Source organism: Lissotriton vulgaris, chromosome 2_1 (genome assembly GCF_964263255.1).
Source record: "Lissotriton vulgaris chromosome 2_1, aLisVul1.2, whole genome shotgun sequence".
Classification (NCBI taxonomy): domain Eukaryota; kingdom Metazoa; phylum Chordata; class Amphibia; order Caudata; family Salamandridae; genus Lissotriton; species Lissotriton vulgaris.
In genome coordinates, this window is record NC_141687.1 from 581,524,170 (window position 1) to 581,812,527 (window position 288,358).

Below are 288,358 nucleotides of genomic sequence, written 5' to 3' on the forward strand. Positions count from 1 at the left end.
ATTGCTGGAGCTGCGTTGAGCTGGTGACGCAACTCCAGCAATGTGCCACTTCTACAGTACATATGGGTGACGGAGCTGTGCCGTTTTTCCCCCATGGTGCTCCGCATTTTAAATGTGTGGCAACCATGCTGGCATAGCTGTGGTGCACAATGACAGGCTAATCCCTACTGATATGCAGGGCTGTGCCAGTGATTGTAAATTTGCCACCATATGTCAATGACTCCTGAGCAGAGATCAATCTGACCCAACAACATACCCATTCACAAGTGAACATTTAGGACAATCCAAAGCATAGACAACTACCAGGTGGAACAGTGCCAACTACAATGCGTATGAAAAATGGATGTTGCATTAAATGACATTAACATTGTCTGTCTCTCACGCCCACAGGGCAACGTGCAGAACATATCCTCAACAATGGGGGAGATGATTCACAGTCCCAGGCTATGCAGGACCCTGATCCCACCAACTACGACGTCTCCCACCACTCCACGGATGACCCCGACCAACCTGGCACCTCTGGTGCCCAAACCCGTGCAGCAGCTGGATCAGGAACGTCTGAGCCAACCACCACCAACATTCCTGCCACATCCCAGCAGACATCTCTGAGCCCTGACCTCAGTCAACAACTGAGCCAGTCTGACAATGATGGACAAGGTTTGCCGGGCACCCAGGAGGTGCACACCACCACTGCCATCCCTCAGGGGTCCCGTCGACCTGATGTGCCCACAAGGGCAGGGGTGGTGGGAGTGGCGCCAGGCGGAGGCGAGAACCTGACCAGCCAGCTGGAGGGCCCGGTATGTCTCAACTACCCAACATCATGGAGGCATGCCGGCAGGACACCAGGGAAATCAGCCAGGTAGTGGGGACCCTCACAGAGATGAAAAACCTGCAGGCCGAGCAACATGCCAGTCAACAGCAACACCAAGGACGGATGGAGGCAAGACTGCCTGAGCTCCTGGCGGTGCAAAGGGTCATAAGCCATTCACTTCGTCGGATCGCTGACAACATGGAGCACCCTCCCTGTGTCACCAGGCAAGAGACTTCGAGCCGAAGACTGCCACCAGGCACAGGGAGGGAGGATGAGAAGGATTCGTCAGACGGAGCATCCCAAGCATCGTCAAGGCCTGCATATGAGGGTCTCCATCGAAGGTGGGTAATCCACGAAAAAGACAGTGAGAGGCAGTGAGAGGCAGCGGGCCATGCCCATCTCCCAGGTCACCTGGTCTGGCACCTTCACTTTGTGTGCAACAGCATCACCTCATTGACTATCCTACTCTTCCACATGGACTTGCTGGTTGCAGTCTGAACAATGATGCCAAGCACTGTGGTCTGGACTCTATTGACTCAAAGTGCAAGGCATCACATCTCCCTCTGGCAACTTTGGATTCCGGGCATTTTTGTACAGCACCTAACACTCACTCACGTTTCACTCACAAGACAGATAAATAAACAAATCAATCACGGTGCACAGACATAATATTGATTCCAAAATATCGTTTGGACATAATATCAAGTTGTAAATATAGACTGGACAAAATATCGACAGGACAGAATATAGATAACCAAAATATCGTTTTTAAGGTAAGTGATGTAATATCGACTGTTAAAAATATAGAAAGTTAAAATATAGAAAGTTAAAATATCAAAGTATATAATATAGATAGTTAAAAATATCGATTTTTTAATAATATCTAATTTTTTATAGTGTATTTTTATGTTATAATATGTGTGAAAAGTGTGTATTTATGTTATAATTAATTTTAATTAATGAATTTTGTTTTTATAATTATTGCGTAATTTAATTCTGTAGCGGGTTGTGGGTTTATAGGGGAATAGGGTGGGAAGTAATTTAATTATATTTAATTAAATATGTAAATTTATTTATAGATAGTACTTTTTAAATTAATTGTTAATTAATTTATATTTGTTAATTAATTACATTTTAATTAGTAATTAATTTTAATTAATTGATTAATTGGTAATTATGTACATTTTACTAATTTATTTTCTGTAGTGGGTTGTGGGTTTATAGGGGAATTGGGTGGGAAGTAATACAATTATAATTAATTAAATATGTTAAATTATTTATTGGTATTTATTTAGAATTAATTATTAATTAAGTATTTATGGGTAATTATAAAAATTGTATTTGCCAATTAATTTAACTTTATTGATTAATTGTTAATTATGTTAATTTTAATAATTTATTTTCTGTTGTGGGTTTATAGGGGAATAGGGTGGGAAGTAATTTATTAATAATTAATTTAATAATTAAATGTATTTAATGTTATTTAATTGGAAATAATTGTTTGATTAATTGTTAATTATTAAATAATTAATTGTTACTTTTTAATTAATTTGTATTAATCGGTGATCAATTGAAATAATTATTGTTAATTAGTAAGTTTAATATATTAATGATTATATTATATAAATTTTTTAATTATTTTAAATTAATTATTAATAGATATTCATTTTAAAATTTTTAAAAAATATATAAGTATTTACTTTCCTTAATGTTGTATTCTCTGGAGTGGGAATAGTAATTTTAACCCCTACGCTATCCAACGCTTTCCCTACTGTTGCACTCTTTGGAGTGGGAATAGAAATTGTAACCCCTACGCTATCCAACGCTTTCCCTACTGTTGCACCCACTGGAGTGGGAATAATAATTTTAACCCCTACGCTATCCAGCGCTTTCCCTACTGTTGCACCCACTGGAGTGGGAATAGTCATTTTTACCCCTACGCTATCCAACGCTTTCCCTACTGTTGCACTCTTTGGAGTGGGAATAGTAATTTTAACCCCTATGCTATCCAACGCTTTCCCTACTGTTGCACCGACTGGAGTGGGAATAGTAATTTTTACCCCTACGCTATCCAATGCTTTCCCTACTGTTGCACCCACTGGAGTGGGAATAGTAATTTTGACCTCTACGCTATCCAACGCTTTCTCTACTGTTGCACTCTTTGGAGTGGAAATAGTAATTTTAACCCCTACGCTATCCAACGCTTTCCCTACTGTTGCACCCACTGGAGTGGGAATAGTAATTTTTACTCCTACGCTATCCAACGCTTTACCTACTGTTGCACCCACTGGAGTGGGAATAGTAATTTTAACCCCTACGCTATACAACGCTTTCCCTACTGTTGCACTCACTGGAGTAGGAATAGTAATTTTAACCCCTACGCTATCCAACGCTTTCCTTACTGTTGCTCTCTTTGGAATGGGAATAGTAATTTTTACCCTTACGCTATCCAACGCTTTCCCTACTGTTGCACCCACTGTTGTGGGAATATTAATTTTTACCCCTACGCTATCCAACGCTTTCCCTACTGTTGCACCCACTGGAGTGGGAATAGTAATTTTAACCCCTACGCTATCCAACGCTTTCCCTACGCTTGCACTCTTTGGAGTGGGAATAGTAATTTTTACACTTTTGTTATTGTACGTTAATAATATTGGCTATTATTTAATTATATTTTGTTACTATATATATATGTTTTAACAAATATGAATTACATTTTTTTTACGTTCATTAATTTTTTAATTATTATAAGTTAATGTAAGTATTTTTAAGTATATTTTAGTAATTAATTTTTAATATTAATTTAATTTAACATTGATTTTAGTAAAGTCGATATTTTTTAAAACTATATTTTTGTAAACGATATTTTTAACTCGATATTTTTGTGCTTACCTGTTTGTAGATAGAAACTCGATATTTTTTCTGTCGATATTTTTTCAACTATATTCTTGAAGGTCGATATTCTGTCCCTCGATAATATGTCAGTGATACATCAATCACAAGTAGAATTGGTGTTGCAGTCATTTAGCATGAATCAACAACATACGTGTGCGGATATATCAAAGTATGCCAGAGTGTGGAACAAACTCAAGCCATCCATACACTGGGATCTGAGTCTGGTCGAGGACACACATAGGTCACAATGTATCATCAAATATATACATGGAGTGCAATACTCACCTGTTATGGTTTCAATCTGCTGAGGGGGTTGGGCTTGCCATACTGCTCAGACAGACAGTTTTGGAAGAGTTTTATGATGGTGTAGAGGGCATGGGTCATGTGGAGGTGCCCAGGGAGGGAGTACCAGGTCTGTTTAGTGAGGTGGGAGAATTATCTCCTGTATACAGGTGTACTGTGGATGTGAGGAATGGTGCCCAAGGCAAGGTTGGCTGGACGAAGTTGTGGCGATGGGGTGTTGGATGGGAGACCTCCATGTTCGTCTTTGGGGCTGGTGTTGAGGAGTGCCTCCTGAGTGTGGCTGAGGAGTCAGAAGGTGATCCTGCAGTTGACAGTGAGCCAATTGTAGGTATCTCAGGTGGACGGTCATGTGGCTGTGGCAGGGGATGTTGAGGATGAGGTGTACGGATGCACCCTGGATGTGCACAAGTCCTCCTGGAGTCTGGCTGTTCTTCCTGTGTAGAGGGCGTTGCCGTAGTTGAGTCGTCTGGTGTCGTGGACCTGGGTGACTGTATGTCTTGTCTAATAGTGGATCTATCTGAAGATCATTTGCAGCATGCGGAGGGAGTTGTAGCATGAGGTAGAGATTGTGTTAAGTTGCATGGTTATTGTGAGCGAGGAGTATACAATGAACACCTGCTTGCATGAGTGGGCACTGTGTGCTAGTGCGCTGCCCAGGCCGGTGTGACACAATGAGTTGTCCCAGCTGTAAGGGGACAATCCTCAGATGATGACCTCAGTCTTGTCAAAGTCCAGCCCCAGGTGACTGATGTTCATCCATTCGTCAACGCACCTCATGCCCTCTTGAAGGTTGGATCTGGGAGTGGCTGGGTCTCTGGTGAAGGTGAGGAGCAGCTGGGTGTCAATGGCATAGGACATGATGATGAAGTCATGTGCGCATGTGATGGTGGAGAGGGGGGTCATGGAGACATTGAAGATTGTGGCGCTGAGAGATGAGCCCTGGGGCATGTGCCCAATGACCCCAGTGTACTATGTGCTGAAGGGGAGGCAGACTCCCTGGGCCTTGCTGGTGAGACACTTGGCGATTTCATCCTGGGCCCTCCTCTGCATCCCAGTGTTGGAGATGTGTGATCTGACAGTGTTGTAGCACATGGTGAACCGTTGCCATTGAGAGGTCGAGGGGGTAAGGGTGGTGGTCTCACTATTGTTGAGCCGGGTCCAAGAGGTCGTTGTTGGCAATGAGAGCTTTTGCAGTGGGGTGATGACTGTGGAAGATGGACTGGTGTGGGTTTCCTGGAGGTGTTTGTTTTGAGGGAGATAGTCACTTTCTCGTTGACTGTCGTCTTGATGACATTTGCCGGGTAGGGAAGCAGGGTGATGTTCCAAGGTGATCCTGCGCTACTGCCCTCCATTGTTAAAGAAGGGCCTGGGTCTCTGCATGCCTCCAGCTCCCATTGAATGTGGTGTACTCAAAGGAGACATTCATGACGTGCCGGTGGTGGGCTCCAAGGATGGGGTATGCTGTGATTGAGATCTTGTGTGGGTAGGGTTGAAGTACCGAAAAATAAATTACAACCCAATAGAGCAATACTTACAAATAGCCCTACAACCAATTACCAATAATCAGTCAGTTGGCAGTGTAAAAGGTCCAATCATTTATTATAACAAACAAACTCTGTCAGAGGAGCTTCTCGCGACCTAACCCCTCGAGGTCCACCGAAAAGGCTGCTGGCACATTATCAACAGATCGCATATATACTGTTACATTTCGAAACCATTACCTACGAAGGAAAAATACAAGTTGCTACAGGTTGGTGCAAAGGAAAGACCATATATGGAACACAAAGCTTCCTTAGTTTAGCTCAGCTCGTTATAGCAAGGTCGAGAGGGTGACTCCCTTCTGCTAGCTCCAAGAGAGTCCGCACAGCGCCTCCTGGAATGTGCTTATCCAGCCTACCCCCACCTATAACCTTGGCAGGCCTAACGTGCAGAAGCAGCAGCTTGTTACATTTGTCAGACTATTTCGGTTTTAGCTAAGTGTAATGGTAGGTTTCCACTAATGCTGCAATCAGACTTAGCCACAAAATGGCGCTGGTCAGGTCAAGCTATATTGCCTATAATTAGATGAAAACGTGTAATAAGGCATTTATTAATCCCTAAGATATTACTTATGTGAGCTTATTAATGTTTGAATCTCTATATTTGCCTAATAGGTGCATCACGCTAATTACTAATAGTGACTACATGTTTTACTAGGCCTAATTCAAATTCCGGTTCCTCAGGGTCCTGAAGGGGAGCCGGAGTGGATTGTGTACATGAGCGGGGTGGTGTTTTTGCTGCTGATAGGAGTCCAGGAACTGAGGGGGGTGGGGTGGGTATGTCCTGTGGATAATAGCGCTGTCTGCCTCTGTGTGGCGAGGCTGTCGTGTACGTCCATGAGCTTGCAGTGGTAGAATGTTGCGAGGGATCCCATTGGCCTTGCAAGGGTGGGATGTCTTTTGTATGGCGAGCTGGGGTTAGATAGTTCACACACGATGCTCATGAGCTCCTTGATGTTGTGTGTGTTGGTGCCTATGCCCTACCTGAAGGATGTCCTCTTGTCTGAGCTGATGATATGGTGACGTCTGTGTGTGGCGGGTTTCAGGGCTGAAATGTAACTGATGGTTGTGTGTTTCGCAAGGTTTGCACGAGAGTCCGGCTAGACCTGTATGAGTCCAGTGGGTCTGCCTTGTCCCAGGTGGCTTAACTGTTGTTGTACTTCACAGGAAAATCCGCCAATGTGGCAAGAGTGTTGGATCAGTCGCTGATCCAGTGTGTGAGGTTGCAGGGTGTGGCGGTGGCGTTGGTTAGAGTGTCCTGGCTGAGGGTGTCACACAGCTCGTCTGTGGTGACATATGTCAAGCATCTCTGGGGGATCTGTAGCGGAGTGTGGTGCAGTGGGTTGCTTGTTGATGTACCAATGAAGGATGGTGGTGTGGTTGTCTTCCAGCCAGAAGTTGCTGACCCCCTGCCACATGTAGTCTGTGTAGGTGAGGGCCTGCATGCTGATGTAGTTGTTGATGGCTTAGCGGAATTGTGGGTGTAGGCCTGGAGATCTGTAGTTGAGTGTTAGACTGAGGGTGGTCAGGGGGTTGGTGTGAAACCTGAAGTGCAGGTGCTTCACAATGCTGAGTGTGTCCATCTTATTGTATGTGACTCTGAGGGTGTGCTTCTGAATGAATTGCAAATCATCCTCCTGGATTGTTGGTGTGGTCCCTGCAGGTGATCTTGTATCAGTCTGTGATGGCAATGTTGAAGTTGTGTGCTGAGGATGCATTCAACCAGGTTACTGTAATGAAGGCGATGTGTGGGGCTGTTGTGTTGGGGAGGTAACAGAGTCCAATGGAGGATGGATGGTGGATGGAGTGGGTGTGCAGTAGGAGGCACATGACCTGGTTGTACGGACATAGTCTGTTGGGCGGGGCAGCTAGGTGTTGGCAGTAGGAGTTGCACACACAGCATGCGAAGCTGTCATGTGTGCACTTAGGGGTTGCCTGATAGCAGGTGGTTGACTGTCTGGTGTTCATTGTTTGGAGGGTGGCTAGAGCATGAGTCTGTTGTGTTAAGTGGGTCATGCAAGGACCAGAGGGTCTTGCACTGTGCCGCGTTGCAGACGCTGACGGTCCTGTCTTTGGCACGGAGGTGGCGCAACAGTGGCACAGACAAGCTGCTGCCTGCATCAAAAATGGGTGGAGGGAGGGAGGAGCATCTGGGAGGCGTGTGTGTTGCAGAAATAGGGCACTTGGTGGTGCAGTGCCACAGTGGTGGCAGCAGCAGGAATGAGTGAACACCTGACGGCGGAAGGGGTGATACACCATCCAAAAACTAGCACCCAAAGACAAGGAGGTTTGAAAGGCACAATGTAACAGGTGTATGGAAAGGAAGGAGTGTCTGGTTACTCATGGGTCACTGAAAGAAAATGGATGAACAAACACCAAAAATTATGGGCACAGGCACCAAAAGGCCAAGCTGCGCACAGGACTGACAGCGTCAGCAGGTGTTGACTGCCCGTTGTGGGTAGCAACCTGCACAAATGCATACACAACCATGTACTTCATGCACAATAGGGATCATTAGCCATGATAAACTGCATGCATGTTGCCACAGTACACATACTCCCATATGCACAATCATTGTCAATTATGCCATAGATGATGCATGCAAAGTGGCAAGAGATCTGCTGTGACAGTGATGAGGCACATTGTACTGTGGTGAACATATTTTCTACACAAACAGAACAAGTATGTGTTGAGGTTGCTGCCTTAGCCAATGTCAATGGCCAGTGACATTGTTCTGAAGAAAACAATAGCCATGCAATGAGTTTACCAGTACTGCTGGTGAAACAATGTGCAGAGGACTTCCTGGGACTGTCAGGGCCTTGAATCCTCAGAAACGTGCAATGCTCAAAGTGGTCCATCTCCCGATAGCCCCTTGGTCTGAGTAGAAATGACAGACTCAAACGGGTGATCAGGTGAGGGAAGGAAAGGAAGGGAACAGCAGGGAGGGAGATCTGAAATAAAAGGCAAACAAGCATAAGGAGTCAACACTTCTTGTCACTGAATCACAGAATACCTCAGGACCTATAATGTAACAGTTACACCTGTAAAGGAAACCAACAGCCACTGTATCCTAGTTGGTATCACAGTAATGGAAGTGATACTAGATCTGAGGATCGAACAAGGACATTACTACACACTTACAAAGAAGGCTGTTCCATACGTTTACATGTATTTATCCAGCAGTTATCAACGTACCCAATAAAAGTCTTAACTGCCACGCAACTGCAAAATTTGAGCTTACTTCTGGACGAGCTCTAATACAGAGATGAACAATCCACATGGATTCATAGCACATGGAAAGGTGATGAAACACCATAACACACCAAAGATTATGGTGTATGAGTTGTTAAAGAACTGGCCAATATTATGATCCTATTCCAAGGTTTGTGCAACTAGCACAGGGTTCACAGAAGACACATAAAAGGTAGCAGAGTATTGCAGCTATATGAAGGGGGTATGAGGCTCTGCAGGCTGCTTCAATGCAATTAGAGCCATGCGGTAATCCAGAAAATCACAGTGTATGAATAAAGCTCCAATAAATAGAAATTCAAATGCGCTGCAGTGCAACTCACACAAAGCCAACAATCCGTAGTTACCCCTGGGAATCGGTGAGGGTCAAGAAGGGAAATTACACATCCCCCGCAAGAGCCTTAAGAAGCTCATCCAACGATGTAGGGAATTAGGTAAACACAAGGAAGCCCCGCAAGAGCCAGTCATTGGCTCATCCAACTGGGCTTTGAAATGCCGAACAGAACAAGCTGCTGGCCCAGAACTCAAAAGAGAGTAATGATGAGCGATGGCCCAAAACCACCCCTACCGTGACCAGGATATGCAGCACGCCATAAGAGTATCCTGGGAATAACGGCACCCGACTAGTGCCACGGAAGCGTTTACATTTGCTACAGCCCAACGTTGTGACGTCATCAGTGCAACGTTCTTGGTATCATGTGAATAGAAAGTCAAAATCAACTTACTGAGAAGCCTTGCAAAGCAGCGTTCTCCACTGGCCCTGAGGAAGCGACTTATAGAGACATGACATACTGGAACTACTGTTGAAAAGGAATTGGGGCTTGACCCATGTACTGATACTTTGCCCACTCAGAACGTTTTGCCCTCCCCCAGTGGGGTGCCACCCATCCCACTAGAACCAGACATTGTTGTGGTCAATTCGATTCATGGTGCACAGGACCAGCAAACTTGTTTAAATACCTCCCAGAGAACTAGCCCGAGGGACTCTAGAACACACAAAGGCACCACAGAAACCACCTCTAAAAGTACCAAAAGGAAGAAAATTTCTCCTTTGCCTACATGTGACTAATAGACCGATCCATGGGCTCCCTTCAAACAACTCGGACCTAATGGAGGAATTAATTGAATCTCACTTGGAGCCCATTCTTGTGAACATAGGCAAGGAAATTGTGGACTCCTTGAATCTCTGTGTTGCAAATATCGTTAAGAAATGTGAAAGTATTGATACATTTTTAAGGGATGCTAAACCCCATCTCACAGCTCTTACTGAGGCAAAAGATACAGGAGCTAACCAAACCAGGATATCTAGGATGTCTAGTCAGGCTATGGACACTGAGCTTCATATGGGGGAGATTATGTTGATTAAGTCGGGAGTCCCTAGTCAGGAGAAGTCAAGGCCAATCTCCACCTTGGCAGCACATAAATACTTGTCACCTGACGAGGATAAACACCCTAGCTCACCTCACAAAAGTGGACATGTTACAAACCATCGTCCCACCAAATTATCCACATTACATCTCCCCCCACAAGCAGCCCCACTAGTGGTAGTCCTGAAAGGAATTTCACCTCTTAAAAATGGAGCTGTAGAATCTGACAATGATCTTCTGATCAGAACCAAAAGGTGGTGTTCACAATTCAGTAGTGGGAGTGCTGACATTGTCTCTAGCATGATTTCAGCCAGAAGAGTTGAGTGGGTGGGGAAACGGAAAAAGACCATCCCAGGAGATTGTGTAGTTGTCAATTTCAACAGACCTAATATTGTGGACACACTGCTATGGGATGGCTCAGAGCTAGACGGGCAGGGTATTAGACCACTTCCTCTGGGTTACTTCTATCCGCCACCCAACATTCCACTACCTGTAACATGTCGGCCTGTGGTTCCCACATCTCACTGTTCTACTCTGAAAGACAATAACACCAAGTGCTATTCCTACCAATCCCAACAGGCCCAATTTAGAGCGATAATAATAGTTATGACAGATAGGGATGACACAGGCCATAATATTGACCTAGTACTCACAAATAGATTTTTCGCCCTTTCAAGTCTGGACACCAATGATTGACAACCACTTACAGAACCAGACAATACGCTTATCACTACACTGGACAATCCACTGCTTCTCAATTCTACGTGTAAAATAATTAGTTGGAACGTAGCTGGCCTTGGTAAAAAATTAAAAGATGACAGATGGATACACTTTGTGACACAACATGAGATAATAGCCTTACAAGAGACTTGGGACACAAGTGATCTTTTTCACTTAGACGGCTATCGTAGCTTTCACGTTAAGGCAACCCCAGGACAGGGAGGGAGATCAAAAGGGGGTCTATGTATTCTAACCTCACTCAGACTCCCAGGCTCATTTAGCAATTTGGGGTGGTTGTCAGCAAACTTACAAGGATTAGAATGGAGTCGTCCCAAATACCCTAAGATATTATTCTTACATTTTTATAATGCGCCAGAGAAGGTCACACAAAATTTGCACCTAAATACACTGGCTTCTTATCTAGAACACTATAAGTCGACACAAACTGCCATATTCGACATCATCCTAATGGGAGATTTTAATATTCACCCTTGTGTCTGGAATTGTCTAGATAAACATAATATAGGCCCACCTGGCTCAATTTCCACACATTTTGAGCACTCACCCCAAGGTGAGCTGTTAGAAGATCTCCTTGCAAACAGTAATCTTTATGAAGTTGAGGGAAGCGGAGGGGAGGAAAGGGCCCGACCTTTGTAGGTCGGGAGGCAGAAACTATAATAGATTACATTTTTGTTTCCCCTGGTGTGGTACAGTTATCCTCCTCCATAGAGGTCACAATTTCGATCTTTAGTGACCATAACCCTTTGATTATAACTATATATAGGGGGGAGGACATAGACAACCAACAGTCAAAAGAGGACTATAACTCCGATAAACTCATTCCTAAAGATCAGGGGAGGAGGCTCAACTGGGCAAAGGTGGTACCAGACACTTTGTTTAAGGACCTAGAGCAGAAAGTTAAGGAGGACATGGCAATATGTCTGGATAATTCGGCTGATGGGAAACAGGTCTTAAACTCTTTCACCACTATCTGTTCTCAAGTGAGACTCTACCTAAAATGTAAAAAGAGGAGGGATTGCCTAGACCAGCCAAGGTGGTTTGACGAGTCATGTTCAAAAGCCCATAAAGAACTACTGTTTGCATTAAAACAAAATCCGAGAAGCAAGGAAAGGATGGCCGCACTTAGGAAAAATTATAAACTTGCTATGGCCAACCGTAAAAAATGCATAAAGGAGGAGGCATGGGATAATCTCATGTCATCAGATGTGCAAAAAGATAGTTAAAAATTCTGGGCTGTAATAAACCATCCTTACTTTTCTGGTTCAAATAATTCAGTGATGAGCTCTCCCTCAGCTTTTAACATTCGCTCACCTCAGATGGCTATTTACCGTCTCCACTCTCATTTTATAACTTCCAGGTCCCTGACTCCCCTGTGCAGGTCCCACAGGAGCAGACTGCGGGGCACCTTAGGGATCATCCCAGGGTAAGCGTTTCCATCCAATCTTCTACTGCTTTTTAATTTGTTTTTAACTCGGCTGAGTCCTACAAATATTGTGTATGCCTTATTCCTAGGGATATGCACTTTTGTATAGGGAACTGCACCTAATTTTGAGAATAGAATCACAATAATAGTGACCCTTTTTGTTGTCCCACTCTTTAGGTAGCATTATTCGAAGCAGGACCAATCGGCCTGCTCCACAGACCAACCAAGTTAAGGTTGTATATTCACTTTATCTTTCACTGTGTAGTACTTGTCACCATGGTCCTGAAGAATTGCTAGTTTAGCATGAAACATGTCGACCACACCAGAGGGTTGTAGATAGTCCTGCCCAAATAACTTCCAAAGCGTTCTATCTCCCCTCCCACCATTTTAATCAAGGGGGTCAGCCACGCTAATAAAATTCCTTGTGGACTGACCAACCCTTTTTTATCATCACCACCTTCTCAAGACTACACTCTTTTTGCCCTCTCACACGCATGCACCATATGGCAGGAACAAAAGATCTCCGCTAAAGAGCCCCTTCGCGGGTGCCCGTCGGACATTGCAGCGCCAGTCCGACGAGGAGCAGGACCCATATGATGAAGCATGACACCTAGCTTGCTGGGTGTGTGAGGGTTCTAGTTCCCAAGAGGGGTTTCCCACACCTCCCTCTCCCCCTCTTGGTCTCCCTATACACTATCACACACATCCATCTCAGCCTTTTGGGGAACTTTGTGCCTAATTTGCTTAGTTATGGACTCTGTAATCCCTGATGAGTTATGGGTCGCTCATTTTAGTAAAATATATGATAGTGCTGATGAGACTATAATAGTGATGGACCCTATAGAACCTGGTCTAGAACCCCTTGTGCCATTCGAGGAGAAGGAGGTACAAAAGGCTATTGTAGAGATGACAAAAAATAAGGCCCCAGGTCCAGATGGGGTCCAGGCAGACCTTTATAGGTCCCCGTTGGAGTTTTGGGCTAAGTTGCTTACAAAATGTCTTCAACTCCACAATTACTACAGGGTTTCCCCCCTCTTGGGCAACATCCTCCATAATACCAATCTTTAAAAAAGGTTTAAGATCTGACCCTGCCTGTTATAGGCCCATCTCGCTGATTGACTCTGCCGTCAAAATCTTGGGCAGAGTCATCTTGCAGAGAATGGGCCAATACCTGGAAGAGAGAAGGGTCCTCTCTGAATTACAATATGGGTTCAGGGCCAAAAGGGGTACTCTTGACCAATGCATTAACCTCCACATGTTAATTAATAAATATACCTTGGCCAAGGAGGGCCTGTTATATATGGCCTTTATGGACCTTTCATCGGCCTTCGATCTTGTTAATCGTGGTAAACTTTTGGCTACTCTAATTAATATAGGGTTTGATCCTGCATTGGTCAACTATTTAGCGGCTCTGCATCAAGACCTGAGGGCCACTATCAGAACCAATAGTGAGGGAAGATCCACGAGTCCTTTTAACTCGAAACGAGGGGTAAGGCAGGGGTGCATTTTGGCACCCCTCCTATTCACCCTATATATTAATTCCCTCGAATCAACTCTGAAAGGGTCTACCTCAGACGTCCCACGCGTGGGGGAGTACTTGGTACCAGTACTTCTCTACGCGAACGACGCAGTACTGCTAGCCCGTACTGGGGTAGGGCTGCAGAAACTTTTGAATGACTTTGGGTATTTTATGTCTACTTTGGACCTGCAGGTAAATAATAAAAAATCCCACGTCATGGTTGTGGGGAAGCGCTCGAAAAATGTAAAGATGGGAAAGTTCTTTTGTAATGGTGAAGAAATCTCTAGAGTCCCGGTCTTCACCTACCTGGGCGTACTCTTTGATGAAAAGGGCACCTGGAAACCGCAACTGAATGCTAAAGGCCTAGCTGTCACTAGAACCAATTCTGCTCTATTGAGTTTTGCAAAATGCTTGGGTTCACGTCCAATAGAAGCACTATTGACAGTCTATAAATCAAAAAGTCTTTCTATAGCCAAGTATGGTGCCTCTATATGGGACTACCTACCACAAGACAAAATCCAGGTAGCAGAAAATAAGTTCCTAAGAGCTCTTCTAGTGGTCCCCCAATCAACCCCAGTATTGTCAATCCACACCGAGGTAGGTCTTGGCAACATTAGTGACCAACTGCAATTGGCACCTCTGATTTGCTGGGCCAAAACCTGGTTGAATCCCGACATCAGTCTAAATCACTCCATTCTGAAAGACTGTATGTCGTTGGATAAAGCCAATAACATCCTTTGGTTGGTTTACATTAAAAACACCTTTTTTAAGTTGGGGAGGCCAGAACTATATTTTTCCCCGAGCTCCATCAAGAAGGGTGACGTTCTCTGGATTAAGAAAAACTTTCGAGAACGAGTGACAACAGAACGAGAGGAACTAGAGGTCCAAAAATCGGGGGTTAGGGCTAATTATATACTCCAGACCACCCCTAAGGTGGAGCCCTATTTGATCATTGTTACTCGACCTTACCACCGTAACCTCCTTGTGAGATTTAGACTTAACATCATACAGTACTCCTTGGGAAATTATCCAGTATGGGGAAAATCTGATACATCTATCCCATGCAGTTGTGATAGTTTCTCTGAACAGACACTGATGCACTTTATAATGTTTTGCGGCCATTACGATGAATGTAGGAGATTGTTTTTAACACCTATTTTGAGAAAAGCAGGGTTCAGACAAGTTTGTCCCGCTCTCCGCTATTTACAACTCCTGGGTAGCATCAGAGTAATATACGGGGTCGCAAGTTTTTTGGTTGCTGCTATGCGAGTTAAGTCTAGAAACCTGAAATCAAATAGTTCCTGAAATGTGCCTAATTTTTACCACTTGCTAGTCTAACTATGAAATGCTATATTTTTATGTAAATACATGAATTGTTTTTTATAAAAAATGTTTTTAAATACGTGAATTGATGATTTTATATGTGATGTAATTGCTTTTATGATTTTAACTAATCGAATAAAGCTTGTGTTGACTTGACTTGACTTGACATACTGGAACAAGGGGCAATGCATCCATACGAACAGACTCACAGGACAGTTGACAGAACATGTGGGACATACGCTGGCCCACACCTTCACAACACAGTTGTTGGAAAGCAAAATGTACTGACACACAAGATTAAGTGGATGAGCCAAACACATCCTGCTGCACACAGCGAGGCTGCAATTCCCCATAGAGCCTGTGGTTGTGATGTCCCACACAATGTCAACCCGTGGTATCCGCAATGTGTCAGGGGCAAGGTTTACACACATTGATGCCTTCACCAGAGTCCACACTCCACTACAGATGACTGTCAAGAAGGGTGACTGTCCTGTCATGGGAGTGGTGCAACATCTAATTTGATCTATGGTGATGAGACATGTATGGATGGTACTACAACATGCACAGAAACAGTTCCCACACATTCTCAAACCCTACCAACCCCAAACAGCCTGTTTGGATCTCTTACCCGAACTGACAACTACACATGTCCGTGCATGGAATGCTGATTCGGGCCACGTTGCAATCATCATGAGGAATAGCAGGAGAACTAAGATGACACGAACAGACAACAGGCACAGCAACCTGGAAATGACAGACACACCAGGGTTCACCGGTAAAAATCTTTGCAACAGACATGGGCATGTACGAAAAAGGAACAATGTAGGACACATGCAAATTTCAAGCTAAGTCATTGCGCATTACTGTGTGGCATGACATCAGCACTTGCGTGACACATCAGAACACACATCAAAGTTACTTTGCATACAGTCAGCTGGACACACACATTGCAACACATGCCACTCAATGCTGCAAGCTTGCACACTCATTCCCAGTGACTCACAATTATGAGAAGAAGTTGCGTATGAGCTGACTCCGGATATCATCCTCCTGCACCTCATCACTTGCATCGTGACCAAGCCCTTGATCCTCAACAGGTGGATGTTTCTGCTCTTCAGGATCCAGGATGAGTGGCACTGTTTTTTCAACTGCCATGTTGTGCAGCATGCAGCACACAATGAAGATCTTAAAGACCATGTCCGGTGATATGGGAGGGATCCGCCGGTCTTATTGAGGCACCGGAATCGGCTCTTCAGGAGGCCAAATGTCCGCTCAATCACTCGCCTGGTCTGCCCGTGTGCATTATTATACCGCTTATCTGCAGCTGTTCTTGGGTAGCGGAGAGGTGTCATTAGCCCTGGCATGTTGGGATATCCCGAGTCACCTACAAAGATACATCATGTAAATAAGTGGGTCAGGAGATGCTGTCCGAGCTAAAGATACTGAAACACACAGGACAAACAGAGTTTACCCACCAACAAGACATGCCCGATCGTTGCGCAGCTGCAGCATCATTTGTGGCACCCTGCTACGCCTCATGATGAATGCATCATGTGCGGATCCTGGAAAATGTGCACAAACGTGGGAAATCAGCATGTTAGCAAGACACACCACCAGGGCATTTATTGAATGATAATGTTTACGGTTGCGGTAAGCCTGCTCCTGAGCCTGTGGTGGCACCAAAGCCACATGTGTCCCATCAATGAACCCAATGACATGTGGCATCCCTCCCAGGGCATAGAAATCACCCTTAACAGCTCTCAACTCCTCAGGAGTTGGAAATTTGATGAATTCATCAATGTGCTCCAACATGGCTGCCAAAACATCACGCAGTACACGGCTGAACATCTGCGACATTCCACCGACATCAGCTATGGTTAATTGAAACGTACCTGTAGCAAAAAAATGGAGGGCTGCCATCACCTTTATCTTGGGGGTCAGCGCAGTAGGATACCAGTGTTGCGGTTGGAGATGTGGTGCCAGCTTGTTCGTCAACTCCTGAATCAACTGTTGAGTGAATCTGTAACGTCGGATGCAGGCACGTTCCCTCATGGTAGCCAAGTTTGGGGATGGCCTTGATAGAGGCGTTGCCCTGCAGGACATAATTAGGAATAATGGAGATGAACAGTCAGCCAACATCAATGGCAATGTACATAGCACATGCAAAACTGCTACTACACATCAGGTCACTATGGAGGCTGCCATGTGCAATACATCCAGGACACATATGCCAGTTTGCTGGCACTCCTACAAAAACCCAGATACACCTGTTGATTGACAAATAAACATGACATGCCCTGAGATGAACTGCTGGGCTGGTCTGAGTGAACAGCCCGAGATATCACTTGAGTGACACATGTCACGATACCTGCAGTGGAAGGTTGTCATCCCATCCTGACAGCTGACTGCAAGGCACACGCACAGGTCACATGGAATGTCAAATGTACACGTCAAACACATTGCGATTAAGGTGTGCATGTGACAACAAAACAGAACAGCCATTGTCACGATGCAGACATGTATGCTTGGGGAAAAATTATGTCTGATGCCATCAGACCCAAAAGCCGTGGGAATGCACATGTGGTATGGTCTGTGTAGATGTGAAACCATTCCCATCTCAACACAGACCGATGTTAGACGCACCAACAGCAGATGCAGTTTACGCAACACAAACAGCAAGCTCATTGTTAAACATGACACACACCGGACATAGTCACATAGGGTCATGGTGAGCGTGAAATGTCAAGTGACAAAGTGCCCCGGTCACTGGCACCAGGAGACAAGTGCCAGTAGTGATGACAGTGCCATCCCAGTGTTGCTGTGCATGACACAATCTGCATAGTGATACACATGGGACAAGTGTCAAGGTGATGTGTGCCACATAGTACCCCATCACACATGGCATGTGTCAACAGGTCATCACACATCGATTGTGCAACAAGAATAGATGCCCTGTGCTATATCACTGCCTAACACACCTAGGGCCTGCACATGAAAGTATGCAATGACAGGAACTTGATAGACATCCTTGTTTGAACTGTACCCCTACATCCCTGCTGTGTGTGGGCCTCGTATCACTATTGTAATATAATGGTGCCATATGTGAGCGTGTGAAACGCACCATACCCCTGCATTCACAACAGCGTGTGAAACGCACCGTACCCCTGCATTCACAACAGTGTGTGAAATGCACTGTGTTAAACGCACCGTACCCCTGCATTCACAACAGCGTGTGAAATGCACCGTGTGAAACGCACAGTACCCCTGCATTCACAACAGCATGTGAAACGCACCGTGTTAAACGCGCCGTACCCCTGCTTTCACAACAGCGTGTGAAATGCACTGTACCCCTGCATTCACAACAGCCTGTGAAATGCACCGTACCCCTACTTTCAGGGCGTGTGTGCGCCTCACATCACTATTGCAATGGTGCCATACGCGAGTGCGTGAAACGCACCGTACCTCTAATTTCAGGGCGTGTGTGCGCCTCGTATCACTTTTGCAATGGTGCTATACGCGAGCGTATGAAATGCACCGTACCCCTACTTTCAGGGCATGTGTACACCTCATATTACTATTGCAATGGTGCCAAACGCGAGCGCATGAAACGCAACGTACCCTACTTTCAGGGTGTGTGTGCGCCTTGTATCACTATTGCAATGGTGTCACACGCGAGCGCGTGAAACGCACCGCACACGTGTGTGGATTTCAAATTTAATAAGGGGACTAGTAGTAGGCCCTGAATACATCCTGGGTGTTATGGATACTGATTTTCTAGTAGCTATGTGTCCAACAGGTGACCTGCAAAAGTCAGTTAGCCCAAAAAATACAATGTTGCAAAATGATTGTTAAGCTGAAGCTAAACTTTTGAACAACGCAAATGCGTGTCAGAGCTGTATGTTTAAAGGGATTGGAGGAAACGTACGATGCAAACTAATCTGACCTATCACCCTGTACTCCTCGAACTGAAAGCCCCTCAGCAGCACTGACTTAAGGCAGTATGAAGCCCTGAGAGGGCACTTGCCTGCACAACATTAGAGTGAACCACACTGCTGCTGTCTCTGCATCCTCTGTCATTTCATGGTTCATACTATGGAGAGGGCCCCAGCCTTCACTGAGGAGGAGAACCAGGCCCTCCTGGACAGCTTCCTACCACAGTACAGCTAGCTGTATGGAAGACCAGAGGAGCAGGTGAGTGTTGACTGTACTACCTTTGACTGTGCACCTGTGTGTGAGTGTCACAACAGGCAGTGTGTGTTGGTGGGACAGACATGCATTGTGGTTTGGAGTGAGTCCCAGGGGGTGTACATGGTGGTGTTTCTCATGCAGAGCATGATGTAGTTCATGCGTGTTCACTCCTCACTTGCATTGTGCTTACTGTGACATTCACTGCATAGTGAATGACACATTCAGCTGTGCCAGACCTTGGTGACTTTATTCCCAAATGTTCTGAGGTGGAACAGTGGTCCCCCCGGAGTGACAAGTGACTGTACTCACAGATGTTTATGACTTGAGGGGACCTGTGGTGTGATTGTCCAAATGATGTGTACAACCTCATGGACATTGATGTGTCTAAATGTGCCTTGTCATGTGGGTGAGTGTGTATGTGATGTGTCGCACCACTGCTGCAGGGCGTATGCAGCAGCTCTAGCCACCTGATGTGACAAGTAAGCAGTGCTGTGTGCCTGACTTGCAAAGCTAGCACGGCACCTGTGACACCCCACTGGCAAGTGCAAAAACCACAGTTGATGTACAGAATTCAGAACAATGTCATACATTCACCCGATGGATTTAGACCCAGATCTCTGTACTGGGGTGAATGTATGACTTTGCTCTGCATTCTGTTCATCAACTGTGGTTTTTGCATTTGTCACCCAGAATGGGATGGGTATGCTCAGACGTGAGTCCCATGCTCTCCACACCACTGGATTCAAGCAAGCCGGGCTGAAGACGGCTGGAATGCCAGAAACCGGTCCTCAGAAGCATGTTTCCGGTCCAGGGAAGGCATGGCTTGGCGGTTCGGGCTGGACTGTTCCCATGAGGCACAGAGTCAGACTGATTTACATATGGCCATGTCTGAACTGGGGTGGTGCGGAGTGCAAAAGAACAATGGATTTAGGCCCAGATCTCTGTACTGGGGTGAATGTATGACATTGTTCTGCATTCTGTCCATCAACTGTGGTTTTTGCATTTGTCACGCCGAGTGGGATGGGAATGCTCAGACGTGCGTTCCATGCTCTCCACACCAATGGATTCAAGCAAGCCAGGCTGTAGACGGCTGGAATGCCAGAAACTGGTCCTCAGAAGCTTGTTTCCAGTCCAGGGAAGGCATGGCTTGGCGGTTCAGGCTAGACTGTTCCCATGAGGCACAGGGTCATACTGAACTGGGGTGGTGTGGAGTGCACAAAAACAATGGATTTAGGCCCAGATCTCTGTATTGGGTGGGGTGAATGTATGACATTGTTCTGCATTCTGTCCATCAACTGTGGTTTTTGCATACCCCACTGGCAAGTGGCACATGTGCAAAGTGAGGGTTGTATCCGCTGTTGTCAGTGGCAGGCGAGTGATCTGTGCCAGGGTGTGTCTGTCTGGTGTGCTGAGGGTACTTCAGAAGAGTGGAATATGTGACTGCTTGGCACGTGCTGTCCCATACCCTGCAGTTGCATGTGTTGGCCAGTGTGTGCACCCCTTACGCCATCTGTTGCCTTTCAATGCCATGTAGTGCATTGGGGCTTGCCCACAGGCCAAATTCACATGGACAATGATGCAAGTCCTGTCAGCATCCTATGCCCTGTTCACATTATCAAAGGTGTGCAAGTGTGTGTCTCTGGGACATGGAGCAGGTGTACTGATGTTGTTTCACTGTGTCTTCCTGACAGGTAACTGCCTATAAGAAGGGGGAAATATGGATGGACATTGTCAGGGCCGTCAGGTCTGCGGGGGGCCATCGCCGGCGGCTGTGCAACGTGCAGAAGAGGTGGCAAGACATCCGGTGCTGGACCCGGCGTATCGCCCGGGTCCAGCTGAAGCTGGAACCTCCACGCCGGCATGGCGGAGGCTGTCACCTGACCCCCACATGCTCCGGGTCCTGGCAGTGGTGTTTCCAGACCTCGATAGGCAGTTGCAGGAGAGACAGCAGCAAGGAGGGGGTAAGTACATGGCTGTTTGTTGTGTTGTGTGTCACATGCTTTTTGAAGTGCTCTGAAGCCTGACTACACTCCCACAGTTGGGGTGTCTGGTCAGACAGGTTATATGTGCAGTGTCTTTTTGGTTCCCCATAGCCACCAGGTGCTCATTCTCATTCCTTTCCCTCCTTAACATGTGTCCCCTGGTCTGTGTGTAATCACATTTGCACATGCTCATCTAGGGTGCAAGAAAATAAGGCTGCACATTGATTTCCGCATCATTTGGAAGGGTGGTCTGTGACATGGGTTGGGACTTGCCTGTGCCATGACCTGTGCACTGTGTTTGGGCTTTATATTTGTTTGCACTGATGATGACTCTCAACATCAGGAATGTGAAGTTTCAACTGCACACCCTTGCAGCATGCATGACCCATGTTGTGTTCTCAGACATGATGTACATCAGTGGGAGATTTGCATAGTGCCATGACGGTTGCTCTTGGTACAGTCAGCTCATTCCAGACCCACGGATCAGTGTGCCCACTACACTCCCCTGAGGCACCCTGGCCTCCTAATCATGTGTGTCATCCAACACTGTGCCCATTCTATGTTCGTTCAGCATGGGTCTGCCTCTATGGCATTGGTCCCGGGCCTAGTTTGTATTTTTCCTTTGTCTGCTACATGTCTAGTGGACAGGGATACAAGATTTGGCTTGTGCATAATCACACTGGGCAGTGCCTGTGTGCCTTTTCACAACAATCTGTTGATGGTTGTTTGTCACAAATATGTAATGCCAGCCCCACGAGGTGAGCTTGGGTTACTTTTGGAATTGTTGCTGCACAGTTTTTGTTACTCTGATTCAGAGGTCTCACTTCTTGAGCTGTATCAATCACATTGACAGAGGGATGGGGGTGTTGTGCAGCAGAGGTCTACATGGGCCTGCATGATTTAACCTTGCCAGGTCTGACATGTGGGTGAGAATTGGCTGAACAATGATTCACCATGCACTGCCCCTGTGATGGTGGCCAGTGATTACAGTTGGGGCTTGGCAGCCTATGTCATTTTGTTCCAGACATGATTCAGGCTCATACATTTTTGACACATGTATGTAGTTCAGATGCAACGCTGTTTTGTGTTAGTGTGCACACTTCTGTGTTGACATTTTGCCTGGGGATAAGGGTGTGTGCACAATTCAGAAATACTTTTTTTCATCACAATTGCTGGCCCAATAGCTTAAGCATTGTGCAGAGTTGGGACATGTGTGCCACTCCACATGACAACCAGTAGGTTTTATGTGCAAGCAACTGTGTCATCAGGGAATGGATGCCCATGTGAGGACTGACATACTTGAAGTTGTGTCACATAAATGATTGTACCTTGGCACTCACAACACTTGTTGAAAGTTGTTCATGTTTAGAATGTGTTAATAGGACGACTTGTGTAAAGGACACTTATGTGCCTGCATGATAGTTGTCTCACAAGATAGTGCACACAAAACAACATTACAACTTTTTTGAAAGAAGCTGGCACCTTTTCAAAGAGGCCAGTGTTAGCGATTAATGGTGTGCCTTGATCTCCATATACATGTCCCCACCGTGGTCTTGAGGTCTTGAAACTCCTTTGTTGTCAATTATACAAACTGATGAGTTTCAAGACATCAAGACCTCCGTTGGTCCATGTATATGGTAAATCTGCAACGCCATTTGTTTCAAACAGTGCTTTATCTTAAAGTGTGCCAGCTGTTTCAATTAATGTGTGAATGGTTTTTTGTATGCGTTTCCTTGTGAGACATCTTTCATGCTGGCACATACATGTTCTCTTCACAATATGGCGAATTACTACATTCAATACATGTCGAATGTGTAAAGTATGCTGAGTCCCAAGATATCAACATTTATTTACATTTATTTTTTGCCCAATGTACTTACAGGGCTCTGAGTGTGGGTCACCTTGGGGAGTGAGGTGGGTTAGTTTGCCATGAGGGGTACCACTATTGTTTCTTTCTTTGTGAACATCAGGTGTCATCACTTCATTGTATTGATCTTCTCTCCTGTAAACAAACACTAGCTTCTCTGTGTAATTCTCATTCAGGTTGTGGCCTGGTGTGTCCTTTGGATCATTGTGTCCAAGTAGGATTGTGTATATACCAACTGGGCAGTACAAGGCTCAAATATGTGCAGAGTTATCTGGCTGTTACTCATGATGCATGCCATGATTTGCAGTGTGACCTACTGATTTTGTGCTCATGTGTCAGATGTGTACAGGTAACTGATGCATTTCTGTTTGTTCTCCTTGCCCACAGCATCATCACCAGAAACAGGAGGAGACAGCTGCACGGACCAAGAGGAGGGACCCAGCCACAGTGCCACCAGCGTGGAGGAATCAGAGGGAGCCAGTGGCACGGAGGGACCTGTTGGGAGGCAAAACATCATCTTACCATGCCGACGGATCCGATTCTGGCTCCCTGGAGGAGGGGGAATATGCAGCCACCCCGGGCAGCTGCACACAGTCTGTACCCGCCCCCTCCAGCACCATCTCCACCCTCCCAGTTGCTCCCACCCTTTCTGTCCGTGCAGCTCCCCATGTCTCCTTCAGCCCCGGCACCGCAGCCCCTGCCCCTGTCACCTCTGCTGCCCTCTGTGGACTTACTCTGCCAGTTGCATGTTGGTCAGACATCGATGCTGAGTGTCCTCCATGGCCACACTCAGATACTGACCCAGTTGTTGTCTTTCATGGAGGGCATGTCAGCAAACGTTGGATAATGCAGCCCATGGGCCCTTCACTGACAGCAGCAGTTTCCCTCCTGCAGCAGTCCGTCCCCCCCTCCTTCGGACCCATCCACACTCCCCTCTCCCATACCTGTCCAACGCACACGCAGGAAGACACCATCAAGCAGCCCAACAGACACAGGCAGCACACCCCCACAAATGGCGAAGCACACAGCTCCTGGCATGCACACTCAGGGGGCTACAGGCACACCCACGGGGACTGGGCTTAGACCGCATACACGCAGCCAGAGTCACAGTGCGCAACTCTCACAGCCCTCTACCTCCACTCCAATTGTGTCCTCGGGTGTAGGGGTTGGGCTGGCCGAACTGTCTGCAGTGTGCAGCGCTGAGTACGAGTCCACCTTCGGCGCTGCACAAACCACTGAGGAGGTGTGTCCGCCCCTGCACCTACCACACCTACCCTTACCACTCCTAACCCTGCAGTGCCTGGTTCTGCCCCCATCCCACTAAGTGATCCATGTGCAGGTAAGTTGGGGTAGACGGCCTTCCAACCATCCCCCTACAAGGACTATTGACTGGACTGGCCATTGGCCCTATTTGAGCAGAGACTCATTTTTGCACTTTTTTTTGTTCCTGCTGAATAAAGCATTTTATTTTGTGTTCAAAACTATTGCATTTCAGGTACTTGATGTTGCTGATGAGGGACCTGGAGTTGCTGTCATGGTAATGTTTTGGGGTTCTGAAAGATGTTTTTTGTTGATAGTCATGAGGTGGACCATGGTATCTGTGTGCCATCACAATGTCTCTACAATTAATCTTTGGTTGTGTGTGCTCAGTTTGGCTCGAGACATTGTCCCAAGGAGTGTTCCTTACTCTGTGGCACCTGACATCTTCACTGCAGAGAGTTGCACAATTGTTGTGATGACATGTGTGCACATTTCCTTTTTTGGTGACGGTTACCTTCAACAATAGCCATGCCTGCTCACAGATGTCTACTGCTCATTCATATGTGCGATGCTTGCAACTCACTGTACTTGTGTTTTGAGTATGTACAAATGCCTTCATGGACACATTCACCCTTTTCACCACAATGCATGTGTCTAATCACAGGCTACCCCTATGTTGTGGATTGTTATGCAGGGAATTTGGGCACATGACACACAATTTTGTGCATTGTATCTAAGGGGTTTCAACCCTATTCCTTCCATGACAGACTACATCTTGGAGGTCTGACAACCACCTGGACATTCATATCAGTCCTGGGATGTGCATGACAGTGTGAGTTCCCTTTCGCTTTGTTTGGTAGGCTGTTACATCACTTAAAACTATTGTGTCATGATGGTAGGGTGTGTATTTTGCCAGCAACCTCCATGGGTGGGTATGCATGTGTAATTTGACATCACACCCACATGTGGCATGTCACGCAGTGTGTGAAAGTAATCCATCCTCCAGGGTGTGGGACACTGCTGTAAGTGATGTGTTGCTATGGCACTATCATTATAGTCACAAGTTAGGGATGTGCACATACCCCATGTAGTTGTGGTATGCTGATGATGATGTACCCCCCTATCTCTGAGCATTGCTGGGAGTCCTCTGCACCCACCCCTCATATGTCTGGCCACTGCTAGGAGTCCTCTGCACCACCCCCATACTGTTGGACACTGCTGGGAGTCATCTGTACCCATCCCTCATATGTATGGCCACTGCTGGGAGTCCTCTGCACCCACCCCTCATATGTATGGTCACTGCTGGGAGTCATTTCTACCCACCCCCATACTGTTGCCCACTGCTGGGAGTCATGTCCACCCACCCCTCATATGTCTGGCCTCTGATGGGAGTCATATCCACCCACCCCTCACATGTCTGGCCACTGCTGGGAGTCATATCCACTCACCCCCATACTGTTGGACACTGCTGGGAGTCCTTTGCACCCACCCCCATACTGTTGGACACTGCAGGAAGTCATATCCGCCCACCCCTCATATGTCTGGCCTCTGCTGGGAGTCCTATCCACCCACCCCTCATATGTCTGGCCACTGCTGGGAGTCATATCCACCCACCCCCATACTGTTGGTCACTGCTGGGAGTCCTCTGCGCCCACCCCTCATATGTCTTGCCTCTGCTGGGAGTCCTCTGCACCTACCCCCATACTGTTGGACACTGCTGGGAGTCCTCTGCACCCACCCCTCATTTGTCTGGCCACTGCTGGGAGTCCTCTGCACCCACCCCTCATGTGTCTGGGCACTGCTGGGAGTCCTCTGCACCCACCCCCATACTGTTGGACACTGCTGGGAGTCCTCTCCACCCACCCCTCATATGTCTGGCCACTGCTGGGAGTCCTCTGCACCCACCCCTCATATGTCTGGCCTCTGCTGGGAGTCATATTCACCCACCCCTCATATGTCTTGCCTTTGCTGGAAGTCATATCCACCCACCCCTCATAAGTTACGCACTGTACCCCAACATTCATGGCGTATGTGCGCATCGTATAACTATTGCAATGGTGTCATACTCGAGCGCGTGTGACGCACCGTACCCCAACATTCATGGCATGTGTGCGGCTCGTATCACTATTGAAATGGTGGTATACGCAATCGTGTAAGACGCATCGTACAGATACACTTCCATTGTTACAGTACGTTGTTCTCACCGTATGCGCTGTCGTTGGTTTCTGTGCACCATGTCGTAGGTGTTCCAGACTGGGATGACACGGACGATGGGGTTCATGGCGTGTATGTCGCGTACCGGAGGTGCGCTTCTGGTCGGACTCTACTTTTACAGACGTTCTGAGGTCCCGTAGAAAAAGCGTTGTACGGAGTGTCGCAGAGACTAATCGTACTTGCTGGTTCAGAAACTGCTGCTTCTTTACGTACGGACGGTGTGTACTGCGTGATCCGGATACAAATCGTACATATTTTTTTCGGTGTTTGGTACGATTCGTATGGAGATCTGCTTTGGGTTCGGATCGTACTTCATCGTACGTACGGGGACGTTGAAGGTGTGCGATTCGTACGGGAAATATGCTCCGTACAGCTATTCGTAGGGGATTTTACTGAATCGGAATCGGCCCCATAATGTAATTGCAATTAATCAATTAATAAAAATTAATTACCAATGATTAAAAAATTAACAAACAATTAACAATAAAAATATATAATAAATTCATTACAATTAATATGTCTAAATTAATCAATTAATATAAATTGATTATTAATTAATTAGCAATGCATTAATTATAAATATCAATAAATTTTAAAAAACATAAATTAATTAATTATAATTAAATGACTTCCCACCCTATTCCCCTATAAACCCACAAACCGCTACACCTAAAAATTAACAAAATTAATTTAATGATCAATTAATCAATTCATAGATAACAATAAATTAATTTACAATAATAATAAATAAAATAATACATTATTTATGATTAATCTAATGCTAAATTAATGACTTTATAAAATGTAATTAACACCTTCTGCGCTTATGACGAGCTGAGCTCGTCATGAGGCAGTGTGGAGCTGTGCTCATGACGAGCTGAGCTCGTCATAACTGCAGTGGAACGCCCACTAGGGGATAATTTCCCTCCTGGGCTAGGATTCCATTGTGTGCATGGAGTCATGACGAGTCATGAGTCATGACGAGCTCAGCTCATCATGAGCACAGCTCCACTTTCCCTCATGGCGAGTTCAGCTCGTCATGAGGCACAGCTCCACTGTGCCTCATGGCGAGTTCAGCTCGTCATGAGTAAAGCAGTGACACGTGCGACCCCCGCCACGGGGGAATTAGCCCCGTGGCGAAGGGGTTAACAATGAATATTTAATTAGCAATAAATTAATAATCAATAAATAAAAACATATTTATTAATTAATTACAATTAAATTACTTCCCAACCTATTCCCCTATAAACCCACAACCCGCTCTGATACTAAAACGCAATATTTACTTAAAAAAATTACTCATTTCTAAACATTTAATACATATATTTAAAAATAATAAAAATAAATTACAAAAATGTTAAACATAAATATAAAATACATACTAAAATACATAACACTAATATAAATATCAATATTAATAACGACAACATATTTGCTAACGATATTACTTACTTCAATATTACTAACTTCGATATTACTTACTTCGATCTAAAAAATACAATATTACTTACCTTAAGGTCGATGTTCTGGTCAACGATATTCTTAACATCGATATTCTCTCCCCACGTTATTAAAAACTCGATATTAGTGTAGGTCGATATTTAAAAATCTATATTTTGACTGCTCACCAGAAAATGCACAATGTGCCATGGCCCCATCACTAAAATGACTTAGAAAAACATATGTGTAGTCCACCCTCCTATATATGAAAAAGCAATTAGAGGTCTGAGGAGTACACAGGCATGTATGTGTGCCTACAGACGATAGTATGTAATGTTGAAATGTAGACACATGCACGGCAATTTGGCTGTGTCAACGCAACATGGAGCATGATTATCCACTAAGCATGGGTCCATTCATCGGCTGATGACTGCAGAAATTTGGAATATTCAAGCAGTATATGTAGTAGTAAACTGAGGCAGTTTGAGTCCAAGTATTTCTGTTTGTATTTCATATAATGTTTGTGAGGATGCCACTTTACTGAACCTATGTCTTTGTCTCTTGCAGCATCTACTGAGGGCAGGGAAGGAGATGGGCCCAACACCATTGGGGAAGTTACTGGCCCAACTGGTCCAAAGGAGTACGGCGACACTGAGGGTACCAGCATCTTGGAGGGGGACAGAAGTGCCCTGGAGTATTCCCGTCCGGAAACACCAAGCTCCACATCTTCTAACTCCAGTGGTGACTCATCTGTGTTGGTGGGCACAGCAAGTTCCAGATCTGCATCTTCGACCCTCACACCCCATCCTGTATCGACCCTCCCTGATGCTCCCCAAAGTGCTATCCGTGCCCATGGCCCCAAGAGGGGTAGAGTCTCATTCCCCCCAGGTGCCGCTGCCCCTGCCCCCTGCTGCCCTCAGTGTGGAAACCATAGACATTTTGTGTGGGTCAGACTGCGCTCCTGAATGCCCTCCATGACTTGTTGCCCTCCATCATGGCAACAAGTTGCACACAGGTTGGTGCATTCATGGAGGGCATTCATTTGGACATGGGTGGCCTGCACAGAACTGTTCAGTCTTTGTCCTCCACAGTGATGGCATCCATTTAGCAGCCCCAAGCTCACAGTCTAGCTCCTGTCCCTTCCACAACCACCCTCCCAGTGCCCCCAACTGACCAAAGCACACACACACACCAGAGCACTCAGTAACCCAGTCATCCACACACAGCACACACAGCACACAACAATAGCACTCCAAGCAAACCAGACACCATACACCATCACCACAGCACACAAAGTGCACACATGACAGCACCACAACAAGAACATCATAGGACACTCACAGACATAAGGAAAAAAACATGCATCCACATTGCATACTTCACATTCCTTGCCCTCCAATCGCACTCCGATCCCACAACTGATCTCAAAGTCACACAAACACTTATCCTGTCTGCCGTGGACCTGGTTCCTGCTACAACTGCCCCCAAATCCCTTCAGAGGGCTTTTTTGCCCAAAAAGTCCACTCCCAAACACATCCCTGTGAAGCGTGGGCAAGAGAGCAAAGTGGAGACTGTACCTCCACAACAGGGGAAGCATGAGAAAAGCACACCCCCACCCCAGCGTACCACGAGATCCAGCAAATTCTCACAGGAAGAGCAACCACCACCACCACCTGATACACTTTCGGGAAAGAGGGAGGCTGTTGGGGCCACCTCACTTCTCACTTGTGGCAAGACACTTGGTGATATCGGATTCTCAAACAATATAGACCCAGCCCTCCACATGCACCATCAGCCACCGAGCCTCTACACAGTATGTCTCCGCCTCCCCGGGCCACGACCCCACCCGGTCCAACCAGCCCTAAGCACCCACATCCACGGATCCCTCTACCTCAGCCAGTTCTCCCGCTTTTAGGTCCAGTCTTCCAACTGACCCAGACATTCAGCCCCCTCCCAGTTCAACTTCCACCCAATTTGGAGGCCAAGTCCCCCTTCCCACCCCAATCCTCCCTGAGCGGTGCCTGGAATGCCCATTTGATGCCCCTATCCTGGGTGATTTCCATGGCAGTGTACTGTGTTGCATGTTTGTTGCACACATTTTCATGCAAACATATGCAGACTTGAAATTTTGACTGGCCGTTGGCCTTAATGTTTTGCACTTTTGATGCCGACACAGAGAATGTAATAAACATGTTATTTATGTTCTGAGCTCGCTGGCCTAGCTAATGATGCAGTGCAATGTATGTGTGTATGTTAATCTTTTACATGCTCTGTATGCCACATTCACATTGGCATCTACTTGATTTGCTTTTGAAGAGGTTACGGCAACTTTTGTGCTTTTTGACTCAGAGGCTTGATGGTGCCATGATGCTTGTTAATGGTGGTCTACTCTTGTCCTAATCATTCATTCATATGAATGTGTGCACTTGAGTACTCATACAGTGTGATTGTCCTGTCATTAGCTGAAGTATTGATATGTATGTGCCCTTGAACATGACCCTTACACACATAAATGATCTAGTTGATGAGGGCCTGTTTGTTTACATGATCAGACACCTGCTGGAGATTTTGTGCACATGTATGAGTTGTTTCTGGAGCAATGTCCGTCTGTGTGACCTCGCAGTCATAGGGTCCACCTACTGTTTTGTCCACATCATCTGTGAGTATGCAGAGGGTGGCACTGCAATGTCTATGTTATGAGTTTTGTGATCAGCCATGGCTCTTGCTTACATTTGTTCTCACTGTGCGGACTGGCTCTGGCAAACAGACTTATGTAACTTTTGACATGAATTCATGTCACTTTATACAGTATATACACTCCAATATGTGGTATTCAAACTCATACCAGCCCCAAGAAGACCATTTGAGGCCTACACATACTAATGTATACATCACTTCAGTCCAAAGTTGTTCCCCTCCATGTCATGCCAGTGTTTGACCCTTCCCACCACTCCATTGTGTGACACTATAATGTGGGATGATGATCTGTGTTCAGAACCATTGTTCCCCTCAGCACTGTTTAACACGTTATCGTGTTCTATTTGAGTCTACTTGATTGCACTAATGGTTGCTCATGTACAGTACAGATGAGTTTCCAGCACAGTCCTCCAGTCTTATTCCATGCATATGTGTTTGCCTGAGTTGTGCTGCAATAGGTGATAGACAAAGTGTGTATCTGTTTGCTGAGGTGCTGCTACCCATCCTGAGTATGAAGTGATCTGTGTGCTGTGATGATTTGTGATGTTAAAGTTCAGAGTAGTAAAATCAACTGCTTACTGTGCATTCACTGCTGTCAATGGATATTGCATTGTCCTTGTCAGGTGTGAGTATACCTGATGTCCAAATGAGATTGCTTTGGGATGTGTTTGGATGTGCATATGTTAAGAACTTGTTGTTGAGGGATGCAGTGTTTGGCTTGTGTTGGCTCGTTCTACTGACTGGTCCATGTGTGTATTATGTTGTTTTTGCTGGACATTATGTGTGAGGTGTGTGTGTATTTGGATGTATTCAGATGGGTATTGTATTTGTACTGTGCATTTCTTGTGTGCATGTCACATATGGCAATGTGGAGTGTTGTGTATTAGCTTATTTTATGGCCTCCTATCTTTGAACAGTGACTTTTCAAGATTGTACGTGGGAATGCTTGTGCAACACACTGACCCATGCTCACTTTGTAACAGGTGGAGTGCCTATGGCTGTATTGGCCTACGTGTCTGGATGCACACACTTTGGAGGTATAGGTGTCATTTGTTTCTGTTTATTTAGATTAGGTTGGATTATGCTGGTTGTGCAGTTTGCCTGTGGAGAATGTTTATCTGGTCCAGGGTGGTCTGGGGTCACATTGCATTCCACTCTTTTGCTCCACATGGCCATGCTTGTTGGACTTCTTTTGAAGTGGTTTGCAATACATCTATTTAGCTAGTGCATTGAGTTCAATATTCAATCATAAATCCTTGAGTGGCCTCAGACATTTCTAGATGCACACTATGGTTTAGCATTGGGTACACTTATTTTCACCTTTATCTGAGATAGGACCAGGTGTAGAGCAGTGAGGGGGGGATATTGGTAGGTTAGGGGTATATGTGAAGCTTATATTTAAGTTTGGCAGTCAGGGAATGTCACTGTGAGCCATAAGTGTTGTGCTGGTGGTATAAACATGTCATATTAGTTAATACAGATGAGGGGCTGGTCACTGTATGGTTTATGAGAGGTCATCTCATTCTGGTCCAATGCATAACTAGCATTGCTTGTTCACAGTGATACTGCACAGATGATAACTTTCATACATTTGTAATCTCTGTGCCACACTACTATTAATTGATGTCCTAGGTGTAGTGTGATATGTGGTACCTCTTCAATTCAACATACATATGGTGCCAGTCATTTCTCCATGCATTTCCTGCACTGTGCCCTCCACTTTTGGACAGTTTACTCGTTATCATACAGTGCAGCTGACTTATATAATGTGTATGAGGCAGTGTTAGAGTGTATGAGCTGTATCAAGGACTTAACATGCAGACTGACCTGTTCCAAAGTTCGTAATCTGCACAGTGAATCTTCATTTTTTCAATGACCCACATTTATTCACATGAGTAAAAGGCAGGTGTGAGGAAGAGGAGGTTTGTCATGAGTCCTTGGTCAGAGTTTACTTCTATCAAAATGAACTTTCATTGAACTTTGGCATTCATTCAATACTTTATAGTTGGTGCTACCTTTGTTGAGGTTGAGTTATGGTGTGGAGGTGTTCTGTTAAGCTGGAAGTGTAGTCAATGTTGTTGATGTACAGGACATATCCACATGGGGTCATTTCGTCCAACAGTACACAAGTGAATCAAATGCACACTGGTGCTTACCTGGAGTTTACGGTTTGAGTCCGAAAAAATCTACAATGTTGCATGTTATGGTCTGTCATCATGTCTTATGGTCTGCCATTGTATCCGAAGAGCCTAGAAATGTCTGCTTAGAGTGTGTGCTGAACTGTGATTATGTGGCAGTGGTGGGTATTTTCATATGTCATCTACCATGGCTCTCTGACTCAGCCAACACCCTGTTGGACTACTGTGTACTCCCCATACACACCTTGTTTGCTCTGCCCTACTCTGTTCCACCTTGTATGTGGACTGACCCTTATTTGATTGCAATGATGTATATTGCCCCTTTAAAGAGACTCTTGCCTCATCCGTCACTCCTGTTGCTATACATTTGGTAATGATCCTCCTGAGATGTCACTATAGACAGTGGGCCCGATTCACAGAACTAACTTAAGACAAAATCCTAAACTTACTACCATTTTCGTATTCACAGAAGGCACATACTCATTTTGGTATTCACAGAAGACACTTACTCATTTCGGTATTCACAGAAGTTAGGAGTCCTAACTTTAGGACTCCTAAATGCCTTCTGTGAATACCGAAAGTCTTAAAATTAGGATTTTTCTCAATTTAGTAGTAGTAAAGTTAGGACTCCTAACTTTAGGACTCCTAAATGCCTTCTGTGAATACCGAAAGTCTTAAAATTAGGATTTTTCTACAGTTTACTACTACTAAACTGAGAAAAATCCTAATTGTAAAACATTCGGTGTTCACAGAAGGCATTTAGGAGACCTAAAGTTAGGAGTCCTAACTTTACTAATTCTAAACTGAGAAAAATCCTAATTTTAAGACTTTCGGTATTCACTGAAGGCATTTAGGAGTCCTAAAGTTAGGAGTCCTAACTTTACTACTTCTAAATTGAGAAATATCCTAATTTTAAGACTTTCGGTATTCACAGAAGGCATTTAGGAGTCCTAAAGTTAGGAGTCCTAATTTTACTACTACTAAACTGAGAAAAATCCTAATTTTAAGACTTTCGGTATTCACAGAAGGAATTTAGGAGTCCTAAAGTTAGGACTCCTAACTTTACTAATACTAAATTGAGAAAAATCCTAATTTTAAGACTTTCGGTATTCACTGAAGGCATTTAGGAGTCCTAAAGTTAGGAGTCCTAACTTTACAACTACTAAATTGAGAAAAATCCTAATTTTAAGACTTTTGGTATTCACAGAAGGCATTTAGGAGTCCTAAAGGTAGGACTCCTAACTTCTGTGAATACCGAAATGAGTAAGTGTCTTCTGTGAATACCAAAATGAGTAAGTGCCTTCTGTGAATACGAAAATGGTAGTAAGTTTAGGATTTTGTCTTAAGTTAGTTCTGTGAATCGGGCCCAGTGTGCCTGCACATGACTCCTTGCAGTAGAAATGTTGTGCTAACTGGAGGCTCTTTTATATATTTTTTGGGATGGAGGTTGTTATGTGGATATTGCTAGCCTGGGACAATGTGCTGGACTTCAGCAACAATGTGGTCAAGTTTTTGTGCCGCTTCACCGCTGCTGTGACGTGACCTCCACGCCTGGGATAGATGCCATCATTTCTATGGACAAGGGTGCCCCTGATGCAAAGATGACGATGTGCCTACGTGCAAGACATGGCTACTTTGAAGATGGTATATGTTCCAACTGGAAGAGGCAGCAGGGTGTTCAGGAGGATTGCACTGCCCAGTCTAGTCACTATACTTCTGGGATATTGCCCACCTCAAATGGCCAGCTACCACTTGACCATAAAGTTAAACATTCATACAAGGGGTATGAGAGGCAACATGTATAGACAGTAAGTTACAAGTTCTCTGTTTTGAAAGAATGAGTCCACGTGGCTGTTTGTAGCCTTGGTGTGTCTTTTTTGCAGAAATGCTGGGTTTTCATGAGTGCCCAGCCAACGCGTTACGCCCAAACATGGGCTTCTTCAGGGCAATTGAAAGGTATAGTAATCTCGCCAGGGTAAAGTAATGGTATCCGCAAAAATATAGGTCTGTGTTAGGACACAGAATATCGCCATGGAAATGAGATTCACAAAGTTCTGTTCCGTATCAGGACGTGGAAAGATAGGTACCCTTAAGGATAAAGGTGAATATCGGAATCCGTGGTCAAGTAATTCTGTCTCTGCACCGAAGGTCCATGCTAGAGGTAGAGGGTAGTTCTGTAAGCGGTTGAGGCGCAATCCGGAACACGGATCGAGTCTCAACCGCTTATTTAATTCCGCACGGCAGGCTTTTTCTATTGGCTCCCTCCGGCACCATTGCGGAACAAAATTTCTGGCAGATTTGGAAACACTGTGACGAACAGAAAATGGGCTATATTTGCCCAATGTAATATGGCGGTCACGATCACCGCTTCAGGAGTTACTAAATGGACATTTTCTGCCACCGCCAGCACTGCAGAGGTGCCTACTTCCGCCATCATACTCAGCCCCTGTGTTTCAGAATTTCCTTATTAAATGTAGTGATCTCGAGAAGTGCAATACATTATTTTTTTCCTTTTCTTTTCCAAGGGCTCTGAGTTTTTGCTTCTAGGGGGTTCTTATTGTTTTAATATCTGAGACCATTGCGTTGAAAGGGAAGAGAACTGCTTCTCCCTAAAAAGATATTTATCCAAGCAGAGTTTTACTACATCATGCAGGGTATCATCTCCAGAATGGGCTGGCTTATTTTGTGAATCAATTCTATTTTGACCTGGATCCTAGCGAACTTTGAGTTTTGTAAGACTCTAGAGCAATCGATATGAAGAATGTTTGATAGTAGTTGTCACTTTCGAAACTCAGGACAATGGAGTAAACGAGGATATAATAAAAGTCCATGATTGAGACCTGCATGTAATCTAAAGTGGCCAGTTTAAATGGCAAAAGCCCAAATTGTGTAGGCTACTGGCCAGGGCTGCACCTTTCTTATTCATTTTATGAGGTTTTATCTGTACAGGATGAATTTTCCAATAGAGGTCTTCCATATTATGCCACTCTGAGTCAATTTTGATAATAGGGAGATTTATAGTCTCCTGTAAGGATCCACATTATATTTAGCACATCTGCCATTTTGCATGAATCGAGGTCAAACAGGCAGCCAATATTTTCCTTTTCTTAGTTGAGTTTGGGTTTAAGGATATTTTACATACTAATAAAAGTTTTGATTTAATTTCACCTTTCCTGCTAACGATTAACTTTAGAAATAAGTTGTCACCACTATTTGAAGCGTGGTTATTTCTGACATTATGAAGTTGTGCACAAAATTAGTTACTCTTCCTGACGAATACTATCACAAATCAATGTTTTTGCTGGGTAGAAAAACTTGGTATAATCAGATATTTGGGTTGAAACTAGTGTTCATGCCTCCTGTAGACATATGGTGTCAAACTCTTTTCTTCAATGTATCTGGTTTCTTACTTACGCCTTTGATACCTTTAATGTTCCAGAAACAGAATGACAACTGTTTTGTTTTGCATACTGGTTTTGATGTTAGGGCTGTTTTTGCAATGGTGATGGAATCCAGGCCCACTTTCAGTGAAGGGGGCATTTCATAGAGGTCCACCTTTTCAGGTACTCGTTTGCAGAGGTAGTTGTCTCAAGGCGGAGGTACATTAAGCTATTCGACTCAGCGCCTTTATCACCATGTAATGTTGAAAGATTAGGAGGGCCAATGTTAGATAGAGTCCTGCAGTGGTGAACTGTGTGGGATTTATGATGACATAATTGATCGAAGACTGTGGGATAATTCAAGCAAGGGTAGGGAACTATCATAATATACATATGGCTAGCTGTTTATGATTTTCCTCCAAGCGGGAGGCAATTTTTTACTGGTAAATGTAACCAGTGTATGTTCATCACTTTGCACTGGAATTGGGAGTATGAAGGTGACCACCTCGATATTTTTAGATTCCATCTTGTTAAGGCCTGGAAGGGCTTTACAGAGTTTTATGCTGTTACCTGTTTAGACGATCCTCCCATCCTCGGGGGCAATACTCTGGATTCAGGGTAACGCAGACTTTATTTTCACAATCGGGATAATTTATCTCAGGGTTCCCAATTCATAATCTGGTATTCAGAATCAATTGTCTATCAGACACAGAATTATCTGTCCCCACACTATTTTCATTGCTGGTCAACAAAGGAGTCAGCTCCCCCACCTCCTATGTGTCACTACCCACTGAAGGGACTACATTTGCTGTTGTTCCTCGATTCAGATTTGATTTGTTAAAATGATGCATTGTTGTATTCATGCCCTTTTTGGATTAATTTGTTTGCATAAAACAATAAAGTAGGGGCCTGTCTCCAATTGTACTCTCAATAACTCTATAGTCATGGTTGAAGAATGCTGTTCTGATGGCTGTGTTAGATGTAACTGATGGAATAAGGCTATTTGTCTTAGTTAGGAAAAAATTGCTTGGATGACTCCATTTGAAATTTTGAAGTACAGTGTTAACACCAACATCATTGTAGGAAGATATGGATAATTTACTTGATTAAGGCTTTTCTTTATCTTGTAGGTTGAGGCTATGCCTATTGGAATTTTCTGGCTCTATGTCCTTGTGTTTTGTTGACACTTAGAGCAGTTGATCCTGACCTGTAAGTTACTATGTACTATGTTAAGGGAAGTTTTGGGTGGATCTGAATAAACTTTGCTTGCTTGTTCAATAATTAGGAATAACTGTTGGTCAGAGAACAGGCATTCCTGTTGTCTATAGGAGGCCTGTTCAGCTTTTTTGTGCAAGTCTTTCAATTTTCCATTGTGTCTTTGACAGATTGATTAGCTCCTGTACCTGATCAGCAACTTTGGTGTTCAGAGGTGCCTCTGCTGTGCATCAAGGACACTATCAATACCTCCTTAGGATGTACTTTCGACTAATGATAAAATTGGCTTCCTGAGGTGGCGGCAATATGCGGTTTGAGCCTTTGACAGTGGCTAACTCTTGGCTTCCTGGGGTGGCGGCAATATGTGGTTTGAGCCTTTGACAGTGGCTAACTCTCCTATGAAATCACGGATAAAAGATCACATGAATTTGGGTAGTGTGACTAATTCAACGATGATTGGGTGACTTTGACAGATTGATTAGCTCCTGTACCTGATCAGCAACTTTTGTGTTCAGAGGCACATCCTCTGTGCATCAAGGCCTCTGCCTATACCTCCTTAGGATGTACTTTCAACTAATGATAAAATTGGCTTCCTGGGGTGGCGGCAATATGCGGTTTGAGCCTTTGACAGTGGCTAACTCTTCTATTAAATCACGGATTGCATGAATTTGGGTAGTGTGGCTAATTCAACGTTGAGTGGGTGACATTGGCAGGAACTCTCCAGTTATTGAATTTTACTTTAAACTTTATTAATAAGCTTATTCACCTTGTTTGATTTTGAATCAAATCACATTGTATACGTGAAATTAGGTTGTGTGTACTATGAAAGGACTCAATTCAAGGCAGACCACCAGAGAAGATGAGATTCAATTGCAATTTGATGTCGGTGTCCTGCTGGGGCTGAGGAGAGGATTGTGGAGTTAAGTTATTTGGTTAGTTCTCAAGATAAGAGCTAACTGGGACAGTACCCATACCCCATCCTTTTCTGTGAAAGTGTCATAGTCAGAGACAAACTTTGTAGCTGAGTCTACCTCCCTGCTCCAAGCACACCATATCATCACTCTTATGATCAAACCAAGGGAAAGTTGACAATGTAGATTTATTTCATGTATCAAGTTTTTGATCTTTATATTTGCTACATCCATTGTGTTACTTGCTTTGTTAGTCAATTACAAAGAATCCTTGGGCAAACTAGTGTCTGGGGATGCTGAGTTTTCTTAGGGTAGTTCTCATCATCAAATAACTTTATTCGGATATCCAAGTATCCACTAAAGTAGAAATACATAAAAACACTGCGAGAATTAAAAACATCATAAGATCCCAGAGTACATATAAAAATGGACCAAATTTACGGGTCAAGCATCATCTGTCTTGCTCGAACAACTATTCACAGAAAAGTGCTAATACGAAAAATAAGTTCAACATCATCCAGGGTTAATATCATTAAATAAGCATTTTCCAAGCAAATAGGTTTATATTTTTTAAAATAGAAGTTAAAAACCATTTGATATATTTCATATAAAATTTGCAGAAGAATAAAAAATGCAAAACAGATTGTCCACTCAGGCCATCACACGGGCAAGGCAAAGAATCAAGTTCATTGTGGTGGCCAAGGGGAAAACAAAGTGCAAATTTAATTATGTCTGCCCTTAAGCGCAATAATAAGCCCCGCTCCCAATGACTCATCGGAAATGTCAAATAGCGAGGCATGGGTGGCATCAAAAAATCGTGGGCCAAATAATTAGAGACAATTGTCTTCAATGATTCCCTGCATAATCTTTCTCGGCCGTACAGTGTGTATAAAGCATGCTGTAGATAATTTTTATGTGGGAGATCATTTGCAGTGTGATTGGTAAAGACACTTCCTTGATTAATACTGTAAAGGCTATTATACACTCCAGAGAGCCAAGGGATATCCATACATTTATCACAATTCAAACAGTCAGTGATAATGTCTCCTGTGAGTGATGCCGCAGGGTTCTTCCATATAGAAAGCCAAAAGAGGACAGGGCGGGCACGGGCAAAATCTTCAATAATATTCATGCCCAGAGTTATCTCTCCAATGTACTTGTCTCTCGATAAGCTTCCACCGGAATTGAGCTCGCTTCCTGCATCTTTGTGGGCAACAGGTCCCAATGACGTGGGCCTGCTTGACATCTCCCCTTATGTTGTTCACTTGAAATCTAACGTGCGACTGCCACGTATTCCCCAGTATCGTATCTCCCTTGATGGTGAACGAGCACTGTTAGCCATCATCTACGATTTGATTGAGAAAGACGTTATCGAGGAGACACGGGGAAACGTGTGCAACAGCCCTGTACTGCCCATTTTGAAACGTACTGACCCTTCGAAACCACCTGTTTATCGTTTTGTTATCGATTTACGGGAGGTGAATAAAATTGTGATTCCTCAGTTCCCTGTGGTGCCTGACATTACGGCTCTACTGACTCTGATTCCAGCTTCTGCATCTTGGTTTTCAGTGATCGATCTGAAGAATGCGTTCTTCAGCATTCCGATTGCTGAAGAGAGTAGAGACCTTTTCGGTTTCTCTCTTGGAGGCCGCAGCTTCCGGTTTAAACGTGCTCCTCAGGGCTACTGTGAGAGTCCATCGATATACAGTCAAGCCTTGAAGGGCCAACTTGATGCATTTGTGTTGCCGGCTGGTGCAGCCTTGATCCAATACGTCGACGACCTATTGGTGGCCGCAGACACTCAGGACATTTGCAAAATTGCTACAGTGTCGTTGTTGCAACATCTCTGTGCCTTACATCACAAGGTGTCACCTTCTAAACTACAATATTGTTGTCAAGAAGTAACCTATCTAGGTCACTTATTGTCAAAGGAGGGAAGAAGGTTGACCCCAGAGAGAATTGCAGCGATTGCGCGAATGACTGTGCCAACAACTCAGAGAGATGTGCGCGCCTTTTTAGGTATCACGTCATACTGCAGGCAGTGGATTCCAAATTTTTCATTGCTAGCGAAACCATTGGTAGCTCTTACTTGCAAGGACGTTCCAACTCCTTTGCCATGGACGGAAGAATGTCAGAAAAGTTTTTCTGAATTGCGTGACGCGTTGTGTCCGGCTCCTGTGTTAGGCACCCCTGAATACAGCAAGCCGTTTACATTATACGTGCACGAGAGGGAAGGTTGTGCGTTGAGTGTCCTGACGCAACCTTTCGGTGGTAAGCAGCGTCCATGTGCATATTTTTCCTCGACCTTGGACCCAGTAGCTAGAGCATTGCCGAGTTGTCTGAGGGCAACAGCGGCAGCTGCGGTGTCCATCCGACAATCTGCAGGGTTGGTCATGGATAATATGCTTACGGTGATGGTTCCGCATGCAGTTGACACTCTTTTGAATCATACGAAAACTCAGCACTTGACGAGTGCAAGGTTGTCTGGGTATGAGTTGACGCTTTTGGCAAGTCATATTCAGATAAAACGCTGTAACGTCCTGAACCCGGCGACTTTGTTGCCAATTAGTATGGAATCAGATGAAGTAACACCTCATGACTGCTACTTGCGGACTGAGGAGGAAACAAAGGTCGTGTGGACCTTAAAAACACTCCTTTGCAAGATCCCGATGGGACCTTGTATGTGGATGGTTCATGTTTTAAATTGCCGAATGGTGATGTGACGACCGCGTATGCTGTGGTAACCTTGAATACTGTTGTGGAGACTGCGAGATTGAATCAGAATTCTGCCCAAGCTGCAGAGCTGATCTCTTTGACTAGAGCGTGTGTGTTGTCGAAAGGGAAACGTGTGAATGTGTTTACCGACAGCCAATATGCCTTTGGCGTCGCTCATAGCTTTGGACGATTGTGGAGAGAGAGAGGTTTTATGACGTCGCATGGTACTAAGATACAGCATGGACAGCTTGTGAATGATCTTTTGGATGCACTCACTTTGCCTAAGCAGGTAGCGATTGTTAAATGTAGTGCGCATCGTAAGGTGACGGATGATGTTGGCCGTGGGAATGCGTTTGCGGATGAGACTGCTAAGGAGACTGCCCGGAACCTTAGCACGAGAATGTATGTGACGAGTTTGGTTAGGTGGCCTACAGAGACTGGTATGTGTGAGGATACCATCGAGAGTGTGAAAGCGATACAGAATCAGGCCACTGAGACTGAAAAGACGAAGTGGAAAGAGAGTACGGGAAAGTTGGATACGAATGGTTGTTGGATTGATTTGTCGGAGCATAAGAGATGGATGTTGCCAGATGCGTATGTGCTAGCTGTTGTGACGATGGCACACGGGTTAGCGCATATTAGTGCGAAAGGTATCTGCAAGTTGTTGTCCCCTGTGTGGAAGAATGACGGTATTACTAAATGTGCTGAGAGATTGGTCAAGAATTGCATGATATGTATGTTGTATAATCCTGGTAAGGGAACCCCTACACCTCCTGGCCATTTTGCTCCCCCTTCATGTCCCTTTGAGGTCATTCAGCTAGACTTCATCCATATGGAGCGATGCAATAACCTGAAGCACGTTTTAGTGGCGGTTTGCGCATTCTCCCGATGGATTGAAGCCTACCCTCTCAAAGACAATACTGCTCTGTCCACTGCGAAAATCCTACTGAAGGAATACTTTCCTCGGTATGGAATGCCACGGATTGTATGGTCTGATAACGGAAGTGAGTTTGTGGGGAGTGTGATGAAGAATGTGTGTAAGGGCCTTGGAATTACTCAAAAATTCCATAGCGCCAATCATCCCCAGTCAGCAGGTTTAGTCGAAGGGTATAATGGCACCCTTAAACTAAAACTAGCGAAGATTCAGGCTACGACTGGTCTCTCGTGGCCTGACGCTTTGCCTCTAGCTCTGTTGTCAACAAGGGCGACTGTACACTCCCGAGTAGGGCTCAGTCCCTACGAAATAGTGTTCGGCCGTCCTGCGAATGTTTGGGGGGTCCCTAGACCGAGTGTGTTTTCAGATCTCGAATATCCAATGTTGATAGATTATCTTCATGATCTGACTGCTAAACTGAGGTTAATTCACCAACAGGTCTTTGAAGCATTGCCGACGCAGACGGAGGGTCCAGGCCACCAGCTCCAGCCCGGAGACTGGGTGGTGACGAGGAACTTTGGAAGAAAACGCAATCTCGAACCTCGCTTTACTGGACCCTACCAAGTCCTCCTTGCCACGAGAACTGCTGTCCGTTTGGAAGGCCGAAAGCACTGGGTGCATGCCACCCATACCAAAAAGGTTCCAATACCTTTACCAGCGGACTCGTGGGTGAGGAAGGGCATTGCCTCGTCTGAAACTGAAGCATCGCAGACCTTTGTACCTTTTAGCGACGCTCAGCCTGTCGGAGAATCCTCAGTGCAGCAGAAAGACATTGTTGAACATTTGCCATCACGAGATTCAAGATCTGAACAATTGACTGATCAACAGAACTCTGTTCCCTCATCGGATCCATTGTTTGACGAACAGACACGTCCTGAGAGAAGCCGCTACTCTTTGCGATCTAATACCAAGGACAAATAAAATTTTCGTTTTTGTCCCTCGACATCTACGTTACCCCTTTCCACGATCAGTCTGAACACACGTACAACTGTGATTTTTGTCAATATTGAGGTTTTTTTTTCCACATGTGTTTTTGCTTCCACAGCTGAGAGACTTTGTATATATTTGTGAATTAGAATACCTTGCATCCAGGTGAGCCGTAGGGCCGCGCGTGTACTTCCTTCTGGTTAGTAGGTCTAGACACTAGGTCAGAGACCGTCGGTTCCTGGGAACTCCTGGGGATTGACTACTGCTACACAGAACGAAGTGCATCAAGAAACGTTGCGGACGGTTTTAGAGGATGGCGTTTTCAAAGCTGATGGACTTGGAAAAAGCTCAGGCGCAAAGATTCAAACTGCAACAGATTACTCGTACAAAATGCTTTATGTTTCAGGTGTTCCTTCTGTTTCTAATTGTTTCCTCGTTATTGGCGGGTGGGGTGTATTATATGATACAGTACTTCCTACCTTCTGCCATACCTACTCCTACTTCTGAACCTAAAACTACCTCCACTGTGTCCCCTCATTCCTTCCATATCCTACCCCAACACGAACAGGCTAGACGTGCGGAATTCAGAAATAATTCCTTCATCCAGCTCCTTCATCAACATCAGTTAGTGGTTAACACTACTAATTGTTGGGTGTGTGGGTTAATGCCACATACCACAGATAAAGGAATTCCATACCTGGTCCTTCCTTATAGTTCCCAGGGCTCAGCTCGAGCATTACAAACAATGTTTCGCAGTGCACTAGATTCCTACCCCAATCGAGAGCCACGTCCTCCGCACTTTGGTCCAGGTCCGTACCACAAGCCTTTGGCCATAGCGATCGCTGATTTAGATAGAGATATCTATGAGCCGTCGCTCATCCCGGAGGAAGAGGTGCGAGCCTATAGGGACTTGAGTGAGGCTGAGTATAGTGCGCTTGTGGGTGAAAGACAGCTTAGAAGCTCGTCTCCAATATGGATCGTACCCCACCTTGGTAATTTCTGTCTAAAAGGTCGTGGCCGAAGATCGAGAGCATATCTTGGAGAGAGTGCTTGCTCCGAGACGTATGTTTTGCCGATGCTCTCTTCCCCTGTGTTCCTGACTGCCAAGGGTACGTACTTTGTCTGTCATGATCGTGCGTATACGTGGTTGCCCTCCGACTTTGCGGGCACATGTTATATTGCAAATTTGTTGCCCGCGACGTTTACCGTTGAAGCAGACTATCACAAGACTAGAGTTGTGAGGGGCGTGATTAGCGAAGAGGACACTGCCGGTCAAGAGGCAGGAGACTTTTTCAAGGGTTTCTTTCCGTTTTGGGGGCCTATGGTCAATAGTAGGAACCTGAGACAGTTGACTCGAGTGGTGGAATCGACCGCTAATATCACTGCCAGTGCCCTTGGTAATATCACCGCAGAACTTCAGGCGGACAGGCTTATGACGCTACAAAACCGTATGGTTTTAGACGTTGTTTTAGCAGATCGAGGTGGAGTATGTAAAGTGATCCATTCGAGCTGATGTATTTTCATTCCAGATAACGCTCCGACTGTCTATCAAGCCATCTCAAAGTTGCATAAGATCTCTGAGTCCATACACGTGGACGTAGGGGATTGGACGCTACTTGGGTGGTTTTGGGGCTTGATGTCGACTTGGGGTTGGAAAATTCTGATGATCATCGGAGTTGTTGCAGAATTCCTGTTCACATGTTGCCTTTGTGTGCAGTGTGGTCCTGCCTTATGTGGCCTCTGTGCTACAACGTGTATGAGACAGCCGCCTGTTACCAAAGGAGCTCAGATGGACAGAGTTATGTTGCAGCAACATCTAGATGGTCTGATGAATATCGAATATGATTCCGACTAGTGCTTGCCTACATGAGGGCAAAAGGAGCGTCTGAGGTTCCGTAACGATTGTAAGTGGTGTTTTTGACTTGCACTAATATGGTCGAGTCTGGTATCTATGAACCGCAAATGACGAGTTTAGTGGGTGTACGCGGTTTCGCTGTGCTAGCCTTAACCGTTCGTTTGTTTTGTGGGTTCCTCTATCTGTACCCACGGGTTCCATCTTAGATACGGCATCCATTTTGTTTCTTGCCCTCAAGTAGTCAGCGAACGGACGCTGTCCGTTTCGCGACCCTGGGATTCCCAAGACTCTTGCGGAAGACACGTTTCCTTTGAAAGTGTCTTTATGATGAGGGGGATGACACTGTAAGGCAGATGGCCCCGCTCAAAGCTCATCTTGCCGTGTCGCTCTATTGTCTCAGCCGTGCATCTCATTAGGCACGTCCCTTTGATGCCTGTAGCTCGTGTATCCCGATACCACCCCTTTTACACCCTTTCCGATCTCCCCACTGTTTCTGTCTTCCTCTGCACCTGTTTCTGTTCCTTCTTCGATCTGTTTATTGCCAATTGGAATGTACTAATGGTGGGAAGATGGGTTTTACAGTTGGGAACCACCAAATGTTTCCGTACTTATGTTCCGGGCCCTGAATGCATCAAAGCAACCCCTCTTGGAGATTACGATGGGAACCGAGTTGTAAACCTTTGTGTACAATGTTAACCTATGAGAGAAATGTGTATAAAAGGAGCGACCTACAGTAGCAATTTGAATCAGGCTCCGTGAACCTACATGTTATGTACTTCTCGTGACTTCTGTGTTCCCTGCAGTAATAAACCTTGAATCTTTGACGCCGAAGGAAGTGTCCCGTGTCTCTGTCATTTGTACGCCGGAACAGGTTACCCACGAAGGTTTCAGGTGTTGTCCCCTGGCACCGCTGGGTCTTAGAATAATTCAGTCCTTCAGGGTATGGCCCATAAGGACCGCATTGTCTGCAAAACATAGAACAGGTAGAGATTTGCCCATAATTTTGGGGACATCATAGGAAAGAGGGGTTAGGATTTTGTGCAGCCCATTAATATAAATAATAAAAAGAAGGGGGGCTAACATGCACCCCTGTCTTACCCCTCTATGAACTTTTATAGCTTTTGTCACTTCGCCCCCCCCTGACCGATCCTGACACAAGCGTTAAGGTCCTTGTGCAAGTAAGCCAAAAAATGCACAAGGGATTCGTCCAGACCATAATTCAAGAGGGCTGTCCAAAGTTTTGATCTATTGACGAGATCGAAAGCAGAGTACAAGTCCATAAAGGCAAGATGAACTGCTGATCTACGTGCAATATTATATTTACCTAGGATTAGGTTTAAATTGAGGCACTGCTCAATCGTTCCTACCTTATTACGGAAACCTAGTTGGCAGCGCTCCAAAATGCCATTGTCCTCGGTCAAGCTCCAAATCTTACTATATAAAATCCTACCAAGGATTTTTAAAGTATTATCAATAAGAGAGATAGGTTTGCAACACCTAGGTTGAGAACGGTCTCCTTTCTTAAAAATAGGGACAATAATACTTGATGACCAGGTGCGGGGAAGAGGGGCGAGGGTAAAGTTATTAAATACATATAAGAGAAGCTGTGCCCAGACTTCTAGATTTGATTTAATATTATCGATGGGTAAGCCATCGGGGCCAGGTGCCTTATTCCCTGCGCTCTAAGTAACGCCATCTTCTACCTCAGATAGAGTTATATCAATCGTCGGTGGATGGCAAAGAGCAGTGGAGCCGACTCCGAATGTCGTGCGGCATAAATGGTAGCAAAATGATTCACCCATGCTTCGCATGTAATGGTACAGCTAATCGGGTTCAGGAACTGGCCTGAACATCGCAGGTCCTTGACAGCGGCCCAAAAGGCATCTCCCTTCCTTAGATCAGCTGCTCTTTCTAATGCATCCCAGCGGTCTTTAAGGATCTCTGTTTTCCTTTTGTTTATTGTCACTCTCTACCTACATCTGGCTTCTCTCACTTCAATAAGACAATTAGGTTTAGAAGACAATGCCCTGCGCAATTCCCTGTTTGCCACTGAACACTCACGATTGAACCATCTGGGGCCTGATTCAATTTCCCTGCGAGGTGCTGATAATAAAGATTTAGAGGCTGAACAAATCTTAACAAAGTCACAGAGAGCCTTGGAATAAGGGTCCATGTCTGACAGACATGAGTTAAAGAGACATAAGTTATCTCTAACTAAGACACGGAACACTTCCTTAGTATTAATACCCCATCATCTGAGTCTAAGTTTATCTGTCGTGGGGGATACGTTCCTAGCACCACATTCCCTTTTATAAATGGGCCGTAATTCCAAACTCATGACAACCCTAATGGGGTTGTGGTCCCCTTGACTCATTGGGATGACAACACCCTCTAATAGACAGTCAGCGAGGCAAGGTGAAACATAAAAATAATCAATAGTTGAGGAACACCCCCTACCTCTAAAAGTTAGCACAAACTGGGCATTCGGTAAAAAAATGGCAGTATTATCCATGACATTTTGCAGATTGTGAGAGCTCAAAAAAGAAATTTTGGAAAAGGTGATGGACAGAGTTTCTGAATGATGCAGAATACTCCTACCCAGTCAAGAGATCAGGGCTTGATCCATTACTGTTTTTTAGCTCACTGCACCATCCCAGCTCAGAACCTGGCTATATGCAAATTAGTCTGTTCCTGTCCCAGTGCATGATGGGAACGGGGCAAACCAAACTACCAAGCCAATTCTTATACTGGGAAGGAGACAAGCTTCCGGGGACCGGTTTCTGGCATTTCAGCCGTCGTCGGCCCGGCTTGCTTGAATCCTGATGGTGCAATGAGCTAGGGACTCACGTCTGAGTATACCCTCCCACACTTAGTGTGGATAAAATCAATTTTGGAAAAGGTGATGGACAGAGTTTCTGAATGATGCAGAATACTCCTACCCAGTCAAGAGATCAGGGCTTGATCCATCACCGTTTTTTAGCTCACTGCACCATCCCAGCTCAGAACCTGGCTATATGCAAATTAGTCTGTTCCTGTCCCAGTGCATGATGGGAACAGGGCAAACCAAACTACCAAGCCAATTCTTATACTGGGAAGGAGACAAGCTTCCGGGGACCGGTTTCTGGCATTTCACCCATCGTTGGCCCGGATTGCTTGAATCCTGATGGTGCAATGAGCTAGGGACTCACGTCTGAGTATACCCTCCCACACTTAGTGTGGATAAAATCAATTTTGGAAAAGGTGATGGACAGAGTTTCTGAATGATGCAGAATACTCCTACCCAGTCAAGAGATCAGGGCTTGATCCATCACTGTTTTTTAGCTCACTGCAGCATCCCAGCTCAGAACCTGGCTATATGCAAATTAGTCTGTTCCTGTCCCAGTACATGATGGGAAAAGGGCAAACCAAACTACCAAGCCAATTCTTATACTGGGAAGGAGACAAGCTTCCGGGGACCGGTTTCTGGCATTTCAGCCGTTGTCGGCCCGGCTAACTTGAATCCTGATGGTGCAATGAGCTAGGGACTCATGTCTGAGTATACCCTCCCACACTTAGTGTGGATAAAATCAATTTTGGAAAAGGTGATGGACAGAGTTTCTGAATGATGCAGAATACTCCTACCCAGTCAAGAGATCAGGGCTTGATCCATCACCGTTTTTTAGCTCACTGCACCATCCCAGCTCAGAACCTGGCTATATGCAAATTAGTCTGTTCCTGTCCCAGTGCATGATGGGAACAGGGCAAACCAAACTACCAAGCCAATTCTTATACTGGGAAGGAGACAAGCTTCCCGGGACCGGTTTCTGGCATTTCAGCCGTCGTCGGCCCGGCTTGCTTGAATCCTGATGGTGCAATGAGCTAGGGACTCACGTCTGAGTATACCCTCCCAGACTTAGTGTGGATAAAATCAATTTTGGAAAAGGTGATGGACAGAGTTTCTGAATGATGCAGAATACTCCTACCCAGTCAAGAGATCAGGGCTTGATCCATCACAGTTTTTTAGCTCACTGCACCATCCCAGCTCAGAACCTGGCTATATGCAAATTAGTCTGTTCCTGTCCCAGTGCATGATGAGAACAGGGCAAACCAAACTATCAAGCCAATTCTTATACTGGGAAGGAGACAAGCTTCCGGGGACCGGTTTCTGGCATTTCAGCCGTTGTCGGCCCGGCTTGCTTGAATCCTGATGGTGCAATGAGATAGGGACTCACGTCTGAGTATACCCTCCCACACTTAGTGTGGATAAAATCAATTTTGGAAAAGGTGATGGACAGAGTTTCTGAATGATGCAGAATACTCCTACCCAGTCAAGAGATCAGGGCTTGATCCATCACCGTTTTTTAGCTCACTGCACCATCCCAGCTCAGAACCTGGCTATATGCAAATTAGTCTGTTCCTGTCCCAGTGCATGATGGGAACAGGGCAAACCAAACTACCAAGCCAATTCTTATACTGGGAAGGAGACAAGCTTCCGGGGACCGGTTTCTGGCATTTCAGCCGTCGTCGGCCCGGCTTGCTTGAATCCTGATGGTGCAATGAGCTAGGGACTCACGTCTGAGTATACCCTCCCACACTTAGTGTGGATAAAATCAATTTTGGAAAAGGTGATGGACAGAGTTTCTGAATGATGCAGAATACTCCTACCCAGTCAAGAGATCAGGGCTTGATCCATCACCGTTTTTTAGCTCACTGCACCATCCCAGCTCAGAACCTGGCTATATGCAAATTAGTCTGTTCCTGTCCCAGTGCATGATGGGAACAGGGCAAACCAAACTACCAAGCCAATTCTTATACTGGGAATGAGACAAGCTTCCGGGGACCGGTTTCTGGCATTTCAGCCATCGTCGGCCCGGATTGCTTGAATCCTGATGGTGCAATGAGCTAGGGACTCACGTCTGAGTATACCCTCCCACACTTAGTGTGGATAAAATCAATTTTGGAAAAGGTGATGGACAGAGTTTCTGAATGATGCAGAATACTCCTACCCAGTCAAGAGATCAGGGCTTGATCCATCACCGTTTTTTAGCTCACTGCACCATCCCAGCTCAGAACCTGGCTATATGCAAATTAGTCTGTTCCTGTCCCAGTACATGATGGGAACAGGGCAAACCAAACTACCAAGCCAATTCTTATACTGGGAAGGAGACAAGCTTCCGGGGACCGGTTACTGGCATTTCAGCCGTCGTCGGCCCGGCTTGCTTGAATCCTGATGGTGCAATGAGCTAGGGACTCACGTCTGAGTATACCCTCCCACACTTAGTGTGGATAAAATCAATTTTGGAAAAGGTGATGGACAGAGTTTCTGAATGATGCAGAATACTCCTACCCAGTCAAGAGATCAGGGCTTGATCCATCACTGTTTTTTAGCTCACTGCACCATCCCAGCTCAGAACCTGGCTATATGCAAATTAGTCTGTTCCTGTCCCAGTGCATGATGGGAACAGGGCAAACCAAACTACCAAGCCAATTCTTATACTGGGAAGGAGACAAGCTTCCGGGGACCGGTTTCTGGCATTTCAGCCGTTGTCGGCCCGGCTTGCTTGAATCCTGATGGTGCAATGAGCTAGGGACTCATGTCTGAGTATACCCTCCCACACTTAGTGTGGATAAAATCAATTTTGGAAAAGGTGATGGACAGAGTTTCTGAATGATGCAGAATACTCCTACCCAGTCAAGAGATCAGGGCTTGATCCATCACCGTTTTTTAGCTCACTGCACCATCCCAGCTCAGAACCTGGCTATATGCAAATTAGTCTGTTCCTGTCCCAGTGCATGATGGGAACAGGGCAAACCAAACTACCAAGCCAATTCTTATACTGGGAAGGAGACAAGCTTCCGGGGACCAGTTTCTGGCATTTCAGCCGTCGTCGGCCCGGCTTGTTTGAATCCTGATGGTGCAATGAGCTAGGGACTCACGTCTGAGTATACCCTCCCAGACTTAGTGTGGATAAAATCAATTTTGGAAAAGGTGATGGACAGAGTTTCTGAATGATGCAGAATACTCCTACCCAGTCAAGAGATCAGGGCTTGATCCATCACCGTTTTTTAGCTCACTGCACCATCCCAGCTCAGAACCTGGCTATATGCAAATTAGTCTGTTCCTGTCCCAGTGCATGATGGGAACAGGGCAAACCAAACTACCAAGCCAATTCTTCACCAGAAAGGAGACAAGCTACGTGAGTCCCTTGCTCATTGCACCATCAGGATTCAAGCAAGCCGGGCCGACGACGGCTGAAATGCACAATTACTTCCAATGGAAGAATGATTTTTTCTTGCAATCCAATGGCACCAGTATGGGTTTTCCGGGTGCTCCTAGCTACGCCAACATTTTCATGATGAAATTCGAATCTGAGCACATCTTATCTAGGAATGACTGGTCCGATCATCTATTACTCTTCAAAAGGTACATAGATGACATTTTCATCATTTGGCGAGGTTCCCCTAACACACTTGAAACCAGGATACAAGAACTCAATGACATACATCCACGGATCCAATTCACTTTCCAAATCGAAGCCAAGAGTATTCCATTTCTGGATGTGTTAATCACGATTCAAGACTCTAAAATATCCACTTCACTTTTCCCTAAAAAAACCGACAGGAACAATACTCTGGCGTACCAGAGCTTTCATCCATGGTCCTTGAAACACCATCTACCGTATAGTCAATTTTTACGGATCAAACGCATACACTCTGACGAGCTTACTGGCATGCAAACGATTGAAAAATGTAAAGAGAAATACAGTGCGAGGGGATATCCCCCCTCAATCATCCAAGAAGCTGACACAAGAAGTCGAACAGTCAAAAGGGAGCAGCTCTTACAAAAAACCATGAAGGCATCAACCACCAAGAGGGAAGTATTCGTTTCCACATATTCTACCCAATCATCTCAGTTAAAAAACATTATAACTAACAGATGGTCGCTCTTACAATCAGAAGTTGATTTCAAAGACTTATTTCAGGAAGCACCTATGTTCGCCTACAAGAGAGCGAGAAACTTGAAAGAAATCTTAAACACTCAACCCACTCCCCAGGTCAGGTACAAAGGCTTGATAACATGCATGAATTGTTCTAACTGTAGCAACATGGTTAAAGGCAATAGTATCCACCATCCCAGGTCTGGGAAACTGATTCACCTCAGATTTAATGCAACGTGCAACAGTCATCATCTTGTGTATTTTATCAAGTGCCCATGCGGCCTCTTCTACATTGGCAAGACTGAGAGACCCCTACGGGTGAGGATTAACGAACACAAAAGTAGAATTAGAACTCAAACTACCAGCTCCCCTATTGCAGAACATTGGCGTGATTCCAAACATAACATTGCACAATTGAGATGTGGGGTTCTTGAAGTTGTGGATTTACGCCCAGATAGAGACTGTAACAAACATCTATCTCAACGTGAGACTTACTGGATATGGTTCATGCAGACTCTGACCCCCCTGGGTCTTAATGACAAATTTGAATTGGCTTGCTTCCTGTAATTTGTACTTTTTGCGTGCTTGACATGTATTTCTACATTTTTTATTGTACTGGTTGCATTTTTGTTGTTGGCATGTCTTAAGTCATGAGACATGTGTATTATGTTGCTTCATCCTCTATGCTTTGATTAGTTGCCTTGATGGACCTTTTTCGGGCACTTTTTGCACAACATGGGCTCTATATCATTACATTACTAACGTTTCCACGATTGTCCGCTTTCTATCTCTAGTTCTCCTGTCTCTCACACGGACGTATATTTTGGGCGCCGGGCTGACGCCGACACTCACTCCGTCGAATGCACCGGGTATAGACACTACGTGCACTGAAACTTCACCTTTCGGTAAGAAACGCGCACTTTTTTCTTTTTTACGGAGCTTCATTCTTTACACTAGCGTAATTCCCTTCTTTCCACATTTTTTACAGCGTTCGAAGACTGTTTTGGTTTAACCTCGAACACTGGAGCTAATCAGTAAGCGTTCTCGCGCTACCTTTTAAATGTACTATTTTGCACGGTAACTACGTTTGTCCACATAATCACCAGCATGCTTTTTATTTTTATTTTTATTTCTCGGGTAAGCATGTTCACGTCTTAAAGTACCGCGTTCACTTCAACTGGTCAACTCGCACAGTCTTGTCGGTTCACGTTCACGTTGTTTACATTACGGCACGATGTTTATTTAGGTTCGCACTACATTCACTTTGATGTCACTATTTGGTATCCACGTCTCGCTTTGACATTGGGAATTACTGGTCTCGTTTTGCATTGAGTGGAACTTTTCTCAGCATGCTCGCATGATCTTCCTCATTTTCTGATTTGAGAATACATATGATGCTTGACGTTCTAACTAATTTAGGTTTAAAAACATTATGTATGTTATCTTTCTAGATCCCCTGATGAAGGGCTTTTGCCACAAGCCCGAAATGCATTGGGATTTGTTTTTTCATGGAAATTGAAGAATGTGGCAATTCGTCCTGAATTTTGTGAATTTCAACATTATTTTTGGACACAATGAGTTTTCCATCATGATTTCAATACAATGATGATAATGAACTACAACTTACGCTTCATTTGGTTTACTTCCAGCATTGCATCATTTTCACAACATTTTGTGTAGATTTGTATGAACTACCTTAAAAAAAACGTAGTATCTTTATTTACACTCTCACGAGTGACTACGCTGTGCACAAGGCTACTTTGACTCACGTCTGGTATTCACCTATGCTATTGACACTGGCCCTGTTGCTCTGCTGTGTTGGGCTCTCCCCTGTGCCATGGACACTGGCCCTGTTGCTCTGTTGTGCTGTACTCTCCCCTGTGCAGCCTCTCATGTACTTGCTGTTTCACCTGTCCTATGGACACTGGCCCTGATGCTCTGCTGTGCTGTACTCTCCCATGTGCAGCCTCTCATGTACTTGCTGTTTCACCTGTCCTATGGACACTGGCCCTGTTGCTCTGCTGTGCTGTACTCTCCCCTGTGCAGCCTCTCATGTACTTACTGTCTCACCTGCGCCATGGACACTGGCCCTGTTGCTCTGCTGTGCTGTAATCTCCCCTGTCCAGCCTCTCATGAACTTGCTGTCTAACATGTGCCATGGACACTGGCCCTGTTGCTCTGCTGTGCTGGGTTCTCCCCTGTGCTATGGACCTTGGCCAATCCATCATCTATATATCACTACTGCGCCTTGACAGAAGGAGGACGTTTTTTGCCAAGGGACTGCAAGTCCCAGGGGGCTGACTACTGCCCGCACCTGTGCCTGATCTGCCACTGAGGAGGCTACTAAACTCCTGGCCCGCCTTGACAGAAGGAGGACGCTGTTTGCCAAGGGACTGCAAGTCCCAGTGGGCTGTTTACTGCCCGCACCTGTGCCTGATCTCCCGCCCAAGCCGCTTATTTAGCCCGTTGACACACCCGCTCCGCGGGACGAGTGCAGGCGCGCGCCGGGCGAAGCCCGGGTCAAGGGCGGATCCGTTTGAGCCCGTTAAAGGACGGAAGAGGTCGGGCCGGGCCCCCTCTTTAACATCTTCACTGCGCTGTGCCTGCCACGTGTACATTCATATGCAGGGGGTACCATTGGTATCCCCCATGTGCACCTCCATCCCCCAAAATACCTGGGGGCCCACTACGGGCCCCCAATTTCTAGGACCGCACAACGCCACCATGGAAAGACAAATACCCACATGTATATTAATATGGATGGCAGTGTCTATCAGACACCGCCACCATATTAAAACCTATTCCGCCCGGTCGACTCATCAACCAGGCAGAAAACCGGCAGACGGTCTTTCCATCCGCCGGGGTCCCCCGCCATAGTAATATGGCGGGGGAATTGGGTGGCAGACGGTGGTTTATGGTGGGCGGATCACCACTGCCATGCGGGCGGTGGCGATCCGCCTGCCATTGTAATCACCCCTTTACTTTTGTCAATAGACGACAGTGTTGTAAAAAGTGACCATTTCCTTCTAGTCCAGATACGTGTGGTTGTTAGGAAAGTTTGAGCACCACTGAGGTCAAAATGCTGGTCGGCTGCATTTATACGTTTAGAATTTGTTAACGAAAATGTAAAAGAAAATATATTTATTTATTGATTTTTCCGCATGATTCAGAACCTGACTGAATGTCTAGTATAAGATTTCTGTGTGAAGGTTTGGTTTTTACGTACTGTATTGGAATGGCATCCATTTTGTGTTGAGGAAGGCCTGCTTGATTTTGTTGAAATAGAGGGGACACATGTTTTATCTTTCATGTTATGCTGTCAATGCGTTGTATGTTGATGCTGTTTTTTTTTTTAAATGACTCTATTGTTTTTATTCTTTAAAAAAGTGTTTCTCAGTTACTACTTTGGGGCTCATTATGATGGCGGGCCGAGGCACCACTGCGGTGCTGGCGATGGTGGAAAATGTCTTTTTCCGCACACCAGCAGCGGTCCTCACGCCCGCCATATTACAAAGGGCAAGCATAGCGCATTTCCCGTCCGCCGGTGTGCAATGTGAACCGCCATAAAAATGTGCCCGCCCCGTGACGATGGGAGCCAATAGAGACCCACCGCTGTGCGGAATGACGCCCGACCACCATACAAATCAGGAGGCCCCAAACAGCCCATCACACTGCTGTAGAGAAACCACCCAGCCAGAGATGGTGCAAGCACAACAGCAGACCGCGAAACAAGACTCCTGGTCCCCTCCACCCGGTCCGGACCATAATGGATCCAGCTCTACACGTCTTCCCGGTGCTGTACTTGATACACTACCAGCAAATAATTTAACGCCGAGGACAACGAAGCAGCAACGCAATGATACAACTCTGCATACAACCACAACATAAAATTCCTGGGCAGATATACGGTTCCTGTCCACACAAGACACTCTAGTGGGGACAGGAACACATCCACAAGTGTACCCGCACATGTCCTACCTGTCACAAAATCACCCATCTGCATCCAGGTCACCCGTTAACCACGAAATAACAGCAATCTCCTGGTCACGTCACCGCTGCAGTGCAGACGCAGGAAAACATGCACACAATGTAGTAGGCAGTGGCTAGCGGAAAGCATGGGCAGTCCACAAAGATTCACAGGGTCACAACTACACCCTTCACACACTAGATCAAGGGACATGTTGTGTTCCCCTCCTGTGTTCCCCCTGCACAATTAACCAGCCAGGTGAACTCACACCCTGCACCGCACACCCCTAACAACCAGGGAGCCATATGCAGCAGGTGGGGCTGAAGAGGAACACACAGCACAGAAGCTCAAGCCCAGGGCATCCCTCCTCCCTACACTCACACTCCACTCATGTCAAACAAACTGGGTCCAATCAGAAAAGGAACACACACTGAATATGAACAATGCCCTAACTGTCAAGCCACCCAGACACACCCCACACTGACACACAGACACATACCAGATGGCAGCAGCAATGGACAACAATAAATGGTCAAGACAAAAGTGAGCTGGGCAGTGATGGGAAGACAATGAGCTAGCCACAAAGCATGTGTACATCACATGCAAGAGAAGGAACAGATAACAACACCTTTAGGCCAACCAATAACACATGGCTGGCACAGTGATTGAATTTAACTACAGTGAGCTCAGGGAGACAGCAATGCAAGCCATGCAGAGGCACAGGGATGGTAGGAAGTGTCTGAAGTCAAATAGTAATCAGCCACACATATGTACCTACTTACTTGACATGGGTATGGCATCAGTACAACACACAGGGCCCATGGACTGTCAAATAGAATTTGGACCCTTCACACATACCCCTCCTCCACCCACCTCACACCTGCACCACTCAACACTAGAGTTAAAGACACAGAATTGTGCAAATAATTGTCCTGTGAATACACTGACAACCAATCACACTACCTGGGGTGCTTCCACAAACATCACACACACACTCAGGGATGCCTAAGCCAATGCTGGCACAAAAACAATAGCCAAACACAAACCTCACAAAATACAGACACAGAAGTACAACAAGCCCAGACATGTGCAGACAAACAGTGGAAAGGCAATGGGATCACAGACAGAACAGGAGTACACAACACCATCTCTCAGGACCAATGCACAGATACCATACCCCAACACAGACAAGAAGTGCATCATCTCAAAACAATCATGGACACAAACTGGCAGCAATGGTCCAATACGAAAACACAGACAGACATACCACACCACCCATCAAGTCACCATTGTGTAATAGTGTACCACATGCATGGACATGCACAATCCTGATAGGTCAAATATGAGAGGACAGACCACCAAGGTGTACTCAAAACAAGCTCAGGAACAATAATACTCCTAAGTGCATGTGAGAGACACACAAGTAATGCATACTACACTTGCAACGCACATCTGAATGTATCACAATGCACAAACAACTCACACACAATGACATGCAAATAGAACATCACACACAGAGCATCTGTCAGCTGAAAGAGACAACACGGGCCAAACACTGCACACATCCACAGCAAACACACAACAGATGCACATGCCAATCCTTCTCATTGCAAACACAGTTGTACATCAGGGGATGCACACCAGGCAATTACAATGCAACACACACTCACAGCACTGCATGCACAACAAGCAGTGTGTGCACACCAACCAAACCAGTAAAACACATATCTGAGTGCCACAACATTAACCCCCACAACACAAACCGCCACAGCACACAGACAACTTCACACTCAGGAAGGGTAGCAATACCTCAGCAAAGACACATACAGCTTACCCATCAAACACAGATGCACAAGTCTGGGACACCCAGGAGCAAATAACATGACCAGAGGACTGTGCAGCACATATGAGCACCCGTGGCTGCAAACCAGTACAAGAAAATAACACATAACCAAATGGGAAACTGTCCTGAGTGGCACATTGGTCCTGTGCACAGATAAGCACCACAATACACAGTATAACAAATGAAGTAGAGGGGAGGGACACACACTGGCAACCCAAGGGGATAGCTGACATGAGAGTGAAGTGGTGTATATGTCAGTAGTGGACATGGCAGGAGTGCATCATACACATACAGATGGAGTGCTCAATCACAATGGGTAGGCATTATAAGCACAGATAGGGGATGGTACAACTCCACATCCCACATGCAATACTGTAGCAAAAAATGGCTTGAGTGACAGCAATGCATGAGAAAACACACCCACAATGTCGGTGTGGCTGAGCAAGTCTGCACATTGATCACAAACAGTATCAAGACACATGGCTGATCAACAAAACACAACACTGACTAGCCAGTCACACACTCTGCATACTCACAATTGGCACCAACAACAAGTAGGTGTCCTCCAGAAGTGCAAGGACACATCACCACAGTGCACAGTGCACAACCTACAACTCCCACATGTGCGCACAATCAAATGCACAGGGCTGACTAATCCAACTAGCAGGCACTCAAATCCAGGTTAACATGATGTGTGTAGTTGCCATCGCAAGGGCACATACACATCAACACTACTGACAAAGTCACCCTCTTCACACTGCACACTTTGTGGCCACCCAAGTGCACACATTGAAATTTACCCACGTGACTAGATTGACTGGACATCACAAGTTGAGCATACACCAACACTGCTGTTCACACATTAAGAAAGATCACACAGACATGATGGACCTTGGCAGCCTACCTGCAATTCTGTGGATAGAATCCCACTCTTTGCTGGCAGTGCATCCAAACATGACATGTGTACAATTTTGCTAACATCACCATAGATTGATTATGATAACAGTAGTTCATCGCAAACAACCTTCATTGCACCCCCAAGCCTCAGAGTAAAGAAGACGTTAAGTGCTTGTCACCTCAGCAAAACCCAGAAAAAGTGATATCCGCCATTGGCAAGTTTAAAGTGGCATACAGAGCATGTGCCACATTAAACCATACCCACACATAAAACCCTTTATTTAGCAAGGACACTGGCAAAGCAGACAACACAATTAACTGTCTTTATTACATATTACACAGATAGGCATCAAAAGTAGACAAGAGCAAGGTTAGCGGCCAGTCCAAAGTGAAGAATAGGAATATGAGATTCTGAGCAGGGAGTGGGCAAACACAGTAACAAGCAGCAAGGACAGCGGCCAGTACAAAGTGTAAAGTAGTCACATGTGTGCATGAGAACCTGCACAGGGAATGGGCAAACATAGTAATGAACAGCAAGGCCAGTGGCCAGTCCAAAGTGCAGAGTAGGCACACGAGAACCTACACAGGGAATGGGCAAACACAGTAATAAACAGCAGGGCCAGTGGCCAGTACAAAGTGTAAAGTAGGCATGTGTGCATAAGAACCTGCACAGGGAATGGGCAAACACAGTAATGAACAGCAAGGCCAGTGGCCAGTCCAAAGTGCATAGCTCAGCTCGTCATGAGCCACGGTTGCCCGTGTGCTCGTCATATCGGCTCCAACGCCCGCACGCAGGGCTAATTCCCCTGCTGTGCTGAGCGTTCCAAAGAAACGGGTGTGGCCGTGACAAGCTCAGCTCGTCATGAGCACATGGCTACTGTAGCTCATGACGAGTTGAGCTCGTCACAAGCACCGGGGTGCTGTGTGTGCCCCCCACCCCCAGCACAGCGGGGGAATTCCCCCCGCGGCCAAGGGGACAATAAGAGTGGCAGCTCTCTGACATAATGGTTCAGTTTAGCTATGCTCTACTCTAGAGGTCGACATGTTTCATGCCCGCTGGTCAATGTGATCCGTGGCAATTCTTCAGGACCTAGTGAGTGAACTACCTACGCAAAGTGGTGGGTGGGTGTACTACCTACCACATATCAAAGACCGCAAGCAAAGTGTCCTGCAGTATCGCAAAGTGATCTAAGAGAAAGGGATACAGAATGGAAACACAACTGTATCAATTGTATTAAGGTCATAGTAAAGCCATTGTTCTATTGGTTTATGTCCAACCCTACTCGTGAACAAGAATTAAAAATAGTGTGTGGCAATTTACAAAGTTACGTGATAATAATGTGAGAGTCAATTAACTTATTCTAAAAACAGAAGACTGTGTTAAAAACGGTCTAACAGGGAATCGCTGAAAGACCTCACCTGTTGTCTGAGTGGATATAAACTCAGTTCACTCATCTATCTGTGGTGAAAGTATCACTCCATGCTGTATTCGGTGGGAAGTCGAGACACCTGAGTCATGGTGTTCCGAAAACGTACAAAACAAGACAGAGATCAACTAACAGCCTTGGGAATATTGTCATTTTTTCTCCGTGCAAATCGCATGCCTTAGTGTCAGCTGGTAGAGAGCTCATCCATTTGTAAACAGTCTCTAATTATATCTGCCAGTTACACTGAGAGGCGAGTCCATGTGATATTAGGTTACTCCACACTGTACCCGTATAGCAGTTTGAAAGCCCCTTCTCATTCAGGTAGTCAGCCTACCTGATATCGGTCTGTGCGTCTCATACCAACATCACCAACCTAACCACCCAGCTCCATGGTTGATGCAAAGACGTGGCGATTACCGTATAGCATTCTCAACCCATGCAATCCCACTCTGCAGAAACGCTCTGTCACAGGGCTGGACAAATGTCAGCTTGCCATTGTTTCTCACCATTCCGCTGTGGATATAGGCCGATTCACCTACCTCTGTCCGCCAGTACAGGAAAGTGGTGAGCTGCCCCACGCTGGCGCTAAAGTACTTTTCGGCGTCTCGTGCGGCGAGGGGGTGGTTCCCAGATCGCCTTCGGACCACATGACAGTTGGTAATGGAAACGCTCAACTGATGGTAGTGTATATGGTGGCCACCTTACAGTGTAGTGCAAGGCTAGGAAACAGTACCATGTCTTGAACTATTTAGGTACTCGGGTTGTGTCGAATTCTTCTTACTACCCGATTAAACATGTAGTTCTGTACAGGCTGGTGCAACGGTCCTTAAAGAAATGGGGAGGAGGTTTTTTTTTCCTTCACCAATAGGCGGGTCGCATTGAACTGAACACAGTGTTGCGCACATATGCAGAAGATAATATAGCGCGATCGTTAGTCAAAGAAGACTCCAATCACTAATCTAGGAGCGCATACACCTTGTTACCATATCACTCAGTCAGGTATGCCGAGTGACAATTACATCAAGTGGGAGGTGCATTCCCACAGGTGTGCAGGGTTGGTAATACCATCCTCTCATTCCAGTGTGTTGGTATATTGATATACATCAGAATACCCTGACCTAAGGAGTGTCATCTCTCACCTAAGGAAGCTCAAGGCATGTCATCATTGAGGCCATGTTGGTCAGTGGACAGGTGGTGTACCCACCATTATTCTATTCTGAAAAATGCCTGTTGTGTGATTCCAGAGGGGACTTCAAGAATCACCCACAGTAGGGACTCCGTTGTATGTTTCAGTTCTTTATAGTGGGTGTAAATATTAGTAGTGACTCTCTGGCATCTTATGTTGCTCTTATGTTCAGTGATGCGTATTCTAACTGCCCTCATGGTCATACCTACATATTATTTGTTGCAAGGGCACAAAACCATGTATATACAGTGGGATGTAATGCAGTTAGTTTGTCGTTTCAATTTTCAAGTAAATATATCTGAGAGCGTGATCTCTTTTATGGCTTGTCTGTTCACAGGCCAAACAAGTACCACATGGATGATGCCCTGTAACAGGAGGGAGACCCCAAAGCGTTCTTTGGACTGTGTTGTTCTCAGTTTTAGGTCTTGTTTGTACTAGGATATCTTTCAAAATGTTTGTTTATTTGAAGGCAAACCTGGGTGTGGGTATGGCCAGGTCTCCAGTATTTAAGATGCCCCAGTGTTTCTTAATGATCCCTTTGATACGTGTGGAGTCCAGAGTAAACGATGTGACACATGTTAGGGTATCAGTATTCACTTTGGGTGTGATTTGCAACAATGACTCATGGGGGCTGTTCATTACCCTCTTGAAAGAGGTCTTGACATGAAGTGCAGGATACCCCCTTTGACCTAGCTTGAGCTCCAAAACATTGGCGTCAGTTCTGTAGTCTGTGAGGGTATTGCAGTTTCTGCTGAAACCGAGGAACTGCCCAAAGGGTAGGTTGTGTTTGAGGGTCCCGGGGTAATGACTGCTATACAGTAGCAGACTGTTCCTGTCTGTTAGAGTTTTGTATATGGTTGTACTAAGTCCTGTGTCATCAAGTCTCACCTCTAGATCTAAGAAGGGTATGTTCGTATCTGAGATTGTAGTGTGAATTTCAAAAATTAGTTCTGTGTGTTCGCCCACTGACAGAATTCCTCACAGTGGAGCGATCCCTTTTCCAACAGATTAAGATGCCATTGATACATTTTCTCCACAAGGTCACATTACTGATGTAGGGATTACTTGGGTGCATAATTATATCTTCTTCAAAGGTTGTCATGTAGAGGCAAGTCACACTGAGACTGTACACTGCCATGGTCAGCAACACAGTTAGGTTGATAACAATTGGCAGTTCAGGCACCGCTGTCAGTGTGAGGGGGACTTTCACTCAGACATGGCTGTCAGTTGGACTGGGGGGTAGTTGAGTGTCGGGCCCCTTGGAGGACTGAATCTGGGAGAGAAAGGAACAGCTGAGGTAGAGGCATCAGTGGCTTTGGGAGCCGGAGGGCTGCTTTGATCGGATGGTGTGGTGGCACTTGGAGGTTGAGTCATGCTGCAGTGAGACACAGTGTGGGAGGGGAAATATGGAGGGGTGTCTTTCTACTTCCTGGGAACTCGATAGGCAAGAACTGTCTTGGGAGGAATGAAGCTGCATCAGGTGCAGCTGGTGGGCCTCTCTCTGGGGACCTGCTGGATCTGGAGGTACGCTTGGCCTGTCCTTGCCTTTTCCCCTCCATCACCTGTTTATCAGGTGAACCCCCTACAGTGACCTCCTTTACCTGCTTCACAGGGGTCTGGATGGGAGTAGAGGTTGTGGGAGAATCTGCCTTGGTGGGCTTTTTCTGTGGACTCTTAGCAGGCACCAGCTTCACAGCTGGTATGGGAACTGACTGCTTTTCTCTGCGATTTGCGTTTGGTACAGGAGAGTCCTTGCCTGGGGATGCTTCTGAGACATGTTAGCCTGAGGCCTGGTTCTTGGCATGATGCCCCTGAGTGTCACCTGAAGTTTCTTTACCTATGGGATCTGGTGTGGCTTTGGTTTGTTGAGGGGGCGGTGTCAGCTCTGACTCGTTTAGACTGCTTTTGTTCTTGCTGCGTGTGGTGTAGCTTGAGCCTGAGATCCTTTGTGTGTTGTCACTCTCGTCAGATGTAGTCACTGGCAAGGGGGTGGCCAAAGGGACTGGAGCTGGACTCTGAGCCTGTGACAGCTGTAGAGGACAAAGACTGGACAGTCCTGTGTAGCCCACCCACGACTGAATGAATGCCCTCCATGGAGGGAACTACCTGTGCCAACTTCTTGTCATGGTCTAGGAAGGCATTAAGGAGAGTTGTCTGACCCACACACAGCTGGCACAAAAGGTCAACAGCCTCAACGCTGAGGGCAGCAGGGGAGGCAGGGACAGAGGTGCCTGGGGGAATGTCACTCTTCCGTTCGTACTGGTGCGAACACGTACAGCACTAGTGGAAGTAGTTGGGAGGGTGGGCACTGGATGATGTGTGGTAGAAGAGGAGACAGAGATTCCGCTCCCTATGCCCGCCAACTTAGATGTGTCACCACTGGCATCAGATGACATTGAGGTTGGTGTCTATAGCTGTGATTCGTCAAGCAGACTCCTGTCCCCCTCCGAGGCGCTGGTCACATCAGTGTCAGTGTGCTTGTGTGTAGCAGTTGTGCCAGATGCCTCACCACTGGTTCCCGTTCCCTGTCCTTACCCATGGTAGATGCTGCAAGAGACAGAGACGTAGGTTCAGTTCAGTAGCATTAACACAAACATCATATGCACGCAAAGCACAAAACAAGATGATGATATCCCCATGTTGATCACCACCCTGTGCAGTAACATTGTGCAACCTCAATTCCAAAGTCAAATTTTGTGTGATATCTTGCAAACTTGGCATAAGTGACCCATGTGATGCCCACACAGCCAAAAACCCTGCCTGTGGCTCCATGTAACCAGACATTCAGATCCCTTTGAGCATACCGATGGCTCTGAGGGAGAAAATATGTACCTACCAACATGTTGCTACAGTCACATCTGGAGGCAGCATAAGGAGATAAAAGAGATACAGACTCCAAAATATCAATCCACAATGGCCATGAGCTTATGCCATTCCCACCATGTCATACTTTGGGGTACAACTACAGTTGCACATTGGTGTCAGATGTGTAGATCTCACAATTCTGACGTCAGGCACTGCACACATTGATGTAACAACACACTCAGATGAGGCACACTGCCGTTCCCTTCCATGGGATGTCCCTGACTCCCCCAATGCAGCAGATGCCAGAAGGACACAACTCAGAACACAATGTCAAGGGCCATTACTTCAATGACATGAGAAAGTACAGGTAGGAAAAATGCATGACAGCTGCACCCAACACAGGGGCCACTTACAAGCCATTGCATCACACTAGCAACATCACAGAGCTAAGCACTGGGTCAGGCTTGGAACACATGCAGTCACTCACAAACAAAGTCACCCTTCCCAGAATGCTCACCCCCAGCTTGCTGCTGATGGTCTTTCAAACATGCATCCAGCTCAGGCTGTGTCACAGCTAAGATGCGGGCCATTAGCGGTGTCATGCTCCTGCGCGCCAACCCCCCAGTCCGAGGGAGCATCCCCAACGTCATCTCTGCCATGTTTTTTCTCAGTCTCAGAGATAGCTCTTTGATGGACAGTCTGGCAGACAACCCATATGTCCCACTCAGTACATTCAGTGATGTGTCCTTGTCTGATTGGGCAGTAACTGTGCAGGCAGGTGGGCTCACACTGAGGTCTAATGTGGGGCATTAGAAATGTCACATGCAGGGACAATATGAGAGAGTAAACTGTGCCTACACATGCGAGTCAGTACACATGCTGATAAAAATTGAAGGGGCTCTGTACAAAAGTGCAACAATCTGCTGTGTCATATGTGAATTACCACTAAGAGTGTCACTCTCTGGCATTTAAGTATTGTGAATAGTAAGCATGGGCTGAAAATTTGTTCCGCTCGCGGAATTTGCAGATTTTCTGCGATTTTGCGATCCGCGAATCTCGCGAAATCGTGGTAAAATCCACTAATCAGCGGGGACAAATTTTCAGCCAAGCACTTACAGGGTTACAGCAGCAGGTGCAAAAGTTGAATCTAATTTTTTGTAACCTTTTACAAAAGGGTTACAAAGAAATTAACTTCAACTTGGGCACCTGCTGCTGTAAGCCTGTAAGTGCTTCCTGGCGCCTCGTTGCCTACTTGCAACTATTCTCTGACCCTACTCTGACCCTTGAAGCAGGGTCAGAGAATAGTTACAAGTAGGCAATGAGGCGCCTGTCACAAAAATTAAACCTCAACAGGAATCACTGACAGATATAAAAACAAGCATTTGCAATGCAATAGGTCTCGCATTAGGAAAGTTTGAGCTTGGGTCTTGTAAATGACATTTTTTTTTATTTATGTGTTGGTTTTGAAAATAGCTAAATGAATAGCTTTGTCATTTACAATGCCAATAGTTATAACTTTCGCAAATGTGACACCTATAGCATTTGTAATGCAACATGTTTTGTATTTACGTGACTTAGCTGTATTGATATTACAAATTACAATGGCTTTTAATTTTTTTAAATAATTAATACTTAAATAAAAGTGATTTTATACTAAAAATAAGGACAAAGGAAAAGACAAAAATGAAGTAACAGGAATGTATGACAACAATTCTGATAATTTTACTGATCATTCAGTTAAAGACTGTAAGGGGGCGCCAGATATGGTGGGCTCGAGTGTTGCACATAAGGTGGATAGCGCAAATAAGGCTGAGCACAATGAGATCATCGCGGTGGTTGCTCTTACTACAGATGCTACTACAGATGCTACAGATGCTGTTACTAAACCTCCCCTTAAGTCTCCTCAACCCTTACCGGTTTTAGATCTGAATCTAGCTGATGAGAGAAATCCTGATCATTGCACAGGCGCTGATGTAACTGATGTTACTGATGTTACTGATAGTGAGACATTCCTAGAGGCTAACTCTGACGATGCGGAATATGAGGAGCTAGTGGAAACTGGAGGCATTGAGGGGGGAGAAGATATAGGTGAGGACATAGAATATACCTCTGCACAATTAAAGGCTATTAGATCCTCTGCTCTTAAAAAAAGGGGGAAGGCAAAGAACAAAGTTAAGAAAGGGGGGAGAAATACGAACCCTGCAACTTTATTAAATACATTACTACCAACTATCAGCGGAGGGAAGCTATTTACAGACCAGAGTCCACTGAGTAAGTGGTTTCAAGCTCAAAAAAGAGAGGCCAAAAATCTGTCGCCAAGCTTATCGGGAGGTAACTCTACGGTAGGGGAGAGCCTTAGAGTCAACTTAATAAACTCACAAGTTACTCCGCTCGAGAACGTCACCCTATCAAATATGGATGCAAATACAGACTCGGAGTCGCTGCTGCTGCATCCTATAACCGACCCCTCTGCTTCAACTTTTGTAAATAACTTTTGTGAAGATTATGTTCAGTGTATTTTATTGTGATGAAAATCCAAGAACAGAAGTGAAATATTAACATCTTTTTGTGACATTTGTAATAAAGTTTGAAACATTGAGAGAACATATTTGAACCAGTTGTTGTTAAATGGTTGTGCAGATTGATGCTGGGGTGGCGCTGAGTGGTGCTGTGGTAGTGCTGAGTGGTGCTGTGGTGATGTTGAGTGGTGCTGTGGTGGTGCTGAGTGATACTGGGATGGTGCTGAGTGATGCTGTGGTGGTGATGAGTGGTGCTGTGGTGGTGCTGAGTGATAATATGGTGGTGCTGAGTGATGCTGTGGTGGTGCTGAGTGATGCTGTGGAGGCGCTGAGTGGTGCTGTGGTGGTGCTTATTGGTGCTGTGGTGGTGCTGAGTGATGTTGTGGTGGTGCTGAGTGATAATGTGGTGGTGCTGAGTGATGATGTGGTGATGCAGAGGGCAGAAAGGCACAAAAAGCAGTCTAACAAAGGGCAAAAAAACAAGGGGAAAACGAGTCTAACAGAGGGCAGAAGGGCACAAAAAACGAGTCTAACAAGGGGCAGAAGGGCAGAAAAACAAGGGAAAAACGAGTCTAACAGAGGGCAGAAGGGCAGAAAAACAAGGGAAAAACGAGTCTAACAGAGGGTACAAGGGCACAAAAAATGAGTCCTGCGTGTTTGTCCACAAAGATGTCATCTTTTGTGCAATACCTCTACTCAACTGGAGTACTTTCTACTGTCTAATCAGTAAGTGCTCCCTTGTTGGCTAAATGTATAGGGGCAGATTTACAATAAATGGCGCATCCCCAGGGATGCGCCAGTTATTGTGCGCCCAGCTCCGCCACCCATAGTGCGCCGCATTTACAATGCAAAAACCACAGTTGATGGACAGAATGCAGAACAATGTCATACATTGACCCCAGTACAGAGATCTTGGGCCTAAATCCATTGTTTTTTTGCACTCCACACCACTCCAGTTCAGACATGGCCATATGCAAATCAGTCTGACCCTGTGCCTCATGGGAACAGTCCAGCCCGAACTACCAAGCCATGCCTTCCCTAGACCGGAAACAAGCTTGCGAGGACCAGTTTCTGGCATTCCAGCCGTCTTCTGCCCGGCTTGCTTGAATCCAGTGGTGTGGAGAGCATGGGACTCATGTCTGAGCATACCCATCCCACTCGGGGTGACAAATGCAAAAACCACAGTTGATGGACAGAATGCAGAACGATGTCATACATTCACCCCAGTACAGAGATATGGGCCTAAATCCATAATTTTTTTGCACTCCACACCACTCCAGTTCAGACATGGCCATATGCAAATCAGTCTGACCCTGTGCCTCATGGGAACAGTCCAGCCCGAACTGCCAAGCCATGCCTTCCCTAGATCAGAAACAAGCTTCAGAGGACAGGTTTCTGGCATTCCAGTCGTCTTCAGCCCGGCTTGCTTGAATCCAGTGGTGTGGAGAGCATGGGACTCACGTCTGAGCATACCCATCCCACTCGGGGTGACAAATGCGAAAAACTACAGTTGATGGACAGAATGCAGAACAATGTCATACATTCACCCCAGTACAGAGATCTGGGCCTAAATCCATCGTTTTTTGCACTCCACACCACTCCAGTTCAGACATGGCCATATGCAAATCAGTCCGACCCTGTGCCTCATGGGAACAGTCCAGACCGAACTGCCAAGCCATGCCTTCCCTAGACCGGAAACAAGCTTCTGAGGACCGGTTTCTGGCATTCCAGCCGTCTTCAGCCCGGCTTGCTTGAATCCAGTGGTGTGGAGAGCCATGGGACTCACCTCTGAGCATACCCATCCCACTCAGGGTGACAAATGCAAAAACCACAGTTGATGGACAGAATGCAGAACAATGTCATACATTCACCCCAGTACAGAGATCTGGGCCTAAATCCATCGTTTTTTTGCACTCCACACCACTCCAGTTCAGACATGGCCATATGCAAATCAGTCTGACCCTGGGCCTCATGGGAACAGTCGAGCCCGAACTGCCAAGCCATGCCTTCCATAGACTGTAAACAAGCTTCCGAGGACCGGTTTCTGGCATTCCAGCCGTCTTCAGCCCGGCTTGCTTGAATCCAGTGGTGTGGAGAGCATGGGACTCACGTCTGAGCATACCCATCCCACTCGGGGTGACAAATGCAAAAACCACATTTGATGGACAGAATGCAGAACAATGTCATACATTCACCCCAGTACAGAGATCTGGGCCTAAATCCATCATTTTTTTGCACTCCACACCACTCCAGTTCAGACATGGCCATATGCAAATCAGTCTGACCCTGTGCCTCATGGGAACAGTTCAGCCCGAACTGCCAAGCCATGCCTTCCCTAGACCGGAAACAAGCTTCCAAGGACCGGTTTCTGGCATTCCAGCGGTCTTCAGCCCGGCTTGCTTGAATCCAGTGGTGTGGAGAGCATGGGACTCACGTCTGAGCATACCCATCCCACTCGGGGTGACAAATGCAAAAACCACAGTTGATGGACAGAATGCAGAACAATGTCATACATTCACCCCAGTACAGAGATCTGGGCCTAAATCCATCGTTTTTTTGCACTCCACACCACTCCAGTTCATACATGGCCATATGCAAATCAGTCTGACCCTGTGCCTCATGGGAACAGTCCAGCCCGAACTGCAAAGCCATGCCTTCCCTAGACCGAAAACACGCTTCCAAGGACCGGTTTCTGGCATTCCAGACGTCTTCAGCCCGGCTTGCTTGAATCCAGTGGTGTGGAGAGCATGGGACTCACGTCTGAGCATACCCATCCCACTCGGGGTGACAAATGCAAAAACTACAGTTGATGGACAGAATGCAGAACAATGTCATACATTCACCCCAGTACAGAGATCTGGGCCTAAATCCATCGTTTTATTTGCACTCCACACCACTCCAGTTCATACATGGCCATATGCAAATCAGTCTGACCCTGTGCCTCATGGGAACAGTCCAGCTCGAACTGCAAAGCCATGCCTTCCCTAGACCGGAAACAAGCTTCCGAGGACCGGGTTCTGGCATTCTAGCCATCTTCAGCCCGGCTTGCTTGAATCTAGTGGTGTGGAGAGCATGGGACTCACGTCTGAGCATACCCATCCCACTCGGAGTGACAAATGCAAAAACCACAGTTGATGGACAGAATGCAAAACAATGTCATACATTCACCCCAGTACAGAGATCTGGGCCTAAATCCATCATTGTTTTGCACTCCACACCACTCCAGTTCAAACATGGCCATATGCAAATCAGTCTGACCCTGTGCCTCATGGGAACAGTCCAGCTCGAACTGCCAAGCTTTGCCTTCCCTAGACCGGAAACAATCTTCCGAGGACCGGTTTCTGGCATTCCAGCCGTCTTCAGCCCGGCTTGCTTGAATCCAGTGGTGTGGAGAGCATGGAACTCACGTCTGAGCATACCCATCCCACTCGGGGTGACAAATGCAAAAACCACAGTTGATGGACAGAATGCAGAACAATGTCATACATTCACCCCAGTACAGAGATCTGCGCACCATGTGGCAAAAACCATGTGGCAAAAACGGCACAGATGCATCACGCATCTGTGCCGTAACAGCAGCGCATTGCTGGAGATGCGTCGAGCTTGCGCCACAGCTCCAGCAATGCTCTGGGGGGCCCTATCTGCCCAATGCTGCATCAAGCCTAGCGCCTGCTTCAAGCAGGCGCAGGGTTTTGACGCAGCATTGGCCTAAAAGTGACTGAGTGAATTATTGTAGATTTCACTCAGCCACTTTTAGGAGGCGTTCCTGCGCAGGAACGCCCTCCCCTGCGCCGGAATGCCTCCTGATGGCGCAGGGCTTTTCAACGTGACGCATCTCTCAGATACGTCACGTTGTTAATACCCAGTACCATGGTGCATCTTTTGTGCTGCCATTGCGTCACTAAAGGTCTCGGTAGAGGGTGGGAGTGGTGAACCAGAGTGTGGCAGTGATGAACCAGAGGGTGACAGTGATGAACCAGAGGGTGGCAGGGGTGAACCAGAGGGTGACAGTGCTGAATCAGAGGGTGGCAGTGCTGAACCAGAGGGTGGCAGGGGTGAACCAGAGGGTGGCAGTGATGAACCAGATGGTGGCAGGGGTGAACCAGAGGGTGGCAGTGGTGAACCAGAGGGTGGCATGGGTGAACCAGAGGGTGGCAGTGGTGAATCAGAGAGTCGCATTGGTGAACCAGAGGGTGGCAGTGCTGATCCAGAGGGTGACAGTGGTTAACCAGAGGGTGGCAGTGGTGAACCAGAGGTGCTGTGATGAACCAGAGGGTGGTAGTTGTGAACCAGAGGGTGGCAGTGTGAACCAGAGGGTGACAGTGCTGTACCAGAGGGTGGCAGGGGTGAACCAGAGGGTGCTGTGATGAACCAGAGGGTGGCAGTGGTGAACCAAAGGGTGACAGGGGTGAACCAGAGGGTGGCAGTGGTGAACCAGAGGGTGGCAGTGCTGAACCAGAGGGTGACAGTGGTTAACCAGACGGTGGCAGTGGTGAACCAGAGGTGCTGTGATGAACCAGAGGGTGGCAGTCGTGAACCAGAGGGTGGCAGTGGTGAACTAGAGGGTGACGGTGCTGTACCAGAGGGTGGTAGGGGTGAACCAAAGGTGCTGTGATGAACCAGAGGGTGGCAGTCGTGAACCAGAGAGTGGCAGTGGTGAACCAGAGGGTGACAGTGCTGTATCAGAGGGTGGCAGGGGTGAACCAGAGGGTACTGTGATGAACCAGAGGGTGGCAGTGGTGAACCAGAGGGTGGCAGGGGTGAACCAGAGGGTGGCAGTGGTGAACCAGATGGTGGCAGTGCTGAACCAGACGGTGGCAGTGGTGAACCAGAGGTGCTGTGATGAACCAAAGGGTGGCAGTTGTGAACCAGAGGGTGGCAGTGGTGAACCAGATGGTGACAGTGCTTAACCAGACGGTGGCAGTGGTGAACCAGAGGTGCTGTGATGAACCAAAGGGTGGCAGTTGTGAACCAGAGGGTGGCAGTGGTGAACCAGAGGGTGACAGTGCTGAGCCAGAAGGTGGCAGGGGTGAACCAGAGAGTGGCAGTGGTGAACCAGAGGGTGGCAGGGGTGAACCAGAGGGTGGCAGGGGTGAACCAGAGGGTGGAAGTGGTGAACCAGAGGGTGGCATGATGAACCAGAGGGTGGCAGTGATGAACCGGAGGGTGCTGTGCCCATACACAACCGCATGGGTAACTTCGCCATGCAAGTGGCCCGCGAACACAGAAAAAGCCCTGCAAACACGCAAAAAACCTCGCAAACACGCAAAAAGCCCGCGAACATGCAAAAACCCCAAAATCCACAAATTCGCAGATTTTGCGGATTGCGAATTCGATTTTGCGCGAATTCGCAAATTTGGCCCATACTTAGTCAATAGTGCTGACCCATACATGGTGGCAATATTGAGTCAGACACACTTCCATCAGTACCCTCTGGACGTAAACCCTTGGTAATGTCACAGATGAGCCTATGAAGAACATCATGGACCCACACATCCTTTCCCACAGACAATTTCTGTCCTGACTACCGCCTAGCAAACCTGCTGTGTCACTGTATGGCTGAAAAAACAATGCATGTCCCTCCCATTATGATGTGCAGCCAGGGAAACATGTAAAATAGGCTACTCACCCCATTCCCCTGGAGTCAGCATACTAGGCAGTGTATGACACAACCATACACTCTCAGGCACAACTCGCAGCAGATCAACTTCCTGTGTGCACTCCCTCTCTCACTCTGAAATACTTACCATGACATCTTGAGCACCATATAGCCTCCAATACTGTGTGAGCACCTCGTCTACCAGGACCTCCAGCTCCTCTGAGGTGAAGGGACGGGCCCTGATGTTTTCAGTCCTTGCCATCACTAGGTCCAGGAGACAGGAGCAGCAGCAGTTGGTGATTTGTGATTTGTGATTTGTGAGGGTATTTATAAAGCGCAGCGGTCGCTCCGGAAGGAGCATCATGGCGCTGAATTTCCAGGTAGAGGATCAAATCACTTCGTAGTAGCTATGGGAATTAGATGGCTGCCTTGGTGTAGTCATCCGGAAGGTTAAAGATCCAGGTTTTTAGCGATTTTCTGAAGTGTTTTTCTTGGGTTTGGAGTCTAAGATTTTTAGGCATGACGTTCCAGGCTTTTGTGGCCAAGTAGCTTAAGGTTTTGCCACCTTTTGTCTTCATGTTGAACCTGGTTGGAAGAATGAGATTGTCATGGGAGGAGTGGAGAGATCTACTCGGGTTGTAGTGGGGGAAGTGTCTGGTAAGGTATTTTGGGCCAGAGTTATTGAAGGCCCGGAAAGCGACAATCAGCATCTTAAAGAATATTCTCTTGTGAAGTGGGAGCCAGTGCAGGGATCTCAAAGCTGCGGATATAGATGATTTTCTGGGCAGCTTTAGAACTAGTCGGGCTGCGATGTGAAGTACGCTTTGGAGCTTATTAAGTGTAGTCTTTTTAGCTCCAGCGAGGAGACCATTACAGTAGTCCAAGCGTGAGATTATTAGGGCCACTGTTATGGTTTTCCTAGAGTCTAACGGTAAAAAGTCGAAGAATTTTTTTAGAGATTTTATAATTCCGAAGCAACGGCCCGCTACAGTCCTGACGTGTTGGTCGAAGGATAAGTCGGTGTCAAACAGGACGCCAAGGTTCCTTGCAGTTGTTACGGTCTGGGGGGGGCAGCTGAGTCTTTTGGCCACCAGAGGGCTGGGCAGAAGATGGTATTTTTTCCCATGGGGAGGATCTCCGTTTTGCTGGAGTTGCATTTGAGATGGTTTATATCCATCCATTGGAAGACAGCCTTCAGACAGTTTTTGAGGTTTAGTTCTGCCTTGGTCGAGTTTTCCTCTAAGGGTACGATGAGTTGCGTGTCATCGGCATACGATGTTACAGGTATGCCGAATGACTCAATCAGAGATATAAGTGGGATAAGGTAAATGTTAAAGAGGAGGGGGCTCAGGATGGAGCCCTGGGGGACCCCCGAGGAAACCCTCTTCTCTTTGGAGTGGAAAGGACCAAGAGCGATAGTTTGTTATCTGTCGGTTAAAAAGGATTTTATCCAAGATAGGGCCACATCAGAAATCCCTATATCTGTCAGTCTACTAATCAGGATGGAGTGGGAGATAGTATCGAACGCCGCGGTGAGGTCTAGAAGAATGAGTACGGCATTCTTCTTCTGGTCTTGCAGCATCTTTATCGAGTCTGTAAGTTCGATCAGTGCCGTTTCGGTAGAATGATTAGGGCGGAAACTAGATTGTTGCGGATGGAGTACATTGTGAGCTTCAAGATATCTTTTGAGTTCTCTGTAAACCATTTGTTCGGTGATTTTTCCCAGGGCTGGGAGGAGCGAGATAGGACGAAGATTGGTGAGGTCGGACGGGGATTTGTTGGCTTTTTTCATTAGGGGTTTGACTATTCCCTGTTTCCACAGGCGAGGGACAGATCCTGTGCAAAGAGATGAGTTCACAATATTGTTAATGATTGGATTCACCACGTCGATGAGTTGGTGGAGAATTTTGGGGGGACAGGGGTCGGAGGGAGAACCAGATTTGCACGCCAAGATGACTTCTCTGGTTTGATCTAAGCTAACCGGAGAGAAATTTTTGAGACTTCCACCTGGAGATTCTTTCTGAGGCAATTTGCTTGAGACTTGAGTTGCTTGTGGAGGGGAACATTTTTTGGGATGGCATAAATTTTTTCCTCAAAGTAGTCGGCTATTTTGTTGCAAAGATCTTGAGAAGGGGGGATTTCAGGTTGTAACGCTTTGGGCTGAGTGAACGATTTCACTATTGAGAACAGTGTTTTTTGTTTCTGATTGGACTCCTTAATAGCGTTGACATAAAAGATTTTTTTAGCTGATTTAATGCTGGAATGGTATATTTTCCTCAGTTGAATATATGAAAGTCGGTCAGCATTGTCGTACGTTCTACGCCATTTACGTTCGGCTTTTCTACACGAAAGATGGGAAGTGGCTAGGTCGGAAGTGAACCAGGGGGCATTGGTTTTGGGTTTTTTGTCTGTTCTTCGGGGGCGATTAGGAGGGTCCCGTGTTCTGATTTCCTGAGAGATCCAGCTGTGAAAAAGATTTGCGTCGTGTTCGACGTCGCCAGTGAGAGTGGGGGCCTGAGATTGGGGGATGGGATTTAATACGAGAACTTCTTGAATCTTTTTCCAGTTGACGGAATTGTCAGAGTGTGAATTGGATTTACTGGAGGTTTGTGGGCGTAAGGTTTTAATGTGGAACGGGATCAGGCTATGATCTGTCCATATTTGAGGGACAGGGGGTAGGGTAGTTAGAGGGGGAAAGTCCAGTGTATGCCCTAGTAAGTGAGTGGGCAAGGTAACACTTTGCTGAAGGTTGAATATTTCTAGGGTCTGTAGAAAGTTGTTGGTTTGTAAGTCGGATTTGGACTCCAGATGCAGGTTAAAATCCCTGAGTAGAGTGAAATGTGGGTATCTAAGTAAAAGTTGGTGGTGAGGTGCATCAGGAAGCAGTGTCTGGAGACAGGAGCAGCAGCAGTTGGTGGTGAGGGGTGTCAGGCAGCAGTGTCTGGAGACAGGAGCAGCAGCAGTTGATAGTGAGGGTTGTCAGGCAGCAGTGTCTGGAAACAGGAACAGCAGCAGTTGGTGGGGATGGGTGTCTGGCAGAAGTGCCTAGAAGCAGTAGAAATGTGAGGCTATCTCCCACACATATGTTGCCCCCTGGGGAAGTTTCAGTGCTTCTAAGCTGCAGCAATTGGTGTTCCAGGTGTGCTTTTTTTCAAAGGCATCAAATGACCGGCTTCACGGTGGCAGAGCAGGCCTACTTTCAAAATTGAATTAGGCTACTGTGATTGCTGATCCCATCGGCTGTAAGAGCTTGGGCATTGGCAGTGACACACAGCAGGGGCCAGGCAGTCGCTATTGCGGGATTGCATCTTTCAATTGCATTCAATGACGTGCCCCGCGGTGGCGAAGCACGCCTACTGCGATTTTCAAATATGCATTGGGCTACTGCGATTGCGGTTCCCATTGGCTGTAAGGGCTTGGGTATTGGCGGTGGCACACCACAGGGGCCAGGTGGTCCCTTACTGCAAAATGGCTGCTATCCATTGGAGCCAGTGACCATGATTTGGGTGGCAGAGCGTGCCAACCGCCATTTGACTATAAATATATATTGTGCTAATCAAGAAGGGGGGAGGGGGGATCACTTGTCCTGTGTAGCCTGGGTACATTCTCACTGGAATGACCCTTGGTAAAAGACCCTCATACACGTGTAGTTATGGTGGTATGGGCGGTATATCTTGGTTCTCCGCCTTCGTTTACACGTCTGTGCAGAATCATGGGGTCAGTTGGTATTCACCCTCCACCTGGAGGAGAACATCCTAGGTTAAAACAGTAGTGTTCAGTGATTATAGGTGAAGTGTTAGTGAATATATTTAAAACAATCCAATCATGCCGGGAGAGATATAATTTTATTGTCCGGGATTGAATTGGTGGTTGAGGATATGACAGAATACGTTAGAGAAATTGTTAGGTTTCACACATATTCAATCCTCCAGTGTTCAAACAATGGTCGACATGTTTCAGCCTTATTGCCCAAGGGGTCGGTGCGGCTTTCTTCAGGACCAGGTGAGTTCTGTGTGGAGAGTGACTGAAGTCTACTCTTTAATGAAGGTCAAATTTGGACCTGTGGGTGAAACAAATATTGCATTGCTAGGGTGTGGGTCATAAGGATTTGTGCATGAGTCAAAATTAATTTAAAAAGATTTAAGTCAAAAGTAAAAAACTTCGCTGTAGGACTCCCTGTCTAAAGGGGACATCAACCACATACTCATACTGGCAAACAAACAATGAATGGGAACCTCCGATGATACACTGCAGGAGGTAGAGGTAACTCTTAAGTTGTGAGGTTTCCTAGAGATCTCTCAAAGCGTGTTACTTAATGAAGTGTACAAAGGTCTGGTCTCTCAAGGAGTCATTATAAAGTGGAAATGCTTACTGTTATCACTTGTATAACTGTCTGTATGCTCACCGCAATTTTATTGGGGTTTCAAAATGTTATCATATCTAATAATAAAAAGGGAACTGTTGTAGTTCACTCTTGCTCAAAGTGCCCCTGCGCGCCAAAGTTATACTCGTGGTACATACCTTTCATCGGTTAAATTATTACCGTCTCAAACGGGTACCCAGAGGTCGGAAGGAGGGGCTTCTACAAAGATAGAAGTAGGTATTTTTAAGTTAGGGAGCGGGCGAGTACTTATCTACATTCAGTATCCTGGTCGCCAGGTCCGTTTGCGTCATACCTCGTTGCTCCGCTCTCGAACACGCAGCTTGTGCTGTCTCTTCCTCTCGCGGTCCCGGATATGGCAGTAGCCTACGCTTCCGGGTTAAATGCTTGACTCTCAGTGTGGAAAGAGAAGAAAGACTGTGAGGAAATCGCGGAATTGCCGCTGATATAATAGAAAGGTTATGGTGAATGTACAGAGATTAAGGCTAATGTAATTAATGCGATATTAATCGCGAGGTATAATATAACATTGAAACCTCATTAAGTAAAACAGTGGTGATTTTATACAGACCAGCAGTAGTTTGTTAACGGGAGGGTTAATCTCACTGGAGGGACTGGTGGTGAAGAAAGACTCCCCTGTTATTGTGATTATCAACTCTATGAATGTTGAGGGTTATTTTACGAGTTCATAAAAATGATGGGGTGGTAGTTTGTGATTATTAGAACTTCCAGTATTCTTAATTAGTTCGATTTTCTTAAGATGTTGAAATTTATTTAGACTGTTGGTATGGTCACAGTGTCCATAAGGATTCATAGAGGAATGGCTCATCTATTCAAGCTCAGCCATGGGAAGTTGTCATTCAGTCCCCGTTGGTCTGTTTTCAGACGGTGAACCCATCTCTGTTCCTTTTCGAACAAGATGCGTTCCGCATTATGGTCTTTAATGCTCAGAGTCTCTAAGATAACCCATCTGAGGTCTTTCACAGTGTGTCCCTTCTCCAGATAGTGATTTGCCATTTTCGTCGTAGCTTTCTTACACTTCACATTACTTCTGTGTTCACAGATCCTTTGTCGTATCTTCCTGCATGTCATTCCAATGTAATGCATGTTACAGGGGCATGTGATCATATAGATCACATGACTGGAATTGCAATTTGTGTGGGCTTTAATATACCATTTCAGATCTGGTAATAGTTGAATCATTTTTGTTGTAGTTGTCAAATGACACACCGAACAGCTTCCACAGGGGAAGTGACCTTGGACAGGTGGAAGGTCCCAAAGTTGTGTTTGTTTCATTCGTTGCTCCGGTTGAGGTCTGGTGTGGACTAAAATATCCTTGAGGTTCTGGGTCCGTTTGTTGGAAACTGGAGGCCTTTTTTGGGGAACAAGTAATGCCTACTACGGATGGTGATACCTCGCTCAGAAAAAAGTCAAGATTCTGTCCTTTGAACTCACAGATACCAATTGAAATACAGACATTTGAACAAGCGGTGATGCACGAACTCGATGATTTAACAACTCGGGTAAAGAAACCATTCCAGAACATTTCAAAGAAAGAACAACAAGCTCTGCAAGAACTGAAAAATGATAAGGATCTGGTCATAAAACCAGCGGACAAAGGTGGAGGGATTGTCCTGCTCACAAAAGAGAGATACCATGAAAAATGTTTGGAACTATTATCTGACGACACCTTTTATGAAATTATCACTGTAGATCCTACACCCAGGCTACAACAAACAATAACATTGATGATCGAAGAGGCTGAAGCACATAACTGGCTTTCTAAAAAAGAAGCAGAGTTTCTGCGAACTGACACCCCAAGAACACCGTATTTTTATTCTTTACCGAAGACACACAAGGCCAGGAGTCCACCTCCGGGACGCCCCATAGTGTCCGGTATTGGGTCAGTTCTGGAGCCCCTGTCCCAGTTTGTAGATGAGTACTTAAAACCTTTGACCCAACAAACTCCCACGTACCTCAAGGATACTAGAGACCTTCTGAACCACCTCACCACCGTGACCTTCTGTGAAACTACTATGATCCTTGTAGGGTTAGACGTGGAAAGTCTCTACACGAGTCTCCCTCAAGAGAAGACACTAGATACACTGGAGAACATATTATTCAATATGGATTGGAACTTCAAAACACCAAGACATTTCATATTGGAGTGTTGCAGACTAGCACTAACAGAAAATTAATTTCTTTTTGAATCAACCATGTATAAACAACGACATGGAACCTCGATGGGCAGTACATTTGCCCCGAGTGTGGCTGGGCTGTATGTCAGTAATTTTGAAGAAACTTTTGTCAACAACCAGTGTAACCCCTTCCAGAAACAAATCCGTTTCTGGAAGCGTTACATAGATGACATTCTCCTTATCTGGGAAGGGAGTGCTGACAGCCTGACACAGTTTCACAGGTGGCTAAATGACCAAGATCAATGGCTGAAATTCACATACACATCAAGCAAAGAGAGTCTAGATTTTCTGGACATTACCATTTACGAGGAAGAAGGCATACTGCACACAAAAACTTTTTTCAAACCTACGGCTAAAAACAGCTTACTGTCGTTCAATAGCCATCATCCACGACCGCTGAGGGAGAATCTCCCCTTCAGCCAGTTTCTACGCTTACGGAGGAACTGTAGCAAAATCGAAGAATACCAACTCCAAGCAGATGATCTATGTGCGAAACTCTCGGCGAGGGATTACCCCAAGAGAGTGATCAAGAACTGTAAAAAGAGAGCCAGGAACCAAAATCGTGAAAGTCTTCTAGAGACTAATCCAAGAACTCAAGATCAAGATCTAATGACCTGTGTCACGACATATCGTCCGGCTTCCAACCAAATCAAGAAAATAATTAATAAACATTGGCAAATTCTAACCTCGGCCAACTTGTCATGGCCCAAACCGAGATTTTCCAACAAACGGACCCAGAACCTCAAGGATATTTTAGTCCACACCAGACCTCAACCGGAGCAACGAATGAAACAAACACAACTTTGGGACCTTCCACCTGTCCAAGGTCATTTCCCCTGTGGAAGCTGTTCTGTGTGTCATTTGACAACTACAACAAAAATGATTCAACTATTACCAGATCTGAAATGGTATATTAAAGCCCACACAAATTGCAATTCCAGTCATGTGATCTATATGATCACATGCCCCTGTAACATGCAATACATTGGAATGACATGCAGGAAGATACGACAAAGGATCTGTGAACACAGAAGTAATGTGAAGTGTAAGAAAGCTACGACGGAAATGGCAAATCACTATCTGGAGAAGGGACACACTGTGAAAGACCTCAGATGGGTTATCTTAGAGACTGTGAGCATTAAATACCATAATGCGGAACGCATCTTGTTCGAAAAGGAACAGAGATGGGTTCACCGTCTGAAAACAGACCAACGGGGACTGAATGACAACGTCCCATGGCTGAGCTTGAATAGATGAGCCATTCCTCTATGAATCCTTATGGACACTGTGACCATACCAACAGTCTAAATAAATTTCAACATCTTAAGAAAATCGAACTAATTAAGAATACTGGAAGTTCTAATAATCACAAACTACCACCCCATCATTTTTATGAACTCGTAAAATAACCCTCAACATTCATAGAGTTGATAATCACAATAACACGGGAGTCTTTCTTCACCACCAGTCCCTCCAGTGAGATTAACCCTCCCGTTAACAAACTACTGCTGGTCTGTATAAAATCACCACTGTTTTACTTAATGAGGTTTCAATGTTATATTATACCTCGCGATTAATATCGCATTAATTACATTAGCCTTAATCTCTGTACATTCACCATAACCTTTCTATTATATCAGCGGCAATTCCGCGATTTCCTCACAGTCTTTCTTCTCTTTCCACACTGAGAGTCAAGCATTTAACCCGGAAGCGTAGGCTACTGCCATATCCGGGACCGCGAGAGGAAGAGACAGCACAAGCTGCGTGTTCGAGAGCGGAGCAACGAGGTATGACGTAAACGGACCTGGCGACCAGGATACTGAATGTAGATAAGTACTCGCCCGCTCCCTAACTTAAAAATACCTACTTCTATCTTTGTAGAAGCCCCTCCTTCCGACCTCTGGGTACCCGTTTGAGACGGTAATAATTTAACCGATGAAAGGTATGTACCACGAGTATATCTTTGGCGCGCAGGGGCACTTTGAGCAAGAGTGAACTACAACAGTTCCCTTTTTATTATTAGATATGATAACATTTTGAAACCCCAATAAAATAGCGGTGAGCATACAGACAGTTATACAAGTGATAACAGTAAGCATTTCCACTTTATAATGACTCCTTGAGAGACCAGACCTTTGTACACTTCATTAAGTAACACGCTTTGAGAGATCTCTAGGAAACCTCACAACTTAAGAGTTACCTCTACCTCCTGCAGTGTATCATCGGAGGTTCCCATTCATTGTTTGTTTGCCAGTATGAGTATGTGGTTGATGTCCCCTTTAGACAGGGAGTCCTACAGCGAAGTTTTTTACTTTTGACTTAAATCTTTTTAAATTAATTTTGACTCATTCACAAATCCTTATGACCCACACCCTAGCAATGCAATATTTGTTTCACCCACAGGTCCAAATTTGACCTTCATTAAAGAGTAGACTTCAGTCACTCTCCACACAGAACTCACCTGGTCCTGAAGAAAGCCGCACCGACCCCTTGGGCAATAAGGCTGAAACATGTCGACCATTTTTTGAACACTGGAGGATTGAATATGTGTGAAACCTAACAATTTCTCTAACGTATTCTGTCATATCCTCAACCACCAATTCAATCCCGGACAATAAAATTATATCTCTCCCGGCATGATTGGATTGTTTTAAATATATTCACTAACACTTCACCTATAATCACTGATCACTACTGTTTTAACCTAGGGTGTTCTCCTCCAGGTGGAGGGTGCATACCAACTGACCCCATGATTCTGCACAGACGTGTAAACGAAGGCGGAGAACCAAGATATACCGCCCATACCACCATAACTACACGTGTATGAGGGTCTTTTACCAAGGGTCATTCCAGTGAGAACTGTACCCAGGTTACACAGGACAAGTGATCCCCCCTCCCCCCCTTCTTGATTAGCAGTATTTGAAGCCAAGGAACTTGGTGGGATCACTAACATTCCTTCTCCCCATTTTTGATTGCTACATATAAATATATATCACTACCGCTAGTGTGGCTTTGGCATTGGCAGGGACACTGCTGGGGGCAGGTGGTCGCTACAGCAAAATGGCTGCTATCCATTGAAGCCAGTGACCGTGATTTGGGTTGCGGAGCAGGCCAACCGCCACTTGACTATAAATATATATATCACTACCGCGAGTGTGGCTTTGGCATTGGCAGTGACATCGCTGGAATCAGGCGGTGGCTACCGTGAAATGGCTGCTATTCATTGGAGCCAGTAACCGTTATATGGGTGGCAGAACATGCCAACCGCCATTTGACTATAAATATATATATCACTACCTCAAGTGTGGCTTTGGCATTGGCGGTGACACACCGCAGGGGCCAGACAGTCGCTACCGCGAAATGGCTGCTATCCATTAAAGACAATGACTGTGATTTGCGTGGCAGAGCACGTTTACTGCACCTATGGACACATCGTGCTATGTCAATGGCTAATGGCCAGTTCTCAAAAGTACACAGTAGACACCTGATTCATGGCACAAGATAGAGCACACAATGTCAAGGTAGCATTTAGCCCACTGCTGACTACACATGCCATGTGGGTTTATATGTTTTAAAAGCATTGGCATGTACTCCCTCACTTGTGATATTGCTGGGCTTGTACACAGATCATTGTTGTGATGGACTCTCCAACTGGGACACATGTCAATGTGTGATAGGGATGAGCAACTCACAGTAATGAATGTCTGACTTCACAAGGTGTATATTTCACTGTCTACTTTGCTTGGCTCATGCACATACTTGTTGTTAACGCACAGACTGTGCTCATTGTGTTGTTGATGTGTGCCCTGTTTGACTTATGCAGGAAGGTGCGGCAGCTACATCAGCTAGGTAGGAGACAGTAGTGTTGCTGTTTCACGCATATGTTGTATGAACTACTGTCAGTGCTGGTTATGCAAGATGTGGCCATCTCCCTTTGGCCATTGACATAGTCAGATATTGTTTTTGAGGTACTCACTGTGTGAATAGTGGACAAGTGTACGACTAGTGTAGCTGAAGTTGTACCTACATGTTATTTGTGCTGTAAGACGAGGTGTGATGCCAGTCAGTGTTGGCATTGTGTCAGTCAAAACATAAGATGTAGGACATGCCACATGGTGGATTGAAATGACATGTGTCCCCTTTCATCTCACCTAGGGGCTGACCAAATGTGCATCGTCCCTTCACAGAGCTGGTAGACATGGAGGATGAGGACGTCATATGGAAATTCTGTCTGGATTGACCCACCCTACAAGACCTATGTGCTCTGCTGGAACCCCACCTGCGGCCCCGCATAACGTATCTGACTGCTTTGACACCAACCTGTAAGGTGAGGACAGCCCTGCTTTTCTCTGCTAGGGGTTCATTCCAGTACACAGTGTCTACCGCAGGTGGGATGCCGCAACCTATGTTCAGCATGGTTCTAAGTGATGTCCTGTTGTTAGAACTGGCTATTTCTGGTTGGCTAAGGCTGACGCCAAAGCTAGGCAGAAACCACCATTCTAGTTAGGGCAAGGGAGCCACACGCCAAGATAACCCCTGCTCACCCCCTGGTAGCTTGGCACGAGCAGTAAGGCTAAACTCAGAGGCAATGTGTAAAGCATTTGCGCCAGCACACAACAGCAACAACATACTAGGCACACCACAAAAGGAACTCCACACAAGGTTATTATAAAAATAACTTCTGTATTGTCAAAACACATCAGATAGAATCACACATGTACATTGTGCCAACTGGCACGGGCAATATTCACAAGGGATTATTTACAGGACAGGGCCACATGGGCCACTGTCAGAATCAACACTTTTAGAAATAGCACTTCTAGAACTTAGAATAAGTATAGCACAAAATAACAGTTATAAATCAGATTCAGTAACTACTGGGAACAGGTAAGTACCACCTGTACTGGAAAGAACAACCACCTAAGAATAAAATACATTTAGGGGTATAAGCATGAACACATAACACATGATGCATCAAAAACACATTCAGAGGTGTATGGAAGGAAAAACACATGATGCATAAAACATACATTCAGTGGTGTCATATCAAGACATATGATGCATCAAAACACATTCAGAGGTACCATAGAAAAACACATGATGCCTAAAACATTCAGAGGTGTTAGGAAGGAAAACACATGATGCCCAAAAACATTCAGAGGTGTAAGATCAAGGTGCGTAATCATTTTAAATGCATTACATTTCCTAGCACCACATCATATTGCGCAAAACTCACATTAGGCAATTACCATCACACAGATAATCATGTTGCGCCTAAATAAAATCACATACCAGCCCCATCTAATAAAGGGACTAAAAGAGCCCTGTGTCCAGAATGTCAGGGCGCGCTGCCAATGCAGCGCCAGTCAGGGGTGCGCCACTGGCACAAAACCTAAACGTTGCAGGTGCCCACTACTTGCTGGGCACCTGGGAACAATCACAAGACCTAAAGGTTGCAGCTGCCCACTAATTGCTGGGCAGCTGTGGCAGGCCTGGCACCACTGTGCCACCTCTGTCCCACACAGGACTCTCTCTCCTATCGCACCTAAACGGTGCAGCTGCCCACTAATTGCTGGGCAGCTGGAGACAAACTGTGACAGGGTCCTCACTGACCCTTAGGCGCAAACTGCGCCCACTGCTGGAGCCACACAGGCTCTGGACTTTGCGCACGTTGGAGCCACACAGGCTCTGGGACATCATGTGGGCGAGGGAGCCATCTAGCTCCTTAAGGCAACATGCCCTTGAGCCTCTCAGGCTCCTTAAAACAAATATGGCCACCTTGGAGCTTCATGGCTCTAATAACACACATATGCCGCCTCACGACGATGGAGCCCCTAACACGGGGACTCAACAACTACTGGCCATCGTGGGAGCCAGGGGGCTCTGAAAAGAATTATGCCCCTCGTGGGAGCCTCGGGCTCTAAGAAATGCCACGGAGCCCCTCAGGGCTCGGAAACCAACAACAATGCCCCCGGGCCCTCGTGGGCCAAACAAGAATGCTGTGAGGCGTCCCACTGCCATCCGGGGCCGCCCTGACTCAAGTGCCTCAAACCGGCACCGCACGTAGCTTCCCCCCCCGCAGCCCTTCACTCACCGGCCCTGCTGCGGGGAGGCTCCATCATCGCGCCTTCTCTCTGCGGCGTCCTCCCTGCTGCCGGCACTTCTCTGCACTCGGGCAGCGGGCCGGGGCTCTGCCCGCACACAGGGCTCTTCACTCGAGCCCCGGCCATGCTACCTCTCGGCTCCTCTCTTCTCTCGGGGCTCCCTCTCGGTCACGGGAGCCCCACAGCGGCCGCCGCCATCTTCTCTGCTCCCCTTCGCCCGTCCAACGAGAGCGCGGCTCACGGGGACGAGCCCCCACCAACGGCACAATCAGCTCGCGGCCTCACAGGGCGAGACTCCCAGGCCCGCCAATGACAGCGCGGCGCCTCCGGTCTCGATCTCCGGGCCAGCGGCGGTGATTCAAAATGTAGAAGCAGCAAATGCCGGGTAGGCACCAGCCTTTGTGAATAAAAGCGCTCCCCAAGCGCAACCAGCAAAAGCAAAGCGCTCTCAGTGCTAGGGCAGCAATGAAGCACTCACAGGCGCTTGGAAGGAAAGTAAAGCGCTCCCTGGCGCTTTGAGGACAGTACAGCACTCCCAGGCGCTAGAATATCAATGCAGGTCCAGCAAAGAGGTCCCTTAGCAGTCCTGGCAGAATAAAGATGGAGCAACACAGCTCCCCACAAGGAAAGTCCATCAGGAGTCCATGGGCTGGGCACGGCCCAGGGATTCCCCTGGGCCCAAGCAGCAGCACGCCCCTTGTCAGGATTCAAGTTGGAAACAAGAACATTTTTAGAGTGTCACAGCACCCTTTTTATACCCAAAATCCTTTGCCTAAAGGGTGCAGTCAGTGTGAGAACCAGCTAGAACTGGTTATAGGGAATTCCTTTAACTGGCCAGGCTAGGGACATCAGATGCACCCCAGGGGGTAGAGCCAGCATTGTGTGGGGAAAACCCAGACCCATTCAGGACCCTCAAACCAGACGTCAATCCACAAGCAGGCCCAGGCTCACTCCTCCCCTCACATCAGCATGCTAAACACTCCATTCACCACCGGGGAAGACCCTCCCAGACTCTTGGAGCCAGGCTCACCAGCCAGCCTCAGCCAATCACACGCCAGACACAAATTACACAAATATGCCAACTTCTAGAAGTGGCACTTCTACACTAGACACAATCATGCCACATATATCATTACGCAGCATTCACTCTCACGAGTTCGCACATACCAAACTCGACCCTGTACTCCCCACACATCAGGAACTACCATGGGCATACATATTCCCCATTCATTCCTATGGGAGGGCAGGTCACTCACCACACATACACAGAGAGCTCACGTACTTTACACTGTACCACAGTGAAAAAGTGCTCAGAGGCCTAAAATCACCACAACCAGGTTCCAGAAACAGGCTAGGAAAAAGCAAAAAGTCTCGGGGTGAATCTGCCAAAAGGGCCCGGTCCAACACCTGTCCTAAATGATGACCTACAAGGACAGATACATCTATTTCCCCAGGAGGCATGAATTGGCGGATGTGAAGGCTGATTTTTATGCCCTTGGGCACATCCCTACTGTTGTTGGTGCCATTGACTGCATACATGTTGGCCTGGTTCCACTACAGGCACGTGAGCACATCTACAGGAACAGGAAACATTTTTAATCCATCAATGTGCATGTGCTGTGCCAGGGGGATATAATCATCTCAAATGTCTGAGCCAAATTGTCTGTCTCTGCCCATGTCTCGTACATTATGAATAGCAGCATTTTGCCACAGCTGATGGCTAATCTTCTTACAGAGCGTGCATGGATTGTAGGTGAGTAGGCAGAGTCAAAAAGCGTGCTGTGTGTGTGACATGCTGTCCTCGGCCACAGTTATATCATAAAGTTGGTTTGTGCCATGAGATCCTCCCTTGGATTTCTTGGGACGGCCTCTTGGTCATTGGCTGGGGGGGCTCTGCTGCGGGACCAGTGAGTTCTGAGCAATCCCCCTTCTTTGTGGCAGCAGGGGAGGATGAGGAACTGTCATCCTGCGGGCCACCGGAGGGAGGTGGAGGTGTTGTTTAGGTCGCAGGCCTGTCCCTCAGAGCTGCCACTAGCTGGTTCACAATTTGGCCCATACGGGTGTCTATGGATCTCAGCAGCAGGTGGAGCTCACAGGAATCTTACTGAGCCTGGCCCATTTGTCCTTGGGCCCGTTCATAGGCCCCAAGGACTCTGGTGATGTTGTCCAAAGCTTCTGTCCCAGTGTCCAGTTGGCTTTGACTCCCCCTTGCCCTCCCACCTGCCCTGCTGTCGCGGACCTGTTGTCTCACCACTGTATGCACCCACCCTACTCTCCCTGCCCTCCTCAGTTACTGGGGTAGGGTGGTCTTCCTCTGGGACAGGGAGAGTGTTACAGGCAGCACTGTAGGTGGTAGAGGTGGTAGAGGCTGCACAGGTCATTACAGCAGGGGTCAGCGTTGTTGATGTTGATGTGGTGGAGCGGAGACAGTAGGTTCCTGGGACCTGATGCACCCTAGCATGCCAGATGTGCCTTGAAATCCAGGGTCATCATCAGAGAGTCCATGTTCCGGGGGTAGAGACTGGCTCTGCAGGTTGGTGTTGTCATCCTCTGTAGTCAGTTCTTGGTCACCTGTGGGACAGAGGGGAAATGGTCATTGACCTGCACACCTCAAGCTTGGTGTTTGATGTATCTTATTTACAGGTTATGCACCACACAGTTTCCTAGTTCTCACAATGTATGTCTGCACAGTGATGTGCCTCATAACATGATGTGGAGGTACATACATTACTTGTCTATGGTATGACATGTCAATTGATATCATGCCCCAGGTGCAGATTTTGTGATTACGAGGACATGTTGTCATCTAACGACTAGTGGCACTACGACTTGATGTGAAGCATCTTTGCTGATTACTCAGCCTGCAGGCGTTACAGCTGTACATGAAATAGCCATTGTTCTCTCATGCATACCTTTGTCATGTCCTGTGCTTTGATTTATTTGCTCTACAGACCATGCCTGCTTTGTTTTCATATGGTCCTTCAAGCTCTGTCCCCATGGAACTTACAGATAGCATTCAGTGCTGTGCATCATTGTGACCCGAATTTCTTCAATGTCTGATTTGGTGAGTCACACTTTGGGTTCTGTGACAGTTACGTACCTTTGGCTGTCTGCACACTGTAATTGGATATTGGATCTGTGCCAATTTTGGTGTGATGTGAGTGTTGTGGTCATATGGCTCCATGCTTTTTGAGAGAAATGGCGGGGTACATACACGGTAAACATTGTTTACAACGCAGTGTTTACACCGCATGACCTTTACCATGCAGCCATTACAACGCAAGTCATTACTACGACTTGCGCTGGATGGCACTCTTGGTTAAGAAATTGTGTGATTTTCTATTCCAACACCTTCCCTACTGTTACGTGGGCTGGAGTTGGAATTGAAAATCATTTTAATCTTCAATCCAGTGCCCTCCAATACAAGTCGTTGTTACGGCTTGCATTGAAAAAAACACGATGTAAAGTACCGCAATCAAAATTATCGCATTGTACTGTCATACATCCTACATGCACGGTCTACTTACCTGTTCTGTTGTCACATTGAGGTGGAATTTCTTACATCTCTCTGGGGGTGTGTTTGAGTGGTCCATCCTGCTCATGTGTATGACAGGAGGGCTCATGGGAGTTGTGGTGCTAGCTTCCCACCCACAGACACCCCTCCCTGTTAAGATGTCGATCTACCTGTAAGTTTGATTAGGGCAATGTAATGGAAGCCACATGCTTCTGGGTGGGGGAAGTGCTCCATCCTGCTTGGGGTGGGACAAGGGGGATTGTTGGGAGTTGTTGTGCTGGTCTCCCACCCCCAAAAAGCCATACCTGGGAAGATGGCTACCTACTTGTTAGGTGAAGGTGACCAATACAATGGCTGCCACATGCTTCTGATTGGGGGGAGTGCTCCATCTTGCTGTGCTGTGGCACAAGGGTGCCTGGTGGGAGTTGTAGTGCAGGCCTCCAACCCCCAAGCCCTCCCTGGGAAGATGGCTACCTACCTGTTAGGTGAAGGTGACCAATACAATGCCTGCCACATGCTTCTGGTTGGGGGGAGTGCTCCATCTTGCTGTGCTGTGTCACAATGGTGCCTTTTGGGAGTTGTAGTGCAGGCCTCCCACCCACAGACACCCCTCCTGGGAAGATGGCTACCTACCTGTTAGGCGAAGGTAACCAATACAATGGCTGCCACATGCTTCTGGTTGGTAGGAGTGCTCCATCTTGCTGTGCTGTGGCACAGGGGTGCCTGGTGGGGGTTGTAATGCAGGCCTCCCACCCACAGACACTCCTCCTTGGGAAGATGGCTGCCTACCTGTTAGGTGAAGGTGACCAATACAATGGCTGCCACATGCTTTTGGTTGGGGGGAGTGCTCCATCTTGTTATTATGTGTCACAGGGGTGCCTGGTGGGAGTTGTAGTGCAGGACTCCCACCCCCAAAAATCCCTCCCTGGGAAGATTGCTACACACCTATTAGTTTGATGAGGGCATTGTGATGGCTGGCACATGATTCTGGGTGTGGGAATGCTCCATCTTGCTGTGCTGTGGCACAAGGGTGCCTGGTGGGAGTTGTAGTACAGGACTCCCACCCACAGAAACCCCTCCCTGGGAAGATGGGTACCTACCTGTAAGTTTGATGTGAGCAAACACCCCTCCCTGTTAAGATGGCTACCTACATGTAAGTTTGATGTGAGCGAATACCCTTCCATGTTAAAATGGCTACCTACCTGTAAGTTTGATGTGAGCATACACCCCTTCCTGGGAAGATGGCTACCTACCTGTAAGTTTGATGGGGGCAATGTAAAGGCTGCCACATCGTTGTGGGTGGGAGGGCGCACTCCATCCTGCTCAGGGGTGGGACAAGGGGGATTGTTGGGAGCTGTAGTGCTGGCCTCCCACCCACAGACGCCCCTCCATGTTAAGATGGCTACCTACCTGTAAGTTTGATGAGGGCAATGTAATGGTTGCCACATGCTTCTGGGTGGGGGGTGCTGCATCCTGCTCATGGCCATGCAAAGGAGGCATGCTAAACAACATAGCTTTAATGCAATAAAATGTAAAAACTAAAATCCACAGGGCTAAACAAGGTGTGCAAGTTACGCAACAACCACACCACGCACACACACATACACACACAGACACAACAAAGGCATTTATTTAACACACACTCAAAAAGTGAAATACCCCCAAAAATACACATTTTGTAATTTAATTCAATGCCATCCATGCCCAAAATGATGTTTAAATTCAACAGACACCACATAAACAGTTGTTTTATGCACCCATGAATAGCTCTGGGCCTACTGGCACCTACAGTAAATGTTTTTTGAAATGATGAAATGTACAAAAAATGTAGTTGAAGCAACTGCAATGCCCCAATCAAACAACACCAACTTACTTGTAAAATCTCAAATCCAAAAGCCCTCAAATCCAATGGCATATGATGCAGCAGATACAAGGAGTGATCCTTCCAGCTCCAAATCCAAATGAAAAGTGAAAAGGACATGGACAAAGCACTGGGAGGAGACTGCAGGTCAGGAACAGGAAGTTGGAGAGTTTGGGGCACTTCCTTCCTCGCCCAAAAAAGTAGGAAAAAAGAACTCCTTGCACAAAAACGTACAGCCAAATGTCAATCTGAGGAGTTTTTTTATCCAAATCATCATTTTTTAGGAAGTTTTATGCTGCTTGAGAGATATTCTTCTTCAGATTCCAATTTTTTCGTGTTCGGCATCGGAGCTTCACTGAACTTCCGCCGGAAGTCGGATACCGTGTCCGAATGACGTGTTCACGATTGCACACTCTCACAGGACCGGGTGGCCAGCTATCAAATCTAGTGACGCACGCGAACAGATATGAAATCTCGACTGAGAAAACAGGGATACAGGTAGATTGCTATGGTGCGTGTGAAAACACATTTTGAAATGCGAAGAAGAAAATACTCTGCTACGCTGCTGAGTTTACGGTAACTCCAAATTCTACGCGGAACACACAGTTGACAAAAATCTGCAAACTCCACGAGCCGTGCGGATTTTACTGCCCAGGGTTAAACGAAAGTCAGAAACAAGCAGAAAGAGGTAAAATAGGGCACAGAAACCAGCAGCAAGAGGCAAAACAAAGGTGAGCAATGAGCATAAAAGGCAAAATAAAGGTCAGCAGTGAGCAGAAATAGGCTAACTAAAGGTTAGAAACAAGCAGAAAGAGGCAAAAAAGGTCAGCATCGATCAGAAAGAGGCAAAATAAAGGTCAGCAATGACAATGATTATTATTATTCTTATCAGAAAGCGGCAAAATATAGGTAAACAAAGAGCAGAAACAGGCAAATAAAGGTAAGCAATGAGCAGAAAAGGTCAAATAAAGGTGAGAAATGAGCAGAAAGAGGCAGAATAAAGGTGAGAAACGAGTAGCAAGAGGCAATATAAAGGTGACAAACGAGCCGCAAGAGGCAGAATAAAGGACAGAAGAGACCAGAAAGAGGCAGGATAAAGGTTAGGTATGACAAGAAGAAAGAGCCAAAATATATGACAGAAATGAGCAGCTAGAGGCAGACTAAAAGTCAGAAACGTTCAGAAAAAGGCAAAATAGAGGGCAGCAACTAGTAGCAACAGGCAGACTAAAGTTCAAAAACTAGCTGAAAGAGGCAAAATAAAGGCCAGGCATGTACAGAAAAAGGAAAATAATAGGCAGAATGAGCAAAAAGAGGTAAAACAGAGGTTAGAAACTAACAGCAAGAGGTAAAATAGAGGTGAGAAAAAAGAGGTAGAACAAATGTCAGCAAAGAGCAGAAATAGGCAAGATTAAGGTGAGAAATGAGCAGAAAAAGTTTTTTAAAAAGCCAGCAAGGAGCAGAAAGAGGCACAATAAAGTTGAGACAACAGCAGAAAGAGGCAAAATAGAAGTCAGAACATAGCAGAAAAAGGCAGAGTAAAGGTCAGGAGGGAGCAGAAAGAGGCAGAATAATGGTCAGAAACAAGCAGAAGGAAGTTAATTAGAGGCCAGAAACGTGCAGAAAAATTGGCAAAATAGAGGTCAGAAACCAGCAGCAAGAGACAGACAAAAGGTCAGAAACAAGCAGAAATATGCAAAGTAAAGGTCAGGAGCTCAGGGGTGAGCAGAGAGAGGCAAAATAATGGATAGAATGAGCAGAAAGAGGCAAAATAGAGGTCAGAAACGAGCAGCAAGAGGTAAAATAGAGGTAAGAAACAAGCAGCAAGAGGCTGAATAAAGGTCAGGAGTAAGCAGAAAGAGGCAAAATAACAGGCAGAGAGAGAGGAAAGAGGCAAAATAAAGGGCAGGAGTGAGGAGAGAGGAGGCAGAAAAAAATAGCAGAAAATGAGCTGAGGAGGCATAAATCCAAAGGCAGAAAAGGGTAGCGGACTGCAAGGAAGCTTGACAGGAGGACCATTACAGGGGAACCTACTCCGTGTGCTCCCTTATTTTTTTACCATACACACTGACAGATCCATTCATACACTCATACACCCACTCACACACTCATGCACCTACTCACAGACCGACTCAGAGACTCAGGCAGGCACACTCAAACACTCATGCACCCACTTACAAACCTTTTCAAGTACTCATTCACCCACTCACAGGCCCACCCACTGAGAGACACACACTCTCACAGACCCACTCAGACTTAAACACCCACTCACACACTCATTTATCCACTCACAGGCCCACTTCAAGACTCACATACCCACTCACAAACCCACTCAGACACTCACACACCCCCTCACTGATCTACTCAGTCACACACCCACTCACAGACCCACTCAGAGATTCTTGCCCACTCTCTCAGATATATTAAGACATTCATCCACCCACTTAGACACTCATGTTCCCATTCACAGACCAACTCGGAGACTCATGCACTCACACACAGATCCACTTGGCGGCTTATGCACCCACTGACTGACCTACTCAGGCACTCACTCACTCACTCACAGACCCGCTCAGAGACTCACACAACCAATTGAAGAGCCACTAAGACACTCATGCTCTCATTCACTCACTCATCCATCCACTCCCAGACCATCAGACACTAATGCACCCACTCATAGACCCAGTCAGAGACTTACGCACCAACTCACAGACCCGCTCATGCACCCATTCACAGGCCCAGACACTCACATATCCAGTCACAAGCCCACTCACACTCATGAACACACTCACAGACCTACTCAGACACTCACACACCCAATCACAGATCCACAAAGGCACTACTACACCCACTTACACACCCATAGTCTCACAAACCCCTTTACAGACCGTTCAGACACTCACACGCCCTCAAACCCCCTCACACAGCTACACAGAGACCCATACAGACAGTCATACACCCACTCACCTACCTATACAGCCACTCACTCACACCCTCTCAAAGGTTACAGGTTACAGTTAAAAAATAAAATGCAAACAAAGTTGAAATTCAGTGAAAAAAAGCAAAGGTTACATCATTATGGGGGTATTATAGTTAGGAAACTGAATTTTAAAAAATGTAGAAATTCACTGAAATAACAGGTTACCTGGATGTTATATTACGAGAAAAGATTTTTTTAAAACCTTAGAAATTCACTGAAAAAGACAAAGATTACAGGGATGTTATAGCTAGGCTTAGATTTAACTCGTACAAAAGCTAACTATAACTTATGCTGCTGCAATGCACTGCTTACGACCTCACATAAAACATAACTCATGACATGGTCAGTGACATCACTGATTACATCATTGATAACATTTTCCACAGAAATACTCACACACTCACTCCCCCATACAACCTCTCATACACCCAGTCACACACCCACACAACCACTCACATACCAATTCACAGACCCATATAACTACTGGCACACATACTCACTTATACAGCCAATCACACAACCACTCACTCACCCATACAGCAACCCACAGACCCATTCAGCCACTCACGTACCCATAAAACCACTCACAAACCCACTCATATACCCATACAGACACCCACTCACATAGCAACACTACCCCATACAGCTACTAACAGACCTACTCACTCATCCATACAGCCACTCACACATCCATTCACTCATCCATAAAACCACTTACATACCCATTCTTACATCAATACAATCACTCACGCACCCACTCACACATCTAAACAGCTACTCACACAAATACTTACTGTGCAAAACAGCCACTCACACCCACACTAATTTACCAACACACTCATTCAAACAGCCACTCACTTATCCATACATCTATTTATTTATTTTATTTATTTAGGCGATTTGTTAAGCGCTCAATTACCCGTGGGTGTCTCGGCGCTGAGAGAGAGAACTGGTCCATGAGGAGTTATTGCGTGAACAGCCAGGATTTTATCTGCTTGCGGAAAGAGAGAAGAGATGTGGAGGCTTTGATGTAATGTGGAAGACTGTTCCATAGTTTAGAAGTGGTAACTATGAAGGATCTCCCCAGGAGACTTTCTTAGTCCTGGGAACCTGCATGAGTCCAGCGGTTGAGGATCTTAGGGATCTGGCAGGTTTGTAAGGACAGAAGGAATCTTTCAAATATGCTGGACCTTGACCATGAATTGCTTTATAGGCAATACAGAGGGCCTTGAACTTAGTTCTCTTCTTTACAGGCAGCCAGTGAAGCTCTCGGAGTGTCCCAGAAATGGAGGCATACTTAGGACATCCCGTAATCAATCTGGCCGCCGCATTTTGCACCAGTTGTAATTTCTTTAGAACACCTTCTTGAGCATTGACTAGCAGACCATTACAATAGTCAATGCGGGCCATGATGAGTGCGCTGATCAACGTTTTTGTCATATTCATGGGAAGATAAGGTAGGAGTTTTTTTATCATTCTCAAGGTATAGAATGAGGAGGATACTACCGCGTTGACGTGGTGCATGAAGGTAAGTTTGGTGTCCAGTATAACTCCGAGATTTCTTGCCTTGGTCACAGGGGAAGGGGGGGGGGGGTCCCAGGGCATCAGGCCACCATGTGGGAGACCAAGCAGGGGAGAGATTGCCAAACAGCATCACCTCCGTTTTATCGGAGTTTAATTTCAGGCAGTTTCTTGCCATCCAATTACTTATTGCCAGCATTCCCAGATTAAAGTTGGCGGCCACTTCATCTCCGTTTTTGTTTATGGCTAGGACAATCTGGGTGTCGTCGGCGTAGGATGTAACTGCCAGGTGATGGATTTTTATGGTCCTCGCTAAGTCTGACACATAGATGTTGAATAATGTGGGACTCACACCCAGTCCCTCACCCATACAGCCATTTGCACATCCACTCAGTCACCAATACAACCACCCACAGAAACATGCATCCACCCAAAGAGCAGGCACACTGCCACCAGTCACTGATATAGCCAAGCACACACACATTCACACACCCACCTATTCAGCCACTCACACAGTGACTCACTCACCCCTACAGTTACTCATCACACACCCACTTATTCACCCATTAAGCTACTCACATACCCATATACACACCCATACAGCCACTCAGACACCCACTCTCACAGTTATAGAGTCACAGTGCCACTCAGATTACATATATTAGAAACAGTATCACTCATTAGTAGTACAAAAAGAATAGTAAATTAACCTATGCAGTAGCTTAATATATATATATCTTTAACTCTCAGAAACTTTTACAAAACAGACTCACTGGATGATGCTATCAGTGATGTTACCTGTGATGTCATCAATGATGTCATCAGTGATGTCACTGACCATGTCATGAGTGATGTAATATGTGAGGACATAAGCAGTACAATGCAGGGGCATAAGTTATAGTAAACTCAGATAACCATAACTGCTGAATTTCAATGGTTTTGTACGAGTGAAATTTAAGCCTAACTATAACGTCCTTGTAACATTTGGTATTTATACACAAACACTTAGGGCCATATGTAGGTAGCCAAATACCGGTCGGCAACGGCCGAAAATCGGTAATTTCGGCTGTTACCGACCGGTATTTGGACATTGAGATGTAGGGCACACAAAAACTACTGAATCAGTAATTTCTCCGATTCTGTAGAATTACAGAATCAGACGAATTACCGAGTCGGTAAAAATACCAAATCGGTAAATATTCCGAATCAGTAACTTTTCCGAATCGATAAATATTCCGAATCGGTAAATTTACCGATTCGGAAAATAAGAAATGGAAAAATAAGACTTTTGAGATGTAGGTGACCCCAAAAATACTGAATTTGCTTCAAATTCGGTATTTAAGAGTCAGTATTTAGCATGGATTGAAAGCAGGTGGTAACCAGGTGCAGGCTATGAAATAGGGCCCCAAAATGCAACAGTGTTACCAGAATGGCGGCATTCTACGTCATAGCAAGGCGGCTTTGGCTACAGGCAGCAAGAGTGAGGGAATGGAGAAGGGAGGAGCATGTCTACAGGCAGAGGATCACACTCTTCCAACTGACTGAGCCAGACTTACTGCAAAGGTACAGGCTGCACCCCCAAACCATCCTGGACCAGATTAGGGACCTGCACCCACTCCTGGAGCACCCAACACCAAGGGCGCACACCATCCCACCCCATGTACAGGTGCTCTGTAGCATACACCTGCTTGCATCTGGGAGTTACCACAGTGTTGTTGCTGCGGTAGGTGGGGTGTCCCAGAGCTGCCTGTCGCGTTTCTTCAGGAAGTTCCTGGATGCCATGATGCAAAGAATGGAGCATTACATCCGCTTCCCGGACACTGATGCGGACCTGCTCAGGACCAAGACTGACTTTTACCTAATGGCACATTTTCCACACGTGATTGCCTGCATTGATGGGACCCACATCCCAATATGCCCACCTGCTGCCACTGAGCACATTTACAGGAACCGGAAGTCATCTCACACAAATGTACAAGTAATCTGTGATGCCAAGTACATGATCACAGACATAGTGGCCAGGTACCCGTGAAGCACCCACGACTCCTACATCTTCCAAAACAGTGGGATATACACCTGCCTGACAGCAGGGGAATTTGGCGAAGGATACCTGCTAGGTAAATTACTGTGTGACACTCCCTTGATAGATAATGCAGACGTATGTATATGTGTGCCTGTGAGTAATTGTTTTCTTATTTCACATTAGGGAATAGTGCATATGCCCCCGTTCCTTCGCCTTGACACTCTACCTCAACCCCACGACCCCCAGCCAAAGACGATACAATGTGGCACATAAATCAACCCTGAACACCGTGAAGCGCACCTTTGGCCTTCTGAGGAGCAGGTTCCACTGCCTCCACAAAAGTGGAGGGGCACGGCAGTACTCACCAGTCATATGCTGTAAGATCATTGCAACTTGTGTTATGTTGCACAACCTCGCTACTAAGAAGGGCACTGAGGTGGAATTGAGCGACTTTGAAGACCATGACGATGACCAGGCACTACCTGCAGCCGACACAGTAGGAGTACCAAAACCGACAGACGGCAGACAGAGACGGGCAGAGATCACACATAACTACTTTTGAGTAAGTAGAGAGACACAGCAAGGGTTTAAATGCAATAAACATAGTTTATTTGGCACTACGGTAAATGTATGAAGACATATTTTTTACATCCTAAGTGTGCCTAGCACAACTGGGCGGACAGGGGTTACCTCACCCTCACATGTCCACTCAAATTTGGCAGCCTCACTGCCTGCGCCCATGCACTGCACTGCGTGATGCCTGTGGTTGGGCCTGATCATTGTCTGCTGTGACAGCGCCTGTAGTCTGGCGTCTGCTACTCCTCCGGATTTCTGGGATAGGGTTGCTGCTCCTGCTACTGGTGTTGTCTGTGCCCCCTAAACCTTCACCTCCTGTGGTGACTGGTTAGTCAGCAGCACTTCCATTGCTGTTGTGACTCGCCCCATCCCCCTTGTGAGGTCTGTGCAGCAGGGCACCAGCCCTTCCTGCATAGCAACTGAACAGCGACACAGCAGTGATGTCACTGTTGCAAGACGGTGCATACCCCTTGTCTGCTATTGCATGTACTGCCTCTCCCTGCGCCTTTGTGCGCGGTCCTCGTGGAGTTCATCACAAAGTGACATCACACACTCTGACATGTCCCTGACCCCATCGGCCATGTCCCTCATGCTGTCATTTATGTTATCCCCCAGTTCATGGTGTCAAAGTTTTTGTTAATATGGCGCATTTGTCTGTGCACTGCACTAATTGCTTTCGCCTGCAGGCGCTGCACCTTGACCATTGTTGTTGTCTCGAAGCCACGGAAGACACCGTCATCATCGCCAGTGAAGCCTGCCTCCTGGACCCTACGGCGTCTTGTGCCTCCAGAAACAGTGACAGGAGTGGATGGAAGACCAGCTGTATTTACTGCCATTGACTCTGTTGGTACCTCACCCTCCCTTTCCTCATCAGAGGATGTTTGTAAGATTCTCTGCGGGGGAACGTCATGCCTCCTGGGCCTGAAGATTTCTGACACCTCTGAGTCTGCTGGTGTGGCAAGTTGTTGTGGCTCATGTTGTGGTGAGTCAAGGAGCAGAGGAGATGATGGCAGTTGCCTGGTGGCTTCCTCTGCTGTGGGAGATGCTTGTGTGCATGGCGCTGGAGGTGTTGCTGTGCTGGGCACTGCATCTCTGGCTTCTTCCTCACTCCTCTCCCTTTGGGGTGGCCTCTTCTCCCTCTCCTGCATTGTCATGCGCGAAGCCTCTCCTGTGGATAGATATGGACAGTAGCTTAGTGGTGCTTTCACCGTGTATTCCTATAATAAATCACATATCATTTGCACTATTTCCTGGTCCTCCCCAGTCTCTAATTGTATTGTGTCGCATGCCAACATTCTTTCATGTTGCCTGCTCTGATGTGAATTCTTAAAACTACAACTACCATCATGCATTGCAGGTGGATACAAAATCCTGTACTGGAGTACCTCAACACACAGCCACATTAGGGGAGGGAGACAGGCAGGGGGTGAGGAATGATGGACATGTCCCTTACCTTTTTTGATGCAGCTCGGGCTGAGCTGTCTGCATCACCAATTCCTACAATGCACTCTGGCTCCAGTGTGGACTCCACAAGCTCTTCAAGATCCATGAGAGCAGGTGCCCTGTTCTTTCCACCACCAGTAGCATTGGCCTCTTTCCTTCTTGCTGCCAATTTCTTTTTGGTTATGATCCTCAGATTGTACCATCTCTTCTTCAGATCGTCCACTTCCCTGGTTGTCACTCCTATTGCGTTCAATTTGGACTGGATCCCCAGCCAGGTGTTCCTCTTCAAAGCCTCTGCAACCTGCAGAGACTGCCTTCCAAAAATCTTGGAGTAGTGCTTTACAACCTCCTCCACCAGCACCTGGAGTTCACCTGTGCTGAACTTCATCTTCCTCTTCCTCTCTGCACCTTCCCTCTGGGAGTCCTGAGATTCCATTTGTAAGTCCTGCACAGCTCAGCTTCACAACAGCCTGTGTAACTGCTCTCCTGGGTGATCAGTTACTCTGCACATACATGGGTGTGGCCACTTCCTGGTTGTGGGGTGGGGTGGATGCACAGGATTGGTTGCTTGCTCTGTTGGTTGGCTGAGGGGCGGCATGGAGGCACCTGATTGGTTGGTAGCTCAACTGCTTGCTTTTTTGTATCCCCGACTCGGTATTTACCGATTCGGTAAATACCGATTCGGTAAATCCCATTCATTCCTATGGTCATCCAGGCCCATAGGAATGAATGGGATTTGCCAATTCGGTATTTGCCGATTCGGTAAATACAGAGTCGGAAAATACCGACTCGGGGATTCCGATTTTTACCGAATCGGTGTTTTTTACCGATTTTTTTCTACATCTCATTTCCCTTTTCTAAAATACCAAATCGGTAAAATTCAGTATTTTAGAATCGGTAAAAATGAGTTACACACATCTGGCCCATACTCTCTTAAAAAAACTGTCATTAACATCTTTTTTAAATACATTAACCTTAACATATTAACAATAAAATTAAATTAAAATGACCAAACATATGTATCCCAAAATTATTTCTATCCTAATTTCAATTTTAAAATGAATGTATAAAAATAGTTTTAAGTATATAAATAAACCATGAACTTTTTTAACAATTACAAAAGATACATACATAATATTAATTACTAAACTTCTTTAGATGAAAACAGACAATAAAACTATATGTAAGAAGTAATTAAATTACATAAATGAATATAAAAAATATTTTTAAAAAGATCATTTTATTGAAAATAATACAAACATTAAAAAATACATTAAACATTAAAAAAAGAAACAACAAAAGTAAAAATTATTTATATAACACCAATTTGAAAAAAATAGGAATTGTTACAACTTGCATGCATTATATTTAGTAGTATTCCCACTCCAACGTAAGCAAAAAAGGGAAAGTGTTGGACTTTCGATAAGTTAGATTTACTATACCCACTCCAGTCTAAGCAACAGTGGAGAAATTGTTGGACTTTACAAGGTGTTAGATTTAATATACCCACTCCTGTCCAAGCAAAAGTAGGAAAAGTGTTAGGCTTCGGAGAGGTTAGATTTGCTATTTCCACTCTAGGCAACAGTAAAGGAAATGGCTAAACGTCAGAGGGGTGACAAATACCATTCTGGCTCATAATTATATTTTGTAAAATATTTAAGCATTGAAGTACATAAAATTACTAAAATGATTTTAAAAAGCATATATACTCGCTGGCCTTCAGAGCTACACATACCAGGTAGTTCAACAGAAGTGTTCCTCAGAGGTAGTTATGCTCCAGCAGGGGGTCCCGCAGGCCTCCATGCTGTGCCCAACTATTTTCAACGTGTTTATGCAGTCCTTAGCTGATGAAGTTTAGCATCAAGACAGGGCCATAAGCCGACAATATCCAACATATCATCACCCTGTCCCTGAACAGTGAGATCCCAGGTGCTGCTTTTCGCTCCTGCATGGTGAGCCTGGCGGAATGGATGGACCAGAGCCGCCTCAGATTGAATACATTAATTTTAATGGGGTAACCCAGTGACCCTCAGAACCTGGGCAATCTGTATTATATAAATAGTGGTTCTGTTGGAATTTACACAATTTCTTTGTTCAGTTCTACTTCGCTACGTATACAATCATATATACTTTTTTCATTGTTAATCATGGAAATACTTTCATGAAAAATGCACACACTACATGTTTTTACTATAAGCAAAGTTGTAATTATTCAGTTACTTTGCAAAAGTTTTTTTCAAGCATCAAAAGATAGGTTGTCTATACAGTTTGAAAATGTAATGACAATAGAAACAGTGAAAAAGTGAATACACGTGCTCAGTGATTAGTGGTGACCGGTATAGTGATACAGTTTCATAGAGATATAATTAAAAACAAAGGTCCAACAATAACTTCAATTATCTCTAACAGTATTTTTATTCATAGTTTTCTGTTGAGATGTAGTGAGGACCAATTGGTAGAGTAACGTCGACGTTTCGACCCTGCAATATGGTGCTGTCTTATTAGCGACCGTTTTGGGTCTTCATCAGGACAAGAGGGGGGGACAACCTGAGAATTAGTACTCGAGGCGTCTTACTCGTTGCCTCCACTGGGTGATTAATCTTTCCTATATTCAGGCGTTGTACCTTTCTACAAAGAATTTGTCACCGTCCGGTGAGGAATTTGATTTGGAAGTGCCGCAGCCGCGATCACTCGAGGGGTAGAACAGCATCCGTCTGTGTCTCTCTCCGGTTTGTGATTCCGACAGAACCACTATTTATATAATTCAGATTGAATACAGACAACCTGATGTACTAGCTATCAGGGTAGTGTTTTGGTATATTGAAAATGCTACGCAAGATCTTTGCCTCCTACCAGTAGCGCCACCAGTAGCGTCCAGGAAAAGTGTCATTCAAGCACTCCTGACCTCCAGGCTAGATTACTGCAATGGTTCTTTATCAGAGTGTCACTCGAGGTAGACTGATGATGCCTCAAAGAGTGCCAAACGCAGCAGCTCGGCTGGACCTGAATATTTCCAGACACTCCTCCTTCAGACCAGCGCTCAAACAATTGCACTGGCTCCCAAATAAAAATAGAGTAACATTTAAAGCCTTCTGCTTCTGCCACAGAATTCTAAATGGCAAAGGCCAGCATTATATTCATATTTGATCGAGCCCCATTGCCCAAAATGGTGCCTTAGATCCTCTGAGGCCATGTTAGCGGCGTTGCCAAGAGTGAAAAGAGCCCAGTTAGGAGGCTGCTCTTTCAGCCTGCTGGCTGCCACACTGTGGAATTCACTTCCGCCTGACTTACGACAGGACAATTATGAGCTTATCTCCTGGAAAAAAATATAACTTGGCTGTTTTAAACAACCATAATCTATGTAGCTATAGCAGTCTGACATTTTAGCACAGGGACACTCCATCCCGGAGTAACCAAGCGTTTACAAATACAATAACCTAACATAACATATACTATATATATTTTTCAAACATGCACATTGTAATAACTGGACTGGATTCCCTCAGTCTGTAATTCTGTACTGTTTAATAAAGCAGATGTATTGCACTGTTTATGAGTCTGTTCTTTCTTGGATCTGACTGTGGCATACTACTTCACTATATCCTCATAGAACTGAGGACTAAGAGAAAATAGACAAGAAGAAGCGACTGCATCAAATACTTATACGTAATCTTCATTACTCATTCAGTACTCCCTTCCTTGCTTCAGGTCTAACAACCCACCCTGCTTTTCCTGAACATGACCTTTATAACTACAGTTTGGGAATAACAGATTTTGTTACACAATATACATCCCTTTGTCAGCTCTCCGAGTGGAAGATGTCTTAAGTGACATGAAGGGATGGGTACAGAGTTATTTTGTTTAAGCTGGATAATATGGTCCCTTAGTGAAAGTGACACACCTCACAGAAGTAATTCATAGGATTAGGAAACATGCCTTGAGTAATGAAGAGTACTGGCAAGTAATCGTTGTGTTATCCAAAAGTTGGATACCATCTCCCCATCTGAAGCATATCCCAAATTAATATGAGTGAGATTGAAAAGCTGCTGCAGTGATACAGAATCAATGGTACTTTCTCAAAACTTTGAAAATAACATTTCTAAAAGTTCCACTTTATTCATGAGGAGGTATGGAGGGAAATAAGGCTTAGGAGACTTTTCCGGTACGGTTTTACGAATGATGGCTTTATTTGAAATAAAAAAGAAAATCTCTTTTTTTTTAATCCTCATTCGCCTCAGACCCCAGCAGACAAAAAACAGGATGTTGTTACCATTCCTCGTTCTCAAGGAGGCATAGGCAATCAAAGTTGAAAACCTGGGACATCGCCAGCCTACCGGTATTCAACAATCCCACAGAATGTCGCACAAATCTCCTTCCTCTTTTCCTACCTCGCTGTCCCCGTTTGTTTCAGCCTTGCTCCATTCACCTCCATTTCCCTTGAAGCCTGCTGTCTTCACTCGCTTCCTTCACTTCCATATTTGCCAACATTTCCAAAATAAATCCAGGGACACTTTGCAGCACGGTTATCAATTACTTACTTGAAAATGTACCACGTCCATTGCCCCAAAGCTCCACCCAACCCACATAATTAGCATCATTTATCTCCGCCTACTTCAACATTAGATTCTGTGATATGTGGGATACATATTTTTTGTAGCAGGCACAATTAACCCTCGGCGCTACTGGTGAGTCAAAACTTGCATTATACCATTGAACGGACTTTAATGCGCTTAACCCACATTGTTATTTTTTTGCATTATTGTTTTATTTTACTGTTAGTGTCGATCACATGTATCCTCACGTGTACCTTTTCCGTTCCTCACGTGCCTCCGGTTGTCTTGTGATACCGCCTGTGTGAACATCACAGAGGCATTCTTCGTGTGCAGGCCATATGCCTCCACCTGTCTCATGCTCTCATGCTCCCGCCTGTGTGAATGTCGTGAACATTCTCCGCAGCGCAGCGTGCAGGCCATAGCACTCAACTCGGTCCACACTATGAACGCCAGATACGAAAGGCCACATCTCGAGGCAGAAGCTTTGGGGAATAAATTAAGAATCAACACTCATCGGAATGACTTGTTAATGTACGGAAGCGTTAACAGGAAATATGGCACAAGTTATACCAGGAAGGGGAGTGGCCAGCCATTACAGAACTGTCTAGACCGCTAACCTGAAAATACAGCCAATGGATGTAGAACTGTAGAGCAGTAACTTGTTTTTGGAGTGGCCAACCATATGCAGCACTAGAGAGTTAGCCAGTTTTTGGACTAAATACAATTTGGAGTGGAGAAATATATTATTACCCTGATTTGGGGTAAGTGGGGTGAATACATTTAAAAAAAGGGAAAAAAAGACTTCAACTATCTCCGAACACTGCTATGTCATAGTCACATTTACAGCACAGTCAAGTATTTCTAAAGTGACTTAAAATGGTTTACTAACACAAGATGTGTCACGCATTGAAGGGCCGGAAGTGCAATTTCCAGGACTGTACCTGGATAGTGAATTACCCGGGACAGTCTCCAATTTGCCCGGACTGTCATGGCAAAAAAGGGACAGTTGGCAGCTATACACTTCCACCGCTCTCAACCTCTCTCCTCCACCTTCTTTCTTGATTCTTCCTCCTTCCAGACTTTTTTTTCTGCCGCTCCTCCGCCTGCCTGCTACAACAAGTCTTTCTTCCATCTTTCCTTTCAGTGTTTCTGTTGTCACCATCCTTTATCCCCTCCCACTTTGTTTACTTGTCCTTTCTTTCTTTCTTTCTTTCTAGATTGCTGGGATAGTCAGACCACAAGTCCCTAGATCCCTCATCTTCGAACTAGGCAGGCCCTGTTCCCCAATTCCTGATACTCTACAATTCTCAAAATAAATACTTTGGAAAATGAGCTCTTCCAAGTGTTTGTTTCCAAAATAAACTGAAGTAAGGACAGTGTGAGAGGGATGAAGGGTTTACCTATTAGTGCATGAAATTTGAGGCAGCATTGAGCTGACATCACGGAGAGGGATTTCACAGGCTTTGGAGGGAGAACACAAACAGCTCAAGAAAAAGACAGTGCAGGCTATGTACCCTGGTATACATGCAGGTAACAGGATAATTGGCTCCAAGGTTGGCGGGAAAAATAGGGTTACTAATCCCTTTGTGTTGTCCCCTGGGTTAGATTAACTATTTCCAGGGCAATCTATATATATGTTGTTGGCATGCAGAAGCTGCCTGTCACCAAAAAGCATGTCACAGGGGGGGATATCGTAACAAAGGACATGGGCATAGGGGAATGGACATGGTGTGAATTTTGATGTCAATGTTCGAGAGGCACCCATCGAAGAGGCACGTAAACCATCACCTGCATACTGCCTTCTCCCTGCTGAGGAGTTTGCGGGTCTTGAATTGAATGTGATTATATGTTTGTTGATCAGCAATGGTGGTGAGATATTTGGTGGTGACTTGGATATGGTAGGGAGCAGTAGAGTCAATTAGTAGGTAGGTGTCAAAATGTGGTCTGCTGAGATGGTGGTTCAAATGTTGCAATAAAAAACATTCAGACAGATTTACTGAATAGTAACAAGATGGGCAACTCAATGTTGATAATATGGTGATAAGTGAAGATATATTTATGGATCATAGATCTGTTTGAGGGTGAACGGGCAAACAATACAATAAGCAAATGGGTGACTTGGTTGGGTCCAAATATTTTAACTTGTTGGTGTTCAAAATATGGGCTGTCAATGTGTATCTTGTTCACATTCAGCAGTACATTATGGAGGAATGGTTTGGCGTTAGAGGAGCTTCAACAAGATTTTGTTGAATCAGAAATATTGTATCTGTCTGTGGGAAGCATGTGTGACACTCGTAGTGCCATGAGATGCTTCAGGTAATTCTCGTATTGCTTTTTAACTTTGAAATATTGGATTAGAAATAGCACAATGCAAAGCATTGCAGGATATATTACTTCCGCCTAGTATGAGCTGGTTAAGATCCTGGTATTCCAGCACTATGCAAAATGGACTATTGCCATCTTCGATACCAAAGCCTCACACTGAGACCTGCTTTATGAAAACTAGAGTTTTGGGTCAGAATAGGATTATAATCTGCACTTAGTTCTGCTTTGTGTGTGTAATCCATTTTAAACTGGGAAAAGTCCTCCAGGTCCCACTGGGAAGGCTTTGTTATTTGCAAAAGGCCCTGAATTATGCAGAAAATAGTAATGTAGCACACATTCTCACACTTTAGTCCTCATACTATAGAGTAACAGAGGTGGTTCATTAGTGAAAATCTGATAATCAACTATCAAATAAAGGAGCATGAGATGGAAATAATAACCAGGACGCCCACCACTCACGAACTAAACAAAAAGAAAAGCCTGTTCATAAAGAAACACATAACAACTGTAAAAAATCTCGGTCAAATGGGTATCATGTCTTACTCCTTGGTAAGGCTATGCTTATTTATCTAGTCATGCCCACCCATATGTGTTAGACATTGTTAAAAAAATCACCAACTACCCAATTCAAGTCACAAGCCGGTCAGCCAATGGTCTCCAAATGGGCTGATTGTTTATAATAAAGAAAATGAAAAAGTGTGAGGTGGGTCAGAAAGGGCCTCACATAAGCACGATCCATGGAGCTGCTCATTGGTACTCACCAGTTTTGCTCACTCTGTCATCATCAGCACTTTCCTGACAGAAAAAGAATGTAACCTAACTCATAAACTAATGTGATGAAAAGGTGTATAAAAAGGTGACATAAATCCACCATCTACGCCCCATAATGTAAAAAAAGACTGAACTGAACTCACCAGACATTAAAATAGAGATGTGAACATCCAGCCCACATATTTATTAATTTTGAACTAGTGTTCACACTCAGTTAAAAAAGACAGGATGTATAGACCACTTTAACCTGAACCCCAAACATGTGTCATTGCCCTAAACGTTTGCTTCAATTTCATCAGGGCATGGAGACACATCTCCACCTCAAAAAACTACACTGAACCTGCAATGGCTGATAAAAATAAGAGAAGGAACGAAAGTGCCAAAGACAGCAGAAATCACATATTTTTGTAAAAAACTTTGTTGAAGTTAACAGCCTTAAGTTTTGACAAGCCTCATGCTCATTTCAAATGTTTAATAAAGCATAATTACCAAGTGGTTACCAGGTGGACATCTACCAGCAACACACTGGGGGAGGACCCGAAAGATAACTGCCCCCCACAACTCAATGCAGCCAGGAACATACACCTGTGAATGAACATGTGCATGTCAACCCATGAAAGGAGAAAGAAAAATTGAGAGATTCTTATTTGCCCTCCCACTCATTTTCTAAGAATGTGAATACCAGTAAAATCGACATATGCACACACCACACTGCTTTCAAATTACAGCTAACCTCCTAGGAACTCCCCATAAGGGTGCAGTCAAGATTGGCAATTAAAAACCTTATTGCACCAATGTGGATGTTTGATGATCAAATCGTATTCAAGAAGTTACAAATCCATCGCTCTCATGTCATCAGATGCCGTACCCACTCACCGCTGGGCACTCGCATTTTAATGCTCGAATAGTCACTGCAGACTCAGTCGCGTGTAATATACAGAGCGGCCAAGCCTGACTCAGAAGAGGGTCCGGAGCCACATCCTCAAAAGCCAGAAGGACTCTGCATGTGCCCTAAACCATTCTGATCAAATAGGACAAATAGAAGATCGTGACTATGGTCTAGAAATGAGCTTGAGCACCGGTCCCAGGCGGGGCGCTCTAGGGGCCATCTTGAAAGTGTTCACTTTATCAAGTAAGGCAAAACAGAAAAAGAGGGCGCCGTCTTAGAATGGTATTAGATATAGCTGATGAACCAGTTTAAACTGTCAGCCATTCAAAACAGGGAAAAAACAAATATATTTGATTCACATTCAGTCACATGTATGCTGATCCATCTAAGGGACCAAACAACCACCTAACAAAGCGGGTAATGCCAAATACAAGTGAATAATCTGCATTTTGCAGCATATGGTACCTATAAGCCACATGCCAATTTAAGCCTAATGATAAAGGTCCCATCAAGATCCTAGCGATACCACATCTCGGGCCATCATACCAGGGCGCCCGACCCAAGGGATTCCATGCCTCAAAGTGTACCATAGATTATCACATTCCTAGTTTACTGTGGAATGGCAAACATTGGCCAACATGTACATACCAAGTGATCAAATTGGTAAACAAGTCCCTGTGTGTACATGTAAGCCTCACAGCAAATCAGAGCCAGGAATAACTGGTAGCAGTTTGCTACTTTATGCCACTCAAATCAAAGCCAGAAAATTAAGATTGGGGTCAAGGAGCATATCAGTACCCTCAAAGAAAGAAAAGTTACTACGCGTGTCCATCAATTTCAGTAAATGGGTCTCCATTGTCCTGAGATGGACTGTCCTAAAGAAGGTGACAGGAGCAGCATGTGTTGCAAAGTCATCCTGTGCCCTGGGAACACCCCAACTTTTTGCTGAATGGTACTGGTTGTACCTGACTCTGACTGACCCTGGGCTCTGCCTAACCAGGCCCAGGGCCAGTGCTATGCTGAAAGAGGCACATTAGAATACAGTTAAAATACCTACATACACTAGGATACACAATGTAATGGTGGGGTACCCCTGTGATCGGCATTACACACCCTGTAGGCCCCTAGTATATAGTAAGACAGGGGGATTGAAACTACCTAGAAGTACCTAGTACCCTCGGGGATGGCAGTTTAGAGGCCAGCAGCTCTTTTTGCATTAGCATGTGTGCAAGGATGAAGCCTGAGGTCAGTTTAAAAAGAACCCCGGGTGCCAGGACTGATTTTAAAAAGTAAATTGTGCCCAAACTCAGCTTTTGTGTTTGGGGCATTTAAAAATGGATAACCTTCTATGTTTTGGCATATTAGGGACCCGCAGGGCCTCCCATAGGTATCACAGGGGTGGGGGATCAAGTATTTATAAGGTACACTCTTATAAAATGAGTTTTTATATGCCTGCTTAAAGTGAAATTTCACATTTTACTCCCCACATTGTAGTAAAGTGTTGCTCAAATTCTACTTTGATGCTAGGAGCACTGTGAACGGAGAATCTGCAATATTTCTACAGATTCAGAACCCCTAAAGTCTCCCCTAGTTGCACATGGGGTAGGGTTCCTGTAGATATAAAGCAAGTACTTATAAACATGTTTTTGTTAGTCCTGGTGCTGGAAAAATCGCCCAAGTCCTTTTTCACATTGCAAATCTCCAGTAACATAGGTTAACATGGTAGGAAGTTATTGATTATTAACTCTTGATAGGAGAGGGATAGAAATGCCATTCATAGACTTCCCAGAATGGTACTAAGAAATAAAACAATATCATATTGTTGAATTTCTCCTAAAGTGTACCTACAAGAAGTTATAAGACTTTCTTGTTTGCAATTCCAAATTCAGCCTTCCAGTGGTCTGCCCTGATTGGTCATATTTAGGTGGATTAGCCAGGCTGCCTTGTGGAGGTGATAAAGAGCCCCTGGGGTTAACCAGCTCTGCTGGCAGGGCAGTGTGCTGTTCCACAGGAATGTCAGGCCAGGAGGAGGAGTCATAAACTCTGTTCTTCAAAGAGGAGAGTAGAGACCAGTGTCATTTACAGCTCTGAAGTGCCCACCTTAGGCAGACGGTAAGATTAAGGAAGGTATGAGCAGATGCAGGGGGAGAGTCTAAGTAAATTAGCCATCCTAGGGGTTTGTTTAGCCAGCTCTTACCTCCTTGCTGGAAAATCAGCCATTATGGATTTTGAAAATTTGATGCACTCTGGGATAAAAATGCCACACTCTACAGGATGTGGTCATATCTTGGAGGAGCTACCCTGCTCCCATTGGTCAGAACTGATCTCCTGCTTGACCCAGGGAACTCGGAATTAGTATCTGAGACGGGGCAGAGCCCTCCAAATCTGCTGCTTTAAACTTACTGCAGCAAGAAGTGCCCTGGTGAGAAGTTTTGCAGTGCAAAGATTTCTAAGGCCTGACCTCTGCAGACTGCACCATCTGAAACTACAGCCCTGTGGATTATTTTGCTGAAAAAGAACTAGAGTGGACTCCCTGAAAGCTACAGGTTAAAAGAGCTCATCTGAAACATCACCAACTAAATCCACACATTGGAGAACCACCAGTGGATTTGTAAGGGTTTTGTAACAGTGGATTGTGGGAACTGAAGTCCTCACTTTCAAGGGCCATTTTGGAGCTTCCAGACCCTTTGAGTGAGCTTGAGACACTTTGGGACCCCTTGAGGAACTTCAGGAAGAAGTTCAAGAAGTTTGGAGAACTTTGGACCAATTTTGAAAAAAAGCTCCATAGAGGGACCGACTCAACCTGGCCGCCGGCCTTCAAGCGCGAGCCGGCCAAGCCAACCAGGTTCGTCCTGGTAAAAGCTCCATCACTCCAACTTCCAGAGATTGATCGGGACTAGAGAAAATCTGAAACTGGCGAACCCTCACCGGACCCGGATATATGAGAAGCATTGAGAGTAACACTGGGCGTAGTTCGTGAAGTAGCGCTACGTGTAGCTACACAAAGTACACTTCACAAGCTACTCGTTGCGCTACGCGAACTGCATAGTGCGCTGTTCGCGATGATTGCACAGTGCCGGATGCTGGTCCGCACTGTGCAATCATTGAAAACGGCATCTTGCACAGTGAGATCTGTCATTTTCTGCCGCTCGAGTAGAATTTTACTCGAGCGGCAGCATTCTCAATGCGGACTGGTAGTTTCTCATCACGAGCGGTCGCGAGCCTTTGCGACCACTCGCAATGAGAAACCTGACCTCCCCGCATTGGGAATCTCGCCGGGAGGTTTATTTTCCACGCTCGCGATCGCAAATTTGATGTTGGTGATCGCGAATGAGGAAAAAGTCTTGCTGAGGTGTTATTTTGCTTGCTTGCGGTCGCCAACTTGACGTTGAGGACCGCGAGCAAGCAAAAAATGACCGCTACACTACACGTGTTAGCACTGTGCTACCAGCAATTCGCATAGTGCGAAGTAGCGCAAACTTCGCAAACTACAAAAGTGTAGCATAGTTGTCAGCCCAGGGTTAATCGAGAGACCCCGCGAGAAAAAGCTCCAGAAAAGTGTCTAAGTCCACTCGTAGAAAAGGTGACGGGAGCAACCACGAAATCCAAGACGCCTGCCTTCCATGGCGTGCGGGCCTGGATTCCTGGGTTGCCCCGCTGAAGCGGTCTTGAGAAATTTTCTAAGTCCACTCCAGGGAAGTTGACCTGGACCTCATCACAAGTAAAGCTGGCGAACCCTCATCGAATCCGGACTGGCTGGGAGCTTCGAGGGGTCTCAAGGAGAAAAGCTCCAGACAAGTTTCTAGGTGTGAAGGTAGAAACTGAGACCGGTACCTCCCTGGAGCTGTAGTAGCTCAGGGCTCCATCTCGCATGGTCCTAAACTTTGACTTTGTCCCGGTCTATCGCGAGCAGGTATCACAATATGGTGCTTTAATCTTCTAAGTGCTATATTTAATTAACTCTTTGAAAATGTATACCTCCGGTTCCCTACATTGGATTTTTGTTGTTTTGGTGTAATTTTAAAGCTAAAACTATTTCCTATTTTATAAATTGGTGTTGGATTTTTATTATGTGTTGTGTTTAATTGTTTACAGAAATTGTGTTTTTAAATGCTTTACATACCTGTCTTTGAAGTTAAGCCTGTCTACTCGCAGCCACGTTACCAAGGGTTGAGCATAGGAATAATTTTCTAAGACCTATCTGAGTACTAACATATGTTAGTGGCCTTATTGCCATTGGCAGACCTACATTTGGCCTTACCAATAACACACTTTCCAACATGTGGTGCTCAGTGGTGTGGATGAGGACTTATGTTTAAAAAGTACACCTTTTAGTGAAGTGAATTAAGATTATAAAAATCCTATACATTGCCTTAGAACAAAACATTTGAGTTTGATTTTTGGAATTTGGACTAAACTGTTTTTAAACCATTGTTTTGATTTTTCCAAATTGTTCTAAGTCTGTTGTGCCTAGTTTTTTGTGACCCAAAATTAGGGAGTCGTGGAGCTGGACCTGGCTAAACTGTCCCAGTTCAAGCTTTCTGAGCTTAAGGAACAGTGTAGGCTTAGGGGGCTGCCTGCTGCCAAGAAGATGAGGAAGGCAAGGTTGCTTGAGTCCCTACAGGCCTGGGCCGGGGAAGCTGAGAAGAACCGGGGGGGGGGGCGGTGGAGTATGTTTCCCCCAACCTCACCCAAGAGGGGGTGAGGATGAGACCTCCTCCATTGTGACTAGTGTTAGCCAGGTAAATCAAGGTGGTGGTGGGAGTGGGGAAGGATCCCTTACTCAGGTACCACTACTGCCCCTTGCAGAAAGACAGCTTCAGGCTCAATTAGAGTTGAATGCCTTGGAGATGGAGACATTTAAATTGGCTAAGAGAAAATAGGAGAGAGAGGAGGAGAAGAGGCATGGTGGCAGCGAAAGTGAAAAAGATGCTGAGATGTCCATGGGTGGTAGATTTGAACCTAAACTTCCCAAGGGCATAGAGCCCAAGTACACAGAATAGGATGACATTGACAGGTGGCTAGCAGTTTTGAGAGGGCCCTTAATTGAGTAGGGTCTACTCTAGGTATTGGGGTGTCCTCCTGTGGGAGTTGATTCCAGTAGCTGGGAGGGATAGGCCCCTGACCCTGAAGGGAAAGGATATAGAATTATACCAGCTGATGAAGGCATGCATAGTCAAAAGATTTTGTCTGACTCCAGAACAGCACGAGTGAAGTTTAGAAGCACCCATAAATTGAGTTCAAAGTCTTGGGTAGACTTTGTGGACGTTTCAGTAAAGGCACTGGAATGCTGGATTGTTGGTAACAAAGTTGACACATATGAAGTATTGTATACATTGCTTTTGAAGGAACGTATTTTGACTCATTGTGCAGAAGAGAAGTTACGCCAATATTTAGTACACTCTAAGCTGACAGACCCCAGAGAGTTTGAGGCAATCAGCTGATGAGTGTGTGAGAACCCGGGTTTCCATTCAGCACCAGGGGCGAGGGGTGACCAGAAGAAAGGAGGACAGGTCCCTCCCCAAGGGAAAGTCCAGGGAAATGAAGGTCAAAAACCTAAGGAGTCCAAAGACCCACAAAATCCTGCACAAGGAGGGGGGCCCAAGCCAACCCAAATTCAAAGGGAGGGGGTTTCATGGAAAGTACTTACCCATCTCAAAGGTGGGTAAGCACTTTGTAACCAGCCAGGGCATAAGGAGGGAGATGCTGTGTGTGCCAAGAAGCTCTCCTGTGAGGGGCCATCCACAGGGAATGCCAGTGTCAGTGTAAGGGTGGAGAGTAGTGCCCCAGAGAGGGGTAGTCAGGTGGTGGAGGCAACCTTAGTGTCCCTGGGTGGGGTGAATATTGCAACCCTTGCTGCTTTTCCTCCAAACATGGACAAATGTAGGCAGAGGACTAAAGTGGATGGGACTGAGGTTGAGGCTATCAAAAACACTGACGCTAGTGTAACTATGGTCCTGGATGAACTGGTGCCTCCAGAAAGGTTGCTACCTGGTGAGTTTCACCAGGTGACTTATGCAGACAGCACTACCAAACTCCATCCTATGGCTGTGGTGGATTTGGAATGGAGAGGTGTGACAGGCCCAATGAAGGTATCTATGTCACAGGTACTCCCAGTCCAGTGTTTACTGGGCAATGATCCTGAAGCCTCTGTGTGATCAGAGGTGGATAGAGGGCTTCATATGAAAATAGTGGAGCTCCCTGAGTGGGAATATGCTGTGACCTGGTCACAGACTAGCCAGAAGGGAGGGTCTGGACACTTGGACCCTGGAACAAAGGGCCAAGCATCCGAAGACAAGGGTGCTGTTCCTGGTTAGCCAGCCCAGGGAACTCCAGAGGTGCAGGAAGAATCTAACCCTGATGGGTAAGATCTGGCCTCTCAGGGAGGGACTCTATCCCTGCCAGAGCTGTCAGATTTAGCACAACTGACAGGAGCAGGTGGACCCTCCAGAGAGGAGATCAGTAGGGATCAGCATGACTGTTCCACCCTTGAGGGTTTGATGTGAATTGCTTCTAAGCAAGATGAGGGGGGTGACAGTCGGTATCACAAACGCTACTGAGAAGATGGACTGCTATATACTGAGGTCAGAAACCTCAAGGAGTGGGCCTACAGGAGGTTGGTGGTGCCCAAAGAGTACAGAGAGTTCATCCTGACTTTGGGACATGATATCCCCTTGGCAGGACATTTAGGACAGACAAAGGCATGAAATCGGTTGGTGAACCATTTCTACTGGCTCCATGTGTCTGAAAAGGTAACAGAGTTTTGCAGTTCCTGTGTCACCTGTCAGGCCAGTGGCAAAGCAGGGGGCAAGACAAAGGCTCCCCAAATACCCCTGCCAGTGGTTGGAGTAATTTTTGAAAGGGTGGGAATGGACATTGTTGGTCCCCTGGACCCATCTACTGCATCAGGGAATAGGTATATCTTAGTGGTAGTTGACCATGCCACTAGGTACCCTGAAGCCATACTTCTTAGAACCATTGATGTTCCTGCGGTGGCTACAGCACTGCTTGGTGTGTTCACCAGAGTGGGTTTTTCAAAAGAAGTGGCGTCAGATGGGGGCACAAATTTCCTGTCCAGCTATCAGACTGCTATGTGGGATGAGTGTGGTGTTAACTACAAGTTCACCACCCCCTATCACCGACAAGCAAATGGTCTTTTTGAGAGATTCAACAAAACCCTGAAGGGCATGATAAATGGGTTGTCAGAGAAACTACAACACAGATGTGGCACTAGAGGATCTCTAGTGTCATCCCTTAACGGGCACACAAGTATTTGTCTTCCCACACAAAGAAGACTTTCAATCCAATGTTTCAATTGTTCATGAAATTTATTTTATATTTGTAGAAGAATTTATCATCATCTTTTATGTTGTTCATTCGATAACATTCTTATGTTTGTAAATCAGACATTGTCATAATAAGGCATCCAATGCATTTCGGGCATTATATAGCATGCCCTTCATCAGGGAAATAGACACTGTAAAACAAGGAATAATAAAATCATATCATCAAAAGGTTCTGTGTGAGTCTTCGTAACATCAATCATAACATAAACAATGCAGGATCTGCTAAATATATGCATATAAATCAGTATGAGCTGTGTGTGAATTCAAGAGTTTAGTGATTCACATGCTGTGGTTAGTATTAGTGAAAAAACAGAGAAAACAGAAAGAATCTTCTCAAGGAAAAATGCTCTAACTCACATGGCTGGGTCTCTAACAGTACTTGTAGTTCTGCAAATCAAAAATAAGGCAGTGTTATAAAAACAGCCTCAACTAGTGGGGCAGTTCATAAGTCAAAAAAACATACTAACAACCAGGCTGGTGGTCTATAAAGTCCCTCACAACTAACCTTGCTCAAGAATAGGTGCGCGATAGCCTCCTTCTCTCCTCGTACTCCGCGATGGCTCAATGAAATGCCACTCGCGTTCACCTATTTAACCTGGATTCTGGTCATGTGACAAGTCACATGGCATGGCCATGGAAGAAAGACTCAAAATCGAGGGTTCTAAGTAATACCCGAATCACTGAGCATTATCTAACTACTGATTATCGTGATGGGTGGCCTGGAGAGCCGGTTGCAAAAAACTGCTAGAAAATATAGAAGAAGATATATATAAGCTTACACGATTAAGAAAAATAGGTTAAAAAAATTAGGTTAAGAAAATGAAAATGGTTAGAAAGAAATACCGGGAATCGAACTAATCACTACTGGGATGTTAAATGAGCTGTTCTCTGGTTAGTGCTATTATGGAATATGAAGATATGGAAAAGAATATAAGAAGGTGTAAGTGTCAGATGTGTATATGAACTCACATAGTATACACAAGGAACAGTCAGGGGAGCAATTAATTATAGGTAACATGCAAATTCAATTCTTTCATTTAACCCCAATGGTTTCTGGCAAGATAAATTTTGGTCTTTTTGAGAGATTCAACAAAACCCTGAAGGGCATGATAAATGGGTTGTCAGAGAAACTCCCATGCTTCATGTTTGCCTACAGGGAGGTGCCACAGAAAGGGGTTGGTTTCAGTCCCTTTGAGTTGGTGTTTGGACACCATGGGCCAGATGTAGGAAGGCTATTACTGGTCGGTAAAGGCCGAAATTAACGAATTTCGTCCGTTATCGACCGGTGATAGGCTTTTCTGATGTAGGGGCCGAAATTAAGGATTCGGTAATTTACCGAATCGGTAATTTGAGGAATCTGTAAATTATCGATTTCTTAAATAACGATTCAGTAAATTACCAAATTCCTATTGTAGGGAGCACTTAAATGAGTGCTTATCCCATGTTAGGATTCGTTATTTACCACCAACTACAAGTTGGTGGTAAATTACGGAAAAAAAACAAAAAGCAATGTTATGCAAATTGCTTCAGTGCCATTTTGCAGACACACATACATGTATGTCAGCAACATGTGCACCCATACACAATTGAGGGGTGCAACAGGGTGTCAAAGTGACACCCTGCCACCCTTCAATGTTTTCCCCCTTTTACCGAATCGGTATTTACCGATTATGGAATTGCCGTTCATTCCTATGGGCCTCCAGGCTCATAGGAATGAATGGCAATTACCGAATCGGTAAATACCGATTTGGTAAGTACCCAATTTTACAGATTCTGTAAAATGTACCGAAAAATTACCTACATACTATTTACCTATTCTTAAATACCGAATCGGTAAAATTCGGTATTTAAGAATAGGTAAATAGTATTTACCTACATCTGGCCCCTTGTGAGGGGGCCGTTGAGCCTGCTAAGAGAGTCTTTAGAGAAGCCTCTTAAAGAAGCTAAGGACAATGTGCTGACTATGTGCTAGGCCTAGATCTAGAATGGCAGAGTACATGTGCAAGGCAAACAGGAAGCTGGAGGCCAGCCAGGAGCTCATGAAGCGCTGGTATTATCAAAAGGCTACAATGACTGAGTATACTCCAGGACAATTGGTGTGGGAGTTGGAACCTGTAGATCCCTGGGCCCTCTATGACAAGTGGAGTGGCCCCTATCCAATCTAAGAAAAGAATGATGAAGTTACCTATTTGGTTGACCTTGGCAGCTCCAGGAACCCTCACTGGATTCTGCATGTGAATAGATTGAAACCCCACCATGACAGGGCAGACATGACCATGTTACTGGTCACTGATGAGGGTGTGGAGGAGGAAACTGATCCTGTGACTGACTCCTCTCTACTGATGTGCAAGATGGGTCAGTGAGAGAGCTGTGCTCTCCCCCAAATTGACAGACCAGCAGCACAAACACTGTAAGTAAGTGCTGGAGCAGTTTGCTGGCCTGTTCTCTTTGACCCCAGGCATCACTAAGTGGTGTGTGCACCACATTGACACTGGTGACAGCCTACCTGTCAAACATAAACTATACAGGTTGTCGACCATATCAGAGCCAGAATTAAAGCTGGGGTTGCTAAGATGCTAGAACTGGGGGTAATTGAACCGTCTGAGAGTCCATGGGCCAGACCAGTGGTGCTGGTACCTGAACTTAATCCTCAGGGGGGACTAAAGAGTTAAGGTTCTGAGTGGACTACAGAGGATTGAATGCATTCACAAGGATTGGCTCATCCTATACCTAGAGCTGATGAGCTTATTGATAGGTATGGGGCTGCTAAGTACCTGAGTACTTTTGATTTGACTTCAGGTTACTGGCAGATTGCCTTCACTGATGGAGCAAAGTAGAGGTCAGCATTCTCCACACCAGATGGACATTATCAGTTCAAGGTAATGCCCTTTGGTTTAAAGAATGCACCTGCCACCTTCCAAAGGTTGATGAACAGGGTCTTGTCTGGGTTGGAATAGTTTAGTGCAGCTTACCCCGATTATATAACTGTATACAGTTCTACCTGGGGGGATCACTTAAGCCACCTAAGGGAGTGCCTCAAACCATGCAACAGGCAGGCCTGACTTTAAAGCAAGCAAGTGCCAAATAGGGCAGAGGTCTGCGGTGAACCTGGGCCACCTGGTAGGTGGGGGCCATGTACAGTAAGCATGGGTGAATTTTGCAAATCTGGCGTTCGCGAATTTGCGTATTTGCGAACTCGCAATCCGCAAAATCCGCGAATTCTCGCGAATAATGCAGATTTTTTTTGTGTTCGCAAGGGTTTCTGCCAGTTCGCGAGGGTTTTGTACCAGTTCGCAATTGCGAACTTACTTGTCGGCTCGCAACGGTCGCGACTATGTTGTTTCTACGTCTGGTTCATCATCACAGGTTCACAGCACCCTCTGTTTCACCACTGCCATCCTGTTTCACCCAAGCCCCCCTCTGGTACATCAATGCCACCCTCTGGTTCATCACTGTAGATTATGGGGGGGGAAAGCAAGCACACCTGCCCTGCTTCAACTGACATGAATTAATTTGGGGTTGATTTATTAATGTGTCACTGTTTTAAAATTCCAGTCTGGCACCTGCTTCCTTATCTGTAATTTGATTTCTGTTGCAGTGCAATTTGTTTTTCCAAGACCTTTGTGGCCTACTTGTAGCTATTCTATGAGCCTGCTGTGAGGGTCAGAGCAGGGTCATAGAATTGTTGCAACTAGCAACTGAACTCTGGAGGGGCCCCAGTCAGGAAGCACTACAGTGAATGGTTACTAATGATGAGTTTGAACTTTTGCACCTGCTGAGTGCTTTCAGTTTTGCAAAACTCGTTTTTCTGCAGAACAGCAACTGTAATGCCCCAAACAAACATAGGCAAGTGACCTCTGGAGGGGCCCCTCAGGAAGTACTACAGGGAATGGTACTACAGGGAATGGTTACTAATGATGAGTGAACTTTTGCACCTGCTGAGTGCTTTCAGTTTTGCAAAACTCATTTTTCTGCAGAACAGCAACTATAATGCCCCAAACAAACTTACTTGTGAAAGTTGATTTCTAATCCAAAAGTGATCCAAAGAAATTCAAAAGGCCTCATATCCAAAAAAGTGCAGGCAAATGTCAACCTGAGGAGTTATTCTGATAAAAATCATCATTTTCAGAAGGTCTATGCTGCTTGCTAGTGGATTTCTTGTGCAGAATTGCAAATTTTGTAATTTTGCGAGTGCGAGATTGTTGCTGCCCGCCGCACCTACATGTTCGCAATTGGGGATCCCGCAGCAAGATCCAAAATGGCACAGCACTCGCAAAATATCGAGAGAAACAACTCGGCAAACGCTGAATGACGGTAAGTGAACGCCGCACGCCGCAATATTGTATCACCAAGAAAAAAATCCGCTACGTGCGAATTTGCGGATTTTCGGTAAATTCGCGGATTGCGAATTTACCGAAAATCCGCAAAATCCGCGAGCGGAATGGATTTTCCGACCATGCTTAATGTACAGCCTCTCCAAGCTAAAATCCAACTATTTGGGTTTGGACAGCTCCTGTTACCCAGACTCAGGTCAGGGCATTCCTTGGACTGACAGGGTACTTACTATAGAAGGTTTGTTCAAAATTATGGAACCATTGTGGGGCCCCTAACAGAACTCACTTCTAAAAAGAGGCCCAAGTATGGGATTTGGACCTCAGAGTGTCAGAAGGCTTTTGACACTCTGAAAGCTACCATGTGTTCAGCACCAGTGCTACTGGCCCCTGATTACACAAACAAATTTGTGATCCAGACAGATGCTTCAAACCTTGGGAATGGGGCAGTGTTGTCACAGCTAAATGAAGGGGGCTTGATAAGCCAGTTGCCTTTATTAGCAGGAGGCTTCTTCCCAGTAAGCAGAGGTGAAGTGCCATTGGCATAGAGGCTTTTACTGTGGCGTGGTCCCTGAAAAAGTTGAGACCATATTTGTTTAGGACTCACTTTTGTGTTCAACTGACCACAGGCCACTCAGATGGCTCATACAGAAGTGAGGGGAAAATCCCAAGTTGTTAAGGTGGTCTATTTCCCTACAAGGGATGGACTTTACAGTGGAACACAGACCTGGGGTTGCTCATACAAATGCAGATGGACTTTCCAGGTTTTTCCACTTAGCTGCGGATGACTTCCAGGGTGTAGGTTAGTAACCCATCACCTTTCGTTGGGGGGGCTATGTTGCAAAGTCATCCTGGGCCCTGGGCACCCCTCCAACTTTTTGCTGAATGGTACTGGTGGTAATTGACTCTGACTGACCCTGGGCTCTGCCTACCCAGGCCCAGGGCCAGTACTATGCTGAAAGAGACACATTAGAATACAGTTAAACTCCCTACATACACTAGGGTATACAATGGTATGGTGGGGTACCCCTGTTATTGGAATGACCTACCCTATAGGCCCCTAGTATATAATAGGGCAGGGGCATTGAAACTACCTAGAAGTCCCCATTACCTTGGGGCAAGGTAGTTTAGAGACCAGCAGCTCTCTTTGCAGGTGTGGTTCGTCCATTGGGACGTGGGGGCGTAGCCCCCCTGCCCGAAGCCGCCCGCAGCTCCCTCTGCGTTTTTGAGTTAATGAATCAACATGACGTCAGACCGCCCTGCCTGGCGGTCTGGCGTCATGTTGATTGATTGACATGATTGTACAGGCGGCAACACAAGTGCGCATGAGTGGGGACGGAGGGTGAATTTTTACCCGTGCCCACTCATGCGCACTTGTGTTATTGCGACGTTACGCATGCCCATTAGGAGCCCTAATGGGCGTGCTGCGGGCGAGAAGGTACCTGTGCCCCTGGCGCCAGGATTGGCCAGGGGCGCTGTGAGCCTGTGACGTGTGGGGAGCAGAGCCCAGAGGTGGCGCGGACCGGCAGCAAGGTAAGAGTGTGTGTTTTTCTTTTATTTTAAAGTGTTTGGTGCGAGCGTGCATGTATGCATGAATGTTTGGTGGAGAGTGTTGCGAATGGATGTGTTTGTGTGTATGCGTGTGTGAATACATTTCTTTGAGTGTTGTGTACGTGGGTCGGGGGCAGGGGTGTCTCCGCCGGCCTGAGTGGCCTGGGGCCCGCACTCGCAAATCAGTTTACGCCCCACCACTTTAAAATGTCACCAGCCGCCCAAGTCTTTTTGCAGTTGCATGTGTGCATTTCTGAAGCCTGAGGTCAGTTTAAAAACAGCCCTGGGTGTCAGGACTGCGTTTTAAAAAGTAAATTGAGCCCAAACTCGACTTAGTGTTTGGGGCACTTAAAAATGGATAGCCTACAATATTTTGGAATATTAGGGAACCCCAGGGTCTCCCCAAGGTATCCCAGGGGTGAGGGGTCAGGTATGTATAAGGTACACCATTATAAAATGAGTTTTTGTATGCCTGGATAAAGTGAAATTTCACATTTCACTCCCCACATTGTAGTGAAGTAGTAGTAAAGTGCTGCTTAAATTTGACTTTGATGCTAGGAGCACTGTGAAGGGAGAATCTACAATATTTCTACAGATTCAGAACCTCTAAAGTCTACCCTAGTTGCACATGGGATGGGGTTCCTATAGCTATAAGGCAAGTACTTATAAAATATGTTTTTGTAAGTCCTGGTGCTGGAAAAATGGCCCTAGTCATTTTTCCCATTGCAAATCCCCTGTTACGTCGTTCACATGGTAGGAAGCTATTGATTAATAACTCTTGAAAGGAGGGGGATAGAAATGCCATTAAAAGACTTCCCAGATGGTATTAAGAAATCCAACAATACCATATTGTTGAATTTCTCCTAACGTGTACATACATGAAGTTATACGACTTTCTTGTTTGTAAGTCCAGATTCAGCCTTCCAGTGGTCTGCCCTGATTGGTCCGAGTTAAGTGGATTAGCCAGGCTGCCTTGTGGAGGTGATAAAGAGACTCTGGAGTTAACCAGCTCTGCTGGCAGGGCAGTGTGCTGTTCCATAGGAATGCCAGGCCAGGAGGAGGAGTCGTAAACTATGTTCTTCAAAGAGGAGAGTAGATACCAGTGTCATTTACAGCTCTGAACTTCCAACCTTAGGCAGATGGTATGATTACGGAAGGTATGAGAAGATGCAAGGGGGAGAGTCTAAGTAAATTAGGCATCCTAGGGGCATGTTTAGCCAGCTTTTACCTCCTTTCTGGAAAATCCGCTATTATGGATTTGGAAGATTTTATGCACTCTGGAACAAAATAATGCCACACGCTACAGGATGTGGTCCTATCTTGGAGAAGTTACCCTGCTCCCATTGGTCAGAAGTGACCTCCTGCTTGACCCAGGGAACTCTGAATAAGTATCTGAGAGGGGCAGAGCCCTCCAGATCTTCTGCTTGAAACTTTCTGAAGCAAGAAGTGCCCTCTTGAGAAGTTTTGCTGTGCCAAGATTTCTAAGGCTGACCTCTGAAGACTGCACCATCTGAAACTACAGCCCTGTGGATTATTTTGCTGAAAAAGAAGTAAAGAGTGGACTCCCTGAAAGCTACAGGTGAAAAGAGGTCATCTGTAACTTCACCAAATAAATCTGCACCTTGGAGAACCACCAGTGGATTTGTAAGGGTTTTGTACCAGTGGATTGTGGGAACTGAAGTGGTCAAATTTCAAGGACCATCTTGGAGCTTCCAGACAGACCCTTGGAGTGAGTTTGAGATACTTTGGGACCCCTTGAGGAACTTCAGGAAGAAGTTCAGGAAGTTAGGAGAACTTTGGACCAACTTTGAAAAAAAGCTTCATCGAGGGACCGACTCAACCTGGCCAGCCAGGCCGCCTGCCTTCAACCGCGAGCCGGCCAAGCTAACCAGGTTCATCCTGCTAAAAGCTGCATCGCTCCAACTTCCAGAGATTGACCAGGACTAGAGAAAATATGAAGCTGGCAAACCCTCACCGGATGCGGCTACATCTGGAGCATCAAGAGACCCCGCGAGAAAAAGCTCCAGAAAAGTTTCTAAGTCTGCTTGTAGAAAAGGTGACTAGGAGCAACCGTGAAAGCCAAGCCACCTGCCTCCCATCGCGTGCCGGCCTGGATTCCCTGGGTTGCCCCGTTGAAGCAATCTTGAGAAATTTTATAAGTCCACTTCAGGGTAGTTGACCCGGGACCTCGTCACAAGTCAAGCCGGTGAACCCTCACCGAATAGGAAATGGCTGGGAGCTTCGAGGGGCCTCAATGAGAAAAGCTCCAGAAAAGTTTTCAAGTGCGAAGGTAGAAACTGAGAACGGGACCTACCGGGAGCTGTAGCCGCTCAGGGCTTCATCGCGCACAGCCTTAAACTTTGACTGGGGCCCGGTCTAACGCGAGCAGGAATCACAATATGGTGTGATAATATTCTAAGTGCTATATTTTATAAAATCTTTGAAAATTCATATCTCCGGTTCCCAAATTGGATTTTTGTCATTTTGGTGTCATTTTAAAGATAAGAATATTTCCTATTTTTTATGAATTGGTGTTGGATTTTTATTATGTGTTGTGTCTTAATTGTTTACTGAAATTGTGTTTTTAAATGCTTTATATACCTGTCTTTGAAGTTAAGCCTGTCTGGTCGAAGCCACGTAACCAAGGGTTGAGCGTAGGAATAATTTTCTAAGACCTATGCTGAGTCCTATCATGTGTTAGTGGCCTTATTGCCAGTGGCAGACCTACATTTGCCCCTACCAATAGCCCACTTTCCAACAACATGCCATTCAGAGCTTGCCTATTTGTAAAGAGGCCCGCTGGATCTTTTCTGATATGGCAGACCAGGAGGGCCTCAACGATTCTGGGTGGGTAAATGACACTAGTTACTTCTCGCTTTGATTTGAGTGGTATAAAGTGGCTAATTTCTACCAGTTATTCCTGGCTCTGATTTGCTGTGAGGCTTACATGTACACACAGGGACTTGTTTACCAATTTGATAACTTTCTATGTACATGTTGGCCATTGTTTGCCATTACACAGTAAACTAGGAATGTGCTAATCTACGGTAGACTTTGAGGCATGAAATCCCTGGGGGTGCCTTGTATGATTGCCCGACATGTGGTACCGCAAGTATCTCAATGGGACCCTTATCATTAGGCTTAAGTTGGCATATGGCTTATGGGTACCATATGCTGTGAAATGCAGTTTATTCACTTGAAATTGGCTTTACCCACTTTGTTAGCCGGTTTTTTGGTCCCTTAGACGGATCAGCAAACATGTGACTGAATGTGAATCAAATAAATTTGGTTTTTTTCCCTCTTTTTTAAATGGCTGAAAGTTTAAACTTGTTCATCAGCTATATCTAATACCATTCTAAGATGGCACCCTCTTTTTCTGTTTGGCCTTACTTGATAAAGTGAACACTTTCAAGATGGCCGCTACAGGACACTGCCCGGGACCGGAGCTCAAGCTCATTTCTAGACTGCAGTGGCTATCTTCCATTTGTCTTTTTTGATCAGATGGGTTTAGGGCACATGCAAAGTCCTTCCGGTTTTTGAGGGTGTGGCTTCGGACCCTCTCCTGGGTCGGGCTAGGCCGCTCTGTATTTTACACATGACTCAGTCCGCGGTGACTGTTCGAGCATTGAAATGTGAGCACACGGCCCGGCGGTGAGTGGGTACGACATCTGATGACATGAGAGTGATGTATGTGTGGCTTCTTGTATACTATTTGATCATCAAACGTCCACATTAGTGCAACACATTTTTTAACTGCTAATTTCAATGGCACCTTTATGGGGATCTCAAGAAGGCTAGCTGTACTTTTAAAGCAGCGTCATGTATGTATATGTCCATGTGGGAGGTAATCACATTTTAGAAAATGACTGGGAGGGTAAATAATAATCCCCGATTTTTCTTTCCCCTTTCTTTGGATAACATGCACATTTTCATTCACAGGTGTATGTCCTGGCTGCACTGAGCCTCGGGGTTGCAGTTATCCTTCAGGTCCTCCCCCAGTGAGTTGCTGGTAAGAGTCCAGCTGGCAATCACTTGGTAATTATGCTTTATCAAAAATTCGATAGGAGCATGAGGCTTGTCAAACTTGAGGCTGTTAACTTATACAAATTTTTTTAAATATGTGTTTTCTGCTGTCTCTGGCACGGTAACTAGTCAAAATATCGAGTTTTTAATTTCGACTAGACATAATATCGAGTCAAAAATAAAGAATAGACATAATATCGACTAGACATAATATAGACTACAAAAATATCGACTAGAAAAAATTAATATCGACTAGAATAGCAAAAATATCGATTCAAAAATATAGAATAGACATAATATCGACAAGACAGAATATAGACAACAAAAATATCGAATTTAAGGTAAGTTAATATTAATATTTATTTTTGTGTAATGTAATTCTGTAGCGGTTTGTGGGTTTATAGGGGAATACGGTGGGAAGTAATTTAATTATAATTAATTAAATAGGTTATTTTATTTATTGGTATTTATTTACAATTAATTGTTAAATTATTATTAATTGGTAATTAAATAAAATGTAATTGCTAATTCATTTTAATTGATTAATTGATACATATTTTATTTTTAGTATTTTTTTTTTTAGCGGGTTGTGGGTTTATAGGGGAATTGGGTGGGAAGTAATTTAATTTTGTTATTGGTATTTATTTAGAATTATACATTATTAAAAATGTGTAATTAATTAAAGTATAATTGGTAACAGAAACAGAGGAAGAAGAGGTTCCAACAAAGAATCCGGAAATTCGAGCAGCCCCGTAGGAAGTCGAACAAGGGGAAAGATGGCGACAAAATGATGGATGAAAAAACTGTGATCAATCTAGCGATGAAAACACTAAGTACGATGGAAATTGATTTACTATCTAAGGGTCTTTCTTTCTGTCCCACGAATAGCTTCAATTATACGCAAAGCCGTATTGATTTATTCTTCTTTACTCGTAAATTGCTCTTGCGCAAATGACATGCCACTAAGGTTAATACTCAAGGTGTTAAGGTACCGAATACCACAAGTGAACTAAGGATAAAAGATGTGGGGTTATTGCACACTATGAATGTGTTAGCTGATACCAATATTGACGATTGTGTCCCTACCACAAGCCTTGAACTTGAAAATATCCCTTTTAATCTTAGTGCTAAGAATGAATTTAGACCCAAATCGATATTTTTGCCTCAGATCAATAACGATGCTATAGAAGTGTTCGAAAGGGGAGTCAGTGAAGAGCTGTGGAAAATACCAAAACACAAAACTTTTGGTAATTGGAGTAACGTCAGTAAGGCTCAAAGAATTGCCCTTGATAATCTTAAAAAAGACAAGACAATTGTGATAAAAAAATCAGATAAGGGGAATGTTGTTTTCATGTCAAAAATTGATTATGTGAATGAAGGCCTGAGACAGTTAGCTGAAGCTGACAAATACGAAAAGAGTAACAGGATGGAGTACGAACATGCTATTAGATAATTTCAGACAATATTGTATGAATGGAAAAGACAGGGATTAATCGAAGACACTGAGTATAAATTTCTTGATTGCAAATTCCCGAAACTGGCAGCTTTATATCTGTTGCCCAAGATCCATAAAGAGCCACTCAATCCACCTGGGAGACCGATAGTGTCATCAAGAGGCAGCTTCTTAGAAAATGTTTATAGATATGTTGATTTCTTCCTCCAAGGTCCAGTCCAACAACTTCCATCTTATGTTAAGGACACCGGAGATTTTCTCCGAAAAATACAAAAAATTGAGTTGAAACATGACTACTCTTTACTTACTATGGATGTGTCCAGCCTACACACATGTATACCACACGGTAAAGGAGTAGAAGCATATTGATCTACTGGGAGGGTTTAGGGTATTCCAGAATTGACCAGGCGCACACCTGAGTAACCGCAAAGTTTAAACTGCTATGGAGTATAGAAATCCAGGCAAGAAGGGCGGGCGGTAATCCCTCACAACCGCTCAAGGTTGGATCAAGACGATCCACACAAATTGCACAATAACAACAAAGCCCCTGCACTGGACAAACAACAATAATGTCTGGGTGATTTCGAGTTTCGGTAGAATAGGTCAACCGTGCACATCGAGACTTTCAAAGTAAATAGACCGTATAGTGCAGAAAAAAAGAGTTCAAATGATGTAAAGTTCTTGGTATAAAACACTGGTTTATTGTTCCTCTGTACTGGCCAACACGTGTTTCATCGCAGGGAAACAGACTGCGAATCTTCAGGGCTGGATATAGATACAAAAGATGCATTTGTAAGGATGTTCTACACAAAATATATTAAAGTGGTTTGTGAAACCAGGGTGAAAAATGGCATGCCATAAAGTGACACTGTGTCAAATTGTGACTTGAACCATATTGTACAGGTGACTTTAGTGAGAGTGAAATGTGATATTGGTTCTGTCATGTATCAACAGATTGTGTAGATGTGACTACACCCTAGCCGTCTAGAGCATTATTTTTAAAAAACACTGACCAGTGCGATAAACATGAAGAGTGGCGGAGTGAAACATGAGTGTCTGTGTTTATTATCGGGTACAAACCCCCTTGTGACTTGTAGTGACTGATTGAAAAGTACATATAAACCATGCTGTCTGACATATTCCATATACTGTTTTGAACCTAACAGCAAGCTTTGCAGTACATAATCGATTTGGAAATAATTAAAGCAACCAAGGCAATGGTAGATTGCACCAGTTATGTCAAAATGAAGCGTTAATTTCATGAATAGATTGTGCTTATTCCAGAGTTTCATGTGTGTCAAGACATCGTTTTTGGTTCAAAAAAGGCTCGTTTTATTATTATGGTTAGACAAACAAACCCCAAAGGGTATTTCGTTCTCATGTCAGGGGGGAGTGTCAACAGTTTGAATAAAACGACAATTAATGCACACGCCACTAGTCAGTGCGAGTGCATGATGGAAAAGGAGGATATCGGAAGATAGGTGCTGGAAGTGAAAATCTGTTAACCTGAAGGAACACCAACTGTAGTATACCTCGTATGTGTTTAAACACGTGATACGTGGTATTTCGGTAATTTGAGCCTGTATTTGTATGATTGGGGCAACAATAATACTGGCAGGTCGTACCATGGGAGTAAAACAAGTGTGGATTGTTTACCAAAAATGTACAGCACTACAGGACTCACCCTCATAGAAAATGGACCGGAAATGGTGTTGTGGCCAAAACCCGGAAGGGCGAAGTATATAGAGAGTAAACGTTGCTCGCGTAGTCGATGGTTTCTAGGAATATACATAATGTGTGTCGTGTAAAAATATATACAATGACGGTTATGTAAACAAAACAAAAAAAGGGGGGGGTAAATACCCCCTTGATTAGTACTCATACCTTATTAGTGTTCAAAGGAAGCCATAACCGGGAGGAGAAGATTTGAAGCAGTAGCACTCAAGGTAAAAAGACAGGCGGATACACCTGTATAGGAGGTAAAGAAAACAAGGGGGTGTAGTGGATGCCTACTCCTATTGCATTTTAGCACTTATTGGTAAGGTAAAAGGATCGGGTAAAAACGCGAGATTGTTTACCTGACTGTTTGTGTTCCCCCTCCTGTAGTTCCCAGCGCCGTTTTTCAAAGACGGTCACCTGACAGGAAGTCGGAACGTCTTTTATGATGTAGTTCCGCTTGTGTGTTCATCAAGAACTAGACCGGCGGTGTGTTTACTCCTAGTGCAACGCATGGCTGTACTTAGAAAAAATACTGGAATACGCCGTTGTGTGGAGTTGAGTGATGATTGGTGAGGGGATTTTGGAAGAAATACTATTTCTCCAATAAGTTGGTGTTCGAAAAAGGGGCACATCTGTAAGACTACCGAGAATCAAAAAACGGGGGCGGAACAGAAGTTAATTAATTGATTCTTGGTCTCATGGATAACTGTCCCTAAAGGTTATGTGGTGTGTCAGTCAGAAGACGACCTAACAGTGATATACATGGCTGTCAGCTGTAGTTGCAATGTATTACATGGATAAAAAACATACAGATCGAAAATACAGACGTTAACATTTATGTGGTATAAAACTAGTTCTGTTAGATTAGCATTCTCTCCAATGGTATTGTGACATTCATTACGTATGGGTATAAAGCCTATTGGTATTAGTATACATTATGAATATATTTGTACTCATGCTGCAATGTGATGATGGGTATATAACAGAATAAATCTAGGCGCACACAAGTCTCAGTTTAGTTCCCCAGGAAATATTGCATCTCAGGGTCGTAGTTTAGTCCGAATTCTACACTGCGAAGACGCATAATCCAAGTTGCTTCTTTGCGTCTAAGCGCCAGCTCCCGGTTTCCACCCCTTATATGGACGGGTACCGTTTCAATGCCATAGAAACAGATACGGAAATCTTCAATGGTAGGTTGGCATTTGGCTATATGTAGGGCAACAGGATATTTTGGGTCTTGCTTTTGGATGGCCCTCATGTGTTCAGAGATTCTGTCTTTCAAGCTCCTTATTGTGCTGCCCACGTATTGTTTCCCACACTGACATTCAATTATGTATATTACATATTTAGTGGTACAGTTGATGTTTACTCTGACGTCATATGTGTCTCCATTTGGTCCATTAAATTTCGTGGTCTTGTGTTTGGCCCATTTACACATTGCACAAAAGCCGCATTTGAAAAACCCCTTGCTGTGTTGTGTCAGCCAGTCGGGGGTCATGTCTGTTCGTGGAACAGTGGGGCTGAGTCTATTCCTCAAAGTTCTTCCTCTGCGGAAAGTTATTTGAGGAGATGAGGGAATCATATCTTTTAGTATCGGATCATTTCTTAGCAGACTCCAATGTTTAGTCATACTATTACGGATTGATTTGTGTAGACTGTTGAATTCAGTGATCATTCTCACTGTAGAGTCTTTCGCCTTGTTAGAGTTGTTAATCTTCAGTGTCTCTGGTCTTGTAATTTTGGTTAGTCTCTTTTTGGCTGAGGATAGGATGGTTTGAGGATACCCACGTCTTTCGAATCTCAGTTCCATGTCCTGTAGGGTGTCAGCCAGGTCACTCTCTTTGCTGCAGTTCCTTCTAGCTCTAAGAAATTCCCCAAAAGGTATGGATCTAATCTGGTGTGACGGATGATAACTGTCTGCTCGAAGAATAGCATTACAAGACGTAGGCTTCCTGTATAGTCTGCTATGTAGTTTGTTCTCGAGGACGTAGAATTCTAAGTCTAGAAACTCCATTTTAGTTCTACTGGACTTCATGGTAAAGTTCAGTTCCCAGTTGTTATGGTTAAGGTGTTCAAAGAAGCTTAGGAGTAATTCATCTGAACCCGTCCAGAGTAAAATGCAGTCGTCAATGTAACGTCCCCAAAAAAGTATGGAGTCGGTATATGAACTGCCTTGGGTACCCCAAATGTGGTCAGCTTCGAAAGCACCAATGAAAAGATTGGCGAAAGAAGGCGAAAACTTTGAACCCATGGCTACTCCGCGTTTTTGTCGATACCAGTTTTTTTGAAACATGAAAAAGTTATTGCTAAGGATCAGGTTCATCATGGAAATTAACATTTGTGTATGAGCCCACAGGGATGCCGGTCTGTTGGACAGAACCCGCGTAACTGCTTCTATACCCAGGACAGGATTAATGCTCGTATAGAGGGCGACCACATCCATTGTCACTATAGTGGTGTTTGGTTGCCATTCCAGGTCGCTTAGTACACTCAATATATGTTTAGAGTCCTGTATGAAGGAGGGTAGGTTTTTGACCAGTGGGCCTAGAAATACATCCACATATTCTGCCAGTCTCTCAGTGGGGCCCCCTATACCAGATACAATGGGTCTGCCTGGTGGGAAGGGGAGATCCTTGTGGATTTTAGGAAGGGTGTATAGCCATGGGTGTGGGAAACAATACGTGGGCAGCACAATAAGGAGCTTGAAAGACAGAATCTCTGAACACATGAGGGCCATCCAAAAGCAAGACCCAAAATATCCTGTTGCCCTACATATAGCCAAATGCCAACCTACCATTGAAGATTTCCGTATCTGTTTCTATGGCATTGAAACGGTACCCGTCCATATAAGGGGTGGAAACCGGGAGCTGGCGCTTAGACGCAAAGAAGCAACTTGGATTATGCGTCTTCGCAGTGTAGAATTCGGACTAAACTACGACCCTGAGATGCAATATTTCCTGGGGAACTAAACTGAGACTTGTGTGCGCCTAGATTTATTCTGTTATATACCCATCATCACATTGCAGCATGAGTACAAATATATTCATAATGTATACTAATACCAATAGGCTTTATACCCATACGTAATGAATGTCACAATACCATTGGAGAGAATGCTAATCTAACAGAACTAGTTTTATACCACATAAATGTTAACGTCTGTATTTTCGATCTGTATGTTTTTTATCCATGTAATACATTGCAACTACAGCTGACAGCCATGTATATCACTGTTAGGTCGTCTTCTGACTGACACACCACATAACCTTTAGGGACAGTTATCCACGAGACCAAGAATCAATTAATTAACTTCTGTTCCGCCCCCGTTTTTTGATTCTCGGTAGTCTTACAGATGTGCCCCTTTTTCGAACACCAACTTATTGGAGAAATAGTATTTCTTCCAAAATCCCCTCACCAATCATCACTCAACTCCACACAACGGCGTATTCTAGTATTTTTTCTAAGTACAGCCATGCGTTGCACTAGGAGTAAACACACCGCCGGTCTAGTTCTTGATGAACACACAAGCGGAACTACATCATAAAAGACGTTCCGACTTCCTGTCAGGTGACCGTCTTTGAAAAACGGCGCCGGGAACTACAGGAGGGGGAACACAAACAGTCAGGTAAACAATCTCGCGTTTTTACCCGATCCTTTTACCTTACCAATAAGTGCTAAAATGCAATAGGAGTAGGCATCCACTACACCCCCTTGTTTTCTTTACCTCCTATACAGGTGTATCCGCCTGTCTTTTTACCTTGAGCGCTACTGCTTCAAATCTTCTCCTCCCGGTTATGGCTTCCTTTGAACACTAATAAGGTATGAGTACTAATCAAGGGGGTATTTACCCCCCCCCCCTTTTGTTTTGTTTACATAACCGTCATTGTATATATTTTTACACGACACACATTATGTATATTCCTAGAAACCATCGACTACGCGAGCAACGTTTACTCTCTATATACTTCGCCCTTCCGGGTTTTGGCCACAACACCATTTCCGGTCCATTTTCTATGAGGGTGAGTCCTGTAGTGCTGTACATTTTTGGTAAACAATCCACACTTGTTTTACTCCCATGGTACGACCTGCCAGTATTATTGTTGCCCCAATCATACAAATACGGGCTCAAATTACCGAAATACCACGTATCACGTGTTTAAACACATACAAGGTATACTACAGTTGGTGTTCCTTCAGGTTAACAGATTTTCACTTCCAGCACCTATCTTCCGATATCCTCCTTTTCCGTCATGCACTCGCACTGACTAGTGGCGTGCGAACTAATTGTCGTTTTATTCAAACTGTTGACACTCCCCCCTGACATGAGAACGAAATACCCTTTGGGGTTTGTTTGTCTAACCATAATAATAAAACGAGCCTTTTTTGAACCAAAAACGATGTCTTGACACACATGAAACTCTGGAATAAGCACAATCTATTCATGAAATTAACGCTTCATTTTGACATAACTGGTGCAATCTACCATTGCCTTGGTTGCTTTAATTATTTCCAAATCGATTATGTACTGCAAAGCTTGCTGTTAGGTTCAAAACAGTATATGGAATATGTCAGACAGCATGGTTTATATGTACTTTTCAATCAGTCACTACAAGTCACAAGGGGGTTTGTACCCGATAATAAACACAGACACTCATGTTTCACTCCGCCACTCTTCATGTTTATCGCACTGGTCAGTGTTTTTTAAAAATAATGCTCTAGACGGCTAGGGTGTAGTCACATCTACACAATCTGTTGATACATGACAGAACCAATATCACATTTCACTCTCACTAAAGTCACCTGTACAATATGGTTCAAGTCACAATTTGACACAGTGTCACTTTATGGCATGCCATTTTTCACCCTGGTTTCACAAACCACTTTAATATATTTTGTGTAGAACATCCTTACAAATGCATCTTTTGTATCTATATCCAGCCCTGAAGATTCGCAGTCTGTTTCCCTGCGATGAAACACGTGTTGGCCAGTACAGAGGAACAATAAACCGGTGTTTTATACCAAGAACTTTACATCATTTGAACTCTTTTTTCTGCACTATATGGTCTATTTACTTTGAAAGTCTCGATGTGCACGGTTGACCTATTCTACCGAAACTCGAAATCACCCAGACATTATTGTTGTTTGTCCAGTGCAGGGGCTTTGTTGTTATTAAGGAGTAGAAGCATGCAGACACTTCTTGAGCGACAGATCTGCAATATACTTGGCGCATACTGAAATGCTGCTTGAGATGATTACTATCTGTCTCAAGCAGAACTACTTCTTATTCGATAACAAAATATATCATCAAACCCTCGGTACTTCTATGGGGACCTGTTTTGCGCCATCTTTTGCAAGTCTCTATATGGGGTACTGGGAGGAAGAAGTAGTGAGCAAGTTGGACACATTCAAAGAAAAGGTGCCGATGTACGTCAGATACATCGATGATATCTTTTGTATCTGGGACGGGAATGAAGAAGAGGCCTCTGAATTTGTTACCCTGCTCAATACAAATGATTTCAATCTCCGTCTGACTTCGCAATGGTCTAAAAACTCACTTGAATTCCTTGACCTCAAACTATCTGTTGAAAACAACAAAATAGAAAGCAGTCTCTTCAGGAAAAGTACGGCGGTTAACAGTCTTCTTCACGCCGAAAGCTGCCATTCTAATGCACTTATTCAAAGCATCCCATTTGGCGAACTACTAAGAGCCAAGCGCAAATGTAGTACAGCAGAGAAATTCATTGCTGAATCTGAGGTGATGTGCGACCGGTTCTCAGAACGAGGGTATACAGAGAAAACCATCAAAAAAGCTATTACTGCAGTATCCAAACGACCAAGAGATTCTTTGTTGGTTGATAAATCAGGGGAAACAGAATGTATGAATAACAATGAAATTATCCAAAACCTTAGGTTTATAACAACATACAGCAGACAAATAAAAGCGGTCCGCAAATGTTTGAACAAATATTGGCCAGTATTGGGAACAGATAAAGACCTTGCAAGTTGTACTGGACCTAACCCACAAATTACTTTCAAAAGGGCTAGATCGCTGAGAGACACGTTATGTAGGGCTGTTGAAACAATGAAACCTACGATCCCTGGTATTCAAGGCTTCTATACATGTCGAAGCTGTTAAGCCTGCAAAAATAGCGGAAAGAAGAAGGAATGTATTTTATCCTCAGCATGTAGACCCTATGTTATCAAGAAACACACATCATGTAACACGGAGTACGCTGTGTATGCGCTGTTCTGTCCATGCGGATTAGCCTACATTGGGAGTACCATCCACAAGGCCAAAATTCGTGTTTTAGAACACTTACGTGCTATAAAAAATATGGACAAAGCGTACCCAATGGCACGCCACTTCCAAAGCCACCACGAACAAAACAAGAACTTGCTGAGTTTTGTGGTACTTGACTTTGTTAAAATGGATGTGAGAGGTGGTGACAGACTTAAAGAACTACGCAGACTTGAGTCCAAGCTCATCATCCAGTATAAAACAATGACCCCATTAGGCCATAACCTTGATGAGGAATTAGCCGTACACCTATGATGATTCTAGCAAAGACTGTGTTTGATAATTGAATTCTCGAGAATGCTTTTCCTAGTTTTACAAACAATAATCTTAGTGCAGTGAGCTTATTGTGTGTTTATGTAAATGTTTTATTACTGTTCGTAGTTGTTTTTCTTTGAGGTGACACACATTTTATTTTTTATTTTTTAGATATTATTTGACTGAGCTGAAGACTGAAACATTTCTAATCTGAAAGATCCTAAAGCCAATTATTATGCCCCTGCCCACTTGGGTGTTATTAGCGCAGAACCTGTTTAGAACAATTAATTCAAGTTTCAGTATGTTGCGCAAGTGTATTTCAAAAGACATTATTAATTACCCACATGGGTTCAATACCTTTAAAGTACGCCTTTTGGCAATAGAGTTGTCTTAAATTGGAAGTATGACTTACGAAAGTGCATTCTGAATATTATTAGTCACACAATATTATTCAACAAGTTAGCGAGAATGAGCAAAGGCACAATGTTATCATAAAATTGACAATGATATATTAGAAATGTAACTATGAGCTACAGAGAATGCTTATTTTGTTAATTAAGGTCAGCGCCAGTCTTTCTTCATTTTTTGTTACATTGTAATCACGTGGTGTATAAAAAAGAAAGCAACGGGAAAACAGGCACTCGTGAACAAGGGAGTGTTCCTGAAACTCGTTGAGTGCTACTTGCCATTAGACCCGAAAATAAACGGAGGTTTACTGCAGCAGATTTTGTGTCCGTGATTGCTGTCCGGCTTCGAGTGTGAGACGGCTTTGGTGCATTTGTTTGAGGCTGCCTGCCTCATCACGGACCGCCGCCATGAAGTGGCTGGGGAAGGCACGGTGAGCAGCTGCTCACAAACTCTGACTTTGTTTTGATTAATGACCCAGCCCGCTGAGCTTAAGCAATCAAGCAGCACCGAGACGTGAATGCTTTGAGTTTCCGTGAAACCAGTATCGGAGGTTTACTTTTAGCCAAAAACGCCTGAAGGGTAAAAGCCGCAATTAAAAACAAGGGATTTCGGCTCAGCTGACGGCTTTTGACACGCTTCGATCCGAACGAAAGAGAGGGGCGTGTCATACGGCTGCAACTAAACCCCGTATGAACGAGGAAGAATACGGAGGTCAATTTCACAATGGCGACTGCAAGGAATGATAAACGCTCACAAGCGGTAATGGCGTTATTCAATGAATGTCGATCTGATGTCACACCAACTACGTCAGGGGGTGAAGCAGGAAATCGCTCCCGCAGGACAACAAAAAGATTATTGTTGACAAACTATGGAAAGCTAAGAAAAAAGAATTAAATAAGTGGTGGGAAGCTACCACACTCAACAAATATGTAGAGGTCGGGAGAGTGCCGAGAGGCCTGAGAATTTACATAACGCCCACCTTTGAAGACCCTGATCCGGAATTGGTGGAAGAATGGGTGGAAAATAACCACCAATGTTCCACGAATATGCTTAAAATGCTTGTCAAATACGCAAGAAAAGACTGTGATACTCTAAGTGAAAACATTGACAATCTCACCGAAGAATTAAAAGGTCTGTGCAATAAGGAAGATTTCGAAAAAGAAATAACAAAGATGGAAAAAGGATTAGAGAAGATAGAGACTGATATAAAAATGAGAAAACAACGAAAATTTCAGCGGGATCTGGTTGATTACCAAAAAGGACAGATCCTCACATTTTCTCGTAAATATGACCATCTGAGAAGAAAATGGCATCAAATATTGCACAAGGAACCCCTATGGTGAGAAATGATGATTTACAAACGGATGACAATCTCTCTGTAGAAAGCGGTACAAGCATGACAAGTGGAAGTATCCTAACAAGTGGCAGTGGAATTTCAAGCACGCTGAATTACACCAGAGTAAAAAACAGCATTTTAGCAGAGTTCGACCTAGTGTCAAAAGGACGCCAGTCCAACAACAGATCAGAGGGATTTCAAAGGCGAGGAAGAGGAAACAGAGGAAGAAAAGGTTCCAACAAACAATTCGGAAATTCGAGCAGCCCCATGGGAAGTCGAACAAGGGGAAAGACGGCGACAAAATAATGGATGAAAAAACTGTGATCAATCTATCGACGAAAACACTAAGTAAGATGGAAATTGATTTACTATCTAAGGGTCTTTCTTTCTGTCCCACGAATAGCTTCGATTATACGCAAATCCGTATTGATTTATTCTTCTTTACTCGTAAATTGCGCTTGCGCAAATGGCATGCCACTAAGGTTAATACTCAAGGTGTAAAGGCACCGAATACCACAAGTGAACTAAGGATAAAAAATATGGGGTTATTGCACACTATGTGTCTGTTTCAACATAATCAAGGGCCTCAGAAAGTTTTTTGATTACCTGCCACTGGCCGCCCGTCGCACTGTTGCAATTGCTCTCATAACATCGAGAATTGATTATTGCAACAGTTTGTACGCAGGAGTGGCAAAATCTACCCTACATAAACTGCAGATGATCCAAAATGCGGCGGCCCGGCTTGTCTTGAGATGGCCTAGAAAATCATCCGCATCAGCTGCTCTGAATACGTTGCACTGGCTCCCCATCCAGAAACGCATACTATTCAAAATCCTTCTGATTACATACAGAGGTTTCCATAAGTGCAGACCCAAATATCTGTCCACCAAATTTCACAGATACCTCCCAAATAGAGAACTCAGATCAGCCACAGCTAATCTAATGACCATACCCAAGTTTCGACTGTCCACCAAGGGTGGCAAATCTCTGGCAGTCCTAGGCGCCAAAGCCTGGAACACCCTTCCAGCTAAACTCAGAGCATCTCCATCAGGAAAAGTCTATAAAAAACTACTAAAAACCTTGATTTATGGACTATCGGATTCAAAATGCAAGACCCTAGTCTAAGGACATTTAAAGCTCAGCTACTACCTCCTAACATTCTACTTTGCAGTGAAGTCAGTAGCGCCAAGATGCTCCTTGGAGTGTACGTGCGCTATATAAAAACCCCAAAACATCAAACATCAAACTATGAATGTGTTAGCTGATACCAATATTGACGATTGTGACCCTACCACAAGCCTTGAACTTGAAAATATCCCTTTTAATCTTAGTGCTAAGAATGAATTTAGACCCAAATCGATATTTTTGCCTCAGATTAAAAACAATGCTATAGAAGTGTTCGAAAGGGGAGTCAGTGAAGAGCTGTGGAAAATATCCAAACTCAAAACTTTTGGTAATTGGAGTAACATCAGTAAGGCTCACAGAATTGCCCTTGATAATCTTAAAAAAGACAATACAATTGTGATAAAAAAATCAGACAAGAGTGGGAATGCTGTTGTCATGTCAAAAATTGATTATGTGAATGAAGGCCTGAGACAGTTAGCTGAAGCTGACAAATACGAAAGGAGTACTAGGATGGAGTACGAACATGCTATTAGACAATTTCTGACAATATTGTATGAATGGAAAAGACAGGGATTAATCGAAGACACGGAGTATAAATTTCTTGATTGCAAATTCCCGAAACTGGCAGCTTTATATCTGTTGCCCAAGATCCATAAAGAGCCACTCAATCCACCTGGGAGACCGATAGTATCATCAAGAGGCAGTTTCTTAGAAAATGTTTATAGATATGTTGATTTCTTCCTCCAAGGTCCAGTCCAACAACTTCCATCTTATTTTAAGGACACCGGAGATTTTCTCCGAAAAATAAAAAAAATTGAGTGGAAACATGACTACTCTTTACTTACAATGGATGTGTCCAGCCTATACACATGTATACCACACAGTAAAGGAGTAGAAGCATGCAGACACTTCTTGAGTGACAGATCTGCATCATACTTGGCGCATACTGAAATGCTGCTTGAGATGATTACTATCTGTCTCAAGCAGAACTACTTCTTATTCGTTAACAAAATATATTATCAAACCCTCGGTACTTCTATGGGGACCTGTTTTGCGCCATCTTTTGCAGGTCTCTATATGGGGTACTACGAGGAGGAAGTAGTGAGCAAGTTGGACACATTAAAAGAAAAGGTCCCGATGTACGTCAGATACATCGATGATATCTTTTGTATCTGGGACGGGAATGAAGAAGAGGCCTCTGAATTTGTTACCCTGCTCAATACAAATGATTTCAATCTCCATCTGACTTCGCAATGGTCTAAAAACTCACTTGAATTCCTGGACCTCAAACTATCTGTTGAATACAACAAAATAGAAAGCAGTCTCTTCAGGAAAAGTACGGCGGGTAACAGTCTTCTTCATGCCGAAAGCTGCCATCCTAATGCACTTATTCAAAGCATCCCATTGGGCGAACTACTAAGAGCCAAGCGCAATTGTAGTACAGCAGAGAAATTCATTGCTGAATCTGAGGTGATGTGCGAACGGTTCTCAGAACGAGGGTATACAGAGAAAACCATCAAAAAAGCTATTACTGCAGTATCCAAACGACCAAGAGATTCTTTGTTGGTTGATAAATCAGGGGAAACAGAATGTATGAAATACAATGGAATTATCCAAAACCTTAAGTTTATAACAACATACAGCAGACAAACAAAAGCGGTCCGGAAATGTTTGAACAAATATTGGCCAGTATTGGGAACAGATAAAGACCTTGCAAATTGTACTGAACCTAACCCACAAATTACTTTCAAAAGGGCTAGATCGCTGAGAGACACGTTATGTAGGGCTGTTGAAACAACGAAACCTACGATCCCTGGTATTCAAGGCTTCTATACATGTCGAAGCTGTAAAGCCTGCAAAAATAGCAGAAACAAGAAGGAATGTATTTTATCCTCAGCATGTAGACCCTATGTTATCAAGAAACACACATCATGTAACACTGAGTACGCTGTGTATGCGCTGTTCTGTCCATGCGGATTAGCCTACATTGGGAGTACCATCCACAAGGACAAAATTTGTGTTTTAGAACACTTACGTGCCATAAAAAATATGGACAAAGCGTGCCCAATGGCACGCCACTTCCAAAGCCACCACGAACAAAACACGAACTTGCTGAGTTTTGTGGTACTTGACTTTGTTAAAATGGATGTGAGAGGTGGTGACAGACTTAAAGAATTACAGAGACTTGAGTCCAAGCTCATCATCCAGTATAAAACAATGACCCCATTAGGCCATAACCTTGATGAGGAATTAGCCGTACACCTAGGATGATTCTAGCAAAGGCTGTGTTTGATAATTGAATTCTCGAGAATGCATTTCCTAGTTTCACAAACAATAATCTTAGTGCCCTGAGCTTATTGTGTTTTTATGTAAATGTTTTATTACTGTTCGTAGTTGTTTTTCTTTGAGGTGACACACATTTTTATTTTTGTTTTTTAGATATTATTTGACTGAGCTGAAGACTGAAAACATTTCTAATCTGGAAGATCCTAAAGCCAGTTATTATGCCCCTGCCCACTTGGGCGTTATTAGCGCAGAACCTGTTTACAACAATTAATTCAAGTTTCAGTATGTTGCGCAAGTGTATTTCAAAAGACATTATTAATTACCCACATGGGTTCAATACCTTTAAAGTACGCCTTTTGGTAATAGAGTTGTCTTAAATTGGAAGTATGACTTACGAAAGTGCATTCTGAATATTATTAGTCACACAATATTATTAAACAAGTTAGCGAGAATGAGCAAAGGCACAATGTTATCATAAAATTGACAATGATATATTAGAAATGTAACTATGAGCTACAGAGAATGTTTATTTTGTTAATTAAGGTCAGCGCCATTCTTTCTTCATTTTTTGTTACATTGCAATCACGTGGTGTATAAAAAAGAAAGCAACGCGAAAACAGGCACTCGTGCACAAGGGAGTGTTCCTGAAACGCGTTGAGTGCTACTTGCCATTAGACCCGAAAATAAACGGAGATTTACTGCAGCAGATTTTGTGTCCGTGATTGCTGTCCGGCTTCGAGTGTGAGACGGCTTTGGTGCATATATATATATATATATATATATATATATATATATATATATATATATATATATATATATATATATATATATATATATATATATATATATATATATATATATATATATATAGAGAGAGAGAATGTTTATTTTGTTAATTAAGGTCAGCGCCATATATATATATGTATTTAAAATATATATATTTTTTTAGTTACATGAATTATTTCTCAATTTTACGTTTATTTAAGTATTTTAAATATGTTTACATTATTTAATGTATTATTATATTACTTTTAATTTACTTTTAAGACATTTAAAAAAATCGATATTTTTGTACTTACCTGTTTGAAGATAGGAAGTCGATATTTTTGCAGTCGATATTTTTACTTCGATATTTTGTCCTCTCGATATTTTGACTGTCGATGTTGTGTCAGTGATCCCTCTGGCACTTTCTTTCCTTCCCTTCTTTTCATCAACCATTGCTGGTCCAGTGCATTGTTTGAGGTGGAGATGTGTCCCCAGGCACCTGATGAAATTGCTGCAAAATTTTATGGCGATGAAACATGTCTGCCGTTCAGGTTAAAATGGTCTATACATGCTGCTTTTTAACTGAGTGTGAACACTAGTTCAAATTTCAAAAATATGTGGGATAGATGTTCATATCTCTATGTTAATGCCTGTGGAGTTCAGTTCACTCTTTTTTCACATTACGGGGCGTAGATGGTGGATAGATGTCACCTATATTTATGCACCCTTTCAGCACATTAGTTTATGAGTTAGGTTACATTCTTTTTCTGTTAAGAAAGTGCAGATGATGACAGAGTGAGCAAACTGGTGAGTACCAAGCAGCTCTATGGATGGTGCTTACGTGAGGCGCTGTCTGACCCACCTCACACTTTTTTAGGTCTTGCCTAGGCAGGGCGTATGCGCTGTCTCTTCAAAACATCCAGTAATCCGTATAGCGAGAGTAATCCCGCCTGCTGCTTTCCAGCGGCTTGCAATAGGGTTTTTTTATGCGTTACTCAGATTTCCGGCCTCCCTATTGGTTGCTGCTCCTATTCATCACTTCAGTTTTCTTCCTTTTTTATCGGAAGCAGAACCAACCAACTACAGTTTTATTGCGCTTTACATGTTTATGCCTTTGTGCGGGGACTACTTTCCTTCATCATGTGTTTCCCAGCCTAAGCGCCACACGTGCTTTACATCCTCTCCCATGTGCTTTCTTTCCCCAGCGATGCTTTCAGCGCATTTTGTGCTCCAATCCTCCCAGCACATTGGGTGCACACGCACACACTGTAAGCAGTCCTGCCGGTGCCGCTGCTTTCCCCCGTAATCCAGACTTGTTTAATTTATCCAGCACAGCCGCATCTTTCTTTTATTCGTTGCTTCAAAGCTGCTGCTTTACTTTTTTTCTCTTTATTTACTTTGCTTATAATCATGGCACCCACGCTTTAGCATTACACATCTTAAGCTAACGCTCGGGCCGCAAATGCTTTAAAAGTAAAGAAATAAAGAAAGCATTTTGTCTATTCAATTACTTTTTGAGCATTCGCAGCACCCGTGCTTTAGCTGAAGATATTTACAGCTAAAGCCCAAGTGCCAGGATTGTAAAAAAAAGTAAACAAATAGAAAGAAATGGCAGCCGGGCGTTTTTTTCGAATTATTTACTTTGGTTACAATGGTGGCACCCGCGCTTTAGCGTTAAACATCTTACACTAAAGCGTGGGTGCCGCAAATGCTAAAAAAGTAAAGAAATAAACAAAATGCTTTCTCTATTTCTTTACTTTTAATGCAATTGCGGCAACCGTGTTTACATCTAAAGCACGGGCCGCAATTGATTACCAAAGCATGTGTGCTCTGCAGACATTCCTCTAAATCTCGTTTTAATCCTTCATTGTTTTGGTTTTTACCCTAAGGTTACTGCCGGAATTTCATTCTGTATACTTAACATCTTACTTAGAAAAAACATCATCATTGTGTTCCCACAAAGGGCTCCCAAATCTTCTTACATTTGCCATAGTCGATTGATCCCGGGACTACTCCCCCTGCAAATGTCCTTTAGTGCACAGACTGTCAATAGCTTCTCTACGTCCCCTGTATACCTCTATTAAGGCACAGACTTTCAACGGCAGGTCAGCGCCTGCTGCAGATCTCTGTTAATGCCCAGTTAATGACTGGTCTGCGACCTCTGCAGATCTCGGTTAATGCACAGTTAATGACTGGTCTGCGACCTCTGCAGATCTCCGTTAATGCAGATAGTCGAGAGATGGTCTACGCCCACTGCATATCTGTTAATGCGCAGAATGTCAACAGATGGTCTGCCCCCCCTGCAGATCTCTGTTAATGCACAGTTAATGACTGGTCTGTGACCTCTACCGATCTCCGTTAATGCACAGACTGTCAAGAGAGGGTCTAGGCCCACTGCATATCTTTTAATGCTCAGAATGTCAACAGATGGTCTGCGGCCCCTGCAGATCTCTGTTAATGCACAGTTAATGACTGGTCTGTGACCTCTGCAGATCGCAGTTAATGCACAGACTGTCAAGAGAGGATCTAGGCCCACTGCATATCTTTTAATGTGCAGAATGTCAACAGATGGTCTGCGGCCCCTGCAGATCTCTGTTAATGCACAGTTAATGACTGGTCTGTGACCTCTGCAGATCGCAGTTAATGAACAGACTGTCAAGAGAGGGTCTAGACCCACTGCATATCTGTTAATGGGCAGAATGTCAACAGATGGTCTGCGCCCCCTGCAGATCTCTGTTAATGCACAGTTAATGACTGGTCTGTGACCTCTGCCGATCTCCGTTAATGCATGGACTGTCAAGAGAGGGTCTAGGCCCACTGCATATCTTTTAATGCGCAGAATGTCAACAGATGGTCTGCGGCCCCTGCAGATCTCTGTTAATGCACAGTTAATGACTGGTATGTGACCTCTGCAGATCGCAGTTAATGCACAAACTGTCAAGAGAGGGTATAGGCCCACTGCATATCTTTTAATGCGCAGAATGTCAACAGATGGTCTGCGGCCCCTGCAGATCTCTGTTAATGCACAGTTAATGACTGGTCTGTGACCTCTGCAGATCGCAGTTAATGCACAGACTGTCAAGAGAGGGTCTACGTCCACTGCATATCTGTTAATGCGTAGAATGTCAACAGATGGTCTGCGCACCCTGCAGATCTCCATAACGCACAGACTGTGTAGCCTGCTAGTCTACGCCTAATGCAGATTTCGGTTAATGCACAGACTCTGTTGCCTGATGGTCTTCATCTCCTGCAGACATCAGTTGATGCAAAAGTTGCAGTGCAGGGAGGGAGGGGGAGGGAGGAGGCCTAGTTACTTGTTGGGGAGGAGGAGAGGGGAGAATGTTCTCGTATGTATGCAAAACGGATATTAGAAAGCGGGGGACCGCTACTGCCAAATATTTGCAGATGGGACCATGTAGGTGCAACAACTGATATATTCGCATGGTCTTGCTCTATTTTTGTTGTGAATTGACATCCTAAAAGTGGATATGCTATATGACATGTAAAACGCAATAAAATATGTTTTTTGTTAAATCAGTTAATGCCCAAGTTGTCACCCCCTGTTCTGCATACCCTGTGGAGCTCCGTTTTTGCAGTCTCTGACACAGTTTGCTTTGCGTCCACAGTAGAGCTCCATCAGTGCCCAGCCTCTGACACCATTTGCCCTGCACCACTGCAGATCTCCAGTAATGCACATTGCATGTTCCCTCTACCTCACTCACCCTGCAGAGTTCCGTTATAGCACCGTCTCTGTAGCGGTTGCTGCGAGTCCCCGGTAGAGTTCCATTAATGCTGAGTTTCTGGCACGACTTGTCTCGTGCCCGGCAGATCTACGTTAACGCCCAATCTCTATCACCACTACCTTTAGCCTCCCCTGCAGTCTTCAGTTAGTTCCCAGTTTGTCACCTGCTAACATATGGATATACGCATTTCCCCCGCTCTATTTAGATCCCCAACGTATGAATAAGCACTCTTCTTCCTCTGCACCCCACTGTACTGCTGAGGAATTCCACTTTATCATACCACTAATTCACCTCTTGAACTGCACCATTGTCTGATGCATTCAAGTACCTTTCTCATAACCCCGCACAATATGTCACTCATGGTGCAGTTAGCAAGGGCCCACGTCTGTGCATACCTGTCATATGTAGGGCGTCGGCTATAACGACACTCATGCCCCAAGCAATTACCAATGACTGAGATTAATTGAGCACTCCTTCTGCCATCTTTTTGTTGTTGCACACATCACTTTTGCCATTCTAAGCGCTGTTAATAAGAGGCACTACTGTAGGGGTACTGAGTTTGCTGACATAGCCTAAGCTTTCAGTTTGTGACCCGTAGATCGTCTCCAAAGTCCATATGAAGCGTCTTCCTCACTGAGCCATCTGATTGCCTTCCCCGCTGCCAAATTCCTTGAGTTATCAAAATCATGCACACTGCTGGTCCGTCCATCCTGATGGCCACATCCATGGAAAAACACAGAGCACTACCTCGAGGACAGAGGGGGTATAGAGGAAGTGTCTAAGACACCAACATGGGCACCTTCCTTCAAGGATTGCTCACCTCCACTATTTGCGGGATGCTTTTGCCAAAAGTATTGGATATCCTGTCAGCAAGTGACCGTGATTCTGTGTCCTGGCCGAGTGCAGACAGAGAAGCTCCGGCAGGGAAATACTTCTTTGTTGAAAACAGTGCCTTAGGCGCTATATGTGTGGGTGTGCACTGGTGCACGGGCTGTTGAGTTTTTAGACCCTCACGCCTCACCAGCCCCCGCAGGGTGATGCTGCTGTGTCAAAAGTACTTTCTGAGGTGCTACCTTTGTGGGTGTTCACAGAAGCAGGAACTGATAGAGATTTATAGCCCTTTGCCTGCGGAGATGCTGTCCTGAGACAGTAACATTTGTAGGCGTCCACCGGGTGTGAGTGATGCGTATTAAGAGTCTCAGATGACAGAGATCCTGCAGTATCGTAGGTGCTATATTAGTGGGCGTTCACTGGTGAAGGCCTCATTAGTGTTTATAGCCCACTGTCTGCAATGAAATGCTCTAGTGCTAAAAGCCGTATTCAAGGCGCTATTAATAAATGTTTAGCCCTTTTCCTGCAGAGATGGTGCTGTGCTAGAGCTGGTCCACTCTACTTTACTTTACTCCACACCACTCAAGTCCATGCCACTCTGCTTGACTCCACTCAATTCCACTCTGCCTTACTCAAGTTCATGCCACTCTGCTTGACTCCATTACGGTTGACTCCACTCAACTCCACTCTGCTTTACTCAAGTCCATTCCACTCTGCTTCACTCCAATCCACTACACTCAAAGCCACTCTGATTTACCCTACTCTGCTTTAACCCACTCCACTCTGCTTCACTCCACTCTGCTTTACTCCAGTCAACGCCACTCTGCTTTACTCCAGTCCACTCTATTTTGCTTTACTCTACTCTGAGTTATTCCGCTCAACACCACTCTACTTTACTCCACTTCACTCTGCTTTACTCCCCTCCACTCTGCTTTACTCCGCACCACTCCACTTTGCTTCACGCCACTCCTCTTTGCATCACTCCAGTCAACACCACTCTGCTCTACTCCACACCACTCTGCTCCACATCACTCTGCTTTACCCAACTTAACGCCACTCTTTTTACTCCACTCCTCTTTACTTCACAGCACTCTAATTTGCTCCACACCATTCTGCTTTGCTCCACTCCGCTCAACGCCACTCTGCTTTACTTCACTCCATGCCACTCTGCTTTACTCCACTCTACTCTGCTTTACTCCACTTCAAGCCACTCTTCTTTACTCCATTCCATGCCACTCTGCTTTGATACACTCAACGCCACTCTGCTTTATCCCACTCCATATCACTCTGCTTTACTTTAAGCCACTGTGCTCCACTCTGCTTTACTCCATCCCACTCTACTCCACTCTGCTCTACTCCACTCCCCTCAATCAATGCCATTCTCCTTTACTCCACGCCACTCTGCTTTACTCCACTCAGTGTCAGTCTGCTTTAAAACGTGACACTCTGCTTTACACAACTTCCCTCTATGCCACTCTTGACAACCTCACTCTATGCAACTGCACTCCACTCAATGCAATGCCGGCCCACTTAGCGCAACTGCACTTCACTCTGCACCTCACCACTCCACGCATCATCAATTAATGCAGCACCACCCACTCAATGCCACTTCTTGCACTGCCACTCCACTCCACACAACACCACTCCACACAACCCCACTCTACTCTAGGCAACACCACTCCAACCAACTACACTACAATGTATGCCATTCCACTCAACACCACAGCACTGTATGCAACATTCAATACAACGTCAATCCATACAACCACGCACCATAATTACAATCCACATAATGCCACTTAACAACACATAAATACACACTACTCAATACCACATAAATACACCCCACATAAACCCACCCTATACCACTTAACAATCCACAAAAAAACACTCCACACCCTTTCACATAATCCCACTCAGCACAATTTCACTCTGTACCACACTGTTTCATGCCAATCAATTCAACTCCACACAAATCCATTCCATACCACATAATTTAAAAAAAGATTATTACACCCCACAACACAATTCCACTACACACCACATATATTCAATTTACAACACATAATTCAACATCATACCATATCAGAACACCACGTAATTAAACTCCATTACATAACACTTCACAACACAAAATACCAATCATCATTACTTTTAATTACACACAGTCCCACTCCACATAATTCCAATAAACTAAAAAACACATAATTACTATCCACATATTACAACTGCACATCAAGCCACATAATTCCACTACTCAAATCCACTGTAAACAATTCCATACCACACAATGCACACAACTAACAATTCCAATCCAACCCACATAATTCCACTACCCAACACATACACCCACTCCAATCCATAAGATATAGGTAAGGTATATGTACAATGCCATTCATTCTAACTCTCTTTCTTTTTTTAACTCCCAAAAACACAGATCTGAAGCTTAGATCCCACCTATTTATTCTTTTTCGTCACCAACCAGGTAAAGCTATCCACACAGTTCCACGCCACACAATTCAACTCCGCACATTTGCAATCCACACCACATACTACGACATCAAACTGCAGAATACAACTCAACAACACAATTTCACAACACACTACATACATGTAATCAACACCACACAGTTCCATATTGTGCCTCAAAATTCAACAGCACACCATATAATGAAACTCCACTACATAGCACTCCACAACATAAAATACCATTCCACATAATTACAATCCATAACACACAATCCCACTTCACATAATTCCAGTACACTCACTACCACATATTTACTATCCATATAATTCCACAGCACACCTTTCCACATAATTGCACTACACAAATCGAATCCACGCCACACCACACCACACAATTTCATGCCACACAAATACACAACTAACTAATCCAATCCAAACCAGATAATTTCACTACACACCACATTCATACATTCCATAACACATAAGTAATAAACTTTGAATTTACACTGACAATAGCTCTAACTCAAACAAATGCGAGACCTATTGCATTTTCAATGCGTGTCTTTATTATAATTGATCATCCCATTTGGAGATCATTGGCTGATGGGCTTGTGGCCTGAATTGGGTGGTTGATGAGTTTTTAACAACTAACACATATGGGTGAGCATAAATACATAAATAAGCATAGCCTTACCAATGAGTATAAGACATGATACCCATGTGACAGAGGTTATTTATAGTTGTTGGGTGTTTTTTATAACCAGGCCTTTCTTTTTGTGAAAATCTGGTAATACCTGGATCAGGTCTTGCTGATACCTCGAATACCTGTAGAAGTGACTGGTATTCCGGCCCCCCAGTTCTGGCCATCTCCGAATGGAGACTATACTTTTGGGGAGACTCCAGCTTTTCACATAGTGTCTAGAAGATAAATTCGAATCTACGTCATCTAGATGACCTTGGCATATGTTGCGCTTGCTACGCTTCTCCCACCCCGGCCTGGGTATTACGTACAGGACGGGCAGGTTTCGCAGGCCTGCTTCGCCTCCGACCAGGTGAAAGAACCATGCGATTACCAACGACATCAAGACACTTTACCTAGTAACATACACTGTGAAACTTGGTGCTAAAACCTTCCACCAGTAGACAACACCCTGTGTTTCTGCTTATTCTCAGCAGTCAGAGCTAATATTTTCTTTGTCCAATCGTTAAAACTCGCCTATTACCCAGACTAGACAAGTCTTGATATCTCAGCTAGGCACAACCACCTGCTCTTCTTGCTTTAGGTTTTAACACACTCATTTTACTTTCTATAGCTACAATAATTGTCCTGGCGCGGCTGTGGCGAACGTCGGGGAGCTCTGGGCACACATCGACATAAACATATGGCAGGTGGAATATAGACGCTTGGGTGGGTTGGCGGTGCCACGCCTGGGGGTGGGATGCGGGCTGAACAAACATAATTTCAGGAAAACTTGGTGTGCGTGCCTGGCATCGAAGAAAACTGCTCACCGATCTCGCCAGAGGCTCGAGACAGAGACATCACCGGTTCTCATTAGTGCATCGAGAGCAGGTGGGCAGGTCGCCCGTCCTTTGTTCCCGGCTCCCGGTGCCCTCGGCAGGCGAACTCCCACCTCCTCGCTGCTAATTCTCTTTCCTTTTATTCGCATCTGGAAGATGGATGGGAGCCGCGGGCAGCTGCCTCCGCCGTTTCATCTCCCTCCACCGCTCCCTCGCTCCCTTGCATACAAACAGGCGCTGGGAGAGCACCGGGGCTTTGTGCGCAGGCCGCGCGGGCCCGCGGGCGCTTGGGCCGTCGCGCCACGTGCTCCGTCGTGACAAGGGCCAGGCGGAGCAGAGGGCGTGGGCGGCGGGAACGAGCGTCAGAGCATAGGATAAGTGGGATCTTCTTCAGCAGACCCCCCTTTCCCCCGGGCGAATTTATCTTTTCCCTCTTTCGGAATATGTCTTTCTTATTGCCGGAGCGCCTGTGCGGTGACAGATGCGCTCCATTTTCATGGTAATTGCTCGTGTAAGTTTTGGGCCTCGCGTGCGCTTGCCTGAGGGAGCTTGGCGAGGAGTCAGAGCCGTCAACAGCTCAGCTGGCGCCTCTGCCTCCCGGTTCTATGCAAGTCTCTTCGATGTTCACCCTTCTGCCACTCCGGGCAGTGTCGGACTGGACAGGAAATAGATCACTGAAATAAATTGACCTCCATTAGCGAATCAGATCGGAAAAAAAGTGGCCCACCTTTGCAAATCGGGGCAGTTTTGAACTTGTCAAGGCAAGCTACATAGGTGCTTTGCAAGGCAAAGGAGACTGCATGACTTTGTACTTGCTGCAGGAAAATCACTTTAAACCAGTATTTTTCTCCTTAATGTAAGAAGGAAATACTTTGAAATGTGTTTTATAGCTGGCAAATGATATTCTACTGATAAAATAAACAAAGACAGAAGACAGCAAGTACGTTTTAAAAATGAATACAGACGATTTTATTTAAAGTTTTACTTAAAAGAGTAATTTGCGGAATCATAGAAAGTGAACAGATGGTGGTATTTTTCTCTGGGAAAGGTAGCATGGCGAGATTGCCCCAATGGTATGGTCACTGGAATTATGCTATTCTGTGACCGCAGTGTTTTCCGCATAATTATTGGGTTTGTCTCATTTGCCACATATTCCATCATATTCTGCATAATTTTTAGATTTGAACAAAAAAAAGATTGTAGCTCAAACGGACCACATGTATCGAAAACGTGGCAACGTGTTTCCACCCAGGAAAAGGCTCTTTGTAAAGGTGGATTGGTCATCTTTCAGTTGTGTATTTCTGTATTTGGTTGTTACTGATACTAATGAGATGAAATATTTGCCCAGAGTTACCATGTGTGAACATTACAACATAATGAAGCCATTCGTTAAAAAAAGATGCCACATGATGCAGCATAATTTGCCTTTACTTGCTGCACAATTTAGTCAACCCTATCACATAATTAAGGTATTTGATATTCAAATCAAATCAAATAAGACTTTATTTCGGTTAATATTTCAAACCATAAAAAGTACATGCATTGATTACATTTTCAAAATTGCGCAACAATACATTATTAAAAAACATTATACACAAATATCGTTAAAAATCATCATGATTGTTAAGTAGCAAAAGTGTCCTACTGGTCCTGATCATAGATCTAAGCAAGTTCTTATTCTCAGTGCAAGTTTTAAAAACGACAAAATATGGAGTACACAATCCTGGTGCAGGAGCTGCAAATACATGAGGGCAGGTCTAATTTGTTTAAAATCCAATGTTCTCAGCAAATCAACAAGAAAGTAACGTCTGGGATAATCATAAAACCTACATAAAAATATAAAATGTAGCATGTCCTGAGGAGACTTCCCGTCGCAGCCACAGGGAGCTACATGTTTGCTAAAAATGTCTGATTTAGGTCTTATTAAAAGCTGCCGGTATTTGATATTATTCAAGACGTGAAAAGCTTCCAACCAGACAGCAATCCACTCACAGCCTTATTGGGTCATGTGGCCGAGGCTCCTCTGGGCTTGGGACGCCTTTTGCCATGATGCACCTCCTGCCCAAGCGATTCATTGCGATACACTGGGGGTCACAGAGCGCGCCCAAAGTAAACACGTAGATACAGGATATCGCTTATTGCCAGGAGATGCTGACGGAGTACTTGGACTTAATGCCCACGACGTCCAGGCCCAAAGATATCTGGGCTCCGTTTGTCACATGGGCCAAGACACGCAGCGAGCCAGCAATCCTTGAAATCTGCAAGCCCGCCCCCACAAATCCTCGGACTGCCACACCACCTTTGCCCACGGCCTAGCCTAACCTCATTAGCCCATTGTGAGACACGCTTCATTCTCCTACTGCACCCGTACACAGTGCTTTAAATGGGCTGGTACTCACCGGTACTGAGTACCGGCACTTTTTCATTTTCACCCCTTGAGTACCGGCACTTTTTTCTAAAACGAAGAGAGTACCGGTACTCATGGGACCTGACTTCTACATAGGCAGTGCTCCTTTCGCCCCTCAACCTTTAACGAGCGCTGCACGGAATTAATCAGGGGAGCACTTGTCACCCAGCGTGAGCTGCTTTGGAATTCATCAGAGCGGGGGTGTGTGTGTCTGCAGAGAGGTTATCTTATCCATAGATCTTTCACAGTGGGGCTGAGAGGGGGCTTTTCAATCAAATGGGTGGCGGTGGGACTCACTATTCTGGTTAGAATATTCCGTGCTTGACCAGAGTCAAAGAATAATTCCCTTTGGGCGAATTAACATTAATACATAGGTACTTACAAACATACAGTGATCTGACCAATACCAACCATATAACAAGGAAGCAATGAAAATAGGTGAAAACTTCAATACATGTGAAAACACTCTGAAAGAATAAAGTATTTAAAACAATTTATTAGCATACATTACATAAATTAAAAACTGAAAATTGAGAAAAAGCTTTTTTGTGGTATAGTAGATACATGCCACTTAGTTAAAATATGAGGCAGGGTATGAGCCAATTGTGTCAGCTATAGAAGGAAACATTGGCCTTGATATATATTAAATAAGTTGTTGTTCATTCATTTCGCAATTAGGAATTCTGTGTATTTAAAGAAGATAATTCGCTGGACGAATATCTCTACCATACGAAAAGGAGGCAGCATACCCCTTATGATACACTGCTAGACCCTTTGCTTGCTCGAGGTAGGTGATATACCATGACTCTCAATTGCCACCTCTCTTTCATTTATACATGCAGTGATTTCTTCACTAAAACCCATACCATGAAACAATGCTTGATCATATGTTCCTGGTTTTGAAGCTTGGCAATAAAAGAAAGGCGGTTTATATTAAAGTCAAAAATGATGAGTTTACCTATGTGATGAAATGAATTTATTGGTTTTTGGCTATCAATTGGCTAGCCCTATATGTATTTGATGTTGTATGTCCTGTATATTGGAAGCAATGTTCATGTGTGTTAAATAACTGATCTAGATACATTATGTTTTTTAGGGATATTATTCATAACTTCTGCTGTTAAATTTGATCTGTTGCGTCTATGAGTTATGACTAAGACTGATTTTATTTAATTTTCAGAAGTATTGGGAAACATTTATACACACTGTCCTGATGAAGGCGGGTTTTAACTGAATATTCCGCCGAAACGCGTCGATGCAAGGAGTTAATCCGGGACGATAAACTAAGGAAAATTCAAAATAACTGTTCAGTGTTTGAGTTTAGTCCTTTCTCCCTGTAGCTCCTTTTTATTGGAATGTTGATTTTATTGATTATTGTTCCGTCCTGTATGTGTTTCCCAATTTTCAGTTTTTAATTTATGTAATGTATGCTAATAAATTGTTTTAAATACTTTATTCTTTCAGAGTGTTTTCACATGTATTGAAGTTTTCACCTATTTTCATTGCTTCCTTGTTATATGGTTGGTATTGGTCAGATCACGGTATGTTTGTAAGTACCTATGTATTAATGTTAATTCGCCCAAAGGGAATTATTCTTTGACTTGCGTCAATTGTGGAACCCTATCCCTTTGGTTTTGGGGTCCCTCTCTCTTTTACTAGAGATAGAATATTCCGTGGACAGGACAGAACAAAAGAGCCTTTGCTAATGCTTTCACTATCGCCACACATATTAATTGCCTACCACGCATGTGAATTGCCTACTTGCCGCTGCTACTTTCTGTGTTTTTCTGTTGTTGAAAATGTTAGTTATCACTGATCAGCAGCGTTTAATTTAAAAGTGGGTTTATTCTCCAACTGACCCACATTCTAAAGCACCGCACACCAAGCTCACTACCTGGTGCTCCCATTAAAAGCGGTAACTGTCGCTTTCTATGTGGACAATGAAAGCGACGCTCTTCACAACCTCATGAATGGCGTGGGTGGGGTGAGAGCACTGATGGAAGAGCAGCATAGAAGAGTCTTAAATATGCATTCATCCCGAGTTTGTTTTCAGCAGCAGCCATTTCAAGAAGCAGGCAATTTCAAAGATTCCCGAATATGTTGCATAATTTTTCCAGTGTTGTCCTTGCAGTGATAAACTAAAAATATCAAATTAATTCTGTTGTGTCTGTGGTTACTAAATGGAGAGAGTTGCACTCAAAATCGATATAGTGTGGGTTTAAAGCATATTTGAGGAGTGCAGAATGAAGGCTATTTGGAGCACTGTGTTCACGTGGGCATGTTTTCGGCAGAGTGCGTCTTTTCAACAAACTATTTGACTCGAGGAGATAGCTTAGGAAGGGTACATAAATGGCTCTTCTGCGCGTCAATATGAAGCCAAATCCTCAAATGCTTGAACAGTATCCCCTCTTTTATCTGTCCCTCACAAAGCTCCTGTCCTGCGTACAGTGACATTTAAAAAAAAAAAAGGTGTGTATTCTCTTTTCGGAGGTAAAATGTGAAAGACGATGCCACTGACCGACCCAATATTCACTTTAACCGTATCATCAAAAAGAACTTCTTTTAGTTGCCCTGTGGTTTTGTAATTTGGCCCTCGATTTCAGCAGTAATTCGAGCAGCTCAGCCCCTACGGCAATGCCTAGGGTATTTTAAAATCCCAGAGTCACGTCGCAGTGCAGCCAGTCTGTTGGCCTCAGGCTCATTTGACCAGTGGCCCTTGATTAGCAATGTCCGATGGCACAGCTGCTGCTTCTCCACTCCACCACAAGCACAGCGTGAAGATAACACGGTGCCCGACCCTCACTTTTAAGGACGTTGTGGTTCACAAGCCTTTCTAAACCCCTCCCTCTGACTCTTCCCCTCCACATCCCTTTTTTTCATTTCAAGCTTCCTCCTACTGCTATGACCTCCCCTCCAAAAAAGTCTAAATCCTTCCCTCTTCTATCCCTCCACTATTCTTTTCGATCCAAATAATAGACTAACATGTCCACTCATATTTCACTAAACAAATCCATTATAGGTGCCAGAGTAGCGTGCTACTCGCCAAAAAAACGCTTTAACACCCCATCAGGGGTAACAAGAGCTATATAAATACAAATCTATCCCTCCGCTATCCTTCTCAATCCAAATAACTGACTAACATATATCTACCACTCAAATTATTTTCATATTTCAATATACTAATTTTACATTAATCCTTTATGGGTTACGGAGGAGCGTGCTACTCACTGATAAAGTGATTTGACGCCTCATCGAGGGTAGTATGCGCTATATAAATGCAATTACATTACAATACAATACTTGCAAGTGCAAATAAAAAGGATCTTGTTACCAAACTCGCTGATCCTTATTTTATCGACCTTGTCAGTCCGGTGAAAAATGTGAAATGCTCTTTAAACAGGGATGTTTGCAGCCAGTGTTAAACCACCTGGGCCTACATGCCACATGGATGTACATGGCTGCATTTTTATCAGAAGCCAGTAAATGTGTTGCATGGCTAGGTATGTGCGTGTTCTTCACACTCCTGGCTGCAATTTATTGCACACTGTGATCGAATGCCAAAATCAGTAAAACATACATTTTTGTACAAGTTATGTGGTACAAGCACAGAAAACATATTTAATTTGTAATAAGCCCCGTCTCCTAACCAGGACTTCACGTAATTGGCCATATTTTGATTCAGAAAGACCATATTGCCATTTATAAGGTGATTTGATTTTAGTATAGTACGTATATGAGGAATATAATATCAGTTATTAACTGAATTAACACACCTGGGATCATGGTGTGTATTTTTATTACAAACAGTGCAGCCAGATCAGCCCAGTAGATACTTCATTCTTTCTGATATCCTATCTGTAGCATGTTTACTTCTTCCATCACTCCTTTTCAACCACATAAAATCATTTCTTATTTTAAGGATGCTAAAAAAGGCTACTATGGGTAGTAATACACATTTATTAGTAAGTGCCATATATATAGTTATTAGTGAGATAACTAATGAACAGATATATCCGATATTCTAACAATGCATGCAGATTTCGTGCATACAACCTTGGCAAAGTCAAAAAGCTAACCCCGGAGGAGGAGCTACGACACCAACCAAGATGGCTGCATAGTCTCCCGGCTCCGCTGGCCTCCGTCCTGCGCTCATATATCCTGTCGAATATCCTGATCTCCTGCCCCGGATCCGTGTGGGTGAACTAGTCGGCACCCCGATGGTGTGATTTCGGAGTTTTTCTGATGTTCTGGGGCGAAGTAACACCGAAAACGTTTTGAGGCCTAACCAGGCTGGAAGCCGGGGTCTCGACTGCTGGTCTAGCCAGGTCCAAAGTGAACAACAACGGACTGCTGAGGGCGGTTGGGTCCGGTCCTCGGAACTTTTGAAAATTTCACTGGACTACTTTGCAACCATCTGCTGCCTGGTGCTGTACCTGAGGTGAGGTGATGGGTGACGCGCGGTGCTGCGGCGCGGGGGGCCCCGGCCCGGAGGCCCGGCACTAGCACCGCTGGTGCCCCGGGGTCGGGGTCCTGCCGCGCATCGCTGCGTGCTGCTGGCCCGTCCCTCTCGGCTCGTCACCGCTCCGGCTTATCCTGCCCCGGAGAGGGCGCCTCTCCGTGGGGATCGTTATGCCTGCGGATGTATGGAACTTGGCGGAACGGACTCAATGTGGCCCTTCCTTGTGGATGGTAATGGCGGAACTTGCGGCGCTTCACGTGATGGTGAAGGCCCAGGCAAATCGCTTGCTGTCAGCAGCAGATGGGATCATAGGACCGGGAGCAAGCCCTGACTTGATTTCTGAGACCCGGCAGCCGACTTGCCTCCTGTTGGACACCCTAGTGGCGCGTTTAGACCCGGTGCTGGAAGCTGTGCCTGCCCCTAAAGAAATGGAATTTATCGTGTGTGCTGAGATTGGTGACTCTCCTACGTTCTCGGAAATATCGGTCCTACAGTTATCGGAACATTTCACTGCTTCCCCCATCCTGGATACTGTTGGCCCATACTGTGATATGTATCGGAACGAGTCGCACCCCCTCCCCAGTCGGTCTTTCAACATGGCGGCCGTAACGGTGCTTGGCTTCGAAGACGGGGAGGGGCATCGTTGGTGCAAGCCGTGTACTTTGGGACCTGCTATTCTTCTCCCATTTGCTGACTCAAGCGCCGGCTGCTTTTGTGTGACTTTGGACTCTCCGGGGATGGGGCTTCACTTATCCGAGGGACTCGGCAACTTTGATAGGCGGGGCCAAGGCTGAGATTGTGGGTTGAATTGTTTACGGTGGACCTATCGGTAACGGGACTGCTTCATTCACAGACGGATTCCGGGGCGGGGGGTTTGTGGTTCCCCCCAAGGTATTTTTGTATGGTGGACAACTCTATTCGTGTTGGCTTGGGGGACCCCCTTTGTTAGGGCGGGGGGAGAGACCGGGAGCGCATACACTATTGCCCTCCTCCATTTCCCCGGTGGGTGGGGTTTTCTTTCTTTTTCCTTTTTTCTCTGCTTCTTCTATATTTTGGGTTTGGTTCTTGGGCGACAGGCACACTGCTGGGGGGGGGCGTAGTCATCTGCAAGGGTGCAGGGTGGGGGGGTTTGGACTTTTGTTTTTATTTTGTTTCTATGGCCTTTTTTTTCTTCGCTTCTCTTATCTTCCTTTGTCTTTTTCTTTTTCTGGGTCAGTGCGGTGGGTCTCCTTTGGTATCAATCACTGCTTTTTATCTGTGCTTCAATTTTTGTGGTGTTCTCTGGGTTTTAGGGTGGGTAACTAGCGGGCGTGAACTGACCATAATATTTTTTGCATTTCCTGAACCGCTTGTTTCAGCGCCATCGATTTGATTGACTACTGTTTACTGTTGACACATTGCTATTCTGCCTGCCATTTTTCACTGCTGGGAAATTGTCCGGCACCTGATCCTTTCATCCTATATCATAAAATGAAAACCTTTTATATCCTGTTTTTAACTGTGCCGTTCAGTGACCAAGAGTACGCTTGCATCGATATTCTGCTCCCCGAGGTGCTGCATATGATTAAAAAATGCTCTCTGTTAATCTAACTGCTTAGCAGCCAGCCCCGGGGGTTGTAGGCCTATACTTGTATTTGGTTAAAATGTCAATACAGGTTTTCACAAAAAAAAAAAAAGCTAACCCCGCCCCATGTTCCACCTTAGCGCCTCCCAAAACTCCACCCACTGCACCTTTTGGTGAGTACCTGCACTTATTTTTTTCCATTTAAAGCACTGCCCGTACACGATTGTGGAGTTGAGTTTCATGTACTGTCTATGCCAAGATGTGGGAAAGTCTTATCTTCTACGACAGAACAAGCCTACATCTCTTAGACTGTTAATTGTATATGGCCATAATGAATTGCTCAATGTTTTTTACTGTTTAATTTGTATATTTAAAGATGATCTGTACTGCTGCCCACAACAATAAGTACATTTGCTTGCTTACTATTACTTTTGGCTTCCATGCTGCTGAGATGTACTTTACGTGTTTTTTATGATGTCTGTATTATGCAAAATGAATAAATAAAATGATTTTAAAAAGCGATCACATAATTTGGTCCTCTCCTACCACATATTTATTGTGTCCGTGCCGATAGGCCAGCCCCACCTGGCAAGGTGAGGTTGTAATCCTAGAGTTTGTGTAGGCCAGACTCCCCCGCTTCCGTCATGTCAGTTTTTCTCTAAACACAATTTTGTAAAGTTTTTAACATTGTTCTTCTTTCTCTGCCGTTCGACTTATAGGGCTTAAATTGAATGCAAGTAAAAGAGAGAAATCTCCATGTTTTCATACACTTCCTCACTGATTGCATATTGAACATGATAGGCCAGAGGTCAAGGTATTATGCTGAGCTCTGTCACAATCTCATTGTCATCCTGCTTTCTTTGTTGCCTGTGTTGCATTTTGCACCCAGCAAGCCCTGACGGGCTATTCAGTGTATAGTTGTACAATGCTGAAAGAATGTTTAAAGTAATACACCTCCATTTGCCATTTTGAATTTTAGGACTGGGGCTTGGCTATCAATAGTGCAGTGGTCCAGGAGTCTTAAGGGGTCCACTGGACCCTAAATATATATTCATTTTTTTACTGCCATCATAGGGCACATTTCCCTTTCTTTCATTAGTATCCAGGAAGGCATGCCAGAAGTTATGCCATTGTTAAGAGTGTCCACTGCTCCATGACTCAGGCTATTTTTTCAGGGTAGTCAAAGATGCAGACACGCTAGCACTGTTTGTAAATGGGATTATCAATTGGCAATAAATGTACTGCACCTTTTAATTTTGAACAGCTACTGTATGTATTAATCACTTTGTCCAACAACATCAGAAATGGATTTGTTGTGTTTTTTTGTAGAAAAGACGACTCAACATCAAATGCATTTCTCAGATGTGTATTGATACTTTTGTCACAAACACTAAAAGAGAGCACCCCCTCAACACCAAGTGGACAGAGTATTGCAAAACCAGAATAAATGAAAACTTCTACTAGGTTCTACTAGGTAAATCAGTTTTTTTAACTACTAACCTAGTCCATCCACAATTTCAATCATACATTTACTTCATATCAACAGGAAGATATATTATAAGAACACTGTGAAGACGTTGACCTCCTTCACATTTGAAATACGATAAAAATGTACAAGCACCATTAAGAAACTACACATGTCTAAAGGCATCACTACTGGGACCTCAAGTCACACCATGTATCTGTGCACTTCTGATACCAGACATTTGAAAGAAACACAACCTACAAGAATGTCAATACCATGAACACTACAACCATGATGTAGCCTTCTCTTCACTGCTGCTGCTGCTGCTGCTATGGATGTGATTGGCTGGTGCTTACACTCCAGATGTGAGATGTTGGCTGAGACAGGGCAGATCCAACATCCTCTGTGTTATTTGGGCCATGCCATATACACCCCACTTGATTGGTGTCACCCCTGTGACAGTCACACCAGCAGGCGCACCAACGAGTCACATTAACTTTAGCCAGACAGACAGGTACTGTGACATTGAACTCAGGCAGGAGGCAAGAGAACGTAAAGAACTAACAAATGACTGTTAAAGTCAAATTGAGCTACAAGAGATACCCATAGTGCCCCAGAGTACTCTCACCACTAAGAGTATAGACACATGTACTGAAGTAGCGCAATTTATACTCTATCCTTTTCACGTTATCAATGTACAATTAAGCATTTATATTTGACATTAATATTTACTGTGTGCCTTAATAATATTAACGTGTGTGAACATTAATGAAATTTAACTATTGAGAAACTGAAGCTTTATAAACACATGCACTAGTGTTCAGTTTAAACATGAAGAGGTATTCTATTTATGTTTGCATTTATACTTTGTCACATTTGCATATATTCTGAAAGTCCTATTTGCAAGTGAAATCATGTATGCTTTTACTCACGTTTGCATTGGTTCTCGAGTTACATGTGCACAAGTATAACCATATATTTTAAGCGCATGTTTAAATGTTGTTATTTTAGACTGACTATGGCCTTCATTTGTAAATCTATTTTGAGTCATTAGCTGGAGAAAAGGAGTATTGTTGCATGTTTTAGTTTATTGATAGTCAGGCCTTAGAAGAGAAATCTTGGCAAGAAACATGAAGACCTAATGAGCAGATGAAGGCGCCTATTCATCACATATCAGGAACGGAATGCTCAAGGTTGCAGCAACTACCCAAGTTATTTGAGATGGGAAATTCAGGTGATGTTGCAAATACATACCACAAGAAGTGAAATTATTGGTTCCTAGTGGAGCGAGAAGAGATATGATTATTGCTGGTTTTATTGGTTTCAATTAGTGTTCACACTGTTAGAAGTCAGAGTAGATCTCCTTAAACTTTCCTTTATTCTTGCAAGTTTGAAGCTTCGTGCTAAACACTTATTCCAATTATTATTAAGGACTTCCACTGGAGTCTTACTATTTTGACACCTTCTCTCATTTCCAAATTTCCTTTAGACCCCACTCTACAAACCATTCTAATTCTAAACTATAACCTTGACTAGATAAATTTTAGAACTTATTCTTGTTTAGGAGAAAGAATCGGAATTCTTTAAGAACACCTATTTTTAATTCTCAATTGCTGAGATTATTTTGTATCTTATCTGATTGAGACTGATCCTGTTACGATATTTCAGCTTTCCGGCTGTAATCTTGTATCTTTTAATATTCTCCTGGCATGCATATATATTGGACTGACTATTAATTGGAAAAAAATCCTTGGTTTCAATCACAGATTCCTGGTCCTTAATGTGTAGCCAGATGGATTTCAAGAAGATTGAATTGTTGTAATATTGCTAACTTCCTTGGCCTCTCAGTCAACTTAAAAAGCTCCTTCAGATGATAGATTGTAAATCACGGACCTACACGCTTTCAGTACTTTTACTGCCAGAGGTTGTCCCCGTTTACACTGGGTATTGTTCTCAATAATACCTGTAAGAATTCTCGTCTGTGACTTATGCCAGTGTTTGATTAGTTGTGTAAATAGCAATAAAATACTTGCTGGACAGTGTTTTATTTACTCCTTTTCGATACTTATTGAATGCAGAGTCTCTAACTGAGTAGGCTTTGGACTGCTCAATTTTGCTAATCTGAATATCAAGTGCTAAAGCAATGTACTTGGTGATCCATTTTGGGTCCAATTGTTAGTTTGAGCTAGGGGATATCAATGGTTGCCATAAACTGAGCCCAGTGACTCATGTCTGTCAAGGGACACCTTAAAAAGTTCAATATAAAAGTCACCATAAACATAATCAGTTTATGGCTTGGTAGCCAATGTAATTGAGAAATTACTTGAGAAAAAAGGAGGCACAACTACATTTTTGCACATTGAAAATAAGCTTAATAGTAGCTTTTTGTATGGAATGCAACTTATGGGTGAAACCCCTTCTTGGGAAGACCAAGACAGATTGAATTACAAAAATCCAGGAGTATTTGAATAGATGTGTTTGATACCATAATTCTTTGAGGAAAGGTGAGAAAGAGGAAAATCTATTTCAAGACACAAAGGTTGTAGAAGTAGGACTTCACCACCCAATTAATAGGTTTGTTTGAATATAGGTAAGCATGCATTAGAATATCAAGATATCATACAGGCTACACATGGGCAGGGCAACTCCTTATTGAGGTTGGCCACAGAGAGGAGAACCATCGACTGACTCTGAAAGTAGTTAGCAAAATATTTGATTTTGACGGGTTTAGTTTCAGGACATTCTTTCCCATACAACACATTATAGATTCCAAAGCCCCTGTCGAAGCAGTTACAGCAGTTGAGTAAGTTTTAATTGTTTATCGTTAGCATAGATGCAATCGATGAAATGTATGCATCAAGGTTGGTAATGGCCTGTGGTAAAGTTACAAAGGAGAGATGACAAGAAGAAACTTGCGGTACTCTCTAGCTCAGCATTTTTGGCTCCACATATACCCAAGCACGATCTGCGAGAGCAGAGGCAAGCTAGTCCTGTACTGTCCACTCCTTCTTGTGATAATCTGTGTATTTCAGTACAGTGGTCTTTGGTATCAAAGACGGATAATAGATCTTAAAGCACAATCACGCTTGAACCTCCTTCATCCAGCAGCGTCCTTAAAAATCTCTTATTGAGGTCTCCACTGGCTGTAGTCCCAGTATAGGACAAAAACCTGCTTGCGCCTCCTCCAGGATGTTGTTACATTCCAAATATTGTTGACGTTGGACAGTAACTATTCTTTATAGTAGTTTGTCAAATAAGGCAAGAAAAAAAACGCAAAAACTTAGCTAAGTCCTCTGCACTTAGAGCAATTTTCTTAAGTAGCATACAGACTATAGCCAGCGATTGGTTGATGTCCACGATAGGAGGGCCTACTACCTGTCTGATATCTCTCAATAGATGCAACATAAGTCTTTGCCTCTCTTAAAAAAGATAACCTGAACGCACATGACCTGAACAACTACCGCCCCATATCAAGACTCCCCTTCACTGCCAAATTGGCAGAGAAAGGTGAGGAATGAGCAACTCTCTGAGTACTTAGAGGAAAAAGCTCTTCTGGCCGGAGTACAGAATCTGCCTTGATAACAGCGACGGAAGACATCTGAGGAAGGTTCTCTGATCTTGCTGGACCTCTTTGCCACATTTGATACGATCAACAATAAGATCCTAGTTGACCGCATGCGGAGCCTAGGGTTCAAGGCTACTGCAATATATCTCATCAATCCTTTCTCGCAAATAGACAACAAAGTGAGGTGCTGGGCAACATCTCATAAAGGCCCTTCTCCTTGCCTTGCGGAGTCCCCAGGGCTCAGTCTTGAGCCTTCAGTCTTTATGTACCACCACTGGCGACACTCTTCAAAAACTCGGGCTTCTCTCTTGCATCATACGCTGACGACACTCAAATTGTGGTGTCACTAACTGTTAGAAGGTGGTTCTGACACTAGGGGCTGCCCGGATTTTTCGTTTTTGAGAACCTAATTGTTGAGCTTTTACTGTGGGGGAGCCTCATAATCTGGGACTCATCCACAGTGATCTCATAATGAGGGAGACTGCATGGAGATTTTATTGGTGTCCCCCTAGCTTGACTAGGCCAAAGCGCAGCAGCTGGAGTATGGGTCACCACGCTGGTTACATGCAGACACATGTGTACATGTGTGTGCACACGTGTAGGGGCTGCGCAGGGGAGATTCCCAGCGTGCGCAGTCCAGGAGCAGGTACAAACTGAATGGTGTGGCAGGACCTATGCAGAACTGGGTGGTGACATGGAATAGGCTTTATGCACTGGAAAGAAACATGCCAGGGAAAGTCAGTGTATTTTACTGTGTTTTTCACTTCATTATTTCCTTATGGGGAGGTGGAACCCATGGCTAGAGTAACTTCCACAAGGCTTACAGATTCCTGACACGCACTAAAGTCCTGTGTAGCGAATGTGAAAATAAGTATTCTTCAGAGTCCAAAGTCATATTTGTACTGCTTTTGGGTCATCCAGAAATGTCATATTTCTCTGAGTCCCTGGCTGGGGTCTGGACCTGGCAGGTTAGATTAATGACCTTTCTTCCCAGAGTAAAGATCTTCCCTCCAAGGAGAAAAGGCAGTGAGGGGGGAAGGAGTTGGGTTTCAGAGGCCATGTGGCCTGAGACACTGGACAACACCATTTTGAACAGCCCAGAGACTGGATAAGAAGGAGGGACAGGGGCAGGGAAGTGAAGTGTCACTGTTTGATAGGACATACAGAGACTTTCTGCCAGCCCCCTACTCAACTTTTAAAAAGTACTTGCACAGGGAGAAAAGCTCTCTCTGGGGTGTGGTATGCTGAGGCGGAAGGTGCTGGAGCCTGGCAATGGACAGTTGGAAGGAGGTACCCCCTGACTGCCTCCCAGGGCCCTAACAGTGCAAGAAGAAGATCCCAAGACTGGTGCGCAGAAGCAGGGGCGTCTGGGCAGGAAGAAGAGAGGCCCAGGAAGAGAGCCAGGCAAAAGCCAGAGAAGACCGCTCCCTGCAGAATGAACCATCTTGGAGACCTGGAAAACAAAGGAGAGTGCTCCCAGTAGCTGGGGCACGCCTCAAGGAGCGGGAAGACGCGAAAATGGGGCAGATCGGTCCCCAGGGGCTGAGATATGGGGAAGGAAGGAAGGTAGGCGACCGTTGACCCCTAAGAAGACCGACAGCGAAGCGCATGGAACTCCGCCACCAGTCTCAGAGAAGGGAAGCCAGGGAGCACCGTCACGCTCCGCATGAAGTTACACTGCATGGGGGCCGGGAGCCCACCCTGGCCCCACCAGGAGATGGATGTGGGGGAGTGCAGTCGCACCCCCCGCGTAGATGTCCGGGGGCCCGGGACCCCATCCCCAGGCCCCAAAGCACCCCCGTGAAGAGGGCCCCGCAGGAGTAAAGCAGAGGGAGTGCCGTCGCGCCCCAACTAAGATGTGCCCAGGGGACCCGGGCCCTGATGAAGAGAAGAGGCATGGGGTGCTGTCGCACCCCCGTGAAGAGGAGGGGTCCAGGACCCCATGCCCGAGCCCTGGAGTGATGAGGAGGTGGGGGGAGTGCTGTCGCACTCCCACCGAATAACCACCAGTCAGTGAGCCACCTCTGCGTCTGCTCGCCAGAGCTGGCAGACCAGAATACACCCACTGGCTCCCGCGGCTGCACACAAGTGGGCAGGCAGGGAGGGAGCCAGCAGGGGCAGCCTGGGGTGCCTTCACTTCTGCAATTGGCGCGGGGGGCCCGGGTGGGACCGGGACCCTGCAGAAGGAAGGGCAGGGGCCCAGGTGGGACTGAGCCCCCATCACCAAGCGGAGCGGCCGGGGGTGGGCTCCCTGAGCTGCAGATGGACATACCTTGGGGGTCCGATTGGGACCTGGCCCCCCAACGAAGCCTGGAGAGGTGATACTGAAGTCACAGCGTTGAGATCGCAGCTCTCCCCAATGCAGCGGGAGAGCCGCTGCTACCATATTCACTGCTAAAGAGGAATCGCCCCATAATGCCTTGCAGGCCAGGATCGGCCTGAGGGGTCAAAAAAGCGTGTTTGTTGCTTGTGGTGGCTCCAGAAGAGCGGGGTCACCACCACATATGTGCTAAGGTGCTGGGGGAGCTGCTAGAGAAGTGCAGTCTCCCCCCTGCACAAAGAGGAAAGTCCCACTCTAAGTGTCTTGGGGATTGGAGAGAATAGACCCTCAAGGGCTCAGCATGCATTTTAAACCTTCGATGCTGGAACTTTTGTTCTTCAGCTGAGGGTGAATGAAAAATGCTTCATGGAGTGAAGGGCTGAGGTGGTGGATGTCTGGAAGAAGGCATCCCCTGGAGGTGAAGAGTTGTAATTGCACCACAAATGCTTTTACTAGCATTATTCTTTATAGAGGGAGTGAAGTTCATGTGTTTAATGTGAAGTACATGATTAAGGTGGAGTCATAAGCAAAGTGGATTAGTGGTTAGACATTCCTGCTAGGGTGTCTGACTGTATTTACTTAAACCTGTGATTTTATCTGTGATGCCTTTAGGGGCTGTAATTGCAATGCATTCTACTGATATCCAAATGTTAGGAGTACTGTCACTCTAAAGTGATGCTTAAACATGTATTCTTGCTGCTGCGCTTAGGTGAAGAACCCAGACTGTTAGCCCTTAAGATATAGAGGTGCATACCTTATGGTCAGTAGGAAAGGATTGGTCAGGGTTGTGTGCCACCAAGGCAGGTTTACCTATTTTAAATGCTGGTTGGAGTACTGGGGTGGGTCGCCACTGGGATGGTGCCTGTGCGCAGGGCCCTTGCTCCAGGTTATGATCCACTAACTGCATTGAGGGCAAGATGATGTGCATACATGGGAGTGGTGGTACTAGACCCCACCCCCCTTGCGGGAGGTGTGGAGATGTTATGCAATCTCACAAAGTAATTCCAACAGCTTATGTATATTTGTAAATTGGTGCATAGTATTGAGTAGTGTGTGTGTTTAATAAATGTACTCTTACTTTTATAAAGCAAAGTGCAGACTGTGTGGTTCCATAGATTCTGAACCCGTTCAATAAAGGTCATCGGATATAGACGATTTTGGTGTCAGCGGACCGCAAATGACGAGTGCGGTATGTACGAGTTTTTTCGTTACAACCGATCAATGAGAACACTACGTATTCATCGATTTCGTTCAAACCTTCGGGTTCCATTTTATGTACAGCAGCCATTTTGTGTGGTTACCCTCACATAGGCCGATGACTACGGCCGAACGAGTCTTTGGGACACGTACGCCTTAGTTGACTTCTGAGTGACCTGACTGAACTGACTCCTTGCCCGAGGCTGACCTCGTTGAGCTAGTTCCTTGTTAAGCAGCTGGTCAGATAGAGATCAAAGAGCAGGACATTGCTGAGTTTATGGTACATGCACACACCCTTCTATCTTGCTTCTCATCTGCTTCTGTTCCTTCCTTTATGGCTTAATTATTGATTGGGTTGAGGTCTTTATGATGGGTCTGTCCGGCCTGTTCAAACAGGAATGTTGAATTTTGCTTGGTCATTTCTGGTGGGCTGGACAACGGAAAGTGGGATTGTCGTCATGCGATATGTTTGAAATGTCACCCTACGATTGGTCAGTTTATATGTAATCGATGCTAGCCAGGAATGTGATTTTTAGCATAAAAGACGATGCACCGCTCTATGAATTTGTGCCGTCTCTAGCGAACCACCCGTGTTGTGCTTCGTAGACCTCTGTTCCTGGTTGCAGCCAATAAATTTGGTCTTTGACGTCATCAAGAAGCGTCCCGTGTCTCTGTTTGCCAAGGCAGGGGAATCAGAAGACATCGGGCGTTATCCCTGGCGCCGCTGGGTTCTAAAACCTGGTTCTTCAGTTGGCTCCCAACGTGGGGTGACTACAGCGGTACCGGTCCAAGCCTGAAGATCGTGAGGAGCTTTGTGTGAAAATTCTGGAGGAAGGCCTGCCACTTCATCGACCCCTGTATATTGTTGTGGTCCGAAAGTCTTTACTGCGAGGTTCCCCGCTTTCCGACGGCTACGAAGGACTGCTGCCCTGACTGTCGCCCTGTCTTGGAGCCATTAGACGATTTGTAGAGCGAGACGATAGACGGGTCTTCTGGTGACGGCATCGACATTTCAGTTAAGTATGAGTGGAGCGTCTCCCAGTCCTTAGTTTTGTTTTGATATCCCTTCGGGATTCTTTGATTTGGTACCTGCAGGCCCCAAAGCCGAGGGACTCGTGTATTCACGAGACTATTATTTTTGAGATTTCCCTTGAAGTTTGAAGCTAGACTAGTGAGCGAAGATGCCTGGTCTTAGCAAACTGGGAAAGATATTTGGTTGTGGTTGTATTAGGGATTCCCGATTGGAGGATTTGTGTCCGGTTCCTCCGATTGGAACTCCGACCTATGAGCTCTACGTAAAACATGGAGTGGGCGCTATCGCGTATAATGCAGTATGGATTAAATATACCAGGAAAGACGGTGTCCTACAGTGGCCCCGTTATGGTAACTTTGAAATAGAGATTTTAGATAATCTCGAAGTTAAACTGTTCAAGAAGAAAGCCCGGCCGGCAATGTTTGACTCTTTCCGCTTATGGCGAAAGGAAGCCAAACAGCAAGAAATTAAGTTAGCGAAGCGAAATAAAAGAGAACGAGGTATGTCAATGGTGCAAGCTGCTATACAGATTAGGGATAACGAAGAAGAACAAGAAAGCGAACAGATGCTTAGGCAGCGTAAACTGGTGGTAGACAAGTGCTATCCAGCTTTGCCACCTCAACAGCAAGAAGAGAAGAAAGATCTTGTGAAAGATCCTTTAATGTCGCATCTATTGAGTTCGCCACCCCCTTATGTGCAGAGTGCTACGGCACCTCTACAAGTTGTAGTTGCGCAACCTCTGGTTGCCTTGCCACCTGTGATTCCTCAACAGCCGACTCCTCTTCCGTTGGCTCCTATTCCTTTGGCGCAGCCTTATCAAGGGCCACCGACTTTGCTACCCCCTTCGCCTGCTACTCCTACGCCTGTCTTATTTACTCCTCCTGTTACTGTTCCGACGTTGGTTTCTTCTCATTCTGCTTCATCTCCTGTTCTGTTGTCAACTTCTCCTTCTGCTCGACAGAGAATGACTGATGCTGTTGCTGGTCTCTTTTCTCCTCTTTTGGGTTCGTTGGGTATATCTCCTGTTGTAGAGCGTAAGTAATTGCGTAGTCAGTTGCCTGGTCCTGATGAATGGACAGTGTTGGATCATTTAGCGCGTTAATGGGTCACGTACCCTTTACATTATGACCTCGAGGGTGTTATGGATGTTTTCCGTCAATGGGAAGCACCGAAACAAAGGTATGTTTTCGATATGATGTGTTCTTTCCTTCGCGAACAATGGGAAGATGGTGATGTGGGACAAACTCCGCCTGAGTTGTACCGTATACGTTCTGAGTTTGCGAAAGGGACTGTTGTAGGTCTTGAGGATGAGAAAGCAGTTGCGACATTGTTGTCATTTAGGAGTGAATCTCCTTCACAGCGATTGTTTGAGCCTGATTCTTCAGTTAGGAGAAAGGCGCGACAATATCCGATGCAAGAGGTTCCCCCAGTTTGGAGACCTGGTGATGCGCAAGCTGTTTCACCTGTTCAGCCACACTTTCAGCGTGTTTGGGTACATGTTCCATGGAAGGGTGCTGAAGTGTTAGCCCTTCAGCAGACTCTGCCCGATCCATGTAAAAATCCTACCGGGTACTATAAGGAACTATTTCAAACTGCGGATTCATGTATTATGAATTTGTCTGATATAGACATGTTGTTTGGGAATGTTGTTCCACAGCCTATATGGGGAAAGATTTGTCATACGGATCATGCGCATGAATTAGGTGATACATGGAATAATCTTAGAGCTGCAGATGATAGACAAGTAGGTGGTGCTAAACCTGAGGATGTGATTGCTGAACTCCCTGGTAGAATTATTGATTATATGAAGACTTTGATGCCTGCTATGCGTGTTAATTGGGATAAGTTGTCTGCGTGTAAGCAGAAGAAAGACGAGACCGTGTCCGACTTTTTCACTAGGTTCGAAGAGACATTTGTCGACAACTGTGGTCAGGACATGAGTACAGAAGGTGGTCAACGGTTGTTTGTTGACAAATTTGTTCATAATTTGCTTTCCGAGTTGTGCACTAAGTTGAAGGATTCTGAGAGTGCTTGGGCTGTTTCTACGTCAGCGCAGATTTTGGCTACTACCCAGTACTATGAGAATAGAAATAAGGATGAGATAGAGAAAGCGGATAGGAAGACTAAGGAATTGAAGACTAAAGTTCTTCTACAGCAAGCTTTTCCGCCTCGTAATAATCAGCGCGATTATCAGCAACCTCAGCAATATCAGAGAAACTCGCAAAGGTTTGAGTCTTCTCAACAGCGTTTTCCCGTAGGTCCTAATCAGTGTGCGTATTGCAAAGAAGAGGGCCATTTCAAGAGTAGTTGTCCGGTTCTGTTACAGTGCACAAATGGTGCTTCTGGTGTGAGAGGTCGAGGTGTTCAACAAGCTCCTAGAGGTAGAGGACGTGATGTGTTTCCTCAGAATGCGCGTCCCTTGCCTCCACAGAATTCTATGAATAGCTTTGATCAGCAGGATGGGCGTCTGGTAGGACGGCACAGTACTATGTGGACGATTACTATGTCGAAGGTGAGAATATGGATGGTAATGATTGCTAGGACAGCCATAGACAAAGAGAGGGAGTTGTTTCAGTTCCAGTAGATCAGAGTGGACCCTATGTTGAAGTGATTGCATCAGGTGTGTCAGAGCCTTTTCTGTTGGATACTGGTGCTGCGAAGAGTTCTATTATGCACTCTAAACTCCCTGGCGCACCTTTGTCTGGCTTAACAAATGTTTCAGTATGTTTTTCTGGCGCCCCGGTTACGAATCCGATTTCTAGTCCGTTGTCTATTTCTGTTGATCCTTGTGAATTCGAAGCACCCCTCCTTCTGACGACAGGTTGTGGTGAGAACTTGTTAGGATTGGATTTGTTGAAGAGATTGTATGCGACGCTATATTGTTCTCCTTCGGGAGTACACCTTATGTTGGGTAAGAGAGTGATCTCTCCTATGTACTCATCTAAAGATCGACTTCCACCTGAATTGTCTTCTCTCCCTGATTCTCTTTGGGCTACTGGTCTGAACGATGTGGGTCTCCTAGAGATTCTGCCATATTTTGTGACGTTGAAAGCGAATGCTAGATTGCCACGTATTCCGCAATATCGAATTTCCAGTGATGGTGAAAGAGCACATTTGGCGATCATCTATGATCTAATTGAGAAAGGTGTGATTGAGGAAACGAGAGGTAATGTGTGCAATAGTCCGGTTTTGCCTGTTCTGAAAAGAACTGATTCTTCACAACCTCCTGTATATAGGTTTGTGATCGATCTTCGCGAGGTGAATAAGATTGTAGTTCCGCAATTTCCTGTTGCGCCTGATATCACCGCTTTACTGACTTTGATCCCGGCTACAGCCACATGGTTTTCGGTGATTGACTTGAAGAATGTTTTCTTCAGCAGAGATATTTTTGGCTTTTCTTTAGGAGGACGAAGTTTCCGGTTTAAACGCGCTCCTCAAGGCTATTGTGAGAGTCCATCGATCTATAGTTAAGCTTTGAAGACACAGCTTGATTTGCTTGCTTTACCTGATGGTGCTGCTCTTATTCAGTATGTCGACGATCTGTTAGTTGCTGCTGACAATGAAGAGATCTGTAGAGAGGCTACTTTGTCATTGTTACGTCATTTGTCTGATTTCCATCATAAGGTTTCTCTATCAAAGTTGCAATATTGTCGACAAGAAGTTACCTACTTAGGTCACCTCTTATCGAAGGAGGGAAGGAAACTGACCCCAGAAAGAATTCAAGCGATTGCAAAAATGAGTGTGCCTACGACACAGAGAGAAGTACATGCTTTCCTAGGTATTACGTCGTATTGTAGACAATGGATCCCTAATTTTCGTTGCTCGCGAAACCTTTGATAGCTCTTACTGTTAAGGATACCCCAAATCCTATTCCTTGGACTGACGAATGTCAGAAGAGTTTTTCAGAATTACGTGATGCGTTGTGTTCGGCTCCTGTGTTGGGTACCCCCGACTACAGCAAGCCTTTCACATTGTATGCCCACGAGAGAGAGGGATGTGCATTGTCAGTTTTGACTCAACAGTTTGGCGATAAGCAGCGTCCATGTGCTTATTTTTTGTCGACTTTGGATCCGGTAGCTAGAGAGTTGCCGAGTTGCTTGAGAGCTACAGCAGCAGCGGCTGTTTCGATTCGACAGTCTGCTGGTTTAGTGATGGACAATACACTGATTGTGATGGTTCCACATGCAGTGGATACCTTGTTGAATTGTACCAAGACACAGCACTTAACTAGTGCTCGGTTATCGGGTTACGAATTGACCTTGTTAGCGAGTCACATGCATATAAGGAGATGCAACACGTTGAGTCCTGCTACGTTGTTGCCGATTTCAATTGAGACAGATGTTACTGAACAGCATGATTGCTTCCTTAGGACAGAGAAAGAAATGAAAAGGAGGATAGATCTTAGGAATACTCCTCTTCCAGAGTGTGATGGTACCCTATGGGTTGATGGTTCGTGCTTTAAGCTTCCGAATGGTGATACGACTGCGGCATATGCTGTTATGACTTTGCAAATGATTGTTGAAGCTGCACGTATCCCACATAATTCAGAGCAAGCAGCAGAGTTGATTGCATTAACGAGAGCGTGTGTGTTGTCAAAAGGAAAACGAGTGACTGTGTATACCGATAGCCAGTATGCGTTCGGTGTGGCTCATAGTTTTGGACGTTTGTGGAGAGAGCGTGGGTTCCTGACTTCGCACGGAACCAAGATTCAACATGGTCAGTTGGTGAATGAACTTCTTGAATCTCTTACTTTGCCGTTGCAAGTTGCGATTGTGAAATGCAGTGCGCATAAGAAAGTTACTGATGATGTTGGTCGTGGTAATGCGTCTGCAGATGAAGTCGCAAAAGAAACTGCGAGGAATGTGATGAGTCGAATGTATGTTGCGGGTCCGGCGAGATGGGTTCCGGATGGAAGTATGTGTGGAGATACGATTGAGAGTGTGAAATCCATCCAAGCTGAAGCTACAGAGAAAGAGTTGAATGAATGGAGAGAGAGCAAGGGTAAATTGGACTCGAATGGTTGTTTGATTGTGTTGTCAGAGCATCAGAGATGGTTGTTACCCGATGCGTATGTACTTCCAGTGGTTACAATGGCTCATGGATTGGCTCATATTAGCGTGAAAGGGATTTGTAAGTTGTTAGCTCCAGTATGGCAGAATGCTGGAATTCCTAAGTGTGCAGAGAATTTGGTTAAGAATTGTGTGGTGTGTTTGATGTACAATCCTGGTAAGGGAATTCCAACTCCAGCTGGTCATTTTGCTCCTCCAACGTATCCGTTTGAGGCTTTGCAGCTAGATTTCATCCACATGGAGAGGTGCAACAACCTGAAGTACGTATTAGTGGTTGTTTGCTCTTTTTCTAAATGGGTGGAAGCCTACCCTTTGAAAGATAACACTGCTTTGTCCACAGCGAAAGCCCTTATTAAGGAATTCTTCCCTAGGTATGGTTTGCCGAGAATGATTCGGAGTATCAATGGGAGTGAATTTGTGGGTCAAGTGATGAAGAGAGTGTGTGATGGATTAGGAATTAAGCAAAAGTTCCATGCTGCAAATCACCCCCAATCAGCTGGCCTAGTCGAGTGCTATAATGGCACTCTTAAATTGAAATTAGCCAAAATTCAAGCGAGCTCTGGTTTACAATGGCCAGATGCCTTGCCTCTAGCCTTTTTGTCCACTAGAATGACTGTGCATTCACGAATGGGTTTGAGTCCATACAAGGTAGTTTTTGGTCGCCCAGCAAATGTTTGGGGAGTGCCGCGGCCGACAAAGTTTAGTGAAATAGAACATCCTGTGTTGCTTGACTACCTGTATGAATTGACGGCTAAATTGCGTTTTTTGCTTCAACAGGTTCACGATACACTGCCACAAGCTTCTGAAGATCCAGGACATGCCATTGAACCTGGAACTTGGGTCCTCCTAAGAAATTTTCAGCAGACCAAGAACGAGCAGCCGCGCTGGAAAGGCCCATATCTGGTGTTATTGGCCACCGGTTCTGAAGTATGAGTGTACGGTAAAAAGAACTGGATCCACGGTGTACATTGCAAGAGGGCTCCTTTGCCTCTGCCGTATGACCGGTGGGTCCAGAAAGGACTTCCTGATTCTGAAACTGAGACCGTGCCTCGTTTTCTGCCTTTCAGCGATGCCCGTTTGATTGGAACGAACACTGAGCAAGAGAGTGACGATCTTCTTCAAGAAGCTGTGCCTCCGTTGAACCGTTTGAACACTGTTGAACCTGACTTACTATTCCGTGAACAGACATTGCTTGGCAAAAAGCGTTATAATTTGCGACCGAGAGTCGCTGGACAAATAAAATAAAATTCTTTCTTTTTCTGATTTTTAAGGTTACCTCTCCTCCGAGGAACTACTTTGATTTTTGTTTTTCGAACCACCATCCGGGTTCAGCTGTAGGGTCGCGGTGTCAAGTCTTTGGAGTGCAAGCCGAAGATGTTAGGTCGACGGTTCTGGTTGGTCTAAGGAAGTTGCCCTGGACTGACAGACGCGTTCCTTAGCACAGAACACCCTACCGCCGCGAGCAGCAATTAGAGAAGATGGAGTTTTTTGAGATGGAGAGACCTGTTGAAAGAATAAGCTTCAAGAGAAAAATCTGTAAATTAATGAGCAGAAAACGTTTTTTAATATTGTGTTTGCTTATGTTGCTTAGCTTAATGGTGTTTTTAATTGGATGCAGTTGCACGTTTTCTTTTTTTAAATTCCAAAATATGAATCTGTTAGAGGGGCCATTAAGTAATTCCACTGGCTACCAGTTAGACTATGCTGCAGGTTAATCAAACTAACGTTAAAGAGCGGTGAGGGCCACAGAACTCATGTGCACAGGTGAGTATTCTAGGTGCATCTCTTATTGGCTAGGTATTCAAAGAAACCGCTCACTTCTGATGATCCACCGCCCAGAGGTCATCTAACAAAAGAATAAATCCATACAGAAGGAGCGTACAGTTAAAATAAATTCATCCACAATTGATTATTGAAGTCCATAAATAATCAAAATTCCAATGCAAGCTTCCTTGTCCACTTGTCTTTATTAACACTTGTTCCAAACTGTTCAAAACACAGATCAAGCAATATTTCAATACAGCCAGCCTAAGCATTTTGTCCACCATGGGATCATCAGGGGTGAATAATGTTCATGTTACTGCCCATTCTTTTTCTATTTCCAATTTTCCAATATTTCTATTTTATGATGCAAATTCTTTTTATAATGTCGAACAAGTTCCTGTCAATTGCTCTTCCAGCCTTCCTAATCGTTTTCAAAATTTCTATTTTGTGATGCTAATTCTTTTATTATGTCCAAGCATCTCCATAAAGTTCCCTCCTCTGCAGCCAGGCCCGATAAATCACGCTGCTGCAGGTGAAAAGCATTATGTTTGGCCTACAAATCACTGTACAGCCAGGGACCAGCACGCTTCGTATAGAGAAGTGGGGCAATGAGGGGCCCATAAACAAATGTGCGCACTGTTCATAAACTGCTAGGTGAAATGTGTAGTTTATGCAGGGTTTACATTGGGAGATCGACGAGGAAATGGTAACACAGCCACGGCCCGTATGGGGCGTGCCACCGAGCAGTGACGTTAGACGGGGGAGTGGCAGTGTGGGGGGTCGTAAAAAGCGACAAACGGACGATTTCAGGTATGTAACGAAAAAAATGTGTTGCATGCGCTGCATTGCATTTGGCGAAGCAGCGCGCGCAACGAAATTCGTTTTTTTATTCATTAAAAAAACAGATGTTACTAGTAATGGGACAGATGGGGATATAGCCTGTGGCAAGGGGACAACCTGCAGCCCGGGAATTACATGACTGACACCGAGACCATAGATCCTCAGCAGTACAATATGAAGGTCTCTTCAAAGGAATGCTTCAAAGTTGAGGTACAAATATGGTTATTTGACAAGCTGAAAGCTCCCAGTGATTGAGCACGCCCGTAACATCCAGGAAGAAGGCAGCCCACACAGAGAACTCACCTCCCATCGTGCCCTGAAGTCAGGAAAGCATGCAACAGGAACCAGGCACTCACCAAATGGACCTGGGAGGAAAAGCATTGCCAAAAGTGCACCTCATGTCTTCTTCCAAGCCCGACAGAGAAGTAGACATGCTCACCAGCACCGTCACTGTGCCCAGCAGCGGAGATGCCTCAAAGCCACACCAGGTCAGCGTTGCTGGATCCTCCTGACTCGTCCCATTCTATCGGCAGACAAAAAAAAGAATAGAGGGAATGCTGGGTAAGTCCAACTTAAGTACTTCCTGCGGGAGGGAGTAGGGTAGGGGATCCATCATTTATTTTGTTCTTTTTCTGTCTGCGAGATAGATATATATCACTTTTAACAAATGGGACGAGGACAGGAGCGATCTGATGGTAATTAAAATGCTTTAGTCACATTTATCATTTGTGGCCAATAGAGAGCTGGTTAGCAAAGACAGTGTGCAAACTATTTTGGGGCCTCAGGTTAATCAAGAGTTACTGCCAGCTGTAGTCTTTTACCTCTTGTGTCCAGGCCCTCCTAACTATTGGCACCAAATCTAAGCACCAAGTGCATGCCTTTGAAACTTGACGCTGAAGAGACAGTGAAGCATGGTGGTACAAAGTTTAGTCAGAGAGTTAGTGTGGGCTGCAAACTCAGAACTCAACCCATCAAGTAATAACACTCAATACAACTACCAATCCAACCAGGGATTTTACCTTCGAAAGTAAAAGTACTTTATTTTATACATGGAGATAATTCACCATGTTGGGTTACAATGGCTTTGGAAATTATTGCACTCAGATGGCAATTGACGTTTGACCAGAATTCTGCCCAATATCTGACTGCCACAAAATGATAGAATGAAGATTTGAGGGTGTGATTCCTTTGTCAACGTCTAGTTAGTTCACTTAAAAAAAAGGTTCCAGTAAAGGGTAGATCTTAACCCTTCAGCAAACAAGCCTTTTGAAGGTTCTTATATCCCAGTGCAAATGTACTGGTTTAGACGGGCAAAATAAAGTCGTTCAGGGTATGTTAAATCCTCCATCACACCCATCACTCAGTACTGGTATAAAGCACTTTACATTTTTATTTTACACTAGCTGTACCCGGCCCGCGTTGCTGTGGCTGAGTCTGGTTAAATGGAAGAGAAAGAAAAGAGTGAGCACACGCTTCTAATATGTTTAATTTCACAATGCTTGTGGGTATACAATATGTTTTTGTGACTATTGTCTCTGTGCATCCCTTGTAGTTGTTCCGCAGCAAGCAAATCAATAGGGTCTGTTGGGCCTTTCGTTTAAAAACATGAGCGTATTTTACACGCGCGTATTCGACTCCAACGTTGTGTATATATAAACATGCGCTGATGTTGCAAAGTGAACCAACTCCTCCCCCCTCCCTCCACCCACTTCTCAGTCTGCCATCCCGGTCTGCCATCCTGACACCAACTGTCCATCCTAATATATGTAGCCTATTGTCTCTATGCGTCCTTTGTTAATGTTGCAAAGTGACCCAACTCCTCCCACCCCCCTCCACCACTTCCCGGTCAGCCACCTGACACCAACTGTCCATCCTAATATATGTAGACTATTGTCTCTATGTGTCCCTTGTAGTTGTTGCGCAGCAACCCAATTGATAGGGTCTGTTCGCCTTTCCTATTAAAAACACGCTCGTATTTGACACGTGCGTATTCGAATCCAACGTTGTGTATTTCTAAACACGCGCTTAATTGAATCCAACGTTGTGTCAAAATTTCAAAGCAATCGGTGAAGAACTTTCAGAGATTTAAGATTTTGAACAAACGAACATTTACAATTTTATTCATATAGATTTAAATAACAGGTATTCAAACACTAATTTAGTGTGACCCAAGAGTTATCTCATCAAGCGTACAGCAGCAGCTCTTCACCACAAAGCTTAGCAACCACATTCAACAATTCAGCTTTCTCAACCAATACCAATCAGGCTTCAGTGCAGGCCACAGTATGGAATCAGCCATGACCCACATAATAGACGACGCACTAAAAATCCTTGACCAAAACAAAGCCTGTTTACTAATCTTACTTGACCTTTCATCAGCATTTGATACCGTCAAACACGACAAATTGCTAGAGCTCCTGAAAAACAGAATGGGATTATCTGGATCTGTGCTTACTTGATTCACTTCTTTCTTCCAAAATAGATGTCAAAGATTCAAGGTTAATCAATCCTTACCCAACCCCGTCTCAGTCACATTAGGAGTACCACAGGGATCATCCCTTTCACCCACACTTTTTAACCTTTTCATGGAACCACTCACCGAACGTCTCAGTCTCTCTAATGCCAACTGTCACATGTACGCAGATGACACCCAACTCTATATAAAGAACCACTCACTTGAGGCATCAAATCTCTCAATTCAACTCTACAAAAAACTCAAACCTGGCTGGCCGAAAACCATTTGAAACTAAACAACCTCAAAACTGAATTCCTCTTAATCGCCCCCCCAACCAATCGGCCCTCATCCTCAACTGGCTGAATCACCTAACAGCACTCAAAGGTCAACCTCTCATTGTTGACTCAGCAAAATCGCTGGGAGTGACACGGGACAGAGCCCTAAACATGCAGAAACATATCAGCGCCTCTACAAAAGGAGCACATTTCCATATGAACACCCTGAGAAGGCTGAAACCTTTCTGCGAGCAAACGTTCTCAAACAGGCACTTCAAGCCCTAGTAATCCCAAGAGTGGAATATGGGAGTGTCGCTCTATGCCGCCTTACCAGATCGACGATGACCCCTCTGAGAGCCTCAAACAATTCAGCTGCTAGACTCATCACAGGCTCCAAAAGAAGCTGTTACATCTCCCCAGATCTAAGAACCCTCAACTGGCTACCGTTCAAGGGTAGAATTCATCTGAAAATCGCATGTATGACGCACAGGGCCTTACATCACAATACTCCTAGTTATCTAGCTCAGAAACTGGAACTCTCTTGTGGTAATAGATCCTCCAGGAGCTCTAGGAATCTTCTTCTGAAACCACAACGATTTGCCAAGAAGAATACTTACAACTGGACTTTCTCAGGAATGGCCCCCAGGATCTGGAATGTTTTGCCCACAGAAACAAGACTGAACCCTTCTACTGCCTCCTTCAAAAAAGTAGTGAAATCGATTGTCATGGCTAAATTTACTTGAATTACCTACTTTTCACTATAATATAATGACTAGTTTGTATTAGTTATCACTATGTATTAGAATCACCTATATATTTATTTTCCTTTTCACCTATGCTTATATCTGTTTCCAGCATCTGCCCTGTAAAGCGCTCTGATACCCGCAAGGGTCTTGTTCGCACTATATAAAACTTTCAAAATAAATAAATCATTGAACTCAGTCTTTAAAATATCACTATTCCCAATGAGGAGATACTATCAGGCTTGCATATGTAAGCCGGTACCCTCTGTTTACCACCAGTCGAGGAGCATGTGACAAAAAGAAATACTTAACACCAGCAACTGCTGTAACTTGCATCATTTTACATGGCATTAGGCTTTCTTATTCAACGAATTAAGTTATATCTTCAAAAACAATACTAAAATTAGGCTTTAATTATTCCCAATAATTTGTAAGCAGTGAATAATTCATAAGAACCATACAAAATTAACATTTATCCAAGGCAACGCGGTGCATTCATGCACATTAAATCTCTATCCTTTAATGCATTTCTGTATCTGACAGAGTAGTAAGGACAGCTTGTTAATTTCAAAAGTGTGTTTTGCAAATACAGTGCTCAGGAAAATTTACCACAAATGAATCATATATTCTGCTTAGAGGGATATCGCAACAATGAATACCGTTTATTGCTTAGATGTACATATCACCAGTGAATGAGTTAATTAGGAAAGAGTATAGTATAGTTCGAAGTAGCATCAAGGAATACATATAGAATTTAGAATATACTAACATTAGTGGGTCAGATGTACTGTCTGGTAAATATAGAGCCTAGAAAAGAGTAGTAGAATCAACAAATAAATTAATATAACGTCAATGACGAAATGCAGAGTCTTGATTAAGGCAAAACTAGTAGTGGTAATATCAACTGGTAAAATGTATTTAGAAAAGATAGCCAGCTAGTAAAAGGTAGTGCTCAGAAAATTGCATGGTCTGTGATTAAAATGTAATGTAAAATGAAATGAAATGTAATCTGAGTGTCTTTGAGTCTAGCGTAATGTGCGGCAAACTATGTTTTGGCAACTTGGATCCTGTATTGATGTAGTCTGTTGTCTAACACGGCACATTTGGATTTTTATGAATGCTTTTGAAAGGTTTGAGTTACCAGTTAAGATTCATGACTGGGACAAAATAAATTGGGATTTTTTTTATTGCTGTCCTCAAGATCCATGTCCTGAATCTGGTAAACGTTTTGAGAAGTTGTCAATTGATTCACCCTGTCTCATGGCCTTTAGGACGAATGAATCTGCTCATACGGCTATAATCATCAGTGTTAAGACTAGGATTCAGAGCATCACTCATTCGAGGTTCTACTCTTATCGTGCCTAATTATCAGTTGTTGCTAGCAGGCCCCTTACCTTGCTTGCAATGGCTTTAGTATCTGCATAGTGAAATCAGTGAAGACTAGTGGTGCTGATGTATAGAAATGGAGAGGGAGGCAAGGGAATGGTTTTGATGTATCAGTTGTTAAGTGAGTGGGGTTCATGGTGATCGATTACGCTCGGTGAAATAAGTGGTGTGTGTATTTTTCGGGACTTTGACAGGGGACAGTGTTATTGGATTTGTCCAAGTTCATACTCACTAGTGGTAGTCGCTGAATGAGGTCTCCTCAGAAATCTCTAGGTTCTGAGTTTCGAAGTATGTAGATGGATGTGGAGAGCTTGCTTGGATGGTTGCTAAATGCAAAGAGGGCCTAATATCTCCAATGGTAAACATTGATTCGCTCTATCGTTTCTGTCCAACTTTCTTCTACTGTCATCTTTCTACTTAGCAATGGTTCAGTGGTTTTACTTATGCCAATTTCTCATGTTTTCTATCCTGCTGCTCTGTCTGGTCTTACATCTACATACTGGTGTCATTTTATGCCTTTCCAATGTGTTCTTGATGCAAATATTTATACTTTGTCTAAAAAGTGTCCTTGATCAAGACAGGATTTGGATGTTTCTTTTGGTCATTGGTGGTGGGTACTTGGGCATAGGACGAAGTGCTAACTTCAACCCTTTCCATTTCCAGTGAACTAATTTTCTTACATATTTCGTGACACACATCTATGGTTTCATGCGGGATTTCCGGCAGCTTCCAAGGGCCAGCCCTTTACAGTGTTAGAAGTAAGGTCGAAGGTAACATCCCTACTAAGCCAGATAACATAAAAAGAGTTACTACTAATTAAGCAGGGGAATCTATCACAAAAATATATTTTTGAGGAGTCTATTGTTTAGGAGAACTAAACATCTTGTTTCTGATGGCCCAAGGCAAACTAGACACATTTCATAATGTTTGTCTTTTACCAAATAGATGATTTACACAGCGGAGACGCTGTCAGCTACGCTACGCTGCATATTCTGTTGTTGGAACTGCTATTTGAAATTTTGTTTTCAGCTTTTAATAAATCGATTTTAAAGTCACTTATCACCTACTTGTGCACTCCTGGGCTCCGTTCCGACGCGGCTGGTGCCGATTGTTCGGAGGGCCTTTAAGGAGGAAACACAACTCACGGTTGGGTTAGCGCTCTAGCATACGCGCGCCCACCGGTATTTAGAGACCAACTGTTGTGCACGTGCGGCAGACACAGCGGAGACGCTGTCAGCTACGCGGCGCTGCATATTCTGTTGTTGGAACTGCTATTTGAAATTTGCTTTCTGCTTTTAATAAATCGATTTTAAAGTCACTTATCAACGTCCTGTGCACTCCAGGGCTCCGGTCCGACGTGGCTGGTGCCGATTGTTCAGAGGGCCTTTAAGGAGGAAACACAACTTTCGGTTGGGTTAGCGCTCTAGCATACACACGCCCACCGGTATTTAGAGGCCAACTGATGCGCACGCGCAGCGGACGCGTGCGGCGGGCATGCCGGCGGCGGGCATGCCGGCGGCGGGCAAAAAGAAGGCCCGTCTGCACCCGGCTGTACCCGGCCAGGTCCAGGGGCCAAGACCCCTGGACATTTTGACAAAACTAAGTCCATCCGCCATAGTTATAATCCACAGACACTGCGGAACCTAAGGACATCCCCTGACGATAGGTGTCTTCCCGCTATGTGCCCGGCTAATAATGTTTTAAATTGTTCCTACTGTGATTGCAAACTTAAACCTCACATTAAGACATCCCAGGGACCTCTGCTGCCAATAAAAATGTTTCTTCTGAACTGTCGTTCCCTGATAAAGCATTCTGAAGAATTGTTGCTCCTTTTGGAAACTTTTAACCCCGACGCTCTTTTTCTGTCCGAACCATGGCTGCGGGACATTGCTGACCCAGCCATTACAAAGATTTCACAGCTAGGGTATTCATTACACAGAGCTGATCAAAAAACTGGCAGAGGCGGGGAACTTGGGATCATCTTCAAGGATTGTTTCCACTGTCGCTCATCTACTGCGGAAGTACTTGACTGAGAAAGCATGAGCTTCGCTCTTGAAATCTCACCCAATGTTACCTTTTTGGGCCTGTTACTTCGCTGAATTTGCACTATCCCCAGCAAATTTTACAGTCCTTGGAGATCTGAACATACACTTAGATGACCCCTCTGATCACCAAGCAAGGGATCTTCTATCCAGCTTAGCAGCCCTTCAAATTGTGCAGAAGGGCTTTTCACCCACACATGTTATGAATAGGCTTTTGTAGAGCGCAACTTACACTCCATGGAGCATCTTGGCGCTAGACATCAATGTCCCAGAAAAGGAAGAGGGAAAGGCAGTCTAAAACTGATCAGAGAGGTGGGAAAAGGGGTCACATTTAGAGCGTAGGGTTAGATTAACGCTAGGCAGAGTGAGTCTGTGGCCTTGAAGATCCATGTTTTGAGCGTTTTCCGAAACAGTTTCTCGGAATGGATCAGGCGCATTTGGGGTGGGAGCTTGTTCCAGGCTTTGGCTCCTAGCACTCCGATGGATTTACCACCTTTTGTGGTTAGTTTGAATTTGGGGACTGCCAGTAGGTTAAGGTTTGATGATCTGAGTGACCGGGAAGGGGTGTATCTTCCAAACCTTTGGGACAGGTATGTAGGTCCCGACTGGTGGTAAGCTCAGAACGTGATAAGTAAGATCTTAAATAACACTCTTTTGTGGATGGGTAACCAGTGCAGGGTTTTAAGTGCTGTAGAAGCAGATGATTTCCTGGGTAATCTTAGCACCAGGCGGGCGGCAGCGTTCTGAACCATCTGCAGTTTATGCAGAACAGCTCTGTTGGAGCCCGCATAGATACTGTTGCAGTAATCTAAGCGGGATGTAATGAGGGCTACTGCTACAGTCTTTCTGGCTGTCAGGGGGAGGAGGTCGAAGAACCTTCTGAGGCCTTTGATAATATTGAAGCAGGACCCTGCCACTGTGCCTGCTTGTTGTTTGAAGGACAGGGCTTCGTCAAATCTTATCCCGAGGTTGCGGGCAGACGTGATGGTGTTGGGTGGGACTTCGGCGTCTTGGGGCCACCAGTTGGTGGGGGAGAATAGGTTGCTTTGGCCAAAAGGGAGGATTTCAGTTTTACCTGAATTGCATTTAAGATGGTGAGTTCTCATCCATTCGAAGGTTGCAGTGAGACAGTTCCTCAGGTTTTCCTCTGCTTTAGTTGAGTTGTTGTCCAGTACCAGGATAAGCTGGGTGTCGTCAGCGTAAGATATCGTGCTGATGTTGAAGGATGTGATGAGTTCAATCAGGGGGGTCATATAAAGGTTGAAGAGGACCGGGCTCAGGCTAGAGCCTTGTGGTACCCCTGTTTTTATGGTTTTTTCATCCGAGCAATAGTTTCCTAGTATGGTGACTTGTCTCCTATGGCTTAGGAAGTTTTTCAGCCATTCGAAAGCGGTTCCTGCTAGTCCTGATTCTGCCAGGCGGCCGATCAATACGGAGTGTGAGACCGTATCAAAGGCCGCCGATAGGTCGAGCAGGATCAGGACGGCCTTTTTCCCTTGGTCCAGTGCCATCTTGAGTGTCTCTACTGTATGTAGAAGGGCTGACTCCGTGGAGTGTTTTGCCCTGAAACCTGCCTGGTTTGGGTGTAGTAGGTGGTTTTCCTCCAGATGTTTAGTCAACTGTTTATTTACCGCTGCTTCGGTCAGTTTGAACAGTAGAGGAAGCAGCGAAATAGGGCGAAGGTTGGAGAGAGTGGTGGGATCAGGTAGGGGCTTTTTCTGCAGAGGTTTTACGGCAGCAAGCTTCCATTCAGATGGAATGGCGGCAGTGGCCAGGGAGGAGTTTATAATCAAGTTTATCACTGGGTTTACCGTGTCCACCAAAGTGTGGAGCAGCAGTGGGGGGCATGGGTCAAAAGGGGAGCCAGATTTACTGGAGAGAATGGCTATTCGAGATTCGTCGAGACTGATGGGAGTAAAGTTTTTTAGCTGAGGTTTACTGTCGGTTGGTCATATTGTATCGTAAGGGGGGGGTTCTGGAGGGTCTGGGAAGTCTATGGTAAGATTTAGTATTTTCTGTTCGAAGTAGTTAGCTATGGCGTTACAGAGAGCCAGTGAAGGTGGTATCTCTTGCCTGAGGATTCTGGGGTTCATGAACTCATCAACTATTTTGAAGATCTGTTTCTGATTGTTGTTTGACAGATTGATGATTTGAAGGAAATGGTCTTTTTTGGCGTTTTTTATCATAGAATGATATTGTTTCCTAGCGGTTTTATAGGCAAGAGCTTCCTTTGGATCATAGTTCTGGCGCCATTTCTTTTCGAGTGTTCTGACCTCTGTACGTTTAATTTTAAGAGCGGGGGAGAACCAGGGTGCTGATTTTTTGTTCTGTTTTTTCCTTACTTTTTCTAGGTTGGCCGGACCACAAAAGTCTGAGATCCATTTACAGAAAACGTTGTAGTCGGTTTCTGTGTACCCTGTCAGAGACGGTTTAGATTCCTCTGCGATGAGATGTAGATTGGGTAAGCTGGCAAGCTTCTTCCAGTCTTTTTGCATCGGGACATCGATTTTTAAGTTGGCTGCATTAGATATTTTCTTGTTGGTGGTTAGTTTGAAGGGGATTAACCAATGGTCGGTCCAAGTTTGGATCAGGGGGGTTTCGACGGTTAGGGTTTTGATGTTGGTAAAGATGCAGTCTAGTATATGGCCTGCTTTGTGCGTGGGCATTTTGGTCAGTATTTCCAGTCCCAGGATATCAGTTAAGTCGTTGAGCCATATAGTATTGGGGTCGTTGGGTTTATCTAGGTGGAAATTTAGGTCGCCCAAGACTGTAAAATTTGCGTATTTCAGGGTTAAGGTACTGAGTGCGTCTTCGAAGCTTTCGAAGAAGCCGTTCTGAGGTCCTGGGGGGCGATAGATGAGGGCTCCCGCGAAGGTGTTTTCCTCATTTAACTGGATACAGAAACCCATGCTTTCTGCCCCTTTTATGTCCGAGAGTTCGAACGTAGAGCATTTCAGAGAGTCTCGATGGATAATGGCTAAGCCACCTCCTCTCAGTTCTTGTCTGTCGGTCCTCTGAATGAGGTAGCCTTGGGGGACGGTTTGGGCTATGATCGGGTTGCACCATGATTTTAGCCATGTTTCGGTTATGAAGAGCATGTCAATGTCATTCTCTGTAATAAGGTCATGAATGTGCTCCCCATTCTTACAAATTGACCTAGCATTGATCAGGGCTCCTCGGAGAGAGGTCGCGTTGTTCATATTGAATGACTGTTTTTCCGGGGTGAGGAGTGTTCTGCAGAGGTAGCAGCATGTAGGTCCTAACCACGTCTCAGCATTGATCATGTTGTGACAGTGATTTTTGTTATGATTCAGGGCAAGTAAATCATCTCTGGTATAGGTAGGTATTTGATTTGTATGTACCGTGGGTTGGGCAGCATGTCCGGCCCTGGGCCCGGCCGCGGCACGGACGGGCACAGACGGGCTTGCCTTAGGCGCGGCTTCGGCGCGCAAACGGCGCTCCCGCTGCGCTCGTCCGCTGTGCTTCCGGTGACAGCACATGATGAAGGGGGTAGAGGGGTGTGGCCTTCAGGGGGCGTGGCCTCAGTCCTCGCCGAGATTGGCGTTTTTTGTCCGAGATAGGTTCGGTTACGAGTCAGCGTTAGTTCCGCTGCTCGCTGTGATTTACAAAAGGTGAGTGCCCTGGCGCTTTGCTAGCGCGTGGTGATTATTAAAATCAACAGGTTATTTCGTGACACAAAAAGTAAGTTTTAACAGTTCTTAAAGCTCCCGGCTTCCGCCTCAGGAGTGAGCGATTGTCTGACTTAGGCGCTAGTGGTCAGCGCTTTAAGTACTGCGACAGGGGGGCGTGGCCTTCAGGGGGCGTGGCCTCAGTCCTCGCCGAGATTGGCGTTTTTTGTCCGAGATAGATTCGGTTACGAGTCAGCGTTATTTCCGCTGCTCGCTGTGATTTACAAAAGGTGAGTGCCCTGGCGCTTTGCTAGCGCGTGGTGATTATTAAAATCAACAGGTTATTTCGTGACACAAAAAGTAAGTTTTAACAGTTCTAAAAGCTCCCGGCTTCCGCCTCAGGAGTGAGCGATTGTCTGACTTAGGCGCTAGTGGTCAGCGCTTTAAGTACTGCAACAGGGGGGCGTGGCCTTCAGGGGGCGTGGCCTCAGTCCTCGCCGAGATTGGCGTTTTTTGTCCGAGATAGGTTCGGTTACGAGTCAGCGTTAGTTCCGCTGCTCGCTGTGATTTACAAAAGGTGAGTGCCCTGGCGCTTTGCTAGCGCGTGGTGATTATTAAAATCAACAGGTTATTTCGTGACACAAAAAGTAAGTTTTAACAGTTCTTAAAGCTCCCGGCTTCCGCCTCAGGAGTGAGCGATTGTCTGACTTAGGCGCTAGTGGTCAGCGCTTTAAGTACTGCGACAGGGGGGCGTGGCCTTCAGGGGGCGTGGCCTCAGTCCTCGCCGAGATTGGCGTTTTTTGTCCGAGATAGGTTCGGTTACGAGTCAGCGTTAGTTCCGCTGCTCGTTGTGATTTACAAAAGGTGAGTGCCCTGGCGCTTTGCTAGCGCGTGGTGATTATTAAAATCAACAGGTTATTTCGTGACACAAAAAGTAAGTTTTAACAGTTCTAAAAGCTCCCGGCTTCCGCCTCAGGAGTGAGCGATTGATGTTAAGGGCCATCTTTTAGATGTGGTGCTTAGCAATAATCAAAAGCTCCATGTTGGCCCCCCAATCCCCCTCCCATGGACCAATCACCTACTCGATCCTTTGATGTGGGAAACATTGATGACCCCTGTAGTGCAGACTCCAGCTCCACTGCTGGGAAGGAAGTGGTTGAATCTTTCTGTTCGCCAGTGGTCAACCTCACTGACCGCTATCACCCCTCTGTCCGGCCCTAACCTGGGCAAGGCCAACAGTAACTTTGATTATATGATACAGACCTCGCTAGATTCTTTAATCTCTTTAAAGACCTTATACAAAAAAAGCAAATCAAAAGAGGCACCTTGGTTCACTTCCAATCTAAGGGAATCAAAACTAATCTACGTATTGCCCTCTATTGGAGTACCCCCTGCTTGACGAGGGACTATGAACACTCTAATGTCGAGAGTATCATCTGGCTCTCCGACTGATTCAGCCCCGCTGCGCCATCTTATGTTAGTGTCTGAGGTAATCCGGCCAGTGATCCTGGATGTGTTGAACGCCCACATCACTGCAGGAAAGGTGCCGCTGGCGTGGTAATGTGCCCAAGTCAGAGCTTTATTGAAGAAACCCAGTTTGGATCCTTCCATCATGGCCAACTATCATCCGAACTCCCTCCTTCCATGGCTGGGCAAGGTGCTTGAGAAGCATATCAATACCATCTGGAGTCTAACAATCTACTCCATGACTCTCAAGCAGGTTTCCGCCCGAAGCGCGGGACGGAAGCAGCCCTCTTGGCTGTGACAGAGCGCTCGGAGATATTTGGATCAAGGCGGCACTGCAGCAATCATTTTGCTGGCTCTCAGTGCCGTCTTTGACACGGTAGACCACAACATCCTGCTCTCCCGTCTAAAATATCTTGGAGTGACAGGACTAGCTTTCACCCGGCTGCAATCCTTTCTGGAAGAACGGTTCTTTCAGGTCTCAGAGGAAGCTACTCAATCCAAACCTTGGCCCCTTAGCTGCGGGGTCCCTCAGGGATCCATCCTAAGTCCCACCCTTTTTAATATTTATATGGAGCCTTTGGCAGTGATAGTGCGCCCCTTCGGCATTGAAATTGTCACATATGCAGATGATACCCAACTGGTGGTTGCTTTCAACCACCCTGAGGGAGCATCTAGCACCCTGGGCAGCTGCCTAGGAGCAGTAGCCGACTGGATGGTGCGCTCACATCTAAAGCTAAACGGGGACAAGACAGAACTGATGTTTCTGGGTAAGTCCCCGTCACCCAGAGCAGCTATAGACTGGCCGACATGTATGGGCACTATGCTGGAGCCTAAAGATCAGATCAAGAGTCTCGGAGTATGGCTGGATAACATTCTCTGCTTCAACCATCAAGCTGTCAAGCTCTACGCCACCTCTTTCGGCCTGATGAGGCTGTTGAGAAAAATTCTGCCCCTCCTTCCTTTTCAGGCCCGTAGGATTATGTTGCAGGCTCTGATCTTGTCCCGTCTAGACTACGGGAATGCCCTGTACCTGGGTGCACCGATGTCCACCATAAAAAAACTTCAGGTGACCCAAAACTGCATGGCACGCTTACTTCTGAAGCTGCCTCGGAGACACTGAGTGTCAGCTGCTCTGAAAAAAACTCCAATGGCTGGCTTTCCAGGCCAGGATTCGATTTAAGGTGATGTGTATAGCCCACAAAGCTATGTGGGACACTGGCCCGGCTATAATTCGTTCTTTAGTGACCCCCGACCACCCTCCCAGAAATCTGCGTTCTAGCACATCTTTTCTTGCAGTCTCACTGAAAGTGCAACAAGCTAGAAGGGGAGGTTGCTTCTTCTCCTGGAATGCGGCCTCTTTCTGGAATTCCCTGCCCCCCACCATGAGCAGCGAATCTGATCTACAAAAGTTTCGCAAACTTTTGAAAACCTTCCTTTTCTACTAATTGCACAGCCTGATCGCTGTCTTTGCCCTTCTGTCCCAAGCGCTACGAGTCCTCAGGGTAGAAGTGCGCTTTATAAAACCGAATTTCATTTAATTTCATTTATGCTTTTGACTTCTTTGTCAGTCCCCCACAATCTAAGTGAAATTAAACTCATGATTATGGGGTTCATTAATTTGTTGCTGCACATGTAGAATCAAGGCATCGTTCTCTGTAACTGGTAACCAGCTGGGTATTAGTTTATGCTTAACTAACAGCTCACAACCAGAAGATGCAAGTGGAAAATTGTGTAGAAAACAAATTATTAATAAAAATTGCATCACTAACAAGGAACTGCAGCCTCTGATAAAACAAGTTTTTATTTCTTATAGGCTGATCCAGTGATACCAACACATGGCAATCTTTTGCATTACTCCTCATCTATCGTTAGTGCTACACACATGTTCTGTCTTAGCTACAAACGTCCACCAGCCGTCATGAAAACATCACAGTAAAGTTGCCCTTCACTGCAGGGACGGACTTACAGTGGGTGACACGTGTTCATTCAGTGCACACCTGCTGCAGGCCGTGGCACCAAATTTCATGTTGCACGAGGGGGAGAAAAAAATACTTCATTTAATAGGCTTATATCAAATAGAAACTTCCTAAGCTAAATCCTGTTGGCAGATAGTAAGTGAGAGGGAACTTTATTCATGCAATTTGATGCAGCATTGATATTTTTACATAGTATTCCACCAAGTCATCCTCCAAGAGGCTGGATCAAGGAAATGCATTTGCATGCTACTATTATAAGAAGACAACCTGAGATGACTATTGCTTTCTATTTGTTATGTTATTTGGCATGCTGACATGTTTCCTAAGCACAGACTCAGACACACATCAACATAACCAGTTAATGATTACCATTTAAACAGCCAAATTTAGGAGCTATGCAAAAGGTTAACACAGAGACTGGACCGTCCTACCCAGCCCCGAGAGCATTCAAAGAAAGATGCCACACACAGACTTCTGGATTGATCACCCACTGCCTTCTCATTACATCATAACTGTTAATAACTACACCTTTACACCTTCCCGCAAGTTACGTAATTCCTTGTTGAGGTCACCCAGAACCACAAGGGTCCTAGCGCACAAGGTCTCATGACACTGCATCTACCCCTTATTAAATAAAAAGTACAAACAAAAGTCACATCACATTTCTTCAATAAGACGTTGAGGCGCTCACACTAGTCAGCCAGATCGAGTTGTATGGAATGGTTGAGATGCACTCTGATTTTGCACCAATGGCACATGTTCTCATGATTGATCTGGCCTGTCAGGCTTAGTCACCTCATGTATAATTGCAGGAACTGATGACCATCGTGGTATGTGCTTAAAGTGTGATGAGTCTCATGTGATGTACTTTCTGGGATGCTGCGCCTTCTCCATATGTCGTTTGCACATGCAAAAACAACAGTTGATGGACAGAATGCAGAACAATGTCATACATTCACCCCAGTACAGAGATCTGGGCCTAAATCCATCGTTTTTTTGCTCACCATGCCATTGCAGTTTGAACCCAGCCATATGCAAATCAGTCTTGACCCTGTGCCCCTTGGGAACATTCCAGTCCGAACTACCAAGCTAGGTACTCCCTGGACTGGAAACAAGCATCCTAGGACCAGTTTTGGGCTTTCAGCCCTCATCAGCCAGGATAGCTTGATTCCAGTGGCATGGAGAGCACGGGACTCACGCCTGAGCATAACCGTCCCACTCGGGGTGACAAATGCAAAAACAAAAGTTGATGGACAGAATGCAGAACAATGTCATACATTCACCCCAGTACAGAGATGTGGGCCTAAATTCATCGTTTTTTTTTTGCTCACCATGCCATTCCAAATTGAACCCAGCCATATGCACAATCCAGCCGAAATGCCAAGCCAGGTCCTCCCTGGACTGGAAACAAGCATCCTAGGACCAGTTTTGGGCGTTCAGCCCTCATCAGCCAGGATAGCTTGATTCCAGTGGCATGGAGAGCACGGGACTCACATTTGAGCATACCAGTCCCACTCAGTATGACAAATGCAAAAACAACAGTTGATGGCCAGAATGCAGAACATTATCATACATTCACCCCAGTACAGAGATCTTGCTCAAATGCTCCATCCATCATCCCCCTTTGGTCTCGCTTTGTTTGCCCTGAGTTGGCAGGGTATGCCCAGACGTGGGTTCCTTGCTCACTCTGCCACTGGATTCAAGATAGCCCGGCTGATGAGGGTTATGAACCCGAAACCGGTCCCAGGATGCTTGTTTCTGGTTTAGAGAAGACATGGCTTGGCAGTTCGGGCTGGACTATTCCCATGAGGCACAGGGACAGACTGATTTACATAAGGCCATGTCTGAACTTGGGTGGTGGAGTGAGATGAAGAATGATTATGGATTAAACCCAGATCAGTTGACTGGGGTGAGTGTTTGATTTGCTCAAATGCTCCGTCCATCATTCCCCTTTGGTATCGCTTTGTTCGCCCTGAGTTGGCAGGGTATGCCCAGACGTGAGTCCCTTTCTCACTCTGCCACTGGATTCAAGATAGCCTGGATAAGGAGGGTTATGAACCTGAAACCTGTCCCAGGATGCTTGTGTCCGGTCCCGGGAAGACATGGCTTGGCAGTTCGCGTTGGACTGTTCCAATTAGGCACAGGGTCAGACTGATTTTCATATGGCCATGACTGAACTGGGGTGGTGGAGTGAGCTAAAGAATGATGATGGATTAAACCCAGATCATTTGACTGGGGGTGAGTGTTTGATTTGCTCAAACGCTCCGTCCATCATCCCCCTATGGTATCGATATGTCCTCCTGCACATCACAACCCTCAAGGGATCGACAGCAAACGGAGTGTCTGTTTTCCGCTTTCTGTTTCGCTTGACCAGGATACAGTCATCTTCATTTAAGGCTATTTGCTGAGCTCATCAATGACGTTCAGCATATGTTATCATTTGGCACTTCCAAGAAGTGTCAGTGACATGAACCTTATCCGCATTCAAGAATCAGTCCACTGCCCACTGTGGGAATTTGGTTCTGATGGCTCCCCCAAACAGCAAGGTGCTAGGACTCTTACCAGTTGTGGAGTGAGGTGTTGAATGATACGCATGGAGGGCTTGACACAGGGCCTGGTTTAACTTGATTCCCTCGATCTAAGCTTGTTGAAATACCGGTTTGAGGGTACCCATGAATCGTTCTACAATATTATCAGCTAGGTGCCACAGAGGCGTGCTCTTTTGATGCTTGACATTTAGTCTGACCAGAAATTCCTTGAATAGTTTGCTATTGAAGGACTGACCGTTATCGGATTTGAGAATGGCAGGGGTTCCTCATGCTGCAAAGACATTAGTCAGCCACTCGATGACCATGTCATGGGTTGTTGACTATAGTTCCTCTACCAAAGGAAAATGTGAATGCTTATCGATGACTACCATGAGATGACGTCTGTTTTCTAAAGGTCGAATGAAATTGACTGTATTTGTTTCCCACACATGAGCGAGAAGGTTAGACATTGTCAAAGGGTGCTGCATCACTTTGGGAGACAGACAGGTGCAAAGATGACACTATTTTAGTTCCCTCTCCACCCGCTCATCTAAGCACAGGAACCACAGTCTCTTAAGGCTCTTTTGGTGGCAACAATGCAACGCTGTCCTTCATGGACGAGTTCAATGACTTGCTGTCTTAGTATCTCAGGTGTGACTATTCATGAACCTCTCAATACAAGACCTTCCTTGGTAATGGACAGTTCCTCCTGCAGATTTTTCTTTTTTTATTCAACTTCTTCAGCAAAAGGTCAAGCAATCTTTTTCCTTGGTTAAGTTGAAATGATGTCTTTGAGGATAAGCATGTTCTTATCATCATTAGTAGCAGCAATGATCTGCTCAGTGGACAGGACTACTGGCGTGCTGGACCTCACATTGAAGTTAATTTACTCCTCAGCTGTTTCGGATGTTGTGCTGTGGCGCTGTATGGTACTCGTGACAAGTAGTCAGCATGGTCATGATCTTTACCCGGCTTATGTACAATTGCATATTAACGCTCTTGCAATTGCAAATCCCGCCTCTTAATGTGAGGGGGCATCTTAGGCTTTGGGTTTCCAGAAATAGTGAATAGTGCTTGGTGGTCTGTAATGATAGGAAATTGTTTTCCATATAGAAACACATGCAAATGTTTGCAGGCCCACACTACAGCCAGACTCTCCTTCTCCAGCTGAGAATAGGCACGTTATGTGTCAGACTGGCTTTGAGTGGCATAGGCCACAATGTGTCCCTGACTATTCGGATAGCCATTGTGTTGCACAAGGATTGCCCCCTGCCCCACTGGGCTCGCATCAACTGTGATTTCAGTATGTAACTCTCTGGGTCAAAATAGTTCATCTCAGTTGCATTTTCAATTGCTTGTTCTATTCCTTTAAAGCTTTCATCACATACAGTAGACCACTGTAAAGAGGCATCTTATTTTGTCAAAGCTCTCAATTGGGCCCTCACTGTGGCAAAGTCACAGATGTACCTTGAGCAATAGCTGACCATGCCTAAGAAGGATCGCAGCATGGTGACATCTTGTGGGGGGACAGGTTGCTGAAAATTACTTTAATTTTTTCTGGTTCAGGAGTCATGAAGCTCACATTTTTATGCATTTAGAGGGAGTTGTACATCAGCAAGCAACTGCAACACTTGTGTAAGGGCTTTGTTATGCTCCTTTTTCATTGTCCCAAATACCAGTATGTCACCACTCTAATTAAAAGCATGCATGACAGGTTGATGTGTTCAACGTATAACGTGACACTCCAAAACTTAACCTCTTGTATCTGAACAAACCAACATGAGTTGAAAAAGTAGTGATGTACCTGCACTTTTCTTCCAACTCAAGTTGATGGTATCCCTTGTTCAGGTCAAGACAGTAGAAGACTTTAGTACCATTCAGATGCATGATGATGTATGCTATGTGTGAACCAGGATGTCTTTCTCTCTCAATTGCTGTGTTGGCTTGGTGCATATCAACACAGATGTGGACTGCACCCTCGCTGTCCTTTTTGGACACCACCACTATGACCGAGAGCCATGGCGTTGGACAAGTGGAGCTCTCGATGATGTCATGCTTCAACAGCATTTCTAGTTCTTTCTCAACAGCTTCTAGTAAGTGCAAAGTGACTCAGCGGTGCCGTTGGGCAACAGGGCGAATGTCCTCATTGACGTGAAGTCTCACTTTCATTGTCTTGAGCTCGGATCATGAAATAACAACAGAAACTGACACACAACTTCGGATTGAGTGTGGAGGTTGTAATTAAAAGATAGCAGTCCCATTTCAGCAGCGGTGGCAAAACTGAGTAGGCATGCACTAGACACAGCTCCTTGAAGAATGTAAATTGGTGCTGGCACTGACACTGTTTTGTGTTTCATTGTCACCATGAATGATCCTTGACTCTGCAACAGTTTAGAAGCAGCCTTTTGTGTTTGGCAGGTTGAGGCATGGCACAAGAGATAGACAGTTGAACTTTTAAACTGGCATGATGCTCATCAATGCACCACTGTCAATGATAAAGGTTATGGAGCAACTGTCAACCTTTATTGTAATCTTGTGAAAATGTCCAAATTAATTCTGTGGTTTCATGTGGTGGTTTGCCGTTGTCAAACCTACAAGTACCTGTTGTTCCTTGGTTGACGCTATCATTAGACATCCCTCTTCTTCACTGGTGCTCAATATTGACCTTAACGAGCCATTGTAAGATGAACTTGACGATGATCGACTTTGTCTGGCTTCCGCTTGTCATAACTGATGTTGTATTTTGGCTTTGTGGGTGTGGTGACAATGCTTCTGGAGCCTTCTGGCATCCATTTTCTCTTCTCGTTGTGATGTAGTTAGTTTCTCTTTTGGCTTTGCCAACTGCTATGAAGTGGTTTTCTCTGCCCCAACCTTTGCACGTTTATCCTATAGCAGGACATTTGCCTTCATGGGGAAATGAAAAACCCACATTGGAAACACAACTTTTTCTCCTTTGGGGGCATTGACGTGCATTCATCTACTTTGTACTTGTGCTGGCTTTTCATGACCACTGGTGATTCATTTTTCTCTATTCCAGCTTCCATATCAGTGACTTGTCGATTGGCTCTTTTTTTGGCTCTTGCAGCCATTAGTACTTTCACTAAGCTAATCGTCTCTCTCAGCATGCGTCATGTGAAAGAGTCTGACAGACATCCATTAATAACTCATAGACGTATGGCTTCTTCATCATTAAATTAATTAAACTTGCAGTGTTTGATAAGTCTATCAAGTTCTTCAACACACTCATCCACTTGCTTGGGCACATGTGGTGCATGCGAGCAGTTTGTGCAGCATTACAAACTCTCAGGGAGAGCAGTCTAATTTCTTTGGGGCACATATACCACCTTTGTCGCCAGTTGTAGAATCCTCCCCAGCCCCAGGAGCATGCAAAGGTATACACCAGACACTGAGCTCTGAACTGTATGTCTTTATTTCTCAGCATACAACCACACACTAACTTCTCATTAAGTCTTAACCATTAATAACCACGCCTCAGTACCTCCCAGCAAGTTATGTAATTTCTTGTTGAGTTCACTCAGAATAGCAAGAGTCTTAGCGCACATAGTCCCACAGAGATAATAGATCAAAGTAAGAGTAAGAGACTTTCAAAGCGTAGAAGCTACATCCAACAAGGAGAGGCATATTAAACCTATGCATAGTGATGAGCAAAGCATTGTTGGCTCTCCAATGATGTGAAGTGTGAAGAGTGTGCAAATGCAGGCTCTACTCTGAAATATCATGTACTGAATATCGCGTTCCAAGACTACCTTGAGCAAAATATCAAGGACCAAAATATCGAGGAGGTATGTCTATGTAGTTAAGTATAGTTTTTATTATTCTTAACTCAACAATATATATATATATATATATATATATATATATATATATATACACAAACGCGCACACACACATGTAATATATGCATGTAGTTAGGGTACATATATTTGAGGTTAAGTATAGGAAATCTATACATACCCATGCATGCATAACTGTTGATAGTTTGGTTCTCAATATTTTGGTCATGATATTCTTGTAACTCGATATTCAGTACATGATGTTCTGTATCGACACTACAAATCAGCCTTTTGTCAATGAAGGTGATTAAGTGGTCATAGGTTGATTACTGTATAGTACCGAAATATTTAAAATATACACGATCCATGATGATAAGCCAGTGAGATTTAGCACTACTTAAAAGTGTGAGGATAATATTCAGGTGGACTGAATGGTTCTGGATCATGTAAAGACGGTGCAAAAAATATTTAGTGACTCTCAGTATCAGGAGTTTGCATAGAACAGGCAATTGTAACAACACCAGTCCATCAACGTGCCCTTACAGCAAGTTGTTGCAGTGACTTGTGTGGTAAAGTAACTCTGACTTCGTAGTAAAGACAGGACGTTGTAAAGGCTGTGGGGTAAAGGATGATTTCCCCCACCACAGCTATCACTGTTTACTAGCTTTCAGTTTTAACCAGCGGTGGCTCATCTGCTTCTGTGCCCTGCCTCAAACATAGTTGGAAAGAGGCAGCCAATGACACCTCACCATCAAAAATGATGATAAGTTGAGTGTGATCAGCACACATACATAAAAAGAGGTCATGGGGGAAACAAGCTTACCCAGAGGCTTGATGCAAATGTTGAACAAGATAGCGCTACAAGGCCAGTGCCTGAGGGACAACACAGTTTAACAGCAAATGAGAGGAAGTCTAATTGAATGAAGGATAATGGTTAGTCAAGTATAATCTAGACCATGTGTAGACAAGTTAAAAATCCTAACAGCCTCTAGTTGGCTAAGCAGGATGGAGTGGTCAACAGTCCGAAATGCTGCTAATAATAGATTCAGACAACAATAGGGCAACCGGTTTACCTTAAGGGACTGGGTATGATCAATATTATCTACACAATTATACCTTAAGGATTTATTATACAAAGCATTTACTACTTTACACAGCCATAGAAATGGGCATAGAAATAAATCACTTGAGGGATGTACTCAAAAAGCGTTATATTAATGATTTGAATTTAAATCGAAATCAACTCCTAAACAACACTGTCACTACTAACATTTACAGCTTCCATAGAAGTGTGACACCCTTGTTGAACACAATCTTAAGTGTATACATCACATCCAATATACATTTCCAAATTTCATAGATAGTATCTTTCTATACAAACATGTACACTATACTATCGACATTTATTCACACATATATACACAATGGGTGCCCAGTAAATCAACATTTCGGTCTTATATAGCTACTATATAAGACCGAAACGTCGACTTACCGGGCACCCAATAAATGTCGATAGTATAGTGTACATATTTGTATAGAAAGATACTATCTATGAAATTCGGAATTGTATATTGTATGTGATGTATACACTTAAGATTGTGTTCAACAAGTGTGTCACACTACTATGGAAGCTGTAAATGTTAGTAGTGACAGTGTTGTTTAGGAGTTGGTTTCGTTTTAAATTCAAATCATCAATATAGCTTTTTGAGTACATCCCTCAAGTGATTTATTTCTATGCCCATTTCTATGGCTGTGTAAAGTTGTAAATGCTTTGTATAATAAATCCTTAAGGTACAATTGTATAGATAATAATAGATTCAGAGCACTGACATCTGCCTCCATCTTGAGGTCATTTTGGACTGCTAGAAGAATAGACTTTGCCCGATAGCCAGAGGGGAACCCCAACTTAGGCGTATTGCATCTAGTATGTTTCTAGATACATGGATAGTAGTTAGTTGTTTAGCCATGTGGCATCTAACAATTTGGCTGCAGCTGGAATTAAAGATAAGGGGTAATAATCATGCATCTCTAAGCCTTTACGTTAGAGCTGGAAGAATTTGATCAGGCCCATGCAGGCGGGCAAATTCAGAGAGATTTCTACTTTGCGTAGTTGTGTGAAGATTCCTTTGTTTGCCCGTCATTACTCATGAGGTAATTAGATGCTGTCATACCTTTACAGCATCTTGTCCCATTCACAGGACAGGACATTAGGTAGCAGTGGATTGTTCTGGTTGTGCATGACCTCCCCACTTGTGAGGATCTTTTGAAATTCCCAAGCGGATTTCCCAGATCCTAGAAATCCACTGGGGAGGCTTCTGCATTTGGTGAATGGAACAGTAGTGCAGCGTGGACAGGTTAAGCAAAAGTGGCTGCTGCTCCAGCTCTGAGCAGAGCAGTGTCCCCCTTTTATGAATTTAAAGTAAGCTTTGCCAGCCTTATGCTTAGAAAATCCGCCAAACCCTTTTTAGGACGAGCCTGTGCAGCGCATGCATTGCTGCGAGGCATGCAGTAGTGGAGTATTGCTTTGAAGCCCAGCCCACTCTCCACCCATATTTTTAATTGGCTCGTGTAAATGCTGACTTCTGATTCATAAAATAAGCTTGATAGTCCCTCCTTGGTACCGCCTTCTTTGCTTTTGTTACCTCCCATAACAACTGGACTTTTTATTTGGCTTGTTACACGGTTTGCATAATAAGTAGGTGAGCACTATTTTGTTTATTGACTAATGTGGACAATGGCGGCTGCTTTTTGTATGGAGCGCTATACTGCTCTAACTTTAAAAGTGGCTGCCGCTACTCCCACAGCACTCACAGTACAATAGCAACGGTTTTATTTTTTATTACTTTTAAGAAGAACACGGCATCCGCTTCAGGGACACTGTGCTTTCTGTCAGCTTTTATGTTTTTTTAAAATAAATATGCATACTTGCATGCTGAGCACGGTGCCTGCTTTAGGGCCGCAGCGCATAGTTTCAATTAAAAAAAACACTTTAATATTGAGTGCTGCACCCGCCTCAGGGACACTGCGCTCTGTTTAATTTTTGTTTTTTTTACTTTAATGGTTAGTGTGACATCAGCTTTAGGGACACCGTGCTCTGTTTTTTTTTGTTTTTTTACTTTAATGGTGAGCGCGCACCCGCTTCATGGACACCGCGCTCTGCAGTACAATAGGTCTCACTTTGCCGAAGTTTGACCTGTTGGTATTGTAAATGACAATGCCAAAGGCATTGCAATTTATAATGCCAATAGCTCAAAATCTTGCAATTACAGCCGCGGCCGGCACTGGTAGTACCTGCAGGTCGGTGACGTGGGGAGGGGGAGGGGCAGTGTGGGGGGTAGTAATGTATGGATTACGGAGTTTTACAGGTAAGTAAACATTTAAATAAATAAAACGAATTTAGTTGCGCACTCCGCATCGCATTTGGGGATGCAGTGCACTCAACGAAATTCGTTTTATTTATTTAAATGTTTACTTACCTGGGAAGCTCCGTAATCCATACATTACTAACATCCACCCTGCCCCTCCCGACAGGTACTCCCACTGCCGGCTGCGGCTGCGCAATTAACAAGACCTATTTCATTGTAAATGCTTGTCTTAACTTTCAAAGTTGCAAGCTGGCATGATCGCAGCTAGTTAACATACGACTTCTGTAGGAATGGCCTGAGCTAGTTTTACCACCTTTGAATGGTAGGAGTTAGATAGGTGTTTCAAAAGGGTCAGCAACCACAACACTAATATTCTTAAAAATGGCAATTGGACAAGTATCTTTAGGAACAACAGATTTCAGCTTTCTCAACTCTCTCAGCAAGGTGAGGAAAGAAACAGGGGAGAAGGCTTTAGGTACCCCAAAGGGCAAAGGGTGATTAGAATGCTCGGGGGAGGGGGAGTATGTATCTTTGAGACGGATACGAAATATTTTCACATTTAAAAAAACTGACTGAGCAAGTGGCAGAAATACTATAATGACACTTTAATGTTATCAAAGGGCATGTTCAGAAAATTAATTATTTGCTCCAGAGGTTCTAGTAGCGTATTATTCCCTATCATATTATCTGCATATATTTCATGTGTGTGAAGTGCTTGGTAATGAAGAATGATACTGAGAGGGTCACGGTTTCTGTGCCAGGGACGTTCTGCTTGGCAGACTTTAGTTTTAGAATTGACTGGTATCAAACCACGGGGCATGGTTGGTGGGTCGGAATTTGGTTTTCACTTGATCAGGTGGCAGAGTATGATAAGAGAATATCATAAATAAAATATCATCTGATAGAAATATTGTGTCCTAAATATCGTCTACAAAAACATCGCCCGGAGCAGTAAAAAATAGAACACCTCCTCTCAAAGGTTTTTTACACAATATTTAGGGCACAATATTTGTCAAACGATATTTTTGCTGACGATGGCCTTGCAGACAACCAGAGATATACTAGCTGCCTCAGCAATCTTATCAAAGAAAGATGCATTGATACCTTTAGGGGAAGCACCCCGATCGGGTATTTTTATGTTATGCAATATTGTAAGGAGGTCAGTCGCGTTTTAGACGAATTAGAATGACTACCTGGTGTTTCGATCAGGCCCAAACTGATGTAGGAACGTTGATCCGAATCACACACCAGACAGCTATGTTAGATATAAGACCCTCATCAGCCTATGGTAAATCCAGGGCATGGCAGTAGCTGTAGCATTGTTCCACTGTAGTTCATTTAAGCAAATTAAAATGTCAGGCTGATTGGTGGGATGCTGGGCAGACGTGGAGCTTCAGCAGATGGAAAATTCAAGGTAGAGAGGTATGCAACTGAGAAGGAGGTAAGTCACTAGCAAATAGGAGAAGGGTGAGTAGTGGCAAGACCATAATGCTTTAGACCATCATGCTTTACATGGTTGTCTTGCTAGGACCAGGCACTGCTGACCATAGGGACAGACCTACTGGCCAAAATTGAGTGGCCAGTCGGACACCATTTTCAGCTGCAGTAACACCACCCACCTGGCATCCTTAGTGGTAGAGCCCTCAGAGTCTGCTTTGAGAGGGCACTTTTCACTGAGTATGGTGGAAAGGACTTCTTATGATTTTGTTACCTCACACATTGAAATCAGGTCATTATAGCCCAGAGATAAACATTTGTGACCAAATTGTAGGGATGAGTTCTATTCTGTTCTTAGGAGCCATCAGCAGGTCTGGTCTTTGTGTCGCCCAGCGATCACTCTTCATGTGACCAGACAATCCAATTCTGCAGGTAGTTTGCACCAGTGGTTTCCAATGCTCTGCACAGGCGCTTAATTGGCAGCATCAGCGCTTATGACAGTCTGACACATGGAGCGCTGTTGGTCTGATTTAGAGTGAGCACAGTTGTTTACTAATTCAATATACCTTAAAAATGACCATTGCCTGCCGCCCATGCTAATCTTATAGCTTTGGGGCCTGAAATGCTCTGAATTGTCACACATTTAGGAGTGTGATGGTCAGTAGCTGGTTTGGTACTATCATTGAAGTGCTAGCAGGGACAATGGGTGGTGTGGGCTGCAGTGGCCTCCTGATAAGCCCTGGCACTTCATTTCTCTACAAATTAAGCACTTCAGGCACCTCTGTGCTCTTGTGTCCAAGTCACAACATGAGTTCTTAAACAGAGGTACCTTGGCTGCCTGACCTTCAGGACTGGTCTCAGTCGTTTCTCTATTTTTAGATTTAGGCACAGTATTACATTTTTAGATTGGGCCAATGTGTCTGTCACCTGTAAGCGGTCCTGTTCAGCCTCTTTGGCTAGTCTGTCTGCTTGGGCTTAATCTGAGATGAGAAAGAGAACTTCCAAAGCACCCTTGAGTCATATTTCGTTGTTTACGGGTTTTAGCTGTATTTTTCCTTTTTGACGATCTGTACAATACTTATTTACTGGCTTTGTAGAGCTTATTTGATTGTGTTTGCCCATATTCATAGAGTAGCAGTGCCTTGGGAAGATGACAGGGGCTCAATATCTGGGTAACTTATTCCCTTCATGCTTAATAGCCTCCGCCTGATGAGACTGGAGGTAAAATGTTGTGCGTTCTGAGGCTGTACCAACCTCCTGCGCCACTTACTGAAGAGTGACTTCAAGTCTCCTAATGTCTCCTCCCCCATACTCTGTTGCATGAATGTCCCATATTTCCAGCCTGTCTCTGCCCTGTCACTCTCTGCTCTCCCTCCAGGGTGCTCCCTGGCATGTCTCTTCCCTGTGCTTCGACACACACGTTTTTAGTTGCTTTTAACAGTTGCTTCTTTTCTTGAAGAGTCTCTGGCTCGCAGAGATCTTTACTGGTTAGGAGTTGAGTCGCAGACTCAATGTAGCTATATCTGCATAATACAGCACGTTTTCCACAACCTCACTCTTTCCAATCAAGCATACCCTTTCCTCCCTATGCTTCCACTGGTTCTCACCACTCGGCGAACAGGATGCTGTAGCAGACTCCAAGGCTCAATCCAGAGCGAGCAGGAGAGAGACCCCTGAGACTATTGGAGCTCAGGCCATGGAACAACAGCATTTGGATTGGAGGCAGGCCCTGGAATCTTTCTTCTTCTGTTAAGGTTCTGGTTTTTGCGTCTCTCCTTTCTCTTAGATTCAGCGCCAAGAAGTTGTGTCTGGCATATGTTTGCATCAGTCACCTTTGCCGCTCTATCCCACGGCAAAAAGGCAGGAACAGCTAAGTGTGGCTGCCTGAAACAGAGTGTCCAGGCAGTTACTGAAGGCGTTCAGGGAGGAGATATATTTAATCTTGGACATCTACCTTACCTCCCCTGGCAGAACAAGCACCTTAGACCTGGTCAAAGATGACGCCTCTCACTGCAGAACAGGTGCCCCAGTCCGGGCCATCTCCCATGCATTCATCTGCTGGGCAGGTGCATCAGCCCTGCCCAGAGTCTCACTCACCACTACAAGGGAGGTATCTCCATCCTGCCCAACTACCATGTAGGATATGAACCCCAGTGCAACTGCCAGGCAGTCATAGCCATCCCGCACACAGACCTTTCCGCCCGCTACTGGATCAGGCTGTTTTTAGAAAAGGATGTCTCATCATTCGGAAAATTTAAGTTAATTTTAACAGCAAGCTGCGAAAAGGCTCACAGGACGTTCTATCTCTGACAGCCTTTCTCAAAGGAAAATCAATTAAAAGATATTAAACAGCCCAGAGTATTTCTAGGGAAATACATTAATCCTGCAAGGAGAGGCAATTATACTCATTTTATGCAAACTAAATATGTATCTCATAAATTACAACTCTTTCAGAAGCTCAGCTAAAAGTATTAGTCAATAAATTGCCGCACATACTGCAAATTGTTTAACACTCTTTTCTGACCGCATATATTCACAAACTAGTTAATGGTACACGCTAATAAGATTACATTCAAAATGACACAATATGTCATCTTGGAAATAGGTTGTTATTGCTGCAATAAATGCTAGTCAAACAATCTTCCCTTAATTGTCTAATTAACATTTGTCATGAATGTTAATTAGCTCTTTGGGAACCATAGTACACGGGCTGGCAAATGTGAGGTGCAATTGTTGAAAAGGCACGTACACTTTCTGTTTCGTTCCTATAGGAAGGACTTTAAAGATATTCACCTGTCTTGCAGAAGATCATCCTTACATCAGGTACAACCCTACCGACACCCCAACCTAAATAAAGTTCAGGGTCTTTCCTGCATGCAATGGACTGTCACACTGGGTTGTATGACAGCCCTAGAGCCTTCAGCACCCTGGAGGGAAGGTTCCTCTGTTTTCCTATTTAACATTCTATATTGACAGACTGGAGCCCACCAGACCTCAGATATAATAGAGAACAGGGATGGCTTCAATTTGACTGGTTGGTGCACAATGGTGAAGCAGACATTTTACAGGTGACGCTCCAGGCATATTCCATTGATTCTTCATTCTGAGAGAGTCGGACATTGAGTCCTGAGATGAGCTGCAAAAGACATTGACTCCATGAACCCTCCATCGACAGCTGAGACCCAGCCTTTTTGACTGAAGCCCGTTGGAGCTACCTCGCAAGCTAAAGAGGAGATTGGCTATGGATTCCCTCCTTGGCCTTCACCTACCCAGCCGGACTTTAGGCAAACGCTCCTGCGTCTCTCCTGACCTTATCTCCCCCCTCTCCCTTCCCTCCCCCCCTGACCCCTCTCCGCTCCTACTCTCTCCAACTTCTTTCCATTGCCCTCACTTGCCCTTGCCCTATGTCCCCACCCTATTTTTTTTTTCTGGAACTTTCTTCCCTCGCCACTTGAGACAGAACTATTTATGCCCGATGGAGCTACCTGGTTTAGCTATAGGGGAGATGGGTCATGGATTCCCTCCTTGGTCGTTACCTACCCAGTCGGTCTTTAGACAGACTTCCTTTTGTCTCTCCTTGTTGTCTCTTCCCTTATACTCCCTCTCTGACTTCCCCTGCCCCTCCATTACTTTTCCCTCTCCTTTATCTCCTCTCCTAATGTATTGCCTAGTTTTTTGATGCAATGTGTAATTGTTGATTCTCATGTAAAGCGCTCTGATACCTTCGGGTCTAGCCAGCGCTATATAAAACTCTTTAAATAAATAAATAAATTACGAATGGAAATTGCATCACCTTCTGTCACACTAAACTCAAGCCGGAACCAATTACTTGCATGCCTATTAAAACGTAAACAGGACAGACTTATAGCACCTTATTAATAAGATAGCCGAACAACACCAAAGTCCTGCATTTTGAACCTACATGGGGAAAATATAGCATGGAGGCTTATACCAAGAACGCAAGACACGCCTCATTATAGACCCAGCCTGCATTTTACTACACTGTGTTTGCAATCACCTGTCGGTTTCTACCAAATGATTCTACCAGAGCACTAGAGTGCTAACCTAGGCAGGAATGTGCCAGCAGTAGCCTGGAGAACCACAAGCCACCTTAAAATCCTTCACCTGGCTGTCTATCAGTTAGATGATGCAGATAAAACTGGATCATAACCGCGCTGCTTCCATGGGCAGTTGCATTTCCCTTGCTTGCATATTACCGAAATGTATAGTTAAAGTATTGTAAGTCTGACAAATTGATTTAAATGGTGTGACCAATTTTATTGTGTTTTAAAGTAGTTGCTACATTCAGATTGTCCTCGCTACATTTCTTTTACAAGATTCTTGCAGGGGAAGGGGTAGTAATTTGTGGGCAGTGGCGTAGCAAGGGTGCCGTCGGCCCTAATGCAAGTAAGGACAATGGCCTCCCCTAACCTTGTTTGGTAGTAAAGCAGCTTCGAGCGGGGCGCAGTGGGCCGTTCACGCCCTCGGGTCATCGCGCTTTGCAGCTGTTGTCAGCTACTCCCCTCGTTATGGTTTGATTAATTGCATTCTATTGGATGCTTTTTCAAGCAGCATTTATTTGCCTTTGCTGATATAAACATTTTACACCTGGGGGAAATTGTGGTAAATAAAGTGAGAACCATGTATTTGTGATGCTATTAAACGAGATGTGCCATTTGTTTGTAACATTCAAATCCAACACACTTTTGATCTTTGTTAATGTGTATGCAGCAGTGCTTGTACTCAACATTGCACAGCAGAGCATGTAACAACAACAAACCGCTGGATAAAAGTACAAAACAAAGTGTTACAAATTGCACTACAAAGTATAGAAGGATACAGGAAGAGAGAGGAACGTGGTATATCACATTGTAAATAGCAAAATACATACTACTTTTCATAGTTCAAAAAGTAGATTTCAAATTCTGCATTAATATAAGACAGCAAAAACGAACTGCATAATTAATGCAAAAGAACTAAAGCAATGGGCTGACCCAGGCGCGCAACACCCATTGAACACCCCCCCCCCCGTGTGTGGCAGCCCAGGATGAGACAGATCCCGGGCACACACAGAGCCGCACCCGAACGTTTTACAGGTCTTTAAAAGACCATTTGAATGTTAATCAATCAATCAATCAAAGACATTTATAGAGCGCACTACTTACCCGTAGGGTCTCAAGGCGCTTGGGGGGGGGGGGGGTGCCGTTACTGCTCGGAACAGCCAGGTCTTGAGCTTCTTCCTGAAGGAGAGGTGGTCTTGGGTCAAGCGCAGGTCGGCCGGGAGAGAGTTCCAGGTCTTGGCGGCCAGGTAGGAGAAGAACCTTCCTCCTGTTGTCGCTCTTCGGATGCGTGGGACGGCGGCGAGGGCGTGGCTGGCTGATCGGAGGTGGCGTTTGGGAGCGTAGAAGTTGATTCGGTTGTTGAGGTAGCTCGGGCCTAGATCGTGTAGGGCTTTGTGTGCGTGGGTGAGGAGACGGAAGGTGATTCTTTTGTTGACGGGGAGCCAATGCAGGTCTCTCAGGTGTCCGGAGATGAGGCTGTTTCGTGGGATGTCGAGGATGAGTCTGGCTGAGGCGTTCTGGATCCGCTGGAGTCTCTTCTGGAGCTTGGCAGTGGTTCCGGCGTAGAGGGCGTTGCCGTAGTCCAGTCGGCTGGTGACGAGGGCCTGGGTGACGGTCTTCCTGGTCTCCGTGGGGATCCACCAGAAGATCTTCCGTAGCATGCGCAGGATGTTGAAGCACGACGAGGAGACGGCGTTGACTTGTCTGGTCATGGAGAGGGAGGAGTCCAGGATGAAGCCCAGGTTGCGTGCGTGGTCCGTCGGTTTGGGTGCGGTGCCCAGGGCGGGGGGCCACCAGGAGTCATCCCAGGCGGAGGGCGAGGAGCCCAGGATGAGGACCTCCGTCTTGTCTGAGTTCAGTTTCAGGCGGCTGGTCGTCATCCACTCGGCTACATCTTTCATCCCTTCGTGCAGGTTGGCTCTGGCGGTGGCGGGGTCGTTGGTCAGGGAGAGGATCAGCTGGGTGTCGTCGGCGTAGGAGATGATGTTGAGGTTGTGCTGGCGTGCGATGTATGCGAGGGGGCTCATGTAGACGTTGAAGAGGGTGGGGCTCAGCGAGGGTCCTTGAGGGACGCCGCAGATGACTTCGGTGGCCTCTGACTTGTACGGTGGTAGGCGGACTCTCTGTGTTCTTCCGTCGAGGAAGGAGACGATCCATTCCAGTGCCTTCTCCTGGATTCCGACGTTGCTGAGGCGCTGCACTAGGGTGCGGTGGCAGACAGTGTCGAATGCCGCGGAGAGGTCTAGGAGGATGAGGGCCGCTGTTTCTCCGTTGTCCATCAGGGCTCGGATGTCGTCGGTGGCGGCGATGAGGGCGGTCTCGGTGCTGTGGTTGGCTCGGAAGCCAGACTGTGAGGGGTCGAGGGATCCGTTCGTCTCGAGGAAGGCGGCCAGCTGTTTGTTGACGGTCTTCTCGATGACTTTGGCTGGAAACGGGAGGAGCGAGATGGGGCGGTAATTCTTGAGTTCGGTGGGGTCTGCTGTAGGTTTCTTGAGTAGAGCGCTGAGTTCGGCGAGCTTCCAGCTCTCAGGGAAGGTGGCGGTGTCGAAGGAGGTGTTGATAATGTCCCGCAGGTGGGGTGCGATGACAGCGTCGGCCTTGTTGAAGACGTGGTGAGGGCAGGGGTCGGTCGGAGATCCGGAGTGGACGGAGTTCATCATGCGGACGGTGTCTTCGGTGCTGATCGGAGTCAAGGCGCGGATGGTGGTGGTGGGCGGCGTTGCTGTGGTCGTGGCGTGCGTCGGTTGGATGCTGAAGCTGTTGTGTATGTCCGCGATCTTGTTGTGGAAGTAGGAGGCGAGGGAGTTGCAGAGGTCTTGCAATGGGGTGATGTCGTTGTTTCCGGCGTTGGGGTTGGAGAGCTCTTTCACGATGTTGAAGAGTTCCTTGCAGTTGGGTGCGTTGTTGTCCAGCCGGTCTTTGAATGCAGTTTTCTTGGCGGCGCAGATCAGTTGGTGGTGCTTCCGGGTGGCATGCTTGAGGGTGGTCAAGTTGTCCGGTGTTGGTTCCCTTCTCCAGACTTTCTCGAGGGCTCAGCAGTTCTTCTTGGAGCTCTTGAGTTCGTCGGTGAACCATGGGGCTTTCTTGCTGGCGGGTCTGCTGGGCGGGGTCCTCAGAGGGGCGAGTTCGTCCGCGCAGTTGCTGATCCACTTCGTGAGGTTGTCGGCGGCCTGGCTGGGGTTCGCTGAGCTGGCAGGAGGGTGCTGGCTCAGGGAAGCGGCGAGCTGGTCGGCTGTGATCTTGTTCCAGCTGCTTCGGGCAACCTTTGGCTGGTGGTGGTGGATCGTCGTTCTTTTAAAGGTGAAGTGGACGCAGCTGTGGTCCGTCCAGTGGAGTCCTGTGGCGTGGCTGAAGGCGATGTCTTTGCTGGATGAGAAGATGGCGTCGAGTGTGTGTCCGGCGAGGTGGGTGGGGGTGGACACCAGTTGCTTGAGTCCGAGGTTGGCGAGGTTGTCGAGCAGGGTGATGGTGTTGCGGTCGCTGTTGTTCTCCAGGTGGAAGTTGAGGTCCCCCAGGAGGATGTAGTCAGCGGAGGGGAGGGCGTGCGGGCTGATGAAGTCGGCGATGTCCTCGCTGAATTGTGTGCGTGGTCCCGGGGGTCGGTAGATCAGGGTGCCTCTGAGAGTGGTCTTCGGGTCGGTGCGGATCTGGAAGTGCAGGTGTTCGGCGGTTGTCAGGGTGTCGTCGGTGTAGGTCGTGATGCGGATGGTGTCCCTGTGGATGACGGCGATGCCTCCTCCCATCTGGTTGGCGGAGCGGTCCCTCCGGGTGATCTTGTATCCCTCTGGGATGGCGATGGCGATGTCGGGTGCTGAAGAGGCGTTCATCCAGGCCTTGCAGTTGTTTCACCCCTTCTAGGAGCCCCTGCAGCTCAACTCTGCCTACTGATTAAAGGTTCAGCCCCCCCCCCGAAATTTTTTCTTAGCCCCTCCCGAAATTTGGCTCTAGTTGCGCCTCTGGGCTGACCAGCCACATTGTGCAAACTATTCACATACAAACAAATGCAGGCTCTCATAAGTGGGGATTTATTAAAGAGGCCAAGGAATTTGCAGACACTGTGCTCAACGTAAACTATGTAGAGTAATAGCATGATGTCTCTTGCAACCTCCTATTCCAGTAGCATCTAGTCCATCACCATGGCATTCACGGAGCTGAATGTAAGGACTTGTTCTTTGCCTGAGCTACATGAAGAAGGTACTCTCAGCTTCCTTTTGATTGGGTTCACGCTATACAAATACCAGATGCATACATACTTATGCATACTTACTTACTTTGATAACTTTATTTCGGTCATAGACCATAAAAGTACAATAAAATATGTACAAGCACAGTGGTAAAATATAAATACATCGAGTTAAAAAGTTATTAAACAGTGGATATCAAAGTAATAGTTATGAATGGAAGCGGTCATCCCTTAGTCCTTGTGGATTAATGCGGATCTTCTCCTCCACATACCGAGAAGAAACCTGGAAACAGCGAAGACAGTGGGGGGGGGGGGTAGTATCATAAGTTAAGACTCTAGGGGCGAGAGCACAGTGCCTAAAGCCCAAGTTCTTGCAAAGTGGGATGATCCAGCACGTCCGAATTTCGCCATATGCTGGGCAGAAAAAGAGGATGTGTGTAATGTCTTCCCTATCATGATTGCAGGCAGGACAGTTAGGTTTCGTCGCTTTGGCCCATCTTGAGGTAAATTCTCCGACTGGTAGGGAGCCATGTTTCAGTTGAATGTAAAGCTTTCTTGCCAGTGGAGGTTGCACCAAGTCCAAAAACGCCTCCATCCTGAATTCATCTTTGGTTGTGAGAAACTCATTGGATAGTCTGCCCAGGGATTTAGAGGAATGTAGCTTTTTGAGGTTATACGCTTTAACAGCTGCCACCAGGACAGACCTTTGGGTCCTCAAACAGCTATCCTCCGGTGTGTCCCAAAGTTGAGGAAGGCCGATTTGGTAGAAAAGGGACTTAACATGTGTTAGCCATGGTATGTTCTTGGTCTTTAACTGCCCCCAAATGTTTTTAAATTCTGCTCTGAACGGTTCCAGCTCCGGGACAGACCAGAGCCTTCTCCAATAGAGCAGAGGTCGGGCTGCCGCCAGCTCAGTAATAGGTTCAAGACCCAGGTCATAGTTCAAAAAGTAGATTTCAAATTCTGCATTAATATAAGACAGCAAAAACTAACTACATAATTAATACAAAAGAACTAAAGCAATGGGCTGACCCAGGCGCGCAACACCCATTGAACACCCCTTCCCCCCCTCGTGTGTGGCAGCCCGGGATGAGACAGATCCCGGGCACACACAGAGCTGCACCCGAACGTTTTACAGGTCTTTAAAAGACCATTTGAATGTTAATTAGGCCTTGCAGTTGTTTCACCCCTTCTAGGAGCCCCTGCAGCTCAACTCTGCCTACTGATTAAAGGTTCAGCCCCCCCTGAAATTTTTTCTTAGCCCCTCCGGAAATTTGGCTCTAGTTGCGCCTCTGGGCTGACCAGCCACATTGTGCAAACTATTCACATACAAACAAATGCAGGCTCTCATAAGTCGGGACTTATTAAAGAGGGCAAGGAATTTGCAGACACTGTGCTCTACGTAAACTATGTAGAGTAATAGCATGATGTCTCTTGCAACCTCCTATTCCAGTAGCATCTAGTCCATCACCATGGCATTCACGGAGCTTAAAGTAAGGACTTGTTCTTTGCCTGAGCTACATGAAGAAGGTACTCTCAGCTTCCTTTTGATTGGGTTCACGCTATACAAATACCAGATGCATACATACTTATGCATACGTTTTAGCTGTGGAATAAACTGACAAACGGTTCTAAATATTAAGACTGCATGTATAACAAAGGCAGGTACTAAAGGTGTGGTCAAAAGACAGAATACCTCCTATTTTGATCATGTTACTGTAGAAAATACTGTAGTAATGCTACCTTTTATCCTTCTCCCTTGGTACCCAGGGATGTTTCCGATGCAACTTAATGAGGTCCTAGTAACTTTTTTCTAGGTTCTCCGAGGCCCAACTCTGCCTCTACATTGGTGTAGTGAGGTCCTGCTGGTGGGTGTTTTTGTTACCATTGTAGATAGAGATGGTGCTCATATCCCCATCCCATATTTCATAGATCTCATATTGCACAAAGACCTGTTCCTCAAAAAATCCCTCCTCCTGAAGGGCAGCATTTACCCATACCAAACCTAAGCAGTCACATGACCTACCCCCAGTGTAAAAGCTCATTCTGATCCCCCTATAGGCCCAGAGCTGCATAGCCTTGGGTGACCTTCCTGTGGATGCTGTCAGCAACCACCCTGGACAGTTTCACAGACCAAACAATGCCACAGTCTCACACTTCACTCCCCTTCACTACCCCACAAACCCCTGCACTAATCTAAGCCATAGGCACATTTTGCACCTACTTTGATGCTGTGTGTCATCTAATCTGTACTTGTGCCTGCATATGGGATCATGTTACACCTGGAATGGTATGTGTAGGCAAATTTTGGTGCAGGGGCGTAACACAGGCCCCCGCAGCCCCCACGCTCCAGGGGCCCCTCACTCAGGAAGCGTCTTCATCATGATGGTGCGCAAATAAATTAAATGGTGCGCATGCACGCCTCGGCCACAGCCGGGCCTCTGAGCCTCTTCAATAATTAAATGGTGCTCGGGCCCCAGACGTGCCTCTGAGGCTCTTTATTAATTAAATGGAGGGTGGGTGGGTGCGGGCTATGCGCTGTTGTCTTTGCGTCACGCGTCTTCGCGGTCTTCAATGTGGGGTAGGGGCTGGTGACCATTGCCAGATTGAATTTATTGCCAGATTGAACTTATTTTCATGCGCATTGCGAAGCGCCCGCAATTAAAAGTGCGCGTGAGACTTGTGACTGTGAGGTGCACCAGAGACTGAGAAGAACCGTCACCAGCCATAATTTAAGTCACCGGCAATAATTTAAATTATTTCTAGCCCCTGCCTTCTGCTGCCCATTCACGCCTCCTCTGAAGCTGCAGGCCAGGCCAGCCCTCAGGTCAGGTGAGTGCCCCGGGCCCCCGCCGGGCCCCAGAGGCTCTTCAGTAATAAGGAGTATGTTGGCAACAGTAATAGCCGTAGTAATAATAGTTGCATAGTTACGGTACATGCCGCATGACTAAGACATGTACCGTAACTATCTTAGTCATGCGGCTTCACAGCGCTGTTAATAACACTATTAGAGACTGCAGACCTCTTGCCTGTTTGGAAACCTAGTTTGTCTACAGCCTTTGTAAGCTGCAGGCAGCTCGCGTTGAGTGCGCTGCATTTTGGAGTTTTAACCCTTTTCTCTACATTGAGCTGTGTTTTGCTTCATGCTTAAGTTAAGGCACTTGATATAAATGAGAGAGCGCAAATCAAGTAAAATGTAGAGGTGCACCATATTTACAAGCACGTTGCACCAGTCTAGTTAAAGGAACATATAAGAGTGTTGAATTTATAGAGTGCATACATATAAGAGTGTTGAATTTATAAAGTGCATACATATAAGAGTGTCGAATTTATAGAGTGCATACATATAAGAGTGTTTAATTGATACAGAATGCATATATCAGTATGAAAAGCTAATGTAGAAGTGTTTAGAGATGTGAGAATGATATTAAATTCCATGTTATGTGGCTGTTGCAGAGGAGAATGTAATGCTGCTAAACGTAGAAATGTGTAGGCCTCATGGCAGTTCACTGAGAAAGAATACGCGCCTTTACAATTTCACATGATATGGATTACTGCTGTTATAATTCAAAGTATTATTGATCATAGAACTGAAAATATACTTTTTATAGAAGTGTTTCCTATAACCAGTGTGTGTAATAAGTTAGAATACTGTTTAGGCTGAGAAATAAAGGTTCATAGTGTGCACAGGCCTGTTTCATGTAATTCTAGTAGGCCTGGAGAGATAAGGTCGTTTCTTTTGATCTGCATGTGCTAGTTAGAATCAGGTCGTGTTAAGCATAAAGGCTGGAATTTGGGGCCCACTTCATGGGTGTCTGTTTGCAGGTGCGAGGGGGGTTCCAATCAAGAGAGTGATGAATAGAGCTCTGATCTGGGAGACAGGCATAGGCCTGGAGGAGGGTTCAGGAATTCCTGGGGGGTACCGTCTTGCCGGAGAAGAGCCTGAGAAGCAAGGTCAACGCTAACAAGGAGCCCAGAGGAGTATCAGCATGGAAAAAGCCAGAACCGACACCACGCGAGGGGTGTACGTGAGGGGCGTCTCTGAGGGGCGTTTCTACTGTAATTGTGATTTTGTATTACGGACAGCACCCCTTGGTGGAGTTAGAGCAGATGGCCTGAGGAACCTAAGAGAGCGGATGGGAGGCAGATAGGGCATAACTGCGATGCACAGATTTATAACAAGGACTAAGGGAAAGTGAGTGATCTTCTTTGGAAGTCACCACGGCTGACACCTTTTTAGGTTAAGATCTTGCTAAGTAGGGATGTCACTTAGTCTAGTGTAGGGACAGTCTAATTTGGATTTTCCTTCCCTTTTGTAAATGTCGCACAAGTTACAACTTGTGTCTATTCTTGCAAACTTGCTGATCTTTGAATTAGTTTTGGTGATATTCTTCTGTCGCCTAAGAACATTTAGAGAATTCATGTTTGTATTGATGCCAGTGTATCTGTTGAACCTTATATTTAGATGTTTGTATCTCCAGTTATCTTTGGCTTTATAATAAAACTTTTAAAACTTATTCGTAGTAAGTGGTTCTTCAGAGTTGTGTAAAGTCTTAAACTGATTAACCTAGTAGTGGATTGCTTTTTACTCTATGACAGGTAACAAAGGTTCAGTCGACCTGATTTGGGATCTAGATCTATAGTGATCTGATAAGAGATCAAAAATCCCACCGTAACAGTTGGTAGCAGAGTAGGATAGTTACCTTCTAGAGGAAGGTGATCTAGACTAGGGTAAGATTACCCCGAGGCCCCTAGAGATCGAGAGATGAGCAGCTGAAGAATCGCCTGCCGAAGAAGGTGCTGACGGTGCGAGAGAAAAGCAGCAGAGTCGGACGAGAGTGAGTATGATAAGGGTCATGCGTTGTCAGATTGTGGTGTTTTGTGTTGTATCTGTATTGTAATGTCATGCGGAGTTGAATGCCTGTAGTGTGATTGAGCAAGGGTTGTGAGCGCGCGCAACCTGGTGAAAATCTTAAGTTCAGAGAAGAGCTTAAGTGGTTCGGGTGTATCGAACATCCAGAGTAATTGTCGACCATTGTAAAGGGGGTCATGAGGTACCATTGATCGCCCGCAGGACCGTGATAGGGGGAACGCAAGAGTGAGTGTATGGGTAACGGACGCAGGTCGGAAGTTACTGTGTGTGAGTAACCTATCAGTCAAGGCGATTGTCTGGACGTACACGGAAAGACATTTCGTCAGTTAAGGTGACAATTACAGTTAGACTGTGGGCGTACAGTCAAGGAAAGTGATTGCTTGGTCGGAAGTAATCATTTTTCAGGGTATGAATGGGACGCATGCATGACCGGGAGACGAGCTGAGAGAGGAGGGGAACTGCTGCGAAGGGGAGACGAGTGACGTCAGAGAGAGCCACGCTGTGATAGGCCGGTTGATGCGAGCCACGCTGTGATAGGCCGGTTGACACGAGCCGCGCTGTGATTGGCCGGTTGACGCGAACCGCGCTGTGATAGGCCTGTTGGTGTGAAGCCGCGCTGGGATAGGCCGGTTAGCGAGAACCGCGCTGGGATTGGTGGATTGTCACCAGGAAGTAAACGAACGCAGGGAAATAGGGAAAAAATTGTAGATTTTCAACATGAAGTGTTTTAAATGATTGAGAGCGATCTTTAAGAGAAAAAGGAGAAAATCTTATTACGGGGAAGAGGCCCCGCCAGAGGGTACACCAGCTCATTATATGGCTACGAATGTTGGGTTGCATACTATACTGTGGCTTGGTACTTGGAGTAAGATTACAGAAGGGAACGAGGAACTGACCTTTCCGAAATAAGGAACGTTTAGATTAGAAGTGTTGCACCAGCCAAAAGCAGTTATGTCTTCATTGAGACCTTTGCCTAGACCAACACAGTTTGAGGCCCTTAATGCGTGGATTAGGGCGGCGCACGACAGGAATCAGAACAGGCGTCAAGAAAGGGTGAGACAATCAGTAAGAGCAGTACAAGATGCCAAATGGGATGCGGAAACCAAGAAATGGAGGGTACAGACTATTGAAGTGGATAAGTTGTACCCAGTGAGAAAGGTTACAGGAGAAAAGAGAACCCCAGAGGAGGATCACAAGAGCGAGTCAGAGGATAGCCTAATAAATAGGTTGTTGATAGATAGACCGCCTCCGTACAATAGGGAGATGGAAGGTATCGAGCTCCCAAGGGAAGATAGGGTTGGCATAGAGGAGAATAGACCACTTCCTATAATGGATCGGGTACCTACCAAAGGTGAGGAAACACCTCAACCTAGTCCTGTACAGAGGGTAGTCGGAAGGTTTGTGGTGCAGAAGGTGCCAGCAACGGAGTGTGTTGAGTCTCATGGATTGCCAGATGCTCTTCAAGTACCCGTTACCACAGGTCCTATAGTGTCGGTTTATAACCCAGAGAAAGTGCGAGAGGAGGAACAGGTACGGCTAGACAGAGAAAGAGCTGAAATGGAAAGAAGGAACAACATGACAAATGCCTGGAGGCAATTGCCAAGACCGAAAAAATGGAGCACCCCATTGGATTCAGCAGTGGATCCCATAACAGAACAGGGGGGTCAGAGAGGACCGATGGATCTGAGAGGACCACGGCCGAAATCCTTTAAGGAGTTGAGGGCTGACTTGAGGGAATGGGATGCTGCCACAGAAACACAGAGTAACAGGTCAAGAGCGGAAGCTGAATGGGGAAGTCAGGGCAATGGGACATTGTCTCACTGCGGGGCTAGCGAAAGCGGTCAGGAGTGGGACAGTAAGAGTCAGGAGAGTAGGGGAGCTACCCGTCATATCCACAGTGGAAGTAGGCAGGAGCAAGAAGGTAGAAGTACAGAGTGTGGAGGGGCGTCTCGCCTCATTCACAGTGAGGGAGACCGAAGGACGCAAGAGTACAGGGATAGTTTTAAGTGCACCCACCATGCACCTGGCGATAACATACAGCATTGGAATCGCGGGAACATGGGGAGCCACGAGGTGTCTCACCATGCGTCAAGCGATCATGGGCAGGAGCGGGATCGCTGGAACATGGGGAGCCGCGAAGGGTCTTGCCATGTGTTGAGCGATTATGGACAGCAGGGGAATTGCAAAAGCATGGGGAGTAATGGAGTGTCTTACCATGCACCTAGAGAAACCAGGCAGAAAGGGAAATGTGGGACTATGGGGAGTAGAGCAGTGTTTCACCATACACCAAGAGAGGATGGAACTGCATGGGACCTGGAGAGATGGGAGCATGGGAGGACTCCCCATAACACGCCTGAGCCCAGACGTAGGACTCAGAGCTGTGATGGGAGAGACGTAAATGGGCTCTCTAGAGACAGCACACTGAAAGCTGTGATAAAGGCAAAAAGGCTCGATGTAACCAGTTTAAAATCTGACCTGGACGAGATAATAGATGGTGCGTTGCCTTTAGAAAGGATTGACATGTACGAGCAAGATGAGCTGCTGTTTATAGCAAAGGATATTACTTGAAAGGCAAGAGCAACTCACGAGAAATTGTCTGAACTGGCAGACAAGTATATGGTAGACTTGTCGAGAACAAAGGCATTACAGGGTAACCATAGGTTGCAATATTCAGATCAGGACCTAGATGAGAGGAGGACAACTGGATTAAAAACACACATAAGGGAACTGATCACAGGAATAAGAGTATGGAGAGATCTGGATAAATGGGAAGAAAGGTGGTCCAAGAAAGGGACTGTCAGGCGGAGCGCGATTGTGACGTCCCCGGAGGAAGGGCCACTGCAGATGGGGGCATTCCCTTTGCGAGAAATAGCAAATGGGAGTTATGTACATGTGCCCTGGAGTAGGGGAGATTTGGCTGCATCTACCAATTCATTTCCGAAGTTAAGAGAGAATCCTGAAGAATGGTACAAACAGGTAGAGAGGTTTGTGAAGATTTCGAAAGTACTGTGGATTGATTTGAACACTTTATTCGACATTGTGGTCCCAGGAGACTTGTGGACAGCATGCAAAGTTAGTGTCGAATGGCCCACAGCAGAACCAAAAAGAGATGCTCATACTAATGGTCCGTCAGAAAGAGTAATGATAAAATATGAAAAGGTGATAACATGGCTGAAAGATAAGGTGCCACCGCAAGATATAGATTGGGTGAAAATAGACCGAACTAGACAGGAACCCAAAGAGACAGTCCATGAATTTTATGAGCGATTGCTGAAAACGTTCAAACAATACAGTGGATTAGATGTAATGGATCCCAAAGACATAGGACAGTTTGTATCGAAGTTCGTTTTGGGGTTGAGACCTGATATTTGTTTGATGATTCAGCAACACTTAATTTGCTGGCAAAACAAACCATTGGATGAAATTTTGAGATACGCAAGGTATTGCAGTGATGAAATAGATTCCAAAGCAAAGAAACTTAAGGAGAAGTTGATGATGGTTCAGATGCAGTCGGCTGGAAAGGGTGGACAGCAGCAACAGGGAACAGGGACGATGGGAAGGAGATCAAATAGTCAGAATAGGGACAACGAGGAAAATCCGAGACCTAGAATAGACTTTGCTACATTGAAAAAGACGACAAAGTGTCACCAGTGTCACCAGGTGGGACATTGGAAACGCGAGTGTCCTATAACCCTGAAAACGGAGAACTGGAAGTGGAGGAGGAGGAAGTTCAGACCGTTCCAGTCCAAGGGGTGACAGTACCAAAGGGTAAGGTGGCCAAAGGGGAGACTTCGGCTCCTCGAGCTCAGTTCCCGCAACCACCAAAGATTACGACAGGGGGCAAGACCTATAGACAAATAACTCTTTTAGTAGGAGGAGAAGAATGTTACTACGTTGATCCACTGACTGGACGGTGTGTGAGTAGAGAGGAGGACTGTACCCTCAGGGCAGTTCTAGAGGTGAACCAAAGAGGACTGTTTGTTGAGGCTGAGGTGGCGGGGTGTCCTACAACATTCTTAGTAGATACCGGAGCTACTCGATCAACTTTGAGATCAGCCGTGGTTCCGGATCTGCCAATGTCCGGGGAAACAATTCAATTGGTAGGAGTTGCAAATAGGAGAATGACTAACCCTTTGACGGAACCAGTGCTAGTGAGAATAGGAAACTACAGCGATGAACACCAGTTTGTAGTATGTGATTCTAGCCCTGTGTGTCTGTTAGGAAGGGACTTATTGTGCAAACTAAATTGCACAATATACTGCACGCCTCAGGGAATAGAGGTACAGACTAACGACGATGATGCCACCTTTAAAGTTGCAAATTCAAGAGTATGCGTAGAACTGTATCCTACCCTGACGGTGGAAGAGCTCCCATGGGACTTAAGAGATACTGTGTCATCTGAAGTATGGGATTTCACTGGAGAAGAGATAGGATTGATTAAAGGAGTAGAACCAGTGAAAATCATGATAAAACCAAATGTTGAATATCCAAGAACGCCTCAATACAAATTGACCCCGGAGACGATTGCAGGAATAAAACCCGTGATCGACTCCATGATTAAGCAGGGAATACTGAAGGAAATCGTGGGTAGTCCATGCAACTCCCCGATTATGGGTTTGCAGAAACCTAGCGGGAAATTTAGAATAGTACAGGATCTCCGAAAGGTTAATAACATAGTTGTTCCATGTTGGCCAGTGGTACCGAATCCATCAGTGATATTGTTTCAGATAACATTCCAAGCTGAGTGGTTCACAGTGATAGATCTTTGCCAGGCTTTCTTTTCAATTCCATTAGATGAGGAGAGCCAGTTTCTTTTTGCATTTAAGCTGGAAAATCGTGTCCTAACATGGTGTCGTATCCCACAGGGGTATACAGAAAACCCATCGATTTTCAACCAGCTACTGAAGAAAAATCTTGAAAGTCTAGTACTACCACAGAACTCGGTTCTAGTTCAGTACATAGACGACCTACTTGTTGCGTCAGGAACAGAAGAAGCTTGTAAGCTAGACACCATCGCCTTGCTGAACCATTTAGCTGAAAATGGGCATAAGGTGTCTCCGAGCAAATTGCAGTACTGTCTGACAGAAGTACGGAACTTGGGTCACCGAATTGAAAAAGGAAAGCGGAAGGTGTCACCAGACAGGATAGAGGCGATCATGAAGATGAATTCGCCTACGACACAAAGAGAGGTCAGGATGTTCCTAGGAATGGTTGGTTATTGCCGACAGTGGATAGCTAACTTTTCCCTGAAAGCAAAACCCTTACAAAAACTGACGCACAAGGAGGTGAGTGATTCGGTACCATGGGACAAGGATTGTTTGATGTCGTTCCTACAGCTGAGAGAGGACTTGTGCCGTGCTCCAGCTTTGGAATGCCTGATTACGAAAAACCATTTTTACTTTACTGTTGCGAAAGAGAAGGTTGTGCTTTGTCAGTCCTAGCACAAATTCATGGAAATGCCCGTAGACCGGTTGCATATTTTTCGGCTACTTTAGACCCAGTAGCCGCAGCGTTGCCCGGATGTCTCAAATCCGTTGCTGCAACGGGTGTCAGCATTGAAAGGTGCGAAAGCATTGTGATGGGACATCAATTAGTGGTGTATGTACCTCATTCTGTAGAACTGTTAATGACCAGGACCAAGACACAGCACTTGACCAATAATAGGCTCACGTGCTACGAGCAAGTTATTCTTGCTGCGGAGAACGTGACCCTTAAGAGGTGCTCTATTTTGAATCCTGCCACTTTGATGCCACTCCCTAATGATATAGAAGACGAGGAATGTGAAGATCACGATTGCCTTGATGTGACTGAACTATGCACCAAGCCAAGACCAGATATTGTGGATGAGCCGTTGACTGACCCTGATGAAATTTTCTTTGTTGATGGCTCATGTGTAAGAGACAATACTGGTCAGTTGAGAGCAGCTTATGCTGTTTGCACCATTACTGGAGTTGTGGAAGCTGCTTGCCTGGAAGGAGTACACTCCGCTCAGGTAGCCGAAATCATTGCATTGACATGTGCCTGTTTAGCAGGTAGCAAAATTCGAGTCACCATTTACACAGATAGCCAATATGGTTTCGGTGTAGTTCATGACTTTGGGCAATTGTGGTCTCAGAGAGGTTACATGACTTCTTCAGGTTCGCCTATTCGAAATGGGGAGTTTGTGCGACTATTGTTAGAAGCGTGACAAGGTCCGGCAGCAATTGCCATTGTTAAATGTGCAGCACACACCAAAGGTACAGATTTTGTGTCCCAAGGAAATCGTTATGCCGACGAGGTTGCTCACTACTGTGCAGAGCAAGGATACTCTTTCACGGAAGTGGAAGTGGATGGGACACAGGAAAAGACAGAGTTAAACATCATGCTAGAAACAGTTGATACTTGGGATGATTTAAGAAACATGCAAGAGAACGCATCAGATTTTGAGAAAAAGGCATGGGAAACTGCAGGTTGTGTAAAAAGTGAAATGGATTTGTGGATTTCAGCAGATGGAATGGCAGTATTACCAAATGAATTAGTGAGTCCAATGGCACGACAGATACATGGTCCAGTACATTTAGGAAGAGACGCCATGCTGCGGGTATTTAGGCAGACTTGGTATAACCCCAAGTTTAGAGTAGCCGCAGAAGCAGTGTGTCAAAGGTGTGTAACATGTCAGCAATTGAACGTAGGGAAAAGGACACCAGTTACATTGAGTCACATTGGGAGGTCTGGTGGGCCTTTCAACCGAATGCAATTAGACTTTATTGAGATGCCAAAAAGCAACAGCCTCAGGTATGTTCTGGTGGTTGTATGCATATTTTCCAGATGGGTTGAGGCATACCCTACACGCAGGTGCGATACACTCACAGTAGCAAAGTTGTTGCTTAGAGAGTTAATACCACGCTTCGGGGTGCCGACCTCTTTGGAATCAGATAGAGGGACACATTTCAACAGTGAAGTTGTGAAGATGCTTTGCTCTGCATTAAATATTGATCAGAAGTTGCACTGTAGCTATCGACCAGAGGCTTCGGCGATCGTGGAACAGATAAATGGAACTATAAAACCCCGAATGGCCAAAGTGTGTTCATCGACGTCCTTAAGCTGGCCTGATGCCCTGCCATTGGTACTCATGAGTATGCGTAGCTCACCAGACAGGAGAACAGGCCTCTCCCCACACGAGGTTCTAATGGGGAGGGCAATGAGACTTCCATCTGTTCCAACTACAGCTTTGTTGAATATCACAGATGATCTGATCCTGGATTATTGCAAGGGACTTTCTGATGTCATTCATTCTGTGTCTCTTCAGGTGCAGGCTGCTGAAATTCCATCTTCCAGAGACCTATGTCACGACCTGTGCCCTGGTGACTGGGTGCTGGTGAAGAGGCACGTCCGGAAGAACTGCCTAGACGTGCGCTGGAAGGGGCCCTACCAGATAATTCTGACAACGAATACTGCTGTAAAGTGTGGAGGGCTGCCAAATTGGATTCACGCCTCCCATACTCGAAGAGTTCCAGCACCCCTGGAAGAAACAGCTCCTCTCACAGATGAAAATCCAGCTGTGGACGGCGAACCACTAGAGGGGATCAGTCAAGCTGTGGGGGTGTCGGAGGAAGCTGGGAGTGCTTCAGAAGAAATTTCGGAAGAAAGACAAGACGACAGTGAAACTGAAGTTGCCACAGAAGGAGAAAGTTGCTGTGAATACGGCTCAGACACTGATCGAGCCACAAGTGATCAAGAACCGAGTGTGAGGACAAGAAATAGGAGAACAAGGCGTGGAGAAGCTAGTTGGCCTGAAAGGAAGAAGAGGCTGAGCTTGAAGCCAACTCCAGAGAGAACCCTTGCTCCTATATCTGAAGACTCAGATCTGGACGAAGGTGCACAGAATCAAGAACAGGAGGGTCCAAGAAGATCAAGGAGGGTGCGAGTGCCCTGCAGAAGATACGCCACTCCTGAGTGGACCTACCTAGCAGCAGATGTCTAGTGCACGGAGATCCGGGAGGGTGAGGGAAGTGACAGTGACCAGTACTGACCCAATCATAACATTGGAAGTGGTGTTGTTGGTACCTGGACTTGAGATCGAAGGGTTGCTGACACTCACTGTCCCCAATCCTCCTTATCTGAGCAGAATAAGAGAACTGGTTTTAAACAGAGTAGAATTTCCGACTTTTGGTCCAACGATACCAGCACTAGAGGAGATCATTCTTCGCTTAGAAATTTTAGAATACGTGATTAGAGCCGCTGGAACACGCATGATTACAGACTGCTAAAGACTTTGTAAATAAACGAATTGAGAAGATAACCTAGCGCCAAGTGGAAGAAGAAGAAATTTAGGGACTTTCCATTTAGTGGACGGAGAAGGGCTAGGGTTGTCTGTTGCTAGAATTCAAAAGACTGATCTTGCAAAAGGGTTTATCAGCTTCCAGGTGTGGTTCGAAAAGACCGAATAAGCAAAGAAAACACTGTTGAAGGAGCAAAGAGAAGAGACTTGTGTTGTGGTAGAAAAATAGAACTACACTGTCTTGAGATCATGGAGGCCGGCAACCCGAACCGCAAGGCAAAATGCATAGTAGGCACACTTTTAGTGGGAGTAATTTTTCTTATAGTTTTAGTAGTTACTGTATTGTATATAGTGGGACATGAAAATGAAGAGAAGGCAACAAAAGAAGCAAAAGTTGTAGTGACACTGAAACCTACTACTGCTGGTCAAAGGGGGGACAATACAGAGAAAGATAAAGCTTTGCTAGCAGCAGAAGCTCGTAGGTTGCACGTAGATGAATCACAAGGAAATTTCAAATCAAATGCATATGCTAAATTACTTTATGAATACATTGATGCTAGGGATGCAAAGGACTGCTATGTCTGCATGCAGTTGCCAGCCTCCGTAGACGAAGGTATTAGGTACCATCATCTTCCATTGACTTATGGAATCACATGTAGTTTGTTGCTTAGTATATTTTATGAACGCGATAGCTTTGAGTATTATTTTTCAAACTTTGACGCTGTTTTACCAGAGGTCCCGGCCTACAAGCATATGAACAAGTGGGTCTATTATAAGAGTGAAGATCGATTAAGGAAAATTTTCATTCCTTGGAGAACGCTGGATACTTCATATGCCCGAAGAAATAATTTGACTTGTAAAGTGTCAGAAATTGAGAAAAAGTTTATAGGGCAGGTGGATGATCGATATAGGAGGCAGAAGATCCTAAAGGCTTCGGGCCAATGGAAAACAGATTGGACCGAGGAGGAAAAGTCACACAAAAGGAAGGGTAGTAATGGTCTAATAGCTTTAGATCGAGTGCAAAGAGGGAAACTATGTATATACAGGGGTAAAACCTACTATGAGAATGTGTTTGTGGGAGAAGTAAGTTGTGAACATGCTTTCCAAATAGAATACTATACAAAGGATTTCTTGAAGGGAATGCAGGGGATCCCGAATGTATATTTTGTCTGTGGAAGAAATGCATACGTGAAACTACCGGATAATTGGTACGGATCATGTTATTTAACAATTGTCTTCCCCAAAATATACCATGGTAAGGATCTAGAAATCATAGAGGGAAGAACTCAAGCCAGAGGGAGAAGGGATGTAAGCAATGATGAGGTAATTGGAGACGTATTTGGTGCTATGTTCCCTCTTTTAGGGCTAATACTGAATGATGTCAAGATTAGAAGATTGGCAACAGTTGTAGATAGATTGTCTGCCAGTACTGCTAGATCGTTAATGCTGGTGGAGGGAGAGATGCAATCAATAAGGGCAATGGTTCTCCAGAACCGACTTGCTCTAGACGTTCTGTTAGCCAAAGAGGAAGGAGTCTGTAAGGCTTTGAAGGTCCAGGAATGTTGCACTTACATTCCAGACAATTCAAAACCTCTTGAAAAATATTTACAGAACATCACTGAAATTCATCATGAGATTGAGGATCTGACACAGGTGAATGTGTGGGAAAAAGTGGGTCATGGAATGGGTAAAGTTGGAGGTTGGTTTGCCAACCTAGGGAAGGGTTTCATTTGGTACATACTGAAACCTATCATCATAATAGTGATTTGTGTAATCACATTGTGGGGGTTGGTGCGGCTGTATCAATGGTATAGATCAAATAGGTTGCAAAGATCCATGAGAGAGCAGGAGCAGAGGTTAGCTGTGATGCAAGATAACCAGTACAGGAGTCTGAGGGCTCTAGAGATGATGAAGCGAGGGAGCACTGCAACGAGTTCTGTTTGATTCAATTCATACCCTCAGGGATGGTGTTGTAATGGTGATGACCTCTAAAGGTCATCAAAGGGGGGAACTGAGAGAGCGCAAATCAAGTAAAATGTAGAGGTGCACCATATTTACAAGCACGTTGCACCAGTCTAGTTAAAGGAACATATAAGAGTGTTGAATTTATAGAGTGCATACATATAAGAGTGTCGAATTTATAGAGTGCATACATATAAGAGTGTTTAATTGATACAGAATGCATATATCAGTATGAAAAGCTAATGTAGAAGTGTTTAGAGATGTTAGAATGATATTAAATTCTATGTTATGTGGCTGTTGCAGAGGAGAATGTAATGCTGCTAAACGTAGAAATGTGTAGGCCTCATGGCAGTTCACTGAGAAAGAATACGTGCCTTTACAATTTCACATGATATGGATTACTGCTGTTATAATTCAAAGTATTATTGATCATAGAACTGAAAATATACGTTTTATAGAAGTGTTTCCTATAACCAGTGTGTGTAATAAGTTAGAATACTGTTTAGGCTGAGAAATAAAGGTTCATAGTGTGCACAGGCCTGTTTCATGTAATTCTAGTAGGCCTGGAGAGATTAGGGGCCCGATGTAGGTAGCCCTTTACCGATCGGAATCGGCCGAAAATACCGATTTTCTGCCGTTTCCGATCGGTAAAGGGCTATCGAGATGTAGGGGCACATTTTCGGTAATTTTACCGAATCGTTATCATTACCGAATCGGTAAATTTACCGAATTGGTAATATTTACCGATTTGGTAATGATAACGATTCGGTAAAATTACCGAAAATGCAATGTAGGTAGCCAATGTTCCATCAGCACATGGCTTACAGAATCGGTATTTTACCATGGAATACAAATCCATGGTAAAATACCGATTCCTGTGTACATGCACATCTGTGCATGTACACATGTGCCATGTGACAGACAGACGTGCCCTTAGGGCATGTCTGTGTGCCACATTGCACACATGCCCGTTTTGGGGGTGCTAGAGCGTGTCAAAGTGACACCCCCTGCAACCTTGTGAATTCTTTAATTACCGATTCGGTAAATACCGAATCGGTAATGCCTAATCATTCCTATGGGCTTCAAAGCCCATAGGAATGAATGGGCATTACCGATTCGGTATTTACCGAATCGGTAATTAAAGAATTGTTAAGGATTGTTAAGGATTCGGTAACGAATCCAGATGTTGGGACCTACATCCCATTTACCGATTTTGAAATACCGAATCGGTAAAATTCGGTATTTCAAAATCGGTAAATGGGATTTACCTAGATCGGGCCCAAGGTCGTTTCTTTTGATCTGCATGTGCTAGTTAGAATCAGGTCGTGTTAAGCATAAATCGTGGACCATGATCGAAGGTTTACGACTTAGGAGATAAGCTGGAGGCCGGAATTTGGGGCCCACTTCATGGGTGTCTGTTTGCAGGTGCGAGGGGGTTCCAATCAAGAGAGTGATGAATAGAGCTCTGTTCTGGGAGACAGGCACAGGCCTGGAGGAGGGTTCAGGAATTTCATGGGGGGTACCGTCTTGCCGGAGAAGAGCCTGAGAAGCAAGGTCAACGCTAACAAGGAGCCCAGAGGAGTATCAGCATGGAAAAAGCCAGAACCGACACCACGTGAGGGGTGTACGTGAGGGGCGTGTCTGAGGGACGTTTCTACTGTAATTGTGATTTTGTATTAGGGACAGCACCCCTGGGTGGAGTTAGAGCAGATGGCCTGAGGAACCTAAGAGAGCGGATGGGTAGGGCATAACTGCGATGCACAGATTTACAACAAGGACTAAGGGAAAGTGAGTGATCTTCTTTGGAAGTCACCACGGCTGACACCTTTTTAGGTTAAGATCTTGCTAAGTAGGGATGTCACTTAGTCTAGTGTAGGGACAGTCTAATTTGGATTTTCCTTCCCTTTTGTAAATGTCGCACAAGTTACAACTTGTGTCTATTCTTGCAAACTTGCTGATCTTTGAATTAGTTTTGGTGATATTCTTCTGTCGCCTAAGAACATTTAGAGAATTCATGTTTGTATTGATGCCAGTGTATCTGTTGAACCTTATATTGAGATGTTTGTATCTCCAGTTATCTTTGGCTTTATAATAAAACTTTTAAAACTTATTCGTAGTAAGTGGTTCTTCAGAGTTGTGTAAAGTCTTAAACTGATTAACCCAGTAGTGGATTGCTTTTTACTCTATGACAGGTAACAAAGGTACAGTCGACCTGAGTTGGGATCTAGATCTATAGTGATCTGATAAGAGATCAAAAATCCCACCGTAACATAAACGAGGTTCGTTTATAGGTTGTATTGTTTACCGAACTGGTTTATCTATTTTCGTACAATGTAAAATGATTATAAACCGAAAGGAGCTTTGTAACTGGACCATACACCTGGCAGTTAAAGAAAATAATGTACTACCTTTTATAGCAAACAGTAGGAATTCACCTTTGTACTCTGTGCCAAGCCTGGTGTAATGTTGCAACCATGCTGTAAGACAACCCAGTAGGTTAACGTTCCTGCTACTGAGAACTGTTTCCATAGGGGCCAAATTCTGGGGGGCTACGGTGCCAGGAGTATTTCAGCGAAGGGGATCTACGTTTGTAGGGAGAGTGTGTAAGCCAAAGGGGCAGGGAGCAGAGAAGTGGAGGTTAGTGTAGCATCAGAGTGGCCCGTGTGCAATGGGGCAGTGTTCGTGCAGAAGGGCCAAAGAGACTAGAGGGCAGTGAGTGTGCAAAGGTTGTAGGCAGCACTGCGTGCAAAAGGCAGTGTGAGAGCTAAGTGGGCAATGTATATGCAGAGTGGGTCGAGTGTAAACTCCAGGGCAGGGTGCGGAGGGGACAATGTGAGAGCAGAATGGGCTTGGAGCTGAGAAGGCAGTGCGTGAGCAGAGTTAAAAAGTAGGCAAGGTAGGCTCGGAGCAAAGTCTGCAGGGTGCTCAGCGGGTTATAGTGTGACAGAGGCGCAGCAGCACTGGAGGGGTCCTGCACAATGCAGCTTTAGGACCAGGTTCAGCCATTGAGACGCAAATCTAGGCACACAATAAAAGCCCTGAATGTGACTGAAAACTATTTCTGGGACACGCTCCGTGTATATTGCTCCTGGTGTTTGTTTCTGCCATTAAGCCTGTTTCAAAATGCTGACATACTGTCAGAACAGTCAATGTTGGGGCTATGATGTGCACAGGATCGAACATTTTGTTAAAGTAGTAGACCCGAGAAGGCATTTCACTGCCATTTTTTGCAAAGACTTACAGTCACCACCATGTTGCATTTTGGTGAATATACCATGCGACTCCCATTTAGAAGTCAAACAGTTTCCCTTTGGAGACTTGATATTATATGATACTGGGTGCACAAAAATCATACACCACTTACAGCCAGCACACTGATGTCGTCCCTAGTCAAATGAAATGTGGTACCTCAGAAGCATTAGATTACGAAGAGCTTCAATGTCACATACCAAAATACATATAATACTGCAAGACCATAAGGCTACATACCGTGCCTCATCTTTATATCGGTTGGTAGATTTAACAATGTTAACTAACACAATTATAAACATCAGCAGCAAGTTTCGGCATAGACACTTAAAATATTTGTTTCAAAAAATCATGCAAGTTGGTTTTAAAAGATACTATTTATTTGACATGGGGTTTGACTTCCTTTCACCTTGCACCAGAGAATCTGGCAAACCTAGCAGACAGAACCATAGGCAACCCCGTCTACACTGCACCTGCTGCACCCTCTGCTTGAGTGGCTCCTCTCCCCGGATTGTGCGGAGGCGTAGGTGAGGAGGAGGAGAGAAGACCACACTTGAAAGGGTTTAGGCAAGGCTGGAACATCCATTCCCCCTCCTAGGGCAAGGGCAGGAATGCAACTGTAGGGCAGGAAGGCCCCACACTCGAAATCGGCGAAACTGTGTCATCAGAGGAAAGCTATGTGAGGCTGTTCATGTTTTAAAGCGGAAAGCATGGACGCCAATGCCCAAAAATGCCAGGGGCAGTGAAAGTGACATCAGACGCCCTTTGACATTGTGGTATCACAGTGTTGACCAGCATTCCTAGATACTGTGGCTGACCCTCAACAGACCCCTATTTGCTGCAGGTATGCACAGATTTGCTGTCTGTGGCAACAGTACCCTGCGGCCAGCCTATACGGCGTTTGTCTTGCCACTCTCCCCATTGGCTATGTCACAGTGAGTGTTACTGTCAAGACGAGAAAGGCATCCAATGTGCAGCACAGGGTACCCAGAGGGGCCTAACACAGGTCCCCGCATTACGGGGATTACCCCACGCTCCAGGGGCCCCCTCACTCAGCGGAGGCGGCAAGCGGCCTGCGGCTCCCCAATCTGTGCGCTGTGACACCCTGGTGCACCATCAAAATTAGCCTGGGGCATCGCGAGCACAAATGGGAATTCATTTCTTTGAAGAACCTAGGCTGTATGGGGCCCGCGCTGCACTGCAAAGGCATAGGTTATGCCCCTGAAGTTTTTCTCACATTTCACAATTCAGGCATCTGAGGGACTCATGTGACAAACAGCAAAGGAATCTTGTTGCTAAGGGTTATTTCTCTTGCAAGTAGTCATTTCCTTTTAATGGTGCGACTAACTGACATAAGACAACATTGCATGTATGTCGCAATAGAGGTACTGCGCAGTAGGCAGTTGTGTGTCCGATGGGAACTATCATTCTTTGAGTTAAAAGGCACTAGGTTCGCTATGGTGGCTCAGATAGATATGGAGCAGAAAAAGGTAACATGCAATTAAATAACTATATTTTAATTACAGATTCGAACGGCCGATAGTACATTAAATCCCACGGGGCAGATTTACAAGACCCTTGCGCCACTTTTGCGTCATATTTCCCATGTTAAAAATGACGGAAAAGTGACGCAGGGGGCTTGTACATCTGCCCCCAAGACTGTAGCTTTGTTCCAGGCTTGTATGTACCTTTATACTGGAACCGAGAAGAGATGCCTGCATATTATAACTGATACTCCAGTTTGCCATACGTAAACCCAGTGACGAAGGACACAGCCCAGATTTTTCGCTAAGCCCTCCCCATCATTCAATCAAGAAGCATCTACCTGTGCCCCACGTTTCTGTATGTATATCCACCCCATGCCCCTCTATTCCCTGTTGTGCCTGAAAGAAGGCACATTACTTAACACTGATGGAGCCATTCATCAGTGACAGCTCTCAGCTCCTCAGACTCACGCATGTTGGACAGTGTGGAACTGCACAGTTTTCGGCAGCTATGCCCCTCTGCCTTATAGATGCGCTGTAACGCTTAAAGGAAAGACATACTTATGTTCCTCACATCTCTGCAACCGACTCTCTGCTTCAGAACAATCGGGTGTGCAGGTATCCCAGACACACTTTACTTTATCTTTGCCTGAAGAGCAGCACTCTGGGTCAAACGTGTCTCTGTTCCTATTCTCAAACAGGAGACCTATCTGGTAAAAATAATTTAACTGAGAAGGAGACCATATTCTTCGGCTTACAAACAGAACATAATGGAGACTTATACGCAGGGCTTTAAGTGGGCCAGGTCTTGCCGGTGCATAGTTCCTATATGCAGGTGCCTAGACGGGTCCCTATCGGGGTCTCCCTTTTTCCACTCACCATGAAAAAAATGCATCTTACGTAAGCAGTGGTACCACCCTTCACTGCCTTTGATCTAACTTCACAGAGACTCGTTATAGTTCTTTCACAGTCCTACCATTTCAGAACTGAAGCATTCTCAATATGCTATACTACAAAGGCATGGTTGTTGCTGATTTATCTTATGCAACTAACAACTATTGACAAAGCCAATAGTACTGGCTTGCTGTAAGTGTTATGTTACTTGCTGTATTATATATCTGGATGTAATGACAAAAATAGCAAAATACCAGTGAGAGGGCGCATCTAAGCATAGATTTTCAGTTTATGTGCTTTTTAAGCCAAGCCCTACATCGGCCACGACCCTTTCAGAGACCCTCCAGTTTTTTAATCCTACTTAAACCCTTTACAGACGGGCCACACGCTGAGTCAAGATATGTGCGCAGCCACCCTTTACCTCCCAACGCGTTGCTACATGACCCAGCGCCTACCTACCCAGACACTCAATGAGCGCTGCACCCAACACACAGACAACAATGGTGTGGGTAGGTAATCCATACTGGATGCAAGCCCACACAGTTCTCTATGTAGCCTGTGCGAGAGCACTATGAAATAATTGCCAAGATTAGGCACATGTTGTTACCTGCAATGTGTCCATAACCCCCAGGCTTCGCATGTTTTGATTTTTGAGCATCGGGGGATAAGCTATCTTCACCTTGAAAGCGACGCTGTTTACGCTCTAGGGCTTCAGGAGTCAACTGTATGTTTGCCTGAAAGCAACGGTCTGCACTAATGCATGAGATGACGAACACTGAACATGCCCCAAGCACTGTAAATGCCTTTTCCCGGTATCTCCCGGTATCTCCGTGCCTAGAAAAATCTCACTCTGGAGTTTCCCACATTGCCATCCCACTATTCTTGTGGCATTTGATTGTCCAGAGAGAGTCATGGATAGCACTACAGCAGCTATCATAGGCTGTTCGAAGGATTTTTCAAAAACCGCCGAATTTGACAGAAAAACACATGTAAATGATAAAACAAAATCCCGTACCCGTTCCAATACCGAGCACAAATCCATCAGTCAATCTATCTAACCTACCCTCCCTTTCAGACACTATGACTAGTAGGATAACATCTATGATTATAATACCTTCAGGCCTCATCTCAATTATTTTCAAGGAGATAAATGGAAGTACACCCAAGGCCAGGCATACACGCTCCCCATTTGCCAAAAAAAGTTATGTAATGGGGAGCCGCAGCCAACAGGTATAAAGTCAAGGGAGCCTCTGGTCTAAAAAGTTTGGAAACCACCTCAAGATGTTCCTTGTGCCATCTGCGAATATGATGGCCCTAATTACCTCGTGGGCTGGCACATATAGGTCCATGGAAAAGTCATTTTGTGTATTAGGTTTAGCAAAACAATCAAATTGTAGCAAAGGTGCAGAATGTTAAAACTCTGCATAGGTGTTTCTGTGATGATGCACAAACAAAAGGGGAATTAGCTTGACTAAATAGGTTTGATTTATGTATGCTGATGTTTGCTGTGCTTGTTATTGTTTTACCAATCACTTTGAAATATTTGCACCTTCATGCACAAGCACAAACAAAAAGGTCATTGGTTGACTAAAGTGGTTTGATTTTTGTATGCTGCTGCCTGCGGTACTTGTTACTGTTTAGCTAGTCACTTTGAAATATTTGAGCCTTCAAAAAGGTAATTGTTAGTTTGAACTGGTTTGAATATTGTACGATGCTGTAGTTGTTATTGTTTACCAGTTGTTTTGAAATATATGTGCCTTTATGTACACACCAAACAGGGAATTGTTTGACTAACCGGGCTTCATTCTTGCATACTGCTGGACTTGTTTTTATCATGCACCATGCACTTTGAATGTATTTTCGGGTTGATGCAAGAAGTTAATTGTTTTACTAAACATGCGTAATTTTTGTTTATTGCCAGACTGGTGATTCTTTATTGTGCACTTTGAAAGTATTTGCACTTTTCTTTTGCTTTACCAACTACAGTTTGTATAGATTGTCATTAGGTACTTGCTGATATGATTTGTTTTATTCTACATGCAGTGTTATTTATGGTGTTGCTCGCACTTGTCTGTAATACATGTGCCTTCAATCTTGTATTGACTGATACCGAATGTGTCCTCTGTGTGTACTGCCTGGCGCGCTCATGTTAAGCCAGCCGTGCTAATACTTCCGGGTCGAATTCCCGCAATATAAACATTAACACTTTTTGAAGTGCAGAGTGACTACTTCTCTAGATTTTGTACAGAAAGTGTCTGACACAGACGGGCAAGATGGCCGCTGGTAGGCCGTAGGGGAAAGACGTGTTCTCTCCTTGCTCCCGATATAGCGGTCTTTGAATAGAATGCGGAGCACACCACTTTTTAAAGCCAATCGCATTGGGAGGGGAGCGGTAAAAATTCCCCCTTTGAGAGATTTTTCAAAAACCCCTCGATGAAACCTAAAAGTTATTTTGAAAGCAAGTACCAAAGCAACCTGCCCATGGTGAAACTGCTGTTGATCAAATTAGACTCTCCCACTGGGACTTTAAAGGATAACATAAAGGGGAGACTGACTCAAGTACATGAATTTCTTGAGAGTATTATCAACACGAGCCATTGCTGTCTGCTTCGATTAAGGAAGCACATTATGGCTCCCAAACAAAAAAAAGAGGACAATGAGAAAGTAAATGGTAATGATCCTGACGCCCCTGCAGCAAACCTTCGGACAAAAACAAATATACGGAGAGTGGAGGATTCGGATTCAATAAAGTCGACTGGTAACAAAATAACAGTAAACGCATTGAAAGCAGCGGCAACCAAAGGGATAAAGAGAAAAAGGAAAAATTAAATGAAAAAGTTACCGTAATGAGAAGAAACAACAATGGCACGAAGACATCTGAGCAGGCAGGTCTGAGACAACCTACGGTTTTCGAGGCATTTTCGCCTGCAGCGGCTACAGCGCGATTGACTGCTAAAGTGAATGTGAATGCAAGCGTTAAGACAAACGAAGCATCAGGTAAAGCGCTTGCTCGCGCCCTGTTGTTAACGGCTCCTGTGAGTCTCCAGGATCTGAATGGGGGACTCGCAACGGCACCGGCACTCAGGACTCTCAGGAACAGATCAATGCAAGGAACGTGGAAGCACCGGCTCTGTTGGGGGCGGGACCGCACACGGAAGAGACGGAGCAGCGAGTCGAGCAGACTGAGCAGACTGAACAGACAAGCTGCCCAGAGCTTCTACAGCAGAACTCGGGAAGGGTTTTGCGGGGAATGAGATTTTGGTATCAATTTATAATCAATTTAATAATTTATCTCATTCGTAATTTTTGGACCGCTAATATCTGTCGTTGAGTAAAAGACAACTCCCACATAGGTTTAGTTAAACCCCATTAAATGACGCCACTCTGAAGAACCACTTACAACTGATAAAGTTTAAGTATTTTATATAAAGTCAAATTTGAATGCAAATTACAATCCTCTCAGGATAAATCTCAAAGTATACAAAGAATACAAAATCAATTAAAGCTTCGATGTAAAATGGTTCCTTTGCGTCATCTACAGAAAGAGAAAATAATCAAGTTAAATCTGTCCCTACTCTATACTAGGTGACATCCCTACTTCGCAATTTTCTTCCCTAAAAAGGTGTCAGCAGTTTGACTTCCAAAGAAGTTCAAACTCTCTTAGCCTCTAAAGGTAACTTAAGTTTAAGAAGCAGTACCCTCTCTGCCTACCCATCCGCTCTTTTAAGGGTCCTCGGCCTACTGCTCCCTTGCGCTCTGATCTTTCTCAGCGCATCTGCTCAAGGCATCTACCCTTCTAACTTGCCTCTCGCTCTTCTCTCTCTCTGAGCTCTTCGCTATCTTATCCCCGGGGTGCTGTCCCTAAAATACACAATCACAGTGTGGGTGGAACGCCCCTTGACGCCCACCACGGACTTTCCCCGATGATGTCAGTTTCTGGCTCTTTCCATTGCTTCATCTCCTCACGTCGTCCGTTAGGTTGACCCTTCTCCTTAGATGTCATCTTCATCTTCTCGTTGGCGACTTTTAGTTGACACTTTCATCCAAAGTCAGATAACCTTAAACAAGACCTTAACATTACAACTCTTTCTCTGACCTTACTAGATCCTGTGAATGGTCATTCAAAACAAAGCTCAAATTCCAATCGCCTCCTCTCATGTTTAGGCAATAAACTTCGTTCGACATTTGTCACCTTAAATCTAACAAATGCTAGACTCTTCGGCTCGCACCTTCATGTGAAGACTATTCACGACTCCTGTGAGCCCACTAAATTACATACATTGGACTATGCTCCTGCGAACTCTTGGTTAGTCAAGTTACAATCACAAATGACCTAACTCTTCCAGCATTCCTACAAACTTCTTCTACACAGTATAACCTTTAACATACATTTATATGCGAACGCTTTTAGCAAATACGTTTCTTCTAAACGAATACAATTTTACATAGAATATAAAGTTCACACAGAATATAATCTCATACATAGAATATAAACCTTAATACATAGAATATAAATTTCATAGAATACAACTTTATTCTCATTGGTTGCTTCGTTATGTATGCTCTCTGCACGTTTCTCCATGTTACATTTCTCGCCGTTTCTGCATTTAAAGTTACACACGTATTTGAATTCTACTCTGCACGTTCTACTGTTCGTAGGCATTTCTACATTAGCCCACTACGTATACGGGCCTTCTAAATCTAATGCATGTTTAACGTGTAAATACATTTACGTTTCCTATACCATAATATCACTTTAATTGACTTTATGCTATAGTCATCAACTTCACATCACGATATACATTTCATTCCTACGTTTATAATAGATGCGTCTAAATATGACTACGATATACTTTATATTCAAATTGCGCTCTCTCAGTTCCCCCCTTTGATGACTTTTAGGAGTCATCACTAAAAGCAATTTGAATACAACCCTTTATACAGAACTAGTTACATCATTTCCTCTTTTCATCATTTCAAGTGCTCTCAAACTTTTATACTGTTGATCTTGTAAAACAGCTAATCTCCTTTCTTGTTCTTTCATCGATCCTTGTAACCTGTTCGTCTTATACCATTTATATAGTTTCACAAATCCTAACAATGAGATTATGCAAATTAATACTATTAATACAGGTTTTAATATATACCATATAATACTTTTGCCAAGGTTAGCAAACCAACTCCCAACTTTTCCTACACCATTACCTACTTTTTCCCAAACATTTATTTTTGTCAAATCTTCGATTTCTTGGTGAATCTGTGTAATGTTTCTTATAACCTTCTCAAGTGGTTTTGAATTATCAGGAATATAAGTACAACATTCCTGAACCTTCAAAGATTTACAAACTCCGCCTTCTTTTGCTAATATTACATCAAGAGCAAGTCAATTCTGAAGAACCATTGCTCTAATCGATTGCATCTCACCTTCTATTAGCATTAATGATCTTGCAGTACTTGCAGATAATCTATCTACGACTGTAGCTAGTCTCCTGATCTTAACATCGTTAAGTATTAAACCTAACATAGGAAACATCGCTCCAAATACGTCTCCTACTACTTCTGCATCTCCTACTTCCCTTTTCATTCTTGTCGAAGCCTTTCTTTCTATGGCCGCTAAATCCTTTGCATGATATATTTTGGGGAAGACAATTGCCAAGTAACACGAACCATACCAATTGTCAGGCAGTTTTACATAGGCATTTCTCCCACATACAAAATATACATTAGGAATAGCCTGCATCCCTTTCATAAAATCTTTCGTATAATACTCTAACTTAAAAGCATGCTCACAATTCACTTCACCTACGAATTCACTCTCATAATATGTCTTGCTTCGAGTTAAACATAACTTTCCTCTCTGCGTTCTATCCAGTGCTATTGGACCATTGCTACCTTTCCTTTTATGTGCCTTCTCTTCTTCGGTCCAATCAGTTTTCCACTGTCCTGACATTTTTAAAATTTTCTGCCTTCTGTATCGATCATCTACTTGTCCTATAAACTTCTTTTCTACCTCTGACACTTTGCAAGTCAGATTATTTCTGCGTGCATATGATGTATCTAACGTATCCCAAGGAAGAAAGAATTTGGCTAGTCTATCCTCCTTTTTGTAATAGTCCCACTTATTCATTTGCTTATAATTCGGAACTTCAGGCAGTACCGAATCATAATTTGAAAAGTAGTACTCAAATCCTTCTCTACCATAAAATATACTAAGCAGTAAGCTACATGTTATCCCATAAGTCAATGGGAGATGATGATATCGGATGCCCTCATCTACAGAAGCCGGCAATTGCATACAAACGTAGCAATCTTTGGCCTCCATGGCATCGATATATTCGTACAATAGTTTAGCATATGCGTTTGACCTAAAGTTTCCCTGTGACTCGTCTACGTGTAATCTACGAGTTTCATCTGCTAGTAACGCCTTTTCACGTATAACATTGCTCTCCTCCTTCTTTCCATCAGGAGCAGGTTTTAAAGTCGTTACAATTTTTACATCTGCTATTTCTTTATCGGTTTCATGTCCTACTATGTATGATATTGTCACTACTGTAATTATGAGAAATATCACTATCGCTATAAGTGTACCTACTATACATCTAGCTTTTCTGTTTGGGTTGCCGTTCTCCATGTTGTCAAAACAGCGTGACTCTTTCTTTTGCGAAAAAGTTTATCAGTTCAGTCCTTAGCTTGCCTTGTTTTCTTCTCGGTTTGTAAAGTTCTTTTTATCAACAAAAGTCTCTTTTTCGCAACAGTGTCTCTTTATTTTTAACAACAGACAACCCTAACCCTTCTCCGTCCTCTAAATGTAAACCCTAATTTTATTCTTCTTTCCACTCGGCGCTAGGTTATCTTCTTCTTTATAACTTATATACAAAAGTCTTTATACATCAACAATTATTCTTGTACCTGCAGCTCTTGCAACAAGTTCCAATAATTCAAAACGAATGACTTTGTCTTCTTCCTCTGATATTTGATGACCAAATGTTGGAAATTGTAATCTGTTCAACACTAAATCCTTAATCCGACTCAAGTATGGGGGTATGGGAAGTGTGAAAGTCAGTAACCCCTCAGTCTCGAGTCCAGGCGTCAACATCCATATCTCCACTGCCACAAATGGATCGAGATCGATTACTTTCACACTCTTCACTCTCCCAGATTTCTGTCCCCAAGACATCTGCTAGATAAGTCCACTCTGGGGTGGCGTACCTTCTGCAGGGCACACGTACCCTTCTCGACCTTCGTGGACTCTCAGTTCCTGAGTCTGTCGTTTCTTCCTCCTGATCCGATTCTTCAGCGATCGGGACAAGAGTTCTTTCTTGCTTTTCTTCCGAGCTTAGCCTTTTCTTTCTCTCCGGCCAACTGGCTTCGTCACTCCTTGTTCTTCTGCTCCTTGTTCTTGGACCAGTCTCTTGGTCACTCTCAGTTTGTTTGGTATCCGATTCAGTCTCCGAGTTACTTTCTTCTCCTGAGGCGACTTCGGTCTCGCTAGTATCTTGACCTTCGTCGACTTGTTCCAACACAGGTTCAGCCTCTTCGATCACCTCCACAGCTTGGCTTTCCCCCTCTATGGCTTCTCCGCTTTCCGCCGGATTCTCATCCGAGAGAGGAGCTGTTTCTTCTAGAGGTGCTGGCACTCTTCGAGTGTGTGAGGCATGTATCCAATTTGGCAGGCCTCCACACTTCACCGCTGTGTTCGTGACAAGTATGACTTGAAACGGTCCTCTCCAGCGCACGTCTAAGCAGTTCTTCCTGACATGCTTTTTCACCAGGACCCAGTCTCCAGGACTCAGGTCATGGCACAAGTCTTGTGCTGATGGAACCTCTGCAGCCTGGACCTGGAGGGACACAGAATTAATGGCATCAGATAGTCCCTTGCAGTAGTCCAAAATCAAGTCGTCTGTGATGTTCACTAGCGCTGCAGTTGGAACCGATGGCAATCTCATAGCTCTCCCCATTAGCACTTCATGTGGAGAGAGGCCTGTTTTCCTATCAGGTGTGCTACGTATGCTCATAAGAACCACTGGAAGTGCGTCTGGCCAACTCAGGGATGTCGATGAACAAACTTTAGCCAGTCTGGACTTGATTGTACTGTTGATTTGTTCTACAATCCCTGAAGCTTCGGGTCGATAGCTGCAGTGTAACTTTTGATCAATATTCAAAGCTGAGCACAACATCTTCACTATTTTGCTGTTGAAATGAGTTCCTCTGTCTGATTCCAAAGAGGATGGCACCCCAAACCTCGGTATTAACTCTCTAAGTAACAGTTTCGCTACTGTAAGTGTATCGCATCTACGTGTAGGGTAAGCCTCAACCCATCTAGAAAATATACAGACAATCACTAAAACGTATCTGAGTCTGTTACATGGAGGCATTTCTATAAAATCAAGCTGCATCCTATTGAAAGGCCCCCCAGACCTTCCTATGTGACTCAATGTAACTGGTGTTCTCTTTCCCACGTTTAGTTGCTGACAAATCGCGCATCGCTGACATACTGCCTCTGCCGCTACTCTAAACTTAGGATTAAACCACGTTTGTCTGAATACTCTCACCATTGCATCTCTTCCTATGTGTGCTGATCCATGCAATTTCCTTGCCATTGGACTAACAAGCTCATTTGGTAAAACTGCTCTCCCATCGGCAGAAACCCAAAAATTCATCTCGCTTTTCTCACAACCCGCTGTTTCCCAGCCCTTTTTCTCAACATCTGGTGCATTCTCCTGAACACTCCTTAATTCATCCCACGTATCTACAGTGTCTAGCAACATTGTCAATTCAGTTCTTTCCTGTACTCCCCCCACTTTAACATCAGTGTGAGAATAACCTTGTTCTGCACAATAACGTGCTACTTCATCAGCATAGCGATTGCCCTGCGACGCAAAGTCTACGTTCTTCGTGTGCGCGGCACATTTGACAACGGCTATGGCTGACGGACCTTGCAATGCTTCTAACAAAAGTCTCACGAATTCTCCATTCCTAATGGGAGAACCCGAGGAGGTCATGTAACCTCTTTGAGACCATAACTGCCCATAATCGTGAACTACCCCGAAACCATACTGGCTATCGGTGTATATGGTGACTCGAAGTTTGTCGCCTGCTAAGCAAGCACGAGTCAAAGCAACAATTTCAGCTACCTGTGCGGAGTGTACTCCTTCCAGGCAAGCGGCTTCTACAACTCTGGTAATCGTGCAAACTGCATAAGCTGCTCTCAGCTGACCGATATCGTCTCTTACGCATGAACCATCAACAAAGAAAATTTCATCAGGGTCAGTCAATGGCTCATCTACGATATCGGGCCTCGGTTTGGTGCATAGTTCAGTCACATCAAGGCAGTCATGATCTGTACAATTTTCATCTTCCACTTCATTCGGAAGTGGCATCAAGGTAGCAGGATTCAAGACGGAGCATCTTTTTAGGGTCACATTCTCGGCAGCCAGTATGACCTGCTCGTAGCGTGTGAGCCTGCTATTCGTCAGATGCTGAGTCTTAGTCCTGGTCATTAACAATTCCACAGAATGCGGTACGTACACCACTAACTGATGTCCCATTACCACGCTTTCAGATCTTTCAATGCTGACACCCGTTGCAGCTACGGATTTGAGACATCCGGGCAACGCTGCGGCTACTGGATCTAATGTAGCCGAAAAGTACGCCACTGGCCTACGCGCATCTCCGTGGATCTGAGCTAAAACTGCTAAAGCGCATCCCTCTCTTTCGCAGCAGTAAAGCAAAAATGGTTTCGTATAGTCAGGCATTCCTAAAGCCGGGGCGCGACATAAGTCCTCCCTCAGCTGCAAAAACGCCATCAAGCAGTCTTTGTCCCATGGTACCGGATCATTCACTCCTTTGTGCGTCAGTTGTAATAACGGCTTTGCCTTCAGTGAGAAGTTGGCTATCCACTGTCGACAATAACCGACCATGCCTAGAAACATCCTGACCTCTCTTTGTGTGGTAGGCGCGTTCATTTTCATAATCGCCTCTATTCTGTCTGGAGACACCTTCCGTTTCCCCTTTTCAATCCTGTGGCCCAAGTATTGCACTTCAGTCTTACAATATTGCAATTTACTTGGTGACACCTTGTGCCCGTTCTCGGCCAAGTGATTTAACAAGGTGATGGTGTCTTCTCTGCAAGCTTCCTCTGTTTCTGACGCAACTAGGAGGTCGTCTATGTACTGGACTAGAACTGAGTTCTTGGGCAGTACTAGACTTTCAAGATTTCTCTTTAAAAGCTGGTTAAAAATCGATGGGCTTTCTGTATACCCCTGAGGGATACGACACCATGTTAAAACGCGATCTTCCAGCTTAAAAGCGAAAAGATACTGGCTCTCTTCGTCTAAAGGAATCGAAAAGAAAGCCTGGCACAAGTCTATCACGGTGAACCATTCAGCTTGGAACGGTATCTGAAATAATATCACTGATGGATTCGGTACCACTGGACAACATGAGACAACAATATTATTAATCTTTCGAAGATCCTGCACTATTCTGTATTTTCCACTAGGTTTCTGCAAACCCATAATCGGTGAGTTACATGGACTACCCACGATCTCCTTCAGTATTCCCTGTTTAATCATGGATTCGATCACAGGCTTTATTCCTGCAATCGTCTCTGGTGTCAACTTGTATTGTGGTGTTCTTGGGTACTCAGCATTGAGTCTTACCAAGATCTTTACTGGTTCTACTCCTTTGATCAAGCCTATTTCTTCTCCAGTAAAATCCCACACCTCAGCTGACACTTTCCCCCTCAAGTCCTGTGGAAGCTCCTCCACTGTCAGGGTAGGATATAATTCCACACATTCCTGCGAATTTACAACTTTGAAATCGGCATCTTCATCGTTGGTCTGTACTTCTACTCCTTCTGGTGTGCAATGTATTGTGCAATTCAGTTTACACAACAGGTCTCTTCCTAACAAACACACCGGGCTAGAATCACAGATCACAAACTGATGTTCGTTACTGTAATTCCCTATCTTTACTGACACTGGTTCCGTCAGGGGATTCGTCATCCTCTTGTTTGCGACTCCTACCACCTGAATCATTTCTCCTGATATCGGCAGACCTGGGACTACCGCTGATCTCAACGTGGATCGAGTGGCTCCCGTATCCACCAAAAAGGTCGTAGGACATCCAGCTACTTCAGCTTCTACGTATGGTCCTCTCTGATCTACTTCCAGGGCTGCTCCTAAAGTGCAATCTTCTTCCCTATTCACTTGTTGCCCTGTAAGAGGATCAACGTAGTAGCATTCTTCTCCTCCTACGAACAATGGCATTTGTCTGTAGGTTTTCCCTCCATTCGCAATTCGAGGCGGTTGAGGAAACGGGGCTCGAGGAGTCTGAATCCCCCCTTTGACAAACTTTCCCTTCGGGACTGTTGCTCCCTTAACCACGTTGTTCTGTACCTCTTCCTCCTCCTGTTCTAATTCCCCTGTCTCAATATTGTAAGGACACTCGCGTCTCCAATGTCCCACCTCGTTACACTGATGACACCTGGTCGTCCTTTTCAGTGTTGCGATATCCATTCTCGGTCTCGGTCTTTCTTCCTCTTCTCTGCTCTGATTATTCTGTTTCTTTGCTTGCGCTCCTGTTCCCTGCTGTCGCTGTCCACCCTTCCCAGCTGCTTGCATCTGTACTAACATTAACTTTTCCTTGAGCTTCTTCGCCTTCGAGTCTATCTCATCGCTACAGTATCTTGCATACCTCAGAATTTCGTCTAAAGGTTTGTTCTGCCAACAGATCAAGTGCTGTTGAATCATTAGGCTTATGTCTGGTCTCAGTCCGAGAACAAACTTCGACACAAACTGTCCTATATCCTTAGGATCCATTACGTCCAACCCACTATACTGTTTGAATGCTTTCAGTAACCTCTCATAGAACTCGTGAACTGTCTCTTTAGGCTCCTGAGTTGTTCGATCTATCTTAACCCAGTCTATGTCTTGCACCGGCACTTTCTCTTTCAGCCATGTTATTACCCTTTCGTATTTTTCCATGACTCTGTCTGATGGACCACCTGTCTGGGTATCCCTCTGAGGCTCACAAGTGGGCCATTCAATACTAAGTTTGCATGCCGTCCACAAATCTCCGGGTACCACGATATCGAACAATGTGTTCAAATCGATCCAGAGAACCTTAGAGATCTTCACGAATCTCTCTACCTGCTTGTACCACTCAACGGGATTTTCTCTAAGTTTCGGGAAGGAATTAGTGAATGCCGCTAAATCCCCCCTACTCCATGGTACATGCACGTAGTTTCCGTTCGCGATTTCTCGCAAAGGAAAAGCTTCCATTCGCATTAGGTCTGTATCCTGAGACTTCACAAGTGTACTCCGTCTGACAGATCCCTTCTTGGACCATCTTTCCTCCCATCTATCCAGATCTCTCCAAATTCTAATACACATGACCAATTCTCTTATGTGTACTCTCAGCCCAATCGTTCTGCGCTCATCTAAGTCTAGATCCGTGCAATTCAGCCTATGATTGGCCTGCAAGACCTTAGTTCGTGATATGTCTATCATGTACTTGTCAGCCAGTTCAGATAACTTTTCATGAGCTGCTCTTGCCTTTCGAGTAACATCCTTCGATAAAAACAGTATCTCATCTGGAGCGTACAGCTCTAACCTCTCGATTGCCACTGTGCCGTCAATTATTTCATCTAAGTCTGATTTTAAACTCATTACATCTATGCGTCTTGCTTTTATTTCGGCTTTCAGTACGTCAGTCCTAGATTGTTCTCTTGCATCCCTCTCTCCTCCACTATGCGCCCTACGCCTGAGCACAGGTGAGTTATGAGGAATCTTTCTTCCATCCCTTTGTTCCCACCTCTCCAAATCCCAAGCCTTTCCATCTTCCCTTGGGGTGTGGTGGAACAATACTCCATCCCTTAATCCTACACTCCGTCTTTTCGGTTCGGTTTCTCCAGATACAAGATAAGATCCTCCGTGCTGTTCTAAACCACTGTAACTCGCTTGCTGTCTGGTATCACTTAACAGACGATAAGGTCCTTCATGGCTCTCCATGCTCCCGCGATCTCTTTCGTGATCACCGGATGTATGGCGAGACGTTTCGCGACTACCTGTATTCTCATGACTTCGCCCTAGATCACCGGACGCATGGCGAGACCCTTCGCGACTCTCCATGTTCCCGTGATTCCAATGTTGCACATTTTCATCCGGAGCATGGTGTGTGCACCTGAAAGTGTTCCGGTATTCCTGCGTCCTTCGTTCTCCTTCACTAAAGGTGACGCGAGGCACTTCGCCACACCCTGCACTCCTGTCATCGCACATTTGCCTATTGCCACTAATGGTAGGACTCGTATCTCTTCTACTTCCTTGACTCCCTCTCTCCCACTCTGGGCTGCTTTCGCCAGCTCCACAATGAGAGAGGACCTTGTTATCCTGGTCTCTCCATTCAGCTCCTGTTTCTAAACTTTTATTCCTAGCCTCCTCAGCAATATCCCATTCTTTCAGATATTCCCTTAATTCCTTATAGGATTTCGGTTTTGGTCCCCTCAAATCCATCGATCCTCTTTGACCCCCTTGTTCTATCCAGGGACCCGTTGCGGAATCTAATGGGGTACTCCGACTCACTGGTGCTAATCTCTGTCTTTGAGGATTCATCGTATTATTCCTATTCTCCATCTCTGCCCTTTCCCTGTCCCATCGTGCCTGTTCCTCCTGCTGGACCCCCTCTGGGTTGTAGATTGACACAATAGGGCCTATGGTAACAGGTACTTGTAAAGCGTCTGGCATTTGGCACGACCTTGCACATTGCGTCTCTGGCACCTTCTGGACCACAAATCTTCCCACTACTCTCTGTTCGGAACTAATTTGGTTTATTTCCTCACTCTTGTTGGAGTCCCACTCTGTTACTGGGATCGATTTATATTCTCCCCATCTAGCTCCTTCCCCTTGCTGTAATATGGGACTTGCGGATTCACCGCTATACGGAGGTGGTCTCTCTGTTAACAGCCTCTCTAACAGTTCTTCTTCCGTTTCGCTATCCTCGTCTTCCTCTTCTAGGGGTTTCTTTTCTCCCGTAGCTTCTATCATGGTGAACAGTTTGTCTGCTTCTATCTTTTGCACTCTCCACCTCTTAGGTTCCTCATCCCATTTAGCATCCTGTAATGCCTTTACTGATCGTCTCACTCTTTCTTGACGCCTCTTTACGCCTTTTGCGTGTGCTGCTCTAAACCATGCACTAAGAGCTTCGAATTGTGTTGGCCTCGGTAGAGGTCTTGTTGCAAGCATTACCGCTTTCAATTGGTTCAACACGTCTAGCTTAAACGTTCCGAATCTCGGAAACGTCAATTCCTTTTCTCCTTCTGTTAGCCTATTCCACTCGGAAATCCATAATATCGAGTGTAAGCCTACATTTACTGCCATATGATAAGCTGGTGTGCCTTCTGGTGGAGCTTCTTCTCCGGCATATAAGTTTCTTCTATTCTTCCTAAAGATCTTTCTTAAACCCTTAAAGCACTTCAATTTTGATGATCTACGATTTTCCTCTTATTAATTCTCTTCCTTATTTACGTCCTGATGACAACCACCAATCCCTGTACGACTCTCACTAATCAGCCTATCCCAGTGCGGTTCTACGCTAACCGACCAATCTCAGCGCAATTCTACGCTGACGTCACTCGTTCCCTCTACAGCAGTTTCCTTCGTTTCTCAATTCGTCTCGCGATCTCACATGCGTTTCATTCATACACCGAAAAATGACTACTTCCGTCCAAGCGATCACTTTTCTCTGACTGTACGGCCACAGTCTAACTGTAATTGTCACCTCAACTGGCGAGACGTCTTTCCTCTTACGGTCGGACGCTTGCCTCAACTGATAGGTTACTTACACACAGTAAACGTACGACCAGCATGCGTTTACTCATACACTCACTCAAACGCTCCCCCTATCATCGGTCTGCGGGCGATCAATGGTACCTCATGACCCCCATTAAATGGTAGACAAATTACTCTGGGTGTTCGATACACCCGAACCACTTAAGCCCTCTGGACATAAGATTTTATCCGGTTGCGCGCGCTCACAACCTTCCCTCAATCACACTACAGGCATTCAACTCCGCTTGACATTACAACACAGGTACAACATAAAACACCGCAATCTTACAACGCATGACCCTTATACTCACTCTCGACCGATTCTGCTGCTTTTCTCTCGACGCACCGTCAGCACCTTCTTCGGCAGGGATTCTTCTTCTGGTCGACGATGACTAGGGACCTTGGGGTAAACTAAACCTGGCCTAGGTCGTCTTCCTCAAGAAGATAACCATCATACTCTGCTACCAACTGCGGGGAATGAGATTTTGGTATCAATTTATAATCAATTTAATAATTTATCTCATTCGTAATTTTTGGACCGCTAATATCTGTCGTTGAGTAAAAGACAACTCCCACATAGGTTTAGTTAAACCCCATTAAATGACGCCACTCTGAAGAACCACTTACAACTGATAAAGTTTAAGTATTTTATATAAAGTCAAATTTGAATGCAAATTACAATCCTCTCAGGATAAATCTCAAAGTATACAAAGAATACAAAATCAATTAAAGCTTCGATGTAAAATGGTTCCTTTGCGTCATCTACAGAAAGAGAAAATAATCAAGTTAAATCTGTCCCTACTCTATACTAGGTGACATCCCTACTTCGCAATTTTCTTCCCTAAAAAGGTGTCAGCAGTTTGACTTCCAAAGAAGTTCAAACTCTCTTAGCCTCTAAAGGTAACTTAAGTTTAAGAAGCAGTACCCTCTCTGCCTACCCATCCGCTCTTTTAAGGGTCCTCGGCCTACTGCTCCCTTACGCTCTGATCTTTCTCAGCGCATCTGCTCAAGGCATCTACCCTTCTAACTTGCCTCTCGCTCTTCTCTCTCTCTGAGCTCTTCGCTATCTTATCCCCGGGGTGCTGTCCCTAAAATACACAATCACAGTGTGGGTGGAACGCCCCTTGACGCCCACCACGGACTTTCCCCGATGATGTCAGTTTCTGGCTCTTTCCATTGCTTCATCTCCTCGCGTCGTCCGTTAGGTTGACCCTTCTCCTTAGATGTCATCTTCATCTTCTCGTTGGCGACTTTTAGTTGACACTTTCATCCAAAGTCAGATAACCTTAAACAAGACCTTAACATTACAACTCTTTCTCTGACCTTACTAGATCCTGTGAATGGTCATTCAAAACAAAGCTCAAATTCCAATCGCCTCCTCTCATGTTTAGGCAATAAACTTCGTTCGACATTTGTCACCTTAAATCTAACAAATGCTAGACTCTTCGGCTCGCACCTTCATGTGAAGACTATTCACGACTCCTGTGAGCCCACTAAATTACATACATTGGACTATGCTCCTGCGAACTCTTGGTTAGTCAAGTTACAATCACAAATGACCTAACTCTTCCAGCATTCCTACAAACTTCTTCTACACAGTATAACCTTTAACATACATTTATATGCGAACGCTTTTAGCAAATACGTTTCTTCTAAACGAATACAATTTTACATAGAATATAAAGTTCACACAGAATATAATCTCATACATAGAATATAAACCTTAATACATAGAATATAAATTTCATAGAATACAACTTTATTCTCATTGGTTGCTTCGTTATGTATGCTCTCTGCACGTTTCTCCATGTTACATTTCTCGCCGTTTCTGCATTTAAAGTTACACACGTATTTGAATTCTACTCTGCACGTTCTACTGTTCGTAGGCATTTCTACATTAGCCCACTACGTATACGGGCCTTCTAAATCTAATGCATGTTTAACGTGTAAATACATTTACGTTTCCTATACCATAATATCACTTTAATTGACTTTATGCTATAGTCATCAACTTCACATCACGATATACATTTCATTCCTACGTTTATAATAGATGCGTCTAAATATGACTACGATATACTTTATATTCAAATTGCGCTCTCTCAGTTTCGCTCCAAATTACGAAGGAGTCGGATCAGTTGAGCACTACACAAGGCAAGGAGCAGATTGGGATACGGGACTCATATAGGGTCTCTGCTACTAATCAGATACCGGTTAACTTGGAGACTCAACAAATTCGGTCAATGCAGGTAACACAGGAGGTAGGGGGCGAAGGGAAGATAATTTCTGATGCTGAAATACGTTCAGAGTGTATTGAGTCAGGGACCAAAATACAAGGCACGAATTTTACAGAAGATATTCTGAGTACTGGGGGACAAGATGAATATGGAGAGACAATGCCAAAATCAGTAGGGTCACAGATTGATAAAAATGTATTGGTTTGGACTTGAACATTATGAAGGCTATGCCACATTCCCCTTTAAACCCAGGCTCGCCGAGTGATGACTGTTTTTTTTTACTGAATGAGGGGGGTGACGAGGAGGAGGCTGGGGCTGTGGGAGGGATCGAACTTGGTTCAAGCTCAGAATCAACTAATGCTGCAAAAGATTCTGATACCGATACTGAGGATGAAATGGAGTTACATCCAACTGGACTAGATTCAGATATGACAGATAGCTCGGAACTAAGGGAAGAAACAGTTCACAAACTCTCCTCTAGACGTAAAACCTTAGTGAAAAAGAGACGGAATAGAACCAAAAGTGGCGTAAGTCCTCCTTTACAAGTACAGGTAGTAAAAAGATTGGACTGGGACTACTCTGCAACATCGCAAATGTATCAAGAGGCAGCGGGTTCTACTTCAATCCAAGACGTGACACAGAGGCAGACTACAGGACAAGGTCAAGGTCAAGAACCACTTGGGTTTGAAACGATGTTTACTATGTTGAAACAGATTCAAGTGGAGGCTAGAGCGGATGGCCGTAGAGCGAGACAGGAGAGTAAGAAGAAACAGGGTTCTCTCAGGAAAGTGAATAAGCTGTACACAGAACTTGTGGGAAGGGTTACTGAAGTTGAGGAGAGAACTGGTGTTTTGGAAGACGAGGTTAATAAGTGGCAAGATTTTAAACAAGAACAGGAAAAAACTACGTCTGATGTCTTATGGGAACTTGAGGATTTCGAGAATAGGCAGCGCAGAAATAATATACGCTTACTGGGTGTGGCAGAGGGAAAGGAGGGGCAAGATGTGAGGGCATATGCAATTGAACTGCTCAGAGGTGCATTACCAGATATACCAGGTTGGAATTTGGAAAAGGAAATACAGCGTGCACATAGATTCCCGTTTGTACAGAGTAAGGTTAATATGTCTGCAAAACCCAGGGCAATACTTATCCATGTTGGGAATTATCTATTAAGGGAAGAAATTATGGCAAAGGCAAAACCCCAGGCTAAATGTAGGTATAAAGATGTTGAATTTTTTGCCAGACCTGATTTTTGCCACACACGACGGTTGAAAGGAGATGGAGGATGAGGGAGATAATAACCCCATTTGAAAAACTAGGATGTGAGGCATACTTGATGTTCCCTAGCAGACTGAAGGTAGTCAAGAATGGGCCATTTAAGGTTTTTTATTCAGAGATCAAGGCCCAAGAATACTTGGTGTGGTTGAAGGAAAATAGATCACATGATGGTACAATGGCGCTGACCTCTCACGGAAATCAGAAAACCTAAAACAATAGAGTTCAATTAAAAAATAAAAAAGGGGGGATTACGAGATTGATACATATTTAAGAGTCTCTGACAAATGACATAAGAATAGTAGAGGGAGGGTAGAGTGGGGGGAGAGGGGAAGGATAAAAGAAAAAGGGGGAAGTGGTGTGCTTTCTGGGGAGGTGCAGGGGTAAGGGAGATGAGTGAGAGGGAGCGTCACCCTTGAGGGGCCACAGTTGCCACATATAGGTCTTATGGACCTATTTGCCAGTAGGGCGGGTGGGACAGTCGGGGGGCTCACAGGGGAGGGCAGGGGGCACAATATGAAAACAATGTATATAAAAATGCAAACAAAACAAAGGAAAATAAACTATAAGGAAATGTGGAGGCTATATCTGGCGAAACAAATATCTGAACTGAAATGGCTGCTGTATGAATAATGACATGGAATATATGTGAATTGAATGAGAGGCAGAAGAGGCATAAGCTATCTCTTCTATTAAAAAATATGAGAGTTGATTTCTTACTTTTACAAGAAACACACATTATGGCATCTGAAATATATCTATTGGAGCAATTGGGGTTTGTAATCTTAGCCTTCTCGAGACAGGGCTCTGGGTGGCAATACTATCAAGGAGACGGGATATTACTACGAGGAAGAAATTAGAGGATGCTTGGGGGAGATGGGCGTTGGTAGAGTGTTTGGTTGGAGAAGAGTGGATCACTTTAGGCTCAATTTATGGTTCCACAGGGGATGACCCTAAAATTTTTGAGCAGTTGGATATAGAGCTGGCTACATGGGCACCCTGTATTATTCTCGGAGGTGACCTTAATATCAATGGTGCTGGGGGGCTAGGATTAATGGCAGGGACACATACAACGTATAAAGGTAGGAAGAAAAGAGTATTTCGAGCAATTTGCTCTATGGCTAGGAATAACGCATTAATAGATCTATGGGATAATTTAAAACCACAAGAGAAGGGATTCACATATTATTCTGCCCCGCATAGGGTAAGTGTAAGATTGGATTACTTCCTCGTAGCAAGTAATTGTTTATCTAAATCACAGATTGAGAGGATGCCACGTATATTGTCTGACCATAATCCTTTAATTTTAAACTATACTGCTATGTTGAGCTCCAGGGAGGTTACAAGGTGGACATTTGAAAGAGTGCTTCTAGAGGATGAGATTTATATTCAACATATGAAGCAGTGGATTGAGGAGTACTTGACAATAAATAAAGGTACTGCCTCGGATGGAATTGTATGGGATAGTTTTAAGGCAGGGATACGGGGTGAGACTATTAGCTACAGTGTGAATAAACGCAAACAGGAGCGATTTAGAATACAAACAGTTAAATCACAGTTGCTCCTAGCAGAGGAGGAGTTAAATGAATGTATAATGGCAGGTAAACCGCTGGAGCTTTCTCTTATTAAATTAGCAAAGATAAGGATGGAGGCAGAGGAAGACATAGCAACTAGGGCGGCAAAAATATATGTGGCTAACAGAGAGAAGTGCTATGAAGCTAGTGAAAGGGTGGGACGAACTTTGGCAATACGAGCAAGACAAAAAACGGCGTTAGGAGAGATAAGGGCGATTAAAGATAGCTCAGGGAAAGAGGTAATAGATGCACAGGAGATTAAAGAGGTTTTTAGACAGTTTTATATGAAATTATATGAAGAGCAGCAAGGAAAAGACCCAGTGGAAATTGCATTATATTTAGAGAGCATTGAAAAAGTGATATTAAAGGAGGAAGAACAACAAATACTAGATTTACCCTTAGAGTTTCAGGAGATTGAAGTCGCACTTATGAGTTTACCATCAGGAAAGGCAGCAGGACCTGACCAAATACCCATAGAGTTTTTTAAGGTATTTTGGAAAGTATTAGGTAAGGACATGGTGAAAACTTTACAGCAAGCACAGATAGGGGTATCGGTTCCAGGTTCGTGGTCAGGCGCAGAAATTGTGGTCATTTTAAAAAAAGGGAAATCATCTAAGGAACCTGGTTCTTATAGACCTATTACACTTATGAACGTGGACACGAAGGTCTATTCTAAGGCATTGGCAGTAAGGCTTACTAATGTGATAACACCACTAGTTTCCATTAATCAGCATGGATTTATTCCTGGGCGGGGAACGACTCACCATATTCGGAAACTTATTACTTTATTGGACACCATGGAAGTCTCAGGGGACCCGATGGCGGTGAAGTTTTTAGATGCCGAGAAGGCTTTCGATCGGGTTTCCTGGGACTATCTATGGTGTGTTCTAAAGAGAGTGGGATTCGGGGAGGGATTTGTTAAAGCAATAAAAACACTGTATAGAAACCCGTTAGCCGCTGTAAGGGTAAACTCGGGATTGACTGGGGAGATTCAAATTAAGAGGGGAACAAGACAGGGGTGCCCATGTTCCCCCCTGCTGTTTGCTATGTACTTGGATCCTCTGATTCGGAGAATAGAAAGAAATGAAGATATAACTCCATTGATTACGCATAGGGGGGAATGTAAAATACTTGCTTACGCCGATGACGTGGCAGTTTTAACATCTTCTCCCACTGAGGCTATTCGAAGGGTTGAAATAGAGGCAAAACATTTTGGAATGGTTTCAGGATATTCTTTGAATACTAATAAAACACAAATAATTAAGAATAATAATGCAGTATGTCATGATCACAGGGTTGTGCAAACAGGTGTTTACCTTGGTATTTCAATTACCTCAGAACTGGATAAAGTGGTGGAATTGAACATAGCTCCTATCATAGCTAAGGTTGGAAGGGATTTAGACAGATTGCATAATCTTCATCTCTCACTAGTTGGCAGAACAAACATTATTAAGATGCTAGTGCTACCAAAGTTTTTATATATTTTCAGGGCAATCCCATTGATGTTTGACAACCACTGGTTTAAAAAGATAGAAGCCATGATTAATAGGTTTATATGGTACAAAGGAAAGACTAGAAGGGCATTACGTTTTATGGCACTACCAAGACAATGCGGAGGATGGGCACTACCAGATTTGAAATTATATTACTGGGCCACCGCCCTGCAAGGTATGGTGGGGTTAATAGGCGGTGCAGAAATGGAGGGAGATGATGAGCTAGGAACCCTGGCAATATATGGCCTCTTGTTGGGAGAAGATGTTAATAATGTACTCCTCAGACATTTCGACTTAGCATACTATAAAAGAACCCGTTTCAAGACACTTATGATAGCATACAATATTTGGAAAGCCTTCAGTAAGAGATACGGATTAGGTAAAAATAACAGATACACAAGAATGAAGAATAATTCAAATTTTCCTAATGATATTTTTTCTGATTTAGTATTCATATTAAAATTGGAGACATGATGGGACCTGACGGTATCATGCAGTTCTCAGAGATTCAGGCAAAATATGGGATAGAAACAAGGCACTTTTTTAACTACCTTCAAATAAGAAGCTTTCTGTTAAATAAAAGAGGTGGAACTGCCGGTTTTGAGAGAAACAAGATTCTTGAGCTGGTACAGGAAGGAATTGATTGTAGTATTAAAAGGTTCTACTACGAATTAATAGAATCAAAACAAGATGACTTGGAGAAATGGGGGGAAAGCTGGGCAACTAAATTAGATGCTGAAATAGACTGCTTTAATATGTCATTAGAGTTGGGTCAGACTGCCTTGTGTTCTGCAGCATTGCAGGCGCAACATTACAAGACATTGTATCGGCTGTAATATACTCCGGCAAAAATTGCTCAATGGGGAGCTACAATTGGTATTAATTGTGCAAGATGTGGAAGCCTACAAGCTGATATTGTACACTTTTTTGCAACATGCCCATCATTATGTACAATTTTGAATGAAATAGAGATTTATATGCAAAGTGCGTTGAGAATAAGAGTTAATTTAACCCCACTCTAATTTTGTTGGGTGTAAATTCAGATGGTACACAGGGGGAAGAATTTTATTTTATTTTTTGTTGCTATGGCAGTATTAAGGTTATGTATTGCATCAGCCTGGCTGGACCCAATACCACCGACATATCAACAATGGTTGGCGAAGATTTTAAATATATATAATTTGGAAAAGGCAATTTACGCTAGAAGGGAAAGAATGGGAGGAAACTTGGATTGAAAATATGGGAACCGATAACTAGATGGAAAGAGGAGACTTAGGATAATCGATTTAGGATAATTGAATTGAATATAGAGACGTATTGATGAACAATGCTATTAATTATGGAGATAAGATGTATTAGCTATGAAGTATTTATGTTATAACTTTTTGATTTCTCCTAATGGTTACACGGTCCTTGTTTATATAATTTTGTGATTCATGAATTTATTCTTCAATTGTGTATGTATAAAGTAAAATGTATTCTATGTTATTTTGTGCTTCTTGCCCTTGGTTTAGGGGGTAAAATTGTAAAAATTCAATAAAAATATTTAAAAAAAAAGAAAAGATTTTGTACAGAAAGTGAACACTATGTTAATCATAACATGTCTTCTTGAATGCTGCTAGTTTGTGGCCTGTTTAGTAATTTGCAGTTTAAATTTAAAAAAATCTGTGCGGTTCTCAGCATTGTATCTTGAAGTCTGTTATGAAGCTCTGTGGTTATACTGAATACGCAGCTACCATGTTGTTTTTATATGACATCCCTTTTTAATGTAATAGCTATACTCTCACAATTACTTGATTAACCTTCTTGCTTCTCAAATTTGCTTGAAAATGCACCATTTACCCACTCTTTTTTCACAATTTTCTCAGGGGGAAGAAATCCCCCGAACCCTGCTTTAATTACACGGTGCTCTACCATAGAACGTATACGCCACACTACTTTCAATTATTACCAGCCACCACTGAATTGCAGGTTTTGGGTTTTCTTTCAAAGTTTTATGTTATTGTCCATTAATGTCAATTCTAATTCAGACCCTTCATAGTTATTCTTCCGCCATAGGCAGTTCCTGAGACAATAGGACCGCTCTTTGGCCTTATTCTGAATGCTGAAGTTCCTGAGACAATAGGATCGCTCCTTGGCATTGTTCTGATTGCTGCCTCAGTTAAATAATCTGCTTTTGACATTATTGTTACAAATGGCGTATCTTATATGTTAAGTGGGTTTCCCACTTTCTCATTAGAACTTTAAGAAAGACAATATGGAGGCATTTTTGTTTAAATGTTGGAGATTTCAAATCAAATATGCCAGATTTTTGGGCTGTGGGGCTAAGTGGTAGGTGATGGGCAGGGACACCGGGGGGGGGGGGGCCTCCATGTGTTTTGCAGGGGGGGCCCGTCAAGTTTCGTTACACCACTGTCTTGGTAGTGTGCTAAGTACAATCAGTTCATTCATCACACACATACATCAACATGTACTCATATTGAATTCACCGAAAGAAATAATATTCAAGCTTGATTTTTAAATACACATATGATGCAAATAAAATTAAATGTCGTTTGTCACGGGACATGGAGCGTGGGATAGTTGGTATGGTTCGAAGCAATATTGTTCTTGAAAAGGGAAATTCCAAACACAAATAGCTCTTCAGTCCAGTCCATTAGTGTCCTGAGTTGAGGGCTGGAGCTCTTGGCCATTCTTCAGAGTCAGAGGAGAGGGCCACCTCTACTACTTCCTCTAGATTGGGCATGGTGGTTGGCTAAGCAGTACCTAACATCTAATGTGCTTTTGGTTACACTGTTTGAGTTGAAGGTTCCATGATGATTGGTGAATGGGGCTAACAATTACACAAAGTGGGAAGGAGTGGCATTTTTAGGGAGAAGACAAGATAGAAGTTCAGGAGGACAGTATGAAGGTGAGGTTGTGATGGCTGGCTTCCTGGGAATCTTTCAGGTGTCAGGTCACCAAGGATGTTTTCACGTACATGTTCAAGGTCATGCAGGAGGGCCTGATTCCCAGCCTTTATGTGCTTCATGGCCTTAGTTTCAGTTTCAGTTTTTATTTACACTTTCAGATACTGACAATCGTTAATGAAAAAATAAAACTGTGATACATACTGTACATAACAACAGGAAATTAGAGAAAGGTTAGAGTGATGTTAAAAGTAGAAAACAAAGGAAACTTTATAGTGGTGCCAAGAGCATAAAGTGAGGATGAGAAGAAATTGTTCTGGAGAAGGAGTAATTTGGAAAGCTGGAGTGGGTTGAAGGAACTAGAGGAGGGATAGCTGTATCTAGAGAGATGAGAATGGTTGTCATATAGAGAAGTAGAGAGTGAGATAGCTATGATGAATGAGTAGCTTTAGATGGTTGGGGAAGATGAGTATATTAAGGATAAAAGAAGTTTGAGATACTGCTGGCAAGGATGCAGGACCACGGTGCAAGTGATGCAGTAAAGGATGAAGAACTTGGCCACAAGAGATGCTTGAGGTTGGGGCTACTTGGAGCCCGAAGATCTAGGTGGAAGGAAGCCAACAAGCCTTTGCAACTGCAAGTCAATGCGGTGCATAGGGGTTCAGTTCCTGCAGCTCCGACGAGGGATACTGGCCTCAAACTTGATGAGAAGTCAGGGCATGCCTTGAGGAATGTGAAGAACCACCACCTGTGTTGCTGAGCCTTTGGGAGACCGTGGGAGCCCAGGATCAGCAGACCAGTCAGCTTAGTTGCAGTGCCTGCAGATGCATGGAAGTGACTCCTTCACTTCAAGGAAGATTCCTTCAGGTGTCCTGGAAGGTTCCTGTATGGTGCACAGGCATGGATGTTGCAAGAGAGGAGCAGGGCGACGAGATCAGGAGCAGCAGGACCCTTCCCAGTTGCAGCCTTGATGCCTAGAGCAAAGCCCAGAGTGCCCAGACGGTTGAATAAGAAGTGGGGTCTTGAAATGAATCTTGTACCAGGACGAAGCCCTTAAGAATCCTAAGAAAAGGGTTGGGACGATTCAGGGTTACCTCCCAGGGGAGGGGTTGAACAGTGGGGAGAATACTCCCATGTCCTTTGTCCAGTTTCATGCCAGAGTGGGAGCCAACGGCTCCAACGGTTTGTCCCGTGACAAACGACATATAATTTTGTTTGCATCATTTGTTTGAACTTTTCTTCAGTGATTATTGTGGATTAGACTGTCTTGGTCTTTTTAAATATAATTTTGGATGACATGAAATGGAATTTTCATATGTGTTTGTTGTTTTGTATGTCATGGTATGTACGTGGTTGTTTTTTTGGGACTTGTAATGCATTCTGATATGTTTTTGTATGTAGAGTTGTGAGTTATGCCAGGTGTGTCATGGGCTTTTTTTTATTTATTAAATGTTTTCATATATGTGTTATTCTAAATATAGGTATTTGTTATGTGTACAAGTTTAGGTCTCACCTATCAGGCAGCTCAACCTGATTGGTTATGAAAGACTTCTTGTGGGCTTAGCAAATATTTACAGGGAGCTTAGAATCCACCTATTACTATACTGTTACTGTAATGTAATTGATTCTTATTCTATGGATTCCCTTCCTCATTTCTGTTTTTCTTCTTCTGAAGTATAGCAAGTGTAAAAGTAAACTCATGCACTTATCATTTTTTGCTTTTTAATTTACCAGTCTAAGTAGTTTCTCTATTTTGTTTGCCGCTGTTGTGTGCAGCATCGCCAAAAAGCATTTAAGGCATTTGTTTTTTGCTGATGCTGCACAGCATCAGCAAACGGCATTGTCAACACCAGTAGGTCTAAAAGATGAGGTTCATTGACTTTGCCAGTGTTTGCTTGCCATATTTTTGTTGTTGTCCTGCCATGTGAAAAGGTAGTAGGTTAATTTTTTTTTATTGGCTTTATATTCATGATTGCAATGTGTACATTTAATTGACTTTTTTTTCTTTTAGTTAATTTTTGTGGGTAGTCGGCTTTGTGCTGGTAGTGCTATTCACTTCCCCCTTTCATAACAAGTGAGTGTGGTGATTGACTGATTTAAAATCTTGGCTGTAGTAGACTTGAGCCTGTGTAGGATGTAGTACTAATTGAGTAGATATGGTTGGAACATTTAAAAACTGAAATTGTGTGCTCCTTTGTTGATGTGTTTTTGTATTTGCATGTCCTTCCCTGCGCTTCTACTTTATTTTTTTATTCTTCCTTTTACTTTATAGTATGCATTGTATTCAAACTTTTAAAGCTACTGCCCCTTATCACTCCCACATTTATACCTAAAATGAAGAGGTATGTAGGTAGTTCTAAGCACTCTCGCTGGAGAGCTAAGTATATACGAGATAGGATCGACATGGGAGTAGATCTCTACCTATAACCTTGAGAAGTAGTACTACAAGTGTAATACTGATAAATGTATTTCGGAATTGCTCCAAGATATTTTGTCCTATACCTTTAGGCAGCTTACTTTAAAACATAGCACAGGCAAATTTTGTTTGTGCAATTATTACAAAAAAGAGGCATTAGGTGAGGGGCTCTTGTTTCCTCATGCTCTCTTTCAAACTAAATTCTGACTTGTTCTGGCATTAGTAGAAAATAGTTCCAAATGTGTTGTATCTGACCCCACTAATTAAATGGGTTTGTGCCTCTCTAATTTCATACGTTCAATCACACGTTTTACAACCACATTTTAACTGGGACTGTCTGAGAAATAAAGCAACACAGACGTAGACATTCACGAGGTTTCTACATGTTAATTTGGAGAATCAAGTGAAGTACAATATTGCTATGCATAGCAACAGAATTTCCCTTCTACAGCAGTAAGCATCTAAAACTGTTCCTACTCCTATCTGCATGACTTTTATAGGTTTTCTGCATACATTGATTCGAATTGGAGTACACATGACAGAAATCGAAAGATACAATTAATGTAAAATGCCAGGCACTGAGCTAGTCATTTATGAATCATTGCCTAAAGGTTCCAAGCATAAGGGTGAGGCCGAATACATCAGATGCGAGGAAGCTGAGCGGGGCTCGGTATTATTAGGTGGACTCAAATGAAAACAAGATGAGCTTAATGAGGCAAAATAGTGTTAGTTATTACTCTAGTTTTAAAGAACATTTCTCGTGCTGTATCACACATTTTCTCTGTTGCACTACAGAGAGCAATTTCTACAAAAATTCTATTGACATTGACATTGATCTGTTGACCAATTAACAAAAGAAAGAGAGAGAGGAGGGAGCAAAGGCAGTAGTTTGTCTCCCCTAATCTTGGATTAAACAAACAAAGAGAACGAGCTCAGAGCTAAGCTCTAAATAACCCAGTCATCGGGTCATCAGAAAAAAGTCTCCCTTGCAGGGAACCCATTTGGTTTAAAGAAGAACCTTTACCCATCAACCTTGTTGGTGGCATGCTTCATCATTGAGTTCCCACCCAGGAAGCCGAGTGCCCACTAGGTGTGCTTCAACACTTGATTACAGCGGAGCTGGTTTTTTGTGTTTATGTGAGTAGTGGATACCATGAGAGTGAGAGAGAGAAGAAGAACTTTATTGCATGATTAAAAGAAAACCGTTGCAAATACAAAATTTAAAATATCAAGAATTCGTTAAAAGAGGGAGTAAACGTTATGCCGATGGAGGATCACAGGCTATGGGCCCCTCACAGAGTTTTCTAGCTGCTTGATCCATAAACCTTACTAGAGCGCAGTTTAGTTTGGTGTTCCTAGGGTCAAAGCAGGCCAAGACTGCTGCTCTACAGGTTCTGATGGTTTTTGTATTCCAGAGGTGCTTTAGAAGGGCCCGTCTTTCAATCAGCAGTTTTGGGCAAAGGCATGTGATATGTATGATGTCTTCTTTGTGAGACCCACAAAGACGGCATAAGTCTCGGCCGTGCTCTCTTTTCCATTTTGGCAAGTGTACCAGCAGGTTGATGACACCCAGTCTCAATTTAAAAAAACTTTGTTTTGTTTGTGCAGTAAAAGATACGGTTAGGTACTGCTGTGGGGTCAACAGGGTGTAAGATTGCAAAGTCAACCAACCATGACTTCTTTTTGCTAGACGAGCCTTATCTTCCACTATTGAAAGTTGTTTTGTGCTTATTTTCGCCAGCCGTTTGAATTCCTTCTGGCTTGCATACATGCTCCAGAGGTCATTTAGGCATAGGGTTATCAAGATTTTTGCCCAACAGTCATGTCCTGCTCGCCATGAGTTCGTGTCAAGACTTGCCCACAGGTGGTGTCCTAAGCTTCCTTCCTTCGATGACCTCAATTTGTGGCAGCACACGAGAAATGTCATGGCTCTAGCGAGTGGTTGGCTGCAAATTCCCAGTTCCAACCTAATTTGGGCCGGTGATGTTTGGGTTGGTAACTTGAACACTGCTCTATATATCTTTGTGATGATTTTGTCCAGTTGGCCACTGTCCAACCCTTTTAGGACTTCACTGCCATAGGTTAGGGTTGGAATAATTTTTGCCTGGGCGACCTGTATTGTCGGTGCAAAAGTTGGGCCTTGTAGTTTCTTTTGAATTGAACCAATTGCGAAAGCAAGTGCGGCACCTTTCCTTTTTTGTTCCTCTAAGTAAGATTTGCATTTGTCATTATTGTTAAAAATGACTCCAAGGTACTTTTGACTTTTGGATTCTACAATACTTTCCTTGTTCAGCGTCCAAGACAATTCCTTTGATTTCCCTGGGCGAGCCGCCAAGATTTTGGTCTTCTTGTTGTTGATCAGGAGCTCGTTCGTCTCCGAATATTCAGATGTAGCATCCAGGAGCCTTTGCATTCCGATCTTAGTTTTGCTGAGAAGAACCACGTCGTCAGCATATAAAAGATTTGACAGCAGCAAGCCAGATACTTTGGGAGCATGAGAATTGACCTTGGTAAGGGGTTCGGGAAGGTCGGATAGAAATAAGTTGAAAAGTGTCGGGCCAGAACGCAACCCTGTTTTAAGCCTTTTTCCGTCGGAATTGGGCGGGATAGTCGTGAACCGTCCCCGATCTTGATCCTGACCCATGTATCCTGATGTAGGAGTTGTATCGCTCTTAGGAGGTCAGCTGGAATATTTAGTCTGGGCAGCTTCTGCCAGAGCTTAGCTCTGTTCACATTATCAAAGGCCGCTTGGAAGTCAATGAATCCCATATAGAGTGGGCAGGACCTGAACTTCGCTTGGTCAATCAGGAAGGAGAGGGTCATGAAATTGACTGAGGTGCCAGTATTCATTGTAAAGCCAGTTTGATTTGGAGGAATTACAGAGTTGTCATCTGCCCATGAGAGTGAAAAGTTGAAACTAACACCGGGATACCAAATTCTTTATTATGTGGTCCCTGGGGTAGGGTTAAAAATCAGTTAATGAGAGAATTGATATTGCACGCCTCTTTAAGGATGTGAGAAAAAATGTATTCAAGTAAAGTGGTCTACATGTTTCAGCCAATGAGTTTCCAATTGATTGGCTTTCTTCAGGACCTATGGTTCAGAGTGAACCCTGAACATACATGAACTATGCACACACGCTAAGGTGTGCTTAGGTGTGTAAGGTGCGTTACTTACACATTTCACCGTCAGATTTGGTTATTTTTGCAAAAGAGAAAGGAGACATAACATAATTATGAACAATAAAAAGGTCCCCCAAGGTCAGGACCCGTCATCCATGCATGAGTTCCCAGGCAGCATCTTATCCTTTACTGAAAAGAGCATCTGTGAGTGTAGTGGACGCGTCGCCAGACATGAAATACTAAACACATGATGTCTCTTTTAAAGAAAATTGGATCGTGCTTTGTGTGCCATTGGACTAAAGGTTAGCCCATTAATACCGTTTGCGGGTGAAAAATCACATTGTGTGGGCACGTCATTTAATCAAAGCAGGGAAGTGCATACAGATACTGCAACAGGCTATGAAAAAAGCCACCAGGTGTGCGCAAAAGATTTCAAATACCACCTACTTAATGCACAACTATTTTTTGTGACATAGATCCCAGTGGGAGGCGGTGCCTTTTGTCACACTCTGGCGTGGTAATGGGTTAAAGGAAGGAAGAAAAAGGGCGATCAGTACGAGAGGTACCTGTTGAACGGCATCTCAAGCAAGAGTAACCTACTCATATCTCTATTCTGGAATCTCGGCGAAGCGTTGACGTGGGGATGGAGCTTGTGACTGCTCAAAGCAGACGAGCCCCTCAGGTGATTTAACCCTTACTTCTCAAGGAGAGTGCAGTCTATTTCAAAGCTTTTACAGCATATTTAGTCCATTAGAACTGGTGTGGTTCATTGTAAATACAAATTAGAAATAGAAAATGAAAATAATAGTAAAGAGATGCGCTGGGCATTTGGGTGTTGCTAAAAAGGGGGTGGACTCCTTTCCTAATATGATCTTTCTATTCATGGATGGAAGTGTTGGCCATAAATGAGCAGGGAACCCATTTGGTTTGAAGAATTACCTTCACCCACCAACCTTGTTGGTGGCATGCTTCATCATTGAGGTCCCACCAAGGCAGCCGAGTGCCCACTAGGTGTGCTTCAACACTTGATTACAGCGGAGTTGGTTTTTTTGTGTTTATGTGAGTAGTGGATACCATGAGAATGAAAAGTTGAAACTACCCCCAAGATACCAAATTATTTATTATATGGTCCCAGGGGTAGGGTTAAAAATCAGTTAATGAGAGAATTGATCTTGCACGCCTTTTCAAGGATGTGAGAAAAAATTAATTCAAGTGAAGTGGTCTACATGTTTCAGCCAATGAGTTTCCAATTGATTGGCTTTCTTCAGGACCTGTGGTTCAGAGTGAACCCTGAACACACATGAACTATGCACACACGCTAAGGTGTGCGTAAGTGTGTAAGGTGCATAACGTACACGTTTCACCGTCAGATTTGGTAATTTCTGCAAAAGAGAAAGGAAACATAACATAATTATGAACAATCAAAAGATCCTCCAAGGTCAGGACCCGTCATCCATGCATGTGTTCCCAGGCAGCATCTTCTCCTTTACTGACAAGAACATCCGTGAATGTAGTGGACGCGTCGTCAGGCATGAAATACTAAACGCATGATGTCTCTTTTAAAGAAAATTGGATCGTGCATCGTGTGCCATTAGACTAAAGGTTAGCCCATTAATACCGTTTGCGGGTGAAAAATCACATTGTGTGGGCACGTCATTTATTCAAAGCAGGGAAATGCATACAGATACTGCAACAGGCTATGAAAAAAGCCACCAGGTGTGCGCAAAAGATTTCAAATACCACCTACTTAATGCACAACTATTTTTTTTACATAAATCCCAGCGGGAGGCGGTTCCTATTGTCACACTCTGGCGTGGTAATGGGGTAAAGGAAGGAAGAAAAAGGGCGATCAGTACGAGAGGTACCTGTTGAACGGCATCTCAAGCAAGAGTAACCTACTCATATCTCTCTTCTGGGATCTCGGCGAAGCGTTGACGTGGGGATGGAGCTTGTGATTGCTTAAAGCAGACGAGCCCCTCAGGTGCATTAACCCTTACTTCTCAGAGAGAGTGCAGTCTATTTCAAAGCTTTTACAGCATATTGAGGCCATTAGAACTGGTGCGGTTCATTGTAAATACAAATTAGAAATAGAAAATGAAAATAATAGTAAAGAGATGCGCTGGGCATTTGGGTGTTGCTAAAAAGGGGGTGGACTCCTTTCCTAATATGATCTTTCTATTCATGGATGGAAGTGTTGGCCATAAATGAGCAACATTCTGCACTATCTAATGCATGCATTCTGCCCACAGTAGCAATTACAGAATTAAAAGACATTCTATTTTATAATGTGAGAGTTCTCCGAGCCTCTAACAGATCTGAAAGGATTCCCAATGCAAGAGCTATCACATCGCAACCTCCGCTAAAACGCTAGTATTTGGCTGATCCCCATTAATGGTGAGTACTGTCTTGTACATAGGAAACAGAATAGAAAACAAATGGGCAGTCTCTGGGATAGGTCCAGGCAGTTTTTGGGTAGTTGATTGGGAGTGTGACACATTCCAGCAATAATATAGGCTGGGTAACAGATCAATCTTGAGGCAATCAGGCATACGCTTTATTCCAGTAAACCTAGTGTGCTCCATGCTGCTTACTGATTGTGAATGACTCAAGTGGGCACTTCCTTCTCTTGGGTCACAGGACAGAACAGGGATGATGAGGTCATGCTATGTCATGTGAAGATACTGCCGTTTCTGGTCTCATATGCTGAGCTGCGAGCATTCCTATCTAGGTAAACAGTTGCAGGAAGGATGCTCTGATTTGGAAAATGGAAGTCATTATTATATATAGGATCAGGGTAAGAACATTGTCACACTTATCCGGGTGGATGTTAAGAAAGAGTAGACTGAGGCAAGATGTGTCTTCATTGAATGCGATGGAAACCATAGGCACACCCGCCCAGGCATCTGTGGGCACATTAGTGCAAATCAAGCTGTAGAAACAATTGAGGCTTTGTTGATACTTCTCTAGGAGATTCAAGTAAGTGTTTTAATGTAACAAGGAACCAAGATCATCTCCAAAGTGGGGAATTAGAAGGTAGTAGTTTGTTTTCTGGTGCTCACAACTCTCATTTTGATTGATGTACTATTGCCTAAACAACAAGGCTTGTTGCAAATATAGCCTGCCAAGCACACCATGGGATACAGTAATTGGAAGCCTGCCCACCATCGTGGACTGAGCAGCTGGAGGTGAGGTGTAGGGGCTTCATTCTGAGGTGATGAAGGCTGCATAGAGCCTGAAGTGGGAGCTTATCTTAGCATTTGTATAACATGCTGGTTTATTGATGCAGCTTGGCAAGAAGTGCTCGAAAGGGTGGCGGCAGGAGACGTAAATGGGGCAGAAGGACCAGAGTCTGTTAGTGCATTTGTCCTCTTCAGTGGCTGGAATGGGTTCAGGCAGTGACTCTGCAGCAGTTTATAGCTGTGTTCATAGTTAACAGGCTCTGGTAGGGTTCCTTCCTATGGGGCTGCAGGGCAGAATCTCATTGGTGGATCCACTCACTGGACAGGGTGTTGTGACCGGCTTCAATCAGGCACTCCAGCAGGGTTTCATAGACCTGAAAATGGATTTAGTTGGCTGCACTATTGCAGACCATATCATCATTCAGAGGCAGTTCAAGAACAGCAGAAGAGACTGTAGGTTTGAGGGATATGACATGGGATTGCGCATGATTACTTCATAGGGGAGCTGCTTGGTTGTATTCCACTAAATTGCTTGAATTGACCAGAGTACCAGGGGTCATTTAAGATTGTTGCTGCTTTATTCTTGAGAGTGCAAGCTAGTGTTTTATTTCTAGAGCCTTTCACAGTGCCTGCACTACAGAAGAGACAGAGTGGATCCCCAGGTCCCTTAACATCTTTAACAAGATCCCTAAATTGGTTCTGAAGTCTCAAAGTAGCTTTTCGCCCACCATAGAAGTATTTGTATGAGAGCATAGGTACACGTCGATTCAACCAGAGAACATGCATATAATTACCAGCATATTAGTGGGAGCAGAATTTACACATCTTAATAAACTCAAGCTCGAAGGAGATAGAAGGTGACATCAGAATAAAATCCCATTTGCACATCTGAATAAACTTCAGCTACAAGGAGGTGGAAGGCGGCATCAGAATAAAGTCCATCTGCAAGGAGGTGGGTGTGGTGGCACAAGTGGTATTACTCATTTTCCCAATATTGTGGGCTATTTATATATGCCACAGGATTGGCACATTTGTTGGGTAACAGAAGGAAAGAAGGGTGCGACTGAATGGATGGCCGTGCCCTTCCTCCATGGGAATGGCCATGTTAAAATAAAATAGGGTCAGCAAGTGAAAATATCAGGGCCCCTTCTCCCATATCCATTCTTTCACACCATGTCAGGTACCCTTTTATAATTCCATTTGATCAAAGTCTATTTTTCATTAGCATATGCTCGTTCCTGCAATGGATATGACTTTCACTGTAGATTCCAGAAATTCACAGGTGCGCACAACATTTATGAAAATGTCATCGTTTGAAGACGATGCAGCCTTTTTAGCAGTTTCTTCCTCACGAGTATTTCCCCCAGACACCTCGTCTTGAAAAGAATGATGGGCAGCACATTTGAAACTAGCACCTTGCAATGGCAATGTAAGGGCATCTAGCAAGCTCTTAACATAGAACCCAAATGTAACGAGTGTTCTGGTAGAAATCAGAAAACCCCATGGGCCTCATTTATGAGGCTGTGCGTCACTTTTACGCCGCTGATGCGTCACTTTTTGTGATGCACCAGCAGCGTAAAAAATGTGCCTTGTTGCACCATATTTACAAAGTGATGAAGCTAGGTAGCTGCGTCACTTTGTAAACTCCTGCCCCACATTATACCTGCGCCCGGTATAATGTATGCAAGGGGGGCGTATTGACGCAAGAAAGGGTCATAGAAGTGACACAGTGAAATCAATAAGATTTCACTGCGCCACTTCTAGGACACAAATGCGTGAATTTATTACGCCCACCTCACAGCAGGCGTAAGACTGACGCAGGCCCTTTCACATGGGGCTTGCCCCATGTGAAAGGACACATTGCTGAAGTTGCATCACTTTTGTGACACAAACCAGCAATGCGTCACTTTTGCACCATACAGATACATCAAAAATACTAACGTATCTGTAATCCTTGCGCCATGATGCGTCATACAGTAAATATGGCGCATCATTGGTGTCGCAAGGAGGGAGCAGTGAAAAGTGATGCATTGCTTTTTTCACGCAGCGATGCGTCACTTTTCATAAATGAGGCCCCATGAATCTAGAGCAACTTGAATTTGCGCACAACTCCAAGGACATACTTAGAGACAATAAACACAGTAATTATCTTATGAGAGGCTAAAATATACACCATAGTTAGGATGGCAAAGTCAGCGATTGAACAGAGCAGACCTGAGGTAATTGACAGCTCTCAACTACTTCAGACAATGTGCAACATATCCAGCAACAAAGTTTCCAGTATAATATCTGAAACAAGAGCCATCCGTATAATAAACAAATTCACTGTTGATTATTGAGGCATCAGACAAATCAATTATGGCCTTAGTCAGATGTTCTATAATGAGGAAATAGCCATCGAGGTTCTCCCTTCTATACAGTGCAGGGCAAAGATGAACCTTATGTGGAGGCAGAAAACAACAACATCTCATTATTATTATTATTATTACATTTATTGAGCGTGCAGCTACCCGGAGGTTTCCCGGCGCTAGTGAGCAAACAGAGGGTGAAATGAGCTGAGAAGGGTTAAGCAACAGATTTAGGAATTAAAAAGCCAGGTCTTGATTCCCCTGCGAAATTTAAGGTAGCAGATTTCAGATCGCAGGGGTTGAGGCAGAGAGTTCCAGAGAGAAGGTGCTAAGAACGCAAACGAGCGACCGCCCATTTTGGCTTTATTGAAGCGCGGGATCTGAAACTTATTTTGCGTGGAGGATCTCAGTGTGCCGGAGGGGACATAATGCTGTACCAGAGAGGACAGATACTTCGGGGCTTTGCCAGTTTTGATGTGATGCATTATACAAAGAGCTTTAAATTTCACTCGGCACTCAATGCGCAGCCAGTGCAGGTTGCGCAGATGGAAGGAGACCGAGGACCTGGTGGGCAGATTACAGATAAGACGCGCTGCCATATTCTGAACCACCTGTAGTTTCTTGGTGACCTCCTTGCAGGCACCCAGAAGAAGGATGTTCCCATAGTCCATCCGTGATGTAACAAGGGCCTGGACTACAGTCCTCTGGGTGTCTGCTGGAAGCATCCCCGTGATCTTTCTCAGCCACCTGATGATGGTAATACAGGTGGCTGAGATTTTTACCACATGTTGCTTCATTGACAACTGGTTGTCAAAGAGGACCCCCAGGTTACGAGCTGTTACTGAAGGGGTGGGAATAGGGCCCATCTGCTGAGGCCAATGTTGCGGGCCCCAGAGCGATGAAGTCGGACCAAACAGAAGCAGCTCCGTCTTATCTCCATTCAGTTTTAATTTATGTCTGTGCATCCAGTTAGAGATTTGTTCCAGACCAGACCGAAGGGAGGACATGGGAAGGTGTTTGTTGGTTGAGAGCGAGTAGACGATTTGGGTATCGTCTGCATAAGAGTAAATAGAGAGACCTGCTTGCTCAGCTAAGAAGGCTAGAGGCCTAACATAAAGATTAAAAAAGAGGGGACTAAGGATAGAACCCTGGGGAACACTGTGAGAAGAAGCGTGGATTGAGGAAACAGAGGAGGAGGAAAAAACTTGAAAGGTGCGGTCAGAAAGAAAGCTAGCAATCCAGGCCAGGGCAGGGCCATCAATGCCAATAGATTTCAGGGTGGACAAAAGGATGGTGTGGGAGACAGTATCAAATGCGGCACTCAGATCTAACAGAATGAGTGCCACTGTCTCCCCATTGTCCACCTGTCGTCTGATGGTCTCTGATACTCCAAGAAGGGTGGTCTCAGTGGAGAAGCCAGCCCTGAACCCGGATTGTGAAGAGTGAAGGAAATTTGAGGATTCAACATAGGAAGTGAGAAGAAAGTTGACGTGCTTTTCCAGAATTTTGGAGTTGCATGGAAGCAAAGAGATGGGCTGGAAATTAGATGGATTATTTGGGTCAGCATTGGCCTTTTTTATCAACGGGACCACCATCGCATGCTTCCATGCTTTGGGGACCGTGGCTTCGACCAGTGAAGCGTTCAGAAGATCCAAAATAATCTGGAGTGTAGATGAGTCCAGGGTACCAAGTATTTGCGGAGGCATGGGGTCAAGGGGAGAGCCAGATTTTATTTCATCTAGGTATTTACGGAAAAGAGGGAACGAAATCAAGTCCCAGGAGTGAAGTTGAGGGGCGAGGGGAATGGCAGTAAATGCCTCAACAGATAAAGAATGGGGTGTTTGTAAATGAGAGCAAGAAGCAGCAGAGGAAGAGGCGCTAAAATTAGCATAAATTTTATCTATTTTCTCAATGAAAAAATTAGTAAGAGAATTACATTGTTCTGTATCGAGACATGGAGCTTTAGGTGCAGAGGACATGCCTGATAGATCTTTTACTACTTTAAAAAGTGCCTTAGGTCGATTTTGCGCATTGAGTATAGTGGTGTTGGCATGGTTGGCCCTGGCAGTGTCGCGGGCGGCATGGTATGCTTGAAGAGCAGTCTTATATATTTTTTTATCATCGATGCAATAATTGGAACGCCAAATGCGTTCCAGTTTCTTGCAGCAAGATTTTTCCTGTCGAAGTGTGTCATTAAACCAGGGGGCCGGTGGATGGTGGATATTAGGCTTATTCCTCTGAGCTGGAAGACAAGAATCTAAAGCTGTCATCAGCCAGGAGTTGATAGAGGACACATCTCTAGTAGTGATAGTAGGAAACACGGCCCTAGAATTCTCAAGGCAGGTGTTAAGTTTACCATTATCCAAGCGTTTCCAATTTCTGCTGGCTTTGTGTGGGTGTAAAGTAGTAGGGGATTTGTGGTGGTCAGATATATTTAAACAAAAATTTATAATGAAATGATTGGACCAGACAATGGGCTGAGGGGGGAGATGGGGTCCAGTAAGTTACCAGCTTTATGGGTAGGGCCACAATTATGCAGATGTAAGTCCAGGGCGGCCAGATCCTGTAGCAGACGTGTACTAATAGGACAGGATATGTGATTGAAGTGAATATTTAGATCACCCACTATTAAGAAGTTGGTGGATTGTAACATCAAGGGGGCAATGAGCTCTGGGAGGGAGGATGCCCATGCACAAGCCGAGCCCGGAGGACGATAAATGAGAGTTCCAGTCAAAGTAAAATTAGGAGAAAGTAAAAGCTTAAAAAGACCAGCTTCACAATTGGGGAAATCAAGATCTTCCCATTTGCAGGAATATTCCCTTTTAAAGATGATGGCAATACCACCACCCTCCTTGTGAGCTCGGTTTCTCCCCAGAAAGGTGTAATTATTAGGGAGAGCCATGGCGATGTCCGGGCCGGAGCTCTCGTTTAGCCATGTTTCAGTCACAAACATGGCTGCAGGGCTTGAGGACATAAGGAGGTCAAAAATGTCTCTCTTATGTTTAGAGAGAGATCGGCAATTTAAGCTGATAAAACACAGATCAGGGCAAGTCGTGTGGGTAATAGATGTAGAGTGTGTGACAGAGGGAGTATCCCAAAGTATGGGTAAAGTAGTGCATACATCAGGGATGGCAGAATCAAGCGTGAGAGCACAATTTGGACAACTCACCGGCGCATCTTGGCAGCGAAGTAAAGGAACAAAAGTACATGGAGGCAGCTGCAGACTCAGTAAGGCAATGCGGGAGTATGTTATGAAACTGGGAGCAGAGGGGGTAGAACCTGGTCCCGTCCGGACGCGGACGGGCGCAGACGGGCAGGACTTTGGCACGACTTCGGCGCGTAGTCGGCGCTCCCGCTGCGCTCGTCCGCTGCGCTTCCGCCACTGCTTCATTAAGTACACAATAGAAAGAAATTCACTGGACCGCTAACCTGCAGATTGACCAGCAGGGCGGAAGTGAGGATGTTAGAGCCGGATGCAGGAAGTAGCACTCGTGTCATATCAGGAGAAACATGCGGTGGACTTATGTTTAATGTTTGTTGTTAGCAATAAAGCAGTCACAGAATGAGGGACAACAATTATGAAAGTGGAACCTACTACAGTGTTTTCAGAGGCTTCATCCAGTGAAGCAGCAGCAGCCACAGACCTGTGCAAGACACAGAGATCTGCCACCACTAGATCAAGAATGGAAGAGTAATAAGCAATGGATTTATGTTCGTCACCAACACTCCTAAGGCACAACCATTTAATTCCCAAATTGTACAAAGTAAAATAATTTGCACAATCAGGTAATTCTAAGGTAGAGGCTAACACCTGCATTTCTTGCCCAAACCCTTACTCTGCCTCTTTGATAGTTTACTGCAACAATATGGGATAGTCTTTCTTAACATAATCTGTTCAAAACCGCCTGTATGGTTTTCCAGGCCCGTCAAGGCACCGCCCCTGCCTTCATTTCTTCACTTATAAAAGAATACGTTCCCCCAAGAGAACTTCGATCCTCCACCAAGTCCCTTCTTCAAATCCCACGCTTCAGACGCAAAAAGTGGGGTGGGTCCAATTTTTCCACCTTGGCCCCCACTTTCTGGAACTCCCTCCCTGACCACCTTCGTGCTTCCACCCATTATGTATCCTTCCGCAAGGAATTGAAAACGTTTCTTTTTAAACAGGCTTTCCCTGTGTAACCCTCTCTTCCCGACTCTATTACCGGTTCTCACTTTTGTCTCGGTAGCCAATACCCTCCACTAGCGCCAAGAAACCGTCAGGTGCACGCCGCGCTTTACAAATGTTTTAAATTAGAAATTGTTTACAGTATCCCACCATCCTCAAGAAGGTGCATAACTGACAGACAATGACTGGGCATGATAACTTTCAGAAGGCTTCAATACAGCCTGTGAACAAGTGATGCTCCCCAACAGAATTGTTGTGACCAAAATACCAAACATGTTGGAAGCAAAATTGTAATTTCAATTTCGAAGCCTTCTGCTCTTTCTTAGCCAATTCATTGAGCAAATATATAGATTTTGCCCTGCATTGGTACTGACTAGAAGAAGTGAGTAACAAGTCACCAACATATTTTGCAAGAGTGAACCCTTTGGGAAAGACTAAGGTATGGAGGTCCTATTTGAGTTCTTGAGAAAAGATTGATGGGTATTCTTTAATTCCATGTGAGAGCCTTCTCCACATCAGCTGGCCCTGACTGAATTGGAATGGGAAAAGGTATTGATTTTCTTCATTAATAGGAATGGAGAAAAATGCAGAACACAAGTCTACAACAGTAAACCATTTTGTTGAGGCATGATATAATACTGGAGGGATTGGGCACCACGGTGAAACTAAGTATTACAATGTAATTGATTGCATGCATGCAAATGATAGAAAACTGTAACAATTCTTCTTAGCCACTTTTTTAACCAGGACTTATATTGGGGACTAGCAGGCACATGCAGCAAAGCTTTTTGCGATCTCAAACGGTGCGAATCGCAAAAATTGGCCGTTTGCGATCGCAAAATCAGCTTTTGGGATGCATCAAGGGTGAAGGCCCTCGCAATTTGAGAATTCGCAAATATTTGCGAGTTTTCAAATTGCAATTGCATTTAAGGAATCACATTTTGCGATTCCTTAAATGCAATGCATGAAAGTTTTAAAAATAGCGATTTCGCAATTAGGGGGAGCAAATTACCATGAGGTTGAACATTGTGTGTGCACAACATATGTGCACAGATTAATTTCAGGGGTGCAACAGGGTGTCCTTTGGACACCCCTGCACCCTTGAAATTGCATTCTCAATTTGCGATTCGCTAATTGCGAATCGCAAATTGAGAATGTCTTCCCATTCATTCCCATGGGCCTCTACGCCCATAGGAATGAATGGGGAGGCATTCCTTAATTGCGACTCGCAATTTGCGACTCGCAATTAAGGAATGTTTAGAAATTGCAAATTTTTCAGCGATTTCTTCATGCAAAGGCTTTTGCGATTTCTTAATTGCCATTCCTTAAAAATCACAATTAAGAAATCGCAAAAGCCAACAATGATGCATGTGCCTGCAGGACTCCTTGCTTCTTTAGAGCTGTGATGACATGCTGAATTCCAGCTTCAGCTTCTGGGTGTAGCGGACACTATGGAATATGCAGCAATTTCTTCATGGGGTTAACCTAATTTTAACTGGTTCAGCTGTAAGTAAATATCCTACATCAGTCACACGTTCGGGCCGTAAGAAAGGAGGTACTTGTTTGCGAAATTTCCGCAAATAATGTAACATTACACATTTCTGTTTCCTCATCCAATGCCTCTGAGTCTTTCAGAACTGGTAGTCCTTGATTTTACTTTGTCTTGGGTACCTTGAGGCATACTCTTTCAGAAGTGCAGTATACTGTACAATTCAATTTAGAAAAGAAGACTCAACCTAATAAATTTGCAGCTGAGTTTGGACGCAACAAAAAAAGCATGTAATCAGCATGGGTCCTAGAGTGGTAAAAACTCGATAAGTGATATGGTGGTGAACTCTACTATTACAAATGCATCATTGGAACAGCCCAAGACAGATGGAAACACAGAAGTCTTCAGAGCTCACTGGCTGTTACTGTTATCAATCAAACGTGGTTCGTTCACCATTATTGACACACTTCACATATTGGTTGTTTTGATCATTTGGAATCAGGGTTTTCACAGGGCAGTCAGTGCTTCTCGAACTGTCCTAGGGCTCTGGATATTGGGCTAAGATTAGGGCAGTCATATTTCTAATGATCCAAGTGACCACAATTAAAGCACACACCTCCTGGAGGAGCTGTGTCTCCTCTCTCTTTTCCTGTCCCACTTTACCACCCTGCGTTACTTTCCCAGTCTCCAGTACTATTCATTGTTCCCCTTGCCCTCCCTTTTATGGTTTGTTGAAAGAATTGCATTTGCAAAGATATTCATTTTGATACATTCTGTTCTTTCTTTATCTCTTGTACTGACACACCATGGTTACTGACAGAAACTAATTGTGCTATACCCTGATGGAGATCGTACGCAACAGTTCCTTAACCTTTGTAGTAATCCCTTCACAAAAGCCGCGTTTACAGCTCCCTCAGCTTGTTCCACCGATTAGTTAACACCTGAATATCTTTCAAACACATCATTTACTCTGGCTAAATAATCTGTGGGTGGTTCCACTTTATTTTGCTTCCAATGAGAGATGTCTGCCAGTGGATCTTAACCGGATTCTCATCAATAACAGCATTCATCAGTCCATTCTTAGCTGCTGCTAAGGCACCTTCCTCATCTCATGTATGTTACGGCTAATTGCCCTTCTCCGTCAATTGTTCTCTCGGTTCACTTGGTACTATCAATCTCAGCAATTGACTCATATCCACCAAATTGGGGTTGTAAAATCCGAGCACAGTCTATAATTCCTCACGTAATCTCAAAGGGCTGTCACAGATATTAGGAAATTGTTTCTTGATATTGATCAGATCTGTTGGCGACCGTAAGAAGTGTATATGCATGTTCTTCCCTTCACTTGGGCACTCTTTCAGAGGGAGAAATGCTTTGGGGGATATGTTTTGGAGATCATTCCTATCAATGTCCTTAGAAGATGTTTCATTGAGTGCTTCAGTGTCGTTCAGTGAATGTTGCTAGTTGTCTCGCTACAGGTAAGACTATCCTGGGTACTAGTCGGACTACTTGCCCTAGATGTTCAGGTTCTAGCTGGGAGTGATTGAACATGAGAACTAGATTGAGAGTGTGGGGTAGTCAAGAAAATTCTAAATCATAGGTTCCTTCCTCCACAAAGGATTTCTTTCCATCTTTGCTAGTGAGTCTCATCCATTGTTTCAGAAATCTGCATGTGTTTTTCCAGACTGGTGCCATAGCACATGCTGAGTAATTTCTGCTGTGGGTTCTTCTTGTTTAGATTTTCTCATCCCCGTCCCTAACTCGCTTAAGCATAACTCTGAGGAACAAGTGCAGGAGTCTGCTAGCGAGGCTCGTCTTATAGAGGGTGTTAGGACTGTAGGGAAAATGGAAAGGAGTGGTATAAAAGTTATTCAGCTAAATGCTCTTGTGGAGGGTAATTCAAAGTATTGTGCACTCACACTCACTGACCCTCTTAGTATTGGAGGTTTTTCCGTCTCAGCCATGAAGTATGCACAAATTCAAGGATTGTCTAAATCAGTGGGTCTTTGCTGCTGTCACATTCATCCTTAGAGGGTCTGCACTAGAGTCTTGACACTCCCAGCTTATTATATCAAAGTGTCAGAATCAACATGTACAGACTTCGCTTGTATATTTAACCACGCTAACAATGTCTGACCTTATTGGCGGGTCGAGTGCTGGAGCATGCTTCACCCCAGTTCCCCTGAAGAAATAACCCTTTGGCACTTGGGGTCATCATGTGAAGTCCACATCAGCCCTCTCCTCATCTCAGTCGAGTGTTGGTGGTTCATAGCCTGGACTCCAGTTTGCTGGAGAGATAACACAAAACACATGTACGTCTACGTCTAGACACTTATTTAGAAAACGAGGCAAAGTGCAAATGTCTGACCTTATTGGCGGGTTGAGTGCTGGGGCATGCTTCACCCCAGTTCCCCTGAAAAAATAACCCTTTGGCACTTGGGGTCATCATGTGAAGTCCACATCAGCCCTCTCCTCATCTCAGTCGAGTGTTGGTGGTTCATAGCCTGGACTCCAGTTTGCTGGAGAGATAACACAAAACACATGTACGTCTACGTCTAGACACTTATTTAGAAAACCAGGCAAAGTGCAAAATTGCTAAACAAAGTGGCAGCAAGTCCCTTCTTCCGCAGTGAGGACCTAGTGCTGACCCCACCCCATATTTACAGGACGGATCACTGACATAATATCGCCAGACAAAATTTCGACCTACCAAAATATCGAGGTAAAAATATAGAATGCCAGAATATCAACTGCCTATCTACAAACATGTAAGTACAAAAATATCGACTCTAAAATATCGATTGTAAAAAATATAGACTGTCAAAATATCGAAGAAGGGATGAACTGTATACAGAAACGCGTCAAGCGAAAGGCTAAAGAAACTGTGCTTCCACTGTGTGCCGGTTGCGCTGCTGTCTGCTGAAATAAATGAGGTGAAAACTTGAACGTCGAGTGGGCACTTCAATTGTATGAGCAACAAATTTTTGATGTTTAGTGGCCCGCTCTTGACCACGAAGCAGCCCCCCTGCTGACGGTGCAGGTCCGGTTTTTGAAGATAATAACACCATGAAAGGAACGACGTTGCCTCTTCAGTTCGACACAAGATAAGCAGCGAGAACAACGCAACATTGTGAATGCAACCCGAAGGGATATTAATATTAGGAAGGGAGTGACAGCTGTTACCACTACGGTTTTCACCTAGAAAGAATACAAGAACCAGAATTCCATGCAGCGCTCACGCCCAAGTGGGTGGGACTTTAATCAATCAAAATTAGTATTTAACAAGAGCTGCCATTACTCCCTCCATAACCTGCCTTTGAAGAAGGGATGAACTGTATCCAGAAACGCTGCAGGCGAATGGCTAAAGAAACTGTGCTTCCACTGTGCGCCGGTTGCGCTGCTGTCTGCTGAAATAAATGAGGTGAAAACTTGAACGTCGAGTGGGCGCTTCAATTGTATGAGCAACGCATTTTTGATGTTTAGTGGCCCGCTCTTGGCCACGAAGCAGTCCCCCTGCTGACGGTGCAGGTCCGGTGTTTGAAGATGATAACACCATGAAAGGAACGACATTGCCTCTTCAGTTCGACACAAGATAAGCAGCGAGAACAACGCAACATTGTGAATGCAACCCAAAGGGATATTAATATTAGGAAGGGAGTGACAGCTGCTACCACTACGGTTTTCACCTAGAAAGAATACAAGAACCAGAATGCCATGCAGCGCTCACGCCCAAGTGGGCGGGACTTTAATCAATCAAAGTCACAGTATTTAACAAGAGCTGCCGTTACTCCCTCCATGGCCTGCCTTTGAAGAAGGGATGAACTGTATCCAGAAACGTGTCAGGCGAAAGGCTTAAGAAACTGTGCTTCCACTGTGCGCCGGTTGCGCTGCTGTCTGCTGAAATAAATGAGGTGAAAACTTGAATGTCGAGTGGGCGCTTCAATTGTAGGAGCAACGCATTTTTGATGTTTCGTGGCCCGCTTTTGGGCACAAAGCAGCCCCCCTGCTGACGGTGCAGGTCCGGTGTTTGAAAATTATAACCCCATGAAAGGAACGACGTTGCCTCTTCAGTTCGACACAAGATAAGTAGCGAGAACAACGCAACATTGTGAATGCAACCCAAAGGGATATTAATATTAGGAAGGGAGTGACAGCAGCTACCACTATGGTTTTCACCTAGAAAGAATACAAGAACCAGAATGCCATGGGGCGCTCATGCCCAAGTGGGCGGGACTTTAATCAATCAAAGTCAGTATTTAACAGGAGCTGCCGTTACTCCCTCCATGGCCTGCCTTTGAAGAAGGGATGAACTGTATCCAGAAATGCGTCAGACGAAAGGCTAAAGAAACTGTGCTTCCACTGTGCGCCGGTTGTGCTGCTGTCTGCTGAAATAAATGAGGTGAAAGCTTGGACGTCGAGTGGGCGCTTCAATTGTATGAGCAACGCATTTTTGATATATATATATATCTCTCTGGGCTGGTGGGAGGAACAGGTCGTCTGGTCACAGGAGTCTGAGATGTACACTGACCACATTTTGATGTGGGTCAGGTACATCGACGACCTTTTTATAATTTGGAATGGCCCAGAAATATTAGCAAGACAGTACATCAACCATCTAGGAATGAATGACCTCAATCTCCATTTCACATATACCATCAGCAATACATATTGTGAATTTCTAGATGTAGCAGTTGAGGTGAAAGAGGGTGGCATAACCACACGTCTGTTTCGTAAGGCTACTGCTGACAATGCGGTGCTGCATGCGGCGAGCCATCACCCAATTCCCCTGAAGAGAAGTATTCCTTATGGGGAGTTGTTGAGGGCTCGCCGCAATTGCAGCACCGACATTGACTTCGAGACTGAACAGAAGGCAATGATTTCACCCAAAGAGGATATGGTGACGAAACTCTAAGGATTGCCTGTAATAAAGTTCAGGGTCTTAAACATGAGGAAGTCCTGTTCAGAACATCTACCAGTGATAAAAAAAAGAAAGGGAATCCACAATAAGAGTCATCCTGACGCACCACGTATGATCACAAATTTCAGCAGGGGAGCATGGGCCTTGGAAAAAGGGATGAGGGCTAATTGGAGCCTACTGGTATCTGACCCCATTATTGGAGGACTAGTGGGTACAAGACCGCAGGTAACATACCGTAGGGCACGATCCCTCAGAGACATATTAGTGCATAGCTACCTAGAATGAAGTGGCCTCCCATATCTAATGGTTTTTCCATTTGCGGTAATTGTAAATGTGATCGCAATGGGAAATCTCGGAAAGATTATAAGATAGGGACAGGCCAGATGAAAGTAATCAAACACCAGATAAACTGCAATACAGAATTTGCTGTCTACGTACTGGAGTGCCCTTGTGGCCTCCAGTACATGGGCAGCACCAAACATCCACTTAAAGTTAGGATTCTGCAGCACCTACGTGCTATCACGAATAAAGACCATAATTACCCGATGGCTCAACACTATGAAGAGAGTCACAAAAGCAATAATGGGAGCCTATGGTTTTATGGCATGGACAAAATACCCAAGAACATCAGGGGTGGAGACCGTGAGGCTCAACTTAGGGTCAGGGAGTCCAAAAGTATCATAGACATGGAAAGTAAGACCCCGAAGGGACTGAATTATGGAGAAGAATTATCATCCCATATAGACTTCTGAAGCTATGACGGTACAGGGCAGAGGTTAACCCGCAGTATGATGAGCATTGTTTGTAAATAGTAATCACTGTCACAAATTTTATTAGTGAAGCTCTTCGTAGATGTACTATCGTTAATGGAGAAGAGTGGGTAGAACAACCACAATGGTGGAGCATCGGGCAGATGCTATTCGCCCCATAACCTAGATAGTTACAGAGCAGAGCCCCACGATATTCACAAAGGAGAAAAGTATGTTGGTTGCTGATTATGTCGTATAATAATTTTGTTATTATAGATTAAATTATAATTTTCACAAAACTCACTGTTAAATATCTCACCTTTCCCTCATCCCCAATTAATAGCACTCGAACATTAGACCTGCCACCTACCTAGCAACATTCCAGCAGAATAGGTGGGAGCACCCACTCGTAGATGGACTATCACAGGAAAAAAAAGGAAAACAAAGGGAGCTCCCGCATTATTATACTATACCCTCAACTTGATGTGTAAGGGCTAAAATGAAAATTTGAAACGGGAGACAATCAGTCTGACAATGGTCTCGAACCCCGTATTTAGTATATCAACTAAACTCCATTTCCCGACAGTCAATGCGACTCTGTAGTCCAGAACAGCATGGTATAGCAGATAGCTCTGAGACACCACGCGCACTCTATTTCCCGATAGCCAATGCGATTCTGTAGTCCATGATCGCGCAGCAGGTTGATGTTGCTAGGAGACCAACCACGATGTTATCCTCTATGTCCTGCTCGAAAGCCACACACAAACACTGACACTTTCATGAATACAATGTAATCAAAATGTTGACATGTGTATATGCATACAGAGAAACAATGTTGCAATATGTGTTGACTAAACATCGAAGTATTTTCTTTGTTTTCATGGGTTCGAACATGAAAGAAGGACTTATATATGTGGGAGTTTCAAAATGGTGGCTACTTGAAAAAGGCTTACGCCGAAATGCGTCGTCCTTGTTCTAAGAGTGCACAATAAAGGATTTGTGCAAAGATCTCCTGGTATGTCATCTCTGTGTCCTTCTAATTAGTGGGATCTGGAACCTGTGTGATATATATATATATATATATATATATATATATATATATATACATATATATTATTATTAACAAAACATATACAATATTTTTACCGTAGGATAGCGAGAGGGTTAAATTTAATATAACCACTCCAGTGCGATAAGCCTGATTGCCGAAAAAAGCCTTCAAAATCATCAAGTACTACACTTATGCTTTGTGGATTTTAAGGCGGCTTTTGACCGTGTCAGCCGACAATTACTCTGGGCAAAATTGAAGCAGCAGGGCCTGCCGGACGCGATCTTAAACCCAATAATGGACCTATACACCAACACCTGGATGCAGGTAAAGATTGATAACGGCAATCGGCTCACGAGAAAGATCGGCACCTGTGAAGGTCTAAAGCAAGGCTGTGTCTTGGCACCCCATCTGTTTAACTTATGCATGGCCGACTTGACACCAAGGCTTGATGGGATTAATGCACACCCCCCACGCCTAGGAATAATGCCCCTCACACACCTCTCCTACGTTGATGACGTTGTTCTCCTTAGTCAGACGAAAACAGGACTGCAACGTCTCATAAACGAACTGGCTGAATACACCAAACATAACCTTCTGCAAATAAACACCACGAGAACAAAGGTCATGATTATAACTCACCGTCGTACAAAAGTACTGAATTATACAATTGACAACAACACATTGGAAGTAGTGGACAATTATAAGTACTTGGGAATATACTTGGATAGACGGTTTACCTTCTCTGCGCACTTCAATGACATTGAGAAGAAAGGAACAGCGCTTCTCCATGCATTCAGCAGTTTATCTAAGTCGCTTAAGGGCCCCCTGTTCACCCCCCTCTTAACAGTCATCAAAGCCAAGCTACTTCCAACAATAGCTTATGGCAGTGTGGTACATCGTGGAAAGAGCGCGTCGCTCTTGGACAAGATCCAAAAAAGGGTGTATAAACGCATATTCAGATTGCCATGCGATGCCTCACCCGCCCAGGTTCGGCTTGAATTTGGATTGAAGTGTCAAGCACTGCAAAAAAAATATGGCACAGTTAGATTCTGGTACAATGTGTGGCTGAACCGTGAGGCACAAATTAATCTTGCTATCTGGGAAGCCATGCAAAGCAACCCAAACTCCCAGTACACAAAGTATTTAAAATCCTCCCTAGAAATCACAGCGCTCACGTCATTGTGGCAAAAGAAGTTACCAGTGTCCTCATTCAAACAGGCTGCAAAAAAGGCAGCTAATTGGCACTCGTTGATTGATGATAAAACAATCCTGAGACAACGTTCACACTCCTGGATGATAATCCAATTATACAAGAAGCTGGCCCCGGCACCCTATCTAGGGCTAGCCTTTTCCTCACATTTGAAATCCAAATACCTAACCCTACGAATGGGTAATTTGCCAACAAATGCTGACCAACCGGGCTGGAGGACACCAGGCTCAAAGGAGTGTAACTTATGTGGCCCTGCGGTACAAGACCTCATTCAACTGATCTGCATTTGCCCGCAACTAGACAGTGAACCTCGGCACCTGCTCAAGGCAAAATTCAATAAACTGGGAATCCGCACATGCCGCTCAGCCATAGTCCAAGTGTTGGACTCAGCGGACCCTCAATTTATCTGTCGAACAATTAAATATGTTATCAATTTTGAAAAAAAAACACAAATTGTGTCAAGACCTACTACAAATTTGATCTTTCTAAACTTTTTAACCTGTGTTATATAGAACTTTGAATTAGCACTTACAATTTTTTTATACCAGTACCAATATTATGTTTACCTTTTAAAAATTTCGTTTTATTATTCTATAAGAAAGTGCTTTCTCCGATTCATCTTAAATCAATGTTGCATCTCATATTGTAATGGTTTTTATTAACTACACAATAAATAATTTTTACCTTTACCACTCCAGTGAGTGCAACAGTAGGGAAAACAGTGGATAGCGTAGAGGTAAAAATTACTATTCCAACTCCAAAGAGCGCAACAGTAGGGAAAACGTTGGATAGCGTAGGGGTAAAAATTACTATTCCCACTCCAAAGAGTGCAACAGTAGGGAAAGCGTTAGATAGCATAGGGGTAAAAATTACTATTCCCACTCCAGTGAGTGCAACAGTAAGGAAAGCGTTAGATACCGTAGGCGTAAAAATTACTATTCTCACTCCAGTGAGTGCAACAGTAGGGAAAGCGTTGGATAGCGTAGGGGTAAAAATTACTATTCCAACTCCTGAGAGTGCAACAGTAGGGAAAACGCTGGATAGTGGGAGGGTAAAAATTACTATTCCCACTCCAGAGAGCGCAACAGTAGGGAAAGCGTTGGATAGCGTAGAGGTAAAAATTACTATTCCCACTCCAGAGAGTGCAACAGTAGGGAAAGCGTTGGATAGTTGGAGGGTAAAAATTACTATTCTCACTCCAGAGAGTGCTACAGAAGGGAAAGCGTTGGATAGCGTAGGGGTAAAAATTACTATTCCCACTCCAGAGAGTGCAACAGTAGGGAAAACGTTGGATAGCGTAGGGTAAATATACTATTCCCACTCCAGTGAGTACAACAGTAGGGAAAGTGTTGGATAGCGTAGGGGTAAAAATTACTATTCCTACTCCAGAGAGTGCAACAGTAGGGAAAGTGTTGGATAGTGGGAGGGTAAAAATGACTATTCCCACTCCAAAGAGCGCAACAGTAGGGAAAACGTTGGATAGCGTAGGGGTAAAAATTACTATTCCCTCTCCAAAGAGTGCAACAGTAGGGAAAGCGTTGGCTAGCGTAGGGGTAAAAATTACTATTCCCACTTCAGTGAGTGCAACAGTAGGAAAAGCGTTGGATAGCGTAGGGGTAAAAATTACTATTCCAACTCCAGAGAGTGCAACAGTAGGGAAGGTGCTGGATAGTGGGAGGGTAAAAATTACTTTTCCCACTCCAGAGAGAGCAACAGTAGGGAAACCGTTGGATAGCGTAGGGGTAAAAATAACTATTCCCACTACAGTGAGTGCAACAGTAGGGAAAGCGTTGGATAGCGTAGGGGTAAAAATTGCTATTCCCACTCCAGGGAGTGCAACAGTAGGGAAAACATTGGATAGCGTAGGGGTAAAAATTTCTATTCCCACTCCAGTGAGTGCAACAGTAGGGAAAACGTTGGATAGCGTAGGGGTAAAAATTACTATTCCAACTCCAGAGAGTGCAACAGTAGGGAAAGTGTTGGATAGCATAGAAATTAAAATTACTATTCCCACTCCAATGAGTGCAACAGTAGGGAAAGTAAATACTTCATATATATTTGAAAATAAATTAAATATCAATACCAATTACAAATTAATTAACATTAATTCCCAATTTAAGATATTATAATAATTATTCAATTTAAAATAATACAATTAATTTAATTACTAAAAAATAATTACCTATTAATACAAAATATTTACAAATAACAATAAATTATTAAAACATTTAAAAATAATTAAGAATTAATTCAAAATAAATACCAATTTATTTATTAATACATTTAATTAATTACAATTAAATGACTTCCCACCCAATTCCCCTATAAACCCACAACCCACTACAAAAATTAAATACATAAAATTAACATAATTATCAATTAATCAAATAATTAACATTAATTACCAATTAAAATTAAATAATTACCAATTACAAATTAAATTATGATTAAATCTATATAAATACCAAAAAAAAATGTAATTATTTATAATTTAATTACTTCCCACCCTATTCCCCTATAAACCCACAACCCACTCCAGAAAATAAATGAATAAAATTCACATAATTATCAATTAATCAATTAATAAAAATTAATTACCAATTATATTTGAATTAATTTCCAATCAATAATTAATTATTAACAATTAATTGTACATAAATACCAATAATTTAAAATATTTAATTAATTATAATTAAATTACTTCCCACCATATTCCCCTATAAACCCACAACCCACTCCAGAAAATAAATAAAATTCCCATAATTATCAATTAATCAATTAATAAAAATTAATTACCAATTATATTTTAATTAATTTCCAATCAATAATTAATTAACAAGTAATTGTACTTAAATACCAATAATTTAAAATATTTAATTAATTATAATTAAATTACTTCCCACCTTATTCCCCTATAAACCCACAACCCGCTCCAGAAAATAAATAAATAAAATTCACATAATTATCAATTAATCAATTAATAAAAATTAATTACCAATTATATTTTAATTAATTGCCAATTAATAATTAATTAACAATTAAGTGTACATAAATACCAATACATTAAAATATTTAAATAATTATAATTAAATTACTTCCCACCCTATTCCCCTATAAACCCACAACCCGCTCCAGAATTATATTACGCAAAAATTAAATACCATAAATTGACTTAGTTACTTACCTAAAATTCGATATTTTTGTTGTTTATATTATATCCATCTATATTTTTGTTCTCTATATTCTGTCCCTCGATATTTTTGTTGTCTATATTCTGTTCCTCGATATTTCCGTTATCAATATTCTGTCCATTCGATATTCTGTCCATTCTATACTTTTGATTCGATATTATTGTCCTTCTATTCGATATTTTTGTAGTCTATATTCTGTCTTATCTATATTCTGTCTACTCGATATTTTAAACTCGATATTTAACTACTTCAATATTTTTGTTGTCGATATTATGTCAGTATGAGTGTCTGTATGGTTTGGTGGGGGTGTTACTTAGCACATAGATGCATCAATGACTGACTCACTATTTGTGTGTGTTTTGAACACAGCATATGTGCAGGACTGTATGGGTGGATGAGTGTGTATATATGTGTGTTAGTGAGTGAATGACTGTCTCACTAGTGTCTTTATCAGTAACTACATACGTTTTAATGTAGTATATGTGAGTAGTGATGTATATAAGTGAGTATATGTGAGAGTGAGAGATTGTAAGACTTCCTGTTTAAATAAGTATGTGTTTCTATAAGTGATTGTTTAAGAGAGTAAGTATGTGTAAGTTTCCTTAGAAGTAAGGTGGTAGTGTGTGTCTATAGCTGTATATGCAAATAAATGGATGTTCAATCGTTTATTTGCATGTGTCAGTTTGTGTGTGAGTAACGTTTGGATGACTGTTGGTGTGTAACAGGATGTACAGGTGTATCACTACATATGATGAATGAGTATATGTATGAGTGACTATGTAGAACTGTTGGTGAATAAGTGGATGTGTATATAGATGGTGGAATTACTGATCTGGTTGTTGTAACTGGTATGGGTATCTCCATTTTTTTTTAAATGTTAGTTTCTATTTTTGAATATGTGTTTCAAGGGTTACATTACACTGAAAGGAGGTCTGTCACTCTGTCACAAGGATGGTGTCATCAATGATGTCATTAGTGATGTCACTGACCATGTCATGAGTGATGTAATATGTGACGTCATCAGCAGTGCATTGCAGGCGCGCAAGTTATAGTGAGTCCAACTAACTATAACGTTGGAATTTCAATGGTCTTATGCGAGTAAAATTTCCAGCTAACTATAACTGGTGTGAAACCTATGGTTTTTTCAGTGAATTTAATAGGTTTTTAAAATGCTAATTGCTAACTATAACTGGTGTGAAACCTATGGTTTTTTCAGTGAATTTCATAGGTTTTTTAAATGCTAATTCCTACTATAACTTGTGTAAAACCTATGTTTTTTTCAGTGAATTTCATAGGTTTTTTAATAGCAAATCTCTATAGGTATGAAATGGAATATTTTTTATGATGAATTTTATATTTTATAATTATGTAATACTATTTTTTTAATGTTTTTTTTTTTTTGTTTGCCCCGGAGCGCTCCCGGGGCGCGTACCGATGCGCTCACAGGTGAGCGCATTGCGACGGCGCGCCCCGGTGTGCGTACCGGGGAGCGCCCCGTTAGCGCTAATGCCGCGAACGAAAACATCATTGTGACGTTTCATGTAGCCGCGTCCGCCTGATACGCGCACCCGGAAGCACCCACGTGCATACGAACGCGCTACGTAAGCGCCACCGGGCGCACACTGGGGCGCGTAGCGTAAGCGCGTCGGTCATGTGACCTGAAAATAACACTTTTCATTGGTTCAGAACAGTTTTGTTTTCCAAATGATGAAAGCCCCCACCTTTTTTCCTCATTCTCACTTTATTCTTTGAGCGAGGAAGACCTGCTTTTTTCTTGCAGATATGGCTACAGTACTATCAGCAGCTGGAGCATTTGCCCCACCACCACCACCACCACCACAAGGACCACCAGAAGATCACATTGGTGGTCAAGAAGAAGAGGAGGAGGAGGAGGAAGAGGAGGAAGGGACATGGCAGTTCCTGCATGAAGACAATCCCCCATACAAACCAAGAGAGCACTTCATATGTGAGTTTTTTCAAAATCCCAAGGGGTTTCAAAAAAGTAAATGCTGCAAAGGTGACTTGTCTCATCTGTAAAGCTGTGCTATCCAGGGGGAACCCTGCTAAAAAATATTCCCTTGGGAATCATATTATAATGATACGACACATGCAGCGTTTACACCCTAATAACTATTCTGCAGCAGAGGTGAGGGAAATCTGCAGTAACCTACCCCAATCATCATCCAGAACCTCTACAACTAAAGAACCCACTCCATCAGGTCCAGAAGTAAGTGAGGTGATTCCAAATATACAAACAAAGTTTGGGGGATACAAAATTGTTTGTATTTATTGTAACAAAACCATTAGTTATGGTGAAAAAAGCATTACACTAATCACTGTTGCTATGGATCACCACAAATGCCCGAGGAAACCATAATTTTTCCTGGGTTTTTTTGTGCTCCAGTTGAGCCATTTTCAATTCCCTTTTTTTTGTTTCTCCCCATAAAAAATACAAAAAATATAAAACTGTTCAGAAATGCCAAAAAAAGAACAAAATGTTAAAAAAACAATAAAAAAATATAAAACAACAAAAAGAATAAAAAAACAGTTCTTTTTAGAACTACTACCAATTTATAAAAAAAGGCTTCATTTTTAAAAACTTCTGTCATTCTTTTTTCCTCTTGGTATGCTCCCCGGTCCGCTCCCCGATGCGCGTACCAGGCGCTCCCCCCGCAAACATCGAAAAAATGTTTTAATTTTTTTTTTGCCCCGCAGGCCCTTTTATAGCCCCCACATCAAACCTATGGGATCAGGGGGGTTCTACTCTGCCCCCTTATGGTCAATTCCCCCTTTGTTTTTGCCACCTCTTATGTCTCGATCCTACCGAGACACAAGATGGCGGCCGCTCCGGACTGTTTGGAATAATTTCTGACACCCGAGAGCCAATCAGCTTTCCGCGCGCAAGTCGCGTAGCCGCCCGGAGCGCTCCCCGGTGCGCGTACCGGGGCGCGGCCATAGATATATATATTGTTTTGAACCTAAATTACTCAAAATCCACTGGAGCACATATCTTGAGACATAGCAAAGGCACATCGGGCTACCAGTCCCTACAATTTTGCCAAGTTTGGTGGAAATCCATTCAGCCGTTCGGGCTAAAAGTGAGGTCGACCGCCCTATGGAAATTAACATGAGGAAAACACGTTTTGGGACCCCCCTTTTATCTCGGCCCCCGCTTGACGAATCCCCCCCAAACTCCCAGGGAAGAACCGGGGCGCCGCGAGGCGAATTTGAGGAAATTTTCAGGCAGATTCCTCAACCGACGCCAAAGTTATTCACAATAGAATGTTGAGATTTTCTATTGAAAATAATCCTAACTATAACTACCTACTGTCGACCGCTAGTAGGTAATATATACATATATATATATATATATATATATATATATTGCACTCAAACGTTTTCCCTCCAGAAAGAACGTAGACGACACTCCAAGAGTCTGCTGTGCTGTGGAAATTTATTAGCAGCAAAAACAAACGACGCGTTTCGCCTTCCGGCTTGTTCACGTGAAACGTGAACAAGCCGGAAGGCGAAACGCGTCGTTTGTTTTTGCTGCTAATAAATTTCCACAGCACAGCAGACTCTTGGAGTGTCGTCTACGTTCTTTCTGGAGGGAAAACGTTTGAGTGCAAGATATTGGGCTTCCGGGGCCCCAAGGACGACCCACTCGCGAGCGGGTACTAGCTTGTACCGGGACTCTGGATTTGCATATATATATATATATATATATATATATATATATATAAAGACGTGCATTTTTCCTTGTGCTTCATACAGATGTCTTGCTAACATGAAACATTGTGATTTACTATTCTTACTAGTACCCTCTTTAAAGACACTTAGGGCCCCTACGGGCGGGGGTTCCACACGCAGCATTAGGATGTGCCAGCCACTGTGGCGGGCACATCCTCTATTTTTGGTATTGTGGCGGGCGGAGCTCTGTGCTCCGCCCGCCACAATACTAAAAATGCTGTGCAGCATTTACATAATCAAAGCGGCAGGCACAGCGGGGTGCCTACCGCTTTGATTATGTAAATGCAGGGGGGTACCACAGGTACCCCCCGTGTGCCACCCCCCTTTGGCCTTCACTCTGGGGGCCCACAGGGGGCCCCCAAAGTGAACACTGCATGCCTTTCCGTGGCGGCAATGCCGCCACGTAAAGGCATTGTAAAATGCCCATTGTATTATTGCGGGCGGTGACTGACAGACACCGCCTGCATGTTACTCGTTTTCCGCCCCGGCCGCAAGGCGACCGGGGCGGAAAAGTGGCGGGCGGTGTTTTCCTCCGCCGTGGTCCCCCCCGCCATTCTAATATGGCGGGGGGGAATACAGTTAAGGATGGCGGGCGGATTTCCCCCGCCAGGCTGGCGGTGGCTACCGCCAGCCTGGCGGGGGCAATCCGCCCGCCATCCTAATGGGGCCCTAAGACTTAAACCCTCAGAAAAGTAGAAGTCCATGGTGGCCGTGCAGGACCTGCAGACAGCGGAAGATATCAGCGGCAAGTGCTTAACTCACTAAGCCTAGTTTCTTCCAATAGAACTGTCCATTTAACTGTGCCTCCCACGCGCTTCCAGGAGATGAGCCGTGCCTGGACCCCCCAACGTAAGGACATCAAGGGTATTTCTCTTCTTGCACAATATTACTTAAAACATAGTTGCTGCAAGACCCGCCCCAGTACATTGTTAAAGGTGATAGAGAGAGACCAAAAATCGAAAATCTAACTGGTTTGGAAGAAACTGGCTTCACTTTGCCATTTTAAAAGGACTATGAACACAAATGCCGCGAGAATTTGAGGTCTCTGATGTGCCACCGTGGGGAGTGTTCCTATAGATGGCTTAAATCTTGGCCGGCTGTCAGAGTCACCACTGTGCCTATGAAATGTCCTTTTATCCTTTCAGTGGTTTTATACATTTTTAATAAAGAATATAACAGTGCCGCGTGGCACAGAAAGGGGGCCACTGCTGAGGCACATTATGTCTTCTACAATCACTTCATTCTGCCCATCTTCCCCTTTGTCAGGGATAGATCAGACGCACACGTCAGCGCTCCCGGATGAATCCTAGCAACCAGGTACGGACTCATCCGATTTAAAAGTAATGCACATTTGAGGGAGGTAACAATAAAGAGAAATGTATCTGAACACAACTTTCTTCTTCTGCCTCCCACCTCCTTCTTTGCTCCTCAGTTTCAAGGGCCAGTGGTACACAGTAATCTGACGTCTGAGTCACTATTTTAAAACTGTAGAAGAGACCGACTTTTCTTTATATCTGGTTGCTGTATATAGAACTAGCACTGACAAAGTGTTTGAATAGTTAAAATAAAGCGTGGTTTCTGTACAGTGAGAAATGTTTTTTCAAGCTTCACTGACGCACAAAAGACGTATACGGCAAGCAATGGAATCAGCAGTACGATTTTCCTGATGGAACAGCAAACGTCCATGAAAGAATTTATAGCGGTCAGAAGCCTCATAAGGGGCCTTATTTATGAAAAGTGACGCATCGCTGCGTGAAAACAGCGATGCGTCACTTTTCACTGCGCACTCCTTGCGACACCAATGATGCGTCATATTTAATGTAGGACGCATCATGTCGCAAGGAGTTACAGATACGTCAGTATTTCTGACGTATCTGTAAGCGCAAAAGCGACGCATTGCTGGAGTGTGTCACAAAAGTGACGCAACTCCAGCAATGCGTCCTTTCACATGGGGAAAGCCCCATGTGAAAGGGCTTGCGTCAGTCTTACGCCTGCTGTGAGGCAGGCACAAGATTTTGACGCAACAGCGTCCTAAAAGTGACGCAGTGAAATCTCTTAGATTTCACTGCGTCACTATTACGAGGCTTTTTGCGGGGGAACGCCCCCTCTGCATACATTATACCTGACGCAGGTATAATGTGGCGCAGGGGTTTAAAAAGTGACGCATCTACCTAGATGCGTCACTTTTTAAATATGGCGCAACAAGGCGCATGTTTTACGCCGCCGATGCATCACAAAAAGTGACGCACCGGCAGCGCAAAACTGACGCAAGGCCTCATAAATGAGGCCCAAGGTTTCCACTTGCATATAACAGCTATATGACTTTGGGAGCAGCATTACCAGCTTGCATCATTTAAGTTATACCACAATCAGAAGCAGTACAAGCTTCAGGCTCACACAGGGCAGGTACCACATGAACAGCAGCAGCACACGAATCCATCAAAAAGGTCATTACCAAGTCATCAGCAGTGTAAGCATCCCTCCCAGGAAGGTAGTAGAGGCACATTTGTACCCACGCTCTCTGTTCCTAGATGTATTTTGAGCTTCCCATAGGTTTAGAGTCCGCTCATTGCTTCAAAGCCACTCTCATTTGATTGGTTCTTATGTCTTAGCTTGTGAGAGCTTTCCTTCCTCTTCTTGTGTTTGGTGAGTTGTATTAGCTTTTGTGTCACAGCATGTACATATTTTAATGTTAAATATGTAACATTATTTTTAGGATGTTTTTCATTTGAAATATATTTTAATTTATTTTTAACTTTATGTAAGAAAGAAACACATCTTGGAGCAACACAGTGGGAAGGACATCCATATGTAGTAGTGACTGATTGGACGGCACTGCACAAGCTGCTGTATGTCTGGTGGAAAGCGGGTGAAGACAGACTATGACTTCTTGCAAGTGTAGTTCTAGACAAAGCATTTAATATTAAACTATTTCAGGCATGCTGAAAAATCCTGGATCAGTAGCATGGTTTGAAATGCCTTTACTGATTGTATTCTTGTTTCCTTGAATTATACCATAAAGGAAAGACAAAAGACATTGACTAGTGAGGTACCCACGTTAGGCCTTCATGAATATTGTAGTTAGTGTACACATGTGGTATACAAAAAAACAAATAAATAATACATAATAAAACAATTGAATTCAATACATATTACTAGTGTTTAATACTCAAAGCAATCAAATTGTATTACTTCCCATAGCTCATGTTCCATATAAAAAATCGCAAGATATATCAATTTAGATATTTAATCTTCATAGCGGTAGCTGTGCCTATATTATGCATAGCCACACTGTGGCAGCAGAAGGAACCATGGTTGATTATCTTGCACTTACCACGGCATACCTTATTTTTTGAGTCTCATCTTTTCTATTCTCCCTCGTATCAAATGTATTGGGGCCCATGTTGGATTTAAGTGGATTTATGTTTTTCTTGCGAATCAGATAATAATTAACTTTAGGTAACAATGAATGAACACAATCCGGATGTTTTTCTTTTTCTATATTATGGATTGTTCTAATTCTGAAATATTCAATTTTGTACAATAATGTTATTTATTGTCTTATCAAAAAAAAAGTAGGGGCGTGCTGTACTTAGGAATAGTATTATTTACTATTCCTACTCCAGTTTGCGCAACAGCAGGGAAGGTGTGGGATTTTAACTCTAATACGAGTGCACCACCCTCAGCAAGTCGTTGTAATGACTTGCGATGTAATGGTATTGCGTACTACAACGCAGTTGTTGTAACAACTGTGTTGTAATGCTATGATTACGTATGGTAATCCCCATTACTCTTAGTCCTACTCGTCCTTGACCCAGTCATCACTCATGAGGTATTCCACAGACAGGAAACAAAACAGTAAACGCTTTTAGGCTTCACCCGCCCCCCCCCCCCTCCTGCCAGGTGCTATATCACTCCTAACCACCAGAAGCACATCCTGACACACCAAGCAATAAAGGCCTGGACAGGGAGGGAGGGTGGGAAGTATGACTGGGTCGAGGATGAGTAGGACTAAGAGTAATGGGGATTACCATATGTAATCATAGCATTACCTCTACGTCCC